We start from the raw sequence: 288,358 nt of genomic DNA, 5'->3' as shown, positions 1-288,358 counted from the left end.
TCAAATAACACTTCAGGTTTTCACCGCTCACCTAAACACCAGGGTGTCATTTACACCCTCTAATTTGATCAGATTGCGTTTTAAGGCAGCCTTCGCAATATACTGTAACCTTTAACAGACAAACGAGGGACAGGCAAACACAGGGATATGCAGACGCTGGGACAGACAAACGAGGGACAAGCAAGCACAGGGATATGCAGACGCTGGGACAGACAAACGAGGGACAGGCCAACACAGGGATATACAGATGCTGGGACAGACAAATGAAGGACAGGCAAACACAGGGATATGCAGACGCTGGGACAGACAAACGAGGGACAGGCAAACACAGGGATATTCAGACGCTGGGACAGACAAACGAAGAACAGGCCAACACAGGGATATGCAGATGCTAGGATAGAGAAACGAGGGACAGGCAAACACAGGGATATGCAGACGCTGGGACAGACAAACAAGGGACAGGCTAACACAGGGATATGCAGACGCTGGGACAGAGAAACGAGGGACAGGCCTACACAGGGATATGCAGATGCTGGGACAGAGAAACGAGGGACAGGCAAACACAGGGATATGCAGATGCGGGGACAGACAAACGAAGGACAGGCCAACACAGGGATATGTAGACGCTGGGACAAACAAACGAGGGACAGGCAAACACATGGATATGCAGACGCTAGGACAGAGAAACGAGGGACAGGCCAACACAGGGATATGTAGATGCTGGGACAGAGAAACGAGGGACAGGCCAACACAGGGATATGCAGATGCTGGGACAGAAAAACGAGGGACAGGGAAACACAGGGATATGCAGACGCTGGGAGAGAGAAACGAGGGACAGGCCAACACAGGGATATGCAGATGCTGGGACAGAGAAACGAGGGACAGGCCAACACAGGGATATGCAGACGCTGGGACAGACAAACGAGGGACATGCAAACACAGGGATATGCAGACGCTGGGACAGACAAACGAGGGACAGGCAAACACAGGGATATGCAGATGCTGGGAGAGACAAATGAGGGACAGGCAAACACAGGGATATGCAGACGCTGGGACAGACAAACGAGGGACAGGCAAACACAGGGATATGCAGACGCTGGGACAGACAAACGAGGGACAGGCCAACACAGGGATATGCAGATGCTTGGACAGACAAACAAGGGACAGGCCAACACAGGGATATGCAGATGCTGGGACAGAGAAACGAGGGACAGGCCTACACAGGGATATGCAGATGCTGGGACAGAGAAACGAGGGACAGGCAAACACAGGGATATGCAGATGCGGGGACAGACAAACGAAGGACAGGCCAACACAAGGATATGTAGACGCTGGGACAAACAAACGAGGGACAGGCAAACACATGGATATGCAGACGCTAGGACAGAGAAACGAGGGACAGGCCAACACAGGGATATGCAGATGCTGGGACAGAGAAACGAGGGACAGGCCAACACAGGGATATGCAGATGCTGGGACAGAAAAACGAGGGACAGGGAAACACAGGGATATGCAGACGCTGGGAGAGAGAAATGAGGGACAGGCCAACACAGGGATATGCAGATGCTAGGACAGAGAAACGAGGGACAGGCCAACACAGGGATATGCAGACGCTGGGACAGACAAACGAGGGACATGCAAACACAGGGATATGCAGACGCTGGGACAGACAAACGAGGGACAGGCAAACACAGGGATATGCAGATGCTGGGAGAGACAAATGAGGGACAGGCAAACACAGGGATATGCAGACGCTGGGACAGACAAACGAGGGACAGGCAAACACAGGGATATGCAGACGCTGGGACAGAGAAACGAGGGACAGGCCAACACAGGGATATGCAGATGCTGGGACAGAGAAACGAGGGACAGGCCAACACAGGGATATACAGATGCTGGGACAGAAAAACAAGGGACAGGGAAACACAAGGATATGCAGATGCTAGGACAGAGAAACGAGGGACAGACAAACACAGGGATATGCAGACGCTGGAACAGAGAAACAAGGGACAGGCAAACACAGTGATATGCAGACGCTGGGACAGACAAACGAGGGACAGGGAAATGAGGGACAAGCAAACACAGGGACACGCAAATGAGGGACAGCCAAGTACAGATCAGGGAAATGTGGGGAAAGGCAAACACAGGCAGACACAGGACAGGTAAATACGGAGACAGGCAAACATCGGATACAGCACAGGCAAACATGGGACAAGGAAACACCGGACAAGCAAACACGGGACAGGAAATCACTGAGACAGGTAAATGCAGGACAAGCAAATGAGAGACAGGGAAAGACAGGGATAAGAAAGCATGGGAACTGGCAATTGTCAGACAGGCAAGCAAAGAACAGGCAAATGCAGGACAGGAAAACACAGCACAGGCAAATGCAGGGCAGTCAAATAAGGGTCAGGCACAACATGGAGACAGACAAATACGAGGACAGGTAAGTGTGGGGACATGCAAATGCAGAGAAGCAAATGAGGGACAGGCAAATGCAGGAACAGGTAAATGCAGGGCAGGCAAACTAAGGGACAGGCAAATGTGGAGACAGAGAAATGTAGGACAGACAAGAAAGGGACAGGCAAATGTGGCCCAGGCATGTGTGGGGACAGGCGAATATGGGACTGGCATTTTCACTTTCTGTTCCTGTCGGATCACAGATGCGAGCACCAATTTTCCGAGTCCTCCAGTAGCCTCCTGCTGTCCCCCCTTGCAACTCGAGCACCAGCATGCTCTCCCCGCAGCACTGGAGGTTCCTGCCATCCGGGGTGGTCCAAAACCCAGCCCCCCCGGAACGGCTGACCTGAAAAAGCTCTGCTGCTCCAGACCCCCGCCTCATTCAAAGAGAAAAAAATCCTGGACTCTGCTTCCCTGCCCCCGGAACCTTCCGCACATGGCTTCCCAAGTGCCATTAAAATCCGGTGCTGGGATGGCTGCCGGGCCCTCTCCAGGATGCTGAGAGGGGTGCGAGGCGCTCCCCTGCTGGGCCTTCAGAGTCTCGACGCTCTGGGGTGTAAACGCAGCCGCAGAAGAAGCGTACTCCTGCCCGTCCGTGCCACACACCCCGAGCATTTTGCACCCAGCGACCTGGATCAGGACCACTCTCTGTTAACACTTCAGAGCAGGAGAGTCACACGGCCGCCAGTGCAAATGCAGCACGCGTGTATGTGTGCAGGCGTATGCTTGTGTATGTGTGTGTGTATGATTGAGCGTTCTTAATGTCCAGACGGGGAGGGGAGGATCACAGACTGCTGTGGGACAGACAAGCTGAACCCGGGATATGAACCAAATCGGCCTGAGACAGAACTGGGGAGGGGGTGGCGCCTGATTGTACAGGCTGTGCTAGGTGGCTTGTGTAACAAACACACAAAGACATGTAACAAACACAAACACACACACATATCTTTCTGGGGACTCTCCATTCATTTCTATGGGGAAAACTCTGACCCCAATATGACGACCTTAGGGGTTACCCGGCCGTAACCTTAACTATAAGTAACCAAACAAAATACAAGACTCTTGGTATATTTAGTTTTTTGTTTACATTCACAGATCTTTGTGGGGACCTTAAAAATGGTCCCCAGAATGTCAAAATAACAGGTTTTTAATCACAATGTGGGGGACATTTGGTCTCCACAATGTAATATAACCCTAATCCACACACACACATAAGCGCACGCACACATGGTGCTTGTGACTGATGTGTCCGCAGACACTTTCTCTCCCCCTGTTTCCAAAGATGTAGGCCGTTATCAAACGCCTATGTGTGCACCTTCTGGAGCTTTCCTCTGCGAGGTCGCAAACGGCCTCCCTCTTGCCCAGTGTAAGTGTAGTGCTTCTGCCAGAGTGAACGGCCTTTTGAAATGGAGATGAGAGGGACAGATCATAGCAGAGAGGGGAACCGGCTGATCCAGGCACCTGAAACCGCCTCATCACCCCTGTCAGCGTTACACCTGAGAGGATACAGGGAAAATCACCCGCAAGCTCCCTAAATCCCTGAACGCGGGTGGCGCGCTGTGTAATTTGCGTGACGCATTTGTAAACCACACTGAGAGCAGCGCACCTTATTAACTTATCCTGTGCTTAAGGGAAGGACAGCCGGCAGAACGGGGACGAGTGCATGGCTCTGTTAGGGCTGCTCCTGCCTGTATTTTTACTCTTGCTCAGTTACCTGCTGCAGGGTTTGAATCCTCAAATATAAGGATTTGATGGAACATTTAGCACTTTAAAAACCTTGTAAGAGGACATCGCTGTCTCTGATCTGAACTATCCTTACCTTAAATCTTTAAGTAAATATCATGAAATGTTGACCCCGGACCATCAATAGTGAGCTGTTCTTAGCCGGCCAATCCGTGAAAGCAAGGAGCCGGCGGGGGCTGGAAGTGCACTGGGTGGCGAAGTTCAGGGACGCCACTCTTTGGGGATGCAACGCCTCAGGGACACTGCGATTCGGGAAAGCCATGCTTTGAGCAGGCCATGCCCTGCGGACACTAAGCTTCGGGGATGTCACACTTCAGGGGCACCACACTTTAGGGACTCCACGCTTCGGGACTCCATGCTTCAGGGACTCAACGCTTCGGGACTCCATTCTTTGGGGACACCACCCGTCAGAGATGTCTCAGCCATGATTTGCTAGTAGGACAAATGGAAGCTGTGTGTCCCTTTAAGAAGTCACCGGAAATCTGTGGCGTGAGCCTCAGGCTGAGAGGCATAAACACGGCATCTGATGGTCTGAGGCACACAGGAAAGGCCGCGTCAGGTCGGCCATGTTGTCCATTGGTGGATGTTGGAGGACAGAATGTAGACTCCCTCTCACAGATAAACAAATTAATGAGCTTCTTGACAATTTATTAAAAACTTTCATCGGATCTAGGACTGCTTCTCGGTAGCCCACCAGACCGCAAGCACTCACTTGACGGGCAGTCTGCATCCACGGCTCCAGTGCGGTGCCGGTTCGAGAAGACACACGGAACGCGGTGGCGCGGTGACTGTTCCCCGAGGCTGGTGTGCCGGTGATCCTGTCATTAGAAACACTCACGTAGCCGTAGCTGACACTATGGAGGGGACAGCGCTAGCGGCGCAGCGGAGGGGAGCAAGCGGCAGATGGCCCATGTCACACTCCAGCTCCGGGCCTGTCGACAGGCCTCGCGATTTAATTAGTGACTTGGCCCAATCACAGTGTTACAAAGCTAAGTGATGTGATCAAAGGATTAGGCTCCCATCTGAAGTCACAACTGTTATACCTTTGTGAGTGTGTGTGTGCCTGTGAGTGTGTGTGTGGATTATGTTTATATTACATTGTGGGGACCAAATGTCCCCACCAATGTGATAAAAACCTGTTATTTTGACTTTGTAGGGACAGTTTTTCAGGTTCCCACAAATATCTGTGAATGTAATCAGAAAACTAAAAATTCAGAAAGTCTCATGTGTTGTTCAGTTACTCATTGGTAAGGTTAGGGCTGGGTAGAGATTAAGGTCGTCATGTTGGGATTAGAGTTTTCTCCACTGAATTAAATGGAGAGTCCCCACGAAGATATAATTACAAACCTGTGTGTGTGTGTGTGTGTGTGTGTGTGTGTGTGGCTGATTGGTTGTGAAATCTGAGGGAACTTGCCTGGCAACAAATGGGTTTTTCATTTGAGGGAAACAGATGGAGTTCAAACAACAAAGCGCGACAAGGTGAACACAGCGGCCGGCTCTGTGTGCTTCTGTCACGCGCAAACCGGAGACTAAGACGGCCAGCGAGCGGCTTTCTGCCCAGGAGCGTGACCCAGAGCCGGCTGTGCCCTTACTGCGCTTTGCTGCACTCAGAGAGAAGGGCTCTGAGCCCACGGTCTGCCGGCACCGTTTGAAGTGTTGGGCTGGCGCTTGATCCCGGGCCACGCTGGTAAGCATCGGGCCTCGGGTGCGACTCGGGAGCCCGGAGAAAGGCGAGAGCGTCCTCAGCCCTAATGAAGTAAGAGCCATTCACCAGCGAGATTCACCAGCGAAGTCTTAAATACGGCGACTGGACGTCCTTAAGTCACTATTTACAGGCTTATTTACCTGAGGCGCATATCTCAGAATTAATTTTAGCCCTTTTTAGTAACACTGTAGAACAATGGCAGGAAGGCGGAGCTCAGGCAAGGCGGGGGGCGGGGGGGGGGGCATTACTGTCCCCTCCTGACGACGTGGCTGTGCCTGATCAGCGTCTTAAACGCTCTCAAAATCTGTGCTATGGGTGTGTGTGTGTGTGCGGGGGGGGGGCATTCCCGGCCGATATGGATCTTTAATACTCTGTGCTGTCCAAGGTAGTGATGACGGATTCAGAGAAGCATCCACTCATTGGATATACTTATTGTTCGTGCCCCCCTCTCCCCCCCCCCCCCCCACCCATGCCGCTGAAGCACTCAGACGTACCTGCAGAGAGCGCCACGGTTAAAAGCTGGCCCTTGGGGGCAGGCCTGTGGCAAAGCCACGTCTGCGTCTGTATGTGGGCGTGTGGGGGGGTCGGCAGGGGGGTGTATGCTTTGATGTTAAAGCCCAGAACGGCGTATCCTCCCCTGCCTTCCCGGTCGTCCACGGCCAAGTCTGAGTTTAACTTGGTGTCAGAAGCGCTTTGGTTTTCTTCCTGTAATACGGCACAATGATCTGCCAGAATGTTCCGGAGTCCCGGCCAGCGCGAGTATCAAAGAGACACTTCTTGGAGGCTGAAGGGGGCGAGGCGAGCGGGTGGGGAGGGGGGGCAGCTCGCCCACAGGGAAAGAGCCCCAAAATAAGGCGAGAGTCTCCACATGCTGCGTGGGGAGCTGCGTCTTGACAGCTGAGGGTCGGATGTCTGCCTGCCCACCGTGTGGCGCTGTGCCGGGGGGATGGTTGCTTTTGTTAAGGCGGATTGCATTTGTATGTTTTGGGGGGGGGGGGTTATTCAGTCGATTCAATATTCTACATGTTTTATTTGGGTGGGGGGGCAAAGTTTTAAATGTCTCAGAGGTGAGTGTGGTGCCCTGTTACCACGTGAACCAACTGCGCGACCAGCTGTTTCTCCAAGGCTTGCCGCTCCAGCAGGCGGTCGCACCAGGCTGACCAATCGCAGCAGGCGGGCGGGGCTCTGTCTGCCTGAGCTTGAACCCGCTCCCCAGTCGATCAATTAAAAGCACTTTGGGGAGATCTGCGCCTGCCACTCGCTCTCATCAAGCAGATGTTTCCATAGCGGCTGCACCGGAGCACATTTTCACGCATCTGTAACGGCGCCCCCTCTCTGCGAGCAGGTCCTAGTGGGGCGTGGCCTCCTTTATGGCTCCTGTTGACCAGGAGTCAAGGAAAAATTATAATATTGTTATAAAATTATTTCTGTGACTATTAAGTAATTATCATGGGATTTCATTAGAGGTAGAAGTGACTCCTAAGAGGGTGAGACCTTCCCACACATTTTAGGGCAGAAAAATTTAAATATCTCGATTGTCCTTCTAAAATCACATATTATACCAATACATGGTATTAAGAGTATGTGTTTCTTTAATACATTTATTTAGATGGTAACTATGGCAACCATTTTGTCAGTTGGTAAGTATAGATGCGCATTTCCTCCCATATCCCATCATGCACTTCTCAATCCACCTCGCCCCGTTGTCCTCCATCCTCGTTGATATTGACGCAGCTGAGCGTGGCGTCCTCAGGCGGGCCGGGCCGCTTAGCATCTGACGGGCCTGTCAGGAGCACAGCAGCGGGGCCGACGTGGGCCAAACCCGCCGGGGCGCCTCTCTCTTCCCAGCTCGGCCGGCTTACCACCCCCCTCCCACCCCCGCTACAGCCCTCTGCGGCCTCTGAAGTAGACCTCCACTTTAATGAAATGCCGACTTCTGTTCCAGCCAGATTAGCTGGTTTCATTAGGTGGCGTCAGGTGGAGAACCTTCCAGAGCCCCGGGTGGGAGAGGTGGAACCTGGGCCTGGCCAGCGTGGGGGCGCCTCAGCGGACCTGGGCTAGCCGTGTGATACCCAGGCCCCCTGATTAATGGTGGTTCCCCCCAACTCACGCTGCGCACTTTCCTGCCCAGACAGCTGCCCCGAAACGCCGCCGTGCTCCTCCGCGAGTGTGAACTTCCTCTGAAGCAAAGGCCACAGGAAGCAATAAAGACAGAAAGGAAAACCATGTTTTAAGAAAGTCTCTATGCAGAGAGGCGCCTCGAAATCTCACTCCAGGCGGCTTCCCCTCAGCCAGGCAGAATCCAATGCTGTTGACACGATTAAGGAACGCTCCCAATCGGTTACACTGCCCCGACTTACCTTTCCTTCCTGAACATTCTCTATTTGGTGAATAAAACATAAAGACACGGCTCTGGGACATTTTTCCTTCACGGTGGCGGTGAGCTAAAACGGGCTGGGCGTTTGGGTCGACGCTCCAATTAGCCTGGGGTTTCCTGATTCCTGAGCCGAGCCCCCCCCCCCACTCTACCTTTCTGTCATCGCGGATCTCATAAAACGGCAGACACGTGGTCGTCTACATCACCAGGGCCAAATCTGCCGCGGAGTTACCGAGTTTTGCGGGCCTCCGAACGCAAAAGCAGGTCACCTCTGTAATGCTGCATGGTCTGGATGGAGATGTAGTGGGGGCTGAAAGGAGAGGCCACGATGGAAAGCTCCAGTCCCACCCAAGTCGTCCATCCATGGCGGATCAATAGACTTCCAAGCTGGGGACATTCCGAGCACTTCGAAGGACAAATTGAAGGCTTCAGAGAAGCCAGGGCAGCTCCATCACAGCATGTCGGGGAGGCGAATCGTCCGCTCGCAGATCGATGGCTGACATGACGCCAAGTCCCGGATGGAAAAGTCCAAGCCGAACATGGTTTTCTTTAAGTTATTACCCCAAGTCCCAGTGGAGAAGCCGCTGTGATGCATAGCCGGAGCATTCGCCGTGCGAGGCAGAGCAAGCGTGCAACCATCACGGGTGAAAGACGGAGACTGTGAGCCTGGCCGTGGCACCCAGCATGCACAGAGGTCCCAGCAGGCAGGTATAAATCAAACCAGGGCTAACACCTTTACCTACAAAGAGCAGGAAGATCCAGGGGATCTCATTCATCCACCTGCAGAGAGGAAGCAAAGGGTGAGATGGACCTGCTCAGTACGACGTGCAATTGTGGAACCTTCCAGGACCAGAATGATCTGCCTCCATCCAGATTAACGCTTCACAGGTCTACAACTGTGTTCATCCCGAGACTGTGACTGTGCGTAGGAAGCAGATTCCCAACTATCACTTTGTTTCTTCTTCAAACTTGTTTCAAAAAGTCTTATTTTCAATACACGTGGGTGTCATTTCTCAGTTAGAGGAAAATTACGCAGGCCGGCATTTATTCTGAAATTTTGTGTCATTCATGTGATAAAGTTGCCCGGTCCTGCCCACCAACCTACCATCATTCGGCGACAGATCGTGGGAAGTGACCCGCTGGTGGCAGTCGGATAGTGTGGATTACAATATTTATGAGGAGTGATTGCATGCGGCGTGATTGCTCATTAAAGATCAGTAAAATAAAATGCAGGGCTGGAATTACACTGTAATAAAACGTATAAGAGATTTAAGAAGTAAATTAAATTGTTATCCGAGTTACGGTGTTTCCCCTGTCCGTCAAACATGCCAGTAAGCAGTCTTGACGTTTGCTGTCCAACGATTATAGCCCCATTTCAGGGCCAGTTTCCGCATAGCGGCTATGCTAACGGTATAGGTCGTACAAATCAAACACTGACATGGGGTCAAACAGACCCCTGTGCTGCCGGCTTGGGCACAGAGCACCACACAGACCTTTATGACATCATACAGCCAAATACAGCTAAAATACCAAACAAACATGCTACTTAATAGGCAAAGTCAAATAGATTCCATCCACATTCGTTGTATTCCTTGCTTGCTTAGGATTTTCTTGTTTTCGTTATATTTCTGACCATGTTTCTGGTGTTTAATTTCTATTGAGATAATTTGTTGTTGAGGAAATATGTTGTATAGCTACAAATGTAACAGACATTTAGGTATACTGATTATACTTTACTTAAAGCAGTCATGTATAATGCATTATAGATACCTTCATAATGCATAATAATGGCTTATGTAGGTATTTATAGTGCATTATAGATGAGAGCATTCATAATGTATAATAAACATGGCTATAATATGTTATGGATTTTTATAAATATAGCCATGTTTATAATACTTTATGAATGCATTATAATGCATTATGAAGGAATCTATAATGCATTATAATGACTGCTTCAAGTACAGTGTTACTGATACATGTTTTTGGGGGGAGACGGAATTCTTTAGGCACCGTTTTCCTGTCTCTGGGACGACCTTGGAAATGCCAGCCAGTTTGCAGTGTGCAGCCATGTTCGGCGTCCGGTTTTCTTTAATAACTCGCTGAAGGCTGGTAGACCTGGGCCAAACGTGACCATGACCCTTTCTGTCCGTCGCTCTCTGGCAGAAGATCAGGGCTGCCAGAAGTCCTTCCCCAGGACCCGTGCCACGAACTGTTGCTGTCTGTCACTCGGAGGAAACTGACAGCTACTGACAGGCGTCAGTCACTGAGAGTAATTAGTAATGTCAGCTGTGTGACCTGCTATCTAAAACAGGAAGCAGGATGTGAGAATCGCCACCTTTTGGCTGAGATGTCCAATACGTTCCCCATGCTGGGGGGGCACATACTGAACACATTTTAGCCTGGCAGAGGGGCTTGCCCAGTTCACTCCATGCATCTACCTGGAATTGCAGCCGAATATAATAATGCACCTCTACGTCTTACTGCATCACATTTGATATTAATAAACACTGTATCACCCATCCCTTCATCCATCCAATCAGAGGTGTGCATGAAGGCTTGCCACGACGCTAACTTGATGCCACCTCCCTCTTCTGCTGATTGTCCAATGGAAACGTCAGCAGCATCTTCATTGGTAGGATGAGCAGGAAAAGTGTCATCAACATATCAAAGCACTGCATGCAAAATGTCTCAGTGCTTCTGCATGGATAAGCAAATAACTATTAGGCTATCTGCAGAAACAATTTGTAATAAAAATATATACAGGCTTATATACGGATACAGGTTTCGACTGACATTAGTAATGCCTGCCACCACAAACCTTTATATAAGTTAAATTTGACCATAGTCAGCTATACCTCCCCATACATGGATCGTTAAGACACCTTATAGCAAAAAACACAAAAGTCAAAAATATAGTAGTTATACGTACTGAGGAACATATAGTATATTAAGTAAAGGATAAAGCATAAATTTACTTTTGTGTAAATGTTGCGTAAATTTGCATATATTGCAAATATTTGAGTGTAAATGCGGATTTACGCAAGTCGAGGGTTGCCTGTGTGCTTATAGAGGAAATTGCTTGTCGGTCATCAGCAAACAGCGAAAAGCCCCCAAAATAACGGCGGGCAGCACCAGCAGCGTGCGGCGGAGCCGTACGAGGAGCTGGCCGCGGGACAGCCCGATCACACAAGCGCTTTGACCTCGGCCTGTGTGCTCCAGCAGGCTACAGATTTGCTCCCAGTGTGTGCCGCGCATCTCCATGCTGTCACCAAAATGAGTGCTTAACCTCACGGAACCCGCCGCCCCCCCCCCCCGCCCTTCTGAAGGGCCAACGCAGCGCCAGGCACCACCGCAGACCTGCCTCTCTGGCCTCATTAATCCCCTTCCTGTTTATGAGGTTGGCATTTAGGGCGGGGGGGGGGGGGGGCTTTCGGTACGGCTGTCGGTAACAGGTGTCCGGAGCCCTGGCCCCCCCTGGCACAGGGATGCTTGACCCCCCCCCGTCCGGACTGTGGGACCACCCACACATGCGGCGCTGTGCGACTGGCTCCTCTCGAGCGTGCCCGCTGCCGCCTGTCCCTGCCAAGGCTTCTCTTTGCCCCACCCCCCCGGCCGCGTTCTCGATGCGGGGGTCTGCCTCGGCGAGGGCGGTTCTGCTTTGCTGGCCCTGACCGAACAGGGGCTCTAAAGGCAGGTTGGCCATTTCTCATCCACAGCATTTCCGCCTCCTTCAGCTGCTTGCTTAAGGTTCCCTTTCGCCACCCGTCATTCGCTGCACGGAGTTCATACGCTCACTGATTTATACCATTATTTGCTCACATCCCAAAGCTGTTGACACCCCACAGCTAGTTGTCTCACTTTTATTTATATGTCTGCGTGTTAATTTATTATTTGCACATATTTTTCTCTATTTCTACCACACTGCACTGTTGTCTGTTTAATTCTATACTTCATGCCACCACCTGTACCAAAACGAATTCCTTGTACCTTCTGCACTTAGGCAGCTAATAAACAGGATTCTGATTCTGTTCACTGATGGCAGGAGCTGGAATTCTAGGTAGGGTTAGGGGGGGGGGTCAGGTTATTTTTGTCCTATACGTTTAGTTTTGATCTGAGGATAGACCAGCACTGTAAGGCTCCTTGAAGAAGGGAGTGTGGTAACAGAGCGATGGCAGCTGCAGGTACGCTTGGCATGTTACATAAAGCACTTTCCGGAAAAGCCTGGCGTGTTGGTTGTACTCCTGCTCTCCCCATCCGTCTTTCTCCGCCTGAGTTCCCTCCTTCTCAGATGGACTGTCTTCTGAGGCCTGGTCCCTCCTACACACCGGAGATCAATTTGTCTTGGGAGGGCGGGATGCGCGTTTCCCGCTGCGGCGGCCTGATCATCGCGGCCCGGCGTACAGCTGAATCAGCCTTTAACCTGGCCACTTTAATCTCAGCCCCACCCCCAGACTGCCCTCACATGGCCCCCCACCCCACGCTTTTCACCGCCAAACCTGGAGTCCCTCTGGAGACCCCCCTTCCTACACCCCAATGGTATTCCATCACGCCACGGCAAATGTGCAAAAGAGGAGCACTCAAAGTGGTGTGAAAGTCCTCTCCGGACAGCGGCGGGGGTGAGGGTGGGGCGGGGGGGGTGCTTGTAACTCCTCTTGCAGCCGAGGTGCACCTTGGCCGGTCTCCCCCAGCGGCCCCGTGTGGTCGATATGACACAGGAGTTAGATTAGAGAACACATCTACCTTGGCTGCAAGAAGTCGGGCCCAAAATCCCCTGAAAATGTACTTTTTCCACTGAGTTAACCAATAAGTGGATGAAGTGAGTGGGAAACAGCAGCTGTCTTTGCCTGCTTCTTATCTTTTTTTTTCACAAATGCCCTCCCTTCAAACAGAGACAAACCCCATCCATTCTGCCCTGCGAAATCGCTTGAGCATAAATTAAATGCACCATTAACAGGCTTCTGTAAAAAAAGCACATCAACTTATAGCAAACACAGTCCTTTGTGCAGTACACAAAGATTACGGGATTGACAGAGACCTTGTTCCTTTAATGTTATGTTTATGTGAATGACGACAATTAAAATGTATATTTAAATATATAGAATAATATATTAAACATGCACATTGTGGATGGGTCACATGTCCCTCTTCCTCTTGACATGCATGTAATGGGCCATGCTGGGTTAGTCATTGCTGCTTTGACAACATAAAACAGGAAACGTAAAATGGGTCGGACTCAGCCAGGACTGGATACTTAAGCGTTAGGCAAATATCTCGCTTGGAGTCGATAGTGCAGCTGACACCCTACACCTCGGATGGGGGGGAGGGGGGGCGCGTGCCAGAGGGAACACGAGCAGCCCCCTTATCTGGGAGGAGAATCTCCGGGATTACAGGTACTTAAGGTTCATATGTCGGCTCTGTTAGCTGTCGACCGCGCGCCCTTGTGTTTACATACCCAGCCAGATCACTGTTACACGGCTTCGCTCTGGTGCGGTAAAGCGATAGGCCCCAACCGCTGGCTCTCTGGAGGGGTGGGCGGCCACGGGGCATCACAATGCCCTTGTTCAGGCTTCCAGAAGCTTCCGAGCTTCCAGCACAGGTAATCACGAGGTTTCATTGCACATTTCAGGCCCTTAGGGGGAGCCCACATACCCTCCACCCAAACATTTTTGTTATAGTTAAATGTTATATATCATAACCTGCTGTACAAATTACACAGCAGCGGGTTACATTCTTTACCCACAATCCCCTGTGGCTAAGGAATAACTGAGTGACTTTTCTGTTTCTGATGCTAAGCTCCCTTCCTGCACCTGAGCAGGGACCCCAAACATGACGAAGACCGGAATAAGCCATTTACCCATCACCCAGTGGCAGGACTGCCTATGGGAATCTTTACTGAAAAACAGAAACCTGTTCAGAATAATCATTTTCCAACCGCAACCACCAAGGCTGGGAGGCTCGGGACTCTGAATGAATACGAAGGAATTGCTGCACCTGCACATCAACCCGATCACACTGGCCCCCATGTCCTTTCCATGCTCTCACCTGTAAGATCCTGCACCGCACCCCAATCACCCTGGCTACCTGTATCCTGTCTGTGCTCACACCTTTAAGTTCCTGCACTGCACCCCAATCACCCTGCCTCCCTGTATCCTTTCTGTGCTCACACCTTTAAGTTCCTGCACCGCACCCCAATCACCCTGCCTCCCTGTATCCTTTCTGTGCTCACACCTTTAAGTTCCTGCACCGCACCCCAATCACCCTGCCTCTCTGTATCCTTTCTGTGCTTACACCTTTAAGTTCCTGCACCGCACCCCAATCACCCTGCCTCTCTGTATCCTTTCTGTGCTCACACCTTTAAGTTCCTGCACCGCACCCTAATCACCCTCCCTCCTTGTATCCTGTCTGTGCTCACACCTTTAAGTTCCTGCACCGCACCCCGATCACCCGGCCCTCCCTCTCCTTTCCGTGCTCACACCCGTAAACCCTCAGTGATGCCCCTGCATATCACCCTTATCACTCCAGAGGCTGACAAAGCACTTTGCTGATGCTTCCTTTCCAGAAGATTCCGGCTGAGGAGGCCCATCGACAGCAAGACACGAAAATGGGAATATCTCGATAGCAACACTAGGACACCACAGGTCGATATGTAGTCATTATCGGCAGTCATATAGAATACGGATATTCCAACAGCAAAATTTCACTGGGACTGCTGGGATATGGACTGATGATATTTTATTGATGACTGAGATGCAGACTGAGATGCAGGACAGTAATACTTTGATGTTAGCACTGAGATACATGATGGTGATATACAGAGGCAACTAGGATACAGAATGTTTCAGGAACAACTGGGAAACCAGATGCCAGTATTTTGTGGAGGCTATTACTGCAGCGGGATTAGTTTTTTTGCCCCAGCGAGCCAGGGAATGTTCTGGAGTCAGAGATGGAAAGGCAGTGGATTAATTCCGGAATGTCTTGATTCGGTCTGTTTAAGACATCTCACATTTAAAGTGTTATTGATTTAATTTTGGGGGAGGGTTAAAAAGGTTACTCTGCCCCGCCACCGGTATAAGGTCAAAGCGAGCAGGGGGGGGGCACCATGGGGGCTGGTGAACTGGTCAACCAAGAAATGAAGGCATTGCTTAGTAAGTTGGCAGGTGGCATTGGGTTAAGGCTGGTGTGAAGACAGCTTTTAGCGGGAGGACGGAGTGAGACACACTGGGCGCTCACCCCACTCCAGCTCCTGAGGTACGGCGGGAAGTCAGATACGACAAGAGCAGTGAGGCGGGGGGGTAGACATCCCCCTCAGGGCCCCTGGGAAAGGGGCCTGGAAGATCATCAGCTCGAATGCACGGCCATTGTTAACTAGGGCGTGATGGACGCACATCTACAAATCCTCGGTTGCGTGTCCTAGAAGCCACTCTGAGGCTCTAAGGCAGGTACCACGATGACTGAAGCTCAGGAGCAGCCAGGAAGCAAGATGATTTGAGGGATTTGAAGCCAATGTAGTAGAAAAACTAAAGCACATAAGACCACGGTAGACCTGTGATGGACTGGCCTCAGCTTCTTGGGACAGGCTGCAGCCGCAGAAAGTAGGTGGTAGAAGATGGTCTGGTGCAAAAAGTTAATCCTACTGCAGGAACAGCCGAAACATCAGCATCCTGCATCTACTGATATACTGGAGAAATGTGTGGATGGATGGATGGATGGATGGAAGGATGGATGGATGGATGGATGGATGGACAGACAGACAGAGTTGGAAGATGACCAAAAACCACAACTGCAATCCGGATGATGGCACTCAGCCCAATAAAACAAAGTCAGAGAGGAAGTCCCGCCCCCCTGACAGGAAGTACTACAGGAGAGAACATGGCTTCACCTTTTTGTATCTGTCAGATACCAGAGCTACGTGGCAGTAAGTAGTGACTGATGGAAATCACAAAGTCAGATTACTTCATTAATCTGATACCCGGCATCACCACACTTGTGCCTGGCGTCAGCGAGACCCGACCGGGGCCGGTGCTGTGCCGTGCGGCCACACGCAGATGAAGCAGCAGGGGGCGATCCGATCTCCCAGGGTGTACTTTAGGCTCGTGCCAAGAGGCAGTTCAGCTTCCAGGCCGAATGGTGCCTGAGAGGGAGAGTGCTTATCTGGGAGGGTGCTGTAGGTGGTGGGAGGTAGTTGGAGCTGGCATTCTCGGCACTCTCGGCACTCCAGTTTTCCGGTTTTAGGGAAATGTGGCGTCTTACATAGGGGGGGGGTGTCTGAAAGGCAGTTACTGCATTTACATCTAGCAAAACAAATGTGATTTTTGAGTGGGTGAGTGGGTCTGTGTCTGAGGTGGGAGTGACTTCAGACTGGTACAGAGACAAGAAAGGCTGATTTTATTGTCACACGTAAGATGTGGCCTTTGCTTTTCCTTTGCTTAAACATCCTGTTTTGTTTTGTGTTTGTTTCCCTATTTGTTCTGTTTTTCCCCCTGTTTGTTTTGATGCATACCTTCATTAGAGAATCCAAACACACTCTCCCTTTATTCTTTGTCTGGCTGTTGTTTTCTCTTTTTTTTCCCTCCGCCGATGAAAGAGACACAAAACAAAAGATAACGACGCCCTCTCGGCGGCTGCGAGGGGAGCGAAACCGCAATTCGTCAGCGCTGTGTTTGCTCTTTTATGGAATAACCGGCGACAGCAGGTCCGTTGTGCACGCAAGCCCCTTTTGTCGTAGTCTTGATTTACTCGCCGCTCTGATCTGGGCGACATTAATCGAGGGAATAGGTGCCATTAGGCTGGCATATTTAAAGCTGCCTAAATGTGAGTAGCAGGTGGTACGTGATGCTTCTTGTTGTGATTAGTTCCCACTGTCAAGATGGCAGATTTCATAATGCTTTCAAATGGCACGCGAGCCCCCCGGAACTGCCAAAAATCATTCCGCTTGGAGCTCGAGTGAGGAGGCAGAGCTGTACTTTGCACCTTGAGACGTGTCGTCGTGGGGTCTGGCCCCAACCCCAGCCCTGGCTCTTCAGCCATAGTGATTCACTCTACCCAGGTGCAGGATCCTGGCGGAGGTGCAGAAACACACAAGAACGTGACAAAGTGGCTCGGTTTGGAGTCCGTCGTCACTATCGCGGCACGGGGACACGGTGCGTCTGGCTCAGTATGTCAGGGCACTTTAGCATCTGCGATAAGGCCACCGGCCGGGCCATTCAAACCGCCATGCAGCATACAGAAGAAAATAAACGAATACCTAACAAACGGCGGGCAGAGGGAACGTGTGTCACGTCAGGACATGTGCAGAGCTTACCCAGAAGCCCAAGGGCCTTTGTTTGTGACGAGATCTAACGTTTGGAGCAGGAAGTGGACAGACCACCTGGACTGTGAAGAGTGCAGCCAGAGAAGGACAAGGGAGCAGGACTGGAGGAGGACCGTGCATTGCGGGTCTGCACACATGGGGCTATCGGGGAGAAAGGCACCCCCACACTGACACATGACGCATGAGAACACATGCACACACGGCTGGGGGGGGGGGCGCCCGCGCTGATGGAGCAGTACAACAAGGGGGTAGCACCAGAAAGACAAAGATTAGGACTTACTCACTCATGCACATTCATACAGACACACACACACACACATGCACTCACTTGCACGCACACACACAGACACACATGCGCAGGAGTACGTGGCAGAGCTGAGGGCATGTTGGAGAGGGGAACCGGCAACATCTGCAGGCTCGGTTGTTGATAGTGGCCCTGCCAGCTTGGAGACAGATCACAGGCTGGAAGACATGCTGGAGTCTGTCCCCCCCACCCCCCCGCTGGCCACCCGCCCTCACATCCCAACTTCCAAGCCCCCTAGCTGCCACCTGTTAGTTAATTTGCCGCAACTCCGCTCGTCCTCCCGGCCCTCCTCTACGGCGCTCCCGCTGCCGCATCCCGCTGCCCTCATGTCCACATCTCAGCTTTGAAGCTGGACGGCTTGGAACGGTGTCCGGTGAAGCCCCCCCCCCCCCCTCCACACAAGCTGGCCATGGGCAGTGTCGCTAACGACCGAAGATGCGCTAATTAGGACGGCCTGCGTGTGCAGAGCCCCAGGGCGTATGGAGGAGGAGCGTTTAAGCGGCGCAGGGCAGGTTTAAAACACTAATTGCATGGTGGTGCGGCCTGAACGCAGGGCCCCTCACGGCTCGCCACTAAGATGCTACGGCACGTAAACTCTCCTCCACTATTCGCCGCTAAAATGTCATGGTGCTTCTCTGCGTTTCTCTTCTAAAATGCCGTACCACTCATCCACAATTTGCCACTTGAACGCCGTGCCACTCCTTGCAATGCGCCCTTTAAATGCTGTGCTGCTCCTCCGCCGCACTGCTCCTCCGCCGTGCCATTCCTCTGCAATTCGCCACTTAAATGCTGCACTGGTCCTCCGCATTTTGCTGCTCCTTTGCTACAAGCTCCTCCACAATTCACTGCTACTCCACCACGCCACGCCTCCACGTTACTTCTCCACGATTAGCCGCTTGAACGCCACACCCTCCTCCGTGGTATGGCCCTTAAATTTGCCCCTTCAACGCCTCTTCGGCTTTTGCAAACTAAAGCTGCAAAATTCTTTCGTGGCCTTAACACAAATATACCCACAATGCTTTAAGGCTTGGAGTCAGACATCATAGGTTATGTACAAGGTTAGAAAAGAGCCTCTAGAAGCTTCTCTCAGTCCACTCCTGATGTGTCACTGTCGTCAATGCCCCAACCAAAACAAACACTAATACTTCTAAACTGCTAGGCAGAGAATGGCAAGCATGATGAACGCACTTAATCTGGGACACGTGACATTAATGGGGGCTTACATGTGCCTTTGTGTTCCTGTGCGTGAAATCCGCAGTGATGCAGGCCAGTCCGCGCCGTTCCGTGCTTTGGCCAGCAGCTACACAGGTACCCGTTGGGTTTTGGCCTGGAAAATTCAAAGGGGCAAGGAGCTTAATCAAAAGGGCACCTCCAAGGGGGACAACAACATGCCCCACACAGTGAGAGGCACAGTTCTGCATGACGAGGCCAAATGGCCCGCGGACACCCAGGAAGACCCTGAAACCCCCCTCCCCCCGCCTGTGAATAGGCATACTGCCTGTGTTAATTAAAACAATATATTTAACATACTATTTACAGTGCAGCTCTGCATGGAAGATAATAATGATGCCATAGAGCACTATAGAAATATGCCAGGCTAAAAGCAGGTATAGCCAAAGCAGGATTTCACAGGATTGCTCACAGGGTCACTGAGGAAAGATGCTTCATCTTCGCAAGTCTTTTTTGAAAGGTAGAGGTGGTTTGTGAATTTTCACACGTTTGGATGGAAGCATCTCGCCACTTGCTGCCTCGTATGCTTTCGTCATCGATTTTGTTTCGCCGTTTTAATGGCTAAATAAACACTTTAAAGTGCCGACTAGCCCTCAGCCAGCCTGGAATTCCTGGATTTCAAAGTGGTGCGAGTGTCTTTGAAAATCAGGGCGGCAGCGAAATCCAGAGGCTATGACAAGATGAGCTAGAGATAAAGAGGCCTTTCTGGGGGAACCAGCCCACCTTTGGAGAGAATGAAAGACATCTGATGTAGCTTACATGTACCCCAGAAACCTTAACTCCAGGCAGAATCCAAATGGAGAAAATATGTACCAATGTGATAGAGAGAGAAATATTTTAGCCATTGTTAGCATCGGTAAGAAAACAATGAATCAGCCTGGAACTTTCTGTCTTTGTGGGAAAGAGGAAGAGGAGGGTGTTAGTCTTGCTATACTGAGCAAGCAGTAGGCGTTTGATGCTCGTCCTTCTCAGGAGGAAGGCAGATTTGCCAGAGAGGGGCTCCAGGTCAGTATGGCCTGCCTGCTCTTCATACCTGTCGACACGTGCAAATGGGCGGCCCTGGCTCCCGTGGTCATCCCCAAACCGGCGGTGGCCACCCCCCAGCCCCTTTCTGTCCCCAGCTGTCCTCTCTCTTTATTTCCATCACACACTGTGCTCAGATTCAGCGCTAGCATTAGAAATTAGACTTGGCATTTGATGTTAAAATCCCGAAGCGTCTGCCTTGGTCCGCAATGGTACATCGATTCCATCCAGCCTGTTCCCAAGGCTATATGATCACCTCACAATTTATAGAATTACGTAAGTCCTTCGTAAAGTTTAGCGTTTCACCAACTGTGAGACCAACCATGAACTAAAATATATCATTATGGTAAATATCTATCCCATCCCTCCATTTTCTGAAACCGCTTGTCCCGGAGGCTATGGGCACAAGGCAGGGAACAACCCAGGATGGGGGGGACACCCCTTGTAGGTAAATATCTAATAATTAGGAAATACACAGGTGTAGATGCTAGTGATAATTATAATTATTAATTGATGATGATAATTACTAAATGAGCCAATTAAAACAAGGCAGTGTTGGGTATCTCACTGCCACCCCAGATCAGATATCTGGGGGCAGCATTTTACAGGAAACTCGCCGAGCAGGTTAGTCTATTATATATTTTGTTTCCTAAAGGTTGAAACGGTGATGTACTTAACGACTCACTGATTCGTTGCTGTGGCTGATCCTTTCTCCCCATTTGCGTAATCTAATATCGACATCGGACTCGGATTGCAAAACAAGGCAGAAATTATATAATTCGGGGCAAGGATGTTACATCCAGCAGAAGTCATAATTACACGCCTCCTTATTTCGAGTATGAACACAGAGGAGCATCAACCCAAACACCACTGCCCCCCCCCGCCTCCGCAGGCTCAAAATCACCAACCCCCTGTCAGGTTGCGAGGTCTTCAGTGGCTCTCTTAATTCGTGATTATCCAGCATGTCAAAGTTTGAATTTGATCCCAATCGAGATGCATTAACCATCTGCATAAAATTAACATATAAATGGAAATGTACTTCTTAAAAACAGAGCGCACTTAAATGGACTTACGGAGAGCGGGAATGCGATGGCTGCAAGACCAAAGACATCCAAAATGCACAGATTAAAAAGGAAAACACATTAACAATTTTGTAAAGGCCTCTCAGACGGGTCACATGTTCCACTTAACTGAGATGTCCACCGGCGCGTACATCGGCGAGGTCCCTGAGCCCGACACCGCGTACATCGGCGAGGTCCCTGAGCCCGACACCGCGTACATCACCGAGGTCCCTGAGCCCGGCAACACGTACATCGCCGAGGTCCAATGAAATGATTTCATAATCATCCATTAACATGGACCTCCTGAAATACTTTATTGGAGAGAATGTCTTCTGTTTCCTGCCAAATCCTGAGGGACAGAGTCACTCAGAGCAAACACACATGCCTTTTAAAGTTATCTGAGAGTGGCGTTTTTTTTTTTATTCAGTTTGGAAGTTCTCTTGAAATACAATAGAAATCTATGGGGGAAAAGTGTGAATGGGGAGTGAAGTGTCTCCAGGAATCACAAGTGAACAATATCTGCATGCGTTCTGGCATTCTGGTTAGTCAAAAGCAGCAGATCAGGAGGCAGATGCTAACAGTAGCTGCATCCAGGACTGACAGACCTGCCCCACTTCCTGTGACCCGAGAACGAATCAACGAAAGCCTCGGGTTCCCGCCCCCCCCCTTCCGGCCCCCACATTCTCCCTGAGAGGTGAAGCTGGGAGTCGCAGTGATCCTGGCTGATCGTAGCCGGAAGGTGAGCAGCTGCGCTAAGCCTGAGATAAAAGGGGAGCATGAGGAGGTCTGGGCAGCACAAGTGTGTGTGTGTGTGTGTGTGAGTGTATGTGTGAGTGTGTGTGTGGTGTGTGTGGTTTGTGTGAGTGTATGTGTGAGTGTGTGTGTGTGTGTGTGTGGTGTGTGTGTGGTGCGTGTGTGTGAGCGTGTGTGTGTGTGTGTGTGTGTGTGTGTGTGTGTGGTGTGTGTGGTTTGTGTGAATGTATGTGTGTGTGTGTGTGTGTGTGTGGTGTGTGTGTGGTGCGTGTTTGTGAGCGTGTGTGTGTGTGTGTGTGTGTGTGTGTGTGTGTGCGCAAGTGTTGATGATTATTACATTACGGGGACCATATTTCCCCACAATTTGATAAAACCCTATGACTATTTAACTTGTGGGGACATTTCTCGGAATTATGGTTAAGGTTAGGGCTGGGTAGGCGTTAAGGTTGTCATAGCTGGGATGAGAATTTTGCCCTCATGCCTGCATCCCGGTATGTACTCCCTGGCGCCCCCCGCAGGATTCTTCCTGCGTATCATCGCCTGTGCCTGCGGTTCCCTCCATCCTGACCAGTCACTCAAGCTGACCTCCCCAAAGCAGTGGCTGCGGCAGATACAGCGCCCTCCCCCCAGATACACACATCACCCCCCAGAAGTTCCCCTGAGCTTGCAGGCACATGGTGACCTGTGTGACACCTACACCGGGACAGATGGCTGTGGGTGGGGGGGGGGGGATGTGGCAGAACAGTCTGCTGCTAGCAGGTGTGGGCTAATTGTCTCTGAGCGCATGGCAGCGAAGAACACCACGGCGCTACCTGAGTGGAAACAAATATCTTCATTTACCCCTCCGGTGAGGGAGCCAGGTTCCAGGAGCAAAGACTTGGGAGGGGCTGAGGCAGGCGGCATCGGCCCCCTTCTGCCTTGTGTACAAACACACACACAAATACACACTCGCACTGCAATGTGACACAACAGCGGGCGTCAGGGACGCACAGTCTACAAGCCGGAACCTGGAAGGTTCTACGGCTGCTCATCCCAGCGGAGGCAGTACAGAGACACGGTGCAGACACATGGCATTCTCTGAAGCTTTCATGGACGAATCCCAGGGGAGACACAGCTGAAGCAGTTCAAAGAGGAGCAGGTGTCTGTCGGTGTGGTGGAGGCGCAGTTAGATGAGGGACAGCTTCCTCGCTATGGAAGCACGTCTCTCCTGTCTGCATTTAGCTCCTCCTGAGATCAGACTGGTCCTGCCATCTTCATTTCAAGCCCCATCAGCGGCACCCCCCCACCTCCTCCTTTTGTTGTTCTTTTCTCCTGGTCCCCTCTCCCTCCCTCCTGTCACTGTGCCCCCCCCCCCCCCCCCCCCCCCCCAGCTACCCGCTCCTCGAACCAGCTGGAGGACGCTCAGTCATCGTAGCCTCCCCTCCTCATCCAGACCAGGGCCGGCAAGGTGAACCCTGCTGTGCCCCCCCCCCCCCCCCGGCCAAAGTGCCCGTCTGACACAAGGTCAGAGCAGAACCAGGAAAAGTCCAAATCAGGGGCCTTTTCCAGCTCCAGTCACTTTAATCAGCCACTAATTCTAAAGCAATATTCTTAAGACCAAATAATTAATGCAATTTCCCACATTTCCCAGACATCACACATAACTGATAGTCACAAAATTTTATAAATGAAAGTGCCTTTAGATGAAATAATACTATAAAAATAAAAATAATAATGTTCGAGTAGCAGAAGCAGCAGCAGCATGTGTGGTGCTGGTCGGGGGGCCGAGCCGTAATCAGGCCCACATTCGGACCCATCCAAAGCCCCGTTCAACGTGCATTGATTCACTCCAGGGTCCGTTACAGAAAAGGTTGTAAATACAATAATTACAGCCTCAGCCTCTCTGCCCAGCAAAAAAGCCCCCCCCCCCCCCCCCCCCATGGTGCCCTAAGTACTGGGGGATGGCCCTGCATTGTGTGTGCCTGCGGGGAAGGGGCGGGGTGTATTAGGTGCTGGACTTGGGTTGGGTGAGAGACTGTTGTGTTGCAGGACGGGACCTGACTGCGTTCTCTGGCTGGTCCATTTCCCGCGACTCCCTACAGAAAGGCTTCTCTGCCCCTGACTCCCTTATTTCAGTTCCTGTCCCAAACAAAGCTGTACCATTTAAAATGAACAGCATATCCCTTACCTAATCTTATTCTCCATGAGACACAGACACAAATATAGCGGAAAGCAAAGCTTAGGGGTCACAGTGCTGGGTCAGACGGCACAGAGCACCACAGGAACAAGTGAGGATTAATGCCGTGTTCCATTTGCCCTCGGAACTCGGATTTTTGAAGCCGAAAGTGACGACATGCGCGCTCCCGTTTCTCAGAGATCTGAGAAATATCTCGGACAGCACAGATGATCCTGAGTTCATAATCCAAGATGGCTGAACCCTTGATCAACAGAAGGGAAAGTTGTAGTTTTATACTGTTTAAGCTCTACTTCTCATTTGTGGCTCATTAAATCGGTCGCACACACTATACCGTCCAATTTATCTGTGGACGTGTCGCTACAGAGTTTTATACGTAAAGCAAGTTGTTCATAATGGTTGTAATGTGTAATCAACTGATATTGCTAACAATTAACCAGAATAGAATTGGGTTTCATGAGTAGTCGGATTTAAGGTAGTTCAGACTAATTTCAAGTGAACAAAGATAATGCCCATTTAAACCATGGTACCTTAAATCCCACAAGTTGTTCGGCTAATAAGCAAAAAATCGTACTTTTTCTTATGGGTCCATGGTACTGTGGGAAATGGAATTCATCCCACTCGGTTTTCCCCGAGTTTTTAGCGAATGTGACGTAATCTCGGAATCCGAAAATCGGATCCCAAGACAAATGGAACGCACCATAATTGCCTTGCTCAGGAGCTCAAGGGCCCTGGGATTGGAACCAGTAACCTTCCGATACCAAGCACAGAGTGCTACCCTGTGGACCCACACAGCACCCTCTGGTGGTCTCATTTCAGATCCTCATTTTTCATTTCATCCTGTGTTTCTGTGGTTTAATTAGTGGACACTTCCGCCCAAGGCAATGCGAGGACCCTTTTAAAGGGTTTGACAAAACATACATTCCTGTTTGGTTAGTTTGTCAACAAAGAAAAACCATGATCTATATCAATGATTGTGATTCTAACCAAAAATATCATGACAGGACATGGTGTCTGTATCACCAGCCCAACCCTAACCCTCCTGTCATGGCTAATATCACAGTGTTTCCCCATGTAAATATGATCATCTTGGACCAGAACTGGTTTGGAGCTGAACTCCAAGCCCTTAACTGCTTCTCATTTAATTCTGTGGTATTTCTCTGTGGGGCGGCATGGTGTTGCAGTGGTTAGCACTGTTGCCTCAGACCTCTGGGACCCGGGTTCGAGTCTCCGTCTGGGTCACATGTGTGAGGAGTTTGCATGTTCTCCCCATGTCGTCATGGGGTTTCCTCCGGGTACTCCAGTTTCCCCCCACAATCCAAAAACATGCTGAGGCTAATTGGAGTTGCTAAATTGCCCGTAGGAGTGCATGTGTGAGTGAATGGTGTGTGAGTGTGCCCTGCGATGGGCTGGGCCCCCATCCTGGGTTGTTCCCTGCCTCGTGCCCATTGATTCCGGGATAGGCTCCGGACCCCCTGCAACCCAGTAGGATAAGCGGTTTGGAAAATGGATGGATGGATAGGTTTCACTGTGAAGCCATAGGATGAGCAGTTATTAGACAGATAGCTATACATCTGGTTATCAGGCTGAGAACAAGCAGTAAGCCGGGTACTGAAACTGTACGGGTGACTGACTTTACACATATCTGAGAGTCATACAGACTTCCTGTTTTATGACCTAGAATACTCCTACACTTCTTGATATTGTCACATGGGAAAGCACTGAGTCACCATAATGGGGGATGGTCCTAAGATGGTTCTAAGATGGTCCTAAGCCCATTCTCTACAGCACAGGGTAATATCACAGACAGAGGGCCACTCCTGTGTTCCAGACCACTGTGTGGAAGCTTAACTAAGCACTGACTTTTATTGTACAACCTTCTCCCCCAGAGGACTGAACTAGCACATCCACACAGCGCTGTCAGAAAAACACTGCCGGCATACAGGTAAAGGGTATTGAATGGAAGAGTAGAATTTTGCCTTTAATTAATCGGCCAAAGCAATTTGGAACACATTTCTCAACCGATGGTGGTAATTAATAGGGAATACCCCAGATGGTGGGCCTGAATTGGGGGGGGGGAGGGTAAATGTGAACTCTGAATGGTGTGACAGGTCCGGTATATGCAGCCATGGAAAAAACTTAAATCCTGGTTTAATCGTGGTTCTGCTAGCAAAAGGCTACGCTGAGCAGCAGGTTGCTTCCAGGTTCACATTTGCTTAAACAGCAGTACACAAGAATAAGGTGAAGCAGGAGACATTGGGAAGGACCATAAACCAGCCATGTAAAGGACAGAAGCGACCTTCTAATGGATATTATCAGAGATGACTGATAAATGAATGGTCTTTTAATCATACTTTTCTCTCTGATATAAAAACAGAAAACTTTTTACACAGAGAGGAGCCTGCAGATACTGTACAGTTACGTTCCATCTGAGGGGAAATCTTTAAAATCCCAGTGTGTTGCTAAAGTCCGTCTACGACAGCAATCTGCTAGATTAATATGCAGGAAAGTTCTGCATTTAATCGAGCCCAGCTGATGCACTTTAAATGTGTCAGAGTAAACTTTAATGCTGTTTTGTGGGGGATGTTTGCTGCTGTGTGTCGTTTTATCGGGCCGCTGTCAAAGGCGACACAGACCTGCTTCCCCAGCTCCGCCGTTGCCTGACGGCCTCATTGTGCGCGGCTGCGGCTCGTCTCTGTGCCCGCAGAGCCGGGTTCTGGGTAATTACGCCTCGTCTGGCCCGGGAGACGGAGCAGCAGGTGAAAGGCGGCGTGATTTATTATGGAGCGCATCATGCCGCAGCCCTAATCTTCAACGCGCTTTTGCTGTCGGGCAAACTTATGGCAGAACGAACTTCAGCTGCGGCCTGCAGGGTCGCCGAGCCGGGCCAGACCCCGGATCCGGTCCAGCTGAGCCCGCTGACTTATCCCCCAAGGTCCAGATGCCATTCTGTACCTGCTAAAAGGTCAGAAGAAAAGCACAGCCGTCTGTTCCACAGCCAGATCCCTCTATGCACATCTGACAGCGCGTTGCCTGATTTCCGACGCTATGTCGGAATAAACTGCGCGTCTGCATCAAACATGCTTATTATGGATATTACTGCATGATAGCTCTGGGAGAAGTATCCAGCCTGCTATTAGATGTGTAATCCATAGGACATTTAATTCATGTGGACCTTCTTGTGTATATTACTGAAACCCGATTTTGATGATTGAATGTTGGAAATGCTCTACACAGCATCGCAGAAAATCGCCCCAATCGGCAAACATTTTCAAAGGGGGGGGGGGGGGGGGGGGGGTGGGTGTCTGGAATCCAGTTCTGTTGAGCGTTTGACTGTGCTGACAGGCACTTAATTAAGTCCACTTATAAGTAATCTGGATTTGATTTAAAGTCATTATCCCGCAAATCTGTGGCCCAGCAAGTGGCGGCTCCTCTGAAGGTCCCTGGTGGCTCCGTTTTGAGTCGGAATTAGTTAAACCCTCTCTGTGAAATGCACATTTGCCTGTGGCTGTCCCCACATCGACTTAGCAGTGACCAAGACAGCGACCATGACGTCCGGCTCACAGCTCCAGCCTGTCTGCCTGCCTGCCTGCTCTCCACCCTTTTTATGGGCAAATTAATCACGATACACCGCCACACCTCTAGGCTGACACGCCTCCAGCACCGACACACCGACGCACCTCCAAGCTGACACGCCTCCATCACGACTCACTTCAATGCTGATGCATCCCCATCACCGATGAACCTTTACACCAATGCACCTCTACATTGATGCACTGTCCTTCACTAAGGTCTGGATAGGAAGCAAACAGAAGTCAGGACCGATCTCACCAGGTCTGTATTCATTGACAGCCAAACACTCTGTTCATTAACAACAGGGACAACATAACAGGACCATACAGAAGAATTCAGTTTATGCTGAAAGAGATGGTGTTAACACACTGGGAAAGGCCATTAGCAAATGAAGGACAAGTCCTTATCACCAAGGACAGTAACATATAGGATATAGGTAACATAGGACATACACTGAACAAAAATATAAACGCAACACTTTTGTTTTTGCTCCCATTTTTCATGAGATGGACTTAAAGATCTACAATTCATTCCAGATACACAATATTACCATTTCTCTCAAACATTTCTCACAAATCAGTCTAAATGTGTGATAGTGAGCACTTCTGCTTTGCTGAGATAATCCATCCCACCTCACAGGTGTGCCACATCAAGATGCTGATCTGACATCATGGGTAGTGCACAGGTGTACCTTATACTGCCCACAATAAAAGGCCACCCTGGAATGTGCAGTTTTGTCTCACAGCAAAATGCCACAGATGCCACAAGCATTGAGGGAGCGTGCAATTGGCTTGCTGACAGCAGGAATGTCAACCAGATCTGTTGCTCGTGCATTGAATGTTCATTTCTCAACCATAAGCCGTCTCCAAAGGCGTTTCAGAGAATATGGCAGTACATCCAACCGGCCTCACAACCGCAGACCACGTGTAACCACACCAGCCCAGGACCTCCACATCCAGCAGGTTCACCTCCAAGATCGTCTGAGACCAGCCACTCAGACAGATAATGCACGGCCCCATGTTGCAAGGATCTGTACACAGTTCTTGGAAGCTGAAAATGTCCCAGTTCTTGCATGGCCAGCATACTCACCGGACATGTCACCCGTTGAGCATGTTTGGGATGTGCTTGACCGGCGTATACGACAGCGTGTACCAGTTCCCACTAATATCCAACAACTTCGCACAGCCATTGAAGAGGAGTGGACCAACATTCCACAGGCCACAATTGACAATCTGATAAACTCTATGCGAAGAAGATGTGTTGCATTGCATGAGGCAAATGGTGGTCACACCAGATACTGACCGGTTCTGAGTCCCCAGACCCAAATAAAGCAAAAAACTGCACATTCCAGGGTGGCCTTTTATTGTGGGCAGTATAAGGTACACCTGTGCACTACCCATGATGTCAGATCAGCATCTTGATGTGGCACACCTGTGAGGTGGGATGGATTATCTCAGCAAAGCAGAAGTGCTCACTATCACACATTTAGACTGATTTGTGAGAAATGTTTGAGAGAAATGGTAATATTGTGTATCTGGAATGAATTGTAGGTCTTTAAGTCCATCTCATGAAAAATGGGAGCAGAAACAAGAGTGTTGCGTTTATATTTTTGTTCAGTATATGTATATAGGTAACATATGTGGGAGTTATTCCCACATTTGAAGAAAGCAGAACGTGTTTAATGTTTTGTTTTTGAGAACTGCAACAGCTGGATAACAAATTAGTTACACTTGGGGAATGCCCAATTATTATTACAATATTGGCCTATTTATAGCACGGCGCTGATGCTGTTTCAGTGCTGGCAACAGACACAACAACGCCACGATTTACGTGTATATCTATGCCCCAGCTGATCCTGCTTCGCTGTACTTTCGTGAGATGTGCCTGACTCCCTGCACTACTGCCCTCCTCTTCCCCTTGCACCCTTGTCCGCGGACGTACCCGCAGATCTTCCGGTCACTACGCATGCAACAGTGATTATAACTGCAGCTGGGCCCCGCACGCCTTCCCGGGACTAATGAGCCGTGATGTGCTGCTCTGCTTTTTAAACGCAACCTGGAGTCGCTGCCCCACAGGCAGCCCTAGGCTGTGAATCGCTAACGGCGTTACGATTCCTTCCAGAGCCACCTGAAACCTGAGGCCCCGCTATTGGCTCATCTGTGGTTCGCTTAGCATAGCGTGCAGTTAGCATTAGCTCCGATGCTTAGCAGGATTTATGGACCACATGATCAGGCAGATCCTCCGCTACCGGTGCAGTGATGAAATTTAGGTACTAACCATAGGGTTTCCACATAATCCATGTCAGGACGGCCACTTTAAGCTACTTCAAAACTGAGAGGCTGCTGTGCTTGGCAAATAATTCAATTCTTCATGCGATCTGACTGGTTCGTTTCCTTTATTGAAAAACTCATCCAGCTGTTTCACATTAACGTTAGTGACACATGCATGATTATAGGAGCCTGACCAATCAGCACAAAGTAAGAACTCAGTGCTTAAGTGAAACCCAAGTCCTTTTAAATGAAAAGGTAGTTTGCAGATCCAGATTGTCCTTTCTGACATGGATAAGCAAGTAACCCTAACTAACCAGTTAAAATGCTCCACTAGTATAGAAAAGGCCACCAGTTCTGGGTTCTCCTACCCGGGGTCTCGATAAAAATGTTCCGGCGAATGAAGGAATAAATGTTGCATGAGCACAGTGTCAGAGGGTAGGGTCTCCTCCGTAACCGCTTTATTTATTTTCGTAACTTTTAGTGAAACTGCTTTGCAAAGCACAGTAAACACATTTAATCATCAGCTGGCAGCCACGCGTATCGGTCCCGCAGTTTATCGGCACATTTAAGGAAGCACAAGCGGGACTCCCTCCTATGTAAATAATCTGTGACATTTTAATACCTGATATTTCCATCTAACAAAATATTCTCACGTGAATCAATCAACCAGACAGGGATAGTGGTTTAACAACTGAGGGTTCAATTTTTAAAGAACCTGACATCAAAAAAATGTTACTGCTTTGAAATAATATAATGGACTTTTTTCCCCTCATGCACACTCAATAAATCAGACCTTTTTAAAAATTACCTCTCAGGAACATGCTGCTTCATGTCGTTTTCTAACAGGTAGGGGACAGGCTAATGAGTTGATCTTAAGAAGTGCCAGTCGTACGGTGACAGTTTGACATTTCACTTAGGAATTTATGGCTTGTGAATTTATGATGGTGCACCATTCATCTTAAAACAGATTTAAGCCATCCCCGCATTACGGATCCACAAAGCGGTTCTGAACAGCCCTTGGCCCGACTGACGAGGTTCTCTGGTGATACCACTGACATCCATCATCGGATCTCTTGGTGCCCAAGTCCCCTCCCCCGAACCAAAATCCACACCCATAAGACTGATTCACATCCGTCTTTAAGCAAAGCTACTGTATCTTCTTTTAATGCGAAATGGAAAGGTTTAAGCCTGGAAGAGACCTGGAAAACTGGACAGTCCTCCTTACCTTCTACAGGGAGGGTTCACCGGCCTGGACCCCCTCCCCCCCCCATCCTATTTTGATGCAGGGTATATAGGTCAAGCATATTTATCTGATGCTTCCTAAATTAACAATGTCTTGAATGAAAGTTTTCAATAGTAAACATGACACAAGAATCACTAGGTTTCCGTACTCAGGTTTTTTCCCTCAATTAAAAATTTCTTTATATAAGGTGCATAGCAGATGAGGATGGATACTATATGAATATTTATTGGATAAGCAACTAATGTTAGGCTTTGAAGCAACTGATTATAGATTCATCAATAAGTATAAGAAGTTATTTAGGTAAATAATCCGTGTGAGGTGCTCTGCACATCTGACACAGTGAGACTCACACTAAACACATATCATGTTTCTGAACTTGACCTCAAAAGCCTAAACCAGGAGCTGTCTGCCTTAGCGAGGGGGATTACGTAGTGGGTGGTGCTGTAAAGCTGCACAGGAACCAGTTAAAGGCTGTCTCACTGTCCGCCAAGCCGGCTGGTCCACAGAGCATCACGCCAGGCATTGCCATCGCCACGCCCACTCCTCGCGTCCGCGGGGGGAGGGATATCCAACAGTGGATGATGCATGGGGCAGAGTTTTTTATTTGACTTAACTGGAAGAGACTGGATGAGGAGAAACAACGGAATGGATTCAAACAGTTATTTTACTGTCCAGCGCCTCACTGGCCCTTGGCTACAGTCTGCACCCTTAATCCTAAGGCACCACCTGCATTTCGATCCAGCCTTTCCAGTACATGTCGAGCTGCACCAGACCTTAAATTACACAACTAACATGTATGCACAATCAGCAGAGCTGGGAGGATCCTGGACAGCTCACATAATATTTCTGATTTAGAAAGAAAAAAACTATATACTGTAGGATACTGTCTGAGAATCTGATATCATCTTATCATGATCTATAGCTTGCATGTTTCTACTGCACGTTTATGCCGGTAAATCTTGTGAGAACATGCAAAACAAAAGAAAATCGATGATACAGTAAAGTGAGCTGTTAGCGGAGTAGCCCTACAGACCAGGCCAGGATGCAGCCGCTGCTGTTTAATAAGACCTTTTAAACACATTTAAAATCAATGAGGACATTCCTGCTTGCTCAAGGATCAATGGCCCGTGCTGATGGTCCTTCCCAAATCGCCGAGGGAGAAAAAATGAAGAGCACATTCAGACTAACCATATTTTGACGCAGAGGAGCACGACTGCTATCTTGAAGTGGTTTGAGTTTCACTGCTGCCCATATATAGGCTAATGGGAATAAGGCAACACCAATTTATCGGATTGTGATTCGTATCTCTAAAACAGGGATGCTTAAATCTGAAATTTACTGTATATGAGTCATGCCGCTTCCCTTTGAAAAGGAACATCGCGGAAAAAGCGATGCCAGATCTTATTGTTTGGCAGAAACGGCGAATCTCTCATTGGCACGAATAAGGCCGGGATGCCGCAGATCAGGTCACAGTCGCACACACCCTCAGCTCATGTATCCTGATTGGCTTATTACCTACCACCGAAATTCATTCATTCATTCACTCTAGATAGATAGATAAAATGTTGCGACTATAAAGTTATATAGTTTTTTGTAGATTTACCTTTACGTTTATTTTTTTTCCTCGAAAATCACAAGAGAATTATTACCTTCCACCGAAATTCATTCATTCATTCTAGATAGATAGATAGATAGATCAATAGATAGATCAATAGATAGATAGATAGATAGATAGATAGATAGATAGATAGATAGATAGATAGATAGATAGACAGATAGATAAAATACTGTTGCGACTATAAAGTTATATAGTTTTCTCTAGATTTACCTTTACCTTTATTTTTTTTTTCTTCAAAAATGCACCATATATCGAAAAAGATTTATTTTCTTTATTTTAAATGGAAAAAAATATAATCTGTTTTCTGTACAATGAAAAACTTAAAATGTCACACAATTTAAAAAAGCCGGTATAGATAAAAACTATTTTAAAAATATAGCATAATTTAGTCCAATGAGCTTTATTGTACTTACTGCGCCAAGACAATTTCTGTGTGCAAGCCGGTCTGAAAATAGTAATACCGAAAAATCACTGCTTACATTTTTTTGCATATTCTTTTAAAAACGTAATGTCGTGGCAACTTGCGAAATTCTGGAACCAAAACTAAACACCCGTCACGGCCAAAAAATCACCGTAAAGCCCGGTAATAAATAATTTCGGGGCTGTTTAGTCTAAGCAGTAAACAGATATTTCCGACTTGGGTCAACGCAGCTGTCACAAATCGATGAAAATCGGTTCACAGCTATGCTGACATGAAAAATGGAAGTGGGAAAGGCGTCAGGTGCCCCGCACAATTGTGCACAACAGCTTCTCGCCTCCTTCCCTTGTAGACACTATAAATGGTTCCTTTATATTTTACTTTGCCCCCAGTAATCCCGCTCAGACCCTCCTCCCCCCATGTCCGCATGATGATTACTACCATTAATTTATGTTTTATTTTCACTGTCTCCAAAGTGGATTTCCTTCTTCTGTGTCTGCCCTGAAGACAACACCTGTTCCTTCTCCCATCCTGCGGTCCTGTCCGCCGCCGCTGTTCCTCACAAAGGCCTGTTTCTTCTCCCGACTGCGTGTGAATACCACACTGGCCATAATAGCTGGGGTATTTTGTCCCTGTAGGGCCCTGAAATTTCTCCACAGAGATATATTCATCCTTATTTGTGTGAGCTTTAGCAATCAGACCCCGGAAGATGTTCATCTATTAATACGCCATGCGGCTTGTGAGATAATAGATGATAGTGTTCTTCACAGAAGCCCTGAATGGAGATCCAGAGAAGGTCGGCATTAATAGGTGCCCGGCTTGGTGAACCCTACCACCGAACAGCTGTCCTGCACACAGGGGCGACTTGTTCCCTCCGCCCCAGATGTTTGCAGGCGCGGAGATGCCGCGAGAAGGCTGATCAATGTAGCCCTGTTGTGTGAAGCTGCTGGCACCGTGGACATACCGAGGACACCCCCCCCCCCCATGACCCCCCAGGAGTCACCATGTCTCAGGAATGCTTGGTGAGGAATAAAATATATCTGCCTAAGAGGGATGCAGTCCCAGAAGATAGGTGGCCAGCCCTCGCCTGTGCACTTTTTGCAGTAGAGAGAGTAGAAGAAGTTCGAGGACGTCTTAAATTTCACATGCTCACGCAGCCACCCCCCCCCCAGTTTTATTAACAGGGAGTTGCTGCCGAAGTCTCTGTTACTCACAGCTTTGACGAACCGCCCCGATCCATCTTGCACCGCTGGTAACGCAGCCTGGCGACACGCGGTGACAATAATCTCTGCCGGTTGCCCCCTCTGCCCCCCCCCACCTTTTCACTACAAATGGCGATTGATTATCTCGCGGTGCCGCCATCGATCGGCATGCTCCCAGCATGCCGTGCTCTCCTCCCCTCGCCGTCCTGCTAAATTAACAGCTTCCTCTGCCGTAGTCAGTGTCGGCGCCGCTCGTGATGCTCCTGATGATTAACAGACTGCAGGCCTGTGGTCAGTCGCTCCTCTACCTTTTTGGGCACAAAGAATATCACTTTTTTCTTGACAGCAAACAATGATGCTTTTAAAGTGATAATCCCTGCAGATTTTTGAATGTTTTTTTTTTTTCATTTCGGAAATTGTCAGGGATCCCTGAGAGAGACGCCAGTCATGAGGGGTGAGCCGAAGCTTTTCTGGAATAATCTGCCTGCATGGTGTCCAGCACTGTACCCTGTTTGATATCAGGAGCTGGAGGGAGGGGCATTGATTAAATCGCTGTTGTTTTTGTCCTAGTGTGTGTCGATGGGGGGTTATTCTGTGCTGTTCCCCATTCTCTGTCATAGTACTAGGAACTGTCAAATCCAGGCCATCGACCGAGAAGGGGGAACGTCATGAATCGCTGCAGGATTAGTGATGCAAAGGCCATCTCTGGCATCCATCCTGTCCCCCGGTTTGTCCCGCTCACTTTTGTTTGTCCTGCTCATTTAGATGAGACAGGAAGAGGCGGGGTCACACGGCAGCACACTTCCTGTCAGGAAAGTGACTCTCACGAAGACCCCGCTCCTCGTTCTACACGGGTCCTCTTTCTTCCCAGACGTCGCCCTCGATCCTGTCCGCTCTCATCCCCCTGGCATCCTACCCCCCTGCCAGCTGAGGTTACCCCTTACCAAGCATTTTCAGCCTCTGCAGACAATCACCTCATAATCATTCCCTAAGCACCTTTGAAGAGCTGGCAGCTCTGTGGAGCCCAGATCGTTGTAATGGCCGCCGCCTGACAGAAGGACCTGGTCCTGGAAAGGGAGTGACATACCAGCACAGATGCTGCGTGTCCCACAGGGACGTGAGCACCCCCTATGAATGTACTCTACATCTGCTGTTAATAAGCACTGCTGCAATGCTGAGAGGCCATGTTTAATACTGACTCTGTCGTAATCAAGCCCCCTCATCCTCTCACATTCAGCACCGCCGACCAGAAGACAAGCATTTGCTGCACCTAAATAATCACGTTTTTTCAGAAGTGCAGTCTGGAGCCCCTCGATCTGTGAATTATCCCCTCAGTGTTTTGTCGGAAATCAGATGCGTGTCATTGCTCGGTGAACTTCAATTTATTTTTATATAGTGCCTTTCACAAGATGCTTTATATGAGTGTGTTGTAATCAGAGTTTGAATTGCGGAGTGGCTTTCTGGTTGTGGTACATTTCAACATCATTTATATAAAACAATACAAAAACAAGGGAAAGAAAGAAAGAAAGAAAGAAAGAAAGAAAGAAAGAAAGAAAGAAAGAAAGAAAGAAAGAAAGAAAAGCCAGATGGGACATAGATCTTTACTTGATTTTTCTGCACATTATCTAGGTTGTGAAATGGCCAGTGGACGTACATGGTCTGCATGGTGTCAGCTCAGAGAGGCCCCTCGCCATGAGCGTTTCCCGCGTTGATGACTTAGCTCTCGTTGCCGTGGGTGCAAAGAGGTCAGGAACCGGCTTCAGCATCTCCTGAAGTGCACAGAGACGTTACCCAGGCGCTGTGGCTGCTAGTAGTGCTGGTGTTTCAGCGGGTGGTTCCCCAAGACCTGTGACCAGCGAGGGAAGCTCTACCACCAGCGGGGGAATCCCTGCACGCATGCTGCTAAACAAGACAGACCTGACCGCCCATTCATTACAGACAACACAGGTGCTGCAAATAAACTGAAGGGAATTCAGACAGGAGGGAAAGATGGTAGCTCCTCGTCCGCTGGGAATGGTGGGTAATTTAGGTACAGGGGCGCATTGTGTGAACTGGCAGTCCTCCAGAAGACGAGGGTCCTTTATGTACTGAGCTCTGTATGGCTTAAGTTAAAGCCTTTTGACTACAGTGCAGATGTGCATCTCAGCAATACAGGCCGCCCCCTCCCCCAAACCAATGTCCCCCCTGCAGCTGTTGTCCAAGCCTGGGCATCAATCGACCAGGATCCTCGTACCCTCTGGAACGTCACCTGCTTCTAGGACTGGATGTGGGATTGGTATCCATAGTGCGAACATTGCAGGCGTCTGAACACCATTGGCAGAGCTGGTGAAAGCACTGGCTGACGTAGCCGGGGGTGCCACTGTCCGAGGGGGCGCTGGCCTACCCAGCCAAATTCATCGGGGGCACAGAACAGCGACCTGAGAGTGTCTCGGGGGGGGGAGGGGGGTCCTCAGGGGCATCAATAGACACTGACTGCCATCAGAAAGAGGTGAAGCTCTGACTTCACAAAACAACGACAAAGGCGTGTAAAGTTCAGACGACCGGAAACAGCGAATCGCTCTCTGTTAGTCGCTGCCGTCAACATCCCATTCTCATGCTGGCTGCGTGAAGACACACCTCTCCCAGCTAAATCTGCAGTCAGCATTATCTGCCGTAAACCTCACCCCCCCCCCCCCCCATTCCCCCGCCCACCCAGCTCCCTGTCCCAGCTGCGTAATCTTTTGTAATAGATGCTAATTCACAAACACCTGTCACACAAGCACAGCCCATCCGGTAATATCGCCATAAGCAGATTACACACTTTAATGCCAGGTATTTAAGGAATAACCATATATTAAAATGCTTATATAAGGTTTTATAAAACTCCTGCAAATGTCTATCATGTATTTGTTTTTTTTTTTTATTTCCACTTCTAACAACCTTTAGGGGAACTTACAAGCCGTGGCATAAAATCACATTTGCAAGAATTTTTTATATAAATTGAACATATTAAAAATTAATTTTCCATGACTGTTTGCATCGCGTTGCTCCTGATAAGGCCAACACTTTCGAGATGCTACACTGGAGCATGCAGCTTCGTTATCTGCGCATAATTACTTTCTTTTCCTTTTAATCTAAAAATTTGCCATGCCACCATTTTTACTGGCACCCCCCCCTCCTGGTCCCCACCCTCCACTCGCCGCAGCTGCTGCCTGAACTGTGAACGAGCGAGACTTCCCCCAACATCTCACCAAGGGACCTGCCATCTTTTGCGTCTTCATTAGCTAATTATCCGTAGGTGCGATGTGGGGGGGGGGTCATCATTACTGGCACCTCTGATGCTCAGCACCTGACTGTAAGACGCGTTGCTGTTTGCTGCTCCTCGCCATCGGGCATGCTGGGGGCCGCCCTCAGGTGTGCACCTCCCTGCAGTGTGTCCGTTTCCTGACGTTAATCCCCCGTAAGCTACCCGAGCTGCACTAATCTCATTAACGGCCGCCGGATAACTGCGCACCCGCCTTTTATGGCGGCGGCCCCTCCCATTAAATTAAAGCCAGCGACCTCATCCCTCACACCTCACCATGTCCCGCGTTTGCCGCCTTTGGTGCCCCGTCGGCTCCTTATACTGCCCGTTGCTGCTTTTCTGCATGCCGTCGCAATGCTGCAGAGGACGACATGCCACTGACAGGGCTAGAGTTACCAACAGAATGCAATTACGCTAACGACCCTGAAAAGTTAGAGGGACAAATATTAATAGAAAATATGAAGCCTGAGGTTTCAGTCCCGCAGAAATGGACTGTCAGGATTCTGCTCTCCTGCTTCCCCCTCCAACTGAGTGGTGCGGCCTGACTGTGCCCCCCCGCATCCCAACGTAATGGTGCAGCCCACTCTGCGGCAGCCCCGACCGGCGCTTGACTCCGTCGTAAAGTACATAATTCATTTATCCGAAACACACCTGGTGTCGAGTTCGGGGTCCAGGCCGGCTGGCCAGGCGGGGGTGAGGTTGGGGGGGGGGGGGACTATTACCAGACCCCCACTGCTCATGTCGTGTTTGTTTTTGGTGATGAATTGCACAGAGGCCTCACGACTGTGTTTTCTCACCGCGGCCCCTCAGAAGACAGATATTACCCTACGGTGGAGGAAAAGAAACAATAAAATGAATCACTTTCTTAAAGCGAGGCTGTCATTTAAAACAACAGGGGTTATGAATGGCAAGTAATGTCCCACAATCCTCAGGGTGCCAGCCTGGGCGGTCCGGGGCCATCCTTCACCTCGCGGCGGTGCTGGCGGGGATTTACGTGCACGACGCTCCTTCTCTCTGAGCCCGTAGCCCGTCCTGCTCACATGGGGCCAGACCTGCCAAGCAGGGGGAAGAGGAAAATAAACACCAGCGAATATTACGGTAATTTAGGGAGAGGCAAAGAAAGTAAATTATGTGACGATACACTTCCCGAGGGCCGATAAACCAACAGAGGGGAATCCGGCGCAGAGGAATCTGAAATTCCCGATGGAACAGCTTGATGGGAAAAATAGCACGCTGTCTCTTTAGAGAGCAACCTTAGGTTGTTCCAGCATGATCTCTGTGGGAAAGGTAATACGGAGGATTCCCAGTCCCTCGTGTGCAGGAGAGACATTCGTTTTTCCATGTACAATAACAACTTGAGAAGAGGAGGTTCTCCTGAACGGGGGACAGGACTCCGGTTTCTCCGAAGGAGGGGAAGCCGTCTTAATCCCCAAGGACGTAGAGCTTACAAGTGAGATTTCATACAGGAGATTGCATGCATTCCCGTGCATGTGTACAGAAGACTGAAATGATGCACACATTGAAATAAATCTGTATATTTATCTACATTTCTCAAAATAAGCATGGCTGACCTAACACAGTGCTGGCTGACCTAACACAGTCCTGGCTGACCTAACACAGTCCTGGCTGACCTAACACAGTCCTGATCCTCTTCACTTACATTAGACATCACTTTCAGGATTTGAATCCTAAAGCCTGCTGAGTGTCTTGAAGTGCCTTTCTAACCCGATTTTCATCTGTTAATTTAGAGGAAGGTTTGAGTCTAAACAGAACAGCAGTCTATATATATATATATATATATATATATATATATATATATATATATATATACACATTTTCATTGTGGGAACTATTTTTCAGTTCTCCACAAAGATCTGTGAATGAATCTAAAAAGCTAAAGCAAAAATTACTAAGGCGAGATTATTACATGGCCCCTGGCCTCTAACATGGTAATTAACAGCGTTCACTTTACCTTCCGCATCCAGATTTTGGACGCATTGAAGGCGCCAGTGTTGAGCAGGTGCTCAGCTGAATGTGCATTTTGGGGGGAGCGGGTTACCTGTGTATGCTCTGCCCTATTCTGCCCTGCCCATTTTCATAAAGAGGGCTGTGCGAGGCTGTGATGTATGAGTGGGTACAGTGTGTCTGCATATGGGTGTGTGTCTGGCTTTGTATTTACCACATTGTGGGGACATTTATTATTTTGTTATTTTTTAGCTTGCAGGAATATTTTTCAGGTCCTCTCAATATAAAAATCAATTTATAAAGTCTGTGATGGCAATCAAAAGCCAAAAGTCTCGTATTTTGTCTGGTTACTTATGGTTAAGGTTAGGGTTGGGTAGGGGTTAAGGTCGTCTTTTCCCCATAGAAGTGAATGTTGTCCCCACAAAGATATAATTACATACTTGTGTGTGTGTATGTGCATGTGTGTGTGCGTATACAGCTGACTGTGCCCCACATTGCAGGAGTTAGGGCGCAAGCCCCCCACGATCTGGACATACCGTCTACAATTTTTTGGTTCCCTTGGTGAGCGTATGTATTAGTGAGCCAAGATAAGTAAAATGATACTAGAAATGAGAGATACAAATATCACTGCGAGATCACTGCGAGACCACTGCGAGATCACTGCGAGATATCACGTGAGAGGCTGCCATAAACACACTTGACATCCTCCAAACCAGCACTGTATGTATATTTTATGCATTAATGAGTCATAAACTTTTTTTCTGCTGTCTGGTGGCTTTCACAAAACTTCCAAAAACTCCCAAAACATTCCGATTTAATTTCTTATGCCGACCTCGCAATATATCAAAACCGTGATGGGGGGATGGGGGAAAGTCGCAGTGCAGAATGATCCATTGTATATTGACATAAATCATACACACATATGTATGTGTGTGTGTGTGTGTGTGTGTGTGTGTGTGTGTGGAAGGAGAGCTCGATGGGCTATGTGAAAAGACGCATTCCAATGAAGGATCATATGTATTTTTGCCTTTTACACAGTTTTTTCCTATTGGTCAAGTAGATAAATTCAACAAAGCAAAGAGAATTAGAAAGTTTATGTCAATTGTCTTTGGAAGTGTAAAACCAGACGTATATGGGGTATCAAAGCCTGAAGATCATAAGTTCCCAAGTCCCAAGAAGGGCCCAGAATCACGTGCCTTAGCGAGGGACTGACCAGACCCAAACCACACGAAAACTACGCCTGGCTGTTCGAGTCTCAGCTTTGTATGAGATGCTCCAGGTGTGTGACAAATGAGTAACGCGCTCGCGGTGTCTGTACTTTTCACGTCCTCGTGAATATCGACATTGCTAATCTGTCCGCAAGTAACATCGCTTTTAAAAGCAAATACGTACCAGCCAGTGAAGTTTAGATGGGCTTTTGATTTCTGCCAGAAGTGTGGGTGTTACGGGAGTTTGGAGAGACAAAAACGTCCCAGAATCCTTTGTTGTTAAGTCCTGCTCCGTACTGAATCGGTTACTTCCTTCAGCTGCCAAATTCCAAAGTGGAGAAGATGAAGAGAATTTGCTATTATCTCAAAAAAAAACTGTGACAGTTTTTTATTAAATTAACCCTATTACTGCCTTACAAGAAGCGATGACAAAGAAACTCCCCATTTGCGTGAAGATAGATTTTTCAGGATGGCTGCACGGTTTAATTGAAGGAAAGATTAAGAGTCATTAAACAAAGCACTTTACCTTTTGGCAGCAAGACTCACATCTGACTCAGGTTAAGGAAAAACCCGCAAAGGCTGCGATGCGCACAGAACCAGGCAGGACCATGCCGAGCACGACACTGACGCACCGACGGAGAGGGCTGTATCGACGAAACGGATTTCCACGTCCGTTTGAAAGGGCTGAGCAAACGGTATCTGACACAGAAGTCATTAATCGGATATGCTCATGGAAACAGGCCTGCTGAATTCAAATTTTAATAAAGTTCATAACCGGCAGTAAATCGTATTTAAGAAATCAAAAATAGCGACGGAAAATGCATCAAAGAAATACAATACAAAAAAAAAAAAAAAAACGTAGGGCCTGATATGGATTGTTACTGTTACCGTTATGTACTGACATTGCCAACCATTTGTCACGCCTGGGTCACCCTGTCTCCCTCACTGTTACGACAAGATGTGGCTCTATTCCTGAGACCGAAAGGTTGCTGGTTTGAGGCCAGCTTAAACAAGGCCCTTAATCCCCCACATTTGTGGGTGTGGCTGCCCTTTGCTGCTCTGTCCTACATGTGTGTAATGGAGAGAAAGATGGGGCTAGCAAAAAGAGAGCGAGTTACGTGCAATCAGTTAAATGAACTTTACCTGAGGGATGCACTTAAGAATATATATGCAAACATAAGTGTATTGTGTTATTGTTGTGTAATAATGGTGGTCAGAGTTATTCCAAGGAAAGGCGGTGCAGTCCTGCTCAGAAATCCTAGCAGGCAAATGGCAGCGCTGATCTCCGCGTCTAACGACTCCAAACCGCAGCCTTTCTGCCGAGACGGAAATCTGAGCGAGAAGCAGAAGATGCCTCGAAGAGTCCCGTGGGACACCTGGACACAAACAAGCGGGAGATGATGTGGAGTATCGAGGAGGAGCGGCGCCATCCAGTGCAATCAGGCGTCATTGAGGTGGAGGCAGGTGTCTGGCAGGTGCGCGGCAGCAGATGCGAGGGGCTGGCGGCCGGCATGCTGTACAGGTGTTGCAATTTGCCTAATTACCGCCTTAAACGCTTAATCCCCCTGTTTCAATATTGATTGCTACCTTTCTGCTCCTCCGTCCCCATGGAGGGGCCGGGCCCGTGAGTATTTATAGGACAGAGAGCCACCCATCCACCTCCCCCTCGCCCCCCCGCCCGCTTAGCACATTGACGACGTCTCTGATTGCGCTGTGGCTGCGCGGCTCTGCGTGCAGACAAATGCTCCATGATATGATGCCATTTAAGCACCTCTATTGCGCGTTGATAATGGGTCACAGGATCGATGCCAGAGCCGGAGATGCGTGATGCATCTCTCACCGTTTGTATAGATCCAGGTGCATCTTTGTGCCGTCATTGACTGAGCACGCTCTTCCCACATGCCCCGCTCCTGGCTTTCTGTTCCTGTGGTGGTGTGGTGGTAGCTGGCCAACCTGCGTGCTTCTAACATCTTTGGCAGCCCCCCCAGTCTCAGCCAGGGGCAGCTGGCCATGTCAGCCAGAGATTCTCATTGGCTCTTAGCAGTCAGGTGATTCATTGTGAATAATTTACTGATTGTGCTATTTTCCAGTGACAAGCTAATTTTTACCTGCATAGACAAAGGCAATGAATGTAATACACTATATTGTCAAAAGTTTTGGGACACCTGCCTTTACACACACATGAACTTTAATGACATCCCATTCTTAATACATAGGCTGTAATATGGAGTTTGCTCACCCTTTGCAGCTATAACAGATTCAGCTCTTCTGGGAAGGCTGTCCACAAGGTTATGAGTGTGTTTATGGGAATTTTTGCCCATTCTTCCAGGAGAGCATTTATGAGGTCAGGCACTGATGTTGGATGAGAAGGCCTGGCTCACAGTCTCCACTCTAATTCATCCCAAAGGTGTTCTATCGGGTTGAGGTCAGGGCTCTGTGCAGGCCAGTGAAGTTCCTCCACACCAGACTCGCTCATCCATGTCCTTATGGACCTTGCTTTGTGCACTGGTGAGCAGTCATGTTGGAACAGGAAGGGGCCGTCCCCAAACTGTTCCCACAAAGTTGGGGGCATGAAATTATCCCAAATGACTTTGAATGCTGCAGCATTAAGAGTTCCTTTCACTGGAACTAAGGGGCCAAGCTCAACCCCTGAAAAACAACCCACACCATAATCCCCCCCTCCACCAAACTTTTTCTTGAGCTAAATTGAAAGTCACATGATATTTGGTGGTCTGTAGCTACCGACTCAGCAGACAGGTGGCAACTTCTGTGTGCCTCAGCATGCGTTGTCCCCGCTCTGATTTTACATGGCCTACTACTTCGTGGCTGAGTTGCTGTTGTTCCCAATTGCTTCCACTAACAGCTGACCGTGGAATATTTATTAGCGAGGAAATTTCACAAATGGACTTATTGCACAGGTGGCATCCTATCACGGTACCACACCTCACAGCTCCTGAGAGTGACCCATTCTTTCGCAAAGGTTTGTAGAAGCAATCTGCATGCCTAGGTGCTTGATTTAATCACCTGTGATTATGGAGGTGATTGCAAGACCAGAAATCATTGATTTGGAGGCGTGTCCCAATACTTTTGGCAAAAGAGTGTATATAATAGAACTAATAAAAAATGCAACTCATAAAGGAATAACTGCCAAACTTTTATCAGTCCATTTACATTTTGTTTATATGGCAGATGCACAAGTGAGGTTAAGAGCACATAACATACATTCATGCTGTCAGGGAGTCGACTAGGCATAAGTGCAGCTAGGCTGAGCTTCCAGTGAAGGCCCAGTATGAGTGTAAGCTGGATAGCAGCAGGAGCTACACAACGTCTTTCCGAACAAAACAAGAGCCCCATCATACAGCTATTCAAATGCAACATTAAGAGCAGAATTAAGAGCACTTTGGGAACACAGAGTGGTGTAGAGCAGGAGAGGTGTTCCTGGTATTTATCACCATTTACTAGGGCGTGATGATCTAAGTCTCTGGGAGCACTGTGGTTGGTTACCCGGGCCCTCAGTTTACTACCTGACCAATCCGACGGCTCCACCTCCAGCTCCGAGTCAACTGCGGGACATCCTGCCCCCGCAGGGACTCCCGGGTGATTCAACATTCCTGGCTAAATGGAGCGAAAACCAAACAGGCGTCGGCTGAAGCGGACACCGCCGGAATGAGGGACCCGGCCTTGTGTGTAGGAGACGCTCCAAGATGCTATTCCCTGCAGCGTTCCCGATCGGATCCTGAGCAGTACGGACTTTATTAGGCATGGAGAAAACAAGGGCAGGAAGCTGTTTACGTACTCAGGGCTGGTTAATGTCCCATTATCTGGCGGAGTCTGCGGAGGCGTGAATCTGCATTGTAATTCAGCAGGTATAATGCAAGCGCTCGCACGCGTGCAGGCGGGCAGATCCCGCTCCCTTTGTTCACGGTCAAATGTGTGCTGATACGGAGCAGTATCCGGGCTGCTTTACAAGCAGAACCCCGACCTGCGCGACTTTAATTAATAAAAGGCGGCACGTGGATCCGGGAGATAAGGTCTGCAGTGGGGCGGGCGAGGGAGAGAGAGAGCGAGCGAGAGACAGAGAGTGCGAGGCTGGGCCCATAAATATGGATGCGCGCCTCGTCTGGAACACACTGCCTGCCCCAGCACGGCTCTGTCCCTCAAAAGGTCAGATTCCTATCATAAGGGGAGAAAAGGAGTCACGTGATTTGAAGGGATCGCGGGCAAACACACATGCTCCTGCCCCTCCGTGACACGGACATCGTGTCCGACCCATCCGGGTAGATATTTGTGTTCTTAAATAAAGCTGCTGTTTCCTGGGGAGGAGACCTACTGCCATCTGAGTAGGATCCCTTCGCCGCTCACTCACAAACCCGAGCTCCTAGTCGGACAGGGCCCTCGTGATCGAGGGGGTGGGGGAGGATTGATAAGTGTCACTGTCACACAGAGCTCTTTTCACGCTGGTTTTCACTCACATTCTCTGTATAGAAATAAAAAAAAAAACAGATAAACACTCTCGTTTGATGCAATCGCGGTGGATTGCTGCCACTTCCTGAAACGCGGTATCGACTTGGAGGTATTGTATTGTTGGTGCTATGGACCTCGTTCCCGGTCAATGTTGTGTCAGATGCTGCCTTAGAGAAGCAGGCATTAATGTATTGGTCCTTTGGAAGGGGCCGGCTGGTTATTTCATCAGAAAGCAGGGAGCAATCGGAGGCATTATCCTTCAGGTCCGTACTGTCGGAACACGCCAAGAGTGATTACATGCACTGTACGCACAGCCCTCTTTGCAGGAAACGGTGCCTTTGGTCCTGCAGGTTATTGAACAGGACCAGTTTCACTGATCTGGCATCCAATCCAGTGGGTCCCTCCAGGTCTCTGTGACCCTGTCATAGGTAAATGACGGATGGATGCCATGACTGCAGTATAAAATCCATCCAAAAAGGATAGTACATATTGCGAGCCTGTGTGGTATTGTGTTTCATAAGAAATAAATAAACTTACATACTTAATCGACAGTGGCATTCGTGTCCGAATTTGTAGTATTTCAAATCAAGAGCCAAAAATTTAAAGGTGACAGAATGACGCATTGTTTATTTCTGACGTATATTGGGTTTTATAATCAGAGCAGAGATAAGAGCCGGTTGTGGGATCGCTTGGTTTAATTCTGCTTTTGTTTTGCAGCATTAATGCTCCGGTCATGTTCATTAAAATGGCTGCTATCTGCACATCACACAAGCAAGGTCTTAACAGTAATTAATCTCCATAAAAACCCAAATGAGCTGGGCTCGATGGCGTGCAATTTAAATGCCGTGCTCGGCTGGCTGGCACGCTGGGACAGACACGCCGTCCGTCGCGTGTTCGTGACACGCCGCCTGAACGCTGCCGTCTACAGGAAGTGTCCTACTGCTCGTCTTTCTGTAGGCAGGATGTGCAGAGGGTCAAACAGAGAGATGGTAGTATAACATCAATCCAGAAATCCTTACAGACCACCCACCGTAAGTACTGCCCACCATAAAGACCGCCTACCAAAGGTACCGCCAGCCATAAGGACCGTCCACTTTAAGGACTACATGGTGTAAGAACCACCCCACCTTAAGCATTATCCACTGCCTCATGAGTGGCACATTCACGCTTGCAAATGTCACCGCATGTGAGGCCATGTCTACACGTTCAGGCTTTCTTCACATCAACACACATGGTACAACAGTTACGTTCCTCAGCTTTTCCCTTCATGGTGCTCCGGGTTGATGCCGGCTATCGTGACGGTAACGAGGCCCAATAGTGCAGCGGTCTTCATGAAAAAACTCCCGCTGATATCTTGAGCCTGGCCGCTTGCAGCGATTCACCCGGCGCTGAAAGCTTCGCTTCTGAAGCAGCCGCGCAGTGCCCACAGTAAACAAGCCATCCATGTCTCACACAACAAACTGATATTATTTTGTGTGGGTTTTTTCTTTAATTTATCGATCCCTGTGTTTCAGCATTGATCCGCCACAGACAGATGCTCTCGCATCTCTCTGTAAATTATTTGCATGGTCGCCTCTGTTGCCGTATCCCAGTCAATATTTACGCTGGCGGCACCCCCCAGGACAGACTCCCAGGGGGGACACGTGGCATCAGGTGACTCCTGTCGTGCCAGTTGGGGGGTGATGCAAGGAGCTTTAGCTGCCGTTATTTCTGCCTGTAAAATGTAATATGTCAGATGGGAGCTCACCTTCCCATAAATCAGGCAGAGTTTAATCACACCTGCCACCCCCATGCGGCTGCTCCCAGGGGAAATCGTTTTCTGCTCCCCCCCCCCCCCCCCCCCACTCTTCGTGTTCAATTAACCGCCAAGCTTGTTCCAGTGTTTATTTATTCACCCGTGTTTGACTGCCAGCATGCGCTCCCCAACCAGGCCTCCAGGGGGAGCAAGACCTGACCAAGCTGACTTCACCGAGTGGTCAGCACCATGCAGACCATGGCTGTACCAGGGCCATAGAGCCTTTATGACTTTAAGATATGTGGTAAGAGGCCTGTACTGTCCCTAAAATGGCCTGTTCCGGTAGGAGATACTCATATGGCTGCTGATTCTCCTGCATGGAGGGGAGGCTGCTGTGTAACACTTATTTCTGGCATTTGCATACAGTCCATACCACGATGGTCTGAGCACTGAATGGTGTATATGGAGAACAGCGGAGTTTGCACACCTCTGAGTGTGTGCATGCATGTGTGTGTGTATGTGTGTGCATGCGTGTGTGTGTGTATGTGTGTGCATGCATGTGTGTGTGCGAGCGGGTATACCTATCCTTATGGGGACACAATGTCCCCATAACGTGATAAATATCCATTTTTTTTCCATTATGGGTGTGTGTGTGTGTGTGCATGCATGTGTGTGCACGCATGTGCGTGTGTGTGTGTCTGAGTGAGTGAGTGAGTAAGTGACTGAGAGTGTGACTGTGCGATCCTGAGGGGCTTTGAAAAACTGCAACATTCAGAGGAGTTGGGGTGACAGGAGACAGCACACAAGGACATGAGAGATAGCGGGACATCAGGCTGACCCTGGTAGGGCGGGGAAGGGGCAGGAGCATGTAGTTTTAACAGCATAATTATTACTAATGACAGAGGGGCTGCCCAGGCGCCCAGAAGGACCATAACTCAGAGGGCCGAGTCAGGGGTGTCTGCTCCAGCGCCCGACGCAGCGCCGGCCGTGTACGACCCCAGCCGCCTCACTGCAACTGTGACACCTATCTGCTTGACGAAAGCAAGGCCCCACCAGTTAGGATGTCTTGTGTGTTTGGGCAGAATGTGAACGGTGTGAGGAGGCACCTTAAGTGCCATTAAGCGGACAAAGCGGCCTGCTGCCGGTTAACGTGATTAGAGAGGGGGACTGGGGGAAGCCGTGGTACAGATAATGGGCTGTAAACATAAAGCATCACTTTAGATTCCTCGCTGACACGGGAGGAGCCCAGTGTATTCGGGAGTCATGCTTGGGAGGGGGAAATACATATTCTCTTTTGTTTTGAGAAAGAGAGAGCAGTTGAGAGTGGAAAAAGCAATCCAGAGATACACATATCTCTCCCCTAATTGGCAATATGCAGACGGACACAGACGACAGCAATCATAAAAGAGTAAAATAGCCCAGCAAGCCCCCTCGCATGTGCTAATGTCTCTCTCCTCATGTGTTTAACTAGCCAACATGTCTTCCAGTAATGGGGATGTTAAGGTAGGAGTCCTCTGTATTGCAGGACGGGCAGAGGGGGTATTCAGGGTGTTCACCGCGGTACACGGCTCCTCTGGGAGGGTGACGTCTGCCCCAGGCGGGGTGGAGGGAGGTCCTGTCTCCCCCAAAAGTCACACACTTGATCAGACATTGAATCAAAGGCAGAGGAGGTCCGAGCACACATCTGCCAGACAGGGCCGTCTGCTCCTGCGAGGGACGGCGTGCAGCCAGCCGGTACGTCGCCCTGCCCCCTTTCAGAGAGTGACACTCAGCCCCGCCAGCTCGCCCAGATCCCTGACGTTCAAAGCTGCGCTGGAGGCGGGCCTGGGCTTCGCTGTGCTGTTTGTCTTTCAGCCAGAAAGCCTATCACTCTAAAAGTGACACGGAGCCAAAAAGGCACCCCAGAGCACCTATACTTGACTTTCTGTGCATTGTAACCGCACTTCAGAATGCCTGGGAAGCGGCTGGGTCCATCTTTAATTCATGTGATTAAAAATTCAGGAGGAGATCTTGTACCAGCTGTTAAACTCTGTTAGTAAGCTGTAATTCAGAGTTCAAATCCCAGCAAATTGAGGGTTAGGTTAACAGGGTGCTGGGGTGGAAATGCATTACACAGCAGCTGCGTGAGGCCGGTTCAGTCAGGTGAAGCTTACACGCTGTGCTTGGTAATTCCCCACACGGGTATATACACACACACACACACACACACATACACACGCAGGCACACATACAAAAGAAGAGGACGGCTCACTGATGCCCAGAATATCCCCCCCCCACCATTCTGTGGGATTTCTGGGGGTCTGTACTATGCTTTATCTACTTTGTATATCAGTGTATGATGTATTTTCAAAGGCTAAAACAAAAGTGATTTTCTTTCCTATTCTTTTCTATGAAACAGTTACATTCTTGGCAATATGATTATGGGAAAGTATTTCAGGATATGATTTCCAAGCCATGTTTCTTGGATTAAACAGTTTAGCTAATATTTTCTGCATGGTGACAGTGGCTTTATGGTGACAAGGATTTTTACAGTCATATAAAAGGACATTTTTGCATGTTATTGTGCAATGTCTCACTCATTTGGGTATTGCCGTGGGCTCCATTAGGTAATCACAGGCATATTTTTTAAAAGTATGAAACGCAAACATCGCCGGATACTATTTTTTTATGCATACAGGCCAAAGTTACATGGTGGGCCAGCCAGCTCGATCTCAGTCCTGCTCTGCACACAAGAATGCGCTGGAACATAAAAAAATAAAAATTGAAAAACCAAGTGAGTTGCACAGAGCACGAGGAAAGTGATTAAATAAAAACAGGCTCCTCCGATACAGATAACATCTGGATGACTCTGGTGCACGTCTTTCGGCATCCAGAGCTCCCTCCAGGATGTCGCCAGAGTGAACCGGGGAAGCAAGGAGGAGGCAGAAAAACCCACAGGGAATGCAGAGGACTTTTATTATGCCGTGGGTGTGGTGACATAAATTTGTGAGAATTCGAGGGTAGTCTGCCAAATATGATCACAAGCAGCGTGTTTTCACTACCAGTGCCCCCCGAACTCTCTGGCTCCTTCCCCCACAGCCCAGTACTACTTCTCGATGCAGGGTCATAACCCCGGTGATGTACAATACCGTATTCTTTACATAATTAATCTGCCGCGAGGTGTACACTGGCCTTCTTCCAGTGTTATTAAAATAACCTCCGCAAGGCTGAAGTGCTGTGGCCCATGCCGTAGGGGGCGCACTATAAGAGGCCAGGAAGCAGGGTGCCTAACGTGGGGCGTGTGAAGAGACGAGGCCACCGTGTTATGCACGAACGTATGTGAAAAAAAAATTAAAGGACTTTCGTTTTTCACATTAGTAACAAAAATTTCCATAATTAATATTAATAATAATAAGAATAATAATAGCACTTACGTAAACAAACATCCGCCTTTCCAATGTTGTCATAGTTACCTTGTTTCCTTAGCATTAGCCTAGCATCGTGCTTCTACTGAACTTGCCTGCTATATTCAGCTGTAGAAAATGTAGGGGGGTATTTTTTTGGCAGTTAGCCACTTCCTGTGGCCTTTGCCAAGCTCTTTGAAATCCAATCAGTTTAGGGTTTTTAGATCAGTATCCCCCTCAATTTAGTGCACTTAATTTAACTCAAAGCTTTAAAGATCGACCCCCACTCTGGGCCGATTCCTAGGGCCCCTGCTCTGAGCCTGGAACGCCAATCGAGGTGGACAGGCAAGGAGGTGTTCCTGCCCATATCACTCAGACACTCTGCTGGCCCTTTGGATAAAAGCTCGCAATAGCACTTGTCCCAGTGACCTGGTGTCACTGCTAGGCCACAGGGGAGCCTGAACCATCCACATCATGTGATCCCTGTTGTGCTGTACTCGGAGTTGCTGAGCATGCCTCACAATGGGGGTCTCTGATTGGTCCAGTGCAGTTTTCAGCCATTGGGTATGGAGTTGTCCTTTAATGCGATGTTAATGGAATGTGACCGGACTCTTTCAGGTAACAGAAACAAGGCAGCCAACTTCCCTCACTGGAAAAAGACATTTTAGTATGAAATCATCATTCTGAATAATTGGACAAATGATAAAATCACAGTGATATGGGAATGAGTCCTACTTCACGTGCAGATTAATAAGTAAGGGTCAATTAACCTTTGAGATGGTAACATTTAACTGCAAGAAACCTGCAACTGCAGTACGGTAATTTAATGGAAGGGCAAATTTCAATTGCTCCTTTCCGTATGTCTCAGGAAACATTTACTTATCGTGTCTATGAGCTGGTCCAGCATTTGCTAATTAATAACAAGGCAAGCCCACATTATGGCAGCACCTGGAAGTCCATGTGGCAAGTCGCACAAAGTCGCAGGGGCCGAGCGGACCACGTGGGTGGACCACGTAAGCAATCCTCGTGAGCGGACCACATGAGCGGACCACATGAGCGGACCACGTGAGCAGCCTCTGTGAACGGACCAACTGAGCAGCTGCCGTGAGCGGACCCCGTGAGCGGACCCCGTGAGCGGACCCCGTGAGCGGACCCCGTGAGCGGACCCCGTGAGCGGGACTGACTTTCAGCAAATTTCAGTGAAGGTCTGGCTTTTATGGGAGCGGGAGGGAAAGGGAAGCACGACTGATATTAGGAGGCCTTTGTGTGTGTTTTTTTTGTTTAGAAATGCACTGATAATGTGAGTATCCAGTGCTTGAGTGCATAATTGGTTCCTTATTTGGTTGTCAGACCCCCGGGGTTCTGGCAGACAAGCTGAGGCCCAAACGGCCGTCAGGAGCCTGAGGCCCTCGCCTTTCCCACAGCAGCCTGGCCTAGTGTGACGTGCTGCTCACTCCCGTCTGTCGCGGATGTTATTGGGGCTGTCCCGCATGTCGGGAAGGCCAGTGGGAAGCCCGAGATGCGGAGGAGGGGGGCATAGAGAGGGCCTGCACTGGGAGGCAAAGTTTCTGCACCCATAAGGAAGACACTTCCATGCTGGGAAAACACAGGAGCATGTTAAGCAGCAGAGTTTACCAGGACAAATTACGGTAAGTTTGGAATTCTCTGTCTCTTTAATCTTCCGCATCTGAATGTCTTTCAGTTTATTTTTCCTCGGCCCTCTCACTCTCCCCCGTTACACGAAGAGAAGTCGGGCCAGAATTACTGACTTCCTCCCGTGCAAATCCTGAGACACGTAATAAAAATTTAATTACTTCCCCTCATTTCCATACGATTCTTTAAAAAAAATGTAAAATTCATTTAAAGTAAGTAGCGACTTTGTCTTTGAAGATCACGACAATTAACATGGATCAAAGCGTATGTTCTGTAAGGATGAGAGCTCATTAGCATAATGAAATTAACTTGCAGACAAGAATCTCTAATAGGTACAACAAAAACGCATTAATAATATTTGAGGAAAATTATGTTTATGCTGGTAATACAACAATTATAGACCTTGTATTCAATTAACAGTTTGTTAATTAACTTTTAGTTTATACAGAGTTCATATCTGGTCTGTTTATTTATTCAACATTCCATATAGAAGCAACTATTTCTTTTCTTGTTATTTGGGCCCAGTCTTAACTATGAACATCTTATTTGTCAGAATAGTTGTTTATTTTAGATTGAACTACATCAAATTAATCCTCATTTGCATATTTTCTGTGATAATTGTAACAGCCGATTGCCTGTTACTGTAATGGGAAAAATAACAATAAATGACTAGAGATATTTTAAATGGAATTACTGTTAAGTGTTTCACTTAGTGATGACAGCAGAATCCACGTAATCACGCCTTTATAATTTATAACTTCACACTAACATTAACTGTAGTTCAAGTTGTGTTCAAGTGTTCAGGAACACAGCAGAAATGCTATTCATAAACAGAGGAAGGTGTTCTTCTACAGGTAGGAAGAAATTGAAATGGTTGTGAAAAGATGTCAAATCGGGCACATGCGCACATGAGTGGCCCAAAAGTATTTCGGTACCCTCGGGTTCCAGTTACTCAAACCAGCGTCACGGGTCGTCACTCCTAGCAGTGAAATGATGTCACTCTCATATGACAACAACACGCTTCTTGTGACGGTAGCCCAGCATTGCAGACCAGCACTAACAAAGTGTTCTCACAGAAGCGGAGGGTATCATCGAGATGGTAATTATGGTAATCTGTGGTTTCACTCACGTGGGCGGGCCCTGCCTCCGTGGTGATGCTGGAGAGTAGCAGCTGAATCACACAGACATACATGAGACTAATATAGCAACCTGTGTGTGTGTGTGTGTGTGTGTGTGTGTGTGTGTGCATGCACTGTTTGCGTGTGTGTTTCCATATACTGTTAAAGCTGTGTGTATATATATATATATCATATCATAATGATTGTGTAAGAGACAAAACAGTGTATCAGATTTTATTTTGATATCAAGAACCTGAGATGAAAACCATTTATTTATTCATATAACACCCAAACATTTGGTGTAAAGACATACATTTGCGCCATTCAGTGCACGTGACATGACAGCTCCACGACACCCCCGCGCCGGGAGGGGTGGGGGGGCTGAGCTGCTGCACGGCTGTGGCGTGTAGCCTGAGAGCGTGACCCCTTCCCCTTTTCCACGGGAACAGGCGCCCACTCTCCTTCATGGGGAGGGCGGACTGGGGGCCAAACGAGCGTGTAGCAGCACAGGGGTGGATGACCGACTTCAACAAGTAGCTATTCCTGTCCCAGGGCCTTTGCGGGGGCTGAACTGACCCCCCTCCCCCCTGAGATGTATAAATAAATAGTTAAGCTGTACACTTTTTCTCAGGCGCCTGCTGAGAGCGTGATAGGTGGCGTGACGGCAGCGGCCTGCAGTGGCGGCCTGCAGTGGCGGCCTGCAGTGGCGGCCTGCAGTGGCGGCCTGCAGCGACGGCGCTCCAAGTTGAGCCAGAGGAGTAGCCCTGGTGCCTCGCACCCTGCACCATTCCCATGCCCTGTTGCATTCCTCCAGCAGATCACTCCCAGACGCTCTTTTCCCCCTACGTGCCGTCCAGGATGTAGACAAATGACTTCGAGTGACATAAGCGGGGGCGGACTCTCGGAATAAAGATTTCTCCTGTCCTTGCTCTGGCATTAGCAGACCCTCAGGGAGTTCCTCTTTTTCCCTTTTGCTTGCCATTAAAATTGAGAGAGGTGGACGCAGACTAATTACTAATTATGAAATTGTGCCCTGCTCACACGTAGCTTTTACACGTCTCCTTTTGGCTGGAGACTCGATTCTCCGTATGTGTATCATGGGTCTCTCGTTGGCTTTGGCCGGCTTGGATGAGCACGGGACCCCGTTTACGTTTTATTTTCAGGAAAACAACAACATGTGAAAGATTTTATCCTTCAGGTTGTACATTTTCACAGGATCGTCAGTAATTAGATTTTTAATTAACGGATCTGACGTTAAATTACTAAGGCGAGATGCATGATTACATGGCCCCTGGCCTCTAACATGGTAATTAACAGCGTTCACTTTACCTTCCACATTCAGATTTTGGACGCATTGAAGGCGCCAGTGTTGAGCAGGTGCTCAGCTGAATGTGCATTTTGGGGGGAGCGGGTTACCTGTGTATGCTCTGCCCTATTCACCCGCTCCACCTCCCATTTTCATAAAGAGGGCTGTGCGAGGCTGTGATGTATGAGTGGGTACAGTATGTCTGCATATGGGTGTGTGTCTGGCTTTGTATTTACCAATTTGTGGGGACATTTGTCCGCACAATGTGGTAAAACCTCTTTATTAACTCAATTTATAAAGTCTGTGATGGCAATCAAAAACTAAAAGTCTCGTATTTTGTTTGGTTACTTTGGTTAAGGTTAGGGCTGGGTAGGGGTTAAGGTCGTCATGTTGGGATTAGAGTTTTCCCCATAGAAATGAATAGAATCCCCACAGAGATATAATCACAGACCCGTGTGTGTGTGTGTGTGTGTGTGTGGGGGGGGGGGGGGAGGAGGAGTAGGCATGGGGGTGTGTGGGTTGTGGTGGTTCCGTGGGCAAATGGTGAAAATCATTTATATCATCCATAAATTGTTATATATAAATTGTTTTAGAAAAAAACACACCTTCACTGCAGGGCAACACAGTGCTGGACCTCATCGTTGCAGGAACCACCTCAAATGGTCCCTGAATCAGTCAGTTAGCTAGTTAGCGGGATGGTTATTCAGTTAGCTGGTGTGGCTTGGTGAATGCCAAAAGCTTTGTACTGCCGCGGTGCCCCAGTAAAAGGCGCCTTGGAGCCGGCCGCTTCCCCACACGTCCTCCCGGTGCTGGGTCCGCCCCAAAGCCCAGCAAATTAGATCCCCGACGATATTTAATTTTCCTGAACCCTGAGCAAATTAGACACCAATTATTTCTGATTTCCCAAAGCCTTCTGCCCGAATGAGATTGCAGGTGATTCGGGGGGCGGTTCTGTCCGCTCATGGGCGGGGAAGTGCAGCATACGTGAAACTCCACACAGCTGTCTTCCTCCTCATTTACATTCTTGCTTCCCGTTCAGTTGTCCTTAACTTATGCTGTCATTTGATCTTGACATCCCGCAGACCGAAACATGGCATCCCAGGACTCCGATGGCGGAGTTCCAACCCAATTCAGCCCCGGTCCGTGGGAGGGGGCAACCACCTGCGTCTCTCACACTGTCGATGCAACCCTAACATCTCCAAGCTGCTCGTCAACTCTCGGAAGTGGACGTTACATTCACATTTATTTTTAATGTTTAATTTATTTGGCAGCATTTTTGAGAAAGCACAGCGCCCCCCCACAGGTGTAGTGATCCACCGGATCACAGGGCTGTTATGCAAAGACTCCTGCAGGGCTGAGGAGGCCTTTACTCTGTGGGAAATGACATCCTGTACGTGGCGTGGTGGGAGGGCACTGCAAGCCAGCACACACACGGCCCCCCTCCCCGGGCTGTGATCTGTTGATCCTGTGGGGATGTTTCCTGGCTCGGCTTGGGATTTTCACACGGCGGCCCGCTGTGGAGAACAGGAAGTGAGCTGCAGGTGCCCGGCCGCTAACAGGAAGTCAGCGCAGCCTGGTTTTTATTAGACTCCGATGGCCCCTCACCTGATTTCATCCCCCTACATTGCAACCAATTGCCCCATTACATCATCAGAGATGTGGATAGCTCCCTACCTCCCCCCCCTCCCTCATTCCCTCAACCCCCCACATCCCCTGGGCTGTGAAAATTCAGTGGGTAGGTATGGGGAACAGAGGATAGGGCCTCATTCACGGACATATGCTTCTCACTGAACATTGAGCACCAAGCAAACTGTATTTAAACTGCCTGTTGCTTTTACTACGTTATAATGAGTCATTCCTTCTAATGCGCTCTATTACCAATCATTTGTTTTTATTGATAATATGAAAATATATGGGCCGTCATATGTCTTGGTTTAATGTCTGTCCCCGTTTAAATAAGTCGACGTGCTTAATTAAGTTTAACGACTTAAGTAAGCATTGCTGAGAGTATCTTTCCCGGGTGAGAGCTGGGTGACGGATGCACGCTCTCCCTTACACGGTCATTATACACTAAGGCCATGTGGGTTACCCGGGACATCTTTGACTGACATGTCTGATTGTTTATATTTGTTATTTTAATTTTTTTATTTAGTAGATGCTTTGATCCAAAGCAAAATGCAGTTTGGGGGTTAAAGGCTGTAAAGGTGAAATCACTCTGCAGCTGCTGGGATCTGAACCAGCGACCTTCTGATCACACATATATTTGTTGGTCCTGGTTTAGGGAGATTAAAAGGGGTTATTATATCATGCTGCCATGTCCCCAGTGCTGTGATCCCAGCTATCATGTGACACTGTGCCCCCAGGGACATGTGGCATCACTGACATGTGTTGCTGCACCACCTCAGAGCACCTTACCTGAAAGACCAGCCCCAGCAATACTCTCCACATAACTCTCTCTGATCTGGTGCATTGTGACCATTGGGTCAGCTTGAAGCTGGGAGATTAGGGCATGACATGGTGATCATTAAGATGCTTTATTTGCCATTTTAACAAGGACGAAACCTGGTATATTGGATTGTGTTATTTTTTGCATATCCCTCCATGCTCACCTTTGACACGTGTACATAGAGGTGAGAGTGACGCTTGGGGTCTGAGGGTCAGCCATGCATCCAGTGCCACTAGAAGGTTTATAGGGCTGGGGGTGGTTAAGGGCATTTCCCAAGGGACCAATCAAGATGTGGCCTCACAGGATTCGAACGAACAACCTTCCGATCATAGGCACAGAGAACTTACCTCTCCTCCTGCCGTTTCATGGTCCACAAATATGGCATGCAAGGCCCACACCTGGCCACTGTCAGACAGCCCGCTCCTGCATTCCTGCAGGGTTTTTGCCAGGTGTTTGAAGGGAGCAATATTGCAGTGGTTTCCAGTGAGCAGTGCGGCTTTCATTGTTCCATCTCTGGGAGCATGTTTTCCCCTGCTGTCCAGTAGGGCTGCTTGTAATGAAAATGTTACTCTTAATAAATAAACACAAATGGGCAAAACTCTGCTCCGAAGGGTCCAGTTCCATTCAGGAGTGAATACAAAAAACATTATACCGACATCATGCATAAAAATTGAACGGGTTTTTAAATATATAATATGTTCAGAAAAACATGCTGTATCAATAGTTTCCAAAATTCCCATGTTTTTTAGTGGTGTGAGTGGAAAGAGGGAAGAAGAGAGTTTGATGTTGCTGGTGAAGGTGAAGACATTCGGCGTGAAGCTGCCATTGGAGACGGACAGGGGTGAGGGACCGGACGTGTGCAGCGGACACGGGAAACATCTGGCTCTGATTAGTCACTCTGAGGTAGGTATTAAAAAGGGAAACTGTGGATTTTCCCCCCCATCGAGAAATGGCAGACCCCCTGCTCCTTTGAGATCCCTCACGGAATCAGGCTGTGGGTACGGGGGCCAATAAACGTGAAAAGTGAGGAGGGCGCGTGGTATTCGACGACTCTGGGTGGTGACGTCAGTGCGGCGGTATTTATCCCGAAAGCACGGCGCCGTCCGTCTCCGCATTGGCCCCTCAGCGGGAGCGCGTGTTAATCCTGCTCCGCTTCCTGGAAGCAAAGAGCGCAGAGCCCACGGACCCCCTGTCATATATCATACAGGACCCAGTCAACAGAACGGGGGTCCGCCTCAGCACGCTCACTCCCAATTGGGAAAAACCTTCCGGAAAACCTGTGACCATAACAATCCCAGCAACGACAAAGCATGCATAACCAGGACAGGGAACTTTCACATAACCAATCTCCTCAGCGTGAAATAAGTTTCATGTTTTAGCAGGAAGAGATGGAGGAATGGTCTTCAGAGATTACCATCGATTCTCCACAGCTTATCTGATACAGAAACAGATGACAAGTCACTCCTTGTCTTACTTCATAGTAACTTAAAAATCTAGGAAATATTCCCAGGGAATCCACCTGGGTTATATGTGTGCGGAGTTTGCATGTTCTCCCCATGTCGTCGTGGGGTTTCCTCCGGGTACTCCAGTTTCCCCCCACAGTCCAAAAACATGCTGAGGCTAATTGGACTTGCTAAATTGCCCGTAGGTGTGCATGTGTGAGTGAATGGTGTGTTAGTGTGCCCTGCGATGGGCTGGCCCCCCATCCTGGGTTGTTCCCTACCTCGTGCCCATTGCTTCCGGGATAGGCTCCGGACCCCCGCAACCCAGTAGGATAAGCGGTTTGGAAATGGATGGATGGATGGATTCCCAGGGAATTCCCAGTGTGACCTGAGAGTGTCCCGACGTCCCAGCTTTCCCAGTGTGACATGAGAGTGTCCCGATGTCCCAGCTTTCCCAGTGTTACCTGACAGTGTCCCGATGTCCCAGCTTTCCCAGTGTGACCTGAGAGTGTTCCGATGTCCCAGCTTTCCCAGTGTTACCTAACAGGGCCCCGACGTCCCAGCTTTCCCAGTGTGACCTGACAGTGTCCCGATGTCCCAGCTTTCCCAGTGTGACCTGAGAGTGTTCCGATGTCCCAGCTTTCCCAGTGTGACCTGACAGTGTCCCGATGTCCCAGCTTTCCCAGTGTGACCTGACAGGGCCCCGACGTCCCAGCTTTCCCAGTGTGACCTGACAGTGTCCCGATGTCCCAGCTTTCCCAGTGTGACCTGACAGTGTCCCGATGTCCCAGCTTTCCCAGTGTTACCTGACAGTGTCCCGATGTCCCAGCTTTCCCAGTGTGACCTGACAGTGTCCCGATGTCCCAGCTTTCCCAGTGTGACCTGACAGTGTTCCGATGTCCCAGCTTTCCCAGTGTGACCTGACAGGGCCCCGACGTCCCAGCTTTCCCAGTGTAACCTGAGAGTGTCATCCTTGGACAGCAATACTCTGATGTTGGTGTCTGTCCCCTCATCTCTGATAATATATTCCCCATATATACCAAAAAAAAATATATAGCATTTAATTATAAATATCAAAATACAAGCTGTTTGTTATTTATTTAAGCATGTATTCACTTAATCATAATCTAATTTATTATACTATGTATCTCAGGTTGAGTTTCAAACCCGGCCCTGCAAAGCACTGTTCACTAAATGTAACAAAACAGACATTTCTGTCTCAAATAAAATAAAAATATCTATGTGAAGATAAACAGAAAATGCTGAATATATAAAAGTTATTAAAATACCCATTTCAATTATATGTTAATAAATTCTACGTCTCTCCTGGGGAGAACAGAGCAACGCAATCAATTTTGTGACAATATGTAACATGCCTATATCCCAAAAGTAAATAAATACAAAGTTGTGTTAGCCTCACAGTCTTTCAAATGCAAATTTTAAATTATTACAGAGTCACTGAGCATTAGCAGCAGTTTCTTGGCTATGACGTTATTAGCTGTGCTTAAATATTGCTTAAAATTGCACGTATATGAAGCCTGGTCTCCACTGGGGAGGCATTAGATCCTTGTGAGAAGCTGCCCCCCGTCTGCCCCATGTAACTCCATGGCCGGGATGGGAGATCTTACCGTGTTGTTTCAGTGTAGTATGTTACCTTAGTAGGTGCAGAGGATACACATTAAGCAGAGTGCATGGGATCCCCCACGTAAGCATCATGTGCTGCTCCCATCTCGACTGACTCTCTCCGGGTACTTCCTGTCCTCCTCACATCCATCCGAAGGAAAAAGGGATGGACAGCGTCCTTTCTCACCCTCTCAGCATGTTCCACTTTCTATCTTTATCGCTTTGCTCTTCCACACACTGCAGGTATTACATTCGCACACTGTGGTTTCATATGTATTTTTAATGCTTGGAAAAATCACATGAAACTTATAAAACCGGGAACCGCAGCAGAAAGTCGTCTCCAGAATCACGGAAACCTGTTATTAACTGGAAATTTAAACAGCTATTTCATTTATACGGGAACCGAGAGCAGTCTCCGTCTCGTAGCAGTCTGATATTCTCATGTTGTCTGCCATGATAAACAAGCGCTGTATCAAAGGATGTTTTTTTTTTTGTCGTTTATAATGTTTGGAGTGAATTACAGCCGGCAACACGGTATCTCAGACCTTTACTAAATTCACTATGGATCATTTATGACTATGATATATATTATTGCTATGCTACTTTTTGTTGGTATAACATTCCTCATATTTAAGCTGCAATTCATTAGAAAGAAATGAGAGCTGGCAGTGAACTAATAAACAATGCACTATGTTAGACTTAATTTGCTGCCTGACCCCCTTTAAGTGGACGCATCTGTGTCCTGTTATCTGAATACAGAGCTGAGATCGAGAGCGATAAAGTCAGGCACAGATCCAGAACATGGCCCTGTCAGGCCAGGGGAGAGAGTTTTGATCTGAACACCTCTGGTAATTAAACACATCCGCAGGTCAAAAGGAATTGTGGGAGTGAAGGGTCCCACTGAAAGTTGAACATGGGTGCAACTCAGACTGAAACCAAAGGGCAGTAAGAGCCGTAGCACGGACCACGGACCCGAGTGCTGTAATGGTTTTTCCACATGCAATTCTCCAATTCCAGCATGTGTTCGTACACGACTTAGAGCATTACCACAATCCTCTTGGGGGCCAATAATGAATAATTCTAGGATTTCGGGAAAAAAAGGCGATCCCACAGATTGACTCCTGAAGTGTACCTGGGAGAGAACAGCTGTCCTGTTAAGCTTGACCCCCCCGAACCTCACCCCCCCCCCCCTACATCCCTGGGCCTTCTGCCCTTCAACCCCAGTTCCAGCTCGTGGGATCTTGCACCCCCAAACCCCCACCCCCCCCCGCCCCCACTCCCACTCACCTAAAAGGATCTTGGCAGAAGAGGCTGCCTCGTAATCCCCTAAGCCAGAGAGGTAGTGGGTGGACTTCTGCTTCTTCATAAACTCAAACATAAATGGGCTTGAGTCTCTAGGGGTATTTATTTTGCGGGGATGCTGGAAATCATGCCCTGCTCCAAAGGCCTGCCTGAAACACTCACCGAAACTCTCCTGAGCCATGCCATGCTTTCCAAGACGGAACATAGTGGGGATAGCTCATGGCTTTCATTCGGTTTTAAGGAGAAAGCGATGCATTAAATTTAGGGGTATTACTATCAGGAGAGAACAGGTCCAAAATAACAATTTTGAGGCAAGATGTTTCACTCTGACTGGGATACTTAGTGTGGACACTCTATTCGTATATTTTAGATAATTTGTCAAATGAGTATCATTCCGCCACTCAAGAAAAACGTACCCAGCGTATGTGTGCGGTGGGTGAAAAGGAAAAGAGGAAAAGAATGCTGCTGTGGGGGCGTGCCGGTTACCCCCATGGCACCTCGTTACATCCATTCAGACATGGTGTCAGGACAAGGCCCCTGCTGCCCCCCGTTACTGTTCCTGCATCGCAGATGTCCAGGGTTGGCAGGACAAATGCAGAACAACAAGGTCCAACCACAGAATAAACAAGGCAGCAATAGAGGGACCTCAGCACTCGCCTCATAATCCCCTGCTTATGCGATATGGGCCAAAAGCAGACAGCAGGGTTCTAACTGGAAGGTGGATAGTCAGGGGGCGGGCTGTGAGATTGCAGACAGTAAGGAGCAGCCTGTGAGACATGATCAGTAAGGGGCGGCATGCAGAACCGTGGACAGTAAGGGGCAGCATGTGAGACCATCAGCAGTAAGGGGCATTATGTAAGACTGAAGACAGTAAGGGGAGATGTACAAGACCACAGACAGTAAGGGGCAGCATATGAAACAATGAAAAGTAAGGGGCAACACGCAAGAATATGGACTGAAAGGGGAAACATGTGAGACCGCAGACAGTAAGAGGTGGCATGCGAGACTGTGGACAGTAATGGGCAGCATGTAAGACTGTGGACAGTAAGGTGCAGTGTGCAAGACCACAGACTGTTAGGGGAGATTTGCGATAACGTGGATATTAAGGGGCAGCAGGCAAGACTGCAAACAGTAAGGGGAGATATACAGGACTGCGGACAGTAAAGGGAGACATGTGAGACCACAGACAGTAAGAGGTAGTAGGCGAGACCACAGACAGTAAGGGGAGACATGCGAGACCATGGACAGTAAGGGGAGACGTGCAACACCACAGATAGTAAGAGGTAGTGGGAGAGACCGCAGACAGTAAGGGGAGACATGCAAGACCATGGACAGTAAGGGGAGACGTGCAGCACTGTGGACAGTAAGAGGTAGTGGGTGAGACCGCAGACAGTAAGGGGAGACATGTGAGGCCATGGACAATAAGAGGAGATGTGCAAAACCACAGACAGTTTGGGGAGACTTGTGAGATCACAGACAGTAAGGGGTGGTGTGTGAGACTGTGGACAGTAAGGGGAGACGTGAAACACCACAGACAGTAAGAGGTAGTGGGTGAGACCGCAGACAGTAAGAGGTAGTGGGAGAGACTGCAGACAGTAAGGGGAGACATGTGAGACCACAGACAGTAAGAGGTAGTGGGCGAGACCACAGACAGTTTGGGGAGACTTGTGAGATCACAGACAGTAAGGGGTGGTGTGCGAGACCACGGAAAGTAAGAAGTGGTGTGTGAGACTGTGGACTGTAAGGGAAGATGTGTGAGACTGCAAACTGTAAGGGAAGATGTGTGAGACACGGGAGACTGTGGACAGTAAGGGCTGTCATGCAAGACCAGGGATGGTCATGGGCGACGTACAAGACCGCGAATGGTCGGGGGTGCCATGTCATCCCATGGATGGTTGGGGAAGGGATGTGAGACCACCCAAAGGCTTACGTCACATGAAGAACCATCATGCAGAGGGCTGGTCCCCCCACATGTCCTTGGCGTGTTCCATGCACGGGCTGGGTTTTCTTTGCGCCGTGAGCTTGGGGACTTGGAGAGGGAGGCTTCCTGTGGGTCTGCGGTGTGAACTCTGTGCTCCCCAAACCCTGTACCCTGCCCCTCTCATGCCAACTTCCTCTCTCGCCGCGTCTTTAAGCCACGGTTGTCTAGAGGAATCAGAAGATCAGCGTGGGAAGTGATCTCCCAGAAACAGGGAGGTTAAGCACTTTGTATTAGGAGGAAAAAGAAAAGTCAACTGCTATTTCTGTAAATCCAGAATTATTAAGTGACTTTTGAGTGGAGAAGCATAAATGAAGGTGAAGGCTCTGGGCTCTGCTGAAGTCATTGTCATTTTGTGTTTGTGCGTTTAACCATGAACAGGGGACATGTTAATATGTGCATTATTTATTTCCTCAAAACATTAGCAATTTTGTCAGTATATACACTGGTTTCTCTTGGTTTTTTTGGAGTGTCTTGGGGATTGAAGAAAATTCCACTTCTCATACAGATTCCTGCATTTCTTTTCAGGAAACTCACCATCTGATCCTTCATTTCTGGAACACGAGGTGATTGACATGGCTTTCCCCTAACGTTTGTTTTCACTAATCAGCTTTTAAAAAACATGATCTTCGTACAGATGTTCCTTCACGCGAGCGGGAACGCCATTCCCCGACAGCCGGAGAGAGAGGCAGCACCTGTGTGTGCAGCCGCCTCTAACGAGGCGTCAGAGGTAATCACATGAGACGGGGGGGTGGGGGGGCCTGTCATGGATGTACAGATTACCGCTGCTTACTGACTCTCAGGTCACACCCCCGAGTGAAACAGCCTGCCAGGGTTGCACTGAATGAAGTGATTGATCTTTCATATCCAGGGAGAGTGACAACCTCAAGGAGGCAAGTGTGGGGGGGGGGTTTCAGTGCCCAGCTGTATGCTGATAGAGCCACCTGAGGAGAGAGAGAGATGGTGTGTAAATGTCCATACAAATTTAAAATGATTTCTTCTCTGATGAGTGTCTTTACAGGAGGGGCATAATATACACTGATCAACCATAGGGTCAAAATCATCTTACATTGTGTAGGTTCTCCTCACTAAAACAGCTCTGAGCAATTCAGGCATGGACAACCAAGACCTCTGAAGGTGTCCTGTTGGAAAGTAGGGCTTCTGTGGAAGGGGCTTGTTTATCCAGCACATCCCACAGATCCTATATTAGGGGGATGGGCAGCTATACAGCCCTTTCTGCAGCAAGCTCCGATGCATTCTGTGTTCTGACACCTCGAAATCTCAGCCGGCATTAACTTTTTAGGAATTTGCGCTACAGTAGCTCTCCGGTGGGATGGGACCAGGCAGGCTAGCCTTCACTCCCCATGCGCATCAGTAAGCCTTGGGCACCCATGACCCTGTCGCAAGCTCACTGGATGGCCCCCCTTGGCCCATTTCGATAACTACTGCCTACTACATAGCAGGCAAACCTCACCGGACCTGCCGTTATGGAGATGTTCTGACCCAGTCATCTGCTCATTACTATTTGGCCCTTCTCAAAGTTGCTCAGACTCTTACACTTGCCTGTTTTTCCTGCTTCCAACATATCAACTTAAGTAACAGACCGTTCACATGCTTAATAAATAATGGTCCCCTTGACACGTACCATTGTCACTTCACCTGTCAGTGGTTTTAATGTTATCGCTGATTGGTGTACTTTACAAACCCCGTTACCCCGTATTCCTTAGTCTGGAGTCATCTTAGAAATACTTGATAGTTAATGTGCTACCCACCATTTTCTGAAAAAAAAACATTGTTCCAAGTACTGGCTTTTAGTATCACTGACTAGCATTATCACGAGAAGCTAATGTTTTAATTAAGGCTTAATGAAAATGAATAAAAAAAAATAGCAGTCTGCGATAGCCAAAAAATTTTCTCGGACCTGTTTTGCTAAACATGAAAGATGAGAAGGAAGTAAGCAAGTATTTTCTTTTCCATGAAATTGGATAATTATAGCTTGTTGCATCCAAATCAATTGAACTTTTGGAGAGTAATTTACATTCTGGTGTGGTACGTATATGCTTGTTTTTTATTTTTTGCTTTTTTTTGGTTTAAATTACATGCTGTCCATAGCTCTGTGCATACTATAATTTTCCATGTCTATATCCTGCATGCAGTATGCCATTGGAGAGCACCGTGCATGTCATATCTCCATGCAAGAGCATTTTCATCTTAAGCTTTCATTGTATTGAATGCTTGTCCAGGACTGATGCCCAGATTAGAATATATAGTATGTCACATTCTAACACACCGCAAGTGGGCATTTGGAGAAGAGTGCTTTACTGGCTGCATGAATGCGTGCTTTCGAGTGAAAGGTGCCCAGAGGCGCTAATGCCAGATAGAAATGCAGCCTTATGGGAATTTAATTTGCTAGCATTAGGAAAATATAGATTTCAGCACTTTGGATTTTTTGGGGGAATTTCTGAAGGATTTCCTGCAACTAAAGGAATTATATTGTGCGTTTGATGTTGTGTGTTTGTGATCAGAGAATGGCATTTCAGTATTTCTGTAAATAATACCAAAACAAGAAGACAACTGACTGAGCTCCCGCGCCTGAATCTGTAGGTCCCAAACTGGTCATTTCCAAGCAGCACATAAACAGATTATACTAAGCACCCTAAACGCAAAGTGCAGAAATACCAGGCATCTTTGCGAGACCATTTATCCGTGGAATTACGAGTCCGTCGCTCGATCCGGAGGCAGCCGGGAATATGGGTGCAGATGCTGTGTTACGCAGTGACCCCATTTCCAGAATGTTCCACAGACGTGTTTGTGTCCGGCTCTTAGTCACTCAGTCTCTTTTTCGCTTTTTGTCTGGTCAAACAACATTACTCTCTTTAACAGGGTTTTAATTTCACTAATCTGCAGAACAAGTCCACTCGTCTCTGGCGCGTTGCATTATGGGACAAATAATAGATGATTTTTCTTTCTTGAAGTGTGGATTGTAGCTGTGACTGATTACGTTGGGGCATCAACCAACACACTCTAGGGGGCGCTATTTCATCAAGCCGCTGTTAACCTCAGATGCAAATAACGACAAGAATGACTGTATACCTGAACGCAGGTGGGACAGGCTGCGAACAGCTGAAATAAATCACCCGGGAACGTGCAAGGCCGTGCGGTGCCGGTGGGTGGGGGTGATTTGTGGGTGACAAGAAACGCTACTTTTAATTCTGCTGAGGATCGCCAAGCGCAATAAGCTCTGGCAGTAAAGTTAAACACAAGTCTTTTCCAGACCACAGCCTCTCCCCCCGGGAACCAAAGATTGTCAAGCAGGGGCTTGAAATGCCGAGCGGCGCTGAGAGCCGGTCACACCCGTGAGCGCGGCCCCGAGCAGGCCGGAGCCTTCCGCTCTGTTACCGTGGGAACACCCACTCTCTTTATTCGCCAGCCGTTACGTCTCCTTGCCGCTAACCGTGGCAAAACAGACATTTCTAAAAGGCATATTTTGAAGCTTTACATCTGGAAGGACAGGAGGCGTATTTTCCACGTGGATCGGATCGTATCTGCAATTCCTTCGGAATGCTTAAACGAGCTGTCCTTTCCCCGCCATGAGCGGGAGAGTTCCCCCTTGAGCGGTGCAGCTGCAGGACCATTACGTCTTTTACGTGGTTAATTGACATTGCGGTTAATTGGCACAATGGTGGCTCACAGCATAGTAGCTGCCCTCTTTCTAGTAACAAATTTCCACATGCTATTGCTGATAATTCTCACACGTTCTGTTGGCTCGGAATGTTCCCTGTGACTAAGCGCCGATGTGCAACACTAATAGGGCTTCTTCTGCTGCTCTGAAGAGGATTTCTGGCTGACACGTGTAACGTTAAGCTTCAAGACTCAGTAATGAGATCTACAGAAGACACAGGTAGAGCAGCTGAGTGAAAGATAAAATGTACACTGTCAGATCATCACTGTCACTCTGGAATTAACACCGAATTTTGCATAAACAACAGAATGCAAGAACAATGAGGTAGCCATTGACAGCTCTGAGAACCGGAGTCAAAACATCATTTCTTGTTAAGACCTTTACAAAGTAACATCATTCAAATCCATGTTTTGTATCATGAAGTTATTTTGAAATCATATCACTGACATAATTCCCTAACAATTGCAAAATACTTTGTACTGGAGTAGTGGGCGGGAATAGTTTACTACAACTCCATGTGTGAAAACGGTATCATGGGAAACCTACACTAATTTGTGCAAATACATTCAGCCAACTATGTGTTCCATTAAGGTTAATTTTACTACAAAACATCAGATCCAGAATTATATAGGAAAAGTAGCGAAAGTAACAGTTTGTAATACAAGTATGAATATATTCCAGAATTGGAGTTGCTGCATAAAACCTATGAAACGCTGCTTCCTCGACAGACGTTTGGGGCAAACAGCATGTGCTTTTCCTTGTCTCAATTCCACACACTTCTCAAAACCCTTTCTGGGGAAGATGAACTTCATTCCGACCACAGGGTTAAAATTTAGGCTGAAACCTACCATTTTATCTCTCCACTACAGCTCTTTGGCAGTCTTCCATTTTGGGTTGAAAGGATCTGTCTCAAACTGCTGGGAACGGATGGTATATTTGAGACTCCATCACAGGGTGTCTATCAGATAGCATGAGATAGCCATGATCATCTGAGGTGACAGGGACACCGTGGGTACGCTGTAATGCTGACGCGAGTGGCCAGAAAGGTCGTTGCTCGTTGAAGAGCAGCCTTCTGGGAAATGCAAGCGTCTCTCCATAAAAAGGAACTGAGACAGGCTGGAAACATACGGCCGGAACGACAGTGTCGTTTGCGCATCTCATGGGTTAAAACGTTTTAAGAACCAACCGATGGAGTCAGGCAAATGGGGGATATCCAGTACGTGAACTCTCTCTCGTTATCTCTCCACTGGAGTGTAGGGGGAGTTTAACCAAGCTCGAGAGAAAACTAAAACCATGCTGGTTTCCGAAAATGACCGAGCCTGTCTGCTTTTTCCTTCCAAAGTGTTCTCCTCTGACATGCAATTAGGACTGTGGTCTGTTTGAAAACGACATGATGGTTTGGCTGATTTGAGGTCCACCTTAATCAAATGCAGCCCGCTCTTCCAAGGCTCTGCGTTCCCCGTTAATGTCACGGTCATGTGGGATATTGTGGGATATAGATTCTTAAAGGCCATCGCTCAGGATGCTGTTTTCATATTGCCAGTTAATGTCATAGTAATGCGGGATACATTCTTAAAGAGCATTATTCAGAATCAGAGTCCTTTTATTTGCCAAGTATAAAAAGTACAAGGAATGTATTTGAATGCAGTCATGGAATATACAATTAAACATACAACCAATACCAAATAAAAACAACTATAATAAATAAAAATAGCAATAAAAATAGAAATAAGAATGTTAAATGAATAAATAAGCATGCACAGATATAAATAAAGGTGAGATGCCCCTGTAAGGTCAGATGTAAGGCACATGCAGAAATATGACAGTATTTTAATGCTATGAGTTATAGGGATATAGAATGGTGTCCCCATGTTGTCGTGGGGTTTCCTCTGGCTTCCCCGCACAGTCCAAGAACATAATTGGACTTGCTAAATTACCCGTAGCTATGCATGTGTGAGTGAATGGTGTGTGAGTGTGCCCTGCGATGGGCTGGCCCCCCATCCTGGGTTGTTCCCTACCTCGTGCCCATTGCTTCCGGGATAGGCTCTGGACCCCCTGTGACCCAGTAGGATAAGCGGTTTGGAAAATGGATGGATGGATGGATGGTACTGGCCAAATGGGGGGGGGTTATTTAAGCACCTGGAGTGGCACCTCTTCACCGGAACTTTCTGATGGATCCTTTGCGGCACTAACAAACAGGGAAGACTGCTTTCGGACAATTGTGTGGCTTCACCTCAGTTTTCGTTTCATACATCCACCCAACCTGTTATTTAAAAATGTCTTTAAATTTTCTATGTTTTTAAAGTGTCACCCAACCAATGACTGAAGAATGTTCCTAAGATGATGAGTGTGGTTTTTCTCTCCAGACTATTTTTGAGGTCGGAATTAAATAGCATGTCTAATAACTAGGTTTGTTTGTGAAATTGCTTTCATATGTATTGTCTTTATGTCTTAATTAATATTCAGACCACGCATAATGTTTTGCATGCATAAGTTCATTTATATATTACAGTGCAATACATCTTCATTCCAGGCTTTACTTACGACACCCCCTCCCCAACCCCCCTTAATAACTGTTCTTGGTTGTGTTCCTGAACTTATTATAATACAAAATATATACAACAATGGGCATCACACATCCTTGATATGATTCCTGGCAATTAACATAGAAGTAAACGGAAAGGCGGCCTCCTGAGTTAATTTGTGCTGGCACTCATACGTAATGCAAAACAGAGGGAGCCAGTCAGAGCACCTTCCCCACACGGCGGAAGCAGTGAAGTGTTTCAAATCTCATCTGAATATATGAATGTTTGCCTTGTCCATTCTGCTTAACAGTCTTAGTTACATGGGAGCAGATTGATAATATAAGCCCAGTGCCTGCTCCTGGGCAGTAGAAGTAGGCCTTGTTATCGATAATTGTCAGTGGAGCTGACTGGATGAGGCTGACCTGCTCTTAGCTCACAGATGACTGTAAATAAAGAGAGGCATATCTGTACCGTGAGTGTGAGCCGGCTGGAAGAGGGTGACCTGTTCTCAGCTCACAGACGGCAGTAAATAAAGAGAAGCATACCTGTACTGTGAGTGTGAGCCAGCTGGATGAGGATGACTGGTTCTTTGCTCACAGACAGCTGTAAATACCCTACCTTAAAGAGAAAAAAAAACAGAAGAAGGCTGGCAGGCACGCTCTGGTAATGCATGGGTTTATTTTAAAGTGTGCCATCTGCTATCAATCACGCGGAGGCCTGGGAACCGGGCTGCCTCCGCTGCCGTGCTCATCGCTGGACTGCGGGCTCCGAGGAGCAGAGATCCTAAGCGGAATAAAACATCAGGCTCACTCAGCTGCTCGGCTCCCAGTAATAAAAATGCCACAGCTTAAAGGTGACATTCCCAATTTATGATTATTTGTGTCTATAAAGTGTATTCCTTGGCTGCCGACTCACTCGGACTGTCTCCCTACAGGAATAATACATTAGGGCTGCCAGCAGTAAGTGGGAACTCCGTCGCTCTTATTAAAGTGACAGGATCTACCTGTGGCCTGCTCCACTTCACAGGAGACCTTTGTAGCATTTATTCTGTTTCTCTCACAAGTGGTCTGACTTTCATTGCTCTTTTCCAGCTCTTTCCGTGGTTCGTATAGATGCCGCCTTCTGAATTAGCTGACGGTAGGTTGACTACGTCATCTCCATGCGCTTCAGAGCAGGTGAGTCCCTCCCTGCAAGTTTTGTTCGTTGTCCATTAGGTCTGAACAAAAGCTTGTTTTAAACATACTGATGCCAGTATTTGCTTCAGAGAGCAAACGTATAGCCTATATAAGCAGTGGTCTGCAGGTCTCGTAGCTGGAGGCTGCGTATAAAATCTCCAACAACATGGTACCAAAGCTCGAGGGTTTTAGTCCGTCTCTAGTTTTTAAGCAAAAGTGTACTGAACATGTGGACTCACTGTCATTCACTGTCAACCAGATTCTTCTAGAAGATATTGTTGGCTCTCGTGTTTTCTGTGATGTTTCAATAAGGCAGATGTAACATAGGTTCGGTCATGTTCGTGCAGAGACCCTAGTCAGATCCTCCTAGTTCTGAATGACGTACAACCCACTGTTACTGGCACAACATTAGCAAGCTAGTCCCTACATACCAGCGGGGAGTGTGGTACCTAATGGGTTTTTCGTTAAGAGTATCGCCTAAGGGCACCTCTGATTTGTCTAGTTATGACCCCTGCGAAATATGATATGATTTACGGGCAGCGTTCTTGTATTACTGCTCCGTGGCATCTGTCGTGACTCGACAGGCGAGTTTCGCCTCAAAATGAAGCCTGTCTATCACCCCCCGCGCCCCCCACACCGGCCAGCAGCGTGATGCGTGACATCATCTGGAGAGTGCTTGCTCTGCTGAGGGTGTAAGGGGCGAGGGCGCAGTTCCGCTGTGGCCAGCGCAGCGTCCCCTGTGGCTACAAGCGCTTAGAGTGCACTTTCAGCCTGCGGGTCCATGGCTCACATTCAGCTCCTTCCCGCTGAACACCTCCTCATCCTCTCCATTAATAATCTCCCTATTAACTTCTTCCCAAAACAAGTTTTGTTCCCGACACAGGCGTAAAAAACAAAGGCTGTATGAGCAAACAAATCTGTCATTTTTCTTGGCAGACCTGGAAGGAGGAATTACATAAAAGCACGGGAAGACGTTCAAGTGTAAATATATTCCACATATACTGAAAGTCTTGTAATCCCATTGGATGGGTTAGATCAGCAGTTACGGTTATGGACGCTCGCTTTGTTTTTCCCGAGCGTCGGAGTAGGAGACGGCCACACTGCCGCTGCCCCATTCGCTTGGCCATGAAAGCACTGTGGGATCTGTGTGCTCCTTTAATCAGCTACAAATGTCGCTTCTAAGACGAGGACAAAAAACAAAAGAAACCTTGCAGCATGGCACGGTTTTCTCTCCTTTTTCCTCATATTAGTCCTCTGCCTGATTTCAGAGATGAGCCCAGGTACTTAAACGACTCTTTGCTTGTCACAGTGAGAGGAATCCCTCTCCTCTTAGCCGCTAATGCTGCTAAACCCTTCATTTACTCTCAGGCCTGGTAACATTAAGGACTCAGCCCTTCAGTGACCTATAGTACATCATCTTATGCCACGACGGGAAGCTTGATAATTCCAAAAGCGATTACAGAAACATGCCGCTTGTCCGGCACCCAGAGCTGAAAGAGTAAGCAGGGCGCACTTCTGTGACGGTACCTGGAACTGATTACCCCCCCCTCATCTTTTTCATATGTATAATTAACCTTCATTCAGCAGGAGAAACGTGTGAGGAAAGCTCTTTGTGTGCTATAGAGGGGATTGGTTAAATTAACCCTCTCTGCTGGCAGATTCTGCTTTGAAATGAACAAGGTAAAAGTGGGAGCTAGTGGGAAGGAAGAGACTGGTGCTTTACAGAGTCTGGGAGTGAGCGCTGATTAGCGCAGTCTGCCTCCATTCCAGCCCATGCTTCAGAAATCAAAGACGCAGCCTCGCTTTCAGGCATGGGAGAGGATCGTGGAAATCCCCAGGCTGCCGGGCCTCCGATCTAGCAGAATTCTGGGCCACGCACCGTGTGAAATATACAGAAATTAAAGATGAGGCAGAAGCCGCTCGTCGCTGTGCTTCGAGTCGTGTACCTAGCACAGGAAGGAGAGGTTAATATAGAGTAACCAGATAATCCATGTCAGGGAGGACACTATGAACTAGGACAGGATTTGTAAACTACCTTTTCCATTGAATGGACCAGAATATCGCTTAAGAACCGATTTGTTGCTGTGTGCTGATTGGTCAGCCTCCTATAGTCATCATCTGTCACTTACGTTAAGGTGCAACAGCTGGATGAGTCTCTCAATCAAGCAAACAAACCAGTAAAACCAGAAGAAGAATTGAACTAATTAGCCAAGAACAGGATCCTTTTAAGGTAAATGCTAAAGTGTTTATCTAGTCACCCTAGTTAAAGGGAATCTTGGAAGAGGAGTCTCACCAGTTGGACACCCATCCACATGGAAAATGCATCGAATGATGTGAGTAATCAGATCAGCCGCATTCGTTGACAGCTTCGAAGTCTTTGGGATTGTGGCGTGTGGTGGACAGTATGGCAGGAATGCTCGGAGGAGCTGTGTGGCACGGTAAGTTAGGGCCTTGTGCTTGTCATCAGAAGGTTGCCAGTTCAAATCCCATGGTTGGAGGAGTGATGTCACCATGAGCCCCTGAGCGAGGTCCTGATCACTTCAGGGTCTGATCCTGTTCTTTCAAGTTGCATGTCGCCTTGAATATAAATGTCTGTGAAATAAATGATAAGAAATGTGACCTCAAAGATGCTTAGGGTGTCAATGGGACATCATGCCCTCCTCCACCAAAGTAATGTAACTCACTGGTGATATTCAGCTTCATTATTCTGTACATCCCACAGAAGTGCTGGTTACATCACAGGAACCAGTCATACTGCAGGCTCTACTCAGTTTGCTTTTATTACTGAAATAAGTAAGGTCTTATACACCATTATAATGAACACAAATATAAAATAAAATTATGAAAATAATCTTTACTCTTCTGAGTATTATTTTTTTTTCAAAATTTGATTCATTTCCAGCGAATATTTTTCAGTACAGGGGAAAAAAAATAACTAGCACTAAAATGTGTAATATTATCCAGTAAACTGAGTCTCTTTAGAAAATCCCTTCATAAAAACACCAAACTGCGATCCCATTTTAGCTAAGTACATTCTGATGGAGCGTACTTGTGAAAATATTTCAAAAAATAGTAACCGTTTGTTGTATTGATAAATATGTATTGACCATAGTGCCAAAAAATAAATAAAACGACTTTTTTATAGTTCATATTTCTCTTTTAATGCTGCCTCGGGCCACTCCAGGCCCTGTCACTTTCAGACACAGGATAATAGGGAGCCTGTTTTCCTGCGTCACCCAAAAGGAAAAGCTTTATTGAATGAATATGTGTGAAAATGCAGCGTACAAAAACATCTCCACAGGCAGCGTCTGATTGGCTCACTGGCTGTGTCCTCCAGTTCCATATCTGGCCCCAGCAAGACACTTCCTGTTCCACCACACTGTGCCTTTTGTTGGGAAAAAAGGTTATTTGTCCTTTGAATAAGAGGGAAAATGACAAAAAACCAATAATAATAAAACTAAAAAATGACATCTGGTAAATGCTAGGAGCTTTTGGCTTCCGGCTGCCGGATACAGGAGCGGGGAGAGGGCAAGAGCCCATCGGCGGCGGGGTCTGTGGCAGGCGGAGAAGCGACCCCACATGCAGAGCGGCCCAGCACTGATCCTCGCAGCTTCTCTTCCCGCGTGCGCTGCTCCGCTCGCACCCTAACGGCGCACCTAAGCACTCTGGGAAGATCGTGCATGCAGCAGGAGCAGTTCCGCTACACGCGGCGGGTCGTAATTAGCGGTCGGTGATGGGGTGGGCGGGACGTCGACCTGCCGAATGGAAAATAGGTGAATGTGCCGAGGTGGGTAATGACTCCTGGGCTTTGAGTGTCTGTGGACCGCTTTATATAGTCTCTTATATGTGGGTCAGGCTGCACTTCGGATGAACGACGTCACCGCGCACGGGGCTGAGAGTCGGTCTCACACTTTAATGATAATACGGTGAATTAAATCAGTTCAGGCTCTGGGGGAGGGGGCAAAAAAAATATACACACATTGAGTACCTTAATGTGGGCCACACTGAAATACTCAGCACACTTAAGGCCGCTGCATTCCCTTAAATATTTCAGACCTTCACTGTCGTTTGGAGTATAAGTTGAATAATTTGTGTCACAGATGTATCTCTGCATTGAATTAAATTCCCGGAAGGAGCCGGAGAATCAGCTTAGGTCGGGGATTAGTACCCTCCTTTCTGTGTGGTCACATGGCCGCTCGGTCAGTCGCACTCTCATTCTGTCGGTAAATAAGTCAGTGTCCCTGTGTACCCCGGACACGCACAGCTGCAGGCCGTCAGCACGGGATGCTTCCGTCTGCATGGGTGGTGCAGCTGTGCAGCTTTTAACGCATGGCAGGATGATGTTAGGTGCTCTGGTGGAATCCTGCATGAAAAAAAGGAGCCTCCTGTCCCGCTACTGCGAATCGGCGCCTTTTTCGGAGCATTCGAAAGCATCCTTTCATCGTAACTGACTTGTCTTACCTCTAACTGCGCTCCTGTCCCCCCGGTTCTGCTCGGAAGAACGGGCTGCCACCAACTGACGTTCCTCTGAAAGAAAGTTCAGTCCCTATTGTGTGAACATTATAAGGGAAAATATGCATACCTTTTTATTAACTGTGCTGGAAGCTCCAGCATCCGAGTTAGAAACAAAGTCTGCATTATATATCAAGAGTGCAGTGGTGATTTTGCAAAGCTTTATGAATTTTAACAGATCCTCTGTCTTTCTGTTCTGTAAAGCTCTAAGGTGAAGCCAATGCCCAGATGCATTATAATGTCTGAGGTTTTGAAACATATTTCCGTCTTTTAACCTGTCATCTAGCCATATTTCAGGAGGAAGTTAAATAAATAATCAGTGTCTGACTGTAGTGCAGATGATCGGGCCGCAGTTCTGGGAATACGGCCGGTGACGCAATGATCTAAATCCATCTCATTAGGCCTCGCTGCCCTGATCACTCGCCTGCATTCATTCACATGTTTTATACGACGTTACACCTATCATGCTCTCATTTCAACTGTATCTCTTTTAGTTTGGCTGTGGAATGTCGATATTGTAAAATAACATAACATTCCAGCTAAAAGTAGAGATGAAAACCTCACCCAAAGATCATTTTGGATTTTCCTTTACACCTCTAGTTTGTCCACATTCGAAGACTTTTGTGAGATGAGAAATATTATCCCTTTCCATTATTGAACAACTCTCGCATCCTATGCATATGAATGCAAAAATTAGCAAATTAGTAATCATTGTGATTCTACCCTATAGTCATATTAAAATTATAAAAGTAATTTTTGAAACAAATGATAGAAAACTATATGCATAATTAAAGTTGCAAAACATGCAATTTTATTTACCTCATAGCCAGTCTATAATAGCAAAAAAAAAAGAAAATAAACCTTATAAATAATGAATGCGATAGTGATTATTCAGTTTTGAATTTGCATAATTATTGCTTCTTTTGGAAGCATCTGTTGAAATTGCTTCATAGCTTTGTGCTCAGATGACCCTCCTGCTCAGCATTCGATTGGGAAAGAGCAGAGCGAGAGCATGAATTAGACTGAATCCTTCTTTTGGCAAAAGACAGCAGGGCCCCTGCTTGCAAATATTAACAGACCAATGAATGATATAAATGATTTCCCACAATGCACCTGTCTGCCGCAATCCCTGTTCTGACACCCGCACCATTTTTGCAGTCCTGTGATTGAACAGAACATGATGTTATGTTGGGTCCTCACAGACAGGTGAAGCGGGGCTGTGTATCAAACCCTGTCCGGAGGTACTAGCCCACTTGATAACCTAAAGAAAACATTAAGCAGGTGAGTCCTCTGTACAGCGCATTGCTGACCTTTTAATGCCACAGGCATTGATCGTGTACGGCGGTGCGCGCTCCTGGCCCCTAGCTGATAGATTATTTAATTAGCTATTGACCTTTTCCGCCAGACTCGTTTGTCGATGGCAGTGTTCTCCTCACCGCGGTACGCCTGCCCCTCCGCTATGCTGAGTTTTGATTTTTAGATTTATTGTTTGCGCTTCCCGCCGCCTCCCTTCCGCCGGTCGGATCTCGATTTGCATCCTAATGGCCGGACGGGGCCCCGTGTCCGCCGCATGCTGACGGGCGAGATCGCTACCGCACACGCCGCCATACATCTGTGTCGTGGCGGGCCGGCTCAAGGATTTATACAGCGCATCCCTCGTAATTCAGACATGCTCCGCCTAAAGCACTTTAGCCGGCCGCTTTCACGCATCGCTGGTGCCTGGGGGCTCAGGCCTGCATCTGGGAGAGAGTGCTCCGCATTATCGCTGGCGTCGGAGCACCTGCGGTTAAGGTAATCCTGCCAGATGCTGCCGGGAGTTCGCCTCTGGCTCTAAGGGGCTTACCGGCCAGGTTATTCGCTAGAAGCCCCACTAGGATTTACCAGGTCTCCGGAGCACAGAACCCCAGCAGCATAGTAAGTCACTTGGCCTTTTACAATGCATTTAAAGTCTGGGTTAATATTTTTACAGAGCTCAGTTATCAAGTTCTACCTTTGATTTAATTACCTGCCCAGAAATGCTATTGTGCAACGTAAACCCTCTGCCAAGTTACTGACGAGGGAGGTCATTACATTTTCTCAGTGCATGAGACGATGATGCAGTTTTACATGCATATCTAGTTTTAAATAAGGGAGTGGCTGTAGATTAGCTAACACATTCTCTTCCGTGGCCTTTGACACAGTGGACAGGAGGAGGACTACAAACCTAAAAGGGAAACGGCCCTCAAACCAATAAACAGGGCTTCTAACATAAAATAGCAGAGTAAATGTGTAGGTGGGGGGAATGATGTGCGGTAAGCCGCTTTGGACACCGACGTCAGCCGAGCAGATAAGTGCGGTTTTCCCTCCTGGTGAACTCATCCGTTGTGGGGGAGTGTTTGTGTCCCCATCGGGCAACGTTATTGGCTGGCAGGCGAAGTGACGGTGTCACTCTGCAACACGTCAATCAGAAACCCGCCATCGCCGCCGGTAAGAGAGCTTGCCAAGACCAAGACAGGCAATGCTAAAAGTTTATCATCGATCCGATGATCGAAATCTATTAATGGATACATACTAACGGTTTTGGGGGAGATAGCTACCATCCCCTTCCTCTGTAAAACGGTTTAAGGATGGCAGGATTGAGCTGAAGTGACGGTAAGGGACACAGGCAATTACAGGTGATGGTTCAGGAATCTATTCGTGACGTTTGATGGGACTTATCCGATGGATGTATTTAAACGGTGCTCAGACATGTCCTGCCTCTGCCTTGTTTAGCGTGACATGAACTGAATCGATTCGCCTTCTCTTGGCTTAGGAGCCACTGTCAGACTTGAGAGACACATCATCTTGAGCTTGGGTGGTGAGTGACTCAGTCTGTCTGTGATCAGAAGATCGCTGGTTTGAAAGTCAAATGTCTGTGGGCCCTTGAGCAAGGCCTTCAGCTCCCAGCTCCGGGGCTGTTGCACATCAGCTGGCCCTGCACGGTGACCCCCGAGCTATGGAGAGCAAGATGGGCTTGGCAAAGTGAAGCATTCCGATGTACCTGTACTTGTGCAAGTGACAAATAAAGCATGTTTGTGTGTTGTTTTGTTTTTATCATCACATAACACATATTTAAGATTTATGAGGCATTTTAAAAGCTTACCTACTGCCTTCACCAGGATCTCCGCATAAGAGGGCTAATTAGAATCTGGCCATTTTACATCTGTTGCTATGTTTGTAAGCAGGTAATTAATTGGATAAGGACGCTGGGCTTGTGGCCAATCAGACCCCAAAGGAGCTGTTATGCGCCAGCTAAGGGGTACTGCCTCTCACTCTTCTTCTTTGATATAACGGGAGGAAATACAGCCTGGCTAAAACCGCAGGTGAAATTTTAGAACTTGTGAGTACTAAAGGGTTGGGTGGGAATTGGCATTCAGGTCCTCTTTCATCTGTCGTCCTTTTGCTTTTAAAGCTTAGGGGAAGTCAGCTGCTGAAAGGGTTTTTGCAGGTGAACGTCAGGTCGTATTTGTTAAGACAGATGTGACATTAAACCTGCAATGAGCTCTCAGCATGCTAAAGCTAATTTTCCCTCATCTGACAACCATTAAGCTTATTAGCCGCACGTCTATGATGATGGTAATACGTGTGCAGAAAACGGAGGCTTACACATAGCCGGCTCTCTGTAGATGCCTGTAGCCCTTGAATTATTAACGATGAGGAGTATCAAGGCACGCTGAACCTAAGCGGCAAAAACAGTGATATGTAGGACCCCTCATGGAGCCATGTCAGAGATAGTGCATGTGCATTCGAGCTTCAAACCTTGGGATGGTCTCATGCATATTTCACATACTTCGGGGGGGCTTTCATCTAAAAATATACATTTATATGGTCTCGTTTTTGTTTACCTCCTATTTTAGTTCAATAAAGCTCTTTTATTCACCCAAACGTCTGATTTTGAGTCCTTCATCTTGCATCTTGTGAAAGACTGACTGGACTCCCAATCAACTCCAACAGTCTGCCCCTCCACTCCAGCTTCCATGCCTCCCTGCATCCAGCAGACCGGATACCCCGAGTGCCTCGGACTCGAGGACCGAGGGATTACCAGCCCTGCGGGAGCCATCCCACCTTCAAGCTGAAGACTTCTTCTCCCTGCTGGATACCCACCTAGAGTGGAGGAGTAATCCTGCGGTCTGGAGGATCCCTGAGGCCAAGGCTGTCTTCCAGGAGATGGGGAAGGTGCCAGCAAAACTCACCCCAGACGTTAATGCCCAGGAGGCGAAAAAGTTTCGGCACTTGCAGTCTGACGTGTGGTGGGTAGTTGAGCATGAATCCACTTAGCCGACCAGCTCTCTGCAGCTCGTTGCAGCTCTTGGCTCTGCCTGAAGGAGGCAAAAGCAGAAGAAGCTGGCAATGTCAATATCTCCATCTCGCCTGACCAGGTGCAGTCAGAGCTCTACCCAGCGGAAGCTGCCATTGCCCTTCCAGAACACTGCGCAGGAGGGGCAGCCACTCAGCCTGAGCCTCCTGAGCCTGGCCCACAGGGGTCCTCTCTGCCTCTCAAGCCCACCCCATAAAGGCCCAATCTTGGGTCATATGGCCCTTAGGTCATATGGTCCAGACATACACCACGTTGCCAGTGAACAGATTCAGGAGGGTTCGTATCTCGGGCACCGACCAGTTCCCGGAGACTTCACAGATTCCCCGTTCCTCTGCTCATGCCTTGGTTCCAGCTTTTGTTTTGTCGTGGCCTGTATCCCCTGTGGTCCTCTCCTGCTGCGTGTCATGTTGGATGCCGTCTCTGTTGTCCTTGGTTTTCCGTGCCCCTAGTTGTGTCATGTGTCTGGTCCTATGTCCTTGGTCCTTGGTGTGTTATATTCAGTCTTCATCTCTGTCTCTCCTGCTCCCTTGTCCCCGTTGATGTCTGGTGTTTGTCCTTTTGTTCCCTGGCCTGGCCCCTGCCTGCCTCGTGTCTGTTGTTCCCTCGTATGTCCTGTCCTCTCCAGTGGCTCTGCCCCTCTAGTCTTGTGTGGCATCTGTCCTGTGTACTCTGTCAGTCCTGCTGTGACCTGTCCTATCTGTCCTCAAACCTGTGTGTCCGCCTTTGCGTTTGGTCCCCTTGGTCCCCTCCCATGTTCATGCTCTGTGCCCAGAGGGCACACTTTATGGGGGTGGGGGAGGGTACTGTTACATCCTACCCATCATGTCTGCCTGACCATCTTGTCTTCTTCCTGACATGGCCTTGATGAGCTGCGCCTGTTACTTGTTACCCCTGTTTGTTTTGTTAGCCCCAGTCCAGCCATAGATGTCGCTCCTCCTGTCTGCCTGCGTCCTTCCCCATATTTCCCTTCTTGTTCTGACCCCTTGCAGTCTCATTTTATTTCCTTGCTCCCGTTTCATTCAATAAACCACTTTTATTCACCCAAAAGCCTGTTTTTGAGTCTTGCAAGCCTTCATCTCGCAATTCATGATACTAACACTGTGTTTGGACAGATGCTGAATGGAATCGACCCAAGCTGTGGCATAAGAGGTGCGTACGCGATACGGCCTCAATGGATTCCTCATGTACCCATAAAAGTTCACTGTTCTGAAGGATTGGGCCACGTTTGTCTCACTGACTCAGAGAATTGGGTTATATTCATAATAGAGAAACCTGAAACATATAACAGGAGGCCTAAGTTTTAGGTCCAACTGAAGGAAAAAGATAGAGGTCTTTAAGAAGACATCTGCAAGAATGATTGAGGAAAGGCTGCAAACAGGTGCTCCTGGTAGTCCTGCTTGAAGACAGAGAGGTGTTACCCTCCCCTGCTTTGTATCTGCCCCTCTCTGTATTATTTAGATGTGCATATCTGCTCCCATGGCTGAGAGCCTCTCGCACGTCTTGGAAGGAGGGCCAGTTTCCTGGACCAACCCCCTGTTGCCATGTTATTCAAATTTATTAAACTATATTTCACACGTGTTTGACACAGTGTCAAACTCCGAACTGCCGGAGACTCGCGGCCGCACTGGAATTGTTGCACTTTCCATCAGCTTTAATCATTTCTGGCCCCAGCCGACTTCCTGTCGGGGAGCAAAACAGCTTAGGAATGTCATTCTCTCGAAAGAAAACAGAGAGGATCCGTGCAGGAAGTTCTCCTCCAGCCCTGACAGAGACCCAAACACACACGCATGTATACACACACACACACACACATACACGAACGCACAGCTGGATTGGGGTGCATCAAAAGCCAAGAGGGAGACAAGGACAGCCTTTTCCCACATTACATATACTCAGATACTTCAGAACTTCTCCAAAAATAGACTTTGCGGTCATTGCATCCAGTGTTAAGTACAACATGCGATGCCCTTGTTGTTTCTCATTCTCCAGACGGGTCAGAGCAGAGGCACCTTGGGAATCTGTGAGCTTTTTTTGTCTGGCGATTCCACAAAACAACAATGTGAAATAATGTGTTTCTCTGTCCTCTCCGGTGGTCAGTCAGATCCCCTGGAAATAGGCTACAATAAGCCATCACTATCCCGAACTTTCATCTCACGCTATCGGTGCCATTGGCTGGTCCGGAAACCCGGCTGCCTAAGTGTGGGTCTGTTCTGGATGGGCCTAGAGAAACATGCAGAGCTGTAAGTTACGTAACCATGTAGATGCTGGATTAAGCCCCAAACTGTGCACCTGTCCATTTCTGCTTCTTTTGGGGTGGGGCAGGTGGTAATGAGGCTAGCTGTAGCTAGGCTCTTCATTTACCATTGCCAATTTATACGCCGTCACTCATTGTCAGCTCCCGACAAGCCCTATGGCTCCAAAGACTAGCTTCACTGATGAAAGGCTTTTGGTGCCTTTTTGGCCCTGCTAGCTGGGAGCTCCTGAATACCCTTAGCCATCTCGTTCATTTCCGAGCTCCTCCCAGCACTGTGCCTTTGAGTCATTGTGCATTTTTTTGTTTAACTTGAATTCATTTTTTTTCCTTTCGTATTCCAAGCAGGAAGGCCTCGACGTTTCTGCTGTAATCAGCTTCCAGGCTCTGCGCTCACACATCCTCTCCCATCTGTCATCACCTTCCCCTCATACTTCCTGTGAACGGCTTTCATTTTGGTAATACCGTAGGATGGTATCTTTGGCTAAATGAGGCTACGCAGCTTCTTTATCACAAAGATCTGGCACCAGAAGGTCCTAGATGTTTAAACGGCTTCTTTCTACACCCTGAACTCACCCAGCATTTCACTCTCATTCACAGTCCTGTTTACCCAAAGCAGGAAGACAGGGGTACCTTGGACTATTTAATCAGTCCTATCCTACCCTGACCCAGTGTCTTTAGAAGTGAGCTAATGTCCCAGTATCCGTTAGTTAGTTTATTCCGGAAGTTTGAGTGATTCTGATTGGCTCAGTGGCTCAGAGCCGCCGTAGCTGGGAATATCTTAAAGTGGATGACCCTCAGGGTCTGACTGACATGTAGGATCGCATGGTGTGGAGCTCCAAAAAGCCTGGCTATGCATTATTATGGGATGTTAATTGGTCACCCACATGAAGCGCAATGGAGATTAAACATTCGGCCACATAAGCTAGATCGCAGGTAGGTCTTTATGAAGGAACCTCCTTCTAAAAATGACTGGTCACAAGTCTGAGAAGATCGTTTCCCATGTTTGCTAACATACATCTCTGGTTACTTTGAGACTTTGAGCAGTAGCAGCAACGTTAATCTCTGGAGTTTATGGATGGTAATGGTTTCTCAGTTGCACAGTGACTGTGGACTTTGTTCTTGCAGACATAGCTGGACCAGTCTGCAAAGACATGGGCCCTTCAAAGTGCTTCACTGGCTGATCCTCACCAGACATGGTCAATCCCACTAAGGGGCTCTGTCTCCAACTTGATTAATGCTTGTTAATATGACCAAGGCCTTCCAGTAGCCTTCCATTTGATAAAGGACATGTAACACATCTCAAGTTAAATCACTGTGTATGTATTTCGGACAGACTATACAAATACTCCTGTCATGTCACTGGGGTGAGTCTTCATAAATCACTATTAGCTTTGAGGGCTGAATATCCGTCCTGCTCTGGCTTCCTTTCAACGCTTTTTGAACCCTGGTATCCCAGATGAGAAGATACACCCAGTGAACTTCAAATTTGAAGACGCCAAAACCGTGACCTGTCACAGTGGCAGAAGTACTGTGTGCCGATTAGTCCACAGGCCCCTATCCATCCTCCACACTGGAACCAAGAAAACAATGCTTTTACCATCTCTGTCTTTCCTGTGAGTGTTACCCTGTATACTTCATGGGGATATCCTAGCGTATAGAATATATTCCTGCTGAAAAAATTGCTAAAAACCAGCTTACGCTTATAGCTGGTTTTAGCTGGTCTGAGTTGGTAAACTAAGTCTGGACCTGAAATTTCTACCTCTGCTAGACGTTCATATTCCCTGAGAGCAGACCGGATCATTGTGGGGGAGGGACCAGAAATTCTGAGGGTGTAAAAGAGTTTTTTCATGTTGCTTCTTGGTTTGTATTGTCCGTCGTGTTGAGGTGAACATCAGCATCGCAGAGTCTCCTGGGAAGGAGCTGCTCGAAGACGAGATGGGACTCTAAAGGACAGCCATGCGGGGCCATGGGAACGAGCTCGACCCGCCGAAAAGCCCCCCAAATGTCCCAATAGCTGCTATACCTTTAGACACAGGTGTTAGCCATCACCCAAATTAACTTCCATAAAATAACCATCCGTACTAATGAGTGCAAATTAGAACCTGTGTACTGTACCTGTCTCTGGAGAAAATCATTTTCCAATCAAAGGAAGACGGCATTGTCGGATACTCACCGTGTCTCGCTGCCATATGGCGTGACAGGCACAAGGAGCACTAACACGCCAGCGGATCCGTACTGCCGCTTAAATGATTTCACTCTCAGCTGAGCAGGATCAAAGGCGTGATCGAGAGAGTCTCCAGTCAAAGGGGACCTTTGAACAATATAACGTCTTCAGATGCTTCAAAGCCAATGATTCGCACACAAGCGCCAACTGCCTACGTGTTTTTTTTTTTTCAGAAGGGGGAGTTGTATGGTTTTGCACAATATCCTTTGCTTGGAAAAGATCACCTCACTTGGGGAAATCAGTGTCGAAATAATAATGAAACGGTGCACCTTTGAAATGATTTCTCAAGAAGCGAAGCCTAAGTAAACTGTGTCAGAAGGTTCCCTTTGTTTAACCATTCGGGGACACGGAGAGAGTGTTTAGACTGAATGGCCGCTCATACGCGTGAATCCCACTCCAATGGGACATCTGTGTGAGATGCTGGGGACTGTTGGGGGGGGGGGCAGTCCATCTTTGGATTAAGAGTTGGGTGACCGCATTTTTTAAGGTTAATTTAGTCCACCTGCACCTTATTCCCTGTGTGTATAAATTAGTGTGTGCTGTTCCCCCAGGAATCCAGACCCGACTACTGACTCTAGTCCCAGGACCCCTAAGCACCGCCTGGGTCTTGTTTTGGATTATAGTATTTTCCCCTCCGGACCAGAGACATCATTTTGTCAGACCCCATCCCAGCTGCAATAAAACTGTAATTTGCTGCCATGTGTCTATGTCACATCCCTGTATCTCATATATTGCTAAGTATGTCACTCTGTTGTACATGAGAGAAAACCAATAAAGGCCTGTCTCTTCTTGCTGACCTCCAATCAGGCGGAGGCCTGGCATCTCCTCCAATCAAGAGTGAGCAGGAATTCATAAAAAAAAAACCCTGGAGTATTGACCACTAATAGACTTTGATTGTTGACAAAATGTAGTACTTGAACATTTTATGACACTTTTTAAGAAGTTCTTCGGTGGATAGTGATTATAATTAATTTAAGTCTGTGTTAATTCAAAAAAAAAAAACACAGACCACATATTCTAAACTCCTCCTGGGTGTTTTATGGAGAAATGAACAAATGAAGTGTTGAATAAATCTACTCAGATTCCCTAAAAGATTAATATCTTTCATCTTCATATTAAAAGGCACTCGAATAATCAGATTTACATATTTCATTTCAGAATGATAGAAAATAACACCGGAAACTGGCAGCCTGAAGTACCACGATAAGCTTTCGCTTTTGCTGATTCTCTGCTTTGGGAAGCTCCATCCCTCAGATGAAAGCAGGATTCCTCTCCTTGGTCCTCACAGGTGTTGGCAGGCTCCTGGAAATCACCTGAGCAGGAGACTAGGGGAGTTATGGCGCCCCCCCAGATGGCAGACAGCAGCTTCGTCCAAGCCCAGGGGTCCAAGCACCCCCCCTTGGTCGCTCCCTCGGCATCACGTCGTTCAGCGCAGTGGGATTTATGTCTTAGGCACTTTCAGTTCTGCCTTCTCCGCCTCCTCACACCTCGGTCTCGATGGGCATCCTTCGCTTTGTCGAACCCGGGGACTGACGTGGCAGGCTGTTGGGAAAGCACCTTAGAGCCGTATGTCAAAATGCCAGGAAAGAAATTTCCAGTGAGATGTGTCTGGGACACCGAAAAATTAAGTTGCTTAATAATCAGCATGCCTTTGTCATTTTCCACTCTCCGGAAGGCTCAGAGGAAGGCACCATGTGACGCAGATCTGGTATATGATTGGATGACGGATTGTTCGTCTTATTTCTCACCACCGAGTAACCTTTTATTTGAATACAAGCTGAAGCTCAGTTAGTGTCAGTGATTCTCCTTCAGTAGTAGTTGTTATGCTTCCTGAGATGCTTCTAGAAGGCTAGAATATCCCAGAATGGAGGGGGTTGGACCTCCCATGTGCATCGCAAGGCCTGAACAGAAAGACATGCTCCTCTCTGTAGGATTTCACATTAGAAAACAGTCACGCACACTAAAGCTCATGGTTACATGGCAGATTGGATATTCTCTTATTCTTTTTCTTTTAGATTTCAATAAAACACCTTTGATTCTAGCTATTTTTAGCATTCTCCTGATGTGGTCTTTGAAGCAGAGAGTCTGTTTTTTCTTGTAGAATTACCAAGAATAAATGCAGAGTATTTTCATTTACGGATGACTTTTAACGTTTTTATCAGGATCATTTCATAAACTGCTGCTAGTGAGGGATCAAAAGGGGGGGACAAAGGGGGCATAAAGGGGTACAAGACTGGAGACCCATGGGGGGACTGATAGATGATTAATAGAGCGGACCAATGGAGGACCAGCAAAGCACTGACAGGAGACCAATGGAGGGACTGATCGGTTATTGACAGGGGGACCAAGGGGGACCAGCAAAGCACTGACAGGAGACCGATGGAGGGACTGATGGGGGAACAGAGAGGGGATTGATGGGGGGACAGACGCAGCACTGATAAGGGAAACTGACAGGGGGGACAGGGGGGGCACTGATAAGGGGAACTGACAGGGGGGACAGACGGGGCACTGATAAGGGGGACTGACAGGGGGGACATATAGGGCACTGATAAGGTCGACCGACAGCAGGGAATGATGGGGGACTGACAGGGGGGACAGACGGGGCACTGATAAGGGGCACCGACAGGGGGGACAGACGGGGCACTGATAAGGGGGACCGACAGGGGGGACAGACGGGGCACTGATAAGGGGCACCGACAGGGGGGACAGACAGGGCACTGATAAGGGGGACCGACAGGGGGGACAGACGGGGCACTGATAAGGGGGACGGTCAGTGAAGAATGATGGGGGCCTGACAGGGGGGACAGCAGATGAGGTGGAACCTGGTTGGCCCCAAGAGCTGTGTCACTCTACTTACCCAACGGCTTGTCAAACCTACCATGTTCCTGGGAGGGGCAACGGCCTTAACTGGGCAGAGCAACTGGGACCCAGAAAACAGGCAGAGACTCACAGAAGTGTATTAACTATTAAAGTGGCCACCAGCCACAACAGGAGGCTGTAACGGTGCCGTTCCAGAGGAGAGACTTTACCACAGGGAGGAGTCTGGCCGTTTGCAGTGGGAATCCAGTAGAGATGGGAAGCGGCACAGTTCTGAGGGGTTAAAAGGAGGCTTAGGATGAAAGCTTCCTGTGCCAATAGCAAGATCCATTTGGTCTTCAATAGGTGGGAGTAGATACTGTTTGCTACACACGGCTCGCCCATGTGGGAAGAGAGGGGAGTTTTCCATCGACGGCCGACGGTTAAGTAATGCTCCCCTGCCAGCGTGAGCGCAATCGCCAGCCGGGCCGTGGCGGCGCCACCACAAGTATGCGGCGGAGCTGGCGGTCGGGCATCCCGCGAGCACATGGCATTCATTTCTCGGCGAGTTATTCCACGAACACCCTACCCCCCTCCTCCAGTGGCGCAGGAACAGACGCAGTTAAAGTCGCAGCTAATGTGGGCGGGACGCATGGAGAACAAAGACAAGATTAATGTGGCCATGATGAAGATGAAATAGCCCTGTTTTTTTCAGGGGGGGGGTAAGTAATTTACACCAGGAGAAGCGTGTTTGTGTCCCTCTACTTCTGTGGGCCTGATAGTTAAAAACAGACAGCAGCCCTGAGATCTGAGATGGTCGTGGTTTTGGTAATTAAAACGTGTGCTGGGGAGTGACGTCATGAGCCGCCTTCCATGGCCGGCCGCGTATGCGGATGCTCCTCCCCGTTCCCAGGATGTCCCCCGGGAGCATGTGCGGGGAGCCGGGCTCGCATGTGACTGTCACGGAGTTAACCATTCAAAATACGGTGTCACATAAAGTGGCTTAGACCTGAGAGAAGCAGAAATACTAATATGGGATGGATGTTTCAGGGATCTGACCTTCTACCTGTGGAAATGTGGCTCAAAAGTAACAAAATACACATAAAGAAATAAAATGTCATATATTTTCCAGCCACTTATCCAGTGCAGACCACTGGGATCAGGGGAGCTCTCCAGATGGGGATGCCAGTCCGGTGAAAATTCACACCACTGAAACAGGAAATCCACACGATACGGGGGAAGCAAATGATTCAAACCCCCAGCCTGGCAGTACCAGGCAACAGTGCTACCCGCAGAGCCACTGTGCCAACCCCAAAAGGAGTGTCGCAAGAACAATGGCAACAAACAACACAGTAAAAGGCTTTTAGTGGAACTGAACAGTAATTTAATATGACATTTCTACACACAGTATGTAGGCAGTAGCATCACATAACTACACACAGTAACAGTAACATCACATGACTACACACAATATGTAGACAGTAACATCACATGACTACACAGAGTAACAGTAACATCACATGACTACACACAATATGTAGACAGTAACATCACATGACTACACAGAGTAACAGTAACATCACATGACTACACACAATATCTAGACAGTAACATCACATGACTACACAGAGTAACAGTAACATCACATGACTACACAGAGTAACAGTAACATCACATGACTACACACAATATCTAGACAGTAATATCACATGAGTACACACAGCATGTAGGTAGTAACTTCACATGATTACATAATATCAGATAAGGTGTACAGTACGTATACCTTAATATCACATAACTATACACGTAATATCACGACTACATACAATATGTAGGCAGGTTTGCCTTACTCTAAGTCTAAATCCTTGAATCCAGCTGTTCCAGTGAATAACAAATACTTTGCTAAATTAGAGCCTCTTTCTAGAGGAGCCAATATGTCGTGAAGATGTAACATTTAAGAATGATGCTTTGCCCCCGATAATCAGATCCCCCTGGAAATTCCTAATTGACTAGTCCCTATGACAACATGTCGACCAGCAACATGAATTATTCCTCTGTTTGGGCAGCCGGACGTTTCAGAGAATGCATGTGATGAGAGTGAAGGACTTTGATACACAGAGCGTGAGCGGCCCAATCACGTCTGATCATCTGAGCCCTTACAAATGAACTTGCCGCCCCGAGGCCCGCTGGGTAAAATCGTCTGAATGTTGTATCACTGCTCTACTCCGATTGGACCTCTGGAGGCTCTATTTTTGGTTAGCGACCATCAATTGATATTCCAAACAAAAGAAAGCAAACAAGAAAACATACAGTTTCTGATTTAACAATCCAGGAAGTAGGTCCAGGCGCAGGGCAGTGCGCAAGCATGATTATTGTCTGTTAAACTTCATCTTGCTCACTTCTCCCAGGAATTAAGTGAAAAGGAGAATCATAAGCACATTTCTTGCTATAAAAAATAAATGTTGCCACCATCTTTGGCAGCTCCTCGCACTGATATCCTGGTTTTTCCACATTACTCCCTTTGTTTTGCAGAAGTCACCGGAAAAGTCTATTAAAATGCTCACACTGACTCTTGTCAGGCACAATATTTTCAGTTTTATTGTACTTAATATAAAAGTAGCAATTATTTGATTTCAGAGTTATGAAAATACGCTTGTTATGAGAAAACAAGCAATTTGAGTCTTAATTGGTGTCATTTTTCACGGTGTTGGCAAGGTATTTACGTTACAGGCACTTTTATTCATAAGACTACATTTCTAGAATGTTCCTGGACAATAATGAGAACTAAGTTGGTTTTATTCCTCTGAAATTTGTATCTATGAAGCACACCTATAACACAAAACATTTCATTTTTTTTTCTTTCCTATTCCCTGGAAGCCGACACTTTATAACATCTAAGTGAATGAGAAGTTATTATCTCTGCTGCAGTTGTTTTTAAGGACGACGCTGGTGTTTTAGAAGCCAGAAAACATTACACGACATTAAAGGGGAGACATTTCTGTTTTCATGGTGAGCTTGTTGTCATCACTCAAAATCAGGGTGACTGTTATTTTCACACTTTACAAAACGCCATAAATCAGGTTTCGTTTGGCTTACATTACTGTATTACTTTGTATCATATTAGGCTGATCTGTAGCGGTTAGGAAAACAGCAGTAAGGTAATATAACAAATAAATACGCGAAAAGCCCTCCTGGGTTTTCATGGAGGCCGTTTCCACCTGAATGGCTTTTACAAACGCGGCATGATCTCGGTCTGTTGCCAAACCCTGAGGGGTTAACATGAACACTTAAGCCTGCACGTGTCACCCGCATAATCCTGAAGGACAGGGATCGCGCACCTTTTGGGGTCTGAAACCTCGGTGGGTACGATCTGGATGTTTGACCACATAGGCTAAAGGGAGCGTGGGACGTGGTTTGTCGCAAGTGGGCGGCTACGCATTTAAAAACAGTGTTACGGGCCGGGACTGGCAGATTCAGAACCGGACCGCATTTCAAATAAACTGCGGAACCGAGACGTGTGCTAGCTGGACAGACTTTAACACGGTTAACACATTTCTGTCTCCAGGAGCCAGGAATATGATGTTTAATGAGGAAATAGGCCCAACCGTGAGCGGGACAGCTGCCAGTCTCAGGTACAAAGGCCACGCCCACAGCCGGGCCCAGGACCAATGACAAGACCCAGAGGCTTTCAATGACCTAACAACCTTAGAGAAACATCGGTTGTAAAAGCGTGTGGGAGAGTGACACGTAGGACAGGGCACAGAGGAGGGGAGGAACCGTTTTAGGAAGCGATCCCCCCTTGTGCAGACTGGCTGACGCCAGATGGCTTCTCCTAATAAATATGCAACCTTAACTCTGTTCCCCGGTTGCTAGTTTTCTGTATGCCGGGGAGCACACCCACGCAAGTCCAGGCCTGGGACAGGGGAGGGATCACAGGAGAGCAAATAGGGGGACTGGAGGAGACATGGGTAGCAGGAGAGCCCCCCCCACCCTACCCTGACACTGTAGAGCTGTGGGCGGGACAGGACCAGCAAGTGGGAGGTGGCCTAGGTGTCCATAGACCAACTCACTGATCATGTGATCCCCCCCTCCCCCACAAAGCATCCCAGGGTGCCATGTGATTCACCTACGTGACTGTGAGGCACAGATGTGTGTGCATCTGTATGTGTGCGCTTGTTCATTCATAAAATCCACAAAACGTCATTAAGAAAAACAAGCCCTGCTCCCTCTAGCTCCGCCTCCACAAAGGAGTAGAATCCACCAGAATGATACCCTCCCCAGCTTACGTCAGAAAGTGCCAAACAATTTAGTTACACCAGTGGAAATCAACGAGTAACGCTGTCTGCCTCTTAGTGTGTAGCACATAGCTGTCTCTGGGCATATAGCTGCCTCTGGGCATGTAGATGCCTCTGGGTGTGTAGCTGCCTCTGGGTGTGTAGCACATAGCTGCCTCTGGGCATATAGCTGCCTCTGGGTGTGTAGCACATAGCTGCCTCTGGGCATGTAGCATGTAGCTGCATCCAAGCGTGTAACTCATAGCTGTAGCATGAAGTTGCTTCCAGACGTGGAACACGTAGCTGCCTCTGGATGTGTGACATGTAGCTGCCTCTGGGCCTGTAGCACATAGCCACATCTGACAGGGTACTACATAGTTGACTCTGAGCATGTAGCACATAGCTAACTTAGAGTGTGAAGCACAAACCTACTTCTGGGTGTGTAGCCCATAACTGCCTCTAAACATGCAGCACATAGCTGCCTCAGGGCATGTAGCATGTAGCTAAGTGGCATCACACAGTGAGCCTCGACAGACAGCTGGATGGAGGCAGCAGCAGGATCAGCATCCTCTGAGAAGAGCATGTACCTGTCCACCAATGAGAAACTGTTTCCTGTGTTTTTTCCAGGACAGTATTAATAGGGATATTTGAAACAGTAAGTGTTTTCTGAAGGAAGCAGAGAGTTTTGGTTCTGACTGCATATGCAGTGAGTTAGCGGTCAGTAGGTTCAAGTTTCAGGTTTAATGTTTTATTTCTCACATCTAGTGATGTATACGGTACTACGATGCAGTGAAATGTGTTTCCACCTGCTCAAACTCAACACTGTGTAAGAGTTTCTTCCAACTAAGATCGATCAAAGTTTCCTCGCTTTTCAGGGGCAAATAATTTTTTGCACAAAGAAGAACAAGCCCCTCTGAAAGTATCTTCAAAGGAATTGCTGTATGAGCTATACTGTTGGTAATCTTTGGGATTTTAGACTTCATTCGACTTTTTAATGGGAAATAAAGTTCAAACTGTCCAGCGCTTCCAGAAAACCTTTATCTGGGGTGATTTCCCTTCATTACTGGAATATGCCAGCTGACTCCCACCTTCGGTACTCATTACACTTAACACACTTCTGCAGTCCGTCTTCTGGAAAAGGCTCGATATCCAATAAATACCAAAACACACTAAATTGGTTGTAATAGGGATGATCTGAGTAGCATTTGCTTTTTGAGCTGAATTCCAGCATAAATATTTATTACGTCTTTGTGAGTTGTCGGGTTTAAGCCTTTGCTCCTTTTCAGCTCACACAATCAAAGGCGGGGGGGGGGGGGGGAGGGTGGGTTTGTGACAGAAACACTGGTGCAATTGAAAGCGTGTGGTGTAGCACATTTAAGGAATCATCCTAAGTCTCCTGGTCCTCAATCACTGGGATAGCTTCCTATTCCTACACAGTGTTTGCGATGAGGCTTGCTGGTCCAGACGAGGCTGTTTTCCTTTTCCTAGCAATTTTACAACTGTGCCTGTTTAAAAGAGTTTAATTTAAAATAAATATTGACTTCTGAGGTAGAGCTCTTGCTCAAAAAATGTTATGAGACCACCAGCACTTAGGCCTGGGCTTGGGCTGACGTGTACACATGCAGTGTGTATTTTTTAATGGCCGGGTTATTTGTACAAACAGTGTATGCAGGGAGCACACTTCCCCAGGAACATGTTTATCTTAATTATGGAAGCCAACAGACATCTTACAGGAAGAGCCTGCATGTTTTTCCTGCGGTATCTGAGGCATCAGAAGCTAGCTCTCATGCCAAAGCAATCCTGCAGGCTTCTTGAACCCAGGTGATCTTCGGCAGCTGAGCGGAGACTTTCCCAGAATCCTCCGTTGACCTGGCTCTCCTCTCTTTGCCTTCCTTTGTGTTTCTTCTTTGCCCCAGGAAACCCAGGGATATTCATGGCACTGAGGCAAATAATCTGGAATTAAACCTAAATTCTTCAGGCCTTATCCTAGCAACAGGCTCATCGCCATCTGTTCGTGGGACAGGGTGGCCATTATCTCTCCCCCCCCCACACCTCCCTTGTTATTCCATCACCTGTGGGGGGGGCACAGACATGGCTCCCGCATGCTTTTTGTCATTGTCTCCGAGGTGAACGGGCTGTCGGTAAAAGGAGGGACCCCCCCGCCCCCCTGCAATCTGCTTATTCAAACCCAGAAACATGTCTGCGAGGGATTTGACAGTTTCCAATCAGACAGGAAATGCGATTTGCGTTAAGTTCCCTATTTACACTCCGGAATTTAAACAAATGTGGCTGAAATGTTTCCCTTCCCCGCCCGATGTATGCTTCCCAAACAAGCGCATCGTGAAAGGCAGCGCGCATGCATGTATTTCACCGTCATTATGAGGCAGGCCGGCTTTACCGACTGCCAGCCTATTACGACCCTTGCTTTAAAATGCCCTCATAATCAGTTTAAATAGCAATTTCACTCGCAACACGCATGACTCAATGCAACCTTTGCAGAAAGGTGCTGTAACTCATTTCAGCACAAGGCACCGTTATTTAATCCCTGGGGGGTGGGGAGCTGGCCATTCAGTGCCCATCCCCCCCCCGCACCCAGTAATCACAGGCCGCCGGCTTCCATAGCCCCCGCCTCGCGTTATCCTCCCAGGCTGCAGACGGAGCTTATCTTTACATTAAGAGAACAACGGCAGAAACACAAACTGTCAATTCACACAGACTGCTGAAGCTCCTTGCACAAAACCCTAATTGCAGCTCATAACGCAAATGGCTGCGGCTCTGCGGCGAGTCCTGCGCCAAGTAATGCGCCGAACTCCGTTATCTACCTGCAGCACTAGCATTGGGAGGCCTAAACTGGATCCTTCCACAGGAGTGAAAAGAAGCACATTGTGCCCCGGTTGGTGCTTCCCTGAGACCCACTGGAGCAGAAGTTTTATTCTCAAATAAACTTCGGTTATAAGTGAAAAAGCAGCCCCCCCCGGGTGCTGTGGCTGTGCCATTCTTGCGAGGTGACTGGGAGACCCCCTGGTACCCAGTGACAGCTTCATCTTGATAGGGGCTGGTCTTGAGAGGCCCATGCTCAGGTGGGGGGACACCTCCTCTCTGTCACCGGGGCGGGGGGGGTGGGGGTTACCTTTAAGAGGCCATTGTACAAGTTTGTCTTAGAAGTATAAAGGAAACAAACAAGCAAACAGATAGCACCCCCTTCCAGCAGGAGCACTGCCAGCTGTTCCCTCCCAGGAAAGCGTCTCCTCTGGCTTGTACCTCAAACTGCGGTGAGCCCCACAAGCGAGCCCCCAGCCCGCCCAGCAGGCCTCCTCACCGAGCACATCGCTCCATCATCCAGCATGCGACATGCGCCATCGCCACCATCGCTGTTAACCATCTGCATCTATTGCTGGCCAAGCCTCTCTCACGTCGCTGTGGGCTCGATGGCGCCCCCCCAAGTTCAGCAGGGAGACTACCGCTGTCAGTAGCACTGTGCCAGGAGCCGAGCATGATGCAACCGGATGGGCATGGCAGAGATGAAGGCTACACAGCATCAGATCTGGTGTTTTGCGGTTGCCATGGTGATATTCATGTATTTTTAAAAGAAGGACTGTTAATGATGACTCGTGTTTCGTATTTAATTAAAAACACTGTATTGGAATTCATGAAATGAACCACACGTGTGAACTTCCTACCAAGATCACTACAGGATTTAATAAAATTAGCTAAAAAGATAATCCTAAGTGGGTCGAATGTAATGCGTGTGACCAGTGACAGACCGGCACCGCATTCTACCCAGGGTGTCCCCCTGCCCTTTGCCCCCTCCAAGATAGACGGATGGAGCACTTGCACTCCAAATGAGCATAACAGAGACAGTGTTTGGGGCCAGACCTCCGGCCTATGACACAAGGAATTAACACAAGGTTGCTATTTAAATGACAGAAATAGACATGGATGCCTTTTTCCATCTCGCGGCCCAGTCAGTTTCCCAGAATCCCATGCAGATGTGATCGAACTAGGCCGGCTTGGGGCCAGACCCTTACAGCCGGTGAGCCTGAGCAGAGACTGCCCGCTTAGTCGTCATGTGACTTAACACAGGCATGACACAGGAAAGTGGAAAATTACGGCAACATCGATATTTCACTGTAATTATTTTTTTTTTTGGCACCGATTGTTAATACAAATGACTCCACCTTAAACAACAGAGCTCTCTTCATGCACACAGTTGGATAAATGCTAACCAGATTTTATTAGCTGCCCACAGCTAATGTTACAGCTGCACTTTACAACTGATACATCTGATAGTCGCCATGGTCAAGTGCACGCCTGCAGTTTATATTACAGAGGAAGGGGAACCCTGTCAGGTATGGGGGCAGGGGGGGTCCTGAACGAGACACTCTAATAGTTATCATACATATTTATTATCACAAACCTAAATATGCAGTATGTTCATTTGCCCGCATGTTGTGTTACGACTTTAAAGCAATACAAAATAAGCAAAACAGACTAAATCAAGGCCTTATGTAGGAATATCTCATCAACTATTAAGTATGTCTTGTCAGAGCTGTTAATAAAAATGAACTGTTGATGAAAAGAACAAGGTTTTTAGTGCAAAACCTAAATCTTTTACAAAACTTTAGCACAAGGTTTCTGGCGTGACAGTTTTGCGACACTTTGGCATGAAAGTTTTTACTAAACTTTTGCACTCTGGTGAGGTGCGATTAAGACATGAGTGGGTGGAGCTTGGCTCTGCCGAGCTCCATCTATCTTTAAATCCTGATAATGTTTGTCAACGAGGCTATTGGCTAATGACGATTATTATTCTCAGTGTATATTCCACTAAGTAAATTTTTTTAATTACTGCTTCCAAGGTCTAGGGGATTTTTGTAAAGAAAAAATATTCTATATGAATATTTTGGTATGAACTGTCTCAATTTAAAAAAGCATTTCAAAACAAAATACCAGTCATTTTGTAAGTGACTGGCTTCTACAAATAAATCAATAAACAGTTCTGTTCAAGAGTGTATATTGTATTAAAACTGAGTCCAAAGTCGATATAAATCACTGGAAATAAAAGGCAATATCTAGCCAGGGTTTAGCCAGATACCTTCAGTGAATCGTCGTATCAGATTAACATCAGCTTCAAAATGTCGTGGTTCATTAAAACAGTCATCATTCTGACCTTCTTAAGTATACCTGGTTACTAAAGCGGATTAAATAATATGACATTCATATTTTTCTGTCTATTTTTTTAATTCTTTAACAAATAAGCAGCATCCCTAACATTATTGTATGAAACCTCTTTTATGAGAATATATCCTCAATTATTCAAATAATATACAGTTTAAACACTTTAGTATCTGAAAGCAACCGTCTGAACAAGTGATCAGAGTAAGATAACTCTGGAATTTAAGTCATTAAAGAAAGAAATAGTTTGGCATAATTACATATTTGAAACTTTTCAACTCACAAGGTTGCAAAACCAGGTGGTTTTAAATGCATTAAGATTTTTTTTGTTGTCTGCAAATTCACATTACTTCAAATGCCAGGTGCACAACTGGGAAAAGGGGGTTTTCATTTACAAGCGAAGTTAGAAAACAGTTGACAGGATGTTAGTTCATAAAAAGCCTTCAAGTAATATTCATGGTGCAGCAAAAAAGTTCTAACTCAAAAGTATCTTACTCAAATATTGACACATACTACCATTTTCAATTCATGGTTAGACTTGCACAGTTTCCATATCATTGAAAAACCATGAAAATGTTATTTTTATGATTTTTTTTTTCTTTTTAATTGTATATATAAACTAAAGTTTGTGGAGGTGTCCAGGCAGTTGCCTGTTTAATCTGAAATGAGCTTGGAAAGACAAGCTGCACAACCACAATTAATATTACAACTAATGATAAATGCAAAACAAATAGGAATTTAAAATGTCTGATGCATTAAAGACACTTAAAGTTTCACTTTGTGATGGTTTTGATTTGGAAAAAAATAATTGTAAATATAATATTTTTTGGCAGCGCCTCCTGACATTTTTCATATCATTTTTCATTTTCTTTTCATTTGAGAAAACCTTATTTATTATTGACCCAGAGGTCAGAGGCAAATACTTTGATAATCGGTTGTTTGGCATGCATGGCAGAAAAGTAAAATTATGCATTATAATATTTCCACTAATGAGGATGAATGTTCACCTCAGGCAGTGAGTTTTTTTTTTTACTGAATGATACCTAAAATACAATAAGGTACTATCTGTTTGGAAAATATCTTCTCTCAATAATGTTGTAACACTGGCCCAAGAAGTGGAACAGAGATCCAGACTTGCACGCAGCCAGAAGTTTTATTGGCAGCACCGGTACGTAGAAATGAATGGGGCTAAGCGAGGAGAATGGTCGTGGGGCAAAAGCAGGGGTCCGAAGCCGAAAGATCCGTCCGAGGAACAAACACGGGACACGACAACACAGGGAGAGGGTAACAGGAGGAGCCGGTCTCAGCAGGGCAGGCGGTTCAGGTTCGGCAGCGGGTCTGGGAAGAGGAACAGGTAAGGTAAGTACACTGGGCGGACGGAGCAGGTAGGAAGCAATGGGTAGATGATAGACAGTAGATTGCTCGGTATGGCTCAATAGCATAGCTCAATACTTCGCAATGTCCCGATGGAGCTCAGTGCTTAAATCCATTCCGTCATTAGGCGTCCTACGGAGCACCTGGTTGGTCCCGCCCGTGTGGGCGTGATCGAGATGGGTTACACGGCGGGCTCCGCCTGCATGGGCGTGACAAATGTGTATTAGTATCATAACCCCTGATCAAAGTGCTTAAAGGTGCTATTGAGTGGCATTATGAAAGGCAGGCTTTACCTGGCTGGCACTGATCCAGCTCTTTGGGAAGTGCTCATAATAAAAAAAGTCATGTTTTTGCCATCTTGCTCCCAGATAGTGAGTTTTAGGAAGGATTTAATGTTTTAGGTGGGGTCTATTCCTCCCCATAGCTAAGAGGTCTATTGGCCTTATTATCAATTAATGACTCTTCCCATTCTGGTGAATTAGGGGAGTTATCTGCACTGGAAAGGCGGCCCTGAGCGAAGGCGCATGTCCACCGGAGAAGTGCGCACCAGCGTTACCGTACCATGAGCGAAGGCGCATGTCCACCGGAGAAGTGCGCACCAGCGTTACCGTACCATGAGCGAAAGCGCATGTCCACCAGAGAAGACCGCACTGGCGTTACCGTACCATGAGCGAAAGCGCATGTCCACCGGAGAAGGCCGCACCGGCGTTACCGTACCATGAGCGAAAGCGCATGTCCACCAGAGAAGGCCGCACCGGCGTTACCGTACCATGAGCGAAAGCGCATGTCCACCAGAGAAGGCCGCACCGGCGTTACCGTACCATGAGCGAAAGTGCATGTCCACCAGAGAAGGCCGCACCGGCGTTACCGTACCATGAGCGAAAGCGCATGTCCACCGGAGAAGGCCGCACCGGCGTTACCGTACCATGAGCGAAAGCGCATGTCCACCGGAGAAGGCCGCACCGGCGTTACCGTATCCTGAGAGAAAGCGCATGTCCACCGGAGAAGGCCGCACCGGCGTTACCGTATCCTGAGAGAAAGCGCATGTCCACCAGAGACGGCCGCACTGGTGTTACCGTATCCTGAGAGAAAGCGCATGTCCACCGGAGAAGGCCACACCGGCATTACGGTATCCTGAGAGAAAGCGCATGTCCACCAGAGAAGGCCGCACCGGCGTTACCGTACCATGAGCGAAAGTGCATGTCCACCAGAGAAGGCCGCACCAGCGTTACCGTACCATGAGCGAAAGCGCATGTCCACCAGAGAAGGCCGCACCGGCGTTACTGTACCATGAGCGAAAGCGCATGTCCACCGGAGAAGGCCGCACCGGCGTTACTGTACCATGAGCGAAAGCGCATGTCCACCGGAGAAGGCCGCACCGGCATTACCGTATCCTGAGAGAAAGCGCATGTCCACCGGAGAAGGCCGCACCGGCGTTACCGTATCCTGAGAGAAAGCGCATGTCCACCAGAGACGGCCGCACTGGCGTTACCGTATCCTGAGAGAAAGCGCATGTCCACCGGAGAAGGCCACACCGGCAATACCGTATCCTGAGAGAAAGCGCATCTCCACCGGAGAAGGCCGCACCGGCGTTACCGTACCCTGAGCGAAGGCACATGTCCACCGGAGAAGGCCGCACCGGCGTTACTGTACCCTGAGCGAAGGCGCATGGCCACCGGAGAAGGCCGCACCGGCGTTACTGTACCCTGAGCGAAGGCGCATGTCCACCGGAGAAGGCCGCACCGGCGTTACTGTACCCTGAGTGAAGGCGCATGTCCACCGGAGAAGGCCGCACCGGCGTTACTGTACCCTGAGCGAAGGCGCATGTCCACCGGAGAAGGCCGCACCGGCGTTACTGTACCCTGAGCGAAGGCGCATGTCCACCGGAGAAGGCCGCACCGGCGTTACTGTACCCTGAGCGAAGGCGCATGTCCACCGGAGAAGGCCGCACCGACGTTACCGTACCCTGAGCGAAGGCGCATGTCCACCTGAGAAGGCCGCACCGGCGTTACCGTACCCTGAGAGAAAGCGCATGTCCACCGGAGAAGGCCGCACCGGCGTTACCGTATCCTGAGAGAAAGCGCATGTCCACCGGAGAAGGCCACACCGGCATTACCGTATCCTGAGAGAAAGCGCATCTCCACCGGAGAAGGCCGCACCGGCGTTACCGTACCCTGAGAGAAAGCGCATGTCCACCGGAGAAGGCCACACCGGCGTTACCGTATCCTGAGAGAAAGCGCATCTCCACCGGAGAAGGCCGCACCGGCGTTACCGTATCCTGAGAGAAAGCGCATGTCCACCGGAGAAGGCCACACCGGCATTACCGTATCCTGAGAGAAAGCGCATGTCCACCGGAGAAGGCCGCACCGGCGTTACCGTACCCTGAGCGAAAGCGCATGTCCACCGGAGAAGGCCGCACCGACGTTACCGTACCCTGAGCGAAAGCGCATGTCCACCGGAGAAGGCCGCACCGACGTTACCGTACCCTGAGCGAAGGCGCATCTCCACCGGAGAAGGCCGCACCGACGTTACCGTACCATGAGCGAAGGCGCATGTCCATCGGAGAAGGCCGCACCGGCGTTACCGTACCCTGAGCGAAGGCGCATGTCCATCGGAGAAGGCCGCACCGGCGTTACCGTACCCTGAGCGAAGGCGCATGTCCATCGGAGAAGGCCGCACCGACGTTACCGTACCCTGAGCGAAGGCGCATGTCCATCGGAGAAGGCCGCACCGGCGTTACCGTACTCTGAGCGAAAGTATATGTCCACCGGAGAAGGCCGCACTGGCGTTATCGTACCATGAGCGAAAGCGCATGTCCACCGGAGAAGGCCGCACCGGCGTTACCGTACCCTGAGCGAAGGCGCATGTCCATCGGAGAAGGCCGCACCGGTGTTACCGTACTCTGAGTGAAGTCGCATGTCCACCGGAGAAGGCTGCACCGGCGTTACCGTACCCTGAGAGAAAGCGCATGTCCACCGGAGAAGGCCGCACCGGCGTTACCGTACCCTGAGTGAAGGCGCATGTCCACCGGAGAAGGCTGCACCGGCGTTACCGTACCCTGAGAGAAAGCGCATGTCCACCGGAGAAGGCCGCACCGGCGTTACCGTACCCTGAGCGAAAGTATATGTCCACCGGAGAAGGCCGCACTGGCGTTATCGTACCATGAGCGAAAGCGCATGTCCACCGGAGAAGGCCGCACTGGTGTTATCGTACCATGAGCGAAAGCGCATGTCCACCGGAGAAGGCCGCACCGACGTTACCGTACCCTGAGCGAAGGCGCATGTCCACCGGAGATCGCCGCACCGGCGTTACCGTATCCTGAGAGAAAGCGCATGTCCACTGGAGAAGGCCGCACCGACGTTACCGTACCCTGAGCGAAGGCGCATGTCCACCGGAGATCGCCGCACCGGCGTTACCGTACCCTGAGCGAAAGTATATGTCCACCGGAGAAGGCCGCACTGGCGTTACCGTACCCTGAGAGAAAGCGCATGTCCACTGGAGAAGGCCGCACCAGCGTTACCGTACCTTGAGAAAACCCAGAAAAGTGCTTCGGTCATAGCAGAATGCACGTGAGTTAACCTGCATGCCGGCCAGAGAAAGGGCGGCTGGATGGAGCTGCAGGAGCTCCAGCATGGCTCATGTGCCGCACAGAAAATATGCAGCTATCAACTATCCAGGCCTTTGAAAAAGACTCCAGCCTGGAACATTTAAAGATTTCCAAAGTTTTTTTTATTGGCATAACTTAGACTTGAGAGAGAAAAATGTAACATCCAGTAATATAACAAATCAATATAATTAAATAAAGTAAAATGAATGCGCAGTTTTACATCATTTAGGCTGCAGAAACAAAATAAACTAATGCTTTTATCTGTTTAAATGTATCAAATGAAGCAGGATCTTGACTTGTCGTGACGTCTCAAACACGATCCTTCAAACAGAGAGCTGCCCACCCCATCACTATCCCTCCTTGTAAAATATTACGTAGGTAATATTCTTTTAGTGTGTGGAACATTATGTTTGAAGCTGTTTCGAACATATGTTTTAACCGTAATTACATTACCAGGACATAATTAAATTTTAAACATAGTTTCTATTGGCTAGCCATCTTATACATAACAAATGATGCTACTTAACTGAATTGTGAATGGTATTTTGGAATACCGCACATACTATATGAAATGTGTATGTCTGTATTATTTGCTTTAGGGTCTTTTAACTAGAGCAGAGACCATCAATTACTGAGACAACAATAATATACGTATCTGCATAATTTCAATAAACCCCACTGCTTGTACGCGATGTCACCTTTACAGTTTGAAGTGGGTGGTGTCCTTTCCCTGCTCAAAGCTTATGTTTGTCTACTTGCAATAACGCTACAGATTACTAATCTTTTGCATCTGTTGGTGTCAGGTTACATTGCGTGGCACCACCGTCAAAGGGGAGGCCTGCAGGGTCATGACCACGTACAACGCGACCGTGTTGGGGGGGCGTATTTCGAACCGGGATGCTTTGCCACGTCCCACTGAGGGGGTCAGCGTGTGCAGTCAGCCGTACGCTAGAACAGAAGGCCAGCGGGTGAATCATTACAGGCCGTCTCTGCTGACCTTCAGGCTGAGTGAGGTATTTATTTATTAGACTATTTTGTTTTTGGATTTCGGCGTATCGCGTCATTGCAGCTCTTTCACCTGCAGCCCTCATGTCCTTTGTCTCAGCAGGAGTCTCCCTGTCCCTGACCTGATCATAAACTTGCACGACCTTTCGAATCCACTTACTGTAAATCCTCCAGTTTGACTCTGCCCTGGAAACAAAATGCATATTTAAAAGGCGTCGTCACAATACACCCATATTTTAAAAAAAAAAAGTGGTGTTCTTTTTAACCAAAGGATTATGCAACCTTTCAGACACGTTAAGATGGAACATCTGATAGTATTAATCTACATGCCATCAATACAAAGCCTCTTTGATAATCTCTCATCTGAAGGAGCCGTGCTGATTATTTGAGATTGAAGAGGCTCTGTTGTATTTCATTAAAGACTCGGCGTTCATTTGCATTTTGGATGTTGCATTGTTCTTTGAAAAGGAACATAAAGACTAACACATACAGCATCTTTGTGCTCTTCCTTTCTGCTTTTATCTGGCTTCTCTTTTACCCAAAATGTAGACGATAAGTCAGAGACTATTCATAACTTAGTGGGCCTAAATTTAGGACTTTGGTGCTCGATTACTCGCTCTCCTTTCTGTGCGATGATTCAGATGCTAATGCAGCGAGTTCCAGCTTCCTGAATACGTGCACCTCGCTTGCTCAACGCCGTTGTGTTTAGTGGTAACCAAGGTGTGCCTGGTTACACGGATTTGCCCACCATCATGGGACCGCCGTCATGGCCAGCTCAACGGCACTCCGCTCCAAGTCCCGGCTTTATTTCTCAGGGGTTACCACGGCAGCCAGAGGGAGGGAGCCGTCCATGAGAAAGGCCACGGGTCCCTGCAAACATGATCTCTCACATGAACCACGCCCCCGGAGGAGCATGACAACATAGCCTTGGGGGGGGTGGGGGCAAGAAGGCGGAGTCACCTGGTGCAGTGTGAAAGCCCACGCCTCCCGATATGCCGACACACGAACTTTTGCTGTCCCCTGCTCTGGTAGCGACTCGGGCAAAGTGCTTTTAGCTGCAACATGGCGCCGATGTTTTATTGATACGCCGCGATGGGCCGTTCGTGTTAGGGCTGCGTCTCTGTAGATCACAAGCACTCCCCTCGCTCCTGTTTTCCTGCCGCTAAACTAAGTGCATGTCCTGTGTCTGCAGGTAAAAGCAGATCTTCCTCACGCAGCCCCGGACGACATGCATAATTCAAAGGTCGTCTGCCGGGACAGGTAGAGGAGCCAGGAGACCGCGTCAAAAACGTCTTTCCTAGTCAGGGGGTTGTGTTGCGCAAAGTACTTCCCAGAATGCCCTGTGTCACCCCATTCTGACGAAATATGTAGGCCATTGGTCACAGTGAGAACTCACCACCAAGCTCTTCGGTTCCTGCTCTTTCTCATATTCGGCAGGGAGTGGGTGTGCTCTTCCACCCCCCCCCCCCCCCCCCCAGCCCCTGACCTCCCCAGTTTATGCTCATACCACTGTTTCTGCTCCCAGTCAGATCGTAGCGGGCGCTGCTATACACCAGCCCTGCGTGGAACGTGTGGAAATAAATGTCACAGACACAAAATCGCAGGCCAGTGTCGCACCGCGGAACCATTTTGTGACTCAAGTGACGCAGATAACTGCATACGGCCTGTATCCTGCTTTGCCGTCTATCACCTCTGTTTTGTTTGAGAGAAACGGTTAAGCTGCTACCGCCCCATGGGCTTTTTAAGGGCAGCTCGTGACTACACGGTCCTGCTAACCGCAACATCGCAATCGTTAGTTTCATATCTAGTTTTACAGGACAAAGTCACTGCTTCCCATAAAACGGGCACTTTTAATAAACTGGCCGTCTGCTCGTCTTCTAATAAACAAACGTTTGCCGGTGGCCTGTTTATTTTTCCCATTCATGCTCCGCTCCTCTTAGACTTACTCTCAGGTCTGAGTGATGACACTTTCATACTGCAGATAATTACACGTGTTTACATGATGTCCTCTCGTACGACGGAGATATATGGGAGACGGTGGCAGGGGCGAGAGGTGGCAGGGGCCTGAATCGCAAGAGCATGTAATTAGAAAGACAATTCGCCCTGATAACGTGTAAATAAACACGTTTCTCTGTCACCGGTAGAGCTCCTGCTCTCTGAAGGTTAGAAGCGACTGCATGCGCTTCCCATGTGTAACTAACATGACATGGGGGGGGTTGCGTGTCCTTCACGGTGCTGCTGATCTACCCTCCCGGCTCCGGCCAGTGCCTGCGGCCGCACGGATAATTAAGCGAGCACGGGGACAGCTGGGGCAGGTCCGGAGCAGGCCGGACTCCGCCAGACTGGATTAATGGCATGGGCGCCCCGGCCATCCCGCCGTCACCATTAACATTTCATCATTAATTACAGTCCCCCCCCCCCCCCCCCCCCGCCCTATGACAGTCACTGTGTGCCAGGGGAACACTATACCGAACTCATCAGAGTCACGTTTGGACACATTTATCAGCTCTACCAAAACACAAAAGTGTAGGAGATGCAGTCGTGTTTGTGGCCAGTGTAGCCCCTTCGCCCCCCACTCCTCATCCCCCCCTCATCGAATGGTGCCCCCCAGGGACTCTCGGAAGCTCTGCAGGATTTCGCTGCATGACCACCGCTGTTCACACTATCCGGGTAACTTTAGCTTTCACCTGCGTCGGTTTCCATAGTATAAATTAAAGAGGGAGGCTGGGATGGCGTGAGGACATGGTACCATCGTCAGGGGTCCGAGTCTGAGGCCCCAAGGCTGCGGCCTCCTGCTCCTCTCACCGGTTCCCACACATCATACCCAGCCTTACACTGCCATTATGTAATCATTGCCTCCCTGCCTATTCAGCTGTGGTGTTCTTGGCAAAGAGGGGCCGTCCAATGCTTCCGTTTTTATCCCCCCCCGGGCTAGTTGCTAAATCTTGCCGGCTAACAGGTGCCTGTAATCATCCACCGCGATATGTGGTTTAAAAAAAAACAGAGCTTCCATGTCTCTCGTCGTAGTCGGTGTTACCATCCACCTCCTTCCTTTCCGCCCCCCCCCTCGATGACTCATCACACTTTTTCTCACCATGCCCCACTTCCCCCATCCCATCCTCCTAGGACCCAACGATTTCTGCAAATGGCTGCGCTGCGCAGTCAGTGCTGGGGCAGCACTGGCCGGACGCATCGGCCTTATCTCTGAGCTGTGAGGGCTTTGCCTTTTCATTTCTGGTAGCCGTTTCATATAAGGTCAGCTGTAAATAATCTGTAAATGCGGCCCTTTCTGTTTCCTGAAAACACTCCTATGTTGCCGGACGTTGGTGTGTAACTCCAGGAAGGATCGAGGCGTTCTGGAATACGTCGAAATGTCTGCAGTATAGGGTGGGTTGATATGCTGCCGTGACAATATGCAACCCGGGCTGTGCCTTTCGGTACCAAAGCCCAATAATAGTATCGATCTTTCACGCATCAAACCCCTCAATCTATATGAAAAGACGTGGGTTAAAACATGCACCGACGGGTCCTGGTCTCACATGTGGCAGCCGTCGCATTTTGTTTCGGTCGATAATGTACTTTTCCTCTCGGTCTGAAGCTTGTCCACATCCCAGACTCCACCGAATCTCCAATAAGACCTCAGCGATTATGCAAAGCACAGCTTGGGTGGGTGGATGCCTCTGTTGGGAGCACGCGAGGATGCCAATTTGGGTCCCGATTGCGTTAGACTCCACTTGAATTAAACACATTTGTCTTCTCCGTACGAGACGCTGTGGTGGTGGATTAGCAGGGATCCAGTTATGCTCCATTAAAAGCGGACCATTGATTCGCTCCAACTGGTGGACCGGCCAATAATCATGGACTTGATGACTTCCCAATGGATGACAGCCCCCTGACCCGCCCTTGCCCACCCCCCGGGGGCTCTCCCCTGCTATGATCAGCAGATCAGATCTTAGCAGGCCCTGACCTACTCCTCTGACCTGATTTACTTCCATCCTGAAAGAGTCTGTAGCTAAGGATCAGTGCACAGGTGATCATCAGACTGATGCAAATGACTCTGGTGACATGGATGTTCCCACTATCCACTGCTACCTGGAGCAGAGTGACAGGACCCCATCCAGTGTGAATTGCATGTTTACACTGGAATCTTCCTTATCCTTAAGGAAAATCCAGACAACAACTATTCATTTTGCGAATCTTCTTCAGAGTCCAGGCTCTTGAGAAAAGGACCCTGGGCATTATGTTCTTATGGCACGAGGTTCGAGTGAATTTCTACACTGAAGCTACTTCAAATAATGCAAGAAAAGGCTTCAGTGAAGGAATCCTGAAAAGGTGGATGGGGTTAAACGGGAGTGCCGGTGGAGGCGGGGTCCCGATGAGCCGCCAAGCGAGGTGCCCCCACACACTTCCCTCTGAAGTGTAAATACCCAGTGTGGCGAGGGTATCACAACACCGAACCACTGCAGATATCGCAGGGAGGACGGCACGTTTCCCCAAGCGCCCGCGAGACCCGCAGCTGGTGCCAGTCCCTCAAACAAAAGCCTTTGCCACTCTCCTCTCCTCAAGCCGCGTGCAAATCACAGCCCCAATCTATCGCTCCTCGCACCCGGCACCTCGAGGTTAGCTTGTCTCTAATCATTATTTGATGACAAGAATCTGTCAGCATCGCATCTCGGGGAACAAGAGCATCGTTTCTTAGCAACGAGCCTGTGATATTCAAACAATTTCATTAAACGCGGCACCTCCTTAGCAGGTGGGTGAGCGCGAGTGTTGATAAACATGCGCGGCGAGAGCGGCAGTGCTGTTTGCCAACATTACAACTGCGCAATTTTATGAATTTGTTTGCAGTCCTGCAGAAATCGGCTCTGAATTACAGAAAGGTGTTACGAAACAGCCATTCATGGAGCCATCGCTCTGCCTCCTACTTCATATTCATCATCCAAAGTATGATATTTTGCGGGTTTCGAGTCTTGTTTAAAGGAGACCAGCTGCTTTCTGACATAGCGATTGGGAACTGGGAACACCGTGCGGATGAGGGTGTGCACACTGTCAAGGCCCCTCATTTCCAAAAGGAAAATGTTCTCTGTCACACTTTCTTTGGGATGCTTCGCGTCAGAGGTGTGCTGGAACGTCGCGGGCTGTTTTCGGGAGTAGAATCGTGGGATTTGCTAAATTGCACCACAATCACTGTAGGTGGAGAGGGTGGGAGGAAGAGGGAGAGAGAGAGAGACACAGAGAGAGAAAACAGGGAAGGAGGGGGCAGAGAGAAAACCTATTAAATCCAAGGCAAACGAAAACCAACAGCACTTTTGATTACTATTTGATCGTCCTGGCTACCTTTTCCATTTATGGTATATATAAGTTTTCCATTTCTTTCCTTGTGAATTCCTGGGTACAGAAGTGTCGTCAAAGGCCACAGGAACTGCCTTTTGAGTGATATTTCTCACCCATTTTCTCTCATTTAAGGAAAAAAAATTAGCATCTCAATCTGGAGCATCTATGGAGATTTTCAACAGGCCAATTTCATGCTTCTCAAATCAACAGCTCATTTAGGTTCAAATAATTTCTCCCGGTATGTCAGGAAGACCAAAGTGTGTTTCCCTGCTTTCAGGGGGCCGGTGGACGAGGAGACCTTGGCCTGCGCAGAAGCGGCTGCCCTGCAGAAGAGGTCACCACGAGGTTGTACTTTGTACCTTTCGACTCCAAGGTAACACCACCTCCTAGGCCGTTTGAGGCTGGGAACAAATTAACAAAGCTGTACGTCTACCTGGTACACCTTATCCTGGAGGTCACCCTAACCTCAGAGACACATCAGCGTGCCCCTACCCGCTTACCGTGATTACCGTGGTACGGGATGAGGAGGGGTGACAAGACCGGGCACGGTACCTATGGGACAAGAAGCTGCTCGGACCTGCAAAGCTGGGCATGCAAACTCTGAGTACGAACACCTCCAGAATCTACACTGGTTAACCTGTGCTTTGGTTTAGACTTTAAACAGGTAACAGGTAAATATTCATTAACAGAAAGAGAACAGAATAGAATCATCCAGGTGTGCAATGGCCCCCACTGGGGAGGGCAGTTGGAAAATACAGTCTGATCTTATTTTTAAAGTTTATCCTACTTAAATGGGCTCACATTGTGTGCACATACTGCAACATGTTTATAAAATTAACAATCTAAAAAGATCTACCTTGTCCATAAATGCTGCCATGTTATTGCATGACTGTGGTCCCAACGGGGGGTCACGTGAAATGCAAATAGCGTTAATTTAATTTGAGATAAATTTCAGTTCCCTCCTAAGGTTCAGCTGCCCTGCCATGATGGGGAGTCGTTCTGTGGTATCCAGGTTATTTGAATTTTTATATCAGGGCAAATTCATGAAGAGTGAGAGTCAGTGGATTGTGCCAAATTAGCGCGAGCCCAATCCCTAAGACGCTAAGATGACGTGAGCATAGGGCTGAGGCCCCATGTAGAATAATAACTCTCTTAGTGCTGTTTGTCAGCACGTCAAAGGCGTGTGGAGCTGCCCTGTATCTGATACAGGAAACGCCATAGCAGCCAAATTCCGTTTGCTGAGAGATTAGCAGTGGATATGTGACACCGTTAGCGGTCCTGTATGGTAGCCTGGAACGTACACAGACCATCCCGATGGAGCACGTCACTGTAAATCGAAGCAATCGACCCGACTGCGGGAGCCGGGTTTGGAGTCAGCGGAGCCACAGAGAGGCCTGGAGGAGCGAGTGCCTCGGCAGACAGACGGACCGGCCTCTCGCCTGTCATTCTGGGACGCTGAAGCATTTGGCAGGGAGGCAGTGTGTAGCCTTCTGTCAAAGTTTACAACTTCCCCCAAGCGACTGAGTTTCCTGTCAGTAGCTACAGTCAGAGGTTTTGGGACCTCGGGCCTCACTTCCGCTCCTCATTTAGATGCTATCTGGAACTTTCCAAACCTGCCCCTCCTTTATTCGGGATGAGCGCTATGCCCCCCCCCACCCCCCCATGCTTCCTATTGACTCCTCGATTGACACGTCCTTTGCTGCTACATTACTCATTATCCCCAGATGGTCCATTTCCCCCGGTTTTTCACACTGCATTTTATGGGACTCTTACGTCCTGTAAATATTGCTGTTTATGAGTGAAAATAAATAGGCGCAATACTCATGGAAGCATTCCATGGACACCGATTGTGGGCGTGGCCACACGTGCGTCCATGGCAACGATGGGACGCCATGCTATGGGTGCCGCGGGGGGGTGAGGGCATGAGGATCTCAAACCTGACACCACTGTTGAAAGAAGCGGGAGATAATGAAGCAGGCAGTGAATCACTGCATGTCTCGTCCCACGGATCAATCTAGAAGAAAAATCGAAGGGCGGGGTCTGATCCTTATTGAGGTCTTCCAGTCCACCATCTCAGGAATTGGAGGCGGGCTGGGACACACGCTTGGCGGGGTAAGGGTCGCCGAAACGTCCCACGGAAGCATCCCTCAGGCCTGTGGCATGTGCCGGCAGGGGCCTCGTCTCAAGCGATCGCTGTGCCTGCATTACTCGGGAAATTAACAGCTGGGATTTATGGAGTTCCTTGCTTGTGCTCCCCGGCCGCTGACTCGCACAAACAAATAATTGAATTGGTAGAAGTGCATAAAGCATTGCAATGGCTAATGTAACAGGTCTAACTGCTTTAACTAGGACAGGGGCACCGAAGCGAGGACCCCCCCCTGCCCAGAGACCGCGGAACCTCCTACCACCTTGTAGGGGACAGTTTAAGTCAGACTGTGAGCTATATATGTGAATTTTTAAAGTGTATATTACCTGAAAATGTTCTGTAAGTGCTTTTTATCAAAGTGGCCTGAGATTAGTTTGCCTATAGATGGAGTTATAAACTACAAGTGTAATTAAATATTTAAGTGACCTGGAAGTGTAAGCGGTACACAGGGCTCGCTGAGTTTGACTGCTGCCGTTTCAGAGCGTTTTAGCGCATGTGATTGCTGAGATACTTTTAGGTAAATGCTCACCTGTACTGTAAAAGCGTGACGAGCAGAGAGGAAAGAAGTCACTGATCTCTGAAAATCCTGTTTTCTGCTCTCTGGCACAGAGACCTCAGTGTGTCCTGTCCCCCTGCTGCATTTGTTGGTGGTATGGTCCTGGGCCTTGAAAAGTGTTCAGCTGACAAGATCGATTCGCGACACCAGAGACAGGGCACCAGCTCTTCATACTGGGTGATATCAATAACGTGTTAGTTTTGGAGTTTTGCCGGCTATTTTGCCTGGCACCAGCGTTCTGGCACAGCGCCCCCCCCCCAGAACTGGTGGAAAATCACTACACCACAGAGTTACACAAAGCCGACGGGCAGGACGGTAGCAGCATATCGACGGGAAACGCACGTCAGAAGCTGTGAGAACAAAGTTTCCCTCCAATATGCTCCCTGGGGTCATTTATTAATGTGCCAGCGGAGGAAACCTGTCAGCGGTATCAATGTCACATACATGTCACACAAAGTGGAGCGTCGTTTTTTTCTGAAATTTCTTACTAGTGTGAGGCTCTGGCCACCGTTGTGTTTGTGAGAACGTTGCCCATTCTCCGTCTCGAGTCTACGCTGGCCAGCCAAATGGCGCGCTGTTTCGCCTGAGGAATGGGGCTTGCCGCTCATTAAATAAACCGAGGCCTGTGAACTTCAATGGATGTCAAATCTATAAATTGTTAGGAGAGTCCTGCAGTATGTTGACGCACCCTCAACCCCCCCTCCCTTGATTATAACTACTGGGACATAAACAGAGGAGTAACAAGAGACTCAAAGCAAAAATGTTGTTTTGATGCTAAGATTAATTTACGAGGGTTTTTTTGAAAAGAAAAGGAGAGATGAGAGGATCTTTTGATATCTACGAAACCAAAGCGTACCAAAGAATGCTCCACGGACAACAAATGTGACAATTATCACAGGTTGTGCTTTGACGCTGTTTCCATGGGCAAGTGGCCACAGGACAGCTTCGGTCACAACATCCCTGCCAACTAACAAACCCCTTCACTTTCACCGGGGGTGGGGGGACAAAAACAAAAGGGAAGGAGGGATGAGAGGGGAGTCAAAAACAAAGAGAGAGACTGGGCTACACCCCACTCCCCAGGGTTGCTGAAGTAACCGGTGATAGCGATGGGGGGGGGGGGGGGGGGAATCACATAGGGATGTTAGCCACGTTGCTCCCCTCTCCTGAGCCCTCCCCCCCTGCAAAGGATCCCCTACCTGACAATAGTGTGTAAACTCATTAAAATATCAAAAAGCGCCATTAGCCAATCATCTTCCTCTGGGCAGATATGTCACGTTTAATTAGGTACACATGATGGGTGTGGGGGTGCAAATAGGTTTTGACATGGTTCTGGTCTATGAGGGCATCGAGGGGGTCTCCTTCCCCAGGACAAATGGTCTCCATGCCCAACTCCCTGCATTCATGCACCAGCTCTCCTTCAGTCTTTGTCGGGATGGACAGGGCAGCCAATGTTGCTCCCCCTCCACCGCCCAGCCCCATGACTCACAGGTGCGAAGTTGCCCCCCCATGCAGCTCCGTGCTGGCGGCCCAGAGACCTCCCACGCTCCTCAGCAGCCCATCTGTATATTCACACCCCCCCCCATCCCGCCTGGCTGTTTCTGTCCCCAAAGGGATAAAGTAACGATTGTGACGAGACATCACGTGATCACATTCCCATTATGTTTATAAACATCTGATCTCTAATGGACTCCAGACTCACCGACATGGATGGATGGATGGATGGAGGGACGGACGGACGGACGGACGGACGGAGGGATGGATGGATGGATCGCCCACAGTGCGCCACGTCGCTCAGAGGACTGCCCTGCCATCTGTTGTTGGATTTGCTGGTGCTGCCGGACCTTGTTCCACTTTGTGATACCATGCCTGTTGCAAGAGGGGCTGCTGGGAATCATCTGCCCCCTCCCACAAAAAGCTGCGGAGACCCGCACATGCCACATGCTCACTGGGGTGGGGGGGCACATGGCTCATTAATGTGTCCGTTTGATGATGGGAGCTCGGCACCTTGTGCAGTGTTGATTGCCTCCAGTATGGAAGCATCTTACCCACCTCCTAGTGGGACATCTGAAAGGGGAGCATTCTGGGTAGATCAGCCTGGCAGGCAGGGCCAGGTTTCAGGTCTGGCCCAGTCCTGGCCCTCTGTGTGGAGCTTGTATGCTCAGCCTAGGTTTAGTGGGTTTGAATCCCAGTCCTAGCCCTCTGTGTGGAGCTTGTATGCTCAGCCTAGGTTTAGTGGGTTTGAATCCCAGTCCTAGCCCTCTGTGTGGAGCTTGTATGCTCTGCCTAGGTTTAGTGGGTTTGAATCCCAGTCCTGGCCCTCTGTGTGGAGCTTGTATGCTCAGCCTAGGTTTAGTGGGTTTGAATCCCAGTCCTAGCCCTCTGTGTGGAGCTTGTATGCTCTGCCTAGGTTTAGTGGGTTTGAATCCCAGTCCTGGCCCTCTGTGTGGAGCTTGTATTCAGCCTAGGTTTATGTGGGTTTGAATCCCAGTCCTAGCCCTCTGTGTGGAGCTTGTATGCTCAGCCTAGGTTTAGTGGGTTTGACTCCCAGTCCTGGCCTTCTGCCAGAGGTAAAGTTTGAGGGAAAGGAGAGATTGACCCAGTGTAAGTGTACAAAGAGTTTAAAGCAAAGTGGAGGTGCATCCATCTGCCGTGGGAGGGAGATGCTGGCTGTAACCAGCCTGTATGCAGAGGCTTCAGCTCCTTAATCTGGCCATAATGCTCACAGCATTATTTTAAGTTTAAGACACAGGATCAGGGTTTGCCTCATTAAATCTCATATCTGAGGCATGTAACATTGAAATCAGCACATGGCTATGATCATGCTGCCAGTAAGGGTTCTCTGTGGTGTTGGGTGTTTGAGTGAAGTGCCACTCTGTAAGAAACATCACCCCGTTTAAGGATTAGTGCCTCAAAGTGCCATCACACCTTTTCTGAGCTGACTGTATGACCGCAATCTCAAACGTTACAGTGTCTGTGACCTTGCCTCTTGGGGGCGCTCTAACGACCCTGTAGATCTGGCACACTCTCCTCTCACCATGGCTTCAGATAAAGCATTAGTGACATCTGTCACTGTAATCTGCATTACCTCTGCCCCCCTCCATGCCCCCCACTGAAGGATGCTCCCCATTTCCCCCATTCAGCCTCATGAAAGGCACTGATGACAAAAGTACCAATTTCATGTGCACTTGAGTGAATTTTCCTGAAAGTTTTTTTCTTCCTTGTTTTGGAGCAAACATTTTTAAGATACTTTGAGCAAGGGCTATCGCAGAACAATCGCTATGCTGAATGTTTGTGAAAGCAGTCTACATCCCCATCACCGAACAGCAGGGGGGGGCGGCCATCCTGTGATCTGACCTTGTGGTGTGGTTAAATTGTAGACGCTCCCTTAGTTGATTAAATTTGCGGACACGTCGCTGGCTTATCTGTCCAGTGACCGGGGGGACGCGCAGGCCACACCGCAGCTAACTTGCCTAGCGGCATTGTCCATCACAGTACACCTGTAATTGGCAGCTTTCTCCGTAGCAACACGCTGCACCATCATAACCTGTCTCTTCCCATTTAGTTTAACCTGCAGCCCCCCCAAACCGATTTGCCTGTGTGTGGCTCCCCCCCCTACCCCATCACCCTTTATTACTCCACTTTACTCCTGAAATTATGTTTGCAATTTAAGGCTAAAAATGAGAAGCGTAATTCATCTGTTACCTATATTCCCCCCGTCAGGCCCAGAGCTCGGGTTCGAGACACTCCCCCTTCCCCTCTGGGCTGGCCTGATAACTGCTAGCTCCCCCCACCCACTGCACACCCACCGTCTCCTTTGGTCTCCATCCATCCTTTGGTCTCTATATAAAAAAAATACAAGCCCCCAAAACTTACCTCCTGATAGTGTAGCAATCAAACATGTGACACCTATGGTGCCATTTTAAATAGCCCCCCCACCCCCCCAAAACGATCTTCCCTGAGGGATTCAAACTTCACATGTGTGGTTCTGTGTGGCGCCATTTTACAGTACACCCCAGGAAGACATTGAAACGCATTGCCTCTCACACAATTTATGACTTAATGTATTGCGTTTCTGAAAATCTGTGCTGTATTTTTTCTGCAATTTATATGCCGTTTTCTTTATTGTCTTTATTTCCCTTAGAGGTACATGAGGAACTTTCTTCATTTGCATTGGAAGCCGTTCCAGTTTCGGCTCTGCACTGTGGTTTTTAAAGTTGCTGTAAAATCTGGCAGACCTTTATCAGTGCAAAGGCACCTACGGTTGTATTTTTTCACTGCCTTTGAGAATTAAACATAATATCAGAGTAGCTTCTAATACCATGAAACGTGCCTTGGACACCTTTTGACACACTATTCTGCTTTAGGTGTGTCCCTGGGTATGACATCAGAGCACAGTCACACTTATATCTCACATCTATCCGAAATAATGATTAACATATGACTGGCCTCCCTTTTGACTTTTTGTGGGGCTCAAATGATTTATTTTCCAGTTACGTCGAGTTTGCAGCTTTATTGCTTTGCAAGGGGGATACTTGGGGAAACAAATACATGATTTTGATGAAAATCCATTGGTAAATCAGAAGGCACTCATAAATAAAATATGCTTCTCACTCACTGATGCAAACAAGCAGAGCCTGGGAGAGCAGGCCAAGGGATGTATGGCGTGTCGCGTTGTGTCCATCTTGAGGAGCCTGCTATTACTAATGGCAGGCCTCTGAATCCTACCTGGGGAGAGTAAACACACATTTCTGGACACGCTTTAACAGCACGGCTCACAAAGGTTTCCATTGCATGCCTCTTTCGATGAACAGTAAGGCTTGGCCTGGCCCTGGAGCTGCTGTTCATGCTGCCTGCGGCCTCCGATACTGATGGAGGCAAGAACATACTCCTGGTATGGTAGCAATATGTAAAATACTATGTCAGTGATGAGGTGAGGTGACTCTTTGGATCTAGATGGGCCAGTATGTCTGACTAATCCTGATCATAGCCCTAATACAATTCTAGCCCTATTATAGCATCAAGGGTTAGCCCAATGCTAACCCATATAACGACGCTAACCCAAATCCTAATAGCAATGCAAACCCATATGAGAACACTAACCCAAATCCTAATAGCAATGCTAACCCATATAACGACGCTAACCTAAATCCTAATAGTAACGCTAACCCATATAATGACACTAATCTAAACCCAAATACCAATGCTAACCCATATAATGAACCCAAACCCTAATAGCAATGCTAACCCATTTAACGATACTAACCCAAACCCTATTAGCAATGCTAGCCCATATAACAAACCCAGGTCCTAATAGCAATGCTAATGCATATAATGACACTAACACAAATCCTAATACAAATGTTAATTCATATAACAGTGCTAACTCAAACCCTAATATATCGTTGAGTGTGTGTGCAGGTAGCGCTCGGCCCCCATGTTTTATTCAGCATGTGATTGTTAGCTGCTGTCAAACCACCTCCAAAAAGCTTTGATTACACAATCATTTGTGTAAGACTGCGTGCCGAAACAAAGCTGGTGCAGGTCAGCTGCTGTATCACGTGCTGCTGATTAACCATTGATTAAGATTTGCATGCGAATTATGCAGGGATGCTTGGGAAATCCACTAAAACAGAACTGAAGCAGTAACGGTGATGCAGGGAAGCAGAGTTTTGTTTAAAGACAGCTAGGGCAACTGACAGCCATCCAAAAGAACTGTGGTTTGCGTTCAAAGCTTAGTGCGAGGTTGACTTTCATAAAAGCTATGGATGACAAAAGAGCCCCATGCGAGATCATCATCCAGCTAAGCTAATCAGCCTTTTGCGCATATAACAGAGTATTCAGATAGATGGTATTCATAGCCTGGGTCCAAATTGAGCTAGTATTGGAAAAATTCATCGCAGCGTCTTAAAGCACTTGTGTAAGTCGCTCTGGCTAAGGGCGTCTGCCAAATACTGTAAATGTAAATATAAAAATGGCAACAATTGTTCAATTTTAATACGCAAACAAGGCAAGACACACTGATAATTCCATATGTTGTTATTTCACTCTGATCCGAACAAATTCTTGCCTGTTTCTTTAATTCTTCTTGATGCTATAAATTGGAATTTAGTCATCGGGTTGTGTAGGACTGCACAATTTTCGCAGTCAGGCCACATTGCGACATCCGTCCTGGGCTCTGGAAGATGCGTAGAGGCATACACCATTCGGTGATGTGGTTACAGGTCCCAAAACAATTGAGCAGATGAACACGACAAAACATGCAGCGCCTTTTTAACACGCTCAGCGGCAAAACGGCACATGGCGAACTTAGATCGAACAAAAGAGACTTCGCCACGGTAGCTGCCTTTCTCACGGACATTCGCTCGTTGCTGGCAAGCGCAAGGAGTGAGATCGTTTCTGAAGAAGCCCTGTGAAACGCCTCGGGGAAAACAGGCGTCCGTTTATAGTGACATTTGAGTGACAGCTTGGGACCAACAGCAGGCATCGTGACTCAGATAAACGATGATTCAAACAGCACAAATAAGATTTATTTTAAAAGCGGGGTTTAGTTTTATTTGTGTGAAAGTTTCACTTCACCAATCCCTCCTTTCAGGCAGATGAGCGTGTTTCACACCTTGGGGAAAGAGTTATATGATCTGGAGATTCTGAGATGACAAGTTAAATCGGGCCATAGCAATTCCTTATACAACCACTTGGTCACTTAACACTTTCCAAAAAGACGTGTTTTTAATCTCTCCGAATGGGAAGGTGAGTTGTGAAACCCCGACTCGATCCTAATATTTCATGTGTACCGGCGGTGTATGATATAGGGCCACTGTGGCCAATATTCCATCTTCCCAGGACAGACACCCGAGAGCGATCCGAGAAAGGGCCTGGTTTAGTGGAGATGCTGCTCCCACAGACATCATGAAAGGGAATGTGGTTTCGTTTTAATGCGTCTCTCCAAACATTGCGTCAGAAGAGCTGGTGAACACAGAAGTTTACTTATACCAACAAGCGTACAACGGTTAACACTGACACGAGGTAACAATGTTAATAACAACAATGTTAAGGGTGGCGAGTGTGACAATCCCCTCAGGGCTTGAGAATCACAAAAGGACCGTTAAAATGTCACAGCGTCACCGTGCTGGAGAGTTATCAGAAGATCAAGACGATGGTGAAAGAACGTGATTTATGTGTAATCTACTCTTGTTCTACACCGTTTCGCTCTTAAATTGGCCTTGTGGACAAAGTTGGTTCTACGGAATTATTCTTCAGGAGTGCATGGGTATTAATCTCTAGAACGTATATTCCTGTTGAATTCAAATCTGGCTGAGTAATTCTCAAAGCTGTGCTCACTGGAGAAGCAGACCTGGGTCTGGATGGTTCTGAGGAAAAACAAATATGTCTCACAAGCATATCAGGTACTGTGCTTTGCTGCCGCCGCAAAGGTGGGACCAGAACCAGGTTGTGTGAGGTGACCATACAGGCAGTCTGTGGCTCGCAAGATCAAGCCCAGGGCAGATAATGGAAGCTGGGCCATGTAAAAGGTAAATCAGTCTAGTCGCCAAGGGGAAGCTGAAAGCACCACCCTTTATATTTCATTTTACTTTACTCAGCAGCCACTTTTGTACAAAAAGTACATTTTTTTACATTTTGTACAAGAGCACATTACAAACATTCATGCTGTCAGGGCGTCTATTAGGTGTAAGTGCAGCTAGGCTGAGCTTCCAGTGAAGGCCCAGTATGAGTGTAAACTGGATAGCAGCAGGAGCTACACAACGTCTTCCAAACAAAGCGAGAACCTAATAAGAGCAGCACTAGGGGAGTGGTGTAGGCCAGGAGAGGTGCTCCTGGACCAGGTGGGTCTTGGGAACCGGCAGGATCCTGGATGCTCCATCATGCTGAAAATCTTGTAGAACATCTTCACCATCTGCTGAGTCAGGATACATGAATCTTCCATTTCCCAGCTGCCCTATCAGGGATACCGCTTTGCATTATATCACAATCCCCATGTGGAAATATGAGCTGAATGATAAGATGCATGAGCATTCAGGGTGTCCCCTGCCCTATGATTACTGACATTCGATTCAGGGTGTCCCCTGCCCTATGGTGACTGATATCCCATTCAGGGTCTCCCCTGCCCTATGCCCTGTGATGACTGACATCCCGTTCAGGGTGTCCCCTGTCCTATGGCCTGTGATGACTGACATCCCATTCAGGGTGTCCCCTGCCCTATGCCCTCTGATGACTGACATCCCATTCTGGGTGTCCCCTGCCCTATGCCCTCTGATGACTGCCATCTCGTTCAGGGTGTCCCCTGCCCTATGCCCTGTGATGACTGCAATCCTGTTCAGGGTGTCCCCTGCCCTATACTCTCTGATGACTGACATCCCGTTCAGGGTGTCCCCTGTCCTATGGCCTGTGATGACTGACATCCCGTTCAGGGTGTCCCCTGCCCTATACCCTGTGATGACTGACATCCCATTCAAGGTGTCCACTGCGCTGTACCATGTGATGGGCTGACATCACATTCAGGGTGTCCCCTGCCCTATGCCCTGTGATGGGCTGACATCCCGTTCAGGGTGTCCACTGCGCTGTACCATTTGATGGGCTGACATCACATTCAGGGTGTCCCCTGCCCTATGCCCTGTGATGACTGACATCCCGTTCAGGGTGTCCACTGCGCTGTACCATTTGATGGGCTGACATCCCATTCTGGGTGTCTGCTGCTCTGTACTCTGTGATGAACTGGTCACCTATGCTTAGCAGGATAGCCTCCAGGTTCTCCATAAGTCTGCATTATGGAGGATGGATGCAAATGTATCTCTAAACATGTTTCTTGTGAGAAGTGTGAGGTGTAATATTTATATAGATTTTTTCCCACTTTATTCACATCATATGTTGAATATGTTAAAGTGAGGAACTGAGTCATAACACTAAAATAACATTCAGCACTGGGTTACTTAATGCTGTTATCCAGAAAAACGTGAGCACTGCCTTCAAGGAATACTCACCTAAAAATAACAAGATGTGAGGCCACCCTGAATGTGGGGCCTTTCTCCATGTTTCTATTAATAAACAAAGAAAAGCATGTGACCTGTCACTCAACAACAAAGCTGATAGCTTGTCTAGGCTTCACATATGCTCAACATCGCAATGCTTTAATCTTCATGGACAGTACTGCCTCACAAAATACACCTTCAGAGTGCATATTTAAGACTGTTTGGGGTTCGCTTTCCTGAGAAAAAGAAGCTTAATACACGCTCGTGTACCAGGAAGCAAAATGTTAGATAGCTGTGATTAATTACTCTAGGTGAAGGTGAGTTAGGGCTAAATTTATCTTAGTTTTACTCTGGAATGTGAGAAGACTGTTTCTCCAACACCCTCCCAACTGAAAACACCATTATCCAGTCAAATTTTATGAAAAATACTCCCTAGGTTTGCAGTTCATGCTGTGCTAGAAGAAAATGGACATTTCAGGGAAGGAAAAATAAAAATATTCCCAATTTTGCTGGCTAACTTATATTCTCCTAGAAATTCTAGATACCCAATATTCTCATAATTGTGTTTTAAACCTGAGCATTTCAACCGGAATCCCCAAGCCGCTGATTTTCCATCTTCATCTTTCCATGAGACCCTACAGCTTTTCCTTAAACTGGACGATATTTTCGGTTAAATGGTTAATATTTGTGTGTGGATGCAATGGGAGTGTGACGGTGTAACCTGAAGATGGTGGAGGTCCTGCCGGATGCTGAGCTGTCTGAGACTAGGGCAATTCCGGATTCTGTAACCGGACCCAACGAGCTACGAGTCTGTGCCCTGAAAAGGGGGGGGGGGGATTTGGCAATATCAAGGCAGGGGTGACCTGGCCTACATGCTCGTTGACAGCTTCATGGGCTTTGGAGAAAGGCGGGTGTGTGTGAGTGTGTGTGTGTGTGTGTGTGTGTGTGTGGGGGGGGGGGGGGGGTGTGTTCGGAATGGGCTGGCGGCAGTCCCAGCCTGTCAGGTAACACAGCAGGATCCGCGCTCGGATTAACCGAAACAAGGTGGTGCCGGAGAGGACGCACCTTGGGTCCACTCAAGCGGAAAAGTGAAACCAGAGGCAGCCCGGGGAGGGGGGGAGGGGGAGGGAGTAAGCGCAGACTGCCAGCTCACCAGACACTGGCATTTATTAGCCTGCACGGCATAGATGGCGTAAGCGTGCCGTGACCCCGTCACAAACTGGCACTGCTGTGCCAGGCTCCCTGGCGACAGAGAGCATAAGTAAGGCATCCGGCGTGGTTACACATATGACAAGGAGCACGGGCTGTCGAAGGTGCCCCCATCCCAGCACACGCCAAGGACTCAACCGGGAAGGGCGGCCCTTGACCGGCTCAGCGTACATCGGCATCATTTGTTCTCCTCGCTGACTGCAAATGAATCTGAACAGAGTGAGGTTCATTTCGACAAGGGCCTGATCCCTCCTGCCCTTTCTGAGAGATAAAGTCCTTTATTGTAATGGGGTGTCTGCCCAAGCCCCTTCCTCCTCATCACACTACATGTAAATGGCCCTGATTCTGATCGCGAAGGGCATCGGAACGCAGCGTCACGCACGGCAGAGTCACCGTGTCAACCCTTTAATCAGCCACAGGACGCGGCGGCTCCTATAACAGCATTAAGGTGATACTTGAAATAATTGCTATATTAAAAGAGGTATTCCACACATGACCCCAAGGATCACTGTCCTACATTGTTTTCTTAATTTAAGGCACCGAGAACAGTCTTCACTTCACCCCATTAATGAAGCAGCAGGGATGATTAGAAACCTCGCCTGTTTCTCTTCAGGATGATGCTCAAAATGTTGAATATGTCGCAAAATGGTTCAAGTCTCTTGTTAGGATCTTGCTGTTGCAATCAATTTTACCTAAATCTTATGAGCTCTATTGATGGGAGCAGTGTATATCTCAGTAAGTTAGGGTACTGTGCATGTGATCAGAAGGTTGTTGTGTCAAATCCCAGACTCATCATTGGGTCCTTGAGTATGACTCTTAACCCTAATTGCCCCAGGGACTGGCTGACCCTACTTTGGATAAAATGAATAAATAAAATGTAATGTGTAACTATCTCCTAAGTGGTACTGTTCCGCCACATTGTAGCAATACCTGGACTGCAGGCGGTTTGGCTGTGGACACCAGAGCTGGGAGTTATCGTGCCGATTAGATACCTGCAGAAATTCAGGTTGGCCTGGCAAGTCTGGTCCAATAATCAGAGTCTCCAAATATGCGGGGAGGTTGCACTCATACAGAAAGTTCTTTCATTAGCAGGGCCTAATGATTGACTTCATATCTAATCTCTTTGACATATGATAGCTGTTACCTCCCGGACCGTATGGAGTTAACTCTGCCGCTTGGTCTTGGCACTGCGTGGGCGCTGGTTCACGGCAGGAGAGCGACTGGTCAAACGAAACCTTTGCCGGGAAGTGGTCAGGTCTTTTCCCAGAGCAGACCTGGACCAAGCAGCCCCGGGTCTGGCCCACCTCGGGGTCGTCCAGGGAACGTTCCGCGGCACGGCTGCCCAGAAAATTCTGGAAGGCCCGCTCTTGGTGTACTGTCGGAGCCCACGCCACCCTTTAGAAGTCCGGCCAGCCGGCTGGGGGTGGGTGCGGCCAGCGTGAGAGGAAGGAAGACCCCTGAAAATGGTGCCCAGCTGTGTGTGAAATGGGGGGTGCGAGGGATCAAGTATGGTGACAATATGGATGTTATTGTGGGCCAGGAACTCTCTGGCAACCGGGGTCTGTGAAGCCCCCCCAGCCCCAGAGACGAGGTTTAGGGTTTACACCTCAATCTGCTTCTCTATCTACAGCCCTCCAGGGAGAAAACACATCTTGTAAGGACTCAGTGGAATCAGAGGAATACTCTTTTCCACACAGGAAAGTATGAAAAACTGGAACGTGCTGATGTCACTTTAAGTTTATTAATCTAATATTAATCGCTCCTGCTTTATTGAGCACATGTGATACGTTTCCCTGAAAGAGAAAGCGATCAAAACTAGTGTTATTGTCCTTTCCAAGAACAACTACGAGGGGAGCAGAGGAGAATGATGCATTGAGATATCAGGGGCTGTTTCTCTCCTTGTAAAATATACACATATCAGTGCAGGCATCCCAAGAAACGCCCATTACATCAGCCGCAGTGCTGGTGTAGGCCTTTCGCAGCGTCCTGGAATGTTATCCTATGAGTCACCGGGCTGGACGGGGAATCTTCTGGAAAGGCACACGTCTCTCTTGCCTCCCCTGCTTCCTGCTATAATTCCGCGGGGCAGTTGGCAGGCCCAGGAAAGCGCAGGCCTCTTCGGAGGGAAAGAGCTGGGTACGTCTGCAATGGGCCACGGGGGGGCAGTAGGGAGTGGGGCGGGGCAGAGGGAGGCAGGGAATAGGGTGGGACTGGGGGCGGTGTTCTTTTCCTACTTATGTGACTATTGCCGAGCCATGATTTAGCACTCTAGTATCCCTTTGCGTTTCTATGCGATGTGCTCTACAGGTTCCTTGAAACACTTTATTATTCTTATAATTATTGTTGTCACTTCACTAACGGTTTTATCACCAGTGATTTACTATATCATACACTGATACGGCCGCGTGTTCACTAAAAAGATCCACGTCGAGAGATTCGTTTAAAGATACGTCAGATAAGCAGGTACAGAGACACTCCATCACCTGCAGGTAGCCGTAGAAACCACGGGGGAAAAAAAAACAGAAATCTTGATGACTGAACTGGCTCCGAAGGGTGCTAGGAAAAATATGTAGAAGCATCCCAGGACCAGGCTAATGCGACAGTGACATGTGCATCATCCGCACCTCAAAGATGTCCCCCGCGCTCAATGTGAGACCCTCAGCTCCTGTTCCCTTTGAGACGGCGTTCGATGTTGACGCTGATATTGGCAAAGCCCTCAGATGGCAGTCATTGTGTCCGCCGTACAATCGCTTAGGTCTCTCTTACAGGATGGACACAGACAGACCCGCTTTCGTGTCTCCCCACAAGATCCCTGTCACGGCTTCAACCTCACAGTAATTCTTCAATTCTTAGACATGCTAAGCTTCGCTTGACAATGATTATTTTTTTTTATTGGTGCTTTTATCCTGCTGCTTTTACATTTCCTTTATTTATTTCTTTTCTCTCTTTTTTCCACACTCGTCGTGTATTAAGTCACGTTCACCGTCGCCCTGCATGGGGAAGTGCGCATTGTCTCGTGACACCCGAGAGGGCTTACGGTCTAATGCCGTTATCTTTGCCCCGAGGTTCACAATACCCCCTGAACGTCTGCGGAGAATGTCACGTGCAAGTCGCGAGGACACGCGTGTGAGGTACGGCGCCGCCTACGGTCGTGAGGAGCGCTGCGGGAATGGGTCCATCACAGGTGGGTGATATGTGTGGATCGTTTGATTGGGTCTTCAAGGCAAAACACCACTGAGGACCACAGGAACCTTTCAGGTTTGCCATGTGTGCCATCAAACAGGCTCCAATTGGGGAGGGGGGGGCACACAGCACCCTTGGGCTGAAGACGGGGGCACCTGCTGTTCTGATGTCTCCCGGTCTGAAGCGTTTCAGATGGAGCGGACTCTGTGATACTGGGCTGCCAATATGTACTCATTTGGCCCACCTGCCCAACGCGGATCCGCGGGAAGCCACCAGATCTGGAAGCTCGCCTCAGTAGCCTGGATTTAAAAAAAAAAAAAACCTTAGGAGATCCAAATGGCACATGGAGCTGGAGGACCATGAAAGTGTTGGGGGTGCAGTAGCTGTCCGTTTGTCAGATCTGCTTTTTGACTGTCCCGGTATGATTTCCCATGGCGGTTCGCCAAGTCATCAAATGGATTCGCTCACACTGAAATGTGGGTTAAGAAAATACAGGACAAACACCGGCAACAATAAACAAAGTACATTTAAACATTCTGCAGATAGATCAGACTATTCAAATAACTGTATATATCATTAAAAGAAAAATCGGACGGCTGTTAATGAAGATCTTCAGTGACGCTGGTGACTTGACGTCTACGGGCATTTAGAGACCCCAGAGTGCGCTGATAGTGATGGACCCCAACCCATTATAATGTGACAAGCCAATGTACTCATGGCCTGAAGGAATGTTTCCACACGCTCTGAAAAATAAAACTAAAATGCTATTATGAGCATATTTAATCCACTTGGAACACTCTGTGACCTTTTCAGTGGAGAAAAAGAGTGATTCAGTACTAGTGCGGGTGAGCCTGATGCACCCAAACTCAATCCTAATGTGACCGTGACACATATAACAATGCAAATTTGGGAAACAACACCGTTTCCTGTTTACAGTGACCAGAATTTACGAGAGACAAAACTATGTCTTTGAGACTATTAAAAGCAGACTATTGTGGTTTGTAAAATACAGCATTAAATCCCTCCATGTGTCCTGCCCAGCTGTGAAAAAGCCTTCTTTCCTAACAAACCAGTTGCTGCATTTCCCCTCTCAGCCAAAACTTTGGTTAACTGGGTGGATAAAGGAAGATGGATCATGTCAACAGGAAGTGACATCACACAACTGAAAGGGACTCCACTCAGAAGAAACTGGCTTGTTTCACCTTTTCTACATAAGCAATAAAGACAAGAGAGCTATGATTAAGATATTACTGTAGTGTAACATGGTTATATTTATAATAAAAGTGTTTCTCCTAATGATGACCTTCAGAGATTAATTTGGACTGTGCAATTTTTCCCATTTTTTCTTGTTATTCTAAACTGTCCCATTTGTACAGTGTTATCATCGCGTGTGGAGAGAGGAAACCTTTGACAATTTAAGTCTGGATCTAACAACCACTGAACTCTCACCTAAGTGCATCCTGCCTGCAGACGCAAACATTGATGCGCCTCCTCAAGCCCCTTCTGATGGGACCAAGATGACTCCTTAAATTTATACGGGGCCCGAACTGACATGTGCTTCACATAACCACTTTAATCCTGAAAAAGAAAACAGGACGATTTGTTTAATTTTCCTACCACCTTCTGTCTATTTACACGCCTCCAGTCTGAGGAAGACTGAGACACAACGGTGGTTTTTGGTTAGTTTTCCAAACCACCACACAGTTAGAAATTGGACCATCAAGTCGTCAAGTCATTGTTATCTGTATTTTTAAGTGGGATGACTCATTCTGATTCAAGATTAGTTTTTCTCTTTCAAACTTTGCTTTTATTCAGAACAGCCTCCCTTGCAGATTTTGACATATTGGCTCTGACCACCAAAACTAGCATTTCACTCTAAATCCCCATTTCTGTCCAACGGAGGACTTCGCTGTGTTCTCTGCAGCAGGCTCCCGCATCGCTGTTAAAGCGTTCCAGAGGATCTGTGTTAATAGGGTCGGGAAGGTAGTTTACAGCCATCTGTGATGCAACAAGCTGTTTTTTAATGTATAACGTTAAACTGTCATTATGGGCACAGATACCAAGGGGCCCTCCACCTCACGGCGGCCCGCCCACCTGCCCCGCCAGCCAGCCAGCCAGCCAGCAAGCCTACAATTGGGTGCACTATTAACTCACCGTCACCCTTGAAGAAGCGGAGGAGCTTCCAGGCCTGCCCATCAGCCCTACATGAGTAAAAGCCAGAGAGTCCCTGTGCTGTCCAAGCAAAACACATTCCGCCATACGTCACCTTCCACGGACATATTATAGTGTTTCTAACCAGCCGGGAACATGTGTCAACATCATCTGTTACGACAGCGGAGTAGGAGGGGGACAAGGCTGCTAGGCCTTCGCAGTACCTGGAAAGGGCTTTCTTTTCTTATCGTCTTTTACTTTTCATTTATTACAATGCAGTCAGATTCCTCATACAGCGCACTCTTCATTTGTTGTGTCAGCAACCTGCTCACCCCAGTCCCCCCGCCTGAGGCACTCAGGTTTGGTCAACCCCCCCCCCCCCCCACCACCACTTCCCACTTCTCCTTCTTCTTTCTGTCTACCGTCTGCAGATTGAGAAAGTTTTTTTTCCTCTCCTCCACAGTTCTTTTTTTTTTCTTTCTCTCAGAGACACCAAGAATAATGTCTCTGAAAAACAGGAAGAAACAAAACCAGAGGCCTGGTGCCAGCCAATGGAAGGTACTCCCACGTGTGTGCTGCAGGAGGGAGGGCACTTCGCAAAGAGCGCCGCCCTATTGGCAGACAAAATGGAGACAAATTTCAGGGGCACCAGCCCAGCTCAGAGTAAACTTATAAAAATTCTCAACAAATAATCTCATCAATACATGACATTTATATCCATTAAAAGGGACAGTACTTCACCTAAAGTCACATCAGGGCAGATTATTTATTGATTTTTAAATCAGAGACTAATACTTATGATCTTATATCTATTTATATGAAACTGGGGTCAGGAAACTGGCAGCTAGTTATACAGTCCTTATACATTTGCAGACCTATAACGTTGCCGCTATTAAAGTGAACATTAGGTTGTGCATTGAAGATCCTTTTTTTGGGAGTCTCTGGTCTCTACCTGGGAGGGCTGATGCAGGAAAATCAGTCAGTCATATCCAAACTATCCAAAGTAACGATGCGGGTGTGAGTCTTTGCTCTATTTATTTACACGGATCAAAGAGAAGGAGGCGATAAATCTTCTGCATGTTGTTTACACTTGTGAGCACTTCCAACACTACCCTGCTTTGCCGGACCGCAAAATTTGGCGGGTTCTTCCTTTCATGGTATGCCGTGCTCTTTTGGTTAGCCGAGCCCTTGGCTGCGCCACTCGTACCTCGGACATCTGAGATCTTTTAGCTTAGCGCTAGCTTAGCTTTAGCTTAGCGCTAGCTTAGCTTCGCTTGGCTTTTCTTGTTTTCTGTAGGAGAACTTGGCTCTTACGGTTTGCATGCAGGCAACAAAAGCGAGAACTAAGATGAGAAGATGTAAACATTCCCTCACAGACTGGCAGTGATGGATGGAGCATGAAAGAGTGAGGTAAAACCTCATAAAGAGCGTGAGAATTAAATACAGCAACAGCTATTATAATAACCTTCATCCATCCATTCACGTAATTGGGATAACAGCCTTTACTGTAGTCTGGGGTCTACGAAGTACATTTCCTGTTATTAATCAGATGCAGTGTGATGTTCACTAGAACGCCACATTTAATGCAACATTTAATTAGAAGATAATCTGTTTTTTATGGTGACATCAGCCTGTGCTGTTTTTATGCAGAATATTCAGGTCACATGACAAAGGTTTGTGGTCCGCGACAAAATGAATCGATCCGTTTTTTCTGACGATATATAAGATATCATGTCCAACTTTCATAATGTTGAGATTTCCATAATCTTTCAGGAATGAAGGGAAAATCTTGACGATGATTCCCAAGGACAGGCTCTGCGGGGTGCCATGGGTAAGATTATTAGAAACACTAATTTACATGCAGATAGTGAATATGTGCAAAGATGAAAAATATATAAAATGATAAAAGTTGGTTAAATGACACCATTAACATTTGGGATGACATTTAGATAGTAATTGTATTAACCCACTTTTATATTAATTTCAATGCATATAAATAAAGAAAACTGCTAAATGAGTCCATAAACTGGCCAGTCTCCCCCCATCCAGAAATTAAACAGCTCTCTCAATGTCTAGAGCACATGACATTGGAATAGATGCCCATACTGGATGTAAAAGAAAACACCTGACCCAAAATGGTGCGTGATTTCAGTCTCCCTAGTGTCCCCACCTGTGGTCCGCACCTGTGACATCACAGCTTACCCAATCGTATGGAGGTGAGAACATATCTACAAGGGAATGCAGATGATGGTCTCTGTCTGTGGACGTCCTTTCCAGATCTGAAAGCTGGCTGGTTGCTATTCGCTTCAAACGGGGATCTGCGAGATGCTTGCCGGCGCCAGGGAGGACATAAATTACCCGAAAAGTCAAGTAAATAGCTAACAATGGTGAATCGCTTTCCCATGCAGAGCAGCACGGTGAAAGGAGCGTGATATATGTGCCGGATACGCCGAGCTGCCGTAGCTTAATGCCGCACAGGGGGACGTGCTTTACAGCCTGCTTGTAAATGTTGCAAACTGATGTTTTCAATTATAATGACTCAGAATAGGGGCTCTACCCCGATGCCTAAAATAATCAGAGTCCTTTATAAACCGGTGCCCTGAGCTTTAATGACTTTTCGCCAAGTCATAACTCAGACATTATAGGGGAAAAATATGCTTTATGGGGGGACAGTGTGGAGGTGAGCCACACCGGGGGGGGGGGGGGGGGGGGGGGGGTGCTTCACACAGCGAAACCGCTTATCAGAGGCTGGTCTCGGCCTGCAACATGATGTTTCACGGGTAATGCAACCCTTTTAGCTAATAATCAGCTTTAGCCATAATGCCAAGCAGGATCACAGCCCTCAGGCAGCTGTGGCCTTCGCTGTGATGGTGAGCAGCTAGCACGACCCTCTTAGCAACCTTAGTGATGCAGCTAAAACCTTGGCTTTAGTTGGACCACCACCCTCAGCCACCCTCCACCTTCGCCATGACGTTAAGCGGCTAGCACAAGAATCTTAGCAGCCTTAGCGGTTTAGCTAACACCTCAGCTTAAGCGGGACCACGGCCCTCAGCCACTCTCCACCTTCGCCATGACGTTTAGTGGCTAGCACAAGAATCTTAGCAGCCTTAGCGGTTTAACTAAGACCTCAGCTTAAGCGGGACCACTGCACTCAGCCACCCTCCACCTTTGCCATGAAGTTTAGTGCCTATCACAGTCCTCTTAGCGGGCTTAGTGGTTTAGCCAACACCTCAACTTTAGCCGTAATGATGAAGTGGGAGCTGGAGGGGAGTTTGATCTCAGGAAAGCCTCCTGGAGAGGAGCAGCCCTTCTGCTGACTGATTTACACGCCTGCTTAGGGCTGGTGGGCTCTGCCAGCGAGCTCTGTGCCGCACTTACGGGACACACTGGCTGGCCTACAGCAGACAGGCTCTTCCACGTCACTAAGTAAAGAGCGGCATGTTTTTCTCTTACCTTATGGTTGACAGGACACTCCTAGATTTCTAGGGGAAGTAGGGAAACGCCTCATGCTCCTTGTACTGATGGAATCAAACATCCTTTCGGACGATGGGGACACACCTGCCATCTGTCTCTAGTCACTTTTCTTTAATGGGAGGCTCCCGGCGACCTCAATAGTGATCAGGACTGTGGCTTGCAGAAGATGGTAACTTGAGGGAATCTTTGTCCCCAGTGTGAAAACGACACGCGCTTGTCACCGTGCTCCAGAGTGACCCGTGCTTACAGCCGCAGCAGCCTTAAGGGTTAGATATTAAGAAAATGCTAAGGTGGGACACATGGCATGCATAAGGGAGGCAGGCAGAAAGTATGGCATCGGAGAGTTTTCGCTAAGACACCGAAAGCACCGGCATCATGTGCTGTGGCCCTCAGCCAGTCAGGGCCTTTGCCTTGACGCTTAACGGCTAGCGCGGCCCGTTTAGCTGGCTCATGCTTTCTGCGGACACGGACACGTCATGGGACACAGGAAAGCCATTGGAAAATTATCAGAAAGTCGGAAAGGGGATTGTACCACAAATCGTATAAACACTTTCCTACACTCTATGATCAGACTGAAAACAAATATGGCTCATGAATTCGAAGTAAGGTTGGCTGAGGAAGTCCGGAAATGCCAGATTTCATTTGATTCCTTGCTATGGGATTATAAAGACTCCCAGATGGCTCCAAACTAAAATAAAACACGTTTGCAACTACAACACCATATACCTGTCTGTGTCCTTGCATAAGTATTAACATTTCTTAAATAAATTCTTAAAGAAATAAAAATTAAATGAATGTAAAAGTAACATTTTTAATATAGCAACCATGCCAGACGTCATTACACAGCATGACTTGAGAGCAACATGATGTACCAACATTCAGGATTGCAGACGGTCCGCAAGAAGTCTGAAGTCAGCCTTAGCGTTGTACCTAACACCTCTGCTGGCTTCAGCCTTCCCCCTTATTGGCAACTTCATGGGCAAGTTCAGTTTATATCCTCCATAAACCACAAAAAAGTCGAGCGCACAAGGGATCTGCCAGATCTAGAGGGGAATCCGTATTGAGTTGGGGGGGGCACGCTCCTTGCGGTTGTGAAGCTGAGCCGCAGTTCGGACAGTCTGCCAATTCGTTCGAGGGATGTGCCAACAGACAGGCCAGGTACTCGCGTTTCAGGCGGGGGGCCGGTGTGGTGTCCGGGCTCTCTGGGATGGTTTCGGGGGCCGGTATGCAGGCTCCTCCATGTGCATCCTGACAGCTGCTGTTTCATCCCACCCTAGTGTTCACAGTTGACGTTTATCACCCTGGGAGAAAATGTGCAAACAGGAAGTCAGTGGAATTGTGGTCAGGACAGATTTTTGAAGGTAAATGAAAAGGGGGAGGGGGGAGTGGAGGGGTTTAGGGGGACTCTTCTTTGACAGACTGGTAACCCTCCATGCCCCCACCTCCCAGCTTATCAGCGTCTCCCAAAAATCTACCTGACAGCCCCGTACAGGTACTGCTAATCCCCTGATTTAATTCTATTTCTTTTCCTGCTGACAGGAAACCCCCCTCCCCCGCCCCCCCCCCCCCCTCACAGGAAGATCAACCTCTTATCCCCTTTCTGTTGTTACTACAGACGCCTTACATCCTTTCAAGCAGAGGAAAAAAAAACCTGCCGCTGTGATCCACCTTGCGACATGAGCTATCAAAACGAGAAGCGAGCGGCGTCCCACCCAAACCGTGTCGCTGTTCAATGCACCTTTGAGGTTTTTTTTCTGAGTAACATGACAGTCGCTCAATAGTAAACAGCAGATGCTTCGTGCTGGGAGTATGTCAGGGTGTTACTTTATTCCCGATGCCTTTCAGGGGAGATTAGGAGCTGAAACTCAGCGTAACGTCGGGGAGACGCCGCAGGGCTCAGATCTTGCACACTCTGCAAGGACACAAAAAGAATTTCAGAGTGGAATAAAACAAAAATGTGTCATTTTTATAAATAAAGATGTGTGTGGCGTGTACGTGTTCTGAGGCCTGGTCTTGCAACACCCGATGGACGTAAAGATGGAGATGGCGAGTGCATCAGCTGACATTCTGGCGTTATTTATGGCTGACGGGGGCCGTTACGCTCGATTATCATACCTTGCATTCACTTCCTTCCTGTGTACTGGGATAACTGTCCTTGCATTTTTACAAACTGCCCCCTGAGCCCACGCCAGAAAGCCCATCCCCCCCCCCCAACTGAGCCCCAACCCCAACCTGACGGAGAAGCAGCTGGGGGTGGGGGGGGGGGGGGGGTTGCACATCTTCTGAGCTGGTGGCTTTCTCTCTGCTCTTCGTGTGAGGTGGGGGTTGGATGGGGAGGGGGGGGGCATCACTTTATCGCTTCCTAGCTGAGATTAGGACCCCGCTTCCTGAGGGGGGGGAGCTCCGGGGTCATGGGCGGTGACAGGCGGCAAGAAAAATCAGGAATGAGAAAGGAAGAAAGGGAGGTTCACCGGCGCTCCTGCAGCAGGCCAGCGGGACGGCGAGGCGCTCCAGGCCGCACTTATCTGTGACCCGCAGCTCTACCCATTGCGTCCCTGCTGCCAAAATGCACCGTGTTCGACAGAGTGCTGAGTTCATCAGCGGCGCACGTGTCACAGGGGCCGTGACAGGAAGGGGCGGGACAGCGCTGTCACTCCAGTCTGACACCTCAGGAACGATGACGAGCATCCCCCACGCCGATTTCTACATATCAACCTAGGGCAGCTCAACCCCCCCCCGCCCCCCTTCCTGTCACAGCTGTCACTCTGCCGGGGCGTCCTCCCGGCCGTTATCAGAACCTGAGGGACCTCTGACGGTTGGGAGGATCTGACAGGTTCTGACCCGAGTGTAAATTTAGCAGTGACGGGCCAGTATCTCCAAACCGCTGGGGTGACAGGGGTGTGCGCTGTCAAAGGCCCGGTTTGATAATGACCTGAGACTTTTCTGGAAAAGGATGGAGCTCTCAGCCACACACATGCTCTTAATTGTCACTGGCCGGAACGGGTCCAAATGGACGATATTTTAAGGAAACGCGCATCGACGGCATCACCAAGAGCCCCCAGCAGAGGAACATGTTTTTTTTCTATAGCTGCATTTCTCTTGTGGCGCATGAGGAATTCCATCTTCGGTAGGGGTCACATTGCACTTGGCAGGTGAGAGTTAGGCTTAGGGGACCGACCAGGCCACTGAGTCGACCCCACCCCTCCATCACCCACGGGACTGGCGTTAGTCTCGGGTCAGAAGCCACTGCAAAGTGTTCGTGTCTCAGCAGGCCCTGTCAGGTCTGGAGTGTCCATCAGTCCTTATGTCTCAATCAACCCCCACGAGGCCCAGAGTCTGAGTCAGGCCCTGTGTCTCCATCAGGCCCCAAGTCTCAGTCAGGCCCTGGGTGTCCATTGGGCCCGAATGCCGGGCCCCGAGTCTCAGCCAGGCCCTGTGTCTCCATCGGGCTCCAAGTCTCAGTCAGACCCTGTGTCTCCATCGGGCCTCGAGTCTCAGTCAGACTGTGTGTCTCCATCGGCCCTCGAGTCTCAGTCAGACTGTGTGTCTCCATCGGCCCTCGAGTCTCAGTCAGACTGTGTGTCTCCATCGGCCCTCGAGTCTCAGTCAGACTGTGTGTCTCCATCGGCCCTCGAGTCTCAGTCAGACTGTGTGTCTCCATCGGGCCTCGAGTCTCAGTCAGACTGTGTGTCTCCATCTGGCCTCGAGTCTCAGTCAGACCGTGTGTCTCCATCGGCCCTCGAGTCTCAGTAAGACTGTGTGTCTTCATCGGGCCTCGAGTTTCAGTCAGACTGTGTGTCTCCATCGAGCCTCGAGTCTCAGTCAGACTGTGTGTCTCCATCGGCCCTCGAGTCTCAGTCAGACCGTGTGTCTCCATCGAGCCTCGAGTCTCAGTCAGACTGTGTGTCTCCATCGGGCCTCGAGTTTCAGTCAGCCCCTGTGTCTCCATCGGGCCTTGAGTCTCAGTCAGACTGTGTGTCTTCATCGGGCCTCGAGTTTCAGTCAGACTGTGTGTCTCCATCGAGCCTCGAGTCTCAGTCAGACTGTGTGTCTCCATCGAGCCTCGAGTCTCAGTCAGGCCCTGTGTCTCAATCAGGCCCCGAGTCTCAGTCAGGCCCTGTGTCTCAATCAGGCCCCAAGTCTCAGTTAGGCTGTGTATCTCCATGGGGCCCCAAGTCTCAGTCACGCCATGTGTCTCCATGGGGCCCGAGTCTCTTTTGGGCTCTGTCTCCATTCTGTCGGGCCCCAGATCACCAGCACTGATGCTGAACTAAAGCTCTAAATCTAAACTCATGACCCTGACCCCCCCATCCCCCCCAGGCGCAAGCTTACAGCTTAAGCTGATTACTTTAGGTACATTTCTGAGCCTAGCAGCTCCTTTGTTTCGAAACCAGGACATTTTATGGTAACTGATACATCGCGATCAGACAGAGTATCTTATTGCGTGCTGGTCTGCTGAGAGTCCTTTCAGTAACGTGGCATTTTAATGTCTGGATCCACCGACACAAGATTGCATGGACCCCTTCGATCCTGTGTGTCGCAAAAAGGAGAGAAATGGGGACGGACAAATTAGCGTCTTAGTGCGCTGTTACGCTGGTAGATGACGATGATCTAGTTAGCGGAGTTTCAAATTATGCTTAATGGGTTTTCAGTTTAAGTGCTTAAACAGACTTTGCTAGGTTAATGGGATTTGCAGTTAAGGTCTGTGTTCGGAATTAATGCTACCCAGACAATTGCAGCGGGTTCGAGTCGAGTGTTATTAACCTTTAGCCCTCGTGAAGTGACTCTTATGTATTCAGGTGAACGATGCTCTGGGAATGTCTGAGAGGGGCGCGAAATGAGTGACAGCCGCTTCCCGCCGTGGCCTCGCATTCACCAGGCCAGCTGCTCTGGCTCCGCCCCTTCGGTGACACTGAGGCACAGCAGGCGATTAGAATGGGCCCCCGTCCTCACGGGGTGCCGCCAAGCCTCCAGGGATAATGACCGGAAGCTCTTAGCATGTCAGGGTGCAGTTCTGGCCAAACCACACTCATCCGAGCATGGGGTTGCATGGGGCGTCGCATAGGGTATTACGTGGGGAGTCGCATGGGTGTCTATGTCGCATTACATGCGGTGTCACATGGGGTATTATGTGGGGTGTTGCATGGGGCATTACGTGGGGCATCGCATGGGTGTCAATTTGGCCTTACATGGGATGTTGCATCGGGCATTATATGGGGTCTCCCATGGGGAGTGGGCAGTCGCACTGCACTCATCTAGCAGCAGGAATGGGACACCACAACTGAAATTTCACTGGTGCGGCATTTACTGCTGCCATGACGTCACTGGTACTGTCGGCAGATGTGGCACGCGTGAGATCGAACTGAGGAAGATGGAGTAGGGGATGGTGGGGGGGCAGAAGAGAGGGCCAGGCGAGCGTGTCAGCCACACCATCCGGATGTGGGGGATTACACCACCTGGCACAGCTGGCGGAGCCCCTGACAGAACCGAACAGGTGTGCAGGTGCAAATATGTCCCTGACACCCCCCCCAGGCATACTCCTCTGACAGCTGCAAAAGGTCAAGTTCTGCTGTTTCTCGAGAGACGAACAGAAGCACAGCCCTTGGCTTGGCGGACCTGGGTGGTAGGGGGATGGTGCGGGGGGGGGGGGAGCTTAATAACCTGCAAGGTACCCTGAGCCACCGATTGCGACATTCAGCTCACCTTAATCTGGGTGGGATTATCCTAATCAGTGCAAGGCTCTTGCATATAAACCTTCCCATTAGACTTAGTGTATCGCAGCATAATGCTCTCTGCATCTGCAAGGTACAGGCTGACAATGGGAGCTTTGGGAGCACTGGGGGGGTGGGGGTCCGGGGCAGTTGTCGAGGGGCTCTCACAAAGCCAGCTTTGAGGCGTTGACCAGGGCAGAGCATGTGTTGTCATCCTTTGGCTATTTTTCCTCTCAGTGAAGCGCTCTCTGTTCACTTCTCTCTCTCTATCCTTCTCTCTCTCTGTTCCCTTCTCTCTCTCTGTTCCGTTCTCTCTATCCCTCTCTCTCTCTGTTCCCTTCTCTCTCTCTATCCCTCTCTCTCTCTCTGTTCCCTTCTCTCTCTCCCTCTCTCTCTCACTTTCTGTCTCTCCAGAGGTGACCAAAAAGCTGATGTCAACAGCAGAGTAAAAACACACACAGTCTAGTACAAAGTGGCCCTTTGTCACCCTAAGGTATGACAGGCTGCACCATATGGCCATAATCCCTCCCCCCCCCCCACCACCACCACCCCCGTATCTGCGACCACCTGACAGGAAGTCTCCATGCAGCATGGCACTATACAACGGCTGCCCACCCCCAGGTTAGAGCCGCCTAATGGAGAGGGGCATTCTGGGGGCTTTTTTGCAGGGGGAGACGGGGGTGTGCCCAGAGCCGAGAGGTTTGCGTCGATTTTCCTGAAGCCTGCAAACCATAAATCCGGCTGATTGCTCTGTACTCTTTTGCTTGGCTGAGCCTTTACAACGAGATGCCGACACTAACAATGCAGGCTGATGAATCAAAGCGCCACGGAATTAGTGTCACCTAGCTGGCCCCTTCCCAGAATCCCCGGCTCTTTGTCACCAGCCGTTTGATGAGAAAGACTACTGACACCCGGTGCACCTATTGATAAACAATGCCGTAATGAGCGGCCCACAGAATGCCCAAAGAACTTTCTAAGGCTGGGGGGGGGTTCTTTGTTCCAGTCGAGTTCCAGGTTAGCATACGCGTCACATCCAGACCAGACAGAGCAAAGGAGTGTGGGATTCTATTTAACTGGAAAATAACGGCAGGAGATTAACTTATGTACTTAAAGAAAGTCCTCCACTTTTTACATTGGATTAAAGTTTTCAGCATATAAGAAAAACTATAATGACTTGTACTTTAATTCTCATGATTGTTTTTCAGAGCTGCGCTGTCATTAATGCACTTTTATGCTGCACTGGTCCTGTTATTCTCCGAGATATATTAGTTTTTCAGGATCATATTAACAGGAGTGACATTGAGCCATTCAGAAACATGCACAAACAGGGAGCTTCAGAGGCTACTGGCCAAGCGGAAACTGGCTGCAGACCAAACCTGAATTTGCTGTGTTACCGAACAGCGAATGAAAGTGGTAAAAGGATGTATCATCTGCGCTTGTTCCCCAGATACTGTGGTACCTGTCTTGGTTTTTTGGTCCGATGCTCTTTTAGACAAGCTGGTCTTTCCTCAGCAGGGACGAAAAGCGTTACAGAAGAGGGCCAGGGGATTTCCTACACAGGCGAGGATTGTCAGATCGGTGTGAGACATCAGCTTGCCGGTGGGTTTCCCGCTCTCTGACCTGTAAGGCACTTTCAAAATGGCGTCTCCTAACCACCGCGTGCCGACACTCTGGAAGATGGTGACAGTGGGCATGGCACATGATGCTGAAAGAGGAAATAGTGCAGGGGGCATCGCAGTGTACCGGTATGATGTCAGACATGGGGGGGAGGGGGGGCCCTCCCAGCTACACCACCACAAGTTGCCAGTTAAGCATGAATTTGATACCGGCCTTTTAAGGCGGCCGGTCTGCCTTATGTGTCTGCCTGTGTGGCTTTACTTTGAAGCCAAAATCTGGTAAAATCCCCAGCGACAGGCACTGCAGGAGTAGCACGGCACGGTTTTGGGTAAAAGCTTACGTAATTCAATAATAACGGGAAACATAACTGCAGATGGCCCTTCTTGAGCAGTCCGGCTGCTCAGGGTTCGACATGAAAGCCGACAAGCTAATGTGATAATCGTGTCGATTGAAGGACAGAGGTCTCTCGCCTTATCACACAAACGGAGCGGCGAGGGTTCTGCAGGAAGACGCCGATACCGGAACAGCACAAACACGTTCTGTACCCACAAATCACAAGTCTTTCCAAAGGTACTTCCCTTTTATTTTCAGTTCCTTGTTTTGTCACCATATTCTGCCCTCCTAAGTTTTTGTCAACCTCGGACTTTATCTGTAAGGCCACCTACAGGAGCTGGTCCCCTTAGACATTAAGTGACCCTCCGCCTTCCCCCCCCCCCACCCCAGTTCAGGTTCGGGGACTTGAACCTCCCAGACAGCTGTTTTTCATCACAAGTAACAAAAGAGGGGATTCTTAACATCTGACAAATATAACAGACCAGGCTTATGGCTTCCTGTCCGTTATCTACCCTCGATAAGAGTCGCACAAATCCGACAGGCAGCCTAAAAGCCCTCCGTTATTTAATAAGAGCGCCGTCCTGATTTTGATGTACGCTGCCTTATTGTGATGCCCTGCCACATGTGGGGAGGCGTTGGGATTCAACCTGGGAAAATGAGCATCTGCCCCCCCCCCCACTTCCGGCAGAGGATATGTGGGGTTAAGTACAAGAAAAGATGACACAAACGTTTTGGAAACTCGCTAGGTAGCTGCTGAGCTAACACTCAGATTCCCGGAGACTTGGTGTCCGCCCATGTTACACGGCAATGGCGTGAATATGAGTCCCGCCTCATAGTTTTCAGCCATAAAGGACCCGGTTGGGAACTGAGACACTTGTAATGTTGATTAAAAAAAAGCAAATCGTTACTAAGGAGTGAAGGATGCTAAGTAGGTACCCTGGTAACCAGAGGAAGAAAAATCATTCCTATCGATTTGAAGGCGGCTTGTCTGCTCGCTGCCCGCGTCCCCATCTGCCTGCCTCCCTCCGCCACCCTCTGTCTCTCTCCACTCTCTCTTTCCCTCCCTCTACTTACTCACCTTTACTGCCGCAGGGCAGCTATTGGCCATGGCCGGGGAGGCGAGGGAGGTGCAGTAACGTGATCATCAGTGAGACCGTCCCCATGGACGCTGCGGACGGCCGACTCCGAGACGTTAACACCCAAACGTCACGTCAATGTAATGCGCAAAGTCAGTCAACTTTAAATTTATTGCATGAAGGCATGCATTGGAAAGTATTACGATGCAGAGATTACGTGTCACTAAAATTACGTAATTGCGCATAATGCTGGCTATTACCGAAAAAAACTGCAGAAAGGAAAACGCCAGAATCTGTGAGTGATGCCACCCTGATCTTTGTACACAGGCACACGTACAGTGGTGATGCTATAAACTGGCGTGGCCTGCAATACAACCCCCCCCAACCCAGCTCCGCAGAGTGCAGTTAGTCCGAAAGAGTGAGCTTCAGAAGAATGCCAAAAAGGCGAAAAGGGGGCCGATGTCGAGGCACCGTGTCGATCCGAACCCCCCCGCCTGTCTAAATTGAACTGCCACGGCTTTGTATGCCGCGAAATTCATCGATGTTAATTTCCAGGGATTAGCTGACGCTGTCCAGCACGCACTTGCCTCGCCCCCACTTACACGGGCATTACGCAGATTTAGATCAGGGATATGTTTATGTTAACGGGAGAAGCAGGATTAGTTCATTTACAGTGGGAGTCATAGGGGGAGGGGGGGCTCATTGTGAAGGGGGTCTTGTCCCCCCCCCCCCAACCCCCAGCCTCCCGAATTTGGACAAAAGACTCGCCCCGACATATCCCACGCACTCCTTGACAGGCCTGTGTGTGCACGGCTGTCCATTGTCCCCAATGCTGGCCAGACAAGCACAGCTGAGCAGTGAAGGAATGGGGAGGACCTGGGGGGGGGGGGGGAGATTGGGGGGTGCCAAACAATGGAAATGATACTAGGATACGGGGCAACTGGTATTATCCCATAAACCTGCTGTTAGGTTATAAACCCCCCTCCCACCCCCTCGCAGAGCACCCAGAGGTTGGCCAAGCAATAAAGCAGGTTCGTAACAAAGCCCGGTGTTGGGTTTTAAGGTACGCACGGGGGGGTTGGGTAGGGGGTTACCTCTGCTATGTCCTATTCTACTGACAGGGTTGCAAATCAGCATTTTCAATGGACAATAGACACAGCGGCAGCTCAATGATTGCGTGCTTTCAGATGCTAATGGCTATCTCTGCATTCTTGGGCTTCTCCTTCTTACCAAGGAACAAATTACAGTTTACAAAGTGCAGAGAAGTAAAAAAAAAGTGAGCTAAATATCTTTTTTTCGGCCCTTTTTTAATTTGGCAAACTGACATGTAAATTACCCTTTAAGTGCTCGTCTGCTGGCTCTGATCATCTCCTAATTGTCGCAGTCAATTGTGGCCAACAGACACTTCAATCGTAAGCTCTCTGACAACAAGTGTAGGGATCAAAGTGGAAGGAGCTGCTCTGCATTTGCTCCTCTGTGAGGAGATGACGGCGGCAGGCGGGCGGGCACCGGGGGGCACCGGCGGGCAGGAGCAGGCGCCTCCGGGGAGGAGTGGGCGCCGCTGGGTACCGGTGGGCAGGAGCGGGCACCGACGGGCAGGAGCGGGCACCAGAGGGCAGGAGCAGGCACCGCCGGGTACCGGTGGGCAGGAGCAGGTGCCACCGTGCAGGAGCGGGCACCGACGGGCAGGAGCAGACACCACCGGGCAGGAGCGGGCGCCGCTGGGTACCGGTGGGCAGGAGCGGGCACCGACGGACAGGAGCGGGCACCGGTGGGCAGAAGCGGGCGCCGCTGGGTACCGGTGGGCAGGAGCGGGCGCCGTCGGGCACCAGTGGGCAGGAGCGGGCCAAAGGATAAAATTCTAATAGCTGTCAGTCATCCTGAATTCGGAAACACGGAGAACATGGTCTCCTCCCTTCGGCTGTGCAGGAGGACATGGACCATAAAAGGAACTAAAATATTTTTTCCCTCTGTGTTGAAAAGATAGATTATAGGCTGGTCTATATGGACTATAGGAAGATTTTAGGTGTAGTTATATCTGGTATTATAGAGTTGCATTTTATTAAATGTAACTGTTTAATAACTATTATTAAATGTAGCTGTTTAAATGCACCGTGCGGTTCAGTGGGCTCTGTGCTCGTGATCGGAAGGGCACCTTTTTAAGCTCAGCCTCGACATCTGCGGGTCCTTGAGCGAGACCCTTAACCCCAACCTGGGCGGTACTGTGGGTGGCTGCCCTTCACAGGCCAGTTTGCTCTTACCAACAGAGAGCAAGTTGGGGGAGAGCAAGTCCCCTCCCCCGGGTTTCAAGAAAGAAACAATTATTATTATTATTCAGATGCCACATTTATTTAAAATGACATACATGCATTTGAAAAAGCAGGGTAGTCGGGTTTGAGTGCCTCACTCAGGGCCCCAACAGGAATGTCACCTGTGGGATTTGAACCTGTCACTTTCTGATCACAAGTTAGTCTCCACTAATGTCCACTTTGTATCCCTGGGTCCGACGTTGGATCAGTATATATCTTACGCGAGTCATAGCATAGCTATTCTGATCTGTCTATCTAATAAACGGGGAAACCTGAAGGTTTCGAAATAATTAATTTATTTATCATGTATTTCGTTGCTCCCTGCGTGGTGGGTTTTGGTTTGCGCCCCGTCACCTCCTCTCTGGTTAGACTGACGGGTTTTTACAGTGCTGGGCGACCCAAATGGATTGTCAGACACATGGGACTGCCTTTAAAATAGCCCATTTTGAAATGAGTATAATCACTTGTGGTCGAGCGTCCGGCACGAGCCAAATCACACGTAAGACATAACTGCTGTTATTAGGGACCCAGCTTCTCCGTCCTCGGCCAGGCTCAGACCTCATGGGCTGGGTCCCCAAAATGAGCTGTATAGGTGTTCGTCTGCGGGGACGTGAATTCCCCCACCGGCTGGGCCTCGTACGTCAATTTGACGGGAGGATAAGTGGGCTGAGCTGGGAAAGAAGAAAATTATGTGTAATGAAAGCAATTTTAAACTCTTTATTGACTTTCGGAGTAGTCCTCGGCGAGTCGTGCGTTCCTGCGTGGTGGAGCGACCCGCCCTGTGTGGTTCCCCTTGTCGAGAAGCCTGATGGTCACTTGTGGCTTTGAAAAGATACAGTCTGCCCGGTCTTCCTGCTACTCGCTCCCTTACCGGCTAATTGCAACACGAGGTAACCCCCTTCCCCGCACCAGACTGCTTCCTGGTCACAGGCACGATGAGCCCCTCCCTGCATAGCGTCAGGCCAGCCCTGACAGGCACTGTATGGCTCAGTGGCTCCGGCCACCATGTCGGTGATCAGAAGGTTATGGGGTTGAATCCCATGCTTGGCAATCTATCAGGCCTTTGAACAAGGTCCTTGTGTGCCTTAAACAGAAGAGCGTGACAGTATATGTGACAGCAAACACATTCCAATGTACGTGTGTGTATGACTAATAAAGCGTCACTTTCGTACCCGGACAGCAGAGTAGCGATCTCCCCTGGACACGGGCCCCTCCTGACCTTTGCCCTGCATCCACTCTGCCAGCTTTCACCTCCAGCACGTCGGCACCCTCACAGTCACCCGCAATCCGCCAGCTTGCCCAACACCGAAACTTTCCACTACTTTTTCTCACCTTTTAACATCACAGCGGTCGCATTTGTTTCTAATAAGTGTGCCCCTCCCTCGCTGCTTTTGCAATCCCTCGCTGTCTCAACCTCGCCTTGGCCGCTTCGTGTGCTGGGGGCTGGATTAACTGAACGCCGATGACTTTCCTAAACTGACTCAAAGTGGCTCACTCCGTACTCCGGTAAAGGGTCGGGAGAGGATCCATGCATCTCACGCGTTTACCCACAACGTGACGTCGGCTGTGCCACGCGGGAAGCTCTCTCCGTACACGCCCTCACTCAGGAAGCATGCACAGAGGCCGCCATAAACACCCTTTAGACGTGGCCCTGCGTACCTGGTGATACTCCGTTATCTGACCGCAATGTGCTCACCGGGATCTTCGCAAATAGGGTCAAATTTGTGATTCACGGTATTTTACAGCTGGAAAAAGGGGATCAGCACTTTGTGGTGGAGAGGAGCTTGATTTTTCACTAAGAATACTTCAGATCCAGGCTCAGCCTGCCAATTAGCAGTAAATCATGGCAAGCCCGTGAATGATCATAGACTGGCCTGGCATCCTGGCATCCTGGCATCCTGGCATCCTGGCAACCCGCTCCCTGACTCAGGTCACAGACAGACATGCTCCTGTGACATTGAGGCTTTAGGTTTGCTTTGCTTTCTAAGGATTGATTTTATACTGGTGTCAGCAAATCCAGGTGAGCTTTTGCGCTGTGATACGATGGAACCCAAGACATCTACACACGGGCAACAGCTAAATGGAGATTAAAAATGTTTCAAAGATTTCTAATAAAATCCAGCTTTTTGACAGCGTAAAACCACATTGCAGGTATTACAATACAACTGTGCATATATATTGCGCATGTTAAACAGGCAGGTAAAAATACATGTAATATGGCGGGGGGTGGGGGGGTGGCTGTTAAACATTAATAGCATCTTAATGTCCTGTGAATATGAAGCTTCATATATTACACACCAGACATTAAAAGACATATATGCAAATGTGAGTTTAGATGAGACATATGACTACTGGTTCAATTTGTATTAACAATTCATCACTTTCATCCATCCATCTTCTAACCCCTTATCCTGGACAGGGCTGGTGGGGGGGGGGGGCAATACGGAGCACAAGGCTGGGTTCACCCTGGGTGGGGGGGGGGGCGGTCTATCACAGGGCACGAACACTCACATACACAATCATTATAACTGTGCATTATTAATTCCTGCACCCAGTGTCGTCCTTTCAATATCACCAGTGTACGTATTTCAATATCATGTTGAAAAGAGTGAGTTTTGTCAATGTCAAACACAGGTGGCTGATAAGGCTGCCACACCAAAGCACCAAGGGGTCTGTTTCTGCAAGCCCAGCTTTTCTGAGCTCAAGACTTCCTCTCACGTGGGAGTGGACCCCTTTTCCAAGAAGCATGATCACTCTCAGCCCGCCAGGTCCAGTACCAGAGCCGGCCAGACGTGTGAGTGCAATTAATAACACGGTCATTCCTTTGTGGAGTGGCACTTCTGAATTTAACGAGAGCAATGGAAAGAAAGAGCAAAATCAATAGCTATTTGATGTGAGCATTTGTTTCTCAGCAAAATCTCTCCTCTCTCTCTTTTATTTACAGTGAGAAAACATCTGAAGTGTTTTGATTTGAGACACGCCTCAGAAACAAAGTGTTCCTTTGCCTGTTAGGCCCCTAGCAAATTGTGAAGCAAATTAATTTTAGAAGTTTAAGGCTCAGGATCAGTCCGGGCTCGTCGCTTATCTGACTGTCTAGGTGCCGCTCTTCTGGCCGCAAAAGCCCGTCTGGGGGATCGGTAGGTGACATAACTACAGTGTTGTCATCTATTTCCAAGGGAACACAGAAAAATAAGGAAGAGATTTAACCCGAGGCCATTCTCAAAAAGTCATCCTGTCTTCCTTTCCAGCTTTTCAGCAAATTTCATGGGAAATCACCTGTCATGAGATAATGGCTTGGGAAGTAACGTGTATTTTAATCGTTAGATTTTCTTGGCCTGCTCCCCTTTTGTGTGTCAGAGCACAGGCATACCTTGGCCCCCGGGGAGGGCCCGAGGAAGCCAGAGGGGGTGTTAAGCATGTGTTCAGTGGCAGGAAGTGTCTGTGTCCACTCCGGTCACTCTTGTTTAGTTTGGGGATTCCAAAAGCCCCCTTTCCCACCACCTGTGCGTCCTCTCGCTGATTTTCCACACAGATGCAAGATTTCTTGGGACCAATATTAGTCTCATGTACATATTTCCAAGTCTCTGAAGAATTCAGGGAAAGAGGCAATCCAAAGATAGCTCTCTCCATCTGAAGCCAGCGTGGTGAGAGAAAGTCCACTTCGTCTCTCGTTGGAAAGAGTGGCGACGGAGCAGAACGTGGCCCAGGTTATTTCATTTGTGAAACGGGCCGTATGTCCATCCCGTCCAGCTTGGAAAGGAGCCTGTCTGTTTCGCAATCAGCTAAACACAGGCCCGGCCGCTCTTGGGTACGCCTCAGAGTACAACACACCCGGTTCCTTATCAACGTGAGGTACGCTCCTGTCTGTTCAGGGGTCACAGGGCTCGCCGTGTGCGGTAACAGCGGTGCTTACACTACACGCCCGGTTCCTTATCAACGTGAGGTACGCTCCTGTCTGCTCAGGGGTCACAGGGCTTGCCGTGTGCGGTAACAGCGGTGCTTACACTACACGCCCGGTTCCTTATCAACGTGAGGTACGCTCCTGTCTGCTCAGGGGTCACAGGGCTCGCCGTGTGCAGTAACGGCGGTGCTTACACTACACGCCCGGTTCCTTATCAACGTGAGGTACGCTCCTGTCCATTCAGGGGTCACAGGGCTCGCCGTGTGCGGTAACGGCGGTGCTTACACTACACGCCCGGTTCCTTATCAACGTGAGGTACGGACCTGTCCACTCAGGGGTCACAGGGCTCGCGTGTGCGGTAACGGCGGTGCTTACACTACACGTCCGGTTCCTTATCAACGTGAGGTACGCTCCTGTCCGTTCAGGGGTCACAGGGCTCGGCGTGTGCGGTAACGGCGGTGCTTACACTACACGCCCGGTTCCTTATCAACGTGAGGTACGCTCCTGTCCGCTCAGGGGTCACAGGGTTCGGCGTGTGCGGTAACGGCGGTGCTTACACTATATGCCCGGTTCCTTATCAACGTGAGGTACGCTCCTGTCTGTTCAGGGGTCACAGGGCTCGCCATGTGCGGTAATGGCGGTGCTTACACTACACGCCCGGTTCCTTATCAACGTGAGGTACGGCCCTGTCTGTTCAGGGGTCACAGGGCTCACCATGTGCGGTAATGGCGGTACTTACACTACACGCCCGGTTCCTTATCAACGTGAGGTACGCTCCTGTCTGTTCAGGGGTCACAGGGCTCGCCGTGTGCGGTAACGACGGTGCTTACACTACACGCCCGGTTCCTTATCAACGTGAGGTACGCTCCTGTCTGCTCAGGGGTCACAGGGCTCGCCGTGTGCGGTAATGGCGGTACTTACACTACACGCCCGGTTCCTTATCAACGTGAGGTACGGCCCTGTCTGTTCAGAGGTCACAGGGCTCGGCGTGTGCGGTAACGACGGTGCTTACACTACACGCCCGGTTCCTTATCAACGTGAGGTACGCTCCTGTCTGCTCAGGGGTCACAGGGCTCGCCGTGTGCGGTAACGACGGTGCTTACACTACACGCCCGGTTCCTTATCAACGTGAGGTACGCTCCTGTCTGCTCAGGGGTCACAGGGCTCACCGTGTGCGGTAACGGCGGTACTTACACTACACGCCCGGTTCCTTATCAACGTGAGGTACGGCCCTGTCTGTTCAGGGGTCACAGAGCTCGCCATGTGCGGTAACGACGGTGCTTACACTACACGCCTGGTTCCTTATCAACGTGAGGTACGCTCCTGTCTGCTCAGAGGTCACAGGGCTCGGCGTGTGCGGTAACGCCGGTACTTACACTACATGCCCGGTTCCTTATCAACGTGAGGTACGGCCCTGTCTGTTCAGGGGTCACAGGGCTCACCATGTGCGGTAATGGCGGTACTTACACTACACGCCCGGTTCCTTATCAACGTGAGGTACGGCCCTGTCTGTTCAGGGGTCACAGAGCTCGCCATGTGCGGTAACGACGGTGCTTACACTACACGCCTGGTTCCTTATCAACGTGAGGTACGCTCCTGTCTGCTCAGAGGTCACAGGGCTCGGCGTGTGCGGTAACGGCGGTGCTTACACTACACGCCCGGTTCCTTATCAACGTGAGGTACGGACCTGTCTGTTCAGGGGTCACAGGGCTCACCGTGTGCGGTAACGGCGGTGCTTACACTACACGCCCGGTTCCTTATCAACGTGAGGTACGGACCTGTCTGCTCAGGGGTCACAGGGCTCGCCGTGTGCGGTAACGACGGTGCTTACACTACACGCCCGGTTCCTTATCAACGTGAGGTACGGACCTGTCTGTTCAGGGGTCACAGGGCTCACCGTGTGCGGTAACGGCGGTGCTTACACTACACGCCCGGTTCCTTATCAACGTGAGGTACGCTCCTGTCTGTTCAGGGGTCACAGGGCTCGGCGTGTGCGGTAACGACGGTGCTTACACTACACGCCCGGTTCCTTATCAACGTGAGGTACGCTCCTGTCTGTTCAGGGGTCACAGGGCTCGGCGTGTGCGGTAACGACGGTGCTTACACTACACGCCCGGTTCCTTATCAACGTGAGGTACGCTCCTGTCTGTTCAGGGGTCACAGGGCTCGCCGTGTGCGGAAACGGCGGTACTTACACTACATGCCCGGTTCCTTATCAACGTGAGGTACGGCCCTGTCTGCTCAGGGGTCACAGGGCTCACCGTGTGCGGTAACGGCGGTACTTACACTACACGGCCGGTTCCTTATCAACGTGAGGTACGGCCCTGTCTGTTCAGGGGTCACAGGGCTCGCCGTGTGCGGTAACGGCGGTGCTTACACTACACGCCCGGTTCCTTATCAACGTGAGGTACGGACCTGTCTGCTCAGGGGTCACAGGGCTCACCGTGTGCGGTAACGGCGGTACTTACACTACACGGCCGGTTCCTTATCAACGTGAGGTACGCTCCTGTCTGTTCAGGGGTCACAGAGCTCGCCATGTGCGGTAACGACGGTGCTTACACTACACGCCCGGTTCCTTATCAATGTGAGGTACGTTATTTTATTCCCGTGCCCCCCCCTCCACGCACCCCCATCGACTGTATACATGAGTGAAGCAGGACATGGGACTCAGTGTAAAAGCTATTATATGTAATGACATTCACATAACATATTCATTCATCACGAGGGACGTTTCATCAGGAACATAGTCATTCCTCTGCGACATGAAACATCTCCGGCATTACAAACTCTGCGAATGACGCACGTGCTTCGCGTGAATGTAGTTTTATTATTGCACATGTTAAAACAGCATTTCATATGTGGATCACTTAAAACCTTAAATAACCAGTATATGCACAATTACATGTTATATAAAAAATATACAAAAATACACATACATTCACACAAAACAGTATCTATGTCTACTCATCACATTTACTAGGCCAACTTGTTTTTTTCTTCATAAATAGAACGGAGATGGCAACTTTAATTAAAAATGTAACCATTTGCATTTGTATTGCTGTTTATTCGAGTAGAAATTAATCTTCCTGACTTAAGAAAAATATGCTATTTTATCTCGGTAACGGCATTAGAAAACGCTCTTGAGACGCCCGTGAAACGAACCCAAAGCAAAATACTACTCTGTGTGTAGAGGGTAACATCCCGTTCGAATGAAAGGGCAGCGTTTACTCTAGGTGACATTAGAGATAGTCGCGTGTTTGCATGTTTACTTTGCGCCGCTCGTTAATTAATTTTTAGCTGTTTTTTTTTTTTAAATAAATATTCCATTATATGCTCATATATAATACGATTTAAGGCAATGCACAACATTAAAACGATGGGTGTCAATCACCTGAGAGACGAATTAATACACCCATCAGACAGTCAGCACCAGTGCTAATCCCTACAGCGAACAACCCGCAACAGACATCATGCCTGTCCAATATTCTGGCGAATGTAATTAATCTGAGGAGTACATTCACGATTTCTGTACTGTGTTGTACTACACAACTTATTTACAAAAAATAAATAAATAATAAAAATTCCGGCAAAACCTAATATGAGAAAGAACGAATACTCACCATAAAGTTGCGGTAAGTAATTGACGTTTTATTTAAAATGTCGCAGGGCGCCTGCGTAATTATTAGACATATAAGGAAACAGAACAAAATGTGCCGTCATCTTCTTGCAAAATATTATTATTATTATTATTATTATTATTATTAATAATAATAATAATAATAATAATAATAAATCGTTTTACTTTATAAGCATGGAAAACATTCCGTATTATTACCAGCAGCCCATTTATTTAAAAAACAATAAAACACTCAAAAAATACAGAATCCTCAAATAATACTAATAATAATAATAATAATAATAATAATAATAATAATAATAATAATAATAATAATGTTTTGACTGCTAACACGTTGTTCACATATTATTAAATAATCGTATCCTTGGGGACACGAGTTCAGTATTGGTTAATAATCTAGAGCCATTGGAAAAATCCTGATTTCCAGATGTTGAACATCTTTCCTTTGCTGTGCTTACCCGTCACTTGGAAGCCGATTGGCTTTGAACAAAAGCATCAAATAGTCCAGCCCCTTGATTGATGATTTAATTATCCATACAGTAGATCACTGCATCTAGATGGGGGAAAAAACACATTATTTACATAACCAATCAGTGCGTTTCAAAGGTGGAGCCTGCGCTCGGCACGTGTAAACTGAGATAACTCTACTTTTAGAGTAATTAATAGTGGCAAAATAATAACTTAGAACCACACCCGTTAACTTAATAACACGCCCGTTTGCCAGTAACGGTGGTCAACAATATTTCTCTCAATATTTAACAGTGCACGCGAGGTCACGATGTACATTTTAAATATATTATAAATTAATTTATTTTACATGTTTGTATCTTCCCCTACATGAATTCAATTTTTGATTATTTAGATAAAATAAAATAGATAAGCACTATCCAGCAATTTAGTTAATTAGGCTACCACGGACCCATTACAAGAGTCATACGCGGTCAAATTCTGGTATGGCTATTAAAACACAACGCAGCACAACAAAACACAAGACAAAGCAAAGCAAAAGAAAACAAAACAAAAAAGTAATCATCAAAATGTGAAACAAGAGAAAAGGGAAATACGTCACATTTAGTTTCAGTTTACAAACAGCGCGAAAACATAACCCGTTACAATAAATAAATAAAATAACAAAATCAACAATAAATATAGATAATTAAACAAACAAACGGATAAATAAATAAATGCAAGTAAAGGCAAACGAATAGAGAGGTAGAAGTGGAAACGACGGTGTTACAGTAATTGGAGTGTAATAAAAAATGAAGGTGTTGGTATGAGCGAATGAATAATGAGAGAGACGCGCTGGCAGACGCTCAGACGTAAGTAAGCAGATATTTCGGCGCTCTGGACGCTGAGGGTCACCAGCCGCTGCGGCACGATTTCCGCTCGGTCCCCTTTTGTCGTGACGGCTCTGGAGGCTGGGGCAGGACTGGGGGAGCTCCAACTTCCTCCAAATATTATCCTTGCTTGGATTGCAAGGTAATCCGACTCAGCTCATTTCTCCCGGATCATAAAAAAAGAAGAGAGAGAGAGGAAAAAAAAAAAACTTGATCACGTTTTCCAGAGGATGCTCACGTTTGGTGCGCCTCAATTATCCCTCCCCGTGAAGATAGGTGGCGTGTGATGTAGGGTCTCTCCTCTGTATTACAGAAAAGAAAAAGAAAAAAATGTCATTAGAAGAGGCGTAACACGTCAGTCCGTCCCCAGGTTTGTTTCCTGGAGTGGCTGAAAGAAATCAGTCCTAACCTGCCCAGCAGGAATAACGGTCCTTCTTCCAACTATTTCCAAGGCTTATAATAATCTCGCAAGGATCCTCTTTTCTCGAAATTACTGCTGCTTCGCTCCGGCTTCCTCGAACGAACTATTTTAAAAGCACAAATAATCAGGTAGGTGCGATTTGTTTGCTTTTTCTTCGTTTCGGCGGCGTTTTCGCTGATAAAACGCTTATCTGCTCTCACCATTATTAACAGGCAGTTTTGAGCGCAGTCTTTTTCACTGAAAACTTTGTCCACCTGCGCAGGTAAAAAAATAAAGGTGCGCGTTTGCTCAATCGCAGGAAAAGCCTGTACTGGATCCCACACGCTTTTTTTTTATCCGGCGAGGTTTTTTTATGCAACACGGTTTTTCGAGCAATTTTCCACTTGATTATTTTGGATCCTCAAACTTCACTGAAAAAAACCCATATTTTGGGTTTTAATTTGATAACATGCATTTTAGCCACGCTAATTTCCTTATAATGTTTTAAAATATGATGCTTGATAATGTAGAATAAATTATTTTAACAGTCTTCTTCTGTTACACGAGGTTTATGAGCGTACGTTTTTCGATTATGGTAAATGTGGCGAAAACTGCATTTGCCTTTTATTTTCTAAAATGTACGCATTTTATAGCAACAGTTACTGAGTTTGTTTTTGTTGGTACCTGTTTCACACCATTCCGAGATACGCATCGTTTGTTTGTGTTTTCTTAAGTGTTTCTAAGTGTCGCTTTTCTCTCCACGGTTCCCCTCGCATTGTATCATCACAACAAGCAAATTCACTCGCTACCAGGGGCTCATCTGTAGGCTTTTTTTCTCTCGCATACACTTTAATTACATATTGATCCCTTTATCAAGTGTGTCTTTTACCAAACGGAGTCTTAGCAGTTTTAGTGACCGCACGACGAAACTTTTTTCCGCTTCCCAGTTTAGTCGTGCCTGCGTCTAGCACGCAAATTATTTTATAAGCTCTTTTTAGGCTGATGCTGGTACACATTTGTGAAACCATGTCAAACTGCATTCTTTATACTTACATAATAATTATACTTGATCTTGTCATTTGCAGAATATATTAAAACGACTTAAAGCCGTTATGGCCCCACATAACTTTTTATGGCGAAGCTTAACATTGAAATACCTCGTTTGAATGAATGCAACGCCGTGGTGTCATGACACACACTATGTTGTAGTTTGAAGGGACGGTAAGAATAGAGCTACCTTTGAAATATCAGGGACTGTAAGTCGCCCTTTCAGTTCAACTCGCCGGTTTCCTCATTACACGCTGGATCTCTTTTGAGTCCTTCTTGCTTTGCGGTTGAAGGCTGTGAAGCACAGCTCCGCCATCCCATAAGCAGTCACAATGAATTAATAGTGAATTATATGAGTCATATCGGAGGTGTCGTGTGTCTATCCTTTTCTGCGCTCTTTGCGCACTTTACTGAAGACAGACGCTGTGCGATCTCTGTATTGAGTCCTTTTGCATTGAGGTTAAAGGCTGCCCCCCCATCCCATAAGCAGTCATAGTGAATTATATGAGTCATATCGGAGGTGTAATGCGCCCTCTCCTTTTCTGCGCTCTTTGCGCACTTACTGAAGACAGACGCGCCGCGTCTCTTTTCTTTTTTGCGCTCCTTACAAACTTGTCCAGTCCGAGGGTCCCGGCTCGTCATTAATACCCCTAAATCCTCCGTGCCGGTGCATTTTCAATGGGGATCGCCCACCACACTGTCGCTGTGTTTGGTTGTTAGATATTGCTGCCGATCCGAGGAGCCGAGTCCATGCGAGCCGTCTGCCATCCGATCCCCTCTTATCAATGAAGCAGCAGCAGATCATGGCGGATGGCCCCAGGTGTAAGAGGCGAAAGCAAGCCAACCCGAGGAGGAAAAACGGTAAGAGCCGTGCCATTTTCTCCAGAAAGGGGCTTTGCGAGTCCGTTTAAATGATAGGCGTGCTGTGTTTTCCTGGGGGGGGGGACGTCGTTTTATAGCTCCGGGCTCTGTACTACCCCAGCGTTTAATTATTCCGAAAAATCCAGTGCTTTTTATTGCATTTACATTTTTAATCTGTGTCAACGCATGTTAAAAATAAGTTGGAGGCAGTTTAGGGAGGGCTGTGTGGGAATGTGGGGGGTGTTTGAAACTTTAGCAGATAAATGACGCCTCTGTCCCGTAATCTTAGTCTTCGCGAGGTGAAAACCGTTACACGACTTTGTCTCTGTTTTACTTTAGCTTTGTTTGTTGAACAGAAATTAGATACGTGCGCTTACTGTGATCCTTATTCGTGTACAATTGTGGATTTTTCGCTGTATAGTGATGCCCTGATCACTACATCTGTGCAGCGTATTTTTATTTATTTGACGAATAATTTTCATTCATTCTCATTATTAAATAAGTACGTGTGATGCATATCCAGGCAAGTAATCTATATCGTCAAATCTCATTTACATAGGCATAGAAACACATTGATCCGTGTGCAATATATATATTATTTTCTTTAAACTCGTTTCTTACTGACTCTGAAATTAGTCGGATGACTAATGACTAATTTGAGGGTGGGGATGATTTGTCCTGCTCGGACAGACACACACGAGTTGCTGACAGTAAGGGAGGCACTTCCAGGCCGGCCCGTTTATCTGTATAATAACGGGACCATGCCGCCCATGCGGGCGCTCCGTGCGCGTCCCCGCGTCCCGGAGTCACTGAACCGTACGGGGGAGTGACTGCCGGCCCGTTTTTATACAAGCAGCCTTTCGTGTCTGTTTTTCTTTTGTGCCTCGTTTAAAGCGACACTTTCAGGGACGCAAATGCGCAGTGCAACCTACGCTGTCCATCTGTAGAGCTGTTTCGGTGTGAAATACTACCGATTTCAATACACATTTTCTTTTTTTATAATTGTCAGTAAGATTAAAAACAACAACAAAAAAACCTCTAGGTTTGCATTATAATTATTGTATTTATCTCATGCCCTTATTTGCGATGCGTGAGGACATTAGCAGCCTTGTAGAAACACATTGATTTGCATGCGAAGTGCTTTTCCTGCGCTCGCTTTTAACGGGGCAGATTAAATGCCATATTCCTATTCTTCTTTTATGTCGACTTTCTTTTCTTTATTAAATGCTGGGTATCGATTTGCTAAAATCAATGTCAGCAGTTGAGGGTCTTTTCTGTTAAGAAGTAGCTTGGAGCACGTTGCTGATCTATTGAATAACAAAGGCTTGGACTAAAGTAGCCCTTTTTAAAGTGTGCTGAGCCGAGTTTAAGAGGGCTCTAAAATATAATAAACCAAAATGTAGTCGGTGTTGTCGTGCTTTCTTTTGTTTTAAGTGAAATGCTGAGAGTCAGACGTAGAGAAATGTGAAATACTGTAAATACTGTATAATATATATAAACACCTAGCTGAGATAAAGGATTCTTGTATTTAAACAAGTGCGCGCAAAGTGCAGATTATTATTGCTTGTTAGGTACACTGGCTGCAGAAATACTGCCCGTATTTTCATTAAGGTTTTAATTAAACCCACTAGCATGCATGCGTGTGTATGTGTGTGTGTGTGTGTGTGTATGTGTATTTTTTTTATTTTGCGGTAGGTTGTGTTTTAATTGCACGGCTGAATAAACACGGCGGTCCGTCCAGTTGTTCTTCCCTTTTGCCATGTAACGCAATGCATCCAACAGTTTTTCCTCTGGGAATAGCCTGGATTTATCCGAGCTGAGGGATTTTTTTTCAAGGCTGACTTTGTGTCCTGACCGCTCGTACAAAATACGACAGTGTTTATCGGCCTGATAAAGTAACGCGAAGCGGGAAGCGATATATTTAGACAGAACCCCCCCCAAAAAAGTTAATCGGTTAACTGCTGCTTTTTTCCTGTGGAGTCCAAGCAAACTGTGTTTCGGGCGGCGGAAAATAATAAGAGAAACTAACAATTAACGTACATAACGGTCCAGTGACCAAATGTTTAATCCAGATTGAGATATTAAAGTAAAATCAAATAAATGCATATGTATTTTAATATGAACGCAAGCACCGTCAGTTAGAAAAGCTGATTGTGAGTTTTTCGAGGTAAATCAGGTGGTGAGGCTTGATTCTCTTAGTAACTCTGTTACTCTTTCACTGGAAAAGGAAAAGTACATTTTAACTACGGACACCCAGAACACCGGCCTTTCTGTCAGATCACCGGGGTTGTGTTACATATTCTATTTAAGTCCTATTTATTATGACATTTATTTTACTTCATCAATTGAAAAAACGTATTAGCTTATAAAGGAAAATATAGGTTATTTAATTTCAGTGCAGATGTATGCAAATATGAGTTATTCATAATCTAAGATTTCTTGTGCGATTCTGAGCATGAGGGCAGCCCGTTGACCCCCTTATGGAGGCAGTTAATATTTGATCAGAACAAGCTCTACATTAAGTGCTTTTTATTTTTCCAGACCTATGCATGTTTTATCAATGGCAGTTCATGGGCTCGCCGTCACCCCGCATGGGAGATCATGTCTTCGGCACAGAATTAACGCCGCTGCTCTCTTCTTTGATCGTCTGCTATTCTGATTTTGCCCCGGTGGTTGTTGATGATCCCGACATTGTTGCATGTGTTTTTAGTTCATTTTTATTTATTTTTTGCCCTTGTTCACGGACGGGGTTGGAAGGGGGGTCAGATCGATTGGTACATAGAGCCCCCCCCAGTACGAATCCTTGCCTTCTGCAGGACCTGAAGGAGAACACGTACTTCCAGCCAGCAGCCCCCACACCTGTATCTTTACAGCGCATGTGTTGTGTGTTACACTTGGCTGCATGGGGTCTTGTCTGCGTATTTGTCAGGACAGAAGCCAGAGATCGGCTTTACTGTTCAAACCTTATACTTGCAAGCAGTGGCATAGAAGTGGGTGTGATATTGAGTGGACACAACTTAATAATATAAAGGGAAAGATGTATTTATTGGGGAGTGAATGAAGCCAAATTAAATATTGGGGGGTACATCTCCCTCCCTGATCCTCCTGGTTCCTGCGCCTCTGCTTTTAAGCTGATTATTCAACCCGGAATGGGGATTCCTTTTGAAAAATGATTGGTTTTTTTATTTTTATTTTTGCGGTATTTAAGGGTACAGTGTCGCAGAATCCATTGAAACGTTTTTCTGAATTACGTTAAAAGATGCCCTCCTCACGCCGCCCTGTTTGGTCGCTCTCGTCTTCCGTCACCCGGCTTTCGTAACTGTCGGAAGGTCACGGCAACTTCAGCTTCATCGAGCCCCCCACCCACCCACCCCCCCCCCATTTCTGGAATGCCGAAATTTCACACAGAGCCCTCGTTTTTATGGCATTAGCAGATTTTGTCTTCTGTTTGATACGCTTTTTGCTGCAGTTAAAGTTTTTCCTTTTAAGATTTCCTGTTACACAAAGAGCTATTCGCTTTCAATCAACACAAAGCCATTTAATTATAGATTTTCCCACTAGAATATATTGATTACATAATATAAAGTAAAAGAGAGAGAGAATGAGAGAGGGAGGGAGAGAGGGATGGATGGAGAGTTAGCTGTTTCGTTCTGGGTGGGGGGGGGGGTAGTACAATGCTGGGGTTGTGATTGTAAAAGCCCTGAATTCATCCTACAGGTATCTCAGCGGCTTCCCCATTCTCCTGCTTCGGCCTGCCTTTCAGCTGCTAACAATGGCAGGTTTCTTCCAGTCTAAACATTTTGTCCATCTCTATTATTCATTTGCTTTTAAGGTGCATTCGCTCCCCTGCAGGGAGAAAAGACCCCCCCCTTCCTACTCCTACCCTCCTCTCTTTTTTCCTCTCTGCAAATTCAGCCTCCCAAGGTGGACAGCACTCCGAGGCCTGACGGTTCTGGGCCGGGGGTGGGGGGGCGGGCAAGCGGCCGTGGATGACGGTGAGCGGTGTGCGGCCGGCCGGCCATGGTGTATACCACGGCATGATCGCACACCTTTCCGTGGGCCGGTCCCTGTAGCTGGGGAGATGGTGACGCTCTGCTGTGTTTGGAGAAGGATTATTTGGTTTAAGCAACTGAAATAATTAGTGCTGGTGTCACGGGCCGGCGAGGGGTAATCTCTGCCGAACAGCGCCTCCACCGCCGCCGCGGCCCCCACGCTCCCCACGCTCTCGCCTTCAGCCCAGGCGCTCAGCGGCTGTGATGCAAACTCCATCCGATTAATCTCCGGCTTCCTGCTTGTGATGATAATGTTTTTATTAGGTCCATAAAGGGGTTCGGCGGCCAGCCTGCCAGATTGCCTCTCCCTGAACCCCCCCCACGCTGCATATACGTCTTCCGGCATGTCCCTCCCCCCCCCCCTTTAAAATTCCTGCTCACTTGATGTTTATTTCTTAGCATGTCGACGTGACTCGCACACCTTAGGATAGAGGCAATTACGGGTAATTTTCCTCTCTGTCACAGCGAGCATGACGTCTACGGCTGTCACATGAGGGATGCTTTTTTACCAGATTGAGTTCAGTGTGAGTCTCTGAACAGAATTACTTCCTGGGCGCCTTTCTCAGGTCATGACCCATCCAGGTAGAGGCATGTATTTGGAGCCAGTAATCCAGAACTTCTCTTTGCTGATTTAATATGAATTAGTTTCAGCATTTCTGGTAAATATTTTTCACCCAACTGTGTGTTCCTCTAAGATAATGAGTGTTGTGATTTTGCTTTTATATATATATATATATATATATATATATATATATATATATATATATATATATATATATGTATGTGTGTGTGTGTGTGTGTGTGTATTTTTCTTGTCTTCTGATTTGTTAATTTGGCTGTGTATGTGGTTGCTGACTGTTCGGGCCTGATGCTGACGGCGTGTTTCTTGCAACGCCAAACCATGAAACGGTCGCATTTCCCAGCACAGCTCGCCGCAGCTCATCGCAGTTAGGGCCCTACTCGATCCCTTGCCCGGCTCTAGCGGCGCCGTCCAGATTCTAAAAGTCGGTTGTCAGCGGGCCGAACTGGACGCCACGAGCCCATCGGTGCCGATCCGCTGATCTCCGAGCTTCGGGACGACCTCTCGCACGGCCATCATTTCGTTGGCAAAGCAAAGGTAGTGTGCAGATCGCGAAATACCCTGCGCTTCCTGCCCCACCAGACACGCATTGGGAGCTAATTTTTGTAAATTGTGGGAGTTGTTTTTTTTTCCCTCCATTTTCCCCACTTTTTTTTTTTTTGTTTTATTTTTCTCTGCATCGCCTGGCCTGTGAAGATATTTTTGCCTCACGGGGAGAACACACACAGTACGGGCACCGTCAGCAGAAGCCCGGCGTGGCGGCCCGGTCTCCGGGATGCCTTAGGTATGATTTCACTTTCGCTCACATCACCGCTGACCTGAGTGCCTTTCATATCTGATCCGCCGCTCTCCCCCAGTAAACATCCCCCGGAGGCAGAACAAAGACAGGGCTCTTCTTTCTTAATCACAATTCAGCCCTTTCAGCGCCGGCAGGCCGCATTAGCATTCAGCATCAGAAAAGGGCCGAGATGAAAAGGGGAGAGCAAGGGAGGAGAGAAGAGGAGTAAAAGAAGAATAAGGAGGGAGGGTGCGAGAAGGGGTGGGCAGCGAGCAAAATAACTTAGGTGTTTGTGGCTGTTTGCTGAGCGTCCCCTGGTTACAGGCCTTATATAGCTGTCGGTGCCGTGGGGCGCGGCCCTCCTGACTGGCAGATAGTGTTACGAGGTGGCATGTCACTACTATTCATGGGCGCTTGCTCACGCGAAACTCTCGACAGCATAGTCTCTGCTCTGCGAGGGATCGCGTCCTCCGCGGGGCCCTAATCGCACAGGACAGGTGTGTCCAAACTGCCTGCATTGTTTCTGTTTTTTTTTGTTTGTTTTGTTTGTTTTCAATTTTGAGTTTGTTATTTGTTTTGCTATGGGAGAAAAAAAATGTGGGACTTGATGCTCTCACCTCTGAAGACGATGATGACAAAGACAAAAAATAAACAAAACAATAATAATGATAATAGTTGTCGTCGTTGTTCTCACTCCATGTAAGAAAGTCCTCCCCCCGCCGTTTCCTAATGGCCGGCGGTATCAGTCGAGCCGCCTGCCGAATGTCCCGTGACCTTTTTGTCTGATTCGGCTTGCAGCCGCACACTCTCGCTGACTTTCACACTTGAGTCTTTTTCGTCTTTCTCCACGTCTGGCTTTTTTCGACCGCATCCTGTAGCCTCTGAAAGTTTTTTTTTCTTTATTTCCCTGCGATCCGGATTAAACGCGACAGAGTTCCGACGGCAGGCTAAATCCTGTTCTTATCGATTTATAGGCAGACGTCTTCATTGTGTACGTTCTTTCAGTCCGTCTGAAATCCCATATGCAAATCCGCCTGCAGCCCTAAAGCCGGTCCTGCTACAACTTTAAATGCATCATGTGATATGAACCCCCCCCCCCCCCACACACACACACACCTCCCCAGCTCCATCACAGCCCCTCCGAACTTTTTGTTAAGAAAAAGGATTATCTGCACACCTTCCCCCCCCCCCCCCCAAGCTGTGTGGGATTTACACAGATTTACTTCGGCAAACACCTTTGGACACTGGGCAAAGTCGGGTTTGTTTGCAGAAGGGGCCTTTTGTTCCTGGGGGGTGGTTGGGGGAATGGTTTACGAGGCGGCCATGATATTAACCCACCCCAGCGAGGCTGGTTAACTCTTTGCACACACAGTCTCTTATTGGCTCCTCCTCCAGCGTTCGTCTCGCCTCGGTGCTGCGTGGGTAGGAGAGGGGCAGCTGGTGCTGGCCGTACGCGTTCGCCAGGGGGATAACACAGCAGGCCGCAGACTGGGCCGAGGGGCACACCGTGACCCTGCCCTTTATGTGTCGGCACCCCAGACTGGGCATCACATTCCTCATGGGTTCTCACTGCCCAACGTCACGGCCGACTGAGGCCACCTCGCGATCCGCAGCCCCCAATCCCGACTGAACCGTCCTGGAAGTGCAGGTAGCAGAGCTGAGGCTGGTTGGAGGTTTTCCCACTTTTGTTATGCCGTGTTTCGTCTTGTCCGCATTTGACTTTACCTGGACATCGGCATTGGTTTCTGAGTCACTGGAAGCTTGACTCAGCCCCCACCCGCCCCCGGATGTGGACGCATCTTTGCTGTCAGTGGAGTGGGGGACCTGTGTGCATGTTGTCAGGAGTCCCAGTTGCTCTGGCTCTTGGAGTGTGAACGAACGAACAAACGAACGAACGAACGAACGAGGTGACGGCATTGGAGGCGTGGCTGCCGCTCTGCCTGTCAGACCTTGTGACACAGCCGTGTCTAACCCCTCCCTGCCCTCTGACTTCCTTTCCTGTTCTTTCTGAAAAAGCCACTGGCCGCCGAAATGTCTGCGGATTGTTCCTGATCCTGTACAAAATATTGACCAATTGGCTTTTACTGCTCTAACTTTCTCCATCATTCGAGAAAATTTAGCCTGCGTGAATTTTCAGAATTACCCGGTTGTTCGTCTGTCTTATCAGTGTCGATGGGTTTGAGCAGTGAGCGTTTTTGTCTTTCGTTTTTATTCTCTATATCGTAGCAAGGTGAGAGGAGTGCATCGCGATGGCAGATATCAGCGCTACTTTTTGGTAGATATAACAAGACAGACGACGCACGTGACATGAGGGAAATTCGCCACGAACCTCTGTTGACAAAAGGGGACATAATTGGCTGCTTTTTAAAAGTTTGCTTCCATCACGGAAAGTTGCGTCTGTGGGCTCGGCCCGTGGCACACGGCATCAGCGTGTGAGGGGTTAAGCCTTAGGAACAAGCAGGGAGACCCGTAAGTCACATGAGTGCACTACTGAATATGCATTTAAAAACAAATGGATTTAAATTCACAAAAACTTTAGAGGTGATGAGCCAGTGGTTTATTCAACAAAAGCAAAATCACATCTCATTTGATAGAGAAGATACACACACAGACACACATAGACACACACACACACACATGCACAGACCTAGAGACACACACAGACTCACACACACACTGACCTGTATATACACACACACCCACACACGTGGCCTGCTTTGATGTACGTTTGATCACCAAAGACCACCACTGGCAAGGTCAGGGACACCGAAGAATCGATGTCGAGCACTGACATCCAGAACAGCTGGCAGCTTTCGACGGCTTGCGTGGGGAGTACCTCCCTGCCACTGTCACCATCGTCACTGTCTCATACCAGAACTTGTTTTTATTAGTTCATTGTGTTGTTTGCTAGCTGGGACTGTTTCCCGTGGGGCGTGGAATCGGAGTCGTCGTGTTACCATCAGGCTGACATGTCATCGACGGGCCTTGAACTGCACTCGGCCGGGTGCCGATTGCCTGAAAATCCCGACCCTCTCTAGCAGGGGCTGCATGGAATCTGGTTGCTTCTGCGGCTCCTGTTGTACGCAGTGCCGGCACGATCCGTGCAGGGGCCTGTCGGGCCTCGTCAGGAGTCAGGGGGCGACTCCCGTGCTAATTGGAGCTGACTGAGGATGAGGGAGGGTGTCACGGGGAATGTCAGACGGACGCCTGCTCGGAAACCATTGGTGGAATCGCGGTGACGTGCCGTTTGCACTCCCCAGTATCAGAGCCGCCATCGTAACCCCCGACTGTCCCCTAACTCCGCGAGGGTTTGGGGACGTCGCTCTGCTGCCTTTCTCAAACTCAGGATCTGCTGCCTTCTCTCGCTCCTTGGTTCTGGCTCGTCTCCGTGTCCCCGGGATCTCCCATTATTACCGTTTCCATGTTTTAGTGGGTTGCACTCATAATTAGTTACAGCGGCACTCGTTTTGAGACAGGCGGAAAGGAGAATTCCTCCGTAATTAAAGTAATGAAATATTCATTTCTGCTACCTTTTCAGCGCCTCACAAATGAGACAGCCATCGTTACTGTCTGCATTGTGATGGCAGCTCGGCACGTCTGCAATTAGTACCTCGTCTGACAGTAACATTTTCGCCTTCGTCTTTAACCTCGCTGTCTGTGGCCCCTCCCTCTGACGCAGAGGTTACCTTATCCTCACGGTGCAAAATCGACCTGACGTGACGCCCACCCCCCTGGAGGTGTCTGCCGTCAGATCAGCCCAGTCAGGCTTCAAGTCGAAATTGGCAGCCGGGGGGGGGGAGGGACACAGGCAGCGAGCTGACAGCGGCAGGCCATAAGGGCCACACAGGGCCCTACGGCGGGCAGTTGGGTCAGAGGGATAATGGTTGCAGAGTTAGCAGGACAGTCCAGATCAGACCAGATCAGCTCCAGATCAGACACGCTCAGTGTCTCCTGGACAATGCTGGTCTGTACGGATGTATAATTCAAACTCTATTTTAACTAGACACCAAAAAGGAGCCTGTATCCGAACGGGAGGCGGCATCAGACCAGCTCTAGGCGGTGCTTCTCTTCGGATGGTGCTCCTCTCAGAGTGGTGCTCCTCTCCGGTGGCTGGGCCTCTACGGGCCTGAGTGTGAGCAGTTTGGCTGTGTGACCCCTGCTGGATGCATTCACACCTCCGGTGCTGTTATAACTTGTTACGGATTTTCTAATTACAGTAACATATGTTTCCTGGAGTTCGGTGCATGCCTGCTATTTTGGTCAGCAGACGGTTCCAGCTGGACCCGTGTGTGGGACAGAGCAGTGCCCCCCCCCCCCCCCCACGCATGCACAGGCCCCTCACACAGGAGCCCCACATGCGGGAGCCTCACACGTGGGAACCCCACACACAGGGGCCCTCACACGCAGGTGCCCGACACGCAGGGGCCCGACCCACAGGAGCCTCACACACAGGAGCCTCACACGTGGGAACCCGACACACGGGACCCTCACACGCAGGTGCCCGACACGCGGGAGCCTCACACACAGGAGCCTCACACACAGGAGCCTCACACGTGGGAACCCGACACACGGGACCCTCACACTTGGGAACCCGACACACGGGAACCTCACACTTGGGAGCCTGACACACGGGAACCTCACACGTGGGAACCCGACACATGGGACCCTCACACGCAGGTGCACATCTTAAGCTGTGGCCCCTCGACACCCCTGGGGCCATGATGACAGCCATTTTTACCCCCCACAAACACTCAACCCAGACAACTCAAGTTCAGGAGCGTCTGAGATATTTATAATCGGGGGCCTGTGGTGTTATGATACCAGAAGGAAGAGGGGCGGTGGCTATTTATAGGGTGTACATTACTCGTCTGTTTAGGGGATGGGGGGGCAGGTTGCGACGCTGCCCCCCCTCAGGCCCATCAGGATGAGGCTCCCAGAGTCATCTTCCAAAGCAGCGGTATTTTTACGAGCCTTTAAAGATTATGACTTTGCACTCCTAGTAGGAGACTGCGATTCCATGAGCTGAAATAAAGCACAAGAGTCGTCCAAAGGGTCAGCGACTTTGATTTTCTTAAAAGGTTTAGCCAGCACACGCCACAGCTGGGCTGGACTCGCTGCAGTCAGTGTGGTCAGACGTACTCGCTGTCGGCACGGCGGCTTGACAGAAATCAGCCGAGCAACATATGTGTGCATCAAGTTGAATATGACGCAAGGATGATGGCCGAAATGTAAGGTTGGTGTGCTAACAAACATGAGGTATTCAAGGGCACCGTTGGCTGCTTTTGCACTGGTTCGAGCTATCCTGCTCGCGGCCTGTGGCGGGGTCACTAACACGAGGTCCCTCTCAAACGGCGCAGCGCTTTTTAAAGCGAGCGTCGGAACTTCAGAGCCCCCATTTTCGACGGGACGCGGCGCAGATGCTCAGAAACGGCCCTGCATTTTATGGGGAGTCCTGCGTCACGTCAACATGGTGTGTTTATGTATTTGTTTAGACCCGAAACTGCCGTGTTCGTTCGTCGGCAAGGCAGAAGAAAAAATCTGAAGAATCACATGGTTGTTGTGCAAATGGAACTTATTAAATTCATATATAAAACCAATTACAGGGTTAACAAAATTAGGCAATTTGTAAACAGGGGAACTGGAGTCAATCGGAAGCATTCCTGCAAAAAATAATTACAGAACTACAGTAGATAGAAATTGTACTTTGCACATATTTATGCAATCAACCTAACGAAGAAACAAAACAGTCTAATGTGGAAAAATCATCATTCATCTGCATTATAATTGCTTCTTTCTCACATCTACGGGGCGGTTAATTAAAATTGTGATTAAATGGGGCTGGGCCGTTGCGAGCGGCTCCCTCTAAACAGGTGGTACACGGTTTAACAGTAAAGAGAAAAACGTAATTAGCATTGGAAATTGAGAAATTGCCTGGGAGAAGCCGTGTTAATTTCCGCCTCTGATGAGACGGAGGCTTTGGGATGGTCCGGTCGCTGTCGCTGCGATCCTCCTCCCGTCCCGTCCCGCCCCCTTCCCGTGCCCATCCCACCCCCGAAACGCAGGTGAGATTGGCAGGTTGGATGCTGGGTTTGTCAGCGGGAATCTGCACTGCATTTTTCAGGGTTTATGAGGGTCCCGGTACCTCCCTCCTCCCTTAGAGGTGCCTCGATATCGTTCCTAAAAACATTTTAGGGAGAAAGCCAGCATACCTCCAAACGCATGGTGCTTTAATTAATATAGCGCTCATTGTGTGCCCCGATTAAGTCAGCGGCAGCGTCAGCCGGAGCCAAATGCTCCAGACTTCAAAGAATTTCATTAATGAGTACCAGGATATGTGATCACGCCATTTAAAACGGCATTCTGCTCGCCCCGCGTGTATTAATGCCGTGTCATTTCCTGTTGTGGATATCAAAATATCAAAAATATTCGTGAGACGAAACACTGTTTTACGCAGCGCTAACATAAAGAGCTCTAATCAGCTTTAATTAATCACGATGAAAATGAAACGGTTAAAAATAAAGGATTTCGTAGGGGAAAAATGTATGTGGTTCAATATTACCTTCATGCATATATATATAAATATTTTTTTTTTAATTATCTGCAAAGCATAAAATGCTTTGAAATGATTTTCCCCTCTCCCTGCTGTTTTCTCTTGGCGATGTATCAGTCAGAATGGTATAGATGTCAGATGTGTCACTGGAGAGTCGCACTGGCGGTCAGTGGTGGTTTTGTGTCTCGTCCGGCCACTTAAACTCTCAGGACCCACAGTCATTAAAAAAAAAACATCAGATCCCTGCATCTGACAGAAGGTAGAAGCCTTACATGGGCAGGTCTCGTTCACCTGCGTCCCCCCCCCCCCCCCCCCCCCCCCCAGCGTACACAGTGCAAACTCCCCTTACTTGCATTTATAGAGCGTTCTGCTGTGGGATGTGATAAATGTATTAAAAAATTCTTGATGTGAGTAAACAGCATGGGGGTTCAACTGGTGCCAGTGTTATTCAGTACCCCCCCCCCCTCCCTTTTACATGCACTGGAGCAAACCTGCCAGGCAGCCCCCAAGGCCCAAACGTTTTACAGGTATGTGACAAATTGCCATGTGCTCCCCCTGTGCTTGATGTTGGCGAGTCACCGTGTCACACACACGTGGGGGGGAGGGGCAGTGCTGACTGCTTTTGTGGAGCATGTCAAACATGGTTAAGGTGCAGTCGCAGGAGGGAGGGGGGCGCGGCTTGATTGTGGGGTGTGCTGGAGTGGAGCTGTCCCCCCCCCACACACACACTCACCTTCTCCACTCCCCCTCTCCTTCCAGTATGTTGTTTCATTACTGTTTCATGTTATTGTTTGCCGAGTCACTCTGGTGAGCAGGTTCAGTCAGGCGTGTTTTGGTGGGGGGGGGGCGGCTTGGGGGTGGGATTACCAAGTGGCTTCTATCCCAGTGGGCCGTGCAGGGGGGTGTGCAGGTACTGTGTCAGTTTGTAAGGTGGCTGTGAGACGCACCAACCTGCTGGAGCATCATTTCATTGACAGCGTGTGTGTCCCCCCCCCCGCCATTCTGGGTGGGTCTGTGCCTCTCCTGTGTGGGTGTCAGAAGCAACACTTTGGAGTCATATGAGGTTATAGGCATTCATGGACCGGGGGGGGTGGGTTCATGAGGCACCTGAGGGGGGTGTAGATGGTGGGTAGGGGGCACCTTTGCTACGTGATCAGCTTCGTGTCCACATCCTCAGATCACCGGCGCAGCAGTAACAGGCATGTCTGGCTATGTACTCCACACACGTGTATTCCCGGGGGGAGGGGGGGGGGCACTGATCATTGTCTCAGGGCCGGTACAGGAGATGCTCGGGTTTGTTTATGACCAGTAATGTGGCCCGTGTGCCTGGAAACTGCCTATGTTGGGGGATGTATGCGTGTATCTCACAGGTAACAGGATTACGTAGGCCGTGAGTGATCCATTTTAGATGGGCGGGGGGGGGTTGGCAGGACTCTGACAAGGCTCGAGCTTTGGGAATGGAGTTTATGAAACAGGCATTCGTAAATTCAAAGGAATCAATACGTCAATTTTAGTACATCTTCAGACCAGATGGCCTTTAAAGGCCCCACCCTCTGTGTGTGTGTGTGTGTGTGAGAGAGAGAGAGAGAGAGAGAGAGAGAGAGAGAGAGAGAGAGAAGAGAGAGACAGCCTGCTGCCACAAAGGAACCTTCCAGAGGGTTGGGATTGGGCCGGGGGCCCCAGGTTGACATGAGTGTCCATTCAGATGAGCACGGGCTACATGCCGGCCGCCAGCGTGTTTGTGGCCCTATGATAAGTCAACTCAAAATAAGCGATTTAGCCCAACCCGGGGAGACAATGGGCCAATTCAGGGCCCCCCCACGCTGCCTCTTTATAAGAGAGAGGAAACCAGATTAGCGGTGTTCCACATTCCCGTCGCCTAAATATTCACATTTCATTTAAATACGACAGCGGCGCTGGTGAGATTTAATTACCCGACGAGGCTACGATGTAAATGAATTATGCAGTAAATACTGATGCAAACGCATAGAAATAAAAGCACACCGGGCGGGGGGGGGGGGTTCATGGCAGGTGGGGTAATATGGGGAGGGGGTGCCTTGTTAGTTGCCATTTGTTGTCGATGTTCAGCACGCACCGCCATTCGGTAATCAGGATCCAGGGGGGGCCACCTTTTTCATCCCGCTGTTTCATTCTCCCCGCTGGCTCGCTGACTGGCATCTGCTATCGACTCTGAGCAGGTGTCCCCATGTAAACACACATGCCCCGTTCGCCTTTCGCGACCCACACCACCACCGGGTGGGTGACATCACCGCCGATGTCCGCAGCCCGCTACTGAGAAGAGCCGAAACTCCAGTACATAACACATAACAGAAATGATGTGGGGGCAAGGGGGGGGGCTGTCTTTTTTTTTTTTTGATTAATCCCGTGTGGCGTCAGATGCGCACAGGCTGCGGGAAACGTCCCCTTGGCCCTAGAGAGCGAGAACCACCAGGCTGTAGGAAGCACGGGTCTTATTTGTTTTGGAGGAAGGGTTCTGAAAAGCAAGCCTGCTGAGATGGGCGTGGCATCACAGAAAGATAAAACCAAGAGCGTTCGGAAGCACTGTGCGTAATGGGGGCGCGTTGGATTCCGCCCGCGCGGATTCCCTCCCAGGCGGATCGGGTGCTGCGGCCTGGCGGCCCTTAAGCACGCCAGGAGAAGCTCCAGCGCGGCTCAGATGGCCTGCTTCCCGTAGTGGTCCACCTCTGGCTCCACTGTTTTGCCGTTTCTTTGGTGATCACCACGTCTCCTGTTTCCTGGTGGGTAAGTCAGTGTTGTGCATTACGCGGTGTGACCCCCCCCCGCCACCCCCCCACCCCCTGCAGGGAAACCTTCCACTCGCTCCGTCCCCTGCGGATACGTGGTAATGAGGCGGGAAGGGCTTGTGTGTGTGTGTGTGTGTGGGTGGGGGGTTGTCGCTGCTGTCCCCATGTCCGGCACGAACACTGCAGTCTGCCTGGCCGTCTCTGCAGTCAGTGGTCTTTGGTGTGCTCTTTGTCTCTGAGGAAATCGCCGCAGCACCAGCAGACCTGCTGGACTCGCAGGGCCCGCCCCTCACTCCTCCTTTCACGGGGGGCTGTTGTCCTCCCTGCATTTAGATTACCCCCCTTGTTTACCTCGGCCAGCTGCTGCGAGATGATTTGCGATGCGCGGGGTCACCCCCGGGTGCTTGGGGGGGCGGCTCACTGAATCAAGGGGCCGATTGTGTCGGGTGCCAGTCGTCCGCAATTAGGGGCGGGATCACGGGGGGGTCGCGGGCTCCTGGCACGTCCATACAAACCAGCTCACCTGAAAGTAATCGTCCCCAAACGGCAGCCCCATGCAAATGAGACCCCGGGGTTACCGTGGGAAAAGGGGGCGCCGTGGCGACCATAGGTGACCCGCTGGGTAGGGGGTCTGCCCCAGGGAAGGTCCTTTGTTTCCGTGTCGAAATGGCTACCCTGCATCTGGGCTTTGCGAGATGAAAAATGATGAAGGAGGAGGCCAGAGTAGAGGAGGTGCCATTTGGGGCCTGCATAGGCTAAGCACATCATTCTAGATCGTTCCAAAAAGAGGATGATTATTTTTGTCAATATAGGCAAGTGAAATGAAAATCGACTGGCTTATGTTAATATTCTTTGGAGGCAATCATTGTTTCTGTGTGCTGTGTTGAGATCGTGTGTGTGTCTGTTTGTGTGTGTATATATATTGTGTATGTATGTGTGTGTGATATATTTTTGTGTGTTATACTTGCAGGATGGCTGAGTCCCCTTCCAGTCAGAATCTAGGTTAAATGCAAATGTCCTAAATGAGTCAAGCTTTAGCAGACAGGGATAATTATCATGTTACTTATATATGAGCAGCAGAGCAGAAGGAGGCTGTGTGAGCTGTGAGCTTTTTTCACATGTGCTGTCCGAATCGATAGATGTAAAAATAATGACTGTTTGGGTGCAGTCACAGGGGCTTGAGCCCCACCTTTTAAAAATGCCCTAACCCCCTCGCTGTTTAGACTCTGTGTTGGCCGACGGTCACAGAGGCGATGTCTGTTCAGTTTATTCAGGAGCACATTTTCACTCTCACGTCGATGTAATTATACATAAACGCATAAATTGCAGCGTGTCACAGGAATGTCTAGCAAATGGCTCGACTGCCGAGATGGACGTAAAACTAACCGACGTGACGTTTTTCTCTCTCTCTTTACGGCGCGGCTGTCCCTGTCCTTCCTGCGGATGCTTCCGGAAGCAGGTAAGAAGAGTTTTCCTTTGGATCCCTTAATGCGCCCGTACGCGGGCGATTTAAAGGCCAGTGTCTGTAAAGATGGCCCCCATGCGTGGATGAATAACCGAGTGTCCTGGCCCTGTACATTCTCCCACATCGCTCTCGATTATGAGCGGATTCCTCACATCTCTCTGTGGTCCAAATGAACCGGGACCCGAAATAGCGAGCGGGGGGGGAGCTTAATTGATGATCTCCATTCACAAGCGCATGAGGTTCTGTGGGGTGGGAGGCGGGGGGTGAGATAAGGCCAGGAATTTGAGGGCTGCGTCATCAGTGGAAACCTGATTTTTTTGCGTGGCTTCTATCTCAGAGCACAGATACAAATGTCGGCTGTCTGTCTGAGGGTCTCCATGGATGGGGGGGACAGTAGGAGGGGCAGGAGAGGGCTCCCGGAGGGAGGGGCTGCCCATCCTGGGGGTCTGGTTGAAGTAATTTTGTCCTGGGCCTGGGAACTATGTGGCATGCCTGGGTGGGGAACATCCTTGTTTATTGCGGCCTTCAGCCTTCTATCAGTGTCTGCGGCTGGTACATGCCGGAGATGTGGGGGGCGTGTCTTAGAAGGCACCCCTCCCTCCATGTTTCTCCTGGCCTGTTTGGCCACTACGCCCCTGTTTCCACAAACACGGAGGCTTTCTCAGCAGGACGCCTGCTCCCAGCATCCACTCATCAAAGTTTAATCGGAGTGGCGCTGTACTTTTTCGAATAAAGAGCGCTTAAAAAACCCCCAATGCAAATGGAACTGCATTATTCATGATTTAAACATTTCCGAGGCCACCTTGATTTGCGTGATTACCGGCCATGAATTAGGCATTCCTTAAAGCAGCTCCACGCCCCAATGTCGGATCCTACATCGTACTCAGATGGCACAGACAGTCTACGTAATCTATGAAGAGTGCGGGCAGCCGGCCTTAGGTGGCAGGCAGAAGCTGGACTCTTTCTGTCTGCCTGTCTGTCTGTGTGTGTCTCTCTCTGTCAGTCTGCCTCTCTGTTCCTGTCTCTCTGCCTGTCTGCCTGTCACTCTGTTTCTCTGTCTGTCTGTCTGTCCATGTGTCTCTCTCTGTCCCTGTCTCTCTGCCTGTCACTCTGTTTCTCTGTCTGTCTGTCTGTCTGTCCATGTGTCTTTCTCTGTCCCTGTCTCTCTGCCTGTCACTCTGTTTCTCTGTCTGTCTGTCTGTCTGTCCATGTGTCTCTCTCTGTCCCTGTCTCTCTGCCTGTCACTCTGTTTCTCTGTCTGTCTCTCTGTCCCTGTCTCTCTGCCTGTTTGTCTGTGCTTCTCTGTCTGTGTGTCTGTCTACCTGTCTGTGTCTGTATCTGTGCCTCCTCTGTCTGGCCTCTCTCTCTCTCTCTCTCTCTCTCTCTCTTTCTTTCTCTCTCTCCGTAAGTGCTTCACAGTTTATACCCTTAATATCCCTCTCATAACCGCTGACTTTTACTTGGCCTGACACGCAGCAGAGCAGCATGGGAGATGGCTACTCCCCCATTACCTGATTGGCAGGAAACAATCTGTTAAAATAACATTTTGCTTTTGTGCGCCAAACCCATTAAAGCTGCGTCCGTTTATATACGCCTTCAGTGGGGAGATGGAACATAAAGGCTGAAGCTAAAGTGTGTCTTAAAATGATGAAGGCCTAGGATATCGATAGCGTTCCCAGAGCACACTCTAATGAATGACTGAGCCCCGACGAGGCGGCGGTACAGGCGTGAATGCACGACACAGACAGGATCTAACCCCAGGCTTTGGATGCCTTTAATTAGTCAAACATATTACATTCGATTTGAAAACAAAAAGAGCCTCGTGTCAAGAAAAACTTCCGGAAGCCTCTGTAGAAGGCAGCTTTTACGTGCGGTAAATCTTACTCGGAGGCAGCATCGCACACACCTCTCAGGTGTGTATTGTCCATCACCCCCCACAACAAAGGAAGTTTCTTGGTGGAAAAAAGTTCCAGTTTTTCGTGTTAGTTTCTTTTTCTTCCCCAAGAAAAATGACTTTGTTGACACTGCTACTTGATCATCCTTACTACCCGGCAGAAGAATTAATATTTAAACATCCTAATAATGTAGCTTGCCTTGCATGCACTTTTAAGCAAAGCAACAATATTTTTCACCTGGGGTAACGTGCTGATTTCTCCTGCTGAGTATAATTTCCCTTTATAATGCTCTGCAGAGCTTCCAAGTAGCGTCAGGCAGCCAGGCTTGCATTCATGAGCAGAATTCCATCATTTTTTTTTATTATTGTTCCAAACAAAAAAAAATGTATTCGTAGAAGTAAATATGTCGAAATGAATTTTTTCCATCTACCAGGCAGGGTTCAGACGAGCATCACGGAGCACAGAGTGTCTTCCGGGGAGTAAGTGGTGATGATTGGCAAAATGCAACCTGCGACGCGGGGAATCAGGCCGCATATGTGACAGTGCCATCCGAATAGTCAAAGTCAGAACCTCGTATAGCTCCTTGTAGATGAAATGGACCTTGAATGGGCCTGAGGTTCTTGGAGCCAGCAGAGCAACCTGGGATTTCAGAAGGACTGAGACGCACTGCTTCCGTAAGGGGCAACCCACCATTGGTACATGTCAGCACTGTAACGTGTCAGCACTGTAACGTGTCAGCACTGTAACGCGTCATCACCGTAACGTGTCAGCACTGTAACGTGTCAGCACTGTAACACGTCGACATAGTTACCCTTAGCCTTTATGCTACGTGCTGGACTGCAGGGTAGCCATCTTTCGATTTTTAGATCGAGACATGTCTGCGCAACACATGCACACGCATTTGCATGTATGTAATAGTTTTATTTCCTCGTAAATAGTTTGTAGGGTTTGCAGACTACCACAAGGCTTTCGATTAAGCTAACTTTAGGTTTGTAATGGAATAACATAGATTAGCCGTAAGAGTTCTTGCGTGAGCATGAGAGTCTGAAAGCGTGAGTGTCACGCCGGATGCGTGACAGTTGGCAGCCGCGGGACTGAAATGATCACCAAAACGGGGCTCTAGTATGCTGGACGGCAGCGGTGCTGCTCGGTGCGGCCGGCTCGCCAGGCGTATGCTGTTTGACCTTAGATGTTGTGCATGTGTCATTAATCGAGAAGATATGTACAGTGAGGCAGGGGAGCTTCCGAGCACGGAAGTGTTAAAGAACCGTCATTAAAAGACGTGACGGTTACACACCTTGGCCACAGGCAGTCGTGTCTATTTTGAAAATGTGCCAATGAGATGGAGCAAAAGACAAAAAAAGAGAAGTAAACTGAGAGCAAAAGGGCCTGCTGTGGCCCCACAGCGCGAAGGGGGTGTCTGAGGTGTCTGGGGAGGGGCGAGCCGGCCCTGCAGAGCTGGCTCTGAGCAGAAGTCCCGGAGGCGGAATGGGGCTGCAGAGGGCCCTGCGGTCCCAGCGATGCATGCGTCTCGGACTCAGAAACAGCGGGGGCAGTGGGAGATGGGAGTTGGTTGGTAGGGGTTTGGGGGGGGGGTTGTGGTTTGAGGTGGCATCCCCTCCCATGCTGAAACTTGGTGACACACTCTCATCACATTCATGGGAATTCTGCGCTGTGAATCCGCTGACGTGTCACAGTAAGACAAGCTGATATTGAATTGATAGAAGTCGATCATGTGGCTTGTTTAGCACCTTGAGCGAAACCCTTGTGGGAGCGAAACACACGCCATCATGGAATTAAAATGGCATTAGTTGTGAGATCATACGCTTTTCCTGTGCCTGATTTCATTTGTTATCCCGACATCCCGCCAGGTGAATCCGTTTTTCACCGGCTGCCACGGTGATCGACATGTGTCAGAAGCTTCTGCGATCGTGCCACATCTCACAGCAGCTAATTTCCTGGTAGGTCTTTCTGCAAGGTTTTGACAGCAAGCGGCCAGGTTCCTCGGGGGTGGGGGGACAGAGGGAGATAAGCTCTGCCCCTGCTGGAAGGCGGCGCTCAGGAATGCAGACGGCAGGCTTCTATTTATGTCGCACCTACGTGTGGTCGACCATCTGCTCTTAATCAATCAGCCCCCTCGTCCCGGTGCATCGCTGCGCCCGCCCAGCTGCAACAACACAAAGCTGCACCCGGATCCCCTTCCTAAGAGCGGTCCGGCCCAAACTGAGGGGGGTGGGCTGGTGGGGAGATGACCTGAGGCCGTTGAAGGTGCCCAGATGTTGGGAACGACAAAACTCTCGACTCCGTGTGTCAGGGCCATCGCAAGGTTAATGAACGAGAACAAGCGCATCGCCGGTGCCACTTGCAACAAGTTCTTTAGGCTGCATGCAAGTTAAGCAAGTGCCGGGAGAAGTGTGCGCATGACCATCACTTGCGCAGCTCGTTTGCTGCCTTTCTGGGCTTTCGTGTTGCCCAGCTGCCCGTGGGGGGGCTTGTTTAAGAAGCAGCGGAGGCCAGTGACCGAACACCCCCACGGCCCTCCTTCCTTCCTCCTCCTTCCTTTTGTTGTGGCCCAGTATTCAATCCTCTCAGCTGTCTCGTGTGTAACTCCCTCCCGTGGCCAACGCAACATGCAGATGCGCACTGCACAGACGCGGACGTCCTCAGACACGCAGACGTCCTCAGACACGCAGACGTCCTCAGACACGCAGACGTCCTCAGACACGCAGATGCGCAGACACGGCACAGGCAAATGATTTTTGACCGTTTGCTTAGATCTAATTGCTTACCCATAATCCCTGTCTGTGTGTTCAGCTGTGAGGGGGTGGGAGGAGCCGGCAAACACAATTAAAGTGGAGAAAGTTGCAGGCATATGGTGCGGACTGTAGGTGATGTGGTGGGGGGGGGGGCAGGGTGTCTCCGAGCCTCTCTGGCTCTGTTTGCTTCCCTCCACACCCAGAATGCAACAGTGTCGCGGCCGTTTTACATGGGATAAGTCGTCAGAAATCTCGACAGACGCCTGGAGCGGTGCCTTGGGAGTCAGAGCTGGTCGTGGAGACGCTGGGCTGTTTCAGCGCAGGGGCTTTTCACTTGTCTGGGGAGGGGTTCTACCTGTTCGTAGCGCTTGTTTGATCGCCCCCCCCATCCCATGAGATGCCCCGTGGTACTGCAGGGTCTCGGGCAAATATAGACTGGGCTAGAAATGTAAACGGAGATCGATTTTTTAAATTTTTTTAACCTACATTCCGAGCATCTGTTCCGATCTCACAGGGGGGTGTAAGTACAGCCGAGGATGCACTATGGTAATATCCCCCCCCCCCCCCCCCAGTGTCATTGGAAGTCCCCGAAGAGCAGAACAGGACCCGATAATGCCAGCCCCCCCCATGCCTTCTCCTCACCATTGAGATCTTCCTCCTCTGGCGGGGCTCCCATTCAGTAGGTAGCCACCAATTCCAGGAGCAGGAGTGACATCACCGGATGGTTTTTCAAACGGCCTGATTTCGAGCTGGTCCCAGTGCGGTCCGGCACGCATAGGTGAGATCAAACACGCCGCTCTCCTTTCCCTTCTCAGGCCCAAGGCAGGAATCTACTGGAAGCTAAGGGCTCAGGGCAGACAAGCTGTCACACTGCGAGGGACTCCGTGCCCTCTTTGAACTGTCATCTCTATTCTGCCTATGTGTTGACATACATCAAGGGCCGCATGAAGCAGGAAGAAAGATGCGGGTGGGGTGTGCCACTTTAAACGGGGTGGGGGGGAGGGTTAACACCAATGTTATCAGGAGGCCGACAGCCATTCATTCCTGTAATAAGCTAATTAAATTGGAGGGTGCACGGCGCGCAGAGGGCATCGCGCCTTCAGATCGCATGCGTGTGCGTGTCTGCGCTCTTCTCCCTGCGGTCTATCGCGTGCCACTGGCACCGCCTCAGGAAATAGGGTGACGGCGTCCGTTTGAGTCAGGATCAGAATCTTGCTGTTTCACCTGTCGCTCAGACTGTGGGAGCGGCGGGAATTGTGGCAGCGGCCGTGAACACAGCAGCACTGACCGACTGCGCTGCCAGGCCTGTCCTTCCAGGTGCCATGTCTCATGTGCTGATAAGTCATTGGGCCTGATGTGGTTTGAGAAGGGCCAGACAAGCTGGTAAAAAGAACAAGACAGTATATGTACGTGGAGTATGGAAGAAAGAGTACAGATCTGTGGAGTACGGGAACATAGAGTACAGGCCTGTGGAGTACGGGAGCATAGAGTACAGGCCTGTGGAGTACGGGAGCATAGAGTACAGGCCTGTGGAGTCCGGGAGCATAGAGTACAGGCCTGTGGAGTCCGGGAGCATAGAGTACAGACCTGTGGAGTACGGGAGCATAGAGTACAGGCCTGTGGAGTACGGGAGCATAGAGTACAGACCTGTGGAGTACGGGAGCATAGAGTACAGATCTGTGGAGTCCGGGAGCATAGAGTACAGGCCTGTGGAGTACGGGAGCATAGAGTACAGGCCTGTGGAGTACGGGAGCATAGAGTACAGACCTGTGGAGTACGGGAGCATAGAGTACAGATCTGTAGAGTACGGGAACATAGAGTACAGGCCTGTGGAGTACGGGAGCATAGAGTACAGGCCTGTGGAGTACGGGAGCATAGAGCACAGGCCTGTGGAGTACGGGAGCATAGAGTACAGACCTGTGGAGTATGGAAGCATAGAGTACAGATCTGTAGAGTACAGGAACATAGAGTACAGACCTGTGGAGTACGGGAGCATAGAGTACAGATCTGTAGAGTACAATAACATAGAGTACAGGCCTGTGGAGTACGGGAGCATAGAGTACAGGTCTGTAGAGTACAGGAACATAGAGTACAGGCCTGTGGAGTACAGGAACATAGAGTACAGACCTGTGGAGTACGGGAGCATAGAGTACAGATCTGTAGAGTACAGGAACATAGAGTACAGGCCTGTGGAGTACGGGAGCATAGAGTACTGGTCCGTGGAGTACGGGAGCATTGAGTACAGGCCTGTGGAGTACGGGAGCATTGAGTACAGGCCTGTGGAGTACGGGCGTGTAAAGCGTCCGGGGTGTTTCGACAAAGTGGATCTAGGCCCAGCGAGTCATTCTGGTCTGATGTTCACTGCACCTGCGTTCTCCTCAAACCGGACCACAGGGATCTCGTGTTTTGGGACCCGCTGTTTCCTGGTTATGTGTGGAGTTCGGTCATCCATGTCCCTCAGCTTGGAAAGGGACCTTCAGAATGAGATCGACCTGGACGCTGGAGGGGGACTTGAGCCAAGAGGACTTTGCAGCCTGACAGTGTATTTCTTTGGATTTTTTTAAAGAAGGAAAAAAAAATTATGACACCAGTGGTCATATTAAAAGTGCACCTGTGTCGTGGTGCAATAGCACAGTTACGCAGACAGGCCCCGCAGACAGGCCCCGCCCCCCAGGTCTTGCCAAAAGCAGTGTTTTGCACGATATTTAGTGTCTATGACGTTAATGTGTTCGTAATCATCAGAGAGGTCGACAAAAATGGCCTCCTAAGGGCCTCGAGTCTCAAGTGAAGGGATAGATCTGGCAGTGGCCCGTTGGGCGTTTCGTGTGCTGAAACGCGGCACAGAGGGAACTCCAAACACAGGCGGGGCTTGCATGCCCACCCCCCCCAACAACATATCTCTTCTGAGCGGCACGAAAAAAACCCACAATTATTTCACTGGCCTTGATTGTCACTTGGTGAGGAAAATATGTAATTTGCGCACGTCGGCGAGAGCACCTGCGGCAGAAGCCTGCGGTATAATGTCCACTTTCAGGACGCTGCGCCCCGTCACTGGCTGTCACCGAGGAGGGGGAACAAACAGCGATGGTGGAAAACCACAGTGGCATTCTTGAAAAATCTCGGGCTGGCCCGGAGCCGGGCCCGCGTGGAGCGAAGAAGCGGCCATTTAGGGGCCCGCACAATGAAGGCTACATGGCGGTAACACAGCGGCCATTATGCAACGCCCACCGCCAGCCGCTCAGCTCTACTCACTATTGCTCGTCTTTGTTGGGCCACAATGGCGCCCAGGAATTTCTGAAATTCCCTCATTATTCAGATGATTACGGCCGCGCCGACCCAACAGGCCGCCAAAGGGGGCCGCGCTGGATTTATCGTAAGCAAGGGCCGGCGGCGCGGGGGCCGGCCAGGTCGTCTTGGTGTACAGGGGACGTGTGCGGCTTTCTGTCGGCTGATGGCGTACTCCGCTGGCAGAGCTCTTCGTCTTGTTCCGTTGGCGTGTTGAAGAGCTGGACAGACATAGAAGGCGGTTGTACCTGCCATGTTGGATAAGCGAGGAAAGTGGCACGTCGGTTTTAGTTACGTTATTGTTCTTCCAGTCTGGCAGGGGGTTGCCCAGCCTGAACACGGCGTAGGTCAAACATGCCGACAACGCAGGGAATGTCCTTAAGACAAACTCAGAAAGGCCGTCTGCTCACCTGTCAGCCGACATGCTCCCCTCAGTCAATCGCCCGTCCCTGCCTGTGACTGTTCCTGTTCCCTGTAAGTGCTGCTGTTCCCCCAGAAGACACGCAGCTCAAATAATGGCTCTGCAGGACAGGGTGTGACTGGGAATAGTAACTATGCCAAACGAATTTTTGCAAATATTCTATGAAGGACCTCCGCTTAAGCGGAGCATTAAATCAGCATAACCTGGAAAATAATTAGGGGTGTAAATCGTAAGCTTTGCCGTGAAACAATTCGATCTTGATTTTGCAGGGCAGGTGATTCGATATCTGCCATTTTTTGAAATATTACGGAGATACAGTTCAATTCAATTCAGTAATACTTGATCAATATTTTCAATACAGTGAAACATAAGCTGATTTTACAGGAATTCACTTAATGTTAAATGTTTCATTTTTTATTTTATCAATAGAATATGCTGAAAAAACTATACATGTGTAGAAATACATTCTGCATGCTCTCTGAAAACGCAGGAACACAGGTTTTTACATAAAATGTACTGGTGATGGTCTCTATTCTCTAGTAAGGCCTATAGATTGCTCTGTGTGAGAGATCTTTCTTTTAGGCAGTATTTAATGATATAAATTGATATTTGTTAATTTAGTTGATTAAATTGTACTCTAGCTTTAACAATTGATATATGGATTAGAATCAATGAATTGTTATACTCCCTAAAAGTAATTGGGTCACTGAAGAATATTTGTGTCTTCGAGTGCAGATTGCAATGAGTTAGAGGTGCTTTGGTGCCAGAGTTTTTGCTACGTGACGTGATGACATACATATAAAGAAGAAAAAAAATGAACGGGTAATTAAGCGATGTACCTCGTGAAGACGACAAAAGCCATTTGATTACATGGGAGGAGCCAGTCTGTGAAGGACTCTAAGGAAGCACTGATGACATTTCATCAGCGATATCCAGTCTGCGGATCCACTTGGCTGGAGAGTTCTACCCTGGAGACCTGGTGCAGTCAGTTCCCCTCACCTCAGAGCGCAGTGCGATCGACGGGGCACCACGCCAGCAAGAAATGACCCGGCTGGAGCTGGCGGCGCTCTCAGGTCACGCACTGGGGCTCACATCTGCCACACGTTCCATGCCGTGGGGGACATCCATCCCCCAGGAGTGAATGCACTGCACTGGCAGGCAAGGGTGCCTATTTTTTTCCGTGACTCCATCTTTGTTCTCTGACTGCAGTTCTCTTCTTGTCCCTGATCCTTCGTGATGTGTTTCTTCTCACCAGTGTTGAGAGGAGACATCTTGTAGGGGTTGAGGGGTTCTCAGACTCTAAAGAACTGATGCAGTGATTAAGCGAAGGAGTCCCCATAACCTGTCTCCAGGAGAGAGTGCAGTTGTCCACTTCCAAATCGGGAGGCGATTTCGGACCAGCCCACCATGTGTTAGCGTATTCTCTCTTAAAGGGGTTGCGGCCTCGTATCACTCCGACTTGGTTTGGGGTTTTTTGTTGCCATGGCTCCCCTTTCGGTGGTATCTCAGAGTAACCGTTGAGTAGTGGAAAGTGTGAGGGGATTAAGAGAAAAGTAAAAGTGGTTCTGTAAACCTCGACTGTTCAAACAGCCCCCATCTGGGCTATGAGGCACTCGTCTTATCTTAGGTAAACACCATGGCGTTGTGATTGGGGCCGTCTCACAGACACTTGGCTGTGATGTTTGCTCAGGCGTGTATCGGCGAGGCCTGCGGGACGTACGCGCATTCTCGGATTGGCTTGCGGTCAGGGGTCTGAGGGCTGGAGTGGGCCAGCCGTTTTCCGCCACACATTAGCCGCCCGCCTCACGGATGGGGCGAGGCCTCTGAGGCAGTGTCTTTATTGGGCCTGCTTTCCCTGTAACGCAAAGGTTCTGGCAGAATTTACGGGCCTGGATTTTTACGGGCACAGCACCACTCACAAACGCCATCTTAGGTCTCCATCGAAATGCCGGAATCTCGAAGCCGGGCAAAAGCACAGATTTTTATGGTACGTTATAAAGCCCAGAGCTTTTTAAAGATGCCTTTAAAAAAAGCGCTTGGACGAGCCTGCTTATTTACATGCTGTAACTCATGGCATGGACGAAGGGCACACGACATAGAGGGGTGTAGCTGGCTGGTTGTAGGGGGCCCTACCCCAGAGGTCCCCGTACGGACCCACCAATTCCTCTTTTCGTGCGCATGTGTGACATTCCAGAGAAGACCACAAAAACATTTTTGGCCGCCGCGCGCCTTGGCGTATCACACCAGCGTTAACGCCAGCCCAAGCACGTCCCGCGAGGTCGATTCGACCTCATCAGCAGAACTCTGGGCCACTTTCGTAGCTATAAAATGTGGCCGGAAACACACCAGTAGGTGGACTGAGATGATACAGGCTCATGAGGCACCGTGCCAATTATCAGAGGTACGCAAGCTAGGCCGTGCTGTAAATCCACGTGTAGCCACGAGATTGCGTAGCATGCTATCGTCATTTTAAAAGCGTACCACAATTAATGTGTATCAGTATGCAAATTTGGTCTGGTCTTAACATGTGTCTGTATCGACTGTGCGTTCGAGAGCCTTGCGATCCGAAGGCAGCCTCGCTGTGTGTGTCAGCAAGGCAGCCGATGAACCCTGTTCAGATCAATAACCATGCGACGTCTTGCACGGACCCCATGTCCAACTATAACGTTAAAGCACGCCGTCAGCCATCTTCCTCCTGTCCTCCTCCTTCACCGCTGCCGTCCGAGTTGCGGTAGAGATTGCACGAGGAGCAGCCATGATACCCCACCCCCCAAGACAGCAGGATGTCACGTGCTGCAGCAGCATCTATCAGATGCGATACTTAATTAGCAGCGGTGCAGCACATTAGGCACAGAGAGTAGCCAAGCTAAAATATTTATAAGCTTGAGTATATTTATTATCTGTGTCATGAGTCTTCCTCGGCAGATTGCAAATACTACTCTACAACTCGCCATTCCCCCCACCCCCCCCAGCCCACTCCATGCCCATCCCTTGTCCCCGTGAGGAAGGTGGAAGGACACTCCCGTGGCCCCGCGTCATAATTTCTCATTTACGAAACAACTTTATTCTATTTCTGTGCCAGGGAGCGCCGCGGCTTTGAGAGCCCGCGAGAGCCTCTTCGGGGATCCAACCGCCATCAGTGGTGACCTGGGCGTGATGAAGTCGCGCCGCCCTTTGTTAACCAGCGGGCTCTTGAACACCGCCGCCCTTTGCCTTGGGACAATCTGCCAGGGTCATGTTTATTTAACAAAAAAAAATGCCTGTCCTTGTCCTCAAAATTTCTCGCTTCAAGAGGAAGACGGTGGAGGAGGGAAAGGTTTCCTTTCAGCAAATTGAAATCACCTTTTTTCACTTGACAGCAGCTGTTGAAAAAAATAGACCTAATAAACGCGGATTCGAATGGGAATGTGAGACACCAACACTTACAGCAGATAAGGTTGTCTCTTTTTTTTTTTAAGAGCTCGATAGTTCGAAGGAATCTGCCACACTCAGCTAATCAGAGTTACAGATAATCTGAAACTCTGACAGCAGAGATTAAAGTCACCTAAGAGATGAGGAGATACGACCGTGTACAGCTCACAGCTGTGGCATCCTCACAGAATGGTCGTGAGCCCTGGCTAATGCTAGTTGCCGCGCTGTTCCTGTTAGCATTAGCGCTGACCAGCTAACCATCGGCCGGAACCTTCTGGAGTTGTTCCCACCTATCCTGGGGCCCATATGGGTGGGCCCCGGTACTGCTCCAGATTATTGCTCAACACATCTGGCTCTTCCCAGAGCCGGGCCTGCATAGAAATGTCCCGAAAACCCCTCACTGTGAGACATTAATGGCAGCTGTTGCCAGCAACGTGTGCCAGGCCAGTTGCTGTGATCTCATTCGCTTGGCGTTGGAGGCGGGGCTTAACGGCGCTATGGACGCAGGTCGGCCCACATGGGACGAGGGCCCATGGAGCGAAGGGGTTTTCCTGGATGCCTCTTGAGGCCAGATACCCAGTTTTTCGGTCATGTTTATTGGCCCTTTCATTTGGGGAACGGGAAATTGCTTGGAACAGGGTGGACACAGAGAGCTTACCTTCCAGAAAACACTGGAAAACCCCAGACAATCATGGGGGAGGAGTTACCCGCCAGGGTCAGGGCGAGGGGGTGGTAGGCCGTGAGGTTTCTTTTTCGGAGAAAGTTTGCCGGATGTGCGGGCCGGGGTGTAGGCGGGGGCCACAGGGGGGGATAGGGGGCTGCACGGTGACCCATTCCAGCGCAGAGGAGCTGGCGTCCGGACCAGTCCGTGGGACGGTGTGCTGTTTCCATGGCCTCGCCGGGGCTGAGGGGCCTGCCCCATGTTGGCGGAGGAGGTCTGCTGGAGGCTAGATTATTATAGTGTGCATAGCGCCGACATCGGGGGTGGGGGGACTCCTATCTTTAGTACTTTTTTACAGCATCCCTTTTTGTTTACACACCAAGCACAATTAATACCATGTGGACAGTGTGTGGCTTCCACTGTACAGCAGGTACTCTGAGCCTTGCACCAAGCAAGGATACTTATCCTCTTTGTAATTAGCGAGGTCCTTCCTTCCAGAGGTACACAGTAGCATGTGGCTGTCTGTTCCTGGTCGTGCGCGATTCTGACCTGGCCTGATTCTGCACTGGCCCGATATGTCCACAGGCCTTCTAAGCTGGCCCTGTTCTAGGCTGCCCCGGTTCTGCACGGGCCCGGTTCTGACCTGGCACGCTCAGATAGGGCTGCTCATCTTAGATTTCGAGCCTGGCTTGTCATTTTGTAGGCTGATGTCACTTGTCTGTCCCCTGTACCCCTTGGAGCTTCTGTCCTGAAGGGCTGCATCTGTTCATGGCAGCCGTGGAGACGCCCACTCTGTGATGGGGCCCTGGGGAGGGGGGAGGTAGGGGCGCCTGAGTCTCGCAAATACACCTGCAGCCGCCTTTGCCCTCCTTTTACTGCACACGGGCAATGAGTTACCCCAGCACGTCACCACAGATTTGCGAACGGGAATGCAAGTCCCCCCCGCCTTATATTGAAAGCTGACATAAGGCCGACAGCGTGTTGACTCAGAATGCTATTTCTGCCCGAGTCCGGGCCAGCTTCTCCGTCAGCCACGCAAACCAGCGAGGTACCCGAATGTGACCTTCTCCCGTTACCACACTTTCATTTCCACCACATTGGGCTTTTTTTACTTGGACGTTCTTTTATTTTCTTTAACTGTGAATCAGTGTAGCGGAATCTCCATCCTGGGCTGCCCCGGAATTACAGTATATACCTAAATTTAAATTCTGAAAAGTAAATACAAACATCTGTGATGCGCATCGAGAGATGATTTCCTGTTTAAGCAAAGACATTTATAAATCCATCCATCTCCCTGACCACTTTATCCAGGACGGGGATAACGTGCACGTTTATAAATATCATTTTATTATTTTTAAGGACAGTCTATGAGAGCTAATCCTAATTTTCTCTGCCTTAAATAGCTAGCAATCTTGGAGAGTTTCCACCTTGGGTTCTGAATTATACTTCCATTTTGTGTGCAAATGCTAAAACAGCTCTATACACCTAAGTAACAGCACACATGAATTATTTACATAAACTTGAGAGAATCAGACTCCTCAGCAATGTGCCTGCTGCCTTGACTTCGAGAGTGTGAACCGCTTCATTTGTGTACCAATAATCGAGTAAATGTTTATATAGATGGAGATCTGCTATCAATAAGTAAACAGGCTTGGGGGGAAATAAGAATTTGGTTGGCTTTTGAAAAAACAGCCCCGAAAGTGGCCTGTGATTTACAAGGCCTGAGTCATGTGGGGGGGGGGGGGGGGGGGGGGATCTGCTGTGTAATAGGCTTTCGTGTATATGGACTCGCAAACGCATGGGTGGGATGCGTCCCTAGGTCACTGCGGCCTCCACCTGAAGGAGCCTGAACGGGCAGCTTTGTATCTTCGTGCTAGCGGTGCGATGTTGACATGTCCTTTGCAACAACTGACTAATTTCTTTTAGACGTGATATTTTACATGCCTGGCCTTCCCGCTTCTCCCCGGCCTACCCCTCACAGACTTGCTCAGCTTGGTTTCTGGGCTTCCGGGCCTTATCAATAGAATGCAGCGTTTCGACAACGGTACCCAAAGACATCTCTCTAGACTGTCCCTGATGTTCAGTTGGTAATCTGAAACAAAAAAGCTCTCCTTAGCACCTAGCTAAATGCTGAACGAATCTGCAGGTAAAGCGCTAAATACATGGGAATGTTGGTGAATCACTAATATTGCATTTTTCTTCTCCGGTTCGGTCATTCCCGCAATATGCGTAATAATGGTAAGCAGGGTTGGCAGCTATGTTTTGCTAACGCGGGAGATTTTTTTGTTGTTTAATCTTAAATAACCTTTGCTAATACGGAAGTTTGTTTGGGTGTTACGGAACAAAATGGCGAGACTAATGGCTCACATGACCGTGTCATCGAGCAGCTGTGTACGAAGGTGGCATTTGACACAGTGTGACATGCGAGTCCCGCTGATTCCCCTTAGGGAGGGTGGCAGCAGAACACTCTGTGGCCTAATGTGGCGCCATGGCACATGCTTCCCGATGCCCGGGGTCAGGGGGGGGGTCACGGGGTGTCAGGCTTGATGAAGTCAGTCACCCCAGCTAGCACCACCGAAAGCGAAGGGGAGGTGCTATGGTACGCAATATCCCCCACCTGACGGACGTGTGGAATTAAGTGGAGTGCTGCACCCCTGCAGTCGCAGCAGAATTGCTTCTCAGGGTGACGGATGATTAGCTGGTATCTCTGGCCTGGTTTGATTCCGACAGAAGCCGAGTCAGGTAGCCGCTCACAGGGCTTTTCACAGGAAATCGTCGACTCCCCGGTCGCGCCAAGACAAAATATAATCCTGTGAGTGACACCGAGCTTTCGGCTTGTCTAACCGGAGATGGAGTTCCCTTGACAGGATTGTTTACCCGCTGACACATGTGTTTTTTTTCATCTGTACTGCCTTTATTCATTATTTTTTTAACAAGTGGAATTAACATTCAGATGCTGGTATGAAAAAGTGTGCGTTGTTCATAAAAACAGAGCTGGCTGCCTTGAAGGAATGAACTAGGCCTTTTGATCACACTTTGATGAGAGAATCTAGACTGCAACGCGACTTCCTCCTGAGAGCGGCGTGACGTGATCTGAAGATGAAAAACATTAAAATATTTGTGAAACGTGAATGCTTCCTGAAAGAACAGAGACGGTGGGATGATATCTATACGATAGTTGTGTCAAAACAAGCTCTGAAGGAGTGTCCTAAAAGGCGGATCGCTTGGGGTTCGGACACGTCAACGGAAGCGTCATCCGGTGGCGCTTGTTGGGCTATTTTGGCGGTGATAGGCCAGGCTACTCGTGGTTGGCACTCTTCTCGAGCAGCTCAACGTGTAAACGCTTGATTAGCTTTTTCTGCAATGTATTAGCAGCGTTCGTGCTGCAACTGTGCCAGAAAGGGGAACTTCTCTCACAGCTCCTGTCACACCTAACACCCAGACTGATAAGACTTTAGAAGAAGAAGAAAAAGAGCTACTAAACACGACAGCAAAACATTTGAGCACCTGACGGACTTGTTCCCCCTTCAGTTGCTGTATCGGGGCTTTGCCTGCCCCATACCTGGCAGTAATGGTAGAGGACCACCCACAGGAGTTCCTGTTCAGTTCTTCTTTGAGGTGCTTCGAGATTTTTCCCAGACAGCCCCTGTTCTTCTACATGCATGGATCCACGTGCTTCTCCTCTGTGAAGCATGTTTGTGATATGTCGAAAGACCTGGACACTATTTGCTGCATCTGTTTAATTTCACAGTGCAATAAAAACAGGACAGATTTATGAGTGTGCAAAAGTGGTGCACTGATATGCTATTGGTCGAAAAGGCAGATGAGAGCGAAGATTAGCTTCCTGTCAGTGGGAGCGGGCAAAGGGGTCATTGCGTGCATCCCTGCAAGTGGGCACTGGGTGGGCCTTCGTTGAGGTCGCAGGCATTCGTGTGCATTGGGAGACCAAAAAAAAATGTTTTTAGAAGTCATTTCTGAAAGTGCTTCAGACATCCTGTTTAGATGATAAGATAGGTGAGAAACCAACATTCCACCTCTCATGATTGGTTCGGTTTCTGGAGGTTGCTTAGCCAAGGATGTGGGGCTTAGCAACAGCCCAAACATCTCAGCTAATGCAGTTGGCCCGGTGATGATAGCTATGTCGGTAAGGCCGATAACTAGACCTACCCTGATAGGGCAGATGACAATGTCTGCAGCTCTGGGGTTAATAACAATGGGTAGAGTGGTTTAGCTGGTAGGACTACCTACAGAGATAGGCTAAACAATGATCGTTTTTGGGGTAGGATCAACCATTATAACTGGGGAGATAGGGCTAAAGATGGTAGTGGCAAAAGTAGGACCAGTAATGATAGGTACAGGGATAAGACAACTGATAGCTACAGAGATATGAGAAACAATTATACCTCCGATGATAAGGGGGAGAGTGATAGCAGCCCAAAGTGGCGCTGGCAGGAGCTGTCTGCCGCTCTTAAGCCTGTGTTCTCACTGCCAATATGTCTCGTGTATGGTCCAGTGTTCCCGGTGTTTCCAGAACATGACCTGTCTGTTCCAGCATTCCATGTTTCCAACATGACCTGTCTGATCCAGCATTCCTGGTGTTTCCGTTACATGACCTGTCTGTCCCAGCGTTCCCTGTGTTTCCGGAACATGACCCGTATATCCCAGCGTTCCCTGTGTTTCCAATATGACCTGTCTGTCCTAAGCATTCCCAGTGTTTCCGTTACATGACCTGTCTGTCCCAGCGTTCCCTGTGTTTCCGGAACATGACCCGTATATCCCAGCGTTTCCTGTGTTTCCAATATGACCTGTCTGTCCTGAGCATTCCCTGTGTTCCCGTTACATGACCTGTCTGTCCTGAGCATTCCCTGTGTTTCCAGTATGTTATCTTTACATCCTAAGCGTTCCCTGTGTTCACTCCACCTTCTCTCCACGCTCCTCTTTTTATCGGCGGTTTAGATCTGAGCGGCGCTTAGCCGGAGATGCGCCACGGCCCTAATTACCTGTTTTAAATTCAAGATAATAGCCAAAGGAAGCAGTTTAGCGAGGATGAAAGGAGCTGTCCTGTGCATCCGAAAGGATAGCAGCCTAAGCCCTACAGAGGGGACACGTTATCCCGCTCTTTATAGAAAGACCTTGCTTTTTCAGGTAGATAGTTAAAACCAAACAGCTTCTCAGTCTTGGAAGATGAAAGGTTGTTTTTTTTTTTCTCAGTTTTTCCGGCGAAACGCTAGGTTGGGTTCAGGTTTCCTGGGCCCACCCTCTCCCCTGCCTCTCCGCTCCTCCTCCTGACTCCTCACACATGTCTTCTTGGAGGGGGGAAGGCAGACCCCTATGGCAGTCTGCCGGTGTTAGATTAAATACTGAGATGGCGACAGGAAGCGGGCGGGGAGGGAGAACAGGAGGCCGGCTGGGTGAGGGATGTAGGGAGATTTATCAGGTTGGCTACGGAAACCGCCAGTTTGTCTGACTTCTAATTTTACAGCTAACCAAACAGCCCCCCCCCCCCAAAAAAAAAAAATACTGCCCAAAAGAACTGGGCATAGAGTCTGCAAAGCCATTTTGTGACTGTTCCCAATATTATTGGAGACATTCACAGAAGTCTAAAATATGTATAAAATTATGTCCATCTCTTCACTTTGCTTGGTGCATGTCTGACAACGTTAATAAATGAAATGTTGATATTTGCTGATGTTTGTACGTATAAGAGGCGAATGATTCGATGCACAAGAGGTGTTGCTCTGTGTCGGCTTGTACGGGGGTGGGGGGCTAATGGGCTCCCTGGAAGTGTTTCCCCTCCACATTTCCGCCGGTTTAAGTCGTGCAAATCATTTTGCCTGGGAGAGCACTGACATGGTACAGTGAATTAATGTGACTTCCGGTCTGGAGGAGAATTTGATACTTGCTTAGTCACCTTCGGGGGGGGGGGGGGGGCATTTCTTGACGAGGCTTCCAGCAAGCATTAATGAATTAGTGCTGCTGAGGTGGAGATGGAGCTCTGCATGGTGGGGGGGGGGGTGGTCTGTTTGAGTTTGTGTGTCATTCTGTGGGTGCGTGTGGTCCTGACAGGGAATTCCTCTGAGAGGCTGCTACGCACCACAGCCACTGCAGATTAACGCGCCTCTAATTGCCTCCCGTTTAACTTCTGGAGCTGCCGGGGGCCGTGGCCACTCTCAGGGAGTCGCCCTGCTCCCTCGCCTCCCCGGCGCCCCGGTGGGTGGACTCCGCTCCCTTTGCAGCACTGGATGGATGGCCCTGTCTCTACACCTTTGTCTCCCTTTAATTCCATTTCCTAAATAAAGGAGAAGCCATTAGTTTATTACCAACATCATTTTTTTTCCATAAATGAGTTTACTGATATTCAGTTGTTAATGAAGCAGTTTATACCCATTGAGTGTGCTCACAGCTGTAAGCTCCTATCTAATAATGGCTTCCTAAAGACAAAAGATTAAGGAAACAAGCAGAGGAATCACAATGGGGCCCAAAGCAGCATGGGCAGCCTCTTTCATCCGCTGCGTTTCCTCTCCGAATCCCAGTCTCTCGTCGTGCCCCTCTGATGGGGCTGTTTTGTTTGTGCTGGACCCCCAGCAGATAGGGAGTCTCACAGAGGTCGGGGAGGGCACATGGAGGGGGGGGAGTCCGGGCCCCTTCCAGAGCAGACGCTGCCTTTTATGAGCGCCTGGGGGACTTCCATCTTCAGTTTAAAAAAGACAGGTGGGTAGGTAAAGCATGGATATGAGCCAGCAGGGATGGGGAATCCAAAAAATGAGGGGTGGGGGGGCTGCTTTGTTCCTGTCATAATCAGCGCATCAATTAGCTCCAGTGTGCTAATTAGCACCTTTCTGTGCCCCATGTAACTAAGCGGTTCACAGCCCTGTTATGCTCCTGATCAAAAAAGTAGCAGACCGGCAGAAATGGGGAGGTTCTGATCACACAACAATAGTAATAATAATCATTATTATGATTATTATGAACGAGGAGTGTCTGAGCAGACCTCAGATATGTGTTTCCTTCCCGTCCTCTTCCTCAGGGGCTGCCCTGGTCCCTGTCGCGTTTTGTGGGGACCGTCCCTTTGGGTCGAGCGGGGAGAAAGCCCGGGCATCCACACGTGTGGTGCTTTGTCATGCTGTAAGCACGCGCTGGGGGCATTTTTGTGTAATGGCCCCAGGTGATTTTGACATTTTTCAAAGGTGCAGTGGAGGTCCTGCCTGGCATCATCATTAGGATGGACTTGACAGAATGTCAGCAAAACGTGATTTGTTTGTGTTCTGCGTTCCCAGTGTAATTTGTTGCTCATGAATCGTATCTGCTGCTGTGTTCAGTGTCCCGGCACCAAGGCGAGGACGCGCACAGCTGCTCTCCTGCAGATCGCCATCCACCAGCAGGTTTGCGCAGCTTTTAAAGTTAACCCTTTAAAGAGGAAGGCCGCAAGCACTCGTGGATTTTTAGTCCGTTTCCCTGAACGGCCCCCTCCTCTGGGTTTGAGAGAGCACCCTCGCAGTTCACCAACACGCATCCCTGACGAGCCGCTTCCAGTTGGACCTCGATGCCTCACCAGGTCCTCTGGTCCGGCTGTCCTACTGGTGGAAGCAGATTTGAACTCCTGGAAGTGAGTGGGGCTCGTTAGTCTTCAAGTCCTGCAAAGCTGAGGTTGAGTAATGTACAGGGAGGTGGGATGGACTCATGAAGGGCCCTACAAATGGAAGCCTTAATTAGCTACGGGTCCCGGGTCAGTCGGAGCTCCCCCTGGAGGCCATCGAGGGCAGCTTGCTCACTGATTGGTGAGCCGGGGTGGGGAAGATGAAAAGGGGGGGCCTGTTTCCTGGAGCTCGTTTGGTACCTGCGGGGGGCGCCTTTCAGGTGACAGAGATGTGCCCTCTGGGTGAGGAGCAGATGTGATTCGCATGCTCGTTAGCATGTGAATACAACCCATGCGGTGCTGCTCCTTACCTGAACCCCCTTGCATAGATGTTTACTCAGGATCCTCCTTCCTACTAGCCACCCCCACTCTGACCCTGTTAAACCCCCCCCCCCCGCCCCCCCTATTGGTCACTGGCAGAGTTTTATGACACAGCGCTTATTCCATGACCCAGAGCGCAGATGCTACTCCGAAAATGTGCTTTCACACACATTTCGGCCTCATTGTGTTTAACACGTAGGAACCCCCCCCCCACCCCCCCTCCATGAAGCTGGCCCCTGCTCGCTTTCTTGGGCATTCTCTGAGACACTGTTTCAGATAGCCTCCGGTAAATTCTAGCCAAAATTTTTTCAGGATGAAAATGAATTTTGAATGTTAGAAACATATTTTGGGGAGAATTGTTTTCGCTTATATTTTCATTTCATGATTATCGTTCGTCCTGTGGGATTTATCTGCACCATTGAATTTATTGGGGGGGTCGGACGTGGATGAGCGGATGCATTTGACCTTTCTGTTCAACCACGATGTCGGGTCAGGACTTGGAAGCTGCCGTGTTGTTCCTGTAATTTGCATTTTTACCTTCGGAGTTGCCGCTCGGGCCACGGTGGCCTGCAGAAGCATGCAGAGCAGCCTTGAGAGGATCAAACTGTTTTTGTCAGGCTCTGTTATCTCAGGCTCTGCCGATAGTTTTGGCGAGTCGCAAAGGTGGAAGGAATTTACGGGAATGTGAGCTGGACGTCTTGCTGAGGTATGGGGCTTCTCCGGGGAACATTCTCAGTGCCTCTTCTTCCCCCTTTTTTCATCCCATGTACTACTTACAGTGAAAATTCAGTGTAACACAACCTCCTTACGGTATATAATTATAACCCAGGTTCTGCTTAACTATTACTAACAAAAAACGGTCGCTAATCTGTTTTGGCAGAGTGGTGTGTTATTGTAGCATTCTAATTAATCATACAGAAAGTGTAATACATTTACGGTGTATATAGATTTATTAATGCTTTTAATCAGTTCTGGCAAAATTAATTTTGCTCTGATTACTTACATTTGAATTTGCATATACTTAGAGCGAGTAATTTATTTTTAAGGATTCTCCTTTATTAAAATTGTGGCGTGTGGTCCTTCAGCAGCAGTGCTACGCTGCTGATTCGCCTCTGAGTGTGTAAAGACGCATCATGCTGCGGCAGCTCTTACACTCAGCTTTCCTTTATGCCAGTGTTAGTGTGAGTGTCAGTGTTAGTGTGAGTGTCAGTGTTAGTCTTAGTGTCAGTGTAAGTTCTTTAAAGGAATCCCTCTAGCTGTTGCAGTGACAGGCATGTCAGATGAAGTTTGATTTTGCAGTTCTCCGCACTAGGGCTGTTTTATAAGTAAACATGTCTTTGTAAAGGTGTTTATGAAAGCATGAAGGACTCAATATTTTAAATACCCCCCCCCCCCCCCCAAGGTGCATGCCCTGTTCCTGTGTTTCCTTCGATGGTAACGGTGTGGTTGCTGACCAAGGGCCGTCAGTGTAGTGGGGCTGCCGTTTGGAGGGTTTGGCTCCCCCTCTCACTCTGATGATGGCAGAGGATAAAAATACGGGGGGGATCCACACCGATACAGTATTCCTGTGGGGGGGGGGGGGCAGCTGATAGTGCCCGTCTGTGCCTGTTTGCACAGTCCCGCCCCTCCACCTCCTCCCGCCACAGAACCACAGCTGCATCAGCAGATTCCTGTACCTGAAATGCCGTGCTGGCCAGTGTGTGAGCTGATGTGTATGTGCGTGTATGTATGCGTGTTTGTGTGTGTGTGTGTGTGTGTGTGTGTGTGTGTGTGTTGTTCTGCATGTGAATTATGTTTATATTACATTGTTGGTCCAGATGTCCCCCACAATGTGATAAAAAAACCTGTTATTTAGATGTTGTGGGGACTATTTTTCAGGTTCCCACAAAGACCTGTGACTGCGGTTAAAAAACTATTTTTTTTGTGTGGTTACTTATGGTTAAGGTTAGGGCTGGGTAGGGATTATTGTTGGGATTAGAGTTTTCCCCATAGAAGTGAATGGAGAGACGTCCCCACAAAGATATAATTACAAACCTGTGTATGTTTGTGTGTGTGTGTGTGTGCATGTATGTTTTTGTGTGTGTGCATATGTGTGTGTGTGTGTGTGTGTGTGTGTCTGAGGAATCAAGCGGTGGGAGGGGGAGTGGGTCATGCGAGTACCTTGGCAGCTGGCCAGGGTGCCCCTCTGTGGCAGTTCTTGGGGAGGGGGGTCACGGGCAAGGGAGAGCAAGCCCCAATAAGGGTTTCAGCTTACAGTGGACGTGAGGGTGTGTGCATGCGCGTGTTTGCAGGGGGGTAGCACGGGTGTGGTCCCACTCACGCCGTCCCGCAGAGCATCACAACAACAATATCACCCAAAAACAATGTGCTATAAGAAAACGGGGAAGGAGGGGGGGGTCTCCAGTCCCTCATCCCACCGAATCCATAATCCAGGCACCCTGGCATGTTAATATTCAGGCATGCTAAAAATGAGCAGCTCCCCTTCTCGTAAGCGGAAGGCCTTTTTTACAGGTTGGCTTGAATGCCCTTTTGGAATGAGCCCCCCCCCCGTTCGAGCATCGTATCACCGCTGCTTCATATACGCCCCCCCTCCGTTACTATGAGGCGGCCAGGCCGGATGCCTGATCGTAACGCTCCGTCTAAAACCCCCTTTGATCCCTCATCACGGAACGTCAAATTATCCATCTGGCCCATTCGAAAAATCGTGATGTGCGTTTGGCCGGCGTCCAGGCGCCGATAGGTAAGGAAGTATCTCCCCAGGTCCAAAGGAAATCGAGCTGTGGGGGACCTGCCCCCCAGGTCTACGTTTCTCATTTTGCATCTCGGAGCTGGAACAAAAGGTGTGCGAGACTGATGTGATTTAAGTAGTTTGCTGCCTTCATTGGAGGGCTGACACACACACACACACACACACACACAGACTGAAAGCCTTTTATACCCCAAGAAAATAAGGAATTGTCTCCTTTTGTGTGGCGATAGCAGCAGTTTAACGGCGGCTGCTTGCGGAGCGGTTAGATTCGGGGCCGTTTCTCGTGTATTTGCTTAGTTACAGTAATTATCGGCGGTAACTGACAGGCAGAATCGCGCTGCTCAAAGTCTCAGGCTGTTTTCTCGCGCGAGGGCCCACTGCAGAACATCTGCTGAGAGATTTGCATATTAATTAACCCATATTAACTCTAATTATTCTGGGAAATTATCAAATAAATTAAATTTTCTAATTTTAACCTTTCTTTTGCTTGACGGGTGTCGGGCGGGCCGGGTCCTGTGGATGGTTCCGGCCTCACCTGAGCGCGGGTAACGGCGGGGGGCGGCATCGCACATGGGGGCGGGGGCTTTATTCCTGTTTTCTGCCCCATTTTGTTTTCACAAGTCCTAAGGGCAGCCCAGGGAACCTTTGTGTGCTTGCTCTTTCCTCCCCCGTGCAACCCCCCCCCCCCCCTCCTTTCTTGGCTTCCGTGTACGGCAGGAGGGGGGGCGGGGAGTTGAGCATTTGTCGAGAGGCTGCACATGTGTGCTCAGGCACACAGATGGTGGAACTGTACCGGGGCTCGGAAAGGTGGATCCTCAGATGGCGGGATGGAATCACCCCCCCCCCCCCCCCCAGCCCTGCCTGTTGCTCAGCCCCCCGCAAATAAATGGGAGTTTAATTCAATTACGGGGGGAGGGGACTGAATATGACCCACCCCCCCACCCCCTTTCCTGATGCACGTGTTGGAAGAACATGCATACATACGTATACAGACACGGACAGCCTCTGCGTCCCTGTCCTGCTGAATCCCCCCGCCCCGCCCCCCCCCAGCCGCCACCGGGTCCTTCTGTCTCGCGTACATGGGGCCTCACTGCTGGCCTACCATTATTATTATTTCATTTTCATTCTTTCTACCTACAAAACTTGTCAAATAAGTTGCCGTCGTTGCTGTTCCTGTGCAGGCAGATCACTCGTGCTTCCATACAGAGGAAGGTTAATGCCTCTTAGTGATCACTTCTTATTTGTTTGTTCTCTTCCCCACACGTTTTGTTAAATTACTCACTAACGCTCCACACTGTCTATGAGCGAGTCAAACAGCAAGGACCAAAATGATTGTGATTGACTCTGAAAACACATGCAGAGCTCAGCAAAAGCGGAGGTGGTGCACTTCAGACAGATTTTTAACATAAACTACATCCTTTTAATTGCAAAGATTGCCAAGTTTCCTTTCTGATGACAGAATATAAACTTACTCATGGTCTCTGCACGGCAAATCTTATCATGGGGACCCCCACCTCGCTTAGGAAATTTCAAAATACCGGAACTGTTTCGCAAGATAGTGTCGCTTTTGAACATGCTGTTAAAAATAACCCGTATCGAGGTATAATAGTACGACGGTCTGAAAAATTCAATACCGCTCAAGCCTAGTCTCAACCCAGCTGACTATCGCGATCCTTGCAATGTGATAATTGCAGATCATGCAGGCCTAGCTACCCCCCCCCGGAATCTATATTATGGAGCATGAGGGTGCTTCCCCACAAGCTGAACTGGATTAGCCCTTATCCAGTAGCTCATGTGACAAGTGACATGCCCTTTGTGGCTGCTGGTGCTGCGGTGATGTCCGCGGCATCCGGGACGCTGTCCAGTAGCACCCGGTACTTCTCCTGGGTCCAGGGTCCATCTGCTCCGAACCGGGATGGAGTTGCTTTTTTCCCGGGAAGGAAGCTGGCCTGGGAGAGTAATGGTGCCCATTCTTCTAGGACGAAATATACTTCCAGAAGCCGCTGAACCCTGGTGTCCCGGAGCCCAAATGATTTTATGATCATTTTCATTAGTCCTGAAGTGTCACGCTTTCTTAAGAAATTCTGCCCCTTTATTTGTTTAATGTACAAAGGCCCGATGGGTGTTTTGTTTCCCCCCTCACCTCCCCTCCTTTTCCAGTACATCTGTAGGCATTAAAAAGATGATTCACCCCCCCACCGCCCCCCCCATTCTGCAGTCATCCTGGAAGGTGCTACTCGCGGTAATCAATACAATACACATCGTCAGCGGCGGCGGCTGCCCCCCCGCGAACTGACAGCACAGTGTCGTGCAGTGAAAGGCCGAGGTACGGAGGCATTACGCACCACGTCAGCCGGCCCTCAGCAATTATGAATGCCATCCTAATTATCTCTGGCAGTCAAATAAAAGACGTCCCTTTTATTTACTTGAGACCCAGTGGGGGAGGGGGGGGGGGAGCACATGAAATCAAACAGGTAGCATCAGTCAGAAAATGTCAGCAGTAATTGCCTTTGTTATGTGTGACACTTAAACTAAGGAAGGAAAAATAGCACATGTCATCTGGAGAAAGCGTAGCTGCGAAGTAAACATTATCACCCCCCCACCGTCCCGCCACCCCCCGCCTTCCATGCTGCACCCCCCATGCTTGAATGAACACAAAAGATTGATTAGCGATGAGTAGAGCGAACAAAAACCTGGCCCGGTGACATTAGCAGGTTAGAATTACTGTGAAGAGGCAGACAAAGCGTAGCGGCCTTGAAAGCCGGAGTGTCATTCCCGCGGCACAGACCGGCCCGGCCCCCAGACCGCCCCCCCAGACCGCCCCCCAGACCGGCCTGGCCCCCAGACCGCCCCCCCCAGACCAGCCCCCATCCGTGCCTTGTGCCTCTCGCACCCGTCTCCCTGTCTGTCATGCTCTTTTCATTTTTTTTACCCGTTCTCTGTTTTTGTCTTCAGCCATCTTACGAGAAATGTCTGTGTTCCGGAATCCAGTCACACAGTAGTGTGCGGACCTGTGACTGAGTGCTTGCTTGGGGGGGGGGGGGGTTGTTAGAGTCCAAATGAGAGAGGGCGCTGGACGAGCCCCCCCCTTTAGCCATGGTGTCCTCTGTCTCAGATGCTGAGTAGGTGCATTTACGGTGCCGGGAGGGGCCGAGCACCCTCGAACCCTGCCCCTTTCATAGAGCGCCGCCCTCTGCAGACCTCCCCGGCCCGATAGCCAGCCACGTTCACATTAATGACCGCTAGCTTGTGGTGTCTGTTGTGACGGTGAGGTTGTATGCGATTGGCTTACCTTCCCGGAAGACATTTGGTTAGAGAAAACAGAAAACAGTGCATCATTTCACGATCATCCCGAGTGGCAGGTGGACAGACGCGCAGGGGCCCATGGTGGTGCGGTTTGTAAGGAGTATTGCTTTGGAATTGTGCAGCCTTTTCTCTGAAAGTCCTTAGAGGGCATCCTGGCCTCCTTCACTGCCAGAGCTGTATGTGCGTAAGCATTTAGCTCTTTCTTACCATGTGACTGATTTTCGTGGCGTAGATCTTCATGCTCGGGCCTGTTGCCGTCACATTCGACACATGGTCACAGAGGCCTGCCCACTTAAGTTGCTTCTCAACCACAGCTGCCCCAGTTAGTGAGTCTGGTCCCCCCCCCCATAATGAGGAACAGATTAATGCTCAAGTAGTGTGGAAGGTGATGATATCGCCGCTAACCCGTCCGGCTGTGGCCCCCATGCGCCCCCCCTGCCAGCTCCCCCGATCTACTATCTTCCCTCTGCCTTTTAGCTCCCTGATATTGAAGCTCCCCGTTCCTGCTGTCCCGCACGTTATGGGGGGGGCAGAGTGGGTTCAAAAGGCATGATTTTTAGAATAATGGCCTTTTAAAACCTGTCCAGCCTGAGATAATTTCTTTCAGGCCTTCTGCTCCGCCATTCTTCTCGTCTCGTCCCCAGATCAGTTTTTTGGGAGGGGCGGGGGTGGAGCGGGGGGGGGGACTGATCTCTTCCCAGGCCTCCTGCTCCTTTGTTGTGTCCCCCAGTGAGGACACCTATAGAAAGGCTGCAGAAAGGGGAGTTTTCCTTACGTTGCTAGGAAGTGGTTAAAGCACTGTAGCTACCGAGGGGGGGCTTTGGGGGGCGACGGGGCCGAGTGAGAAATTAAAATAAAAGCGCATTATCAATTGTGTCTAGGTATATATGGACCACACAGCAAGTTGAAATGTCTCACTTTCCCATTTTTTTTTCATCTCGGGGGCATTACCCGGCCTGAACTTGCCCAAAGCCTTGTGGTCACACCTCTTGAAAAAAGGTTTTGTTTCCCCCGTCAATTGGTATTCAGCCCAGGTCAGCGGATTGTGCCCCCCCTCCCCCCGCCCCCGCCCCCGGCCCGTTCTCATTTTAATTTGCACCTGTTGTGCAGTTGTTCGGAAGGCGAGTGCAGGCCCGTGGATTATACAAAGATCATATTATGGACAGATATGCGCAGTGTAATCTTTTTGTTCCTGGCACAGCCTGAAAAAAAAAATGTCTGGCCTCTTTCTTTTCTTGCCCCTGCCTCCTCTTCCTTGGGAATCTGTCGGGAAAAAATGCAGATACAACGGGGTAGGGTTAATGTCTTTAAGCCGACCAGAGAGGGAGGACAGACACGTCCCAGGACGATGAGCGGGCCGCGGGAACAGAACCCCAGCCGTGCTCTCCCGAGAACAAACCTTCCCGAAATTACTTCATTAGGCAGCTCTGAACAAACCTGAAAACTGTTCACACGTTTGGTTGGCTTTTGTTTTTGTTCGTTTTCCATATTTCTTTCTTCCTCCCTCATTCTTTGGATACTGGTCCGCGCGGCATCCCTCGTGAGGCAACATCTCATCTTTATGACGCTAATGTTTCTGTTCAGTGGGGTTAAAGTAGAAAATGTCCCGCACGAACGGACGTGAGAGCTCTCGGCTCACTGTTTTGCGCGCCTTATTTAGAGGCTGTCTGCTCCGCAGAAACTGGGCGTTCGTCGGACCCCGGAGAGCGAACCGGGGCCCTCATACCTCGGCCTAGTTCCGGTCGAGGCGTGCTCTCCATGCACTGTTTTCCCTCAACAAGCCCAAAGGATCTGCTTTAGATCTTAATTAGTGACCAATGCTACAAACCACAAGTTTGTTGTTTTTTTTTCCTTGGCTAGAAACATCTGGCGCTGGCAACCCGCCTGGCCCGTCCGGCATGGGACACGCACTCTCGGCTGGGATGCCCAGAAAGGTGCCGCTCAGCTGGCATCCGAGGAACTGGGAGCGAGAGGCCTTGTGGGGGGGGAGCATATTGTTTTTGGCCGGGTCAGCTTGGGAGGGGATGCAGATTCCAGTCACTCTCAGGCAATGCGGCTGCCCATTTGGGAGGGCGGGGGGGGGGCTGTGCTGTACAATGGTTGCAACGGTGGCAAACTGCAAGCAGAAAAATGATCGTCATTTTTCCCCACATCGCCCGCAGTGCTGAATTACGAGAATGTGGTGGAGACAGGCTCGGAGACGGACGAGGACGACAGGCCACTTGTCTCTGAGGAGGACGGCCTGCTCAACGGTGACGGGAGCCCAGCAGGCCTGGCCCCCCCGTGACGCCTCGCCGGCGCCCGCCAAGGAGGACGACGATGACAACGACGGAAGAGATGGAGGGGCGGAGCATGCGTGGCATAATGGCGACCTGCTGAGAGCATCGCTCAACGGAACTGGTGAGTCTCCCGCCATCCAAACCCTGCCCCCAGGTGACTCCGCCCCCAAATATGGGACCAGCTTCCCAACATCCTATGGGGAGAAAAGTGAAGCAGCCCCCATCCTCTCCAACACCGACATCCTCAACATCTCGGCCATGGGGCTCGAGGGCTGTGGCTCCCATAGTTCCCAGTTCAAGCAGCCAGATCATGCTTGAGCAAGATGCTGATCGCGAATGATTTTGTCGTATGAGAAATACCATGAATCACTTCGGGAGTCAAATATGCAGCCACAAGAAATTTTGCACGTGGATTTCCACAACAGAAACATTTGCAAATGCATACCACCTGACAGCAGCCCCCAGCATCATAAACTGCGTCGGAGACGGTCGCATTCTGTCTGCGTCGGCCCATCACTGATAATGCCACTTTGGTCGGGGAGGAGAAGCTTTACGGACGCCTTTATGTAACCATACCCCACCCCCACAAAAACACATGGTCCCTGATAGAGAAGGCCAGGATTCGGATGCTTGAAAGATAAATACTTTTAATTAGGGGCAGAGGATAATCATTAAAGGAAGGCCGGCTGCTGCTGAAGTCATTAACAATCTTAAATGAAATTTTTATTTTTATGATAGCCATTTACATGTATAATAAGAGCCGATGATTGTGGGAGCCGTGTGACGGAGATGGAGTGCGCGGAGAGCTCATGTACGACAGGTCATTTAAACGACCCGCGACCGCTATTCATCCCGGCTAATGAACCAGCCGCGCGCTCCGCCGCTGAAGCCCGCTCGCTACTTTAAAAAATTCAACACTGTCAAAAGAGAAATGCGCGTTTAGCGAGGGCCGCTTGATTCTGGCCGCCACGGGGGAGCCGCTGAGGGCGATCGGCGTTGGAAAAGGCTGGTTCTGGGAATCGCATCTGAAAAATGTATGGATTTTGGGAGCGTCGGCTTGCATGAAGCGCGCCAACGCGAGCGGCAGCTGGAGAAACATGGGCACTCCTGCGTGGGGAGGAGAGGTAGCGTTTGCCAGGGGAACCTGCTTTCGGCCTGGTGAAACGTCGACGGCGTTCTGGAGAGCGGAGCATGTGTCAGTAGGATGCTGGGAAGTTCGCTCCACCTTGTGGGCACACCACGCTTCCCCGGCACCCCCCACATGTAACCTCTCCGCACGAGAAGCCTTTTCTCACACCCGCCCCCACCCCGCCTCCCCCTTCTGCCCGCGGGACCCCCCTCCCGAACCGAGGTTCCCTTCTCCCCACCGGCTTTCTGGCCCCAGCCCAGGACGTTTTGCCCAGGGAATTATCCTTGACGTTCGTTCTGCCTGCGGTGACGTGAACCTGCAGCAGCGTTATCCCAGGTTTACGTTTTGATTTCATTTTTATTTATATTTACATTTCCAAGAGCCACAATGATGTCGCCCCACTAAGCACCGTATTAAACAGCTTCCGCTTAGGGAAGACATCCAGCAACCTTCCACATCATTCCCAGCCTGCGAAAGAGACCGATTTCCAGCGGCAGGTCTGCTCCTCATTCGTCGGCCGCTTTGCCAAACGAGTCCCTCGTGTCTGACAGAGAGGCTCTGCTGCACTGTCCTCAGTGGGGGGCCGGGCTTCTTAATGGAGAAACACACTCCTGACCTCACCTGTCCCCTGACCAGCGGGTCTGTGAGGGGGCAGCAAAGGCGAAGCCTGTCTACTTGTGCGACTCGGGTCGTAGTTTTAATACACAGAGCGTAAAATTGGATTACCGTTGGGCAAAACCCGATGCTAATTTCCCTGCCGTCTTAGTTTCCTCTCCGATTGCGGTGCAGTGAATTATATGGCAGCTGAGCAGTGAGCAGGATGTGTGTGTGTGGGGAGGGAGCTCGCATCTCCAGGTGTGAGGGAGGCGGCGGCCGGGATGAAGGGGCCAACACCACCCCCCCTCTATGCGCCCATGGGGTCCGGGGTCAAGCCTGGCCGAATCGAGGAAATGGCTCCGTACTTAGAGAAGCCGGGATTTTATGCCATTGGATGTTTTTTTTATCTGCTTGATGCAGAAGGCAACTGTTTTGCCTCAAGTGTAGGCCGGCATAAGCCTTCCCAGAATGCCACACAAACAACAAAAGTATTTATAAGCCTCCCTTTGTTTTCCTCTCTTATGCAAATTTAAAGTCTGCCTTTAAATAACGGCTCAATTCACGCAGAAGAGAGCATCGCGCCGACCCAAACTGCCTCTGTTCTACAGTTAATACTATGGACTGTTCTTTGATTGAGTCTTTGTAAATAGCAGTATAGACTGTATCACCGTACTGCTTGGAAGTGAGTTTAACGACTTTTTACTTTAAAGGCATCATCAGTGATGAGCAGACTTAGAGATCCCGGTGCTCAGGGGGGGGGGGGGGGGGGGGGCTTTGCACAGCCCTGTACTGGACGATTGTGTGGCTATTCATAGATGCTGATAGGCTGTATTCATAATCGGGACGTGATCTCCTCCCAGAACTAACACTCCCTGAGACGGCGCTCTGTCCTTTTGTCGGGCCGTCCCGCGTGAGCCCCCCCCGCCGCCCTGGCAGCGTATACCGCATCTCTCCTTTATTTGTTTGTGACGCGGCCGGCCCGTCCGCTGGGACTCTCTGTTTACCGGGACCCACATCACGTCCAGGACGCTAGTACAGCTTGCTGGGCACGACAATCACGCCGGAAAGGTCAGGTGATAAAGGCTCCCTCCGCTGTCTGCCCGTGGGTGGGGGGGGGCAGCAGGGACGCCTTTGTGCGATCACTCAGGTGCTCCTTGAATAATTCCCTCTGTTTGCCCCCCCCCATCCTGGGTTCCCATGTTTAAGGTAAACAAGCCTCTGTCTGCTACGCTTGATAGCATCCATCACCGAGCCAAACAAAGGGCGGCATTTGGCGCACACAGCGGGCCCTTCATGGCGCCGTACCTTCCCCCGCCGCCGTCATTGTGGCCCCGTCCCCGTGCTGCCTGGTACGCTTCCCCCCTCCTCACCCCACTCTCTTTTTCTCTGTAGATGAAATGAAGGACGAGTTTGACACTATGGGACCGGAGGCCATGCTCCACGCGATCGGAAACGGTGCAGGTGAGTTTGGCCCCCTCTCCCCGCTCTAACCCCCCCCACGCCGGGACCCGGCCAGACCCAGAGGCTCAGGCCCTAGTTGGCACGTTTGACTGCATAGCTGACATCCTTTGGACCGAGCTTCTCCTCACATGGACCCTCCTGACCCCCCCAATTGCTGTGTGGCCACATCCCGCTGTAAGCGTTCACAGCTGTCTCTCTGCCCCACTCTCTCCCCTTCCTCCTGTACTCTTCCGGCCCTGATTGGTTTATGGTTTGGAAAGGCGCGGGTATACTGCAAAAGCATCTCTCTCACCATGAGGGCTAAGTCTGTTTGACTTCTGACTCTTGGTCGGCGAAGAAAGGCAATTTTAAATTTACCAACCAAACACACATATAAATAAAATCTAATAATAATGTTGTTTAAGTTGCGAAATACAACATGATGAATTATCTGCCTCTTCCGATTACTTTAAAGGGTCATAATTTAAGCAGAGTAATCAAATTTAGTTTCATTTAAAGAATGATTAGGGAAAGAAGAAGTGAAATCAGCAATCCAAGCATTTGTGGTATAGCTTACAATACGTTTTAAAAATAAAAATGTTTATTAAAAGCAGTTCCACTGTTCAAGATGATTTTTCTTAAGAGAGTTAAGTCGTCTTTCTTGACCATTATGTGACAGGACAGTAGGTTGACTGAGACATATTCTTCCCAAACCGATATGTCTTGTGGGGTGCAGGGGGGAGACAGCTCCATTCACCCGGGTTGCCCACCACCCCCGTCTCCGCAGTGAAGGGCATCGACTGCAGCCCGGAGTTTGAGGACTTCTTCGGCAAGCAGAAGCTGCACGAGGCCGAGAATCACATGGGCAGCATCGCCGAGTACCTGCACCGCGCCGACACACCGCCGTCATCTACCCCGAGGCCCCCGAGGAGCTGTGCCGCCTGGGCACGCCCGAGGTCACCGGGCCCGAGGAGAATGGTAAGAATGCGGGGAACGGCCCGGTCGCACTGGCGACGCCGCCAGCTGTCGGCTACGCGGATTCGCCGAATGCCTCCCGCGTTTACCTCCGGGCCGCAGCTGTCGTGCCGCAGAATCGGATCGCGTACCTTCTGGGCCCGACGAGTGAAAAAAAAAGGACCGGACTTTAAATATGCACTTGGTGAGGAATGTGTGGAAAATGTTAGTGAATGCAGGTCCCTTTATAACACGGACGGAGCCTGTTACAGTTATTATGGCCTTTGCTTTAGAGGAGGATTTCAAATACATATATATATATATAGAGGCCAGATTCCTTTAAAAGACACATTTAATTCACACTCCGATTATTAAAAACGCACTGCGTAAATATGCCTTTCTTGCTATGTAAAAATATGGAAGTATTTTTGGTTTGAGTATGACAGTAAGGACCGTAACATCAACAACAACACCAACAATAGTACCAGTAGCAGTGAATGCAATGATACCCCCCCCCCCCCCCCCCGTACTACAGACCCTTCACTGATCGCAGCAACGGACACAGGCTTGTAGGATCATGTGACCGCACAGGTGTCAGGGGACATGGATGGCACTACCACATGACAGATTGCGGAGACCCCTCCCGTCCCCCCTAGGCAGCTCGCCCATCGACTAACCCCCCCCATGTCCCCTCTGCAGACCTGCCACCTGGAACCCCAGATGCATTTTGCCCAGCTGCTGACGTGCCCGTACTGTGACCGCGGATACAAGCGGCTGACGTCACTGAAGGAGCACATCAAGTACCGGCACGAGAAGAATGAGGAGAGTTTCTCCTGCCCCCTGTGTAGTTACACGTTCGCCTACCGCACCCAGCTGGAGCGGCACATGGCTACACACAAACCTGCCCGTGACCAGGTGAGTCCTCTTCCTAGCGGGGCCTCCTCCCCCTCCCTAATGCGCGATAACCCCTTAGAGAAAAGATATCATTTTGATTGGCAATCATTATTAATTTTTGATGGCATTTTGAAGATGCAGCTCTTTTAATGGTAATAGCTTTAATTGAGGCCCAAATGGTTTTTTGATGGTCTCTTCTGATATGATTTAGGTGCCTTGTGTTCACGATCGAATGATTGTGTTAATTTCCAATTTAGGAATTCTATCTGGTCTTTAACTTCAATTTACTCTTAAGCTTTATGTTTAATACAACTGAACAAAATCAGACTTTCCTCGGCCGCACTCTGCATTGGCTCGCTGTTTGTGAGTCGTCGTTTATTAAAAGCGGAAGAGACTGGTTTCGCTTTGCGCTCTGACTGCCTGAGCTCTCTCAGCTGGGAAGAGCAGAAAGATTGTGTGTTACCTTCCGAAGGCTACTCTGAAGAAATATCGCCCCCCCCCCCCCCCCCCCCCACTTTGCAGAAAGCCATTACTCACGTGCATCAAATGGAAAGATCAGGACTAAACATGGATAAAAAAACTCAGGGAAAAATACCATTTTGCTTGAATTGGCGGACCGGCAGCAGTTTACCCTGAGATTTAGGGGCACCTGGGGGTGGAGGTCGGCGCCGGGGGGGGGGCACGCTCACCGCTGAGCCCCTCGCAGGCCCTGCAGAGCCTGTTCTCTGCGTCTCAGGGGTGCGAAGTAATGGTTTGTCACTCCCCTGCCCTGCGCTGCCCATTTAAACACTCGATATTCCTTTTATGTGGCTTTTATCAGCATCCCATGGATTAGTTTCTGTAACCAAACAGCCTGCAGGACATGTGCACGCACACACACACACACACACACACACACACATGGACACACACACTCACGGACACACATACACACACATGGACACACACATGGACACACACGGACATACACACAGACACACACACACACGGACACACAGACACACACACACATACACACACACGGACTCACACACATGGACACACAAACACACACACACACGGACACACAGACACACACATGGACACACACACATGGACACGGACACACAGACACATGCACACACACGGACACACACACACGCACAAGGACACACAGACACATACACACACACGGACACACACACACGCACAAGGACACCACAGACACACACACACATACACACACACGGACACACGCACACGGACACACAGACACACACACACACATGGACAAGCACAAGTTGGTCTTCCTGTCTAAATGGGGACCATCCATTCATTTCTATGGGAAAACCCTTAACCCCAACATGAGGACCGTAACCCCCACCCAGCCGTAACCTTAACAGTAAGTAACCAAACAAAATACAAAATACAAGACTTTTGGCGTTTTTAGTTTTTTTATTGCAGTCAGATTTTCAGTTTCACCGCATGAGGAAAAAATGGTCCCCACAATGTTGCATTTCACATGACCCACACATGCACATTTAATGACCTGCAGTCATCTGCTCCCCCCCCCCCCCACCCACTTTCCCTGTCCCTGTTTTTATGCCTTTCTTCCCTCCTCGGCCTGGTCCCATGATCGCCCCTCATGTGACAGCAATGCGCGCCCCTGAAACACCCCCCCTCCCCACCCCAGCAAAACACGTGGGGGCCCCATGCTGGACAACTTCTGCAAAAAGGCAGTTCCTCTGTGGGGCGACTCTTCCCCTCTCTGTGTCAGAGGGGGGCTCGGACATACTTCTCTCCGGCCCGGTGTGGGATTTTGTTAATTACAGTGAATTTGCAAACGGGGAGAATCAATCTCGCTCAATCTCAAATGAAAGTCAGTTCTGTAAAGCCCATTCAGCAGAATTTCGTTGATATATACATCGTTTTGTAAAGTTAGCTTAATTTTAAATTATATAAATAGAAATGTATTACGAGCAGGGATTGGTGGAGGGTTACCCTGCCTGTCGGTGGGAAAAATAGCAGAGGGGAGCTGCTGTTTGACCTTTTGAGATGCTAAACCTGAGTGGCTTCAGTGAAACATTCAGCCCTTTGGATGGAAGTGACAGATTTATAGTAAGTAGGTTAAAATGAAAAATACAACTGCCCCTCTACACAGCACAGTCAAATAATGTGGCATAGTCCCCCCCCCCATCCTCCAGAAAATGCATTTGCTGGTAGCATCAACAATTAGCAAAGGTAAATGATTGTATCACATTAACAATGGCACAATTAAGGTTCACCGTGATCCTTAGAGGGAAGTGTGTTTGTGTGGGGGTGGGTGATGGGGGGGTAAAACAGCTGTTGCTGTTTGTTTATGCAGCCCAGCAACATGTAAGCAGCCCCCCCCCCCCACGCCCCCCGGTGCCAAGCAGCCCCAGTTCCCGCTTGATCTTTGAAGGTTGCTGCTGTTTGAGCAGTCCTTGCTATGTCCCTGTCTGAGACCATCTGTCTCCCCAGGAATGTGGGGAGAGTCAGCACACCCCTGCAGTTGTCAGCCTAGGTTGGCTTTTTCTGGGGGGGGGGCAGGGGACTCTCCGCGCTGAGGGATCTTTTGTGTCTCCTAGCTGTTTAGTAAGACCGCCTTCCTCCCGCCCCGTCCGCACGAACCACGGCGTGTCCCGTCTGCCGTCGCTGCGGCCGCTGCGGCCGCTGCCCCAGTGTCACTGTCACAGGGTCTCCTTCGCATTGCAAATGCGCTGCCATGTTTACCTTTGAACAGGAAAGCGGGACCCGGCCCACATTCCGTGTTCTGCGTCTGCTAAAGAGTCGTTTGAAGCTGCGCTGCTCTGCGGATTTGCTATCCAATTAAGGAATGCCTGATTCACCTAACTGTACCGTGTTTTATATATAATTATGTTTATTTTACGTGGGCTAGTACTTGGTGGGGAAGGCTTATAAAATAATAAGAATTACATCCTGGTGATTACCCCAGATTAATGAAAGTAGACCAGACCTGTTTCTAATGAGGGAAAACTTTGAAAAAAAAGGGGCCTTTTATTATTTTGTTTCTGCCTGCCAAATTCTAAAGGCATGAGTCCTTGATTTTTCAGCCAGGGAATTAAAAGGTATGTGATTCATTCTGTTATCAGAGACTCACTTCCAATCTTTGGTGCTGGAAGTAGAGCGGCAAGATGGTCCATGGCAGCCCGTGCCATTTGGCTCACGCTAGGCGGACCGATTGTGATTATTCACGGAACTCTTCCCCCCGAAAATGTTTGTGTAGAGCTCACGTAAATGCCGTTTCCTCCGCAGCACCAACTGCTGAACCCCGGAGCTGGCAACCGCAAGTTCAAATGCACAGAATGCGGCAAGGCCTTCAAATACAAACACCATCTGAAGGAGCACCTGCGGATCCACAGCGGTGGGTAGCCAGGGGCCCTTTCGCACTCTCTCTGAATATTCATTACCTAGTTCTGAGATTGTTCGACTTCAGAGAACTTACCGGAATCAATGGGCAATTTTATTCCTCCTGCTGTCAGTGAATGACGGCCTTTCTTAGGACTCTGCCTGCCAGTCGCTTGCTGGTTCAGCCGGATGAATGCTTTAAGAGGCCAAACAATAGAGGAAAGATTATTTATTATTAATGCGAAACGTTTCAGAATAGTGACAAATGTGTCCCTGTACTGGATGAGGGGCTGTAAGATGGATGGATGAATGGACGGGTGTTGTTTTCTCTGTGTTGCGGTGGAGGATTGGATGTCTCGGTTTGTGACGCTTTCTCGGTCCCTCTGGCAGGCGAGAAGCCATACGAGTGCCCCAACTGCAAGAAGCGCTTCTCCCACTCCGGCTCCTATAGCTCCCACATCAGCAGCAAGAAGTGCATCGGGCTCATCGCCGTCAACGGGCGCGTGCGTGGCGGCAGCGGCGTCAAGCCGGGCTCCTCCCCTACGTCGGCGTCTTCCTCGCCCACCAACTCGGCCATCACGCAGCTGCGGCACAAGCTGGAAAACGGCAAGCCGCTGGGACTCCCTGATCCGGCGGCCCACATGAACATCAAGACCGAGCCGCTCGACTTCAATGACTACAAGCTGATGCTGGCCTCCCACGGCTTTGGCGGCCCAGGCCCCTTTCTCAATGGCGGGATGGGCAACGGGAGCCCTTTGGGCCTCCACGCCTCAGCTCAGAGCCCCATGCAGCACTTGGGAATGGGGATAGACTCACAACTGCTTGGCTATCCTTCCATCGGGAACAACATGAGCGAGGTGCAGAAGGTCCTCCAGATTGTAGACAACACTGTGTGCAGGCAAAAGATGGACTGTAAGCCAGAGGAGATCTCCAAGCTGAAGGCCTACATGAAGGAGCTTGGCGTTCAAGTCGAGGAGCAGAAGCAGGGTTTGTCGTCCGCGGCGGGCCAACAGGTCGGTCTCCCTGTCGTTAGCCACAATGGCGCCACTAAAAGTATCATCGACTACACGCTAGAAAAGGTGAATGAAGCCAAAGCTTGCCTACAGAGCTTGACCACGGACTCAAAGAGACAAATTAGCAATATCAAAAAGGAGAAGTTGAATCACATGGCAGAGTTAGGTACCGAGGACAGGATGCATGAGAACAACACCGTGTTCACATCTTTCTCCTGCCAGTACTGCAAGGAAACCTTCCCCGGGCCGATTCCCTTGCACCAACACGAGAGATACCTGTGCAAAATGAACGAGGAAATCAAAGCGGTCCTACAGCCTAACGAAAACCTCGCACCCAGCAAGCCTGGCACATTTGTGGAGAAGCATGCCATGCTGCTGTCCTCCATGCTTTCTGATAAGGGTGTGACGAGCCCCATCCACCCCTACAAGGACCACATGTCTGTGCTCAAAGCATACTTCGCCATGAACATGGAGCCCAACTCGGAGGAGCTGCTCAAGATCTCCATAGCGGTGGGCCTCCCTCAGGAATTCGTGAAGGAATGGTTCGAGCAGCGGAAAGTCTACCAGTACAGCAACTCCAGAACCCCACCACTGGAGCGGAACAGTGGGGAGGTGGTGCTGGCTGCCACCAACCACACCCCTGCCAAAGACCCAATGGCGGCTCGGTCCCCGGTGTCCCTGGTGAAGCCGGCCGAGCGTATCACGTCTCCCGCCATAGCTGAGCTCCACAATAGCATCAACAGCTGCGATACCCCCCTCAGGCTTTCGAAAACCGCCCAGTTTGCTGGTGGCAAGCCATCGGGCGAGAAATTGGACCACTCAAGGAGCAACACTCCTTCGCCGCTAAACCTCTCTTCCACGTCTTCAAAAAACTCCCACAGCAGCTCGTACACTCCAAACAGCTTCACCTCTGAGGACCTTCAGGCTGAGCCATTGGACCTGTCCTTGCCAAAACTGATGAAGGAACCTAAAGGCGTGGTGACGGCAAGGAGCCGGCTGAAACTCGCCAGTGTCAGCAATGACCACCACCGCCTTCCCACCCCACGTGAGCACTTGGACGAGCCTTTGAACTTAGTGTATCTCAAGAAGGAATTTTCCGGCTCCAACAATAGCAGTCTCGACAAAAGCACTAGCCCCTTGTTCAGCATCAACCCCTTCAGTGCCAAGCCGCTGTATACGTCGCTGCCCCCGCAGAGTGCATTTCCCCCGGCCACTTTCATGCCCCCGATGCAGGCCAGCATCCCGGGCCTGAGGCCGTACCCGGGGCTGGATCAGATGAGCTTCCTGCCGCATATGGCCTACACATATGCGGCCGGCGCCGCGACGTTTGCCGAAATGCAGCAAAGGAGGAAATACCAACGGAAACCCGGTTTCCAGGTAAATGAGACACTGGCCCCGTGAAGCTTGCTAGAGGATTTTTGGGGGGTTGCCGACGCGGTTCCCAAGTGCTGCTGGGCCCCATGCCAGGACATGAACCCATCTCGCTGGCATCTTCTCTCACCCCCACCCCCAAGTCAGGCTGCACCCTGTCTGTGTGTCTGTCTCTGCCGGCCCAGACTCCCATCCAAGTCACATTCTCAGGTGTTGATTAGCGAGGGCGACGACGTCGCATCAAAAAACATGGCGGGGTGGGGGGGTTGGGGAGTCCAGCGGACCCCCCGCGAAATGCTCTTCACCTCCCCTCCTTCCCTCTCTGCTTTTTACCAAACGAGAGAAAATCCAAAATGAGTCTGAGCGCACGGATTAATAATGCAGCCGCCCGGCGTTCATTACCGCCGAATGCTGAAGGCTGTTTAACATAGGGGGAACCATTTTGATAAAAAGTATTAATAATGTTTCCTATTCTAAGTTATTAAATTAGATTTTAAAAATACAGCTACGGGCATTTAGCGCAAATTGATTGCGGGACGATAGCACCCCGTTCTTAAGAGCGGCTTGGAGGGGTACGTAGGGGCAGCACCGAGGTCACAGCCTGAGCCTCTAATGAGGGCGGCTCCTCTCGCTCCTTTATTTCAGTCTTTTAACACACCTCTTGATTTAGTCATTACGAGCTGGAAATCAGGAGACTGGAAAGCGGTGTGCCTGGCGCAGGCTGCCTCTTATTATTACCATCCCCTAATGTAATAATATTTTTCGCCGTTAATTTAAGTTAGCCTATCGGGTTAATCTACCCTGTGAACGAAAGATCACATAAATATGGAATTAACGGTCTTTCGTGTATAAAATTGAAGCAAATCCGTAAGCAAATAAATGGGAGGCGTAGACAATAGTGATATGTTATTGGCGAGATCTGGATAAGGAAGTGTGTGTGTGTGTTTGTGTGTGTGGATTTTGTTTGAGAATGAATAATGTTTAATGGTGATGGAGTAACTGTATGTGAAAAGTCTCTCAAAGTACGATACTTTTCTCACTGTCCATGTCTGTAATGGCATCGGTTAATTATTTGCGATGCTGAAAATATCTGTACTTAATGTCATTGCCGTGGCCACTTAGAAGTGAACACCCTGCTTTTCACACACTCCCGGACAGCAGGGGCACAAATGGAGTGAAGAAACGCTCGGTTCAGCCTCGGAACGAAACAGGCACGGGGTGCCGGCCGGGATGGGGGCAGGGGGCGGTGGTCAGGGGTGGTGGCTATATTTAGGTGGCAGGTGTGGATTGAAAAAATGTGGTTATTTTATAGGGGGAGCTGCTGGACGGCACAGCAGATTATATGTCAGGCCTGGATGACATGACAGACTCTGACTCCTGTCTGTCCCGGAAGAAGATTAAGAAGACAGAAAGTGGTATGTACGCGTGTGACTTGTGCGACAAAACATTCCAGAAGAGCAGTTCCCTCCTAAGACACAAATATGAGCACACAGGTATATATACTGTTCCAGACACTCTTTTACCCCGTGCCTCCTTCATGTTTTGTGTTACTAAACCCTTCCGTTGGTTTGTTTTTTTTTTTACTTATCTCCTCTGTTCTCCCTCAGTTGTACGTCTTAGCTGTAGTTCGAAACCTTAACCGGTTTCTCTCCCATGGACAGAGATAAGCAAATTCTTTTTTTTTTGTTCCCTGGAAGTGTCCGACGCGATTCAAGGCTGCCGTGTTTATTTTCCTGGCTGTAAATGACTCTAACCTTGATTTCCCCCAGCTCGACAGGGAATGATATGCTAATGGCCGCCTGCACTCTTGTTAAGTGCGCGTGTCTGAGTGCGTAGGTGCAGGGCGACTGGTGTCATGCCGGCGAGCCCCTGCCGTCTCGCGCTCCGGTTTCCTTTTACCGGCGCGGTTTGTTTATTAGTGGTGATGGTGGGGTGGGCAGGGGGGGTGATCTCGGGGGAGTTTGCCCGTTGCCCGGAAACAAATCATCCAATATGGAGGAGCGGCCGGTGTTTGGCCGGCATGTACCCGGTAATGGCGTGGTCGGCCCACCAGCCCCTCGCTGCACGGCGCTCTTTCACCGCGTTGCATCATCCCCCGCGCGCATTCCTGCGCCGCCCGCCATAGCCGCCAGCCGGGAGGAATGCGCCGCCTTGGCTATTTTTGAAGCAGCGGGAGCGAAGGGATGCCTGCAAGCGGCCCCGGCTATGGGCGGCGCCACAGGCATCCGGGTTTCCTTACCACCAGATGTGCCCGGGCTCGGCACGGCCGGAGCACCCCTCACGTGCCTCGCTGTATTTCCGGATGTGCTGAGTAGTGATTCTGTTGGGGGGGCGGAGGGTCAGCAGGCCCTGCCCCCAGGTATGTGGCATAGGCAGCGCTGAGGCGGAAGGGCATTTGTGCAGAGTTAATTTGGAGGACTGATGTCATGAAGCCGCAGTCCGTCAGGGTGGCCCGCCTTGCTGTGCCGGTGCTTGGCATAGTGCTCTTATCACCTGATATAACTGGTTATCATGACCTGTTAGCAGGAAGTCCCAGAATAGTGATTTTTTTTTCTCTTCATCTTCTCCATCAGGACCTCAGTGGCCCTGTCACCTAACTTCATTGTGTGCCCGTTAATTCGTTGCTCCTTTGGTTTGTTTTTGTCACGTTTTCCTGCAGCCCGCCACCCAGGCTGCCCTGTTCCTGCCCGCTCAGGGCGTCAGGGGGCCTTGGCGAGCGAGCGTACCTGAGTGCAGCCACAGTGTTCCCCTGCCCCCTCGTGTGTGATCTTTCATTTTACTCACAGTGCGCCATTAACTTGTGTGTCGCCCCCTACAGTTTAGTCTGGAGCTTTTTCGTTTATGCTGCTGTTATTCCTGCTTCTTCTTTCATTCGGTTCGTAATCATTTCCATTTCTGCATTTCGCGTTTCTGTGTTTGTGTTCTGTCCGTTCCGCTCCTCTTCCTCCTTAACGTGATTGATTTGTGAGAAACGTCGTGAGCCGGGTGAGTGGGCTGCTCTGACGGGGCTCCCCCCGTGTCCCCCTCCCCACCCCCCCCCTCCTGCTCTCCCTGCAGGTAAACGGCCCCACCAGTGCCAGATCTGCAAGAAGGCCTTCAAGCACAAGCACCACCTGATCGAGCACTCACGGCTGCACTCGGGCGAGAAGCCCTACCAGTGCGACAAGTGCGGCAAGCGCTTCTCGCACTCGGGCTCCTACTCGCAGCACATGAACCACCGTTACTCCTACTGCAAGCGGGAGGCAGAGGAGCGCGAGGCGGCCGAGAGGGAGGCGCGGGAGAAGGGCCACCTGGAAGCCACAGAGCTGCTGATGAATCGGGCGTACCTGCAGGGCATGGCACCGCAGGGTTACCCCGACCTGGAGGAGCGAGGCGCCATCTTGAGGGACGGCGTGGAGGGCGTCATGAGAGAGCGGCAGGAGCAAGTCGAAGGGACGTACGCGAAGAGGGGCGGGCGGGATGATGAGGAGGAGTTTGAAGAGGAGGAGAGTGAGAACAAGAGCGTAGACACGGACCGGGACACACTGCGGAGCGAGGAGGAGAACGGAGATCACTCCATGGACGACAGTTCGGTAGATGGCAAGACGGAAACCAAATCGGATCACGAGGACAACATGGAAGATGGCATGTAAGGAAACCACTGCATCCGGAAGCGTCCAGTGCTTCCGCTGTTTTGTTTCCCCAGTAGAGTCGTTAATGCGCTTGATTTCACGACACACTGCTGTGTTCGAGCTGTACATGCACGTGCCTGAGGACTCTGGGGGGCTTGTTTGGATGGACTCAAGGGGGGGTGGGAATGGGAGGGGGGTGCTGTGAACCTTACAGAGACGTTGACTCAAAGTTCGAGTTGCGGGGGGGGTGGGGGGTGTCTATGAAGCTGCATTATGCAAAAAAAATAATAATTATTATTATTATTATGAAATAAATGGAATACATTTTAAAAGTATTGTACAGTATTAAAAGGCCTAAAAGTTGTGTGGTGCTAACATTCTAAAAACCCCAGTGTTTCATAGTATTTATAGCACAAACTAGTACCTTGTAAAAATTGCACTCCGCTTCTGTAATCACTACAAAAATAATAAAAATTATCGCCTATGTATATTTATACAGTGTTTAAAATAAGCCGTAGTCTGCGCACTACCCGCCATCAGTATTATTACTTATCTGTCACTTCATGTGTTCTGCCATCCTAGTTTCAGGCCCAACTAACCACACAGTTTTAGGCCCTCTGATTTTCTCGACATGAAGCAACTTACCTGATACCTGTGTGATTTTTAAGATGTCGAAGTCTTAACGGACCCCATATGTGAGGGTGTGAAGGTCAGACATGATGAAGGAGAGAGCCTTTGTAAGGTCTTTGTTTGTTTTTTGATAAGAAAAAGCCTTATATGCAAACTTTTAATATGTGTGTTTCTGTAAGTGCCATCCTTGTACAGTGTAAGGCAGGGGACTGGGTTAACCCCGTACCAGCTTCAGTATTTAAAAGAAAATAGCTCACCTTGGTCTTTGACGCCTCCACCTCAGTATTAAGAAACTAGGCAGCAGTTCCTTAGTTTACATTTGTTTGTGCAATTTCCTGTTTTGTTTTCCATTAACAGTTGTCAGTATTACACCAAACATTTTTTTTTCAACAACAAAAATTGCATTCATTTTATTTTTAGGTTGAATAACATTTTATTTATGTGGCTCATTTTATATTTCCTAATTTTATTTATTTCATACTGTAGTGTACAGTATTATAGTTCTTCAATATATAGATATATTTTAGTAAAAAGGAACATGACGTTGATCATTGGGGCAAATTTTACGTAAAGAGAGCATTTATTGTGTTTTGAAACATTTAATTGTGAACTGCAAATTTTCAATTTTATTATTTTTAATTGTTCTGTTTCTTTTATTTTTCCAGTTACTGGAAATTCCAAATTTGGGAACTTTTGATACAATATTGTGAAAACACTGTATTTTCAACTGAAAAAAAAAATTCCACTTTCTTCATCTTGTTTTTTTTTAGGTAATCAATGAAAGGGGACTGTTAAAATACAATGTATGATATACCATGACAGAAAAATCTTTCCTGAAATGTCTTTGTAAAAGTATTATTGAATTTTTAATTTGTAATTTCTCTCGGAAATGACCATGCTCGAATAAAGGTAGCCAAATTAAAAAAAAACAATGTTTACCCCCTGTAATCTCTGTTCATGTTCTCATAAAGTATTATTCATTCTCCTTTCTACATAAATCATATTTCTTAGTATTCATACCATTTTTGTTGTGAATTCAGGCACCCAAAGGAAGGTTTACAATAATGTGTTAGGTTATCGTGTGTTGTAATCACCTATTAAAATTCACTTTCAGCAATCACTATGCAATTGTTCTTGCAAAAAAAAAAAAAAAAAAAAAAAACATTAATGAATTTCAAATTGAAGGAATCACTTGTTACAAAATCACAATAGAATCACATACACAGATTACAATTAATACCTTTATAAATGCAGTCCTCGGTTCTGTATAGATCGAGAATGGTTTAATATTAAAATGTTGCATTTCATTATAGAACTATATTTTGCCTGCTAAATACAGCTGTTCCATTTTTTTTTTTTTTATCAGCTTACTGGGAATACACAACAAGAATATCAGTTACATTTCAAAGCCGGTGCAGATTCCCAGGACATCATTTTAAAAAACTAGAGGTGTATTCAGTATTCTTCCAAGGAGGGTTGTTACAATATGTGAAGTCATACAAATTTGTGAGAGACTTTTGTGACAGAAAACAGCACAACTGCAGCGTTCAGTAAAATTCATCCATTAATTGTCAGGTGAACACAGTGCAGTGTTTTAATCAGAACGATTGGGTCTTTATGTTTAAGCAAAGCGGAGCTGCGTCACAGCGAACGCGCAGCGATCAGGGGGTTGCCGGCATCTCTCACCATGCCGCTTAGCGTATTCACATTTTTATATCGATCCAGCAGCTTTTCGAAAGTTCACCGGAGTCATTTCCTACTTCTGCAGATGAACAGAGAGCGAATGTACATCTCACTTAGACCACATTTATAATTGTGCTGGTGTGTGGAGGGTGATGGGGCCACCATGTTCGCACAGCCCTGACCCACAGATCTGAAATGCAGAAGCGACGGAATGAAAGAAGCCGTGCAAATACAGTGAATAACAAAGCAGTGTGAGCAGAGGTGTGATAAGAGCAAGTCCGCAGTGCAGTTCACACTGGAGGTCAGTGCAGCAGACAGTTGGAGGTAGGCCCTTCTCCCACTCTCCATGCCTAAATTAGCTCTTACGTATACATATATATATATATATATATATATATATATATATATATACTTCATTGTTTCGATGATGATAATGAGACATATTTTTTAATTCTACATATATGCATGTATAGCATACAGCCAGTGGAGCCACACAGCATTCCATCTGCATACATACACATTCAGACCACACTAATAATGAGATATACGCATGCGAACAGCATATACAAAACATACCAAGAGTTCTGTTAATATTAATTCCCTGCAATCTTTTACATGATGACAATAATAAAAATGAATAGTATCGATGACTAATCACACTGATGGCTTCTGCTCCCTGTAATAGCATGTTTATATTAAGTGCCATTCTCTTTTGCATATGTTGTCTTCCACTATTATGGTCATTTTTAATATTTATTATTATTATTAGATTCATAATACAACCATATTATTATTGTAATTATTATTATTATTGTAATTCTTCTTATTATTATTATAATAGGATGTTTTTTGCCATTGTTCCTTGATGTTTCCGGCCTGCATTTTCATGGAAACTTTGACAAAGTTCGCTGGGCTTTTGCAGGGTTCGCTGTGCCACCAGGGCGCCTACATGTTATCGTGTGGCAGTTTTTCTTGGCCGGGCCGCCCGTGTGCTTGGAAAGCCTCACCAGGGTGACTCATCTCTGGCTTTTTCTGTGGGCTCAGGTTGCATGGAGGACCTGTGCATTGTCACTGAGGGTCAAAACTGCTTCCACAAAGATCTCCAATATTTGAATATGACTTAATATTGGCACTGGTTCTTCCTGAGCCCGCTGGAGCTGCCGACTGGGCAATATCCTGCCTTTGGCACATTGCTGTCGTCACTTTGGCATGAGAACACCCTGACGTCCATCATGGCCGACATCATAGCTCATGCCTTAGAAAGTGAAGAGTAAATATCCAAAACTCACTCAGTCCCCAGGATGTTTTCAAGAAAATTTCTGTGGACTTAGTTGGTTTTGGAAATATAACGAAAGGTCTTCATTGAATTAAATGACTGAGTGAGTTTTGGTTCCCAATACTGAATGCTGAGGAAACCTGACTTTAGGTCACCGGCGATCTCATCTCACAAACAGCAAAAAAAGTGGACTGAGTGAGCTTCTGCTCTTAATATACACTTATTAAATGCAAACAGCCGAAAATATCTTTGGGTTAATCCTTAAATTATTTAACAAGACGAGTCATGTAAATTGTATGCAGTGCTGTTAACAGAGACGACTACAAAATCAGCAGAAGTGTGTATAATCTAAAAGAGGAATCACCAAATGTTCCAGATTCTCTTTAACACCCGGCGACAGTTTCTGGTAATGCTTCATTTGTCCGTCTCTATAGAGGAAAGGGCGGGGGGCTGAGGGGGGGCTGACTTCTGACCTTATTAAATCATATACATATCCCCATATGCTCCCCATATTATCCGCGGGGCAGGCGGAGGGCGTCCCCATTAAGGAAGCGCAGACTTGGCACCCATTGAGAGAAAATTCAATGACAGGCGAGAAGAGCACAAGTGACCAGCAGGGACGAGGCAACCGGAGCGTCAGAGAAGCAGCCAGCTGTTGGGTCTGGCCGTAGCGGAGAGGGGGCTGGAGCAGGTGGTATACCGCCATGCCAACGGTGTCTTAAGGAAGAAAGATAAAAAAAAAGATGCATCAGAGCAACAGAAGTTACTCGAAATACGCTCATCTCCCCTGCTCACTGTTAACCAAAGAACCACTCACCAAGTTCACAGACCAGACTTTCTATTGGGAAGGTCTTCAAAGTTCAGTATTAGTTTTTAAAAACAGGTAAACTTCTAAAGACATTAGTTAATCGTTTCTGTTTTTTTGTCCTTTATAATTAAAATCTGCATGTATTTTATTCGTCTTTCCTAAAAAGATTTTTCTATTATTATTTTTACAAAAAAGAAATTGTTATTGCGTATAACCGAGTTGTAGTTTTTTTTTCTTGTATATCAATTTGAACAGCTACTATCCGATTTGAAACGTATTTTTAACTTGCAAAAAAATAAATAACAAAAATCCTCCGCTTAGATGTGCCTTCGTTGTTATAAAGGTTTTAATTATAATCCTTTCTTTGAAGTCTGCCGTCTTTGACTTCAGCTAAATTGGCATCAGTTGCAGATAACCAACTGGTCTACGAACTGTTTCTGATTTTCTCAAGAGCATCGCATCAGTCCCACGACTTAATTAATTAAGCAACATCATTGCAGGGAAACAAAAGTGATGTATACCTCCTGGTAATTATGATCGCTTAAAGTCGGCATAGTAAATGTGTTAGATGTGTGTTTTTTATTATTATCATTATTTTATAAGGACATAATGCACGTTTCGGGATGCGCTCTTGTTCTCTTGGTGTGTGCAGGCTGATACGGGACAGCAATGGCATGTCACCCCTTCGCGCAGGTCTCAGCGCCTGGGAGCGCCTGATGAATACAGCAGGTGCAAGGCGGAGAGCAGGCGAGCAGCAAAAGGCACAAAGACAACAATACTCCCCAAATCTAAGGGGGTTAGCCTTGTGTGGGAAGGGGTCTGCAGAGCTTTTTTCTCTTCTCCTTCTTGCTTTTATTTATTTTAATTTGATGCAGTCTTAGCGCTTGAAGGTGCACAGCAGATAAGGCGGGATAAGAACAGCTTGTTTCACAGAAGAAATCCCCAGTAGCGTTGGACACTCAAAAGCCTCCCAGTTATGCCCCAGTGTGTCTTGGCTCTTTCATATTTCACCTAAACAACTTTTTTTTTCCTTCCTAAGCATTACTAATGGAATGGCAATAAAAATCAACATGAGTACAATAATGCAATTCTTATAGTTCATGAAGTAAAGCATATCGATAATATTTATCATAGTGATGCACTTCTGTTACTGTCAAGCCCGATCACACACATAGATTTTAAAACGAGCCTTTGTTCCCCCCCCGAACGCGTGCTACAGTTCTGCCGCGCACCCTCCGCTCGAGCTGTACTCGAGCCCAAGCCGCGTGACACGCAGGGTGTACGTCATCACGCAGCGTCGCCTCGCGTCGCGAGCGCCCACGTTCGGGGAGAGGTGAGTCCCTTCCGCGAGCTGCCGTCTGCTGAGGAGCGCGCCTTGTCCAGCGTGTTGTGCCTCTGTTGCCGGCGCCTCTATTTTGTTTTATACTGTTTTATTTAAAGTAATTCAAGTAGTATCTTAGTATAAGGCAAAAAGAAAAAAATAAACTTAAATGGATTTGGTGGAGCAGCGATAGACTAGCTTTCAATTTGTCAAGTAGCATTTCGTCTGTTTTATAAACGAAAGGCATAATACCATTTATGTGTGACTAATACATCAGATTCTTTATTGTTTTACATATGCCTTTATTCGTGTGGGAAGCCCGCTGCAAAAGGAAACCGAAACATTTCTACTATCCATCTCTGGCATCGCACATGGCTCGTTAGTATCTTTAGACGACTGTAAAGCTTTTCTGTCATTAGTTATTGTTTGTATTCTGTACAAGTAGATAGATGCATACGGAGGAGTAAACAGCCTGTATCTAGCATGGGTCTTCGTTATTTTTATTTCAGAAGCAAAACGTGGATGCAACGTACATACAATCGCCAGAGTTAGCAGCGTAAAAACCGTGAAAGATACCGAGTACGTGTTTCTGAATTAAATCATGTTACATTTACTCCCTGCAACCGCAGATCTGCACGTTTTCTGCATGGTTGTATATGTGGTGTGGGGTCTAACGTGTGCGTATCTTGGCAGAGGTAGTGTCACTGTCCCGTTCACCTGCGGCATTGCACGCCCCGATCCGGTGTATGCATTCCGACAGGTGTGTACTACCTTCATTTGTAGCGTCACACATCCAGATCAGTCGTCTGTTCTACAACGCACTCATGCAGAAAGGCATGACAGTTTAACTGGCACATGATGACTATGTCAGCCATTTCACTTTTAGTGGATAAAAATAAGTTCTCTCACCCTCTCCCTGCCCTGTCAAAGCAGAAAGTGGATGACAGCAGAAGGAGGTTAAATTCTTCTCTGTCCTTGTACGGTCTTTGCATTTAGTGGTTTTTCCATTATGTGCATGTTTGCTTGTGTTCCATGTACCTTGCTGCTGTATGCACATGAATTTCCCCCTGCGATCAATGAAGTTTTATCATCTCTTAAAACACTAAATAAAGCCTTACTGGTGAAAAGTTGTTGGTGATGTATAATAAGCCACCATTCCATAGGCTCGGCCTAGACTTCCTCTTATCATCGAGTATAACCATATTCTACAACATATTCTAACAAGACACACCTGTAAACACCATGGTGGGCAGTTGTAATGAAAACCATGTCTAGGCCCCATGTTTGGCACCTAACTCAGTTGTAGTTACCTACCTAATACCTTGATTTAGTGTAAAAATGATTTTGACAGCATCAGCCAGCATTAGTTCATAGATGTATGGAATGTAAAGGGCCATATTGCTTGGGAGTTATTTGCAGGGGGTGGGGCTGATGCATGCCAAATGCTCATTTTTTAACTGGAATACTATATGCTGAAGGAGTTTAGTTGAGATAGTTATATTTTCAGCATTTATAGTTCAGATATGCTTCTTTCAACTGTATAAATTTCATTCCTATCACTAACTATCTACACAGTCAACCATGCCCCCGAAGTAGGGGGTTCGGTGGGGGGTTTCTCACCTGTGACCATTTTCAGGTGGCAATATATCAAAGAATAAATGATTATTTAGAATGAATTTGCATCTGCTTACAGTATCTTCCTCAAATAACAAAAATATAGAAGAATATTGGATGTAGGTGTGGTGGTGACCCCACAGCTTGGGGTCAGAATCCGAAAAAAGTGTCTGGGGTTGAACTAAAAACTGATTTTTGCAGGTGCATAACTTTGAAGTGCTTCCCCATAGCTTAATTTTATCCAGATTCTGAAAGAGCAGGGAAAAGTATGCCAAGTGAGTTTTTTCAGCTCTCTAGCATGCTTAGAAATTAAGATAAGGTCTCCTAAAAACCCTTACAAATGACATGCGCAATTCGCGAGTGCACCCAAACGAGGGGCGAGTGCGAGGGGCGTGGCACCCAAATTTGAAGGGGCCATAACTTTGGACTGCATCAGAATTTTTCAATAAAACCTGGGGAATTTTCAGTGTTCTCTATAAGGATCAAAACACAAAGTTTTCATCAAAATCAGGAATGATACCCAAGGAGCCCCTGGTTGATTTGGTACCCTACCCAGGTGCTGAGAGGTTTAATTGTGAAGCCCAAACTGATGTTACAGGCTCACTGGGTGGTTTGGGCTGGGTCAAAACATTGCACAAATGCATTTACATTACCTGCATTGCAGCACGGCAGCATGGCAGACGCTCTGGCTCTTCACAAGTGGGCCGCTTCTGGATGGGTGTTCAGTGCTCACCCCCCCCCCTTTATGCTGCCATTTTTTAGGGTACTCAGTATTCATCTCTGGGGGAGGTTAATTCACCTGCAGACCAGAAAAGGTGTGGCCCCAGCCGTTTGAATTAACATGCGGCCTTCACGGAAACGAGCCTGTGCTGTAGAATATTCCAGATGTGATTAAGGCAGAAATCAGCCCAGGAAACAAGATGGCAGTTTTTCAATAAGCGTGTTCATGAATCTGTTCTGTGTAGGTCACAAGGGTGGCGATGGTCCCTGGTGATACTTCCTAGGAGGGCATTTCTGGGCAGCCCTTTGGAGAGGGTGCCACCTTGGTTACTCAGGACTTTGTTAATAGTACTTCTTTGTGTATTGACTGCCAACAGAATTTGTGATTTTTATGAATGGAGAAAGACTTCTTTGACTTGCAGTTCGGTGATGCATTCTTGTAAAATTTCAGTGAAAGTCAGAATGGCTACTTGGATGGTTAAAAAATATTTAGGAAAATTCCAGAGAGGCAGCAAAACAGTTAAGTGCAGCCACTGTGGTCATGTAGCACGTGCCTTTTGATATTACTCGAGAATCTATTCACATTTTTAGTATTCCTGTTTTTTTCCACAATTTAGAATTTTAACCATAATTTTAAGTGTTATAAATATTTATGATGCCGTCATTGCCAACTTTTGGCTTTCATATAAAACTAAAAATGATGTGTAAATTGTCCAAAAGGTCTTTGTGTTTGCATATTGATTTGAATATTAAGTTTCAGATAGTTTTTTGCTGAACCTTGCTTTGAGAGACACAGCAGACACTGGTAAATATGTAAAGGATTTTTGCGTGTGGAGCAGACCAGAAACGCAGTGGGAAAAGTATGTGTCGCATTTGTTTGGGCCAAATTCCGTCATTACAGCCATGGCATTGTTACAAATGCAATCATCGCACTGTCAGACCTCTCCGTAGAAACACATGTATGTATATTCTACAGGGATTAATCTTAACGGTGAAAGTTAATTATATGGAGTGTAATTTAGAGGGAGAAAAGTTCATGAACTGCGAATTTTACTTAAGGTGTCTTTTAATGTAAAATGTAATTATGCAACAGATGACAGTATCAGGAGAGACATAAAAGGAGGAACAAATAAGATGTAAAATGTGCATTTATCTCTGTGCGCTGGACGCTGGGCTGCAGGATGTCTCACTCAGTTTATAAGCATGAAAAGGGAGCGCTGTGGAAAAGCAGCTTCGGGAATGACCCTGTGTAACCCCGCTTGACCCTTTGTGACCTGTCGTGACCCCATGTGGCGGACTTGGGCCTGCTGCAAGCCTCCTGATCGCACAACTAAAGCACCACATGGAAGAGTTTGACAAACAGGAGACGCACCGCATATGGGGTATTGCTGGCGTGATCTTTTATATGCTGCTCGACCTGGTCGCCGGGTGTGGGATTGGCCCGGTAAGAAGGTCCTGCCAGTCACTTAGGGCTGGCCATCGACAGTTCCGTTGCTGATCTGACTGTGATGCGGTGAGGCGAGCTGTTTCGTCTGCCAGTGCCTGTTGTGGATGGGGCCTATTGTTTCACCGCGGTTGTGGAGTTACTTTCACCATTCATTACCGTAACAAATGGGTAGCTGTGGCAGATCACTGTGGCACCCCCCCTTGACTGGGGGCAGTCATCATCTCATTCTGATGGAGAAGCTTCCAGACCGGGGCTTTTGCCTTCGTAAAATAGCTCCTCACACTCCTGTTTTTCTCAGCTTCAGAAAGACCTTCAGCAAGTCATGTGCGGTTTTAGTTATGTGCATTGGCCCCTGCCGGATTAATGCCCATTCCAGCTCTCATAATTAATCAGGTTTTTTTTTTTTTTTTTAATGATCAGCTTTAATATAAAACAAATACTTGTGAAGTATGATGGCACTTGACTTGCTCAATTAACAGAGTCAGTTCTCAGTCATTCCACTGCTTTGAAACCTTAATCTGGAGAAATTTCAAGTCCCCCCTCCCCTCCTAATATGAGATCAAAGGCTTTTCAGGGCAGTATCACTCTCTGTGTGTTACGTGAAGCCAGTGGAAATAGCTTTGTTAAAGCGTTAATGTTCTCACACAAAAAGGTGCTTTTCAGGGCTACGCTAACCAGCTCATCCTCTGCCTGAATGGTATGCCAGCTGATTTGCATGTCATTTCACACGGCTAGGCCCCGTTGATGCTATTTTTTGCATCCAGTGCAGTACTTTTAAAATTAGCTTTAAAATCTGTATTAGGCTTTACAGTGCATGCACTTAATGTTGGCTTTTTCTGTAAAACATGTAGCATTAGAATTCCTATTAATTTTTCAGAGAAGCAATTTCACAGAAAACACAAAAATTTGAAATACTCTGTGATGAATTTTGCTGTATGTTAGTCATTTTTGAGCATCACAATGCATTTTTTAGATTTCTGATAAATATGCCAAGGTATATTTTGTTTTTCTTTGGATGAGTATTTGTTCCTTTTCTAGTTAATATGCTTGATAAAACTGAGGTTTGGATGGCACATATCATGTCATGTGATAAACTAAATGACTACATGATAGTTCTGGGACTGGTAACTTTCTATGATTTTTTTTGACATTTGTGGTACTTTGTCCTCTTGGGAGACTGCTTACTTGCTTACTGTTACATTTTAGTCATTGCCATTCAGTTTAATCATAACGGAAGAAATGTTCACTTTGTCTTGCGGCTAATAGATAAAATCAATGGTGGTGGGGGTTGTATCAAAAAACTGACAAGTCGGAAAGATTTTACGACTGCATTACTTAGTAAATAGGCTGATGGTGTACCCTGGGTCGCAGCTCTTAGACCGCTGGTATTGGTGGGGCAGGATTTCTGTTAAGCCATCGTGCAGAAACAAATTGGAGGGCACCCACGGAGCTCATGTCACCGAAGGCTTTTGTGAAAGCTGACATCATGCTTCACATTAAAGCATTTCTACATCCAGGCTGCATTTTCACTTTGAATATCAGTTTCCATTTGATTGGTGCGTGGGAAATATTTTCCCCATGAATTGCATGATAACGCTCAGGCATGCATTCACACATGCGTTTATGGAGTGTGTGCTGCAGGTGTACTTCAGCTTTAACCTTCACTGTTTATGCACCCATGCGGGTCACAGACATCATTCCAGAAAATGACATACAGTACTGGCACCTTAGCTGGCAGAGGGACCTGCAGAAAGCTGATCAGACTGAAGGGAAAATACCCAAAATGGCCTGAAGTGAAGGAAGCCAGATGGCCCTGATTGGAGTAATAACTTTGTTAGGGTTTAAAGAGGGCCAGCCCGCTGTGAGAGCCGCGGGGACCCACATCAGGAGCTCACAATTTCGTTTGGATTTTTCTCTCTCACTCTGCTCACGTCCTTTTCTGAAGTTCCACGTGCTGCATCTGGACGTTTTGTGACATCCTGTCTTGCCAGTGACTTTTAATAAATGGAAACGACACATTTGCTAGGCCTTAGCTTTTTCATATGGATGCTAGTTTCCTCTGACCTGAGCACCCTTTCTGAGGGATAGTTTCTGTGCTGACAAGCTAAAATAAACCATTACAAAGACTAGTAAATAAAAAGATAACCATCCTCTATGTGCCATTCCCCATGCTTGCACAGGAAGGTCTGTATTCTGGTTGTTTGGGCCTGTTTTAACCTGACAGTGTTAAGCCTGACAGTGGCTGTGGGTGTGGCACTTGGCTTCTGCTGTGGGTACGGACCCTCTCCACCTGACTTCGGTCCTGGCAGGCTCGGCCAGATCTGCCACGTCTGTGTGTGGGACAGCAGCCACGTGACGAGGCCACACCGCTGTCAATTTCCCCATCTGCCCTCCTCGGAAATGCATGCTGGGAAGCTTTTGTTCGTGTGGCGTTTGGTAATCCCAGAAATGCATTTCTGCTGTGGGCGAATACATTTGCACTGTTTAGGTGATATCGGCCGTTCGCTTAAATGTTTGTCTGTAAGATGCTAGCAAACACATCCATCATTATGTTCGCTGCAGGAACATCACCTGCAATTGGATTTAACACCATGTGTTCCACAAGTATCATCCTGAATACATATCGCCCTGTTTCAAGGCAGGTTGGTACGATTGACACAGGTGGGCTGGCTGTAGAGAAGCAAACATTTCTAATAACTCCTGCCACACAGGAAGTCCACAGCCCACCCACCCACCATGTGCTCGGCTCATCATTAGGCCCCTTCAGTACCCCCCTTAAGTAGAATCTGAGGTACGATGATGTATCGTAGTTCTCTGGGGAGGGGGGCGGGTGGTATTCCTTTAAAGCCTTCGACGGGAGCAGTCTTGTCACATGAGAAAGACTTGCCAGGAGATGTCTTGTTACATGTCGAAGACTCACTTAGAGTGGTTCTGTCATGCAAGCAAGGCACTCTGGGAGCATTTCTGATACATGAGGAAGACTCTCTGGGAGCAATCCTGATACACGAGGAAGACTCTCTGGAAGTGGACCTGATAAATGAGGAAGACTCTCTGGAAGTGGTCCTGATACACGAGGAAGACTCTCTGGGAGCGGTCCTGATACGTGAGGAAGACTCTCTGGAAGCGATCCTGATACACGAGGAAGACTCTCTGGAAGCGGTCCTAATACACGAGGAAGACTCTCTGGAAGCGGTCCTGATACACGAGGAAGACTCTCTGGAAGCGGTCCTGATACACGAGGAAGATTCTCTGGAAGCGGTCCTGATACGGGAGGAAGACTCTCTGGAAGCGATCCTGATACACGAGGAAGACTCTCTGGAAGCGGTCCTGATACGTGAGGAAGACTCTCTGGAAGCGATCCTGATACGTGAGGAAGACTCTCTGGGAGCGGTCCTGATACGTGAGGAAGACTCTCTGGGAGTGGTCCTGATACGTGAGGAAGACTCTCTGGGAGTGGTCCTGATACGTGAGGAAGACTCTCTGGAAGCGGTCCTGATACGTGAGGAAGACTCTCTGGAAGCGGTCCTGATACACGAGGAAGACTCTCTGGAAGCGATCCTGATACACGAGGAAGACTCTCTGGAAGCGATCCTGATACGTGAGGAAGACTCTCTGGGAGCAGTCCTGATACGTGAGGAAGACTCTCTGGAAGTGGTCCTGATACGTGAGGAAGACTCTCTGGAAGTGGTCCTGATACGTGAGGAAGACTCTCTGGAAGTGGTCCTGATATGTGAGGAAGACTCTCTGGAAGTGGTCCTGGTACGTGAGGAAGACTCTCTTGAAGTGGTCCTGATGTGTGAGGAAGACTCTCTTGAAGTGGTCCTGATGCGTGAGGAAGACTCTCCGGAAGCGGTCCTGATACGTGAGGAAGACTCTTTGGAAGCGATCCTGATACATGAGGAAGACTCTTTGGAAGCGATCCTGATACATGAGGAAGACTTGCTAGGAGCTGTCCTGTTATGCAAAGAAGACTCCGGGAGTGATCCTGCTACGTAAGAAAGACTCTCTGGGAGCGGTCCTGATACGTGAGGAAGACTCTCTGGGAGTGGTCCTGTTACGTGATCAGTAGTGGTCCTGTCGTGAGGAAGACCTGCTGGGACTGATGGATGAGGATGCATAAGTATGACTTGGTGGAATCTGTCCTGTCATGTGAGGAAGACTCACTGAAAGCAGTTCTGTCATGTGAGGAAGATTTGCTGTGAGTGGTCCTGTTTTGTGAGGAAGACTCGCCAAAAACTGTCTTGTTACATGTGGAGACTTAATGTGTGGCTCTCTCCTCTTACATGAGTGGATTTAAAATCACTTTCAGCTTTACAAGTTCTAATATAAAAAACCCTCTTTTTCTGATTTGCCCACCTTAATTTATTCAAGTGAGATTTATATGAAGTGTAATTAAAAAAAAAAAAAAAAAAGTTTGATTCCAAAGGTTCAAAATAAAGTGAAATTGAATGGAGTTAGATTTCAAATACAATGCATAAGAAAAACATTTTAAAAAAACACAATAATCGCAATTTGTGAATATGAATATAATTGCAAATCTGATATCTCTCCAGCTTTAGTTTCAAGTGTGTAAATATAAACTTAATCAAAATGGAAACGCTTTGGGTTTTTCGTGTTTTTCCTTGCCTCCGCTCTGGAGTCGAATCCCGCAAGAGCCCGGCAATTCTGTGGAGCGCAAACACCTTTCAGCAAATGGCTTATTCTGGAAGTCATGGCTAAGGCCACAGTCCGTGTCTGTCCTCAGCAAACGTGGGGGCCGTTAATTAGCCCCTGGGCTGTGTTGCACCACTGCTTGCCTGTAGGGGGCGATGGGAGCGAGAAATCAAATTAGCTTTGATCAACATTCTGAAAGAGACATATGTCGTATGGGGCAGAAGCAGCAATGTTTACACTCTCTCAAACCATGTATTTGCATGGGCCCCCGAGATTTGGGGCCCTCTGTTGGCCACAGACAGTCATAACACTTTTGGGGCCCAAAGTGACTTTTTGATTAGGGCCCCAGAAGAAGCATGATGTCTGTGTCTGTTCCAACTGAAGGGGCCGGTGCCTTGTCATGGGGGCCCCTACATGCCTGACTGGTGCGAGTTTGGTCAGATGAGAGCTCTGGGAATGCGCCGGTGGGAGAGTCTACCCGGAGGCACTCAGAGGCCGAGGAGCACATGCTCCGCAACAGTCCCCGCCTGCAAAAGATCACTGTCACGTTCTTCAGGCACCAATAGGCACAATAGGAGCTTCATCACTCCAGTGATGAAACACGACACATTGACACTGGTAGAGGATAACCCTTCCTTGTGTTCCCCCTGTCAAAATTGTCTGACGCCCTGTGTTTTGTCTAGGTGTGCAAGCACGTGGTCTTTCAGAGTGCTAATAGTTTTATCAGAGATTACTGACTGCCGTCCCTTATACCAAACCACTGCTCAGTCAGGAAGGTCTTTATGTGCCAAGCAAATTAAACAAACAAGAGATCTGTCTTTCTGGCTGTGTCCCGATATAACATGTAATGTGCAAGATTATTTGCAAGTATGTACACATGAAAATTTTATACGTACCTTTAACAGTAGCCTGTGTATTGAAAGTCAGAAGCAGCCCGGGGAGGGATAGAGGGTAAATAATTAATCAAATAAACAAACGAGTAGTGAATATTAGTAAATGGGCAAAGCTAGAGGGATGAAGGATTCCAGTCATCGTTCCCATTTGGAGGCCCGTGCTGTACCACATGGCAGACATCTGCCATGGGCAGTAGGGATGACAGGTGTCACTAAACTCTGAGCACTTCAGCGGGCACACACCCCCTCCCCCCCCAAGCCCCCAACAACACAGAGTTGCGGCCCATTTGAAGGACCTCGGGACTCATTTAGCATATTTCGAAAAGGTGAGGAATGTTTTAAGTCCCTCTCACACCCACCCACCCACTGATTGAGCTGTCAGAGCTGAATCTGGGGGAGTCTGTCGAAGAAACCAAATCAGCCGAGAGAGTTAGTTGAGTGGCTGAATAGTTTTGAGGATAATGAAGCAGGGAAGATATGCGTCACTAATGCCCGGAGTGTGGCGGCCCGCTCAGAGGGGAGACCCTAAAGAGGCTGGGGTTCCAGTAGAGGTAGGCAGTGATTAGGCTGCGATGCCTAATTCTCATTCCTTTAATATGCTAATTTTAGGTATGCAGAGATCTGCTGCTTTTATTTAAGAAATATGTCCTCGGGCGATAGGGATGTGCTTGGGGGAGATTTCTGTTTTAGTGTGAAATAAATAGTTGTTAAAAGGATCACATGAGTTTGTGTCTTAGAAGATGAAAAGCTAATTGACATGAATTATTTATGGTGATGCGATATTTTATAGAAATCAAACAGTGGAGAAAATAAAACAAAGTTCAAACATTCCGTCTGAAAAGCGCATGCCATTATAAAGAGCCGTGGAATATTCATAAGAATTGCTCTCATCTGGATTATTAATGCTGTTTGTGACACTTGTCCAAAGGTCACTGAACTGTAATTACCAAACCATTGCCATAGGAATATTCATGTGAGGTTGGAATATATTACGGATTACAGTTACACATGGAAAACTGACAGCAGCCAGAACAGGAATGAGCAGCAGACTAAGCAGCAGGCTGGTAAAACAGCACTGTTACACTATTATGATACTTACGGTAATCATGGCTCACTCTATAAAGTGTTCTCGCAGTACTTCGGGCCCAGTCTTCCTGTGAGCTGAAGTGAAGATGTATCATTGGGTGCATTACATCATCATTCAGCAGTCCTGAATGTCATTTGTTTTCTGTGATAATTCTGAAGTGGAAGTCATGGTGAACCTACAGCCATTGTCCGGTAGAAGAAAAGAGATGTTGAATTTGGTAGGTGTCTCACCTGTTTCAAACCTATTTACCCTTAAGAAAGTCCCTATCATTAGCCCCTCATGGAATGAACTCTTTTTTGGCCTCGTTATGGTATTTATTTGGATTGTGTGAGGTTCAGCAGGTTAGAACTCAGTGCCTTTGATCAGTAGGTTGCTGGATCAAATCCCAGGGTCAGTTGAGTGGTTTTACCATTGGGCCCCTGAGCACAGCCCTTATCCTCCAGTTTCCCAAGGAACCTGTTGACCCTGCTTTGGATAAAAGCGTCGACTAAATAAACGTGATGTAATAACAAGTCCATTTTCCATTTTATCCCAAAGGCTGATCTGCAGCTGGCAGCTGCCAGGCTTGGTGATGGCTGAGGCCCGATGCGTCTGGGAAGTGACATCATCTGCACTGCCCTGCCAGGAAGTCTTTTGCTAGTGAAAGACACCAATAGTGGTACGGTTTGCAGGAGGGTGGTGTGTGGTTAAGCGGGTTAGGCCTGTGATCGGAAGGTTGCTGCTTTGAATCCCATGGTCACTGTAGCAGCCACATCCCCACTGACCCTGTGCTCTGACCCCAAGTTTTGTACTTTTCTGTCGCATAGCATGATGGGAAATGTGAAAACAAATGCATTCCAATGTACCTTTATTTGTACAAATGGCAGTTAAAAAGCATGGTGGGTCATGGATGTGAGCTTGCCGTGCGTGAATCCCCACCCTTGTTCCTTGTGCCGCTTCCCTACTGGTCGAGCACTCCCCTCGGGTGAATTCTTCAGCCCGTGCTGAGCCCGAGCCTCCACTGAAGGTCCCCCGGCTTCAGGGTGCTTTGCCACCTGTGTTGTTGTCACATGCCTGTTTCTTGACGGCTGCCATGTGGCGGGGATCCCCGGAGCGTGGGAGCGTGCTGTCACTGTGACCTTCTCCCCCGCCTCCGCTTTCAGAGCCGTACAGTATCGACGAGCTGAAGATCTGCTCTCGGATGATACAGTGGGGGTTGTTCGAGTCGCCTGCTTCTGCATCACTGGTGCTGATGCATGGGGGAGTTCCCAAGGCTACCATACTTTCCTAAAATATCGAATGAAAACTGCATGTTGACATAATATTTTCTGAGAGATCTTAAAGGGCAGCTATGATTTGGCAATCTTCTGAACAGAGCTGGGTATTTTTGGTTTGCGGGTGATTTTCTGTTTTCTTTTGTTATTTTAAGGCTATTTTAAGCAGCATCACCGTTCAGTTGTGTCCGTTCTTGTGGCCCACCTTAGTTTGCCTGTAATTTTATAAAAAATCTTTGCTGATTTCCGGTAGATTGCAGTTGTTTAGGGTGCATGTGTATCACATATCACAAAAAAAGAGCTTCCCATTCACATGCAGCATCTAGACCGTTTTATAGAGTATAACTGGGTTTTAAAGTGATTAAAAACAAGAGTGAATCACCATAAACATTTTGTCAGTTTAACAATACAATTTGTACTTTGGCAAAGACCATCTGAAGAGGTAGTACTTATTTGTTTTTACTTTGACTGCTTTAGAAGCTGCTTTTAATAAAAAAAAAATGCAGAAACTGCATTTGGTGACACAGTAGGCATGTGGTGAGTTTGAGCTCATCTGAATGCCTGCACTTGTTGACTCACTGATTATCAATTCAGTAAGAAAGGAATGTGTCCTGCAAATGACGTAAAAATGGTGCAAAGGCATCAGTGCAAGAATTATTGATTATGCTTACGGTCGAAGCGGCTTGATATATCTACTCATTTGCTAACTTAGTCCCCAGTTAAGTAAAAATGTGCTTCAGATTTGTTGTCTGTCAGTCAGTGCCCCGACTGAGGAACTAACCTTGCTGATGACAGTTTGTGAGGGTTTAACACTCTGATCCCTGCTTCTTCTTTTAGCTGTAATTTTGCTAGCAAATGGGAGGGTGGGGGTTGTCATCCTTCTCCTTTTATCTGCATTCCCCTCTTTGACTTTTTGAGAAAGCAAGATTAACCAATGCTTGGAGAAATTGGGGGTTAAGGGCCTTGCTCAAAGGCTTGACGCAGAAATCACTTTGACGACCCTCAGATTCGAACCTGCGACCTTCTGATGACTGGCACAGTGCCCTAACGTGCTGATTCGCACAACACCCTTCATAATGGTCTGCTTTCTTTCTACCTAGGACTTGACCCTGTTACCTCCAGTTCACAGGCCCGGTCCCTTAACTTTCCATCTTCCTTCTCAGATCTGACTCGCCCTTGAGGTCGGAGCCCAAGCTTCAGTTTCTCCGAGCCACGGCTGAAGATCCACCATGAGCATCCTCCTGGTGGAGCCCTTCTATGGGGGCTCCCACAAGCAGCTGGTCGACCTCCTGCAGGAAGAGCTGTCCGATTGCGTCCTGCACACGCTGCCTGCCAAGAAGTGGCACTGGCGCGCGCGGACGGCAGCGGTGCATTTCATGCAGGCCATCCCGGCCAGCACCACATACAGGTGAGCGTGCCTATCCAACGCCATCCGCCCACTGCTGCGGCCTTCCCTGCCGTCAGCCGGCCCACGGCAAGATGCCTTTGCTCGATTACCGAGAAACAGCGGGTGAGGCTGAGGCTTTGGCAAATGCGGGGAAACCCCAGCGACTGCAAGGCTCTGACTCAGCCATCCTTATTTGTCAAGTTGCTGTCTGTCTGATAAGTGTTTTCACTCTGCTGGTTATTGATCATGGGTCAAGCCGCTGCGCTCACTGTACACCATACGCACGCACCCTCTCGGCGCCCATCGCCGCCCTGCTCCGTCCTTTCACGGGAACGCAGTGAGCCTCGACCCTCATTTGGTGTGAGTTAGGCTCAGTGGCTCCAAGACCGTCCACCTGTCCCAACTCCTCAGATCCTTTCAGAGTAACCGGAATGAGGTCACGCTGCTTGCACAGACATGCCACGCTGCAGGATGGTAATAAGGATGGTCTGTGCGCCACCCCCCACTTTATCCACCCCCCAACTCCTGTTCCCTGTGAGAACCCCCCCCCCCATCATTGTTATTAAAATAAAAATGAAAAACCAGTGAGACCAATTTGGTTTTCCCTGAAGCTGTTTAGCATTCAGAGAAATACACCAAGTGGAATTAAAGTTAAAAAAAAATTAAAAATAAAAGTTTGTGAGTGATAAACTCATCAGGAAGGTTCCCCTGGGATTATGTTATGGCGAATTCAGGAGTTTATTTCTGTGAAGTAAATAGAGTGACTTTGGCCTGATTTTTATTGCGAGTGTTTTAAATATTTGCTCACAGACAGCATGAGAGTTACATGCCTGTGGAGTCTGTGAAAGTGCTTCTACATTGTGAACATTTCTGGGTTTCATTCTCTGATGTGTCGTTGAATAGTCCTGCACCCCTTTTCGGGGCTGCCCTGCCCCCCTGTCCTGTATTTCCTGTACAGGAAGAGAGTTGTCGGCTATGCAGGGATGTGGCTCTGCACCGAATTAACATCTGTGTGACCTCACGGTCCACTCAGCTAGCCGAACAGAGCGCCCCCTGCAGCCAGGTAACGTTCCACAGCCCTGCAAGCCTCAGATGTCGGGATGTGGCCCTTCACAAGATTGTGTGCTTTTCTCTGAAAATTCCTAAATCGCATCAAAGCCTAATGAAGCATATTCTCGCCGAGCCCGGCATTCACGCACCTTCCGGCCGCCGTGCATCCGCCGCGCTTGCCAGCTCTTCTCGGTATTCCCGAGTGGGAGAGCCGGTCGTGCATGACACGGTAAACTTTCATCGACAGGCAAGCGGACATTAGGGCTGCAGTTCCACAGAGCGGGGGGGGGGGGGGGGGGGGGGAGGCTTTCCTTTCTCATCATCCGAGACAGAATATAGCGCAAGGGGAAAATTCAGACGTTTGAATCTCGTCGCAAAGTGTGTTAAAATGGAAAACAGAAGCATTATATCACCTCCGAGATATGAAAACTGAAAACTCTCAGTTATATTCTGATCACTGCGGTGACGACTGCTGATGCACGGCAGCCGTCGAGAGGCAGCATTACTGTAAATGTCAGTGGAAACGTCCCGTAGTCGAGAGCAGGGTGCTGGCTGTGTGTCGGCGTGGACATCACCACTGCTATCGTAGCCCACCCCTTGCCCCCTGTCGCTCCTTTACCTGCCTTGTGGGCAATTCTGCTTCCTTCTGAGCTAAACCTGGACAAGACAAAAAGTCGACGTTCATTTGTTTCTGAGCTGCCTGCGATGTTAGAGGCCGGTTAGCTATAGTAAATTGGCCGGTCGCTATAGATATAAGGACAGCTTTAGACGAAATGAAGTGCCGAGGAGTGGTGAGAACATTGAATATGGAGGTCTGCCTGCGCCTGCCCCACTGGGACACCCCGTACCACACTGAGTCTCAGGGGGCAGTTACTGAAAGACCTGCTACAGGCCATAAAAAAAGTTGTTTCTTTTTGTTGTTTAGTTAGCATGTTTCACTCAAAGCTGTTAATTCCTTTTTTTTTTTTACACATACAAAGGGAAATGCAGTCGGATGAATAAACACATAGCAGTTTACGGGAAATGCTGTTTGTGAAGGTCTGGATCGGCGGTCTGATGAAGGAGCGTTTCGAGAGGAGCAAAGTCAAGGATGGTGGGGAAAACCCGCACATTATTTCAGTGAGGCGTGGGGAGACCTGCACGCGGATTTAGTCCAACGCGGAGGTAGCGCTGACCTAGAAAGCCGCGGCCGAGAGCAGCCCGCTTAAGGCAGCATCCCACCTTCCAGAAGCACAAGAAAGAGAGAAGTTTCTGGGTGTGGGTCGCTTACAGGAACCCAGGGAATAGACGAGGCCCAGAGAGCCAGCCTCCCACACGCGGTGCTGGCTTGCCACTGGCGGCCGCTTCTGTACCCACACGTCTGCCTCAGATCCTCGCCGCTGCCCCCCGAAGCCAGCGGGCGATAATTACCGCGCACAAATCCACCCGTATCATGTCAACACGCCGGCGTGTTTACCGGGGACTCTCCACGCCGGCGCCATGTTTACCCCTGTCGAGCCACGCGGGAATCGCTCGCGCTTGTTTGTCCTATCTGTTCCAGAAGCTTCTCCACGTGCGAACATGGGGTCCGATGCGCCCTCCCCGGTTGTGGGATACTCCCAGCAATCTGTCACACACTGCTGCCCTAAATAAATCAGGATGCTGGTCCGGGATGTAGGCTGCGTGCTGGGTGTCCGGTGCCAATGTCCTCAGAACACCAGTCTGGATGGGTCTGTTAAGGGCTTTTGTTGTAGTATTTCCTGCATCAAGGAGTAACATTTCAGCTTAAGGTATAATGTCATTTTGTGCATTTTTGGAGCAAAGATGCATTAATCATTAACATGCAATGAGGGATCAAGCAGGGAACAGGGTGGTCAGTTTCAGTGTAACTGTTAGGGGAACAGGTCCGGGGGGCGGTCACCCTGATGGAAACATCATTTCATATCCTTCATTAAGGCATTTACAAACATTGCTGATTTTCTGTGCACGTTTGAAATCCATGGTGGCCAAGACTGAATTAGTGTAACTTTTTTATTTTTTTTCTCTCTAAAACCCAGATTTCCTTTGCAAATGATACTAAATTATATATATTTAAACCATGCCCCTTGGCTATGGCTTGCCCTGAAATGTCGTTAATAAGGATCCGAGTGTTAATGGCTGGTATAGCTCCAGTTTTAAATTAGAAATAACCCAGAACACTTCTTGACTTATAGAAAAGGTTAGAATTAAGTACAATGAATTAATCTCAATTTCCCGCTGGTGTGTACGAATCCAGGGACCAGCTGATCGACCCGGTTGGAGGAAGGGAGCCAGTGGGCATCGTACGTGCCGGGGGCTGGGGTGGGGGGCCACTCTGAGAGCCTTGTTTTCTGGGGTAGAGCATTGGAGATACCGCTCGCGACCTGCAGGGTGGCGCCGTTTATAAGAACCAAGATAAGTGTGGTGGGTGAAGGATCAGAGGATGATGACTTAGCAACTTGGCACTGCAAGCAACAGGCCCTAAATGGGACAGGTCAGATGGCGGCACACAAAGGGGAGACAGCAGCGTGCAAGTTTGAGGTCACAGGCCAGCTCCTTTGTAAAATGGTGCTGTGAGGGCGCACAGTACATAAATTGCAGTGGCGTGGGTGTGATGTTGGCTGCCTCCTGACTCTTAATTCTTTTATCTTTCCTGTGACACATTGCCCCAGTTAATCAATTTAAAATGTTCATCATCACTGAAATGGCACCGCACAGCCCTCTGTCTTCATCGCATGCAACGTAACGGTCGCTAAGTCATCTTCCCCTGATCTTTCACTTGCTAGACTTGTCTAGGTGACACCCCACTGCCTCTGAATGGCACCGCCCTGGAGGTCACACGCGGTATTTCCAGCATCCCCACCCCAGCCCCTGGCACGCAGGGTGCCCATGGACTTCTCCTGCCAGGAGCGGGAGCATAACCGGAAGCAGAAAGATACGGGCATGGTTCGGGATGCCAGTCCTGGAAGTGCCGGCGGGTCCCGATGATTCTGCAGAGAGGGATGAGCTGGAGGCCGTCATGGCAGGAGGAGATTTTGGGACGTTTCTTGGAGGCTTTCTCATCAGATTTTACCGCTTCTGACGGAGCATAGTATCCCAGTATTTGTGCCTTCTGTTGTTGGCAGTGTTGCTTAAATGGTTGAGTTTTATTTTTGTCTTGCTGTGAAAGACTTTAAAGCAGCCAGCATAAACTCCTCTCCCGCGTCTCCCATTCAGCCATTTCCCCATCTCCATGCGCTCGAAGGTACAGCCTTTGTTCTCAACAATCGGCCGGGCCAAAGATCTCAAAGACGTCAGGCTCTCATATCAGACGAGCCACAGAAACATCTTTTTTGATTTTCTTTCCGCGGCGCTCTCCCAGGGCCGCGGCTTTAATCTGATTAAAATCACTAACGCTGATGGCTATCAGTTCTGTTCACGCGGCATTGATCTGCTTTTCATTTGCCGAGGAAGGAGGGGGGTTCGTTTGTTACCCACTTGGAAGCACTTAAAAAGGCCATCCCCTGAAAGCTCGCAGGTGTGGGGTCTCCGGGGCAGAGCTTAGCAGCAGCAGTGCGGCTTGGGACGCAACACATCTAAGATCGAGGCGCTTAAAGCTTATTGAGGGTCCATAGCATGGGTCAACCCATTAGGGGTCATCGGCGCCACCTAGAGCCCATCTTCTGAGGCAGCAGGTCTTTCTGACAACGTAGCACCAGAGGTGAAGCTTACCAGGGCAGCGGGGGGGGGGTGGCACTGATGGGCCACCTCCACCATTTGGCCAGAGTTTAGACTCCCACGGCCTGCAGGAAGGTGGGGAGTCTGCGTGAGACGTTCATGTCTTCAGGTCCAAGCGCTCCTTGAAGTCAGACCTTAGCATACCGGCGTGCAGAGCACTCCCAGCTGCTCCACACCCGAGCTGCACAGGATGTCCCTAAGACTATTCTTGGCAAGGAAAGGTAAAAATAGAGAACTTCCATCTGGTTCGAGTCAAAGCGCCGTTTGGCTCGGGGGGTTGGCGTCTTTGTTCACGGTCCCGCAGGCGGGGAGGGCGAGCATGCTCCTCTGGGCGGGCGGGCGGACAGCAGCGTGATTGTGCAGGGGGCCGGGGCTGGGTGGGCTGGCCACATTAAAGGCGTTGGGGCGGCAATGGATGAGCAGGGCTGAGGGGGGTCTTCAAAGCCTCACGAATCCCCCGCCTCTCCCACTTCACAGGCACGGGGCTGTGTGTTTTATTAGCAGGCCGTGTGGCTTTCAGCGATTCCATGGAGCTGCCGTGTAGCGGCAGAGGTGAGGCGAACTGTTAAAACCATCTCGAGGAACATACGACATACGAGTACCTGGGAAACGGGTGGTGGGCTCCCCAGGGCCGCCCGAGGTCACGCTGCTTTTAATTAAGGAGCGTGACAGAGACAGAACGAGCCAGAATGTTATTAACCTGCTGCTCAAAAACTTGCCTTGCTAAAAATGCTAAGGAGAACGCGGAAAGTGCCGGACTCAGGTGTCCCGCATTGCGACTGTCCTGACCCGAGCCAAGCTGTCGTGACGTTCTGTGGAAGATTTATATTATTGTTTACAGGAATCGGCAAACTTCAGCTGCGGGAGGAATATTCTGGCATTCCTTCCCGCTCGTGGTAATACTCTTAAAATAACGGAGCAGAACATGAAAACACTCAATTATCTTAGCATTATTTGGGCTTTTAATGCTCCATTTTCATCCTTTGTGACACAAAAGTTCACCCGCGTTTCAGAGGGCGATTAGCATATTATTATGATGTAAATAGTGCCCATCATTCCGCTACACGCTAAAAATATAAAGCTGTCTCTCACTCACTTCCCCTTTCAGAAAATTATGATTTAACTGTAATGATGTCTCCAAAACAGACTTCCACTTGGCTTTTGAAGACTTCTGAAGGTTTGAATGTGATTGGCTCCGGCCCAGAACACAATTCAGCATAAATCTTTGTCAATCCAGATTCACTGTTCCATATTATTGTACTAACACACAGTAAAATATGCTGTGCCTTAATGAAAATGCAGTAATTGACTCTGTGGAGGGACTTTATCATCCGTTCTGGCTTGATTTGAGGACATAATCTGCTTTGGCTGGTTCCTGCCCCTTTACTGGTGGGGATGGGTGTTAATAGCCCCCCTCCCTCACCACCACCACAGGCATTAATGCCCATCTAATGTGCTTGTAATGATAATGTTTGAAAGTCGGCGTTTTATTGTCGCAATGCAAAAGAGTTGACGAATCTTAAACCCTTATTATGACAAAATAATTAGTATCTGTTTATATTTTTGCATGTTGACCGTGGTGTTAGCACAGCGCTAAGCTTGTTAAGCCGCGCCGTTGGCGTCGTCGCTCTCGTTCCCCTGAGGGGGGGCAAAGGGGTCATTACCTGGTAATTGATTGTCATTGATTGCGGGTTTCCGTGGTGACACCCGTATCGCTCGCACTGACCGCGGCCTGCTAAATGTAGCGCCGTGTACTTCCCGACGCCCGCCTTAACGCTCTTATCTCTTCCTTAATGTCCTTTGTATAGTTTAACGTTATAAATCAGGTCAACCTTTTTAAGACTTATGAAGAAAAAAAATTAATGGTATGCTATTTTTACACAGGAGATATTCTGTTAATTAGGTATGACCTTAGTCAGTCAAAGGCGGATCGTCAACAAACTCTCAGCCTTCGCCCCGTTGCTTGTTCCGGTTTCGGGGACGTGGCGGCAGCTCAGCCACACGGTCAGCATGAGTGTCAGTGTCATGGAGGCAGCGACACGGACCTCGACATTGCTGGGTTCTGAAATGTGCCTCGTTAATCAGATGTGTTTCACGTTTATCTGTAAATTGTGGTCCACAAAGAGGTTATGCAAGGAAGGATTTTGTATAATCCTTTGTACTCTGTTCATGTAACAGTAAAGCTTTCAATCTTGAGTCATTGTTTCTGGGGTCGACCAACCAAAGAGGTTCTCCCAGAGTCAGCCATCTCACTGTGGGGGATGTTCGAGACGTCGTATACGATGCATAGAGCCTCAACACCCAGGCAACAGCGACAGAGCCAGAGCTACAGCACCCAGGCAGTGGAAACTGAATCAGGGACCCGGCACTCAGGCAGCGGGGAGGCGAGTCAGAGCCCAGAAATCCAGACAGTAGTGACAGAGTCGGAGTCTCAATACCCAGGCAGTGGGGAGGCGAGTCAAAGCCTCAGTGTCCAGGCAGCAGGGTCCGAATTAGGACCCCGACACCCAGGCAACGGGGATGCAAGTCAGAGCCCCGACATTCAGACAGTGGGGAGGCGAGTCAAAGCCCCGACATTCAGACAGCGGGGAGGCGAGTCAAAGCCCCGACATTCAGACAGCGGGGAGGCGAGTCAGAGCCCCGACATTCAGACAGCGGGGAGGCGATTCAGAGACCCGGCATCCAGACAGCGGGGAGGCGAGTCAGAGCCCCGACATACAGACAGCGGGGAGGCGAGTCAAAGCCTCAATACCCAGGTAGTGGGGAGGCGAGTCAAACCCTCAGTACCCAGGCAGCAGGGTCCGAATTAGGATCCCGACACCCAGGTCCCAAATACTCCCATGCAAGACATTTTCTGACAAACACCTCAACGCTATCCTGTCATGTCTCAGTTTAGTTTGAAAATTCCATTCATCCACCCCACCGCACTTTGACAGCCGAATGTGCTCTCTTGTGACCTGTCAGTTAACCTACCCACCTTGGTGACCTGCACACACCTATGTACACCTATGCCCCTCACATCCCGAGCGTTTACGTTATATCTCACTGGTGGTGCTGTGAGGCTTCTGCGTGTTTAAACTCATAATTGTTCCTCGAATCTTTCATTGCAGAGGGAATGTATGTGTGTTTTACTTTCCAGGAAGGGTGGGGGGACGCACATTCCTCCTTTGATATGGGAAGGAAGGCCTGGACACCAAGGGGCCCCTGAAGGGTCTGAGAAACAACGAGGCCCCACTGAGCCTGAAAGAAGAGCAAAACACAGGCTGGGGCCCGTTACTGACATCAAACCAGAGCTAGCCTAGATCCTGTGCTAGGGGGTGCTGGTCTGGGGTTGTCTCAGGAGGCTCTCTACACTGGCCCTGTTCTTTGGGGGGGGGGGGTGCTGGTCTGGGGGTGTCCTGGGAGGCTGTTTGTACTGGCGCTTCTGTTTCCTCAGAGTGATCTTCTCCAGCTCCGTGCTCAACTTGGCCGAGCTGATCGCCCTGCGACCCGACCTCCGCCATCTACGGAAGGTGCTGTACTTCCACGAGAACCAGTTGGTCTACCCGGTCCGGAAGTGCCAGGACCGTGACTTCCAGTTCGGCTATAACCAGATCCTCTCATGGTACCACTGCCGCCGGTCACCTCACCACTAACTCTCTGAAAATATAAAACATTAACGCCCCTTAGACTCCATCACGACAGTGCGTGGTTCAGCAGGTTAAGCCGCTACACTTCCGATCGGAACGTTACCGGTTCAGATCTCAGAGTCGGCAGAGTGATGTCACCGCTGGGCTCCTGAGCGAGACCCTTTACCCCAGTTACTCCAGGAACTGTCTGCCACTGCTTATTCAATTGTAAATCACTTTGATAACACATACTAAATAAATGTAAATCCATCATAATCTTTGGTCTAGTCCCCTCACCTGCATCATGTGTAACAGGTGAGGGATCTCCATTCATTGTGCACAGTGCTTTCTATGGTCGCCTCCACTATTCTTGTTTGCTTAAAGGTGTATGATTGTGGTTAATTGTGTCTTTCAGCCAGCATTTGTACTCTTATATGAGCTCAGAATCGAAGGAGCAGAATATTATGGATGCAGTGTTTTCCTTGGATTGTGTTGCAGTTCTGTTGACATCTTTATCGCAGATTAAGCTGTTGTGTGTTTCGCTTCATTTATTTACGGGTAACATTTGCCTGACATCCCCTTTCATAGGTATGGCTTTATAGCTTTTTTCGCCCTTTTTGTGCTGAATGCCGGCAGGTGTCCTCTCCCCTGTTATGGCGGGCTCAGGTGGAAATGCTTGTAAATCAATGAATGGTTGTAAGACGGTGACGACCCCACCTGACAGAGGTGTGGATTCCGAGGGCAGCTCGTCCGGCTGCATTCTTCCACAATGCGCCGCTGTAACTAATCGCAATGATAGTAAACGAATGTGCAAGGAGACGGCCACTTCAAACTGTAATCGTTTATTAGTGTTTACATGAGGAATTCAGATTTTCCAAATTGAAGTTGGCCTTATGAATGAAACTTTAGGAGTGTTTCGCTGGCAAAATTGGCAAAATGTTTCTTTGCTCAAATCTTTATTTATCTGTGCATTGTAATTAAAGATAGGCATTTTTAAAATGTAGCGAGTGCGTCCCTGCTGCGGAGGATATTGTATGGTGCAAGGGCACAAGATAATTCTAGTTAGCTTGATGAGGGTAGCTAAAAGTGTCTGTTTTGAGGTTGTCAGTAATCACACATTATTAACATCTGTTTAGTATGTGCTTCTATTCAAATCATCATTCTTTTTGGAGCACTTTGGTATTAAGGGCCTCGTCAACCCTGGGATTTGAACTACTGACATTCTGATCACAGACATAGCACCTAGGGTAGCCCCTTAGTGGCACCCTATATCCTGCTGGCTGTGGTGTTTATATTCCCTCTATATGACCTGCCGGATGCCAAACTACTGGGTATACTTACTTAGCCTGAATTAATGTGGGGTATAACCGGATGGTTGTGGGTTCGAATCCGGTGACTGGCAGATTAATGCTCTCACCTTTGTGCCCTTCAGCAAGGCCCGCCTGCCGTGCTGTTCGCAGGGTTTCCGGAAACTTCCTGACCCTGCTCTCTGACCCTGAGCTGTCCTCACACGTATACCGCTTTGGACAAAAGCATCTGCTGAATATGTAAATGTAATATTTCTAAAAGAGTACCCAAATGAATAAACGAGTCTTAGCAGCGTCCTCCTTGTTGTCAGAATTATAATTATTATTTGTTCCAGGTCGCTTGCTGTTATTTCAGTACTTAATCCACCCCAGGGTAAAACCTCACCACCTGTCCTGAGAAGGTGAGCAGAGCACTGGGGTGGGGCTCCTGCGGCGGCTCTACTCTGCCAAGCCCAGCTAATTACGCTCATCAAAGACCAAACTTCTCTGTCTTAATGAGCCCCCCAATCTTTGAATGCCACTCTGTAGTTTATAATTGAAAAACCGGAAGCTTCCGCAGAACGGCTTTGCAGGCGCTCCACTGCTCCGCGGCTAAATCTGTTTTAAACGTCTGTTTTTATAAATACGCCGCGCCGCCTTGTACATTTCCCCGCTGAAAAACCTTGTGATAAACGCCAGCGTGGGGCTGTAGCTGACGCCATGTTGGCATTTTCTATCTCGTGTTTAATTTGCCCAGATTAGCTTGCCGTGCTTTTGTGCCGTTAATCCTGTGCTTTGCTTCTCCCCCGTTCCCGCAGCCTGGTGGCAGATGTCGTGCTCTTTAACTCGTCCTTCAACATGGAGTCCTTCCTCACCTCCATCCCCACATTCCTGAAGCTGATGCCCGACCACCGGCCCGCAGGCCTGGATGCCCTCATTCGCCGAAAATGCCGCGTCTTCTACTTCCCCCTCCGGTTCCCTGACGTCAGCAGGTCGGTCCTTTTCATCATTGCAATGGTAGACAGACCGCATGTTGATTGTTAGGATGTCCTGTTTGTGATCAGTAGGACACCGGTTCAGATCCCTGGGTCAGCAGACTGACTTCGCTGTTAGGTCCCTGAGCAAGGCGCTTAAAGGCCAGTTGTTCCTGCAACTGGCTGATCCTGCTTCCTTGAAAAATGTTGTTTTGTATGAATGTGATTTTCCAAGCTCTTCCTGTCGCTTTTACGGATGCTGGGTTTCAGAGTCCCGTACATGATCCTGACTTGTGTTTGCAAGGCCTGTATTATTTTTTCTATTTCAGGTTCACTGTACACGTCAGTTTCCTCTAATGTTAATCTCACACACGTTTTGAGCAAAGAACTCAGAAAAAGTCGCGATGCTTATGTCACTCGAAAATCGGTTTTGGTTTTATTTCTCCGGTAAGAAAAAAGGAGACGACGAAAGCAGGCTTCTCTGCCTCTTCTCTGCCGCTTCTTTCGCCCTTAGAAGCACCCTGGGAACTTTTCTATGCTTCCGTATCATATTACAGACAGACGCCACAATTTCCTCCAACCTGATGACATCACAGCATCAGTAGTGAACTGAATAAATGATTTCCATCTCATAGCTGAACCACCGTGTGAAACTATTTTCAAGGAGAGGAATGAAAAGATGGTATCGGTTTGAATTTGACACATTTTTCCCACCAGTTCTTTTTTTTTTTTAAAAAAAAAAAAACATTTTCACCTTTTTAACATTTAAAGAAATCCCTGCTCTTTACTGTTCATACCTTCCAATGTCTGTCTCTGGAAACACAAGTAACTTAGACTCAGGAAAGACGCCTTCAACTTCACTCATTTCATCCATTTTTGCCGACTGTCACTGTGTCATAAATATTTCACCATTCTGGCTGTTCTGGTTTGTGAATCTCTGCAGATTTGCGTCTGCCTCTGTGAAATTCATGCTGAATGTCTGATAGTGAAGTTGATATCTAATGTTTATGGCCTGAAAACTTGATAAGTTCAAGAGGGAAGCTGTGTGTTGTAGTCGATACTCAGTGAAGATTTTGATTGAAGGTATTTTCTGGAAATAGTGCCTCGACTAGCTGGCTTAGCGTGCGTGCGTGCGTGTGTGCGTGCGTTTGTGTGTGTGCTTCCTTTAAGGACATGAGTTCAGGTTCGAGGTTCAGGTTTGTAAGTGTCTTGTCTGCAGTGATCCCAGGCTCACTTTCAATCAGTAACGCGCCTTATCCAAGGCAAACTCACAGAGTGTAAGTGATCATTTCCACGGCTGATAATCATTTAACACGCCTGCGGAATTTGGGAAAAAAAAGCTCTCCTGTTTTGTCCAGTCTGTAGGAGGAAAAACAAAAAGCACTAAAGTAAAAAAAAAAAAACCAAGGTTATTAATAATTTTCGTCACTTTTAAGTTTGCATTCATCTGTCGCTCGCTTTCCCAAACGCTCATGTGGACGTGACAGTTGTCACCCGCCTCCATCTTTTAGCATTTTTTGTTTGACGGTTATGTAAAGAAAATTACGTGTAAACGGTATGACAGAAACAAAGGGACAGTTAGTAGGTTGTCGTCGTTTCAGGATGAAGATGATTACGAGTGCCGCTTCCTGAATGCACACACGCCGGTAGCTGTTCTGAAAATGCTTCCCTACTGTGTAAGCTCGAGATGGCCTGAAGTGGATTCTCTGATGGACGACAAACACACTGCAGGGTCACTGCAGGGTCACTGCAGTGCACAGTCGCCGGTACAGTGGCTACAATCGCTAACTCATTAGGTTTAGCGACTGTGACGTTCCCCTGCCTCCCTATGCTTACGGCTGGACAGATACGTATTTAAAATGTTGTCTGCGTGCATAAATAAGTCCAGGCCGGGACAGCCATGTGACATGATCAAAAGCACACGCTGGTAAGTTGGTGAAACTTAATGGTGCCTGAATACAGGTTATTGATTGGGAACATCAAGCCCATTAAGGTTAATAAAGAGGCAGCATTAGCTTTTCAATCTACGGCACACTTAGAAAGTTCAAAGCCACCCAGAACTAGTATCATTTTTCTGAAATGCTCCATTTCCCCAGGGGCCTAGAAAATATTCTTTTGAAAAGAGTGTAGTATTTGCACAAGAGGGACCGCATTAAAACTGCTTAAACAGTAATTTAGTGCTTTGCCATCTCGTCATGTCACGTCCGTGAACGTGTTTCTTCAGTGGTGTTGATGTTCCGCACTTACTCTTGGAGAAGCCCTCGGCTTCAGGAAGCTCGTTTATCAATCGATGAGCGAGACATTGACGAGTCATAATTTAATGGGGTTTGACTGGGGCAGCCAGAAGCTGCAGACATAGACTGTACATACATTTATCACCCAGGAGCTCCGGAGATTTGAAGCCAGGGCCAGATGCGGATAACGCAGGTATAGGAATGACGGGGAACAGCAGAGAGGTCCCGGACGTCTCAGGATAGACTGGGAGGGATGTCAACGTGTCACAAAGCTTATGGTGAAATGCAGCGCCTTCTATGGAGCCCCTTTATAATAACCAGATTTGTCTGAATTACAAATGATACACATACTCTCCCTGTCAGTATTTTCTTTGCAAACTCACCATCTCTCATGGGAAAGTTGATTGTTAGCAGAACTTTTAAACAAAATCAAAATTTTTTATTTGCTGCTTGCATAAGTGTTCCAGCCCTATATATTAGTGTTTGGTGGAGCCACCATTTGCTGCAGCATTATGGAGTATCTGCAGCATTAAGTAGCCACCAGGTTTTTTTTCACTATACTGGAGTAATTTTGCCCATTTTTCATGGTAAACTTGCTCCAGGTTCTTTGGGTCAGGTTGGGATTCAGACGTGGACGTTGATTTGCTTCTGATCACTCCTGTATTGCTCTGGCTGTGTGAATGTGTCCTCCATATCATCACATTACTGCGTGTGATGCGTGTGTGTGCCATGTGTGTACCGTGTGCGTATTGTATGTGTGCTGTGTGTGTACCATGTGCGTATTGTATGTGTACCATGTGCGTACCGTGTGTGTACCATGTGCGTATCGTGTGTGTACCATGTGCGTATCGTGTGTGTATCATATGTGTTCCGTGTGTGTACCGTGTGTGTATTGTATGTGTACCGTGTGTGTACCGTGTACATTCCATGTGTGTACCATGTGCGTATCGTGTGTGTACCATGTGCAGTTTGAACTGGGCCAGCCGCTGGCTCTGGGAGTGTCAGCGTCGCACATGATTGATACCGTTTCGTTATTTTTTTATTTTGTCAAGTGTGAACAGGCCTCTGAGTCGCTAAAAGAGCCAGGCGGTGTCTTGAAGATGACAGGTCCCTAGATATGCTGTAAGACATGGAGCGAAGCCTTTCCAGAGCATTCTGTGAGGGAAGGGCGAACACGCAGCCCGAATAAAGCAAGCTCACATTCACACCAGAAGGCTGCTTGTTCCAAAGGTTCCTGCCACCTCTCCTGCAGATTGTCTGACACGATTGTGATAAAGATCCGGTAACTTCGAAGCGCGTGAGTCCGGTACAGAAATGTGGCCCAGGGGGAAGGTGGGTGTGAAAATGAGAAATGTGTGTGCGCCCTGCAGGCAGCAGAACATCGCACAGGGGGCGCAGAGAGGTGCAGCTCCGAGCCCCTGTATTCATTCATTAATTTTTGTCAGGCCCGTGGCTCTCGGCAAATCTGGGGCTTTTCACGCGACGTCCACTAGGCCGAATGGGGCGAGGTCCAAACCCAGAGATGTTTTTAAACTCGATGCCCCCTCCCTAAGTGGGATTGTAACCTGAAAGCCCCATTGCTGGGGGGTGTGGCTTGTAAGCAGCATGTACCTGCTACATGCATCACTGGGGCTCTAACTCAGTTCTGAAATAGCTGAATCGTGTCAGCTGGCCTATTTAAAGCTGAGCACGGCCCATCATCCGGGGCATTGCTGGTTTGCCCGGCTGCCAATCCGAGGCTTGCTTCTTGCCCTTGATGGCCAGTCGCTCGCGTGCCCCCCATGCTGATCAACCCCATGTGACTGATGCACCGGAGGACTGCATGGAAAACAGCTGTAAACAGGCGCACTTTGTTTTATCCCCCACCCCCAGTCCAGTCCTTACTGTCTCGCAGAACCGAGACATCGTGACTTGACTGGTAGCAATTTCTGAGTAATTCATTCACGCAGAGCCGGGACTTCAGGCCTCACTCACTGTTCGTTTTTCATTCTCGTAGGCTGCCCTGACCAGTCATACAGTCCCTGCGCTGATCTGACACTCTCACAGATGCTGCTCTTGTCATTTTATCATTTATGTCAGTGTTTTCCAACCCGGTCTTCGGGGACCCACAGACAGTCCACATTTTTGCTCCCTCCCAGCTCCCTGGCAGACAGTCCACATTCTGGCAGGGAGCAAAAACATGGACTGTCTGCACATCCCCGAGGACCGGATTGGGAAACACTGATTTATGTACTTCCACTGTACAATACACACTCTGTAGGACACAGTTGCAGCGATGGCATCACAGAATCAGATAACCTTTGAAATGTAACTGAATTAGGTATTAACAGCATGATGGAGGTGTATATCCAAAAAGAGCTGTGCCTCGTATCAGTCTGTTTCGCCAGTATTTTCATGTGGAATCGATGTGCGTCGATTACGCCGGTCATTCTTTTCCCAGTGGAATGACGATGATTCATGTTAAAAATGAATGACAGACCTGGTGGGGTTTATAATTGTGTAAATAAGGCACAGGAACAAGGCCTGGGTGTCTGAAGAGGAATGCCCCCCCCCCCCCATCCGTCTGTCTGTCCTTTCAGCTTTATGAGCTCATAGTTTGCTGGTCTGCAGAAACTTCTGCACAGAATTTAATTACTTCTCAAACTTCAGTCAGAGATATGTATGTATGTGCTTTTGTTTAGTAAGGGAAAAGCCCCACAAGCAGCTGAGAAGATTTTTTTTTTTCTACCGCAGGATTAAAGAAACAGAGACAATAGCAGCGAGTCACAATTATAGGTCTGGGTTTTATTTTGTAGCTGCATTTGCCATTATAAATGTCCTATATGTCCAAGACGTGAAGGCGTCCGCGGTTATGGTATAGCCCTGCGCTGATGTTCATTATTTTTATTTTTAACTTTGCTATTCCGGCAACTTATTTAAATTTTAAATATTCTCTGCATAATCTTTAATCTCAAGATTTTTTTTTTGAGCTCCAGAGAGGGAAGAAGTAAAAGAAAGTGTAATTTTGGGGTGATTATGGGAGTTAAACGCGAGAAGGCCTGTCCCTTGTCGCAGTGTGCATTCCTGAGCATCTCTCTGTTTTCTCACATGAGCTTGTGAATTTGAGCTTGATTGGGGTTTGTGGTTCCGTCTAGTCGGGTCTGTCCCCTTCGGCAGGTATTCTTTTGGATCTTGCCCACGGGATGCTGCTTGATCCCATAGTGTCTCTAATCTGGATTTTAATCTGCCCTGAGGACTATGCAAAGAAAATTGAAGCTGTTTTATTTGCCTTTTGTACAGATACATCGGAGTGGGTTAGCTTTCACATATCCCATCATGCTCTCCTTTCTTTTAAAGACACATACACATATAGAGGTGAGAGTTACCCTGGTGTCAACTGCCCCTCTGATTGGACAATCTCACACGCCCATTTCGGCAGACTGCCCTTTTCACACCAATCGTGACAGAGCATTACAGCACCGACTCATCACTATCAAGAAATCAGGCGATATCTTCTGCGTTGGGGGCCGTGGCAGCCAGGGGCTGGCATGCTTTGCTGCAGACACTCCCACCCCATGTTCCTACCCCCCTTTCCCTTGTTGTGGCCTTGGCCTGCCCCACCCGCTGAAATTCGACGGAATTTTTTGATTAGTGGGGGCTGCGGGGGGGAAAGGAGGGGGGGGATGGGCGGTGATTATGACCAATAAAGTGAATTAGACCCAATGATTTTTGACTTTGAATTTTTGTGTTTAATCAAATTTAAGATAAAGTCATCAGTGAAATTGCCGTTGATTTATAAATAAGATAATTGGTGGCTTTGCTCCTAAGTACCTTTCGCTGGCGAGCAGTGCTGCTTTTTATTGCTTAGTCAAACCTCCTCATTCAATTTTAAAATTGCCTATTGAATGGCCGTCCTCCTTGGAGGGGCCGTCACTAATACCTCTGGGCGAGGCACTTCCTGGACGGCCGCGAATGCTCGCAGGCCGCCACTGTCTAGGCCCCGCCTGATTTATCATCGCCGGCCTCCTTAGAGAATATTTCACCAATCGCAGCTCTGCCTAAGCCGAATCGCTGGCCTTGCTGCTGTTCACACGTCTTCACTCCTGATAAGGGACGCCTCCTCGCCTGTATTCTACGCTATTCTCACTGAGCATCGTTGACAAAGGTGGCCCTGAGGTTTGCGTCATGTGGGTCACGCCATACGCACTTCCAGACCCTCTTCAGGTGCTTCAGCCCCTAGATTTTTAGTGTCAGCCCCTCTAAAAATAATTTTACTCAAACCATTTAGCGATTTGTCCCGTATTTTTCATAGTAAAATTTATCGTCAGGCACTCCCACCCCTGCTGGTAAAATTTAATGGTGGGGGGGGGGCGTCCCATATTCCTTCAGCGGGTTGAGCTCCCTAAGGGTCATATCCTAGAACCGCCCCAGGCTCACACTTGTGGGTCTCACCTGCTCTATAGGCAGCTTAGCTCTCGACTGGTAAAGTAAATTGGCACTAATTCAAGAACATCCGCGATACATAGAAGTTACGGAAGTGCTAATGCAAAAAGGCGACATAAGAACATTTACTTTATAATTTGATTTATTTTATGTGTTCAGTACTGTGTGTTATGAGTATATACTTGACTTCTGTGTTTTTTCGCTATAAGGTGTCTTGAATTGCATGGGCAGGTTAATTCTGGCTTACGTAAAATTTGACTTATGTAAAGGGTTTGTGTAACGGTTATGTATGTCAGGCCAAAGCTGCCTGCATTTGCTTATTGTCCTGGACGGGCCTGAGTCACATACAGGCTGTGGCAGTCTCTGTGATCATCTGGAGTCGCAGTGAATCCGTGGGGGACTGCTTACCCTGAACCTCGCCCTCCCCTAGGGACTCAACCACTCGTGGACCCCCAGCCCCTATCCCTTCATCTTCCCAGGCCCTCTTCCCTGCCCCACCACCCCCACCCCCCCAGCGGGCTGTCACCCCCCGCGTCACTCTCTGCCGCCGGGCCACATGGCATACGCGCGCTTGCGCGATTGTGAGTTAGCATCCATCTGTGCTCGCTCCTGCTGTCGGGGGAGGGAGAGAGAGCAGCGGAACTTTCCAGAAAAATGTGCCGATGCGAGTATAAGGTGCCAGCTGAACCGTCGGATCCGGCCTCGTGCTCGTCGTCTGTGTGCCGCACTCAGCCTTGCAGTGAGCTGCCGCTGGTTACTGGGGTGGTTTGCTGGTGGAGCCGTCTCCGTCGGCCGGTGTCTTTTCGGCGAATTTCATGGCTTCTCTCCCCACCAGAGCGCCGTCGGCATGTGTGTCGTGTGAACTCCCCTAATCTGTCAGCTGTGACTCCCCAAACACTCGTCTTTCACACAACCGGAGTTCTGGCAACTTCCGATAGCCTGCGTTCTGCACGTCTGAACTCCCGGATATTTTGGCTTGCCGACTTCTGAAGAGAACGCGGCCGCCATCTGGGATTCTCTTCCTTTCTTTTAACGGACCCCCCCCCCCCCCCGACTGCGGTGCGTATTCCACTCCTGTTATTCCTGTAAATCCGAGTCACACCTCTGCGGTCCCGCTCCGTCTGAGCCCTTCTGTGCCAGTGGGTGCTGGCCACCTGGAGTCCCCTACCCTCGCCCCCCCCCCCATATCCCATAGCATTAGCGGGCTGTGTGGTCTGGTGGGGGCTTCGGCCAGGGGGCGGGGATCTATCACAGCCTAGATGTTCCCACAGCGACCAGAACACCAATAAACGCAGTCGCTTCTATGACTTAGCCTACATCCTACAGAGCCCTGCTGAGTGCCCCCCCCCCCCCGCCCCCGCCCCTTGCCGTATTATGGAGAGGTGAGATCTCAAACAATACGGCTCCGGACCTGATTACGGTCCGGCGGGCCACCGGCGCCCCCACTCAGGAGCGGTATGGAAAAGCCATCACCCCCCCCCCCCCCCCCCCCCCCCGTAGAATACTCTGGGCTGCGGTTGGTAAGTTTTAAGACGTGATGCCCTGTTTTGAACGTTTGCCTTTGTTATGGTCTGCTGAGAAAAATAATAGGAATAAGTAAGCAAGCATGGATCCCGGGTCCGGCGAAGCTAATTGGATGGAATCCACCGCGTGGGCCTGCAATTACAGCACCTCAGCGGCCTCAGCGGGGGCGGGGCTGAGCGGGTGGCGGCGGCGAGCGGCTGCGGGGCCTGATTAGCCGCTCCGGACCGGCCTCCGTACGTCTTTCTGCACGGTGAATTGTTTTGGCAGCTCTGACAGCAATTTATCTAATTAAGCTCTTTTTCTGGAACTGTCCGTTTAGAACTGGAGATGTACCGTATGTGGTGCCTGCGTTTAACTCTCGTAAAATCTACAGCGCGTCCGCATCGGCGGGAAATGGACGTGGCGGCTGGAATGTGGTGATTAAAGTATGAAATAATCAGGAGTTTTTTAAATACCAGCCAGAATGGGCTCCATTCATTTTGATCTTTATAAAGTGTTTTTTCTTTCTTGGTAATTTGCTTTTTCTTCTCCCCGCAACCAAAAGTTATTTGATTTCAATCTTAATCATTACCTGCTGCGGACGGGCCGGGCAGGGCCTCCTTGCAGAGATGACATTGAAGGCTATCTCCAAGGCCTAATTAGAAATGGCCCTTCTCTTTACAATTGTCACTCTCACCTCAAGCCTGCCAAAGTAAGCCTTGCATTTTAAGCAGCCTCTAAATGGCAACCCGGCAGATTTCACTTTGCGGTGACCTTAGCCGGCTTTGCTACGGACGTGCGTGTGCCGGGAAGGCCTGGCCACACTACCGTTCCCATCACCTGGACGCCACTCGCCGTCCGCAGAAGCAGAGGTCTCCCATAAACACCACATTCCGTCAGGGCAGCGGCGGAGTGAAAATATAGTTTGTTTTCACACTTAAAGGAGATATGAAATGGAGTGTCCTTAACTTAATCACCACCTTGTTTTACCGCATTTGCATACATTTGCATATTAATTGGACTACAAATTAAAATTGGTTTTGTAATTTTAATTAAGTGTCCACAAAGGTATATGATTAGAACTATTTAAAATACTGTCTGACATAACTAGAAGCACAGCTTTGGTGAAGATATATTTTTCTCCTTCTTTTCTTGGGGGGGGGGGGGGGCAGGGGGGATTACTTTCAGGGAATGTGTGTTTTATGATAGTAATTTTTAATCTCCAGTAGATGATGCAGCCAGACAGACTGGGGTAGCCTGTCAAAGTCGGTATTGTCATTCTGGTGATTTGCGGCTCTCGATGGGCTGTCTGTGGTATCTGCCTGATTGTAAATTAAACTCTTTGCCTTTAACTATGGAAAACAAAGCCTTATCTCGCTACCATACGCAATGGAATTATGTAACGGTTTTATCAATGTGTAGAAACAACTGTTCACCTGTGGAGGGCCTTGAATCAAGCCCACACATTTCCAACTTCCCCAAAGCCGACCTTTTAAGTCTTCCTCAGGTAACGGAAAAAACGAGAGCTGATAATCATGATTACTGTCTTGCGCCTGGTTCACTTGTATGTCTCATGTGGGGCTGAGAGGTGTTGAGTTTGCCCTGAAGTCACCGTAAAACAGACCTGGAAAAATGACTGCAAATACGTTTTTCTTCCAACATAAAAATACATTCGGCTTGGGCGGGCACTGTAAATAGCCCACTATGTCATAGTGAGACTTAAAACCAAATTTCTGATGCAATTGCAGTGAAGTGAGGCTATCACGATGGAGACTGGGCGAAGAAGCATAACATTACCACGGCGCTCCTTTGGTGCGGCTTGGAAACCTTCTCACAGACATTTGGAAGCATTTTTCTTGTAAAATACTTAAAGCTAAAAATCACTGGGATATGCTTCGTTCTCGCGGTTTCTTTTCGTTTTTTTCACCTCAGATGCGATGGAAAAAGGTTTGCTGTGCCTCTCCCGCTCTTACTGTTAGAGCAGATGACATTCTGATAAGGCCAGCTGAGTAAGTACTCTCTTATCGTGTTGCCGTCTCATGATGGTTTTAAAATGGTTTTCGATGGAAAGGAACTGAGTATCTGGGAGTCAGTCTGGGTTCATCCTAACCTCAGGTATCATGCCACAGGTGTCGGCTGATGGGGAACGAGGACAGAGATTTAAATACCCCCCCCTCCCCCCATAGCAGCTTGCAAACCTATTGCGTGGCCTATAAAATGCTGTCATGATTTTGATTCAGCGGACATGTTTAACCGCTACGCCACCTTCAGGTAGGCGTTCCTCTTATCGGCTGGTACAGGACCTTGGCTAACCTCACTGTGCCTCTGCTGTCGTCGTGTCACTTTTGTATCCGGAACATCCTAGATTGTTCTGGAAGGTCTAACAGCTCCCCGCTGGCATGCTGATGGTCATCAGCATGGCCTTCATTAGCACGAGCTTCGGTGCCGGTAGGTCACATGGGGTTTGACAGTCTCTATGTGTTTTTACAAGAAACGTTAAGCATGGTGCCACAGCGGCTCTTATTTCTCATTTCCTCTTCTGTCGTTGAGATTTCATGTGGGTGAAAGGGCCGCCGTCGCGGATGGTAATATCCAAATAATAAAAGGACTAACTAGCACTTCACCCGGATGTTATTATTTCAAATGACAGAGTGACCAAAATATCAGAAATTGAAATTTTAATATCACGGGGAAGTGAGGGCGTATTGTTGTATGACGGCCTCGGTGAAGTGGTGGGAGTGAAATTATCATCAGCCAAGTGAGTGACAAAGAGAAATCCGGTAATTATTCTGGGAAATTAGACTTTTAAAAGCCTGTCATAACAGCACTTATAGGTAACATTCATTCCCAGCCCCTTTAATGAAGACTCTTTAAAGCCAATAATGGATGAAGCAACTCGGCACTACATGGACTGTTTGGGCATTCTCATTAGTACCTCTACTCGCCCCCCCAGCATTGTCCGTTTCGTCTCCGGTCAGAGTGGAACGCCGTTCCGTAGCCCCGCAGCTCAGCTCTCCTGGTTTGTCCGTTTTACAGGTTGCTTCCCGAGTATAAGCGTGCTCGCTGCGCAGGTGTGGTGGGCCCCACCGACCCCCAGGAACTGGGGCCCGATGGAGATTACCCCCGTTCTGCCGAGGGACTGGTCCTGAGCACAATGCCGAGAGCATCCCCTGGACCCTGCTTCTGAGCATGGGACCCCAAGCCCGCAACATACCGACGTGCCTCAATCTCCAGACGAAAATTACCAGAGACAAGAAAGTGTAGCGCCCCCTACAGAGGGGGGAGGGAAGCACGCCAACACCTCACATTGCCAGGTCGAGGAGGAGTGTGATGATACCGCCAGCCGGCAGAGACCCCTGCACATCGTTTGGCCCCACAGGTGGTAAGTAGCGCACGTCCGACCCCTGTACGCCCGTGTGACATTTTCCCAACGTGAGTTGAACATCATCAGCTCTAATTTTAATCTGGGATCCTCTGCCAAGCGCTCATCCCGTCTCATGTGAACGTTTAGCATTAGCTCGGAAAACTCCCGGGAATCGACTGTGAAATGAAATTACCTCTGAGCAAACAAATAGGGTCAAACTCTCAAGGAGACACGCGCTAAAGCTGCCTGCTGCTAATTATGTGGCAGGTTCCTTCTTGTGTCAATAAGACCCTGGGAATTCGCAACCCGGGCGTTGGCAGAGAAGCGCTCGCTGATTTATCAGGCATCCACGGCACTGTCTCGTCGCTCGCGGGCTGGTATCCCTCCTTGCCGCTGAGGAAAAGCTGTCGGGTCGCATTGATGGGAAAACGATATTACAGCTCTGCCGTCTAATGAGAACATCCTGGAAACGTCTAATTCGCTTACTTACAGGCATACAGGCCTCCTGAAGTTACTGCAGGTCCTCAGAAGGTCAGTACCAGACAGAGAAGTGTGTCACATAAACACCCTGCAAGTCATTGATAAAACCTGTCAGAGAACCTTCCGGAACAGCGTGACCTGCACCTGGCCGTCCTGAGCACATAATCTGCATTTGTCGTCTGACTCGCTTATACATTCCTGCCAGTGTGCGGTGTGTCATTACCTATGTTCCCACCACTCTGAAATCTTGGCCAGTTAATAGGTGAAGGGGATGCATGTTCTCTGGGCTCAGTGACAGGTATGTCTTGGGAAAGTAAGTATGAAGTATTCCGCCGGCTGGTTCTTGACAGAACCTCTGCTGTGCTGTGTCCTTGAACTGGGCGTCTGGGGTAGTACCTGTAACAGCGCCACCTTGTAATCACCGCAAAACTGCACCGGAACATGGCAGGATTATTGCTGCCAACGTCCTTGTAAACTCAGACCTTGTTCTGAAGGTATTCTGGGATTTACGCCGTCTGATAATCTCCTGTCACACGGGAGCCGACATTTAAACCCCCCCCTCATCTCTTTTCGCCTTTCCTGAGGTCAAATTCATCCCCTACATTACTACAGGGTCTGGCTGGGTGGCAAAGCGGCAAGCAGCTCTGTTCAAGGGGGGTCAGGGGGGTAGTCTAGGTGACAGGGACGACAGTGCACCACCGACAGAGGGGCGTTCCGCGAATTGCCTTTGTAGGCAGTCCATTTCCAACACCACATTAAACCTCTTTGAGCCCTAGAGGTTGATGGGATGCAGCTGTTGTCTAAAGGGATTTTTACATTTAATTTAAAAATTAAAAACTTATTATTTCCAAATAAGTAATAGGCAGTGAAGGCATGTAGGGACATCCCCAGATGTACCCACAAGGTACATGGCCTTGGTGTGCCGCCTGTTCTAGCTTTCACACTGACCTCACCGGAAGGTTCACTACCCTCCTCCAGTCTGCCCAGTCCCCCAGCATCCATTTCCTTCCCATGAACAATTAGTCCTGTTGGCTTAGGATGTATGCAGAAGTGCCTCCTCCTTTGACAAAGAGGGTGATGCTCTTAGCAGTGAAACATTTATACATAAGATTCATAGAATTATATGTAAGCATGATGGGAGCATGAAACACACTATTTGTTCTGTCATTTGTGCATGACGTCGAGTTAGTATTGTGCCAAGACACATCTAGCTATGAGTATTCATGACATGAAGTTAGCATTGCGCTAAGACGCGTTTAGCTAAGACTAAGGCAATGTTAGCCATAGCGATGCTAGCCTGGGTATAAACAGCTAAGCAGCCCATGCCTTAAATCCCGAAATGCTAGCTGGGAGCGACAGTGCTGCTTTTGTTGTGGGCACATGCTGGAATCTGGCAGTGTGTCCTTCCCTTAATGACACAGATTAGGGCTTTGCCCCCCCTCCATTCCCGGAACGGTTAGCATATGCAGGTTAGCGCTCTGCTTGCTAATCCCGAGGTTCTCCCTTGTCCCCGCTGCACACTTCACTTGACTGAGCTGGGTGCCGAGCATAAATTTAGAGAGTGATGGGGGGCCCTTCGCATCGGGGGCCCTTCCCATCGGGCCCTTTTTGACCACATTGCTACTTTGCAGATAGGGCAGCCACAATAAACCTTTGCTCATTGGCCCCCACAGCCCTTTGCCAGGGCCAACACATGTGAACCCACCGTAACCCTCCCTGTATGTTTATTAGCTGCCATTGAAACAGTTCACCACCCTCAAAAAAAGACAGGCACGCGTTCATTTATTTATCTGTGCGACCGGTACCTTCCAGAACCTTCCATGTAGCATAGAAGAAGACGGCAAGCTCCCCTGTCAGCTTAATGATGTATCAGTTCTACAGAATCAAAGCTTGCTGATGATTCTTTTTCCCCTTATTTTTGGATTTTCTTCAGTACTCGCTTTCAATAAATCCCATTTGGGGCCATTTGGAAAAGAAAAGCTTCTAGTTGAAGCTGCCCATCGCAAGAGTATGTATGTGTGCATTATAGCTGTATATGTGTGTTATAACTGTGAGTGTGTGTGTGTGTGTGTGTGTGTGTGTATAACAGCTGACCTTCAGGTTACCCCCAAAATCCTGCATATTCACTAGGCCTTGGCGGATAAGATTGGCCAAGGCTGGTGTAAAGAGAGGAACCAATTACCCTTCATTTACATGGGGAAATATAGTGTTCCCAGAGTTCTAAAAAAAATGATCAAATCATACCAAATGATACATAAAACTCTAAACAGCATTCAAAGCTTGGATTTTGTGGTATTCAGCCTATATAAAGCAGAAATAATGTATGGGCAGTGTAGTTTCACTTAGAATCAATACAGTCATGCTTTGATTATCAACAGCGATACGTTCTGAGAAATGTGTCGTTAGACAATTTCATCGCTCTGAGAACATCGTAGAGTGTACTTACACAAATCTAGATGGTATAACCTCCTACACACCTAGGCTATAGGGTCTAGAGTAAATTACAATAAAAAGCACAGTATAGTAAATACATAAAGCAGTATCATAGTTGTTTATTATCATTATCAAGTATTTTCTGCTGTACATAATTGTTTGAGCTATTTTTATGTCACTGGCAGCGTTTGTTTACACCAGTATCACCACAGGCACGTGAGTAATGCGTTAGGGTATGACTTCACGACGGCCACGACATCGCTAGGCTTATGGGACCACCGTCGTGTTGGTGGTCTGTATCCAGAACATTGTTACATGACGTATGATTGTATATCTAGAATCAGCTTGTTGATAAACAAATGCAATTTCTGCTTTTTTTCATTTTTCGGTTAGTGAAAATCGGTGCTGTTGTGGGTCTTTTGTAAGAGCGAAGTGGAAAATAGGGTACGTTTGCAAAGCAGACGCTTGAAAATGTATATCCATCCATGCAAATTAATCCAACTCAGTAACACACAAATAATTGCCTGGGACTCACATTACATATTTTGACATTAATTTAGTCCGGCATAGAGCAGGGAAAAACAGGTGGAATGAAATTGTTTGTTTTTTATCAGATTCTTTCCATGGGTGATGGGGGTGGGGGGTGGCTTGGTAATTAATCCTTCCTGGTGACACAGGGCAGCATTCCGGGGCACCATTTGTCATGCTAACATTAGGGGCTCATTTTGAGAATCTAGCATGCAGTCAATTTTCGGGAAGCCTCGGGTGTAAGGTGGGAACCGAACAACCCCCCCCTACCATCCGCAGCCTTATTTACCGGCATGCATCATCTGAGAGCCCTCAGCCGGCAACGTGACATACAACATAAAAAAAAAAACATTTATGTTGGGGTTACCGTTAGTTTGCTCTGTGCGTGGCGGATACTCCAGAGAGCGAGAATAAAGAGCGGAGGACGATGAGGTGGTGTGGGGGTCAGCGGGGCGGCGGGCCCTGTAAATATATCTTTTTAATAACTGTCGTCAAGGTTAATGCAGTTTACCTCGGGGGGGGGGTGCTGCCACTACCTTGGGGGGGCCACTCACCACATTTGATAGCTGAACGTGGAACGCAGTCACCGTGAAAAGGTGGGGGGGTGGGAGCAGGGGGGACAGACTCTTAATGCTATTGTGTGCCTGTAACCATCTGTCACGGCTAGCCTGGAGATGCGGGAAGATTAGCGGCAATACCGGGTGTTCCACACCATGTTGGTGAAGCCCCCCCCTCCGCAGGCGGCTGGGATTACTGTCTGTAACCTGTGCAGACGGCAGATAGGCGGGCAGTGGTGTGGGGGTGTTACAAGCATGATCCCTGTACTACATAAAATCACAGGGGTTAGCAAAGGTATTCAGTTGTTTTTGGTTTTTTTTTTTAAATTTTACTGAGTGGTGTGTGTGTTATGGGGTATTTTATTGCCTGTGTTGAATGTGGGCTTTGTTTGATGGGACTGGACAGTGTGGGTTAATGGCACTTAAAGCACTGCATGTTTGGTTATGTCACATGTGAAAGCCGACTTCCTGCCTCATGCTTTCTGCTAGTTTTTCCCCAGTAGGCTGCAGTCGTCTTGCCCTGCTCACACTCATCCGCTCTGTGTCTCTGTCCCAGTGCAGTGTTTGTAAGTGTGAACACCTTAATGGTGCACTGTGGGGGGGGGATTCTTCCCGCTGCCCTCTGAAGCTGTGAGTGTTTGTTTGCAAACAGCACACCTGTTGGCCTCTGGCTTGTGATCCAGTCTTTGGCGGCGTGAGTGACCCCCCCCCCCAACCCTAAACCTCTGTCATGTCTACTGCAGTGCCACCCCCCGCCCCCCCCAATCCACCTCTGGAATGAGCCGGCGAGCTGTACTTCGAAACCCACATTGCCTGGTTTAAAGGACACTTGGGCAGCCCCCCCCAAAGGCTGTTCTCCCCCCAGTAATGCATATGGGGCGTCCCTCTCTGTCCGCTGACCGTGTTCCTTCTCGCTTTGCATCCAGCCCCGTTCATGTTAACTGGCCACTGACTTCTCTTTGGCTGCCATCGTAACCTTGTTAAAATCTCCCGTTATCCCTTAAACAGCCTTCCACACGCTCTCAGGGCTGTGACTTTTTTTCTCCCCTCTCTTCTTTAATTTAAGCTGTCCAGTTCCGTCCTATTTGGGCTTTGGTTATTAAAACCAGCAGCTTTTCCTGGGATTTACTGTCTTTTTAATTATGTGTCTATACTTTCGAATCTTGTTATTAAATGTAGTATGTTGTACTTTATCGTAAATAGTGTTTGAATTTTAAAACACACCTCTTGGGTGAAACATAAAGGGGAATTTTTAATCATAGTTTTTTTTTCTCTTCTTTTTCAGTAAAAAGATCCAGCCTCTCTTGCTTTAAAAATGTATTCTAATGAGTTCTCAGGTTCCAGAGCAGATTCGTTTTCTAATTATTGTTTTATTCGGCTGGGGCGGGGCGCCCTCTGCGGTGTGGGCACACTGGGTGGGGCCACGGCGCCGATATGCCAGCTGGGAGACACTTCATAAAAAAATAAAATATATATATAAATAATAATAATAATAAAAATAATAACAAGAGCGATTTGACCAAAGGACTGGGAGGTGCCTGGGACCCCATGCAGATGGTTTGTTTATTAGTGTGACCCATGCGGATGGTTGCTGTACCTGCTGGTGGCTCCTGCCTGCTTTGACAATTAGGGCCTGGGCGACTGTAGCCAGGGGTTAATGCCGCTCATTAAAAGAACTGGGTCGTTAGTGCGGAATCAAGGCTGTTAAGGCAGGATGGGGGGGGGGCTGTTAGGAGGGAGATGGGTGGGGGGCACAGTAAATTCTGCATCTCCAATGAACGCAGCTCTTACATTAATTAACCTCCCTTTTTCTCGTCAGAGGAAAAAAAAAAGAGTGTGTTATCACGTACTCACATGGCCATACTCCAATTAATCGCGAGGAAAAGAAGCCGGTTTACTGTCATCCCTGTGGTCGCCTTGTCTTCCTGGGCGGGGGGTCTATTATTTCAGGGAGGGGGAGGACATCCTAACGCCTGGATGATGAGCGAGAAGGGTATCAAAATTAAGAAGGGAATCATGAGATCAGAAATCTGCTTTTCCACAGGGAAACAGGCGAATAAGAGCCGCGGAAATGGAAAGAAATAATCTTAGCTAATGCCTCACCTACGCATCGCTCTCTCTACATAGACAGGGCGGTGCGTCCGGGCCGGGCTCCACCCTCAGACCCCCCACTCCACACTCTCTACATGGACAGGGCGGTGCGTCCGGGCCGGGCTCCACCCTCAGAGCCCCCACTCCACACTCTCTACATGGACAGGGCGGTGCGTCCGGGCCAGGCCCCGCCCTCAGAGCCCCCACTCCACACTCTCTACATAGACAGGGCGATGCCTCCGGGCCAGACCCCGCCCTCAGAGCCCCCACTCCACACTCTCTACATGGACAGGGAGGTGCGTCCAGGCCGGACTCCGCCCTCAGAGCCCCCCTCCACACTCTCTACATAGACAGGGCGGTGCTTCTGGGCCAGACCCCGCCCTCAGAGCCTCCATTCCACATGCTCTACGTGGACAGGGCGGTGCGTCCGGGCCAGGCTCCGCCCTCAGAGCCCCCGCTACACAATGACATTAAGCCGTAACGCAGAGCTTTCACCTTCAGCCAAGAAATCCATGCATTTCACCAGGATATAATATACGTCTTACACGACCGACGGGAGTGACTCTCTGAAAGACAACAAAAACAAGGGAATGTTAGCAAAGCACACATGGCGGAAAGGCCCAGAAAACCAACCCCTGCGGGGGGATTCGACTTTAAATGGGGGGGCAAGCTGAACCCCCGCCCCCGCAGTATCGCTGTTTATAGTTTCTGCATAACTTTTGTCACCTTCTCATTTTCCGGTTACAGCCTCAGTCCCATCAGCTGAATATTGCTGAGTATAGCTTGTACATGACATTCATCGCCTTTCTGCTCTCCTAGTTCTGCTTTACCAACGTTGCCTGAGTATTCTCTGGGTATAGAAGTGAATATTGGTTTATCGCTTCTTCATGACTTTTGTAACCGTCCCGCTCTCCCAGTTACTTCCTCGCCCTCTCTGTCTGAGAATCAGCTGAGTATCGGAGTATAGCTTCTGCATGATCTTTGTAACCTTCCCGCTCTCCCAGTTACCCCCTAGCCCCCCCTAGCCCCTGCCGGCCGTGTGTTTGGCCATTGAAACATTGCAAAGCATTGCAGGGGGAGCAGATAATTGGCCTTGCCGGTTAAAATCCAACCGTTTACCACTCATCATTCAGGCAAAGGTAAATCCTGCCCACGGATCCTCATTAGTGGGGGGAGGGGGGGGGGCGGGTGCAGTGTGCTCCCACCCCCCCACCACCATCATCACCACCGCGGCTTAAGCAGTGAGAAAACCGTTTATTACGTTTATTAAAATGCATACATGGAGACATAATTACGTAAATAAATGAGGTAACAAATCTTTGGTGATTGAACACACTGGCTGACAGGCGTCTTAGATCTTGTACAAAAGCTTAATGTGCCCCCACCATTACAGAACGATAGGATCTTTTATTATCTTACATATTCTGCACCTAATTTAGTGCACCGTTAGGTACTGTATCGCCGCCTTTTTAATACTGTGTTAAGAACTTTAAAATTCAAGAACCAAATTATCTATATCATCTGCAAGTGTGATAGTGTTTTTAATCTACTAATTTCCCTTGCCCTGTAATGAGACATTGTCCTCTGATGGAGTGATTTGAATTCAAATGATATAATGCTTGAGATACCCTAATTTCCCCATACATATTTAATCTAACATATTATCTTTCTGTCTTGATATCCTAATGCCATAGTTCAGCCCTCGGCTCTTCTGGAACAAGGAGGATCGTTTTATCGTTACATTTCTCCGTGAGGGATCTCGTGCTTTTCTTTTTTATTTAATGGAAAACACCGACCCGTAAACAATGGGAATGTTTTTTCGAGAGCGAGGGTCGCAGTTCTGCCGGCTGACATCGCCACGAGAGTCCGCCCCTCGAAGGCGCTCGTGTTCGCCCACCCTTCCCGCTATCCCTCCCCAGTCTGCTGAGGGCTTTAGCTCGCTGCTAATTGGAGCCGTCAGAGTAAACGAAAAAAGGAAATTTCCTCGCCTGAATATGAGTTCACCACGGGCTCCCATCACAGAGATGCCTTGAACTGGCGATACATCACATATATAGCAGTAAATAAAATGGCTGCTCCGCACTGTTCCTGGGTGATGATTTTATGAAAACGTCATACATACTGCAGCTCATATTACAATACTCTTTCTTCCCCATCTTTCATATAATATCTCTAGAGACACTAATTTATCAGTCAAAACTGATTTTAAATTTCAAGTCTCAGTGCAGTCCTTTTGGATGAGGCCGCTTCCAGCGTTGGGTTTTGGAAGCTGCATTGCTTTGCCACCTCAAAATAAAACCTCTGCTGTTGTTTTTGTAGTTTAAGGTTGAAATAACTGGATCATGTCTCTTTCTTGGTGATTCATATCCCTAGATCACCTTGAAATTAAGTCAATAATTTGGGAACTCTAATTAGATTCTTAAATGGCTGTTGTGGTAAAGTCTTCAATTAATTTCATCACTGGTTAGGCGGTAAAGATGAAAAGTATTGTACGTATGCTAATTAAAACTGGTTGTGTTTATTATGTGCCTGTATAACTTTAACGGCCGGTACATCTGTTTTTGTTGCCCGACCTTTACGGGGTGTGGGTCGGCTTTGTTGGGAAGGCTGCTAGAAAAATGTGGACTTGAAGCTGCCCTGGAACTGGAGATGGCAGAGGTCCTGCTTTTACAGGGTAACTGTGTCCTCATCAGTCCTAATTTAAAAGAACGAAGACAATGGTGATGGAAAGTTTTAAGCAAGTGTGTGGGAGATGGGTTATGAGTTATCTTAATCTAAGACTGTGAACCAGGACCAATCGCATCACTGCTGGTGAAGTCCATGTCCAATCCCGGATGAGTTTTCTTCTGCTCGCTTCTGTGCTGTGGGCGATGCTAGCCTCAGGATTCTAGCCTAAAGCAAGCCATTGTCATATAAACTCAAGGTGAAGGCAGTAAATAACGTGGGTGTCCCCATCCATGATTGGCCGCGGACTTCAGCAGCAGCGCCGCGATTGGTCCTGACCCACAGCGACACTCTGGCGGGATGGACGCTGACAGGCCAGAGAGGAGGCCTGTACACGACGAAGCCGTCACGGCGTACATGGGAACACAAGGGGGGAAAACGGACACGGCTTTCCGGAGACGCATTCGGAGGCAACAATGGATGAGCACAAGCCAGCGGTCTTGTCTTCCTTCTGGCCGCTGGAGCAAGGAGTTGGGGGGGAGGGGGACAGCGAGGTTTCCACTACGCACTCGGAGAGCTCTGGGTGTCGACGTGATGGACAACGAACACGCAGCAGGTGCTGGTCGCTGTATGCAGGAATGACAGGAATGTCGCGTCAATAATGATAGCAGCAGAGCAGTGTAACGCGGCACCTGCCATAAAATAGTAATTGAGAGGCGGTGGGGGGGTTATGGGTAAGGGGTATGATGAATTATTCCGTAAAATCTTCAGCGTAAGTAACGATGTCGTGGGGGAAAGTTGGGCTGGATCCTCTTAAGGCCCGGCTTCTCTCAGATGTTTAGCTACTTCAATGCAGAGTTGGAGAAGCCGACCTTGACAGTGGAGTCGGATGCCTCTCCAGCTTGTAGGACGCGGCTGCCGCCCGCCCACTGCCGCCGTGCGTCGGGGCCACCCAATCAAAAGAGCCAAATTCTATTTGTTTTGTTCCAAGGGAGCACGACAAAGACCCCGAGCTCTTCTTCACGACGCTCCTGAAGCTGAAGGAGGAGGGACTGAGCTTTCAAGTGTCCGTCCTCGGCGAGACATTCACCGAGGTCCCAGGTACGAGGGGGTTCGAGCACGAGGGCGTACGCTTTAAATTTATTTTTAATTGAGCGTTTTGGGGTTTCTAATGTTCTGGGAGGCTGGTTGTTCCACTGTGTGGAAATAATGGATGGTTCTTAAAGACGGCGCTGAGAAGCCAGTGCCTGTTTTCCTCCGAGTGAGTCTGTTGGACCCAATTATTGGCAGAGAGCCTCCTCTGTCGCCTGGCATTCTTCCCCGAAGAGACGGATTCCCAGCACGGAAAGGGCCTTCTCCAATCCCGGATTCTGCTCATTTTCCACAATCGGCATCTTAGAGAGCGTGTTCCGATACACCGAGTTCTCTCTTTGAGACGATCCCCAAAAAAGCTGCCCGCACAGCTGACAGACATTTATTCATTTTTAGGGGTTTTAATAACTCAAATATATTTACACCAGCATGCAGCAGTAATGATGAGCAGAGTGACATATAATTTAGTAAATTCCTTCTATATTAATAAGTTGTAGAGGTTGGGTTCACCTGGCAGACCAATACGCTCAGTGCTAAGGACAAATTTTATGGTTTTTTATAAAATACACCCCCCATTAGAGTGGTTGATGATGTTATAATGTCTCCGGGTGCACGCAGATATCTCTGACGCCGCATTCATTAATTAATACCGCGTGGCCCGGGCCCAACCCGTCCACTGTCTGCATCCGTACCCCGCCCAGGAAGTGTACTCTCGTATATTGGAATATTGAGTTTTATAGCAGCATAAACTTGTAGGAAGTGCGGCCGTAAATTTAAGTCATATTTAAGAATTACAGTTAAGATTACTCGAAAGGTAATTACATTTAAACCATTTTAATCTAGTTTGATTTTCTTAATAGGTGCACCGTATTGATTTCTCCTTGCCGGTGTGTACACCCTGTGTAGCCGCTTGGTACGTGGCCTCTTTCAGGATGGCTCGGTCGGTCCGTGGGGGGGCGGCCATGTTGTCCGTTCTCCTCCTCCCTGCCCCTTGGATGAGGGAGTCTCCAGAACCCCTCTATTCCGATGGGACCCCTCCCTTAGTTATTCCCTGACACTCTCAACCCCCCCCCCCCCCAGCACCCCCGCCTGGAGTGAACATCGTTCACAGATCATTACTTTTCAAAGAAATTTAAGCACGGAATGCCATTTAATTTTTCCCCGCGTATTCCGTCATTAAGGAATCGCGGCTGTCATGCCGATGCCATTCTTGGTGTGATGTGTTTGTTGCCTCATTTCTTTTAATTCCATCTCCATTAGCTTAATTCTTTTTTAATATTTTCATCTAACGAACTTTACAGTCCATTTTGTCCCAGTGTCTGCTAAGCGACTTCTATGAAACAGGCTCTGGCTGGCCGGTTCCTGCTCGTGGTCGGCCGCTTGGGCGGGGGGGCGGCGGCTCCGTCAGCGCATTTCTGCATCTCCGTTCACCGTTCTGCTCCTTCACCTTGAATATACAAGGAAACAACGGCATAAAGTTCATTAAGAAACTGACGGCGACTAAATAAGCTGAACTTCCGAGGGCCGTCCTGGTGCCACAATGCATTGCTGGCCGTTCCCCTCCTCTGTCTGTCCGCCCGCCTGCCCATCCCTCACTCACTCGCTTGCTCTCTCCCCATCTCTCCCCTCCTAGACGTCTTCTCCAGTGCCCGGGAGTTGCTGGCCGCCCGTGTGCTGCATTGGGGTTTCCTGTCCAGCAGAGAGCAGTACCTGGCGGTTCTCTGCCAGGCCGACGTCGTCGTCTCCACCGCCCGGCACGAGTTCTTTGGCGTGGCCATGTGAGTCCCTCCCGCTCGCGGGTTCCTGCCCCGCCAGGCTCCCCTCCATCCTTCTGTTCCCGTCTTTTGCTTAATGATGGTCTATCGGCAAGCTGATAAGACGTGGAGTTTTCCCTGGTGTCCACCCGCTGTTAGCGATCCCCTTTGCCTGCTTTGTGGTTGTTCTCCTCACCGTCCCGCAGTGCACAGGTGTGTAGGGTAATCAGGAGAAAGTGCCGGGCCGCCGTAGGTGCCTTGCAGGCTGTTTCATGGGGCCTCTCGTGCCGGTTGGCGCCCCCGGTGGCAGGGCGGTGTCACTCTGCTCTGGCGCCTCCGCAGGATTACGCTCCCTGGCGACTTACCCAGCATTCCCTCTCCATGGCTCCTCTCAGCGTTTAATTACTGGGGAGGCTGCAAAGCCTCCCTCCCCAGACGCGGCAGCTCTCGAGGCTCCGGGGCGATGGTGTGTGTGTGCGCCTATGCATGCATGAGTGTGTGTGTGCGGGGGTGCATGTCTGATCTAGGTGTACGTTGCGGTGTGCACCAGCAAGGTCTTGAGTCCCCCCCTTCCGTGGCCCCTCCCACTGTCACCCGCTGGCTTTGAGTCTGAATCCAGGTCACGGGATAATGGGAACTGGATTCCTCTGTATGCGAGTGTCCCTGTGGGCCCCCAGCCGGAGCCCCACCTCACAATGTGGCGTAATTAGCTGCTTTGCACAATGGGCTTGGGATCCGATGTGCCCCCCCATGGATAGATCCATCAAGAGCAGCATGCTGGGGCAACAGATGCCAGCGAGGGAAGATGCTTGCAAGGTCATGGGTTCGAATCCCAGGTCATACTCAGGGTATACTATGTCATTCCCGGGTGACACCCACAAGGTCACAGGTTTCAGTCCTTGGTCTGACTGAAACGCCATGCTATTCCCTCTGATACCCTCAAGGTCATGGGTTTGAGTCCTGGGTCAGACTCAGGGTACGCCATGCCGTTCCCTCTGATACCCGTAAGGTCACAGGTTTGAGTTCTGGGTCAGAGTCAGGTTACGTCACACTATTCCCCATGACATCCACAAGGTCATGGGTTCAAGTGCCTGGATGTTGTACGCATACAGAGCTGGGCAGTGGGGTAAATGATGGCTTATGGGAGCAGTAAACCTCCAGGTCACACGCCGTCACGGAAAGGCCGCCTGACGCGTCACCTTTCTGTTGACACACCAGTTCCACATCAGGATCTAGCCCCCCCCTGAATGTCTGCTCCACCTCCACTCTGCTTTTCTTGGGGGCAGAAGCTGCAGTCTATGAATTCTGGTGTCATTACCGTGTCGGGGGGGGGGGGGGGGGGGGTGTAGGGGGGTCATCTTCTGGGCTGAGAGTCTAACTAATAAATGTGAAAATGGCTTTAATTGGCTTGATTGGCCCCGCCCTGGCAGACAGAGGTGGGGCCTCCAGGCTGAGGTGTGTGCTCTCCTGCATGGGAAATATGGCATCCTTTTGAGGAGACTCAGGGAGGGTGGGCCAGGGCAGTGGGGGGGAGGGGGAGGGGGAGGGGGGGGCGTCTGCTTGCCAAGTGCTCACCAGCCACGACCCGCCTTTGATCCCCACCTCCCTGCTGCCCAGATGACAGTGGCTCGCCCACCCACCCTGCTTGGGGGGTATGATTCCTGGGGGAGTCGGGCCAAAGATGACAAGAAACGGACCCCCGTGACTGGTGTCCCTTAGAATATTCTAGAATATCGTGATATGAAGTTCTGACAGGACAGCGTCATAAAAAGCACATCACTGGAGCACGAGTGCAAAAGCAGAATTGGATGTAAATACTTAATACGTCATGTTAATAAAAGCGTGGTGTGCATTCTACAGTAAGTAATTTTAATTCTGTCTGCTAAGCATGACAGCATTAGCATACCCATTTAATTAGGGACTGATTTAAAGGGGCCCTATTTTAATCACCTCTTTGTAGTGGCTCTTCTTCGTTACTGCTTGCGGTCACACTCCACCTTTTTCCTTTTTTTAAAAAATTTTTCCGAGCCGTGCTTTCGCTCCTGAGAGGGGTGGTGCCTGGAGAAGCTGGCTGAGGTGTCGCGGTCGGACCTGGGGCTCATTACGGCAAAATTTAACCTGTCTGATTCATTATTGCTGAATAATGTGAGCAGGGCCTCTCTCAAAGCCCTCCAGTGATAGTAACTCAGCCAAACAAAATTATCAGCTAATTATATTTAGAATCAAAAGCCCCATAACTATTTGCGCACGCAGACACACACACACACACACACACACACACAATTTATGGCCCTTGAAGTGAATAGGACTTGATATTAAGCTTCATAGATCCCGACAACAATGTATTAAGTTGAGGGGAGCAGACATTGTCTGGCCGTTTTGACTGGAGATCAATTAGAATCCTATTTTGGATTTAATGGATCATGCGAGGTACGCTGTTTTTCTGAGAGTAATTGCACAAAAAAGACGAGGAAAAGGTTTCCTGTGGAAGTAAGCCGTACAGAGCGCAGTCAGCCTTTTTATCGCAGAGAACAATTCGGCTGCATCCCAGTGGCGGTCGTTTTGTGTGCTCGTCTGCATCCACAAATAATTAGAAATGTAGCGAAATGTAGCCCCGTCTTGCAGTTCTCTCCACTAATTTGTGTTGTAGCATGAGAGATGCCCGCCTGCACCGGCTGCATATTCATTCGGGGGGTTTTATGCGCCGTATAATTAAGAGCCTAAAAGGAGCCTTGAAAATGGGGTGTGTGTGGAGGTACTGAAGTTAGTTTGAATCCCCCCAGAAATAAAGAAAATGATGTGTCACAGGCTATTTTTGTTGTGTTTTTAATGAGGCTGCCTCTGCCTCTTCTGCTTCGGAGATGTTCTCCTTGTAAACTGGCTGCAGACCGAGGGCGCAGATGCGTTCTGAGTGGGGACACTAGCTGCGGTTTTTCTTTGCCGTAGCTCTGTCACCTGTGCTGCATTTCCAATGATGTGCTTAGTGCCATTTACGGAGGTGGCATGGAGACCTGTGGCTTGAGGATCTAGGCCCCTGTCCGTAGGTTCGAATCTCACGGTAGATCTATGGTCCGGCCGCTCTGGATGTTCGCTGACTCCAAAATCACACGCTACTTTTATCTTGCAATTTAACCATTTATTAAAACCCCAATTCTTCTGTTATTCTGCAATTTGACGACTTAATTTACTATGTATTTTTGAACACTTTTTTTTGCATATTTTTGCATTCTGCAATTTGAAAAGCAGAATGAACATGAAATGCATGCAATAAAATACTTTTATTTAAAACATTAACTTTCTTTCGAAGCTGCAGAAATCTTCGAAAGATGACACGTGCCACTTTCTTAATAGGGCCTTTACAGTCTAGCGTTTTTTTTTTAGCCCCGGCTGTTAATGGAGACCAGATTTTGGTGTCCACATCGCCTCCTTCTGCATAAACATCATTGCCTCGTCACAGGCAGGACATGGTCCCGGCTCGCTCTGCCAGAATGCGGAGACAGAGTGGAACGGCTTTGGTTCTCCCACAGAGTCCGTTTTGGTTGGAGTTTCTCGGCGAAGGTGAAGGGAGACTGCTGCCACGATCCGCTCCACTTGTTTTTATGTGTGTGTGAAACGGCTTGGCTGGCACAGCCCCTGTTTACTGGTCACCCCCCCCCCCCCCCCTTAAATGCCTCTAGGAGGGAACGCTAACCACCTCTCTCATTTCAGGTTAGAAGCAGTTCACTGCGGGTGCTATCCCCTATGCCCGAAAGCACTGGTCTATCCCGAGATATTCCCTGGTAAATACCGCAATACGTGTCATCAACATATCCACTAGCGTAGTGTGTCTGTTTTGTTTATTTCGAAAAGTCTAAATTTCCATCACTCGAAATAGAGTGCAAAAAGGCAAGTATGACTACCGCTTCTTCAATAATTATGCGTGCTTTCAGGTACTTTTCTTTTTTACTGTTCTGTTGCTTAAAAGAGCTATAAGCACTGTAAGTCTGCATATATAAGTGTTTAGTATTTATTTGGTACAAGATAGTTAATTTACCCCAAGGAGGTGAGGGCGTGCATGCAGTCACTGGGAAGAGTCTGTTTTACATTAAAAATCCTTTTGAGGTGAGGTAACTTGGAAAAATCACGCTTTAATAATGTACAGCGTGGCACAGAGCAATATGCATTTTTAATTACTGAAGTGACTAATATCTGGGTTCAGCTTTGAGGTTTTTGTTTCATGAAATATGTATGTGTTTTGCTTCTTTCTCTAGCTGAGTATCTGTACGCCACACCTGAGCAACTCCGTAAGAGACTGAGAGACTTCTGCAGGAGGCCAGACCGGCCGAGGAGACATCGTGTTAAGGTGGGTGTCGCACCACTGCCAGACGGCCCCCTACACCCTGTAAGGAGGGGCGCAGCGATCAAGTTGCGACTCTCTGTGAATGTGACGGGAGCAACGGTGAATTATAAAGGGAAAAATAAAAGAAGATAAGGACTTTTTTTCTGGTACGTCAGTGAAAAAGATAAATTGGGCTGATGGAATCCCTCTTTGCCAGTCATTTTTGGAAAAAATAAATCATGTAACATTTTCTTAAATTTTGATGGTGTATCGTTCTGAGTGTTGGTGCTGTAACATTAGTAGCATTTCAAGTATGAGTATTCAGAAGCTTGATTTTATTTTAAGGAGCTCAATGCAGACAGGAGGATTCCTCCAATTAGCACGTAACAAATAATCAGGTCTGACTCCTGTGTCAGCCGCTCAGGATTAGAGGTTCAGGCACTAGCTATGGGGCAGATTAGTAATTCTCTGATCCCATTTACCAGCGAGCAGTCCTCCATCAGAGACTCACGTCCTACTTCCGTGGCGCCGTCCGGGGGATACGGATCTAATGAATGAGGAGTTTGGAAGCCATCCCGCAGTGAATTGTCCAAAAATATTTAACTGTAATGGAACGTTCTGAGGGAGGGGGATGCGGACCTTCGGTGAGGGGTGGTGTTGGTTGGGGCGGCGTCGATGTCACGCAGCCGGACTTCAGACGGCGTCGGGATTCGAGTATTACACTAAAATGTCGATCCCTGGACTGGGAGTGGAAATGTCTGGCTGTTTAAAAGGTGCCGATGGCTGCAGTTTCGGAGGTTAATGTGGCTGGTGTTTGGTTGGAAGCCTTAACCCTCCTCTATACTCAGTCCTACACAAAGGCACCAGGCTGGTGTGGAAATGGTTAGACCCAATGGTCTGAGAGCTCTTTGGTTCGAAGTGAGGACCCTCGGCTTTCTTACAAGACCTTCCGAGAGTTATGGCCGTTCACTTAAAAAATAATAAAAAACACCACTGGATCCGTCGCTACATTGACGTAACTTCAGGTTGATCTTAAATATTATCGTAAATTTTTATTTTTAAGGCTTTATTCTTAATTAGAACAGAAGACCCAAATAAAACGGGCGCAATGGCAGATCCAGGACTTATTCAGGGGGGTTGGCGTAAGAAATGAGCACAATTAAATTTACTAGCGTTTTACAGTTTGCTGACAGTGTGAAATCAGAGCGTGAGCAAAGCAGTGATGCCTTTGCAGTTTCCCTTAAAGATTTTTACCAGAGTGACGCAGCTTCTCCTGATAGTGTCTGACTATATGTGCGCTCCGTTTTATTACGTTATCGTGCTTAGGGGTTAAGGTTAAATCGTGACCGGTTACTGTTAGCAGTACCAGCCGTTAATCTCCTAAAATCACCCTGCTAAGTTAATCGCCCATCGCATTAAAAAGTCGCTGTCATGTGACCCTCACTCAGTGTAGGAGAGAGATATAGGAGCAGATAGATGTAGGTTTAGTGTATTCAGAAAAGTTTGTCGGGATTCAGCCTGGTAACTGCAGTCTTAGCTTTGTATGAGGAAGGAGCAGGCAGGCAAATGGAGCAGGCCGCTTGCTTTGCTTGGGTTCGAGGGGAGTCAAATGTAGGTGGCGCACTGTAACGGGAGGCTGTAAGGAGGAGGAGCCTGGGAACACGGGCGGGTCAGCAGCTGATGGCTAAATAATTGATCACTCTCGAAAAATAGGTACGAGAAACGCCAGCAAGAGGGAATTAGTGCTTCATCGCATTTTTGCCTGGCTGCTGCCACCGCTGCTGCTGCAAAATGAGGCCAAATCGCAATAGTATTGTGGGGGAGCGCGGGGCCGCAACAGACGCACAAATAATGCTGCCCAGCCAATTGTAAATGAACGTCTGTTTTTAGCTACATGTAGCCTGAGGCCTGAAAGCTTTGCGTTTACGGTGTGTGTGTATAATACATAACGAAAACTTAGATCTAATTTAATCTGATAGGAAGCATTATAGTCAAAAGTATGATGGTGGAAGTCGTGCCCTGTATGCGTGACCATTACTGTGTGTTCGCAGCGGTGCCTTAGCAGGCTGGTCCGCGGGCCCCTGCATGGCGTCACAATAAACACGGGGCTGGGCCAGCGCCACCTTGTGGCTTCCAGAAGAACATAAGGCACCGGGCAATCAGGGACACCGACGAGAGCTTTCCGGTGAATTCTGAGACTAAGCAGGCCACTCCCTGCTGGCTGAGATCCAGGTTCCAGTGAATTCTGTAGCTGTGCAGGCCACTTCCTACCGACCAAGAACTAGTTTCCAGTGAATTCTGTAGCTGTGCAGGCCGCTTCCTACCGACCAAGAACTAGTTTCCAGTGAATTCTGTAGCTGTGCAGGCCGCTTCCTACCGACCAAGAACTAGTTTCCAGTGAATTCTGTAGCTGTGCAGGCCGCTTCCTACCGACCAAGAACTAGTTTCCAGTGAATTCTGTAGCGGTCAGGTCATTCACTACTGACTGTGGTATAGTTCCCGGTGAATTCAGTCTATTGCTGATCTCAGTCTATAGCCAATCACAGCCTCGTTAATCAAATACGTTCCAGAAGAGCTTGTCGGCTTCCACGCTTTGGTAACTGTATATTTAGTTATATATTTTTTTGACTCAGAAAGGTGTATTGCTTTGCTCCAGGAGTATGGCATCTTGCATAGGTATTTAAACGCCGCTTTAATGAGGTCAAGTGACCCAGTAAGAGTCAGCTTTACAGCCCCCTCACCCAGTAAGAGTCAGCTTTACATCTCCTCACCCAGTAAGAGTCAGCTTTACAGCCCCCTCACCCAGTAAGAGTCAGCTTTACAACTCCTCACCCAGTAAGAGTCAGCTTTACATCTCCTCACCCAGTAAGAGTCAGCTTTACAGCCCCCTCACCCAGTAAGAGTCAGCTTTACAACTCCTCACCCAGTAAGAGTCAGCTTTACAGCCCCCTCACCCAGTAAGAGTCAGCTTTACAGCCCCCCTCACCCAGTAAGAGTCAGCTTTACAGCCCCCTCACTCAGTAAGAGTCAGCTTTACAGCCCCTCACTCAGTAAGAGTCAGCTTTACAGCCCCCTCACTCAGTAAGAGTCAGCTTTACAGCCCCCTCACCCAGTAAGAGTCAGCTTTACAGCCCCCCTCACCCAGTAAGAGTCAGCTTTACAGCCCCCCTCACCCAGTAAGAGTCAGCTTTACAGCCCCCTCACTCAGTAAGAGTCAGCTTTACAGCCCCTCACTCAGTAAGAGTCAGCTTTATGCCCCCCCAGTAAGAGTCAGCTTTACAGCCCCCCCTCACCTCAGTAAGAGTCAGCTTTACAACCCCTCACCCAGTAAGAGTCAGCTTTACAGCCCCCCTCACCTCAGTAAGAGTCAGCTTTACAACCCCTCACCCAGTAAGAGTCAGCTTTACAGCCCCCTCACCCAGTAAGAGTCAGCTTTACAGCCCCCCTCACCTCAGTAAGAGTCAGCTTTACAACCCCTCACCCAGTAAGAGTCAGCTTTATGCCCCCCTCACCTCAGTAAGTCAGCTTTATGCCCCCCCAGTAAGAGTCAGCTTTACAGCCCCCCCTCACCTCAGTAAGAGTCAGCTTTACAACCCCTCACCCAGTAAGAGTCAGCTTTACAGCCCCCCTCACCTCAGTAAGAGTCAGCTTTACAGCCCCCTCACCCAGTAAGAGTCAGCTTTACAGCCCCCCTCACCTCAGTAAGAGTCAGCTTTACAGCCCCTCACCTCAGTAAGTCAGCTTTATGCCCCCCCAGTAAGAGTCAGCTTTACAGCCCCCCCTCACCTCAGTAAGAGTCAGCTTTACAACCCCTCACCCAGTAAGAGTCAGCTTTACAGCCCCTCACCCAGTAAGAGTCAGCTTTACAGCCCCCCTCACCCAGTAAGAGTCAGCTTTACAGCCCCCCTCACCCAGTAAGAGTCAGCTTTATGCCCCCCTCACCCAGTAAGAGTCAGCTTTACAGCCCCCCTCACCCAGTAAGAGTCAGCTTTATGCCCCCCTCACCCAGTAAGAGTCAGCTTTACAGCCCCCCTCACCCAGTAAGAGTCAGCTTTATGCCCCCCTCACCTCAGTAAGTCAGCTTTATAGCCCCTCACTCAGTAAGAGTCAGCTTTATGCCCCCCCAGTAAGAGTCAGCTTTACAGCCCCCCCTCACCTCAGTAAGAGTCAGCTTTACAACCCCTCACCCAGTAAGAGTCAGCTTTACAGCCCCCCTCACCCAGTAAGAGTCAGCTTTACAGCCCCCCTCACCCAGTAAGAGTCAGCTTTACAGCCCCCCTCACCCAGTAAGAGTCAGCTTTATGCCCCCCTCACCCAGTAAGAGTCAGCTTTACAGCCCCCCTCACCCAGTAAGAGTCAGCTTTATGCCCCCCTCACCCAGTAAGAGTCAGCTTTACAGCCCCCCTCACCCAGTAAGAGTCAGCTTTATGCCCCCCTCACCTCAGTATGTCAGCTTTATAGCCACCCCCTTTCCCCCTCCCACATCAGTAAGAGTCAGCTTTATGCCCCTTCCCCATTTTAAGCAGATTCCTGTTTTGCCACCTCCCGGCTTTGATTTAAGGTCCCGCATGGTGGTCGTCTCCTGATAGGTCGACCGGCTGGTTCCACCCCACCCCGCATCACAGTGGGACCTGCCGCCCCTGGGGCGCCGTTCAGAGTCACGTGTGAGGGCTTATGTTACTCCCCAGCTCCCTACAAGGAATTCCGCATGCCAGCTCCCAGGGAACCTTCACATCACCCACACGGCATGGGGAGAGCAGATACTCCCTGCATATGCCCGGCTGCCAGCTCACGGTGCCCATCCGGGGCCAATCTGGGCCCCTCCGGTCGTCAGCCACGGCGTCTGCACTGACCTCAACACTGTCCGGAGTTTTTGATTGTGTTACAGTCCCAGTTACTGTCACAGAGCCATCTATAAAGGCTGACTTGTACTTCTGAATAGAATCCATGCTGTAGGTACAGAGTAACCACCTACCCTACACGCACCTCCCCAGGAATGTTGTTGGTGTTTGTTTCCAGCTGGTGGGAATTTTAGTGTGGGACAAGTTGTGTTTAGCTCATTTCAAGCCTGCTGTTTTTGCCATGGTTGCTGCCATTCACACTCTTAAGAAACACAATTGCAGCCATGGGCAGTATTACATTGGAATATTTCAGATATCGCGATGTGATTTCTTTGCGATAAGTATTGTGATATTTCTGAAGCAAAAAAAGTTCAAATTGACTTCAAGATGAATAAATTTCCCACAAACCAGTCTATGATCTAGACAGCAAGGACAAAGATGATTCTGATTGTCTCGGAGAACGTATGCAGGGCTCATGCAAAAGCAGCGGAGGAAAACATTAAACTGATTTTATTTTTAAACATATGCTGGGTAATCGTGAAAAGTAACAATCATTAAAATTGCAAATCTTCCTAAGATTTGTTTGCTATGGCATAGTAAAAATGTTTTAACAAAACTTAAAGGCCCCCACACTCAGCCTAATTGCACTTTGTCGGTGTAATTTCAGAGTGACAGAGGCACCAAGCTTAAGCTCTGCATAGATTCGATGCTGAAGTGCACATTAGCCAAAAGCTTTGACTTTTTCAAGGGCGTCTAGAGCTTATCCTGACAAATACCTACTAATCGACGTCTAATTAAAAATAACAAAAAAACATTGTTCTTTATTTGGTTCTGTCAAGTGTGCATGGAGGTGTCTGCTGTAAACATATTAATTACTTTAATGGCCTATCAGTCTGTGTGCCAGTACAGAGTCATCCACCTTTTCGTGGCAGTTCTCGGTATCACAGATACGTTATAACTGCGTCATATGTGCGTTTTGTTTGTCTCTATGTTGCTGACCTCGCTGTCCTTGCCCCCCCCCTCAGGTGGACACTGGTCTGTTCTCCTGGAGCACCCTCCAGTCCAGCTTCATCTCTGTCCTGGCAGACTCCACCAGCGAAGATCGGTGATGGGGGCTGGGCGGGCGAGCGGGGGGGGGGAATGGAGTCGTCGAGTTTCCAGCCCCAGACAGAATCTACATAACTTCCCGGAGCATGGTCATATTTACCTGATCAGAGAGAACCGGGGGAGTAGGGGGGTGGGCCGGGGTGTCAGATGGGGGGACGGTTGGAGGAGAGGATCGGAAATGTGCAGACTGCCTGTCATGGCTGACACTGCACCATCTGCCGCAAACCTGTGGCTGTACCCCCACCCCCCCCGGGGCAAATGAAACGCAGACCCGCCTCGACCTTAAGATGGCTGCCCGGCTCCTGCTCACACGCCGCTGTTCAGCCGCTCTTATGCGTCCCATATGCAATGCCACATTGAATTTCCGCTCCGTCGTGCTGTTCTTCTCTCTACTGGGGGAGCACGTTGCTGGAATCCCCACCCCAACCCAGCCGCCCTGGCTCAGGCCCCACCTTCACACACATGCCATTGGCTGGCCCGCCTGCCTGCATGCCGTCCGGGTTGCCAGGTTATTGCCGCGGCCTCCTCCAGCACTCATGCTCCTCGTCTAATTGGGCAGTCATCCATGAATTGTTTTCCAGGCATGAGGTGATCCCCAGTCCCCCTCCCCCACCACACATTTCAGTGCTTGGGTGTTTAAGCGGAGGTATTAATAAGGGCCTGGCAGGTACTCACATGATTCACCATGTCACATTTACATTTCATTAATCTAGAAGAAAGCTGGAAGATAAACAGCTGTAATTCAGAGCCGCTCAGGGCCCTACAACACGGCGCCACCTGTCTGCTGAAATGGGAACTGACGTGTGTGTGTATACCCACCCAGGATGCATCGCACCCCCGGCGGAGGACTGGGACAGCCAGCGAGCTGTAATTGGCTGCTCTGTGTGTCACTGTGGCACATTAGGAGGGCGCTATCCTGTGTGTCTTGTGACGTCTTCACTGGTCGGGGGCTGATCAAGCCCCCTACCCCCCACTCCACAGTCCCATTTTATTTTGAACAATGAGATCTCACCACGTTGGAATTTAGGATCCGATTTGGGGGAAAAATAAAAAAGCGGTACTAAGCCCCCCCCATGTCCATGTTCCGTGATGCTGTCTTAGGCTCCATGTTTCAGGTTAAACATCTGTATGCGGGAGGGGGGACCCACACAAAGCATGTCCACAAACTGGATTGAGTGTCACTGGCGAATCACGGCCCAGCATCTCATAAGTAGCGAGTCCCCCGCACCTTCCAGTCCCCTGCCCCCACACTGCGTAACCCCCCGACACCAGCATTGTGCTCCGTTATCCCGGTTACTACGCCCTCTGGCTCTTTCTCTGACCTGCTTGTTGTATCGTATACACACACACATCACACAGCGTGTACAGACACACGGGGGGGGGGGGGGGGGTAGACGGAGATGGTTAATGTGCGATTTGGCATTTTGTAGGTGCCGTTTGTGTAGAGATTGTATTAATAGCCCTGCCGAGGTTACTGCGGCCTCTGGGTGCATCTCAAACTGTCCTCCTACTCAATCGAGAGCACAGCTGCGATGTGGCCCCGGGCACACCTGCCTACTCGCAGCCGCTATCTAATGCATTTTACATTCTCGCAGATGGGAAGGGGGGGGCTCACTCCCTTTGTTCACTCCGTGCCCCACGTCAGCTGACACATGGAAGCTGTATTGCAGGCTTTGGTTGCCTCTAATCTGTAATTAGGGATTCTGTGTAGGGGCAGCATGGTACCGTCGCTGTGGCACATTACCGCCGGATCGCGCCAGTGCACAGGAGTGGTGCGACGCCGTTACCAAGGCAGCACTCCGCGTCGTTCACATAACTAATAGTGCTACCATTGTCCCCCGAGCGAGCCTGATGATGCCGCAGTTCGGCCCGCACCTCGCCCTGGCTCTCTGCCCTGCGTCTCGAACTTTCCAAAACTTTCCCGGAATATCAGCATCACTGTTCTTGAATTGTTCTGAAAGCGTACTTAAAAAAAGGTTTTGTATTCCTTTTCCAAATAAAATATTCAAACCTATTTTTTTAATTACATTGACTCAAAATATTGTTCAGTTTTTTTTTATTATTGTTTAAAATGCTTTGTTTATTTTTAGTGACAGTCCACCTAGTGATTGAGTCTTTCCAGTATTTTCCTGGATTTCCACTACGGTACATTGAAATAGCAGTTTATACTCTATACGCGCTTCTGCTGTGCTCATACCACAAAGCAGGAAGACTTTGTTCTCTTCTTAAGAGCAATAGGGGCCAAGCTTTCGCTCATGCAGCCTGGAGCGGGTAAAGTCCGACCCCGGAACATTTAACGGGCCGGGTTATTGTGTCACAGTCGGGCTCTTGGCTCCACGGAATTCCATGTGAAGTACATCCAGGCTGGAATTTTCCCTGCGACGCCACACGTGTGCTGGTGATCTCGGAGCAGATGTGGGAAAAGTTCGTTTTGATCTCTGCGTCGCTGGTGCCAGCCGTTATTAATGGACGCCGAATTCATGCTTCTTCTTCTCTGCCTTTTTTTCACATTTTATTTATTGTTTAAAGTTGCTGCAGGGCATTTGAGATCCAACAGTTATCGGTTACGTGTGACACTTTCTGGAGCAGTTAAAAATTTCCAGAAGTTTGAGGGGTGTAAAAATATTAAGGGGGTGTCTTGGTGAGATGCAGAATGTCTGGAAGGGACTATAGAACCAGCAAGTTATCCCAAGCAAAACAGTGACCCCACCTTTGGTTTAAAAAATTGCAGGGCGACGTATTAAAATTCCTCTGCATGGAACATAAATTCTGCGAACTAGGCTAATGCACTGCCTGTTGAGCTGTGCTGAGTACGATGCAGCTTTGCAAAGCACATTATCTGTTTTTAGCGGGGTAAGACAGTACCCTCCCTGCACTTCTCCACTGAATCTGTTTGTTACTCTTGCCATACACATCTCGTTCTTCATGCAGCGCACTAGGGACACCTCAGGTAGGCTGAGTACCTTTGCTCACTAACGGCTGCTGTTACAGTCACATGCTCTAGGGGGCGCCATTGCAGACATGTTGGCAGTCACGCTCTGATGTCACTTTCCCTGGACCGGAATTCCACAGGCACGCCATGGATGAGAGTTTTCCATCTGTTTTCCGGCGCTCCGCAAGAAAGATCCGCATGCGCGGTGATGGGTTAGCCCCGCCTGTTTAGGCGGCTCGCCCACCTGCCCTCCCACCGCCAGTGTGACCCCACCTCAATGCCCCCTCCCCTCAATGACGGCATGGCCATCGCCAGGAACCGTGGAGGGGCGGTGAAGGAGTCTGCTTTGCTCTGACATGGCCCGGCCGCCGTGCTGGTTCCCCCACCCCTCCTGATAATGCAGCTCGTGGCCATAGAGACAGGTGCGTTCTCCTCAACGCCTGGCAAACAAGGGGTGGCAGCCCCCCAACACTGTGAGTGATCCCTCACCTAGCAGTTACGACAAGAAACCAGAGAACGAATCTCAATTTAGGGCACCAGAGAACCTCTGTTGCTCACCTCAAAGCACTAGGGCTCACCATGCAGGGGTGTCTGCGCCTTTCATCGGGAGGTTGACGGTTTGAATCCCATGTTCGGTGATCGGTTGAGCCCTTCAGCAAGGCCCTTAATCCCCTCCTCCTTCCCCGCCCTCAGACCTCACCCTTCACTCTCCCCTCTAAATGTATGTGAGTGCCTTAAAGAGGAGTATGATGGGTTATGCGGAAGCGAACACAGTCCAATGTACCTGTAAGAAAGACAAATCCATTTCAGAGCATAACCACTCAAGGAAATCCGGCGTACCGTCAGAAATACATCTTTACTGTGAATGAAGGGAGGCGGGAGCCCCACCCTCAGAGTTACGGGAGGCGGGGGGGTGAGAATAAGCCGTTCATTCCATTCTCCTCCCTGCACTGTGTAAGTGGTGCGGGGGGAGGTGTATTTACTAATTGTATAATTCCATTATGTTTACGCCCTGTTGCTTGGGACACCAGCATCTGCCAAATAATTCAATTATAATAACGGTAATAATCGCACCCGTTCAGTCTTTAAACCTGCTGTAAGGGTCCAGGATTTACTGTTTTCACAACAGTTGTGCATGTATTTTGTTAGAGATTAACTAACCGTCTGGAACGAGGCCCCCGAAATGTTCGCCGGTTCATCGCAGCTGACGTGCAGCTTTAATCTTTTTCACAGTCAACAACTCAATAACAAGGCAAATGCTCTGCATCTCTCGACATGTTTGATATTTATATAATCAGGACTGAAATGGCTGCTGGCTTCTTAGAGCAGAGAATGTCATGTTAAAGTGTGACTTGGTTTTTCGGGCAGTGTGATCCTAAATGAAATGAAACTTTATTTTCCAAGTACAAGAACAGGTATTTTGGAATGTGTAAGTTTTCAAATATCTCATCATGTTCTCCTTTTAAAGACACACGGATACATATAGATGAGAGCAAAGCTTTACGTCAGAGCAAGTCTCAGGCATTTATTCTGTGCACTTACTGTAACCCTTTGGGTGTGGAATACTGCTGTGTAACCTCCCCCATACGGTGGTGACTCAGCGTGCCTCTGATGGCGAATGGCAAGTCAATGAGGGAATCCCGCCGTGTTCCTGCTACCTGGGTACCTGTGGCACACAAGAACTTAGCAAAGGGACCTGCAGTCCATTCAACACCTGTCCTCCCCTCACTGGAAAACCGTGTCCAATAGGGCTCCCCTCACTGGAAAACCGCATCCAATACTGCTCCCCGCACTGTAAAACCGCATCCAATAGGGTTCCCCTCACTGAAAAATTGCATCCAATAGGGCTCCCCTCACCGGAAAACCACATCCAATAGGGCTCCCCTCACTGTAAAACCGTGTCCAATAGGGCTCCCTTCACTGTAAAACCGCGTCCAATAGGGCTCCCCTCATTGGAAAATCGCATACAATACGGCTCCCCACACTGCAAAACTGTGTCCAATAGGGCTTCCTTCACTGGAAACCGCATCCAATAGGGCTCCCCTCACTGTAAAACCGCATCCAATAGGGCTCCCTTCACTGGAAAACCGCATCCAATATGGCTCTCCTCACTGGAAACTCACGTCCAATAGGGCTTACTTCACTGGAAACTGCATCCAATAGGTCTCCCCTTACAGGAAACCACGTCCAATAGGGCTCCCCTCACTGGAAACCACGTCCAAAAGGGCTGCCCTCACTGTAACACCGTGTCCAATAGGGCTCCCCTCACTGAAAAATCTCATCCAATATGGCTCTCCTCACTGGAAAAACATGTCTAATAGGGCTCTCCTCACTGGAAACTGCGTCCAATAGGTCTCCCCTCACTGGAAACCATGTCCAATAGGGCTCCCCTCACTGGAAAATTGCATCCAATATGGCTCTCCTCACTGGAAAAACAAGTCCAATAGGGCTCCCTTCACTGGAAACCACATCCAAAAGGTCTCCCCTTACTGGAAACCACGTCCAATAGGGCTCTCCTCACTGGAAAACCGCGTCAGATAGGACCCCCGCCACTGGAAAACCACGACTAATAGGGCACCCGGCCCCGCGTGCGCACACACACATTCTGCCGTTCACTTTAAAATTTCAATTTAGTGCCTAACGTTGCCGCCCCTGTAATATATTGCACTGTGATATTATACCAATTACAGCAACTGCAGACATTAAATTAAAGGCATTAGCTCGGTATTAGGCTGTGAATCAGCCATGTAAGACACGGTGGGCGGAGCTACCTCACCGGGGCGGCTATGGAGGCCTTGAATGAGGCGTGACGCCAGACATGCGGGAGCGGGTAACTCACACAGACCACACCTCGTCTTCACCTAGATACACTCTGCCTCCTTTATGATGGGGAAATCCTTGCTTTTTGAATCAGAGACACCGTTGAAGATGTCTGTGCGTGTGCAGGTGTATATTTATGACTGTTTCTTTGTGGCTTTTTTCGTGGGGGCTTCGGGGCTTCATGTTTTACTCCACTCCGGTTGGCCTGGGACTGCCCCCCATGCCCCATTTGCGCTGGTACCCGTACACCACTCTCCCCTACCTCCCTCCTCCCTTAAATAGGCAAGGCTTAAGCTTTCCTGGCAGATCTTTCCCAAAGGCTACCCGTTTGCCTGGATTCCTTCACAGGGGTCATATATGGTTTTTCTCTGCCTGGTTTTTCATATCGACATCATTCAGCCTTGTTCGCAGCCCATCCCTATGTCACATGTCTTCCACACCCACTGCTGATGTCACATGGTTGATCATGGTAGCCATACTTCTTCATGGTGGGTGACCGGTTAATGTTGTGGTTTTATGTGGTGCAGAAATTGTCCCACATGGTTCTGACCCACAGCTGCTCGGGCACTCCCACATGTCCACCCCGGCTCTGCTCCCCAGCAGCTCGGGCACTCCCACATGTCCACCCCGGCTCTGCTCCCCAGCAGCTCGGGCACTCCCACATGGCCACCCTGGCTCTGCTCCCCAGCAGCTCGGGCACTCCCACATGGCCACCCCGGCTCTGCTCCTCAGCAGCTTGGCCGCTCCCGCATGAGGCCCTGGCTCCACCCTCTAGCTAGCAGGGAGTGTGCTGCTGTGCCTTGCCTTCTGGCCTCCCATGGATGATTCCGGGCCTCTTGGTGGCTTCTGAATGGGGGCTCTTCAAAAGCCCTTGAAAGCTCTCATTTCTGAAAGAGACTGATTAAAACCTGACCCTCTGACCAGGGGGGTGTCTGAGCAGCAGAGCCCGTTAGGACATCATGCTGTCGCTCTAATTATTACATGCCTCCGTATTTCATATTCTGAGGTGCATTAATTAGCTTAAAGTTCCAAACTTCCTTGGCTGCCAGCAGGTCTAGTGGGATGCTGGATCCAACCCGCGCTCGGTGATACGCTCCGTGCCACCTCTCGGCATTTGGGCCGAATCTCGGTGGCCTCCGCCCACCGCATACTCCCATGTGCCACACCAGTGAGGTCATGGTCTTTCAGAATGCAAGTCTTTGGGGTTTGGGTTTAAGGCACGCTAGAGGAAAATTTGCATATTAATTTGGAAAAGGCCATAATTTCCCTGTTCCCGGCCAAAACTTGAAATGCAGACTTAGACTCTGCGTTTGTGCATCTGAGGTGTATCTGTCTCTCAGGAAGCTACGGCTGCCCGTTTATCTCGGCTGCAGGTTAGCGGTCTGTGGCAGGGGGGTGTCCTCACTAACTTGTCCATATGGGGGGGGGGCTTCCCTGGCCCATCTGTATGGGGAGGGCGGAGGGGGGGGGGGGCTGTGCAACCGCTGCCTTTTGTAATTAACTGCCGTTCGTAATTAGCAGTTATTGGCCTTTCTCACAGAGAGGGGAGAGGCCTTGAAGCACAACAAAGGCACCACGACTGTGTCCTCTGAAATATATCTGAGGACATAAACGAATTACTCATGACTAATATATATTCGGCTGCTAGGCCAGGATCTCCTTTCCCTCCTCTACATTCCAGACGCTTCTTGAGAGTTTTCCCCTCCAGTATGTTCATTATTTCCCATGTTTCCTTGATTGGATTGATTGTTTTTATAATCCAAGGAGAATTATGTGTAACAAAGGATGAGATGAAGGGAGCGGGAATGTGGCAGCGATGGCGGACAGGCCTCACGTTTCCGCCTTTTTCTGCGGTGAATCCAACTCAACCTGTCTTCCACCAGCTTCTCTCCTCCTCCCAGACCGACGGAGAAATAACTGCAGACTGTGTAGCACGGGGGCTTTTTCCTGCCCCATGCGCCGGAGAGGATTCTGCAGGTTTTCAGCTGGAGGAGCATGTTCAGCCCAGTGACAAAGGTCAATGGGACTAGGGAGCACGTCGTCACATTATCACAGGGTTTTGCAATGGAAGTTGGCGCGTGGATTCCGATTGGACGTCGCGCACAGGGCCGGGGCGGGCCACACCCATCTCACCCATCTTGTGGAAATGAGCCTTTGTGGGACCAATGGAACTTTTAATGGTCTTTGGATACCAGTTTATCTACATCCACTTGACATATTTATTTATTTGAATCTGTTTAACATAATACGCCTCAGTTTAAGCTGTTGATGGACGGATGGGGACACTGTGGGACTGAAGATAACTTAAATGGGATTTAGAGAATGGAAACAAATGTCAGAAGTTCCATCTGCAACTTTTAATCGGTTCTTTTATGAATGCTCTCATCAAGTGTCATTATTGGGATACCGTGGCTCTCTGGCTGCTGCTGAGCACACAAAGGCAATCATTTCTTATTCCGTCAGTAACTCTTCATTAATTCTACTAGACATCTCGCAGTTATTGCTCTACAGCGTTACTCCAAAACACTTCTTTTTCTTACCGTTTAGAATTTCATTTTGACAAGTAAATCAAAGCTCTCCACAGTGAGGTGTAAACACTCAATAAAGAATTAAAGTCTGCATGAGGCTCATTTTGTTTATTTTCGTTTGGAAAACTGAATTATCTTGTTACAACAGTATATGCTGACTTACATTTGATATTTACATTTGTCCAAACCCAGTTATTTTTTCTAATAACACTTCAGATGGGTAAGTAGACATAAAAAGTTAACAGACTATTAGAGAAAATGAATTTGATGAAATCTGAGATTCAATTTTGGAGAAATTTTTTTAAATGTCTCGAAAATTTAAGCGAAAAACTCACGTCAAGGCATACCTATTTAAATTAATCAGACTTACTCTGCCAAACGGTTGTCTGAAAACCAGACTTTAATCCCTAGATTGATCTGTCCCTTATCCAGCAGATCTCTGTCATCTGGCTATCAGACCCAGATTAAACCTGGCTAAACCTATGCAGTCTAACAAGTGGCAGGTGTAGAGTATAAATCTCCTGGCTCCCAAATAACTCAATAACTTACAAATCTGGGAGTCCATCCACAAACATACTGACAGAAACCTGTGAGATGGTGACTCTATAAACTTACACAATACCCTGTAGTGCTTCACGAAATGCAAACTCTGTCTGGTCATAGCTCTGTTTGTTTGTTTGTACGTTCAGTGAGAATATAGCATCTTTGTGTAGGAGGGAAAAAGATGCATCGTGCGTTATATTTGAACGGAGCCCAAACTAGACCGTTTTGCACGTTTTGCGACAGGCAGATGTGAAGCTGCCTCGACCGCAAAGCGACTATGCACAGGAATAAGGAAACTGCCTTTGAATATCCGCGCGATCCACATGCTCGCCAGTGCCGGTGATTTTTAGCTTTCGCGCTCCCTAAGCTAGCACTTAACCCAGTTATAAAAATTTTCATTTTCAAGAACAAAGAGTTGGATTGGCCTGGACATTTTCTGAGAGCTTGAAGCTGCTTAAACTCTTTCAGTGATGATGTGCGGACTGCAGGAAGGGGGTACCCTAGTGTGGTTACGGCGGTTGTGCTTCTTAAATGCCTCGTGCCACGTGGCAGGGAAGTCGCCCCACACTCCCACTGACCTGTGAGGCTAGAAGAGTGATAGCAACATTTATTTATGTAACAGATCTGAGACCCATAAAGTATATGCCTTATTGCCCTTCCCAGTGGGAAATTTATGAGCTGCATGATGTCATGTGAAAGGGGGACAGCAGAATCCACGTAGGGCGGGTGTGTGCTCTGTGGGACACCTGTGGGACACCTGTGACATGCCTGTCAAACACCTGTGTCATGCCTGTGGGACACCTGCTCTCTGTTGCCTGCATTTTTTTTAAATAAACACTTAAGTTTTCTGACAAAGAGTCATGTACTGTAAGCACCCGTCATATGAGAGTCAGAGTGGGAGCTTGTTTTGTACGTGAGCGATGTGAGCGAGTGTTAAGGTGCTGTCTCCGCCCCTCCAGAACCAAGTTCTCTCTCCATTTTACCAGTCAGGGGGCAGGGGGGGATGCTCGTTGCTAAAATGTTTCAAAGTGGTGAGTGTTATCTAGATTTTATCACCATGGAAACACAGCGCGTGGATGTTCCGCAGCTGGGCCACATACGGATGGTAACCAACGTGTGCTGGCTGTCAATTAGCATTTATTATTAATTACACCAGAGAATCGATTTGCTTTCCAGACCCTACATCCTAAAAAGCCTCCCTGGACATTCCAGATATTTCTAGAGGGGTAATAAGCAAAATAAAAAGGGTAGGGATACCGTAACAGCGGTCCTGCCCTCTAACGAAGTTAGCGTACACTCAGCTGAACTTTCAGACTATGTGTTCGATTCGGTCAAACTTTGAATTTAATTGTGCTCCAGATTAACGTTGAACCCGAGGCCCATTGTGCTTAAACGGGAAAGAAAGGCATTAAAACTGTGAAAATAGAGCGAATCCATCAAAGAGGCCCGGATAGCAGCACGTATCACATTTCGCTGCTGGCGCACTCCAGCTCCTGCCTTTCGCTAATCTTAATAAAGGCAGCAGCGAGTCTAACTTTTAGGAGGATTTTGCGTGGCGATTACGCACCCGCCCTCCTTGGCCTGTCATGTGACTGCAGCCTCAGAGCGACGGGCTGTCTGCTCCCACGTCCTTGTTAAGATAAGCGAGACGCTGGCGACTTCAGAACTTCTGCTGATCCTAGACGAATGCTCCCCCGCCCGCCCCCCGTCTATTCGCTCCCCGCACCTAAACAAATCAAAGCGACTCTGAGCGCCGTGAAATCCCACGCGCTGCTTCCGTGGAGCTGTTCGGCTGTTTGCTCTTCTCTCTGTCCTCCTTTGTCCACTATTGTTTATGACATTTTGGAGTTAAATTATCCACGGTGATTCCTAGAATTTCAGCCAGACATCACAATAGTGTCCTGGTGATTTCATATCTTTAGCATGGCTTTGTTTAATCATTATACCGTTAGCGATAATGATGATCAATATATTGAGTTTGTGGGCAGTAAGTATTAATAATTGTTTGTCCTGTCATTCAGTGCGAGACTTTGACGTCTTTGACAGCTGTGGCCTGACTCAGGGCAGCCCATCCTGTGCTCGTAAATGCCTCTTGCCTGGTCCCGCTGACTACATGAGGCATCGTGTTGTTGTTTCGTGTCCTGCTCTATGAATTATACTTTACTGGGCTGAGATGTTGGAGTGTGACAGGGGGCGGTGGTCAAGGCACAAGGACTCCCTATGTTTCATTATGTTTATTTTTTGGATCCTAGCTGTTATTATCATTTTTGATCCCTGCTTGTTGCCCCCCCCCCCCCCCCCCAAAGTTGGTTCGATGGGAGTCCCATTTTGGCCTATCTGCATGATTATTAAAATGTTACAAGAAGCCCATCCAGTATGACTTCCATTAACTACCAGCTACTGAAATGTGATATATACATCATGCCCCCCCCCATCCCGTACCCCCAAAACCCCTTTGAGAATAAAATCAAACAAGCAAGGGTAATGTTACTGTGGCACCAAATATCTTTTCTTTTGGGGGGGGGTGGGAGGCTTCCCCCCCGTGTCTCTGGTCTAAGCAGCACCCTGTCCAAAGAGATAGGCCTGACCTGAATATGGCTGAAGGACACTAGGCATGACCCTCTTACAGCTCCCCGAAACAGCCTCGAGCAACACGGGCCTCTCTCTTAGCGCCAGCCAGCACAGATGCTACCAGATGGCTCACATATTGTTCAGACATGACCCGTGTATAATTGCAGAACGTTCAATAAACCCAGGTCTAGAATCAAATTGCATTGACCACCTTTTTTCCACTGCTGTGGCTACTGTACTCAATACATTTAAGGTGGAGCCCGCTGTGCCATCGCACCGTAGTGCTGTAGTGCTATCGCTTATGCAAGCAGGGATGAATATTGCATAAATACATGCCCGTAATTGTCCGATCCGTTGAGGGAAAATTCGCTGGTTATGCTTTTACAAGGATAATAATGGTGATTTTTTTTTTTTAACTTTAAAATTCAGGTGAGTGATTCTAAAGCTTCTTTTGACAGTCTGCCTCCTTTTATGAGGCCGGATGCATGAATTTAAATGAGCATCTGTATTTATGCTTTTATGTTTGCTGCTTCTCTGTAGAACCATATTAGTCTAATGTGGGTAAATTTTTTTCCTCGAAATGCAAATGTTTCCAATAGCTGTTTGCAGTATTTGGCTCCAGGGCGAATGTGATCGTTTCTGGGTTCTCTGAACATCTCAGTAGGTCTCAGGTGCCGTTTGGGTAGTGCGCAGGCAGAAAGGTCATACAGGCAGTCTTTTCAAAGACAATGTGTAGTTTCTGCATGATGTAACCATTCGCTCTCATTTCACATCACTCTTCCGCATTTGTCTAAAATTTAAAATGTTTATTTTTATAATCAAAATTGCATATCAGATAAAAGGTACATTCGGTAAAATATATTTTGCCATATTTTATTTAGCAACGTCTCCGCTGTTAAGATTCTGCATTTGATTCGCTTTGCCTGACAGCCAGTCCACCTTAATCACCAGAGCTACTCGCTGCCGTGATGCAAGTTACTTAAATGTATCTGCAGATGGTCAATTCCTATTGATCATAACCTGACCTTCAGCAGAGTGCCACAGATATTATGATCGATATGTGTGTTCGACACACTGTGCCCGGTAGCGTAGGCAGGGGGCAGAGCCTGCTTGGACAGTGAGAGGGAGGGGTAAGCTCCAGTGAGTGACTCCTGAATGTAATTAGCATGCCTGCCATCATGCTAAGGGAGCAAAGAACAGCCAGGTCGAAGGTCTGATATTGGTCCTTATCCCTTAAATGTGCTCCACCTAATCAGAAAGAAATGAGAAAAAATAAACGAAAGACGTTTACGAGTAATTTCATCTTTTGAGAACAGATTTTTAGTACTGACCTGAATTTTTTCTTTTAGACATGCTAATATTGCCCAACCACCCTAGATCAGAGGGAGTTGCGATGAATTGTAGCCTGTCTCAGATGCATAGATGATCTCACATTGACCGCCAATAAATACATATATGTATAACAAATACCACAACATGGCTTCTTTTGCTCGATATTCGATGGGGGAAACCAAAGCCATTGGATAAAATTGAAGTGTTACAGACGCTTGACGACACATAGCTTCTGGCATATTATTAATGCGGAAGAGTAACACTGATTCGATGATCGACGGTCATGGGTTCAGGGTGCATTTTGTTGCGAGTACCAAACCAAAACCAGGCTAGTCGTAGTAGAGGTTCCTCAGCTTCCATTTGGTGACACTGTATGGCGTCTGTGACCCGGCCGTTGGGATCTGGCTTTAATGCTGCCTCTAGCTCTCGTTGGTTCCTCTTGCGACACAACAACATCCCCGTGCTAATGCTAATTCGCCATGGACAAAGTCTGGGAAAAACAGATCATGTTTTCATCTTAATTCTTTCGTTCATTATAATATTTTGAAGATAATGATTCATCAAAAGCTTCTCGGCTGTTGCAAAAGGCACAAATCATTAATAAGAGAACAAAGTGTCATCTTCACGTTGGGGACCCACTTGTCATTTGGATGGAGATGAAGATGGAGATGGAGAGGAAAACCTACGTCGGAAATCATATAATTTTTATTTTAGTTGTGCATAACATATCAAATAAGCCAGATCGTCCAGATGCTCAGATCTTACAAAAGAGTGAGATTCCCATGCAAAACATCCATCCATCCATCTGTACTCTATTCCCATCCATTCCTCCCCCTTTTAATCTCTCATCCTAGTCAGGCTCATGGGAAGGGGGGGGGGGGGGGGGGGGCTGGGGTCTCTCTCCGGCTGTGCTGCACATTTCTTGGGGTGTCATACAAAACTGGGACATGTGGTACATACAGTGCCCTCCACAATGTTCTGCACCCCTTGTAAAGATTTGTAAAAGTGGCAAGAAAAAAATCCACCTTTCAGTAAAAGTAGCTCCATCTCACACTGGAAAAATTATAAAAATCCAACCTTTCATCAAAATAAATCTATTCAAAGAAAAACAAATCCTTCATCAAGTATTATTTTCAACAAAAATGCTTGTTCCAAAATTATTGGCACCCAAACATTTAATACTTTGCTCAACCTATTTTGCCAGTATAACAGCACTGAGTCCAATAACATTTTATAAGGCTGGAGAATACAGAGCAGGGCATCTGAGACCATTCCTCTAAGAGAAGAGTCCTAGGCCCTGTCTTGTGCTCTCTCCTCTTCAGCTCAGCCCACAGGTTTTCTGTGCGGTTCAGGTCAGGGGACTGAGATGACCAAGGCAGAAGCTTGATTCTGTGGTCAGACAAGAGCCTAACAAGGTTTCCAGGGCTTTTGAATGAAAAACAGACCCACAACATCACAGACTCTCCACCATATTTTACAGTAGGGATAAGGTTCTTTTCATTGCAGCCACCCTTCCGTTTACACCAAAAACTCTCTTTTTGTTTCATCAGACCATAGAACGTGGTTCCAGTCAAGGTTGTAGTACAGTTTTGCAGACATTTACGTTTCTGGTTAACTGACAGACAAGGCTTCTTTCTGGCACACCTTCCAAATAATGTTAACCCTTCATTTTTTTTTTAAGGTGTGATAACCCCAATATTTTACTTTGTCTCATAATTCTTCACACTATCCAGCATTGTGGAGGACCCCACACCCCCTCACACACACTCTCCAGCATTGTGGAGGACCCCACACCCCCCTCACACACACTCTCCAGCATTGTGGAGGACCCCACACCCCCTCTCACATACACTATCCAGCATTGTGGAGGACCCCACACCCCCTCACATACACTATCCAGCATTGTGGAGGACCCCACACCCCCCTCACATACACTATCCAGCATTGTGGAGGACCCCACACCCCCCTCACATACACT

At 48.7% G+C, this 288,358-nt stretch overlaps 2 protein-coding genes and 2 long non-coding RNA genes across 6 annotated transcripts; 2 read left to right on the top strand and 2 right to left on the bottom strand.

Annotated features, from left to right (window-relative positions):
* Positions 1-74,423: 74,423 nt before the first annotated feature.
* Positions 74,424-78,426, bottom strand: LOC125724540 (uncharacterized). The gene is made up of 4 exons (XR_007387220.1): positions 78,388-78,426; positions 75,216-75,281; positions 75,004-75,117; positions 74,424-74,509 (listed from the first exon to the last, which is right to left on the bottom strand). It is a non-coding gene; the product is annotated as an uncharacterized LOC125724540 (long non-coding RNA).
* Positions 78,427-147,099: 68,673 nt separating this feature from the next.
* Positions 147,100-151,435, bottom strand: LOC125724505 (uncharacterized). The gene is made up of 2 exons (XR_007387203.1): positions 150,904-151,435; positions 147,100-149,568 (listed from the first exon to the last, which is right to left on the bottom strand). It is a non-coding gene; the product is annotated as an uncharacterized LOC125724505 (long non-coding RNA).
* A 63-nt stretch (positions 151,436-151,498) lies between these two features.
* LOC125724504 (zinc finger E-box-binding homeobox 2-like) lies at positions 151,499-211,035 on the top strand. Its single transcript, XM_049001231.1, is given in 12 exon segments — positions 151,499-151,574; positions 196,368-196,489; positions 196,491-196,605; positions 199,603-199,671; positions 200,438-200,547; positions 200,550-200,628; positions 201,304-201,329; positions 201,331-201,519; positions 204,775-204,883; positions 205,258-207,257; positions 208,564-208,744; positions 210,309-211,035. Coding segments are annotated over 12 exon segments (3,651 nt in total). The 3' UTR covers positions 210,884-211,035.
* Positions 211,036-216,475: 5,440 nt separating this feature from the next.
* Positions 216,476-273,728, top strand: gtdc1 (glycosyltransferase-like domain containing 1). Of its 3 annotated transcripts, none has more exons than XM_049001278.1 (10): positions 216,484-216,592; positions 227,532-227,652; positions 229,411-229,655; positions 237,835-238,002; positions 240,111-240,284; positions 261,534-261,643; positions 263,268-263,412; positions 267,097-267,167; positions 267,639-267,730; positions 273,573-273,728. In XM_049001278.1, the coding sequence occupies exons 3-10, from the start codon at positions 229,477-229,479 to the stop codon at positions 273,654-273,656; spliced, it is 1,023 nt and encodes a 340-aa protein (XP_048857235.1). In that variant the 5' UTR covers positions 216,484-216,592; positions 227,532-227,652; positions 229,411-229,476; the 3' UTR covers positions 273,657-273,728. The 3 variants fall into 3 exon arrangements, with proteins under 3 accessions (XP_048857236.1, XP_048857235.1, XP_048857237.1); XM_049001280.1 differs by lacking the exon at positions 216,484-216,592 and adding an exon at positions 216,607-217,340; XM_049001279.1 differs by lacking the exon at positions 227,532-227,652 and having other exon boundaries at positions 216,476-216,592; positions 273,573-273,727.
* Positions 273,729-288,358: the final 14,630 nt, after the last annotated feature.

Source organism: Brienomyrus brachyistius, unplaced genomic scaffold, assembly GCF_023856365.1.
Source record: "Brienomyrus brachyistius isolate T26 unplaced genomic scaffold, BBRACH_0.4 scaffold57, whole genome shotgun sequence".
Taxonomy (NCBI): Eukaryota; Metazoa; Chordata; class Actinopteri; order Osteoglossiformes; family Mormyridae; genus Brienomyrus; species Brienomyrus brachyistius.
This window is presented reverse-complemented; position numbering and strand designations above follow the sequence as displayed.

Bases quoted from the DNA above. Each gene is read 5' to 3' on its own strand.
- gtdc1 (XM_049001278.1), top strand. From the start codon at position 229,477: ATGAGCATCCTCCTGGTGGAGCCCTTCTATGGGGGCTCCCACAAGCAG. The intron at 263,413-267,096 runs GTGAGTCCCTCC...CTCTCATTTCAG, and splicing joins GAGTTCTTTGGCGTGGCCAT to GTTAGAAGCAGTTCACTGCG. The intron at 267,168-267,638 runs GTAAATACCGCA...TTCTTTCTCTAG, and splicing joins CTATCCCGAGATATTCCCTG to CTGAGTATCTGTACGCCACA.